Below are 244,359 nucleotides of genomic sequence, written 5' to 3'. Positions count from 1 at the left end.
AAATTTTTGTGGTAGCATATGGTTTCTATAATTTCATGTTAATTCTACCAGCTGTGAAATTATTCGTGACACGTCTTAAAAAAGCCAGAGATTATTTGTGTATGTTTCGAAAATTAAAGTTAATTGTTTTTCATTATGGAGTTATTTTCGATAATGACGCAAGGACATATTTTACGAGCAATAGCTTTCAATAATTTAATGTTATTTCTATTACATTTTGAAGTTCTTCATAGCATATCCCAAAATAACAGGATATTGTTTGTTTACGCTTTGAAATGTACGTTTCTTTTTCTTCATTTTCGAATTATTTTCAATGTTGACGCAATGACATATTTGAAGTCAATTTTATGTTTTGATCATATGTGATTTATTATGATTTATGTTTCGATCATACATTCATATATTGTGTTGTCATAGTTTAACCTGGTTCGTATATTTTCTTCATCATATTACTACATATTATTGTATTTTTATGAGAGGGAATTTTAAGTTACATTTGCTAAGGATATCATAAATCGCTGGCGCCTGGTTATTCCTTGTCACACAGCAGTCAATCTGTCTACACATTTGTTGTATTTGATTGATGCATTTAAAATAAAATGTAGAAATGATATTGAATTGCATCATTTGCTTCAAGGAATCGATCAGATGTGATCGTTATCAAAGTAAAGTCAAAACTTCTTTCTGTAAGGTATACAGTGGAAGTTGACACCTTAATTGTTATGGGTAGACCAAAGAAATCATTTATTTAGTTTCACCGCTCAAAATACAACAAAAAATTCAACGGGTGGCATCAACCTCAAAGAATGATAATAACAATGCTTATAACATACGAGGGCAAACATATCGGGGATAATTTGTTTTCATGCGATATGCACCGGGTAAAATATCACTTTGTCATGGTGACATGACATCATGAACAATGTTATGACGTCACGTTGCTTCTAAGAAGCCGCCTTCTAAATACAACGATGACGGGGAGCCTGCCTTTGTTGGAAAGTAGATTATCGCGTAATTTCCGCAATTAAAGACTTCGGTAATAAATAGAAAATTATATTCGTGACCATAATATGCTAGGTTAACGACCTAAATATCGGCATATCCTTTCTCTGGTTCCGAAACTACCAAGATTTAGGCAGTTGTGTTGTAAACTGATATTTATCTTCTATAAAGTCGGCTATATTCAAACCATGAGAAATGTCGTCAAATAATGTCTGATGACAGTTACCAACGTCCCAATAGTGTCCATATATTTTAGAAATCTATAACAATATTTAAAGCACAACCTCACTACTTTTTTTGATAAATGACAAAGGATTAATCAACCATATTAAAAGGTTTTCAGGATTGAAGGACGAAGCTCATTAAAATCTATTGCCAGCTCCCTTTTAGAGACTGATAAAAGGTTCGAAAATGTGGGTCATAAATGCATGAAAGTTTGTATTGTTGTTCATACCCGTTAGGCCTCCCGCCTCTACATGTATTTGAGATATAACCGTTAGAACCACCACCAGCCCCTCTATGTCTTAAAGTATGCTAGATATAACCGTTAGAACACACCACACCACTTTTCTGCCCATTTATTCAATTGGGCTAAATCATAGTTGAGAGTTGCTTCTATGGATTTTACATATTTTCCCGCAACACCGATTGATGTGTCATCGGCCAACATTATTGTGATATTTTGTAAATTTCCAGGTAAATCATTGATATATACAAGGAACACAAATTAACCAAGGGCAGATCCTTGAGGAACCCCTGCAGTAACATTTAGTTTTTCATAATGTTCCATTAACAGAGACACACTGTCGTCTATCAGGGCCCGGTTGTTCAAAACTCGGTTATCTTTTAACCAGCCGTTAAGTACATTTAACCGACTGTTACCTAATAACAGAGGGTTATCTTGTTGTTCAAAACTCTGTTAACTTTTAACAGGCTGTTAACGTGACGTTAAGTTAACACACCTAAGGACCGCCGCTAACTTTTTAACAGTGTGGTTAACTCGCAAATGGCGTTCATGGCTAACACTGCTTTCATGATGCCAGTTCAGCAAAGAAAGGATAGGGTGTATCGTGGACTGGACTTCGATATTGGAAATTATTCTGACGAAGAGTTACATACGAAACTGTATCTATGCACATCATAGGAACTAATATACATGTTGTACAAGTACATGATGCCTACGTTTCATCTTTTAACACTTGTGGAAAGGTTTATATATGCTTTACTACACTAAATGTGTGAATTTCTTCTGTAAATATTATTCAAACAAACACTTTCAAAGAATATAACACGTACACCCTATACCCACGTATGATATGATATTGAACAAGGCTACATGTAGATAATTAAATTAGTTTCATGAAAAAATATCCGAACGATTACATTATGATACTGAAAGTGTAATCGGCGGGATATGGTGATTGTGTATACTCTTATTCTACCGACCTTCACCTCAGAGAAATTGCCAAATACACTCCCATTTTAAGAAAGAGAAGAAGCCAGAAATGCCGATTATTACCGTTGTCGTTCTGCGTGATTTTGCGTCAGTCATGGCGTCAGGCAGGACAGAAACTTGACAGTTTCGTGTAAACACATCACATTCCTGTATTGTATCTATTTTTAATTTCCTATTTCTTGCTAATATGCTCTTTCCATGCAAATGGGTGTCTGAAAATTTGAGAAAATGCTACACAGTGTAAAGTCTGAAATTTTCTTTGTTTACATTTCAAACAGGTGTTGTCTTTCGAGCACAGCAGTTGTTTCCACCCCCAATATCTTTCGTTTCACTTTATCTAGACACTTGGTATTGGTGCCAAAAAGACCAGTTGCAATTAGATTCTAAAATGTATGAGGAATTCAGTAGGGCTGGGACGAGTAGGAAACAATGGAATCGAGTACCCGCATGTACGTACCCGAATCGGAATCGAGTACCCGGAAATGTAAGAAATACATTCGGGTCAACTTTCTGAATATTCACGATTTGACAGAGATTATTGTAGAAAACTTGAACAGTTGGCAATAAGACATTAAAACTGACCTCAAGCTATTTAATTTACTTCTGTTTAACCAATATAGAGAGTAACACCATTACTTACATTCCTCGTTATAACAACGAACGTTTTGTTCCTGCTGCTACTGTAACTTAACTACTCACTACTCATGCACAGATAAATTACAGTCATTAAAACTATGCTCCATTAATCGGACAATATCAAAGATGTAAAAACCCGTGAATTTCCGGGTTAGAATATGGATCTTCAGTAACCCATGCTTGTCGTAAGAGGCGACTAACGGGATCGGGTGGTCAGACTCGCTGACTTGGTTGACATATGTCATCGGTTCCCAATTGCGCACATCGATGCTCATATTGTTGATCACTGGATTGTCTGGTCCAGACTCGATTATTTACAGACCGCCGCCATATAGCTGGAATATTGCTGAGTGCGGCGTAAAACTAAACTCACTCACTCACTCACTCAATGATGTAAATGTGTGTTACGTCAAAAATGAAAAAGACAAGCTATTGTCTGCCCTTGTCATTACAGAGCTCTCTCCCTTTCCGGATACTCGATTCCTACAAATAGGACTCGATTCCAGCTGTACCCGACCCGGATTCGAGTACCCGAGTACCCGTCCCAGCCTTAGAATGCAGTGATTCATTTGTCGCCGCTGAATATGAAATACAAGTGATGTAATTGGCGTTTCAATACCGGCCTTCGCGAAACGTGATTTTGTAAACACTATCCAATAGGGCGCAAAGTGCACTAGGGCGTTCGTGTGAGTGTATTTATGAAAACATCTGAACACGATTCCAGGCTTATCGGCAACGTTTCAGAATTATTAGTGATTTTATTAAAAACTGATATCATTGTTAATTAATATGCTATTTTTGAAAATCTATACTCCAAGTAATTATCCGATTTTGTTTTGATATGTCCGTCTGGCATCCCTTCCCATAGATGGATTTTAATTATATTTTTACTAATCATTTCAGCAATAGGCCTAATTTCTTTTTCATTCTTCGAATGTTTTAATTGAAGCAAATCATCTTTTAAAAATGCTGTATTAATTGATGAAAGCTTAGTTAGCATAAACATTGCTCTCGCAACTGATGTGTAGGAAAATAAACATAACATTATTATGTATCTATTTCTGTTGTGAGTGATATGCAGGCCTACTTCGTAGTCACTTTGATTGAATATTATATTTGAATATCGAAACCTTTTCGTCACAGCGAACACAACACTATCTCTTGTCATATTACACGATAATATTTGGAATTTTTAACTTATTTTATAACAATATCTGAATGCTAATGTTATACACTGATAGGTTCATATAAGGAATACTATGGCACAATAGTATTTCTCTGCCGAATCGTTGCAGCGTTCTATAATACACTTATGAAATATAATACATGTTTTCCGTCCTTGAAGACATTGAAAAGAACTATCTATGCATTAAATGGAGGTTCACCTGATTAATGAGTATCGAGGAAATTATGTTTATCTACTACAGCGTTCTATAATACACTTATGAAATATAATATATGTTTTCCGACCGTGAAGTCATTAACAAGAATTATGCATTTTCTGTAGTCACTTGTGAATTGAACTAAATGAAGGTTCATCTGATTAATGAGTATCGAGGAAATTATGTTCATCTATAAATTAGACGCAGCTTCATGTTTTTCAAGACATCTTTCCTGAATATGCGTCTGTGAAGGCGTTCAGATAATGACGATATTGCACAGTATTATTCATGAGATTCTTGTCAAAAGTAAGGTCGGATAATAGATCGATTTTATTCAGCAGTGTTGGCCCTGGGGCCTATAGTACGATTAAAGTTTGATTACTTGCACGTGGTGCTAGTAACATATTAAGTTTCTATTGGTATTGAATGCATATTTCAGATAAAAGCTAAGGTATTAATTACACAACATCTATATTGTTTGATGTTAAAAGATTTGGCAATGTGTGTTCATACATTACAATTTTTGACAGACTTGGCAAATAATTAATAAATGATATTGATAGCATCTTCACGACTTGGCCATACAGTCAGGACAAATAAAGGAGTGAAAAGTGAGCGATAGGTCTTGTGGGAATTCAAAGATTCATTAAGACTGTAGCCGTCTAAGCGTAACTCTGTGTGTAATATTTATACATTTTCTTTCCACGGACAACATGCTTCTAATATTAATATTATTTTCATGGATTCATCATATTTTATCTATAGCTGTGCTATAGTTTTTCATTAAAATGTGGGGCGGAGGGGTAGCCTAATGGTTAAAGCGTTGGCTCGTCACGCCGAAGACCCGGGTTCGAATCCCCACATGGGCACAATGTGTGAAGCCCATTTCTGGTGTCCCCCGCCGTGATGTTGCTGGAATATTGCTAAAAGCGGCGTAAAACCAAACTCAGTCAGTCAGTCAGTCATTAAAATGTCTTTTCTGTTGCTGGAATTGAAGTAAGTCCCACACAGAGCTGGGATCATATGTCTTTGAAATATAAATTATGCAAACGGCTGGAACCTTCTGTTCCAATACAAAACGTTCGTAACGCTACGACATTCGCATGCCTATGATAAACTATAGAGTTGGCCTCAACCATTGACTGGATTACATTCTCTTCGTCAGCAGAGAAATTTCGACTTCTCTTTTTCCTTGGGGTGCAGGCGACATTTTGCGTTTCCATTTTTGGTAAACCGGAAGTAAACAGAAAACGGAACTATGGGATATATGGAAGCTAACCAGTGACGTTAACCACACTGTTAAACTTTGACGGCGATGTTAGCTAACGGCATGACTAACCATGTTTTGAACAACGCATATTTAACGTTCGGTTACCTAACGGCCGGTTAAGGATTTAACCGGCCGTTAGGAGTTAACCGGCGGTTAAGATAACCGAGTATTGAACAACCGGGCCCAGATAGATAGTTAGTTAACCAACTAAGTACGTTTCCACGAACACCATCATTTTCTAATTTGTGCAATAAACCTTTATGCCATGCCCTGTAAAAAGCTTTTGAAATATCACAAAACAGCATACAGTAAAGGTGGTGATTATCTAGGATTGAGCATATATTATGATAAATGTCTATGTTGAGATGTAGTAGAATGACTAGCAGTAAAACCTGACTGGAATTTACTTAAAATCTTATGTTCATGGAAATGGTCGTGCACATGCTTTACCATTATTCTTTCAAGGATTTTCCAAAGGATAGGTATTAAACTAATAGGTCTGTAATTAGTTGGGAGGGATGCATTTCCTTCTTTCAAAATAGGAGTAACATTACTCGTGTTCCACAATGTAGGAAATACAGTCACTCAGTGATATATTATACAGCAAACAAAGAGGTTCAGCTATAGATGTACAAATTCGTTTTAACACTCTCATGTTAATGCCATCAGGTCCACTAGATTTGTTTGCTGGTAAGGTCTTATCAGATACCTCCTTTTCGGTTACAATGACATTTGTTATACTGTTAACACAGCGATGGCTAACAGGTGGCAAAGTCTTGCCGCCGTCAGTAACATTTGAAACAGATACAAAATATTCATTTAATGTTTGAGCTTTATCCAAATCTGTAAAAACTGAAGGTATCCCAGAATCATCAGTGACAAGAAGGGGAATGGGTCCCGATGAAGTAGTAACCACCTGATTGAGTAGACTGAGGTGATAAATAGTTATCAAAAATAGATTAAAAGTTTCCCTTGGCTATTCTTTTCAGATTATTTACTTTATTCCTTTGCTTTTTGTATTTAAATAGCTCAGAAGTATTCAGAGATCGAAATGCATTTTGCCTTAGACGTTCTCATTTCTTTTAAGTATGTTACGAGGGGCGTTGAAAAAGTAGCCAAACTAACTACAGTAAGTAATTTACTTCCAGGGACCGTGAGAAGACGTTTAGTTAAGCGGTATTGTTTACTTATCCGAGTTTAGTTAACCAGACTCTAGTAGTGATAATTAATGAAGAAATTTGCCGGGACCAAAGAAAAGTGTTTACTTATCAGGTCTGTTTAGTTAAGCGGTCTTTACTTAGGCGGTTTCCACTGTATATTCTCGATGTCCAATGTTTGAAAAAAAGCTTCCATTTTATTATGAAGGAATCATTAGCAAAGTCATATCCAAAATTTCATGTGGGTAATGTCGTTAACGAGATATTAGTCATCACAACATTGGGGTATTATGTTTCTTGCAAATTTGCAGAAAATGGAAAACGAAAGGGGGTGGGTAGTGTCTCCAAAACAAGCCCTTTCAGTAAACATGAAGGGGGAGTCACTTGAACAAGCGATTATAGTTTAAAATTGCTTTTTTGTGCAGTTTAATATCTAAGTTTGACTTTTACCAACATACAACATGTTTTTTGCATATTTTGTTTCAATTGGTGTAGGGGGATACCTTATTATAAAATTGGATCAAAATCTATTAATACTTTCCTAATTTCGCGGCTACCAAGCTTGGCATGTGCAAAACATTTACACCTTCGCTGTGACCTTTAAATGACCTCAAGGTCACTAAATTCAAGTGGTGTCGGTAAATCTCGTCAATAAACCTTGGTACCAAATTTGAACAAAATCCATCATTTCTTACTCGAGTTCTTTCAGTAAACCGAAGGGGGAGTCATTTGAACAAGCGATTGTAGTTTCAAATTGCCTTTTGTGCAGTTTAATATCTAAGTTTGATTCTAGCCGACCTCTACCAATCTCAAACATACAAACATGTTTCTTGCTTTATTTTGTTTCCTGAAGTTTAATTTGTGATGCATTTCATTGCTAGTCAGCTAGGCTATTCCATTTGTCCGAACCACAACATACGGAGACAGATCATTTAGCAGACCGGGTGCTGTACTCTGGAATTGATTACCTGAAAATGTCAGAAAATCGGAAAATACCAACAGTTTCCGATCTTGTCGCAAAACCATCCTCTTCAAACGAGCATTCGACTAAGCGCACATGAGCAGGACTCTGGATATGTAGCGCTATACAAATGTCTAATTTGATTTGATTTGATTTGATATACCCGTTAGAAACCCACCCCCACCCCACCCCCACTTTATATTTATACATATCAAAACCTCAAAAGATATTTGCGAAAAGACATGATACAGAGGACAGTAAGAGATCTTATATCGATTATATATCAGGACGAATATCATTTTCGTCATTTAGCTAATATTTGTCAATTCTTTCTTGGGTTATCGCGCTAACAATCTTTATATTGGCAAAACCCTCAGATTTTTGCTGTGACCTTGAAAATTATCTCAAGGTCACTCCATTTCACTTGTGTCGGTGAATCTCGCCAATATACCTTGGTACCAAATTTGAACAAAATCCATCATTTCTTTCTTGAGTTATCGCCCTAACAAGCTTATTTGATGTATGAAATGCAACGAAAAACAAACACCCGTGTATTTACGAGTGATTAAAACTATTATTACAATTTACGTAAATATTTATTACATTTTACCGCAACGAAAATTATTACAATTTACGTCAATTTTTATTACAATTTGCGTATTACAATTTACGTCAATTTTTATTACAATTTACGTTTTTATTACAATTTACGTCAAGTTTATTACAATTTGCTGCAAGTATTACAATTTGCGTTTTTATTACAATTTACGTCGTAACAAGGGACTTTGAGACAGACTAACATTTAAGATACGAATGCTATCCAGATATTTATCAAACGTTCCCAAAGGAAGTTCTTTGTGTAATATTTTAAACAGTTTATCAACTGTTAAGGCGATATGCATCAGTTTGGGTTCGAATCCCAATTTCGCTCCTGTGTGTTCGTGGGTTTCACTGAGAAAGGGTAAAGGTATCAGACCTGCATCACCTCGGGTTTCTGGCGACATTAATTTTATACGTCCCGACATGAATAGCGTAGTGTTTATGACTGTGTGACAACAGACTCGCGCCTTCGGGCGTTTAGTAGTTTGTTTTGAATTGTTATTTTGAAGACAAACGCTAAAATCGATCTGCTTTATCTGTGGAAAAGCAAGGAGTATTTTAAACCTTCTCCTTTGTATGGTATTCTCCTCTAGTAACGGGATACATTACCTAACCCATTATTTGATGGCTTCATTTCAAAGTTTGTAGTACCGATATATAATTTATTGTCATTCCAAGAAAATATTGTCTCCGCACTTTCACGTGAACTGAGTGAGTGAGTGAGTAAGTATGATTTACGCCACCTTTAGCAATATTCCAGCAATATCACGGCGGGGGGACACCAGAAATGGGCTTCACACATTGTATCCATGTGGGGAATCGAAGCCTGGTCTTCGTCGTGACGAGCCAACGCTTTAACCGAACTGACTGAATAAGCCGATGTGTGAAGTATGTCCTGCGTGACACGAGCGTTACTCAGGTGTATGTTAACACGTTTAGGAACATATTGTAGCAAGCGACGTATCTCTATATGAGTGTCAGAGGTCATCGTTGATAAACAATGGTGTGTCTTGGCCTGAATGTCAAGATAATACACTGACTGATAATACTGTCTTCAAATTATGTTTAAACGCCGGTGAAGAACAGAAGAAATGATTCTTAGGTGTTGCGTGTGAAATTATTAAACATAACGGCACAAGCACACAAGCCAACAGGTCGGAGCACGTGAGAGAGTCCATCAAGTTCAGTGTGTTAGTCCACCACGGAGGTCAATGGAGCAAAGTGTATTACAGTTTTGTGGAGGATCTCAAATACTCGTGAGTTTGTCATTCCGTCATACGTTCAGGTATCCTTGTAACATGATTACATATAGTGACAAGTACTATGACCCCAGTACGCTTAGTGCTTCCTTTCACAAAGCACTAAGGTGATTGTAAGTCACTAAGGTAACCTTAGTGCAATGTTGAAGAATGGGAGTTAAGGTAAACCTCAGTAAAGGTTGCTTCGTGAAGGGAGCCCCAGGTATCCTTGTGACATGATTACAAACACAATGACAAGTACTATGACCCCAGTACGTTCAGGTATCCTTGTAACATGATCACACACAATGACATGTACTATGACCCCTTACGTTCAGGTATCCTTGTGACATGATTACATATAGTGACAAGTACTGTGACCCCAGTACGTTCAGGTATCCTTGTGACATGATTACAAACACAATGACAAGTACTATGACCCCTTACGTTCAGGTATCCTTGTAACATGATTACATATAGTGACAAGTACTATGACCCCTTACGTTCAGGTATCCTTGTAACATGATTACATATAGTGACAAGTACTGTGACCACTTACGTTCAGGTATCCTTGTAACATGATTACATATAGTGACAAGTACTATGACCCCAGTACGTTCAGGTATCCTTGTAACATGATAACATATAGTGACAAGTACTATGACCCCTTACGTTCAGGTATCCTTGTAACATGATTACATATAGTGACAAGTACTGTGACCCCAGTACGTTCAGGTATCCTTGTGACATGATTACAAACACAATGACAAGTACTATGACCCCTTACGTTCAGGTATCCTTGTAACATGATCACACACAATGACAAGTACTATGACCCCTTACGTTCAGGTATCCTTGTGACATGATTACATATAGTGACAAGTACTGTGACCCCAGTACGTTCAGGTATCCTTGTGACATGATTACACACACAATGACAAGTACTATGACCCCTTACGTTCAGGTATCCTTGTAACATGATTACATATAGTGACAAGTACTATGACCCCTTACGTTCAGGTATCCTTGTAACATGATTACATATAGTGACAAGTACTGTGACCACTTACGTTCAGGTATCCTTGTAACATGATTACATATAGTGACAAGTACTATGACCCCAGTACGTTCAGGTATCCTTGTAACATGATAACATATAGTGACAAGTACTATGACCCCTTACGTTCAGGTATCCTTGTGACATGATTACATATAGTGACAAGTACTGTGACCCCAGTACGTTCAGGTATCCTTGTGACATGATTACACACACAATGACAAGTACTATGACCCCTTACGTTCAGGTATCCTTGTAACATGATTACATATAGTGACTAGTACTAGGACCCCTTACGTTCAGGTATCCTTGTAACATGATTACATATAGTGACAAGTACTGTGAAACCCAGTACGTTCAGGTATCCTTGTGACGTGATTACAAACACAATGACAAGTACTATGACCCCTTACGTTCAGGTATCCTTGTAACATGATTACATATAGTGACAAGTACTATGACCCCTTACGTTCAGGTATCCTTGTAACATGATCACATATAGTGACAAGTACTATGACCCCTTACGTTCAGGTATCCTTGTGACATGATTACACACACAATGACAAGTACTATGACTCCAGTACGTTCAGGTATCCTTGTAACATGATCACACACAATGACAAGTACTATGACCCCAGAACGTTCAGTTATCCTTGTAACATGATTACAAACACAATGACAAGTACTGTGACCCCAGTACGTTCAGGTATCCTTGTAACATGATTACAAACACAATGACAAGTAATGTGACCCCAGTACGTTCAGGTAGCCTTGTAACATGATCACACACAATGACAAGTACTATGACCCCAGTACGTTCAGGTAGCCTTGTAACATGATTACACACAATGACAAGTACTATGACTCCAGTACGTTCAGGTATCCTTGTAACATGATCACATATAGTGACTAGTACTATGACCCCAGTACGTTCAGGTAGCCTTGTAACATGATTACACACACAATGACAAGTACTATGACTCCAGTACGTTCAGGTAGCCTTGTAACATGATTACACACAATGACAAGTACTATGACTCCAGTACGTTCAGGTATCCTTGTAACATGATCACATATAGTGACTAGTACTATGACCCCAGTACGTTCAGGTAGCCTTGTAACATGATCACACACAATGACAAGTGCTATGACTCCAGTACGTTCAGGTATCCTTGTAACATGATCACATATAGTGACTAGTACTATGACTCTAGTACGTTCAGGTATCCTTGTAACATGATTACAAACTCAATGACAAGTACTATGACTCCAGTACATTCAGGTATCCTTGTAACATGATTACAAACACAATGACAGGTACTATGAACCCAGTACGTTCAGGTAGCCTTGTAACATGATCACATATAGTGACTAGTACTATGACTCCAGTACGTTCAGGTATCCTTGTAACATGACTACAAACACAATGACAAGTACTATGACCCCAGTACGTTAAGGTATCCTTGTAACATGATCACATATAGTGACAAGTACTGTGACCCCAGTACGTTCAGGTATCCTTGTAACATGATTACATATAATGAGAAGTACTGTGACCCCTTACGTTCAGGTATCCTTGTAACATGATTACATATAGTGACAAGTACTATGACCCCAGTACGCTTAGTGCTTCCTTTCACAAAGCACTAAGGTGATTGTAAGTCACTAAGGTAACCTTAGTGTAATGTTGAAGAATGGGAGTTAAGGTTAACCTCAGTAAAGGTTGCTTCGTGAAGGGAGTCCCAGGTATCCTTGTGACATGATTACAAACACAATGACAAGTACTATGACACCTTACGTTCAGGTATCCTTGTAACATGATCACACACAATGACAAGTACTATGACCCCTTACGTTCAGGTATCCTTGTGACATGATTACATATAGTGACAAGTACTGTGACCCCAGTACGTTCAGGTATCCTTGTGACATGATTACACACACAATGACAAGTACTATGACTCCAGTACGTTCAGGTATTCTTGTAACATGATTACATATAGTGACAAGTACTATGACCCCTTACGTTCAGGTATCCTAGTAACATGATTACATATAGTGACAAGTACTGTGACCCCAGTACGTTCAGGTAGCCTTGTGACATGATTACACACACAATGACAAGTACTATGACCCCTTACGTTCAGGTATCCTTGTAACATGATTACATATAGTGACAAGTACTATGACCCCTTACGTTCAGGTATCCTTGTAACATGATTACATATAGTGACAAGTACTGTGACCCCAGTACGTTCAGGTATCCTTGTAACATGATTACATATAGTGACAAGTACTATGGCCCCAGTACGTTCAGGTATCCTTGTAACATGATTACATATAGTGACAAGTACTATGACCCCAGTACGTTCAGGTATCCTTGTAACATGATTACAAACACAATGACAAGTACTATGACCCCAGTACGTTCAGGTATCCTTGTAACATGATTACATATAGTGACTAGTATTACACAATAGGACCCCAGTACGTTCAGGTAGCCTTGTAACATGATTACATATACAATGATGACAAGTACTATGACCCCAGTACGTTCAGGTATCATTGTAACATGATTACACACACAATGACAAGTACTATGACCCCCTTGTTACGTTCAGGTATCCTTGTAACATGATCACATATAGTGACAAGTACTATGACCCCTTACGTTCAGGTATCCTTGTAACATGATTACACATATAATGACAAGTACTATGACCCCATACGTTCAGGTATCCTTGTAACATGATTACAAACACAATGACAAGCTATGACCCCAGTACGTTCAGGTAGCCTTGTAACATGATCACACACACAATGACAAGTACTATGACCCCAGTACGTTCAGGTATCCTTGTAACATGATTACAAACACAATGACAAGTACTATGACCCCAGTACGTTCAGGTATCCTTGTAACATGATCACATATAGTGACTAGTACTATGACTCCAGTACGTTCAGGTATCCTTGTAACATGATTACAAACACAATGACAAGTACTATGACCCCAGTACGTTCAGGTATCCTTGTAACATGATTACAAACACAATGACAAGTACTATGACCCCAGTACGTTCAGGTATTCTTGTAACATGATCACACACAATGACAAGTACTATGACCCCAGTACGTTCAGGTACTCTTGTAACATGATCACACACAATGACAAGTACTATGACCCCTAGTACGTTCAGGTTTCCTTGTAGCATGACCACACACACAATGACAAGTACTATGACCCCAGTACGTGAGACCTCTGTTTTCATGGTCCTACACTAATGTACAGCTATTGTTCCGAGAGGGTTACTGAAATGGTACCAAGAAAGCTATTACAATCGTATCACACTTGTAGCTAGAGCATGGATACAGATCTAACATCCGTGTACCAGAAGGGTTACAACAGTTAAGTATAATACTTGTACCGATAGGGTTGCTACAGCCTTATCAAACTTGTAGCTTGAAGTTTGATAAAAACTTCATGAACCAAGAGGGTTACTACAGTTCTGTATAATAAGTGTACCGACAGAGTTGAATCAGATTTGTCACACTTGTACCGAGTGGGGTAAGGGGGCCTCATCATATTCCTGTACCTAGAGATCTACTTAAGTTATACCACGCAAGTACCGAGAGGGTTCCTAACAGCTTTCTTGACGGTAACTATATTTCTATCGCTAAGGATTTCGTAAGCATCACAATACCCATCCATCAGCACGTCATTTTGCCTCTCTACGTCTTCCCTGTAGTAGTTTAGGCTACATAGTTTGGTTTGTTTAGAATCCAGGGATTATTTCTGATGGGTTAAGTGGAAGCAATGTGTACATTGTACTGTATAAATGCCTGGGCCAAGGTTCTATTTCAACCTATTCTTAGCAAAATGTCGCCAAGGCTACCACCTATACTACCCATAAAAAGTTTAAACTCACCTAAAGCACTCACTATATGTTATGTATATATATGTGGTTACATCAATGATTGATTAACTTGGGGGAACCAACTGCAAGGTTTATGCAGATGAATTGTACGAGGATCATGCATCAAATTGCTAAACAGCATGTGTAAATATCGTTCATGTGAACAGCTGCGTTTTGGCGTACAGTTTTGTTAAGAATTCGCCAATTTTTAATGAACTCTTGACAATAATGTTTTCAACGTTACGAATTTGTTTTACAATACTGTAGTTCATGTGTAAACAGTACTTTTAAACTGAATGGAATATTTTGCAAAATCAAGTTTAGAACAGTTGACTTAAGTAAGTTGCTACATTTACACTAGTGAGTCTAAACTTTTGATGGGGAGTATCCATACAGATTTTCCTTTTAGCTTAATGTGGATCAAGGGTTGTAGGTAGGGTAAGGTTTTGTATTCAAGGATGTGGATGTGTTTGACAGAGCTCCCCCCATGTTTCCACCACACGGTGCTGGTGTGGGTGCCGTGTTGCTCCACCTCATTTTATATAATAGCCCCCACTCCTTAACGCACCCCGACCTCCTTTCAAAAATATATTCTGTATTCCAGGACGTTGACCTGCTGTTGAACAACACGTGGCCAGAGTTCCCACCATGCTTCCATCACACAGTGCTGGTGTGGGTGCCGTGTGGCTGGCTGTGGCTGACTCTCCCTGTATTCCTGGTCCACCTCCACAGACGACAGCCCTGCCCCCAGAAGATGTCGACTCTCACCCTCACAAAAATAGTAGGCACGAACAGAAACAATCACAGATGTCTTATTATGTGTTATTATACTCAAACGCAAAGTTTATTGCGACGGAGTGGTTTGTTTTTTTGGTTGTTTTTTTAAGAAGAAGAAGAAATTTATTTCAGTATTTGAGGCCACATGGCCAAGAGTAAAAACAATATTTTGCGGATGGACAGATAAAACATTGTAATTAGGACATTTTGCAGGCAAGTTACGCTTTAGAAATATTGCAACAGACTTCAATAAATGTGCATTTGTTGTTGTTAAACTTGTTTTTGAGTACTTAACAAAGAGGTTATGTGAATATATTTTGAAAACGCCTTAAATGCTTTTAATCATGTAGCACATCACGGATTTCACCAAACAAACGAAATAAGATCGAAAACCGTAAATGTATGGAATTTCTCAGGAATTGAATCTTTCGCGGGAACACATATCATCGCAGAGCCATTTCTCCAGTAATCACCATGTTCTAAAGATCATATTGCAAGTAATCTATAAACAACTCAACTGACGGAGTGGTTGGTTGGTTGGTTTGTTGTTCCACTCAGCAATATTTCAGTTATATGACGGTGGTCCGTAAATAATCCTCCAAAATTGATTTCCTTTTTTCGAATGCAAAAACAAATACTTAGCAGTATTCAAGGCAATATCTACATATTTGGATGATAGCAACGAATTAGATTTTAGTGTATTGGGAAAACAGAGAATTGCAACAACAGATATTTACGTCTTAATTCAATGTAGGATGGAGAGATTAGTAAGAAATGATATTCATTTTCAAATACATTTAAATTACACATTTTGCATTTTCCTTGTTCCCGGGGAATGCATGAGCAACGACCTCTTTCAATTTCTAAACTATGGGAATTTAAGCTAAATCGTGATTAACAAGATCTATATTTTGATACAGTAATATGAGTTAAATATGTTTCACAAGAAATCGTTAATTTAAAATTACAATGCGGAAACATTTCAGGGCTCTCAGATACATCACTGTGCCAAACTGTGTTATTCTTTGTCAGTATTCCAACTACCATATGCCTCTCAAAGAGTTGGTGGCGGTCTGTAAAGAATCGAGTCTGGACCAGACAATCTAGGACTCAACATGAGCATCAATCAACGCAACTTGGATACGCTGACATGTGTCAACCAAATCAGCTAGCCTAACCACCCGATCCCTTTAGTCGCCTCTTACGACAAGCATGGGTTGCTGAAGTCCAATTGTAACCCTGATCTTCACGGGTATATTGTGACTGACAAAGAGCAAACAGAATCAAACTGTTTTAGAAGAAGAAAATGTAAAGACAATGTTTCTAGGTATGACTACAGTTTATAAGAACAGTGCAACTGTCATACGCAAATGAGCCACAACACACGTTCACACGGTCAGCAGCGAGTGTGTCCATCTTGTGGCTGACAGAAGCCTGGCACCACTGAGGCCACAAGGTCGAGGAAGGATTTGGACGACGTCGTAATCTTTGCTCCATTTCATCTCAGGCGCTTCCAAATCGTGGGATCATGAAGGGCAGGGTAAAACATAACACGCCCCCTTCCCCCCAAACGATACAAAACACATGTAATGTTCACGTGTGCAATTGTAGACGGTGAAGAGAACTCTTCTCCCACTCGCTCCCCATCGTCAGTGTTGGAGACGCCCACGTGAATGTTCTTGGCCCCGTTTCACAAAGCTCTCGTAGCGCTACGACTATCGGAAGTCAATGTTACAGTATAGGAGGTACGAATGCTACGAGAAAAGTTACGAGATCTTAGGCTTAAGAGAGCTTTGTGAAACGGGGCCATGGTTCTTGTGAATGCCGCCAGACAGCGTGTGGGACTTTTCCCCAGGACGCGCTGCCTAGTCAAACGCACCAACAACTTTGCGGACAGTGTGAAGACTCAATACAACGCATGGTCTTTATGAAAGCACCCTTGAAGACCTTCAGCAACCCATGTTTATCGAAAGAGGCGACTAACGGGATCGGGTGGTCAGACTCGCTGTCTTGGTAGACACATGTCATCGTATATCAGTTGTGCAGATCATGATGTTGATCACTGGATTGTCTGGTCCAGACTGGGTTATTTACAGACCGCCGCATAATAGCTTGATTATTTCTGAGTGTGGCGTTAAACAACAAACAAACAAACACTACCTTATACAGCATAGGCACATGTATGGTTGTTTGTTTCAGATTGTTAGCGCTCTTCTGGCGCTAATGGCATTTGTTGATTTCGCCATAGCGGCTTCGATCTTTAGGTCTACCTCATCCCCAGCTTCCTACCACGCCCACATCCTGAAGATGCTGTCTTTTGTAAGTACTTGTAGGTCAGGTAGTATGTATTGTTGTGATATCGATGTTACCCATTTCAATGTTGTTGAAATAGAAAGCTGTTGAATCGACAATCAATGTGGCCTCTCTGTGAGATAATGCATGGGCTCTGCGATGTTCTGGATATGTAATGCACACTATAAAGCAGGTGTAATATATACGTTGTATTGTAGGTTTATTGTGTGTTGTAATGCAAGAGCAAAGTTTTCTGTGTTGCAGGTGTGATATATATGTTGTTTTGTAGGTTTCGTGTGTGCTGTAATGCAATAGCAATGTGTTCTGAGTTGCAGATGCTGTGCATGTACCTTACTCTACAATCACGGAGGAAGGGACTGACCAGTTCCTGTATCTTGTTCATCTTCTGGTTTCTCATTGTTTTCTGCAACATCGTCCCCTTCTACACTTACATCATTCAGTGGGTGAGTTCAACTATACTACATAGTGTCCTCAATGTGACTTGGATGTTGACAGTGTGACCTTGGCGTTTCCGGTAAGATTTAGGTGCCCTCAGTATAACCCTTGTGTTGTCAATGTGATCTTGGCGTCTCCGGTAAGATTTAGGTGCCGGTAAGATTTAGGTGTGCCCCGGTAAGATTTCGGATCAGTATAACCCTTGTGTTGTCAATGTGATCTTAGGCGTTTCCGGTAAGATTTAGGTGCCCTCAGTATGTGATGTGGGTGTTTCCATTAATATTTAGGTGCCCTCAGTATAACCCTTGTGTTGTCAATGTGATCTTGGCGTTTTCGATAAGATTTAGGTGCCCTCAGTATAATCTATGACAAATACCTTCTCTGACATCTTTTTTCATATTACAAAGTCGACCATGATATTGTGTAAATTTGGTTGACAGGCAAAGCATCCCGTTGCCAAACTGATGCTGTTCTTCACCAGTTTTGCTATCCTCTTCTGCCAGTTTGTTCTTCACCTGTTCGCCGACAGGCTCCCTGTTCGCAAGAAGAAAGGAAAAAGGGTAAGGACTGTCACAAATGCCCAGAGTGGTTGATCTAGTTTCAATTGAGGATACAGTGAGTGAGTATGGTTTTACGCCGTTTTTAGCAATATTTCACCAATTTCACTGCGGGGGACACCAGAAATGGGCTTCACGTATTGTGCCCATGTGGGGAATCGAACCCGGGTCTTCGGCGTGACGAGCGGACGCTTTAACCACTAGGCTACCCCACCGCCCCTGAGGATTCAGGAAGAGGGTAGTAGGAGCATCATCTGTCGGAAATGCCCTTCGTGTCCGGATTCATCTAGAGGCTCCCCAACACTTGAATTTTGGCGGAAAGGTCAGATCTGTCCCAAGTGTCAACTATAAGTGATTTATACAAGAGACCATTAATCAAGCACCACTCACTTATGTGATAAGTACCCAAACTCTATGCGTTGTTGTGTACGCTTTGCAGGGCACGCCAAACCCGTTGACGTTGCTTGCTGCAAATATGTTCTCTGCTATTCGGAGTGCATTGGATCAGGCAGTATATAGCTGACAAAGACCACATGGCATCTATTGCAGTGGTACGATATTTGGACATGTCATGTATGTAATGTTGAGCAGTCACATTTCCGTAAATAATTGCCAATTAGGCCCTCTGCTGCCAACAACTTCCTCCCCACACCATACGATACGACTTCCTGATTGGGACATCCCCTTCGGCCTATATGCGCCATAAACACGACTAGGGCACGCTGCCATGTACTTAACTCCGAACAGGCGTCGTGAATACGACCTTCTGTCAGTCACGTCCTAGCCAGCGACTTACAATTCGGGCACATCTCAATATGTAACGACAATATGTGACGGTTGTAAGCCCTAATTTGGTGAGTGCAGAATTGTCTGGCCATTTTCCGTCAACTAATCACATGCCCTAAAGCATTCCTTAACGATGACGTCACTGTCAGGAATCAGCTCCAGAGATGCAGAGTACGGAACGGTTTTCATTGGACGTGGTTACTCTGGGGCTGCTTAGTTCTGGCCTGTATGGCGCCTTTCCGAACAGATGAGCTCTAGCAACACGGGAGAACCAAAGATTCTAGCAATGTGGGCATGGATGGCTCCCATCTTGGTGAACGGCTATCAGTCGTAGCATTTCAGTTGTGTGTTTTTGTCAGTTGGATTGTCTCACATGCTGTCCGTATCATTTACATACCCTATTTACACGTGTACTCTGGCCGTCCAATGGGGCACATGTTTCCCTTATTTTCTCGAAGTTTCTACTAACAACGTTTCTTGGTCCTGTAACCATACAGAACATTGTAGCTTTCGTACGACGTGTTTTGTATTTGGCCATTTCATGTGAGCGGCAAGGTTAACGTAGAACCAGTGTTGAACACTATTTGTTCTTTAAGGTTTTAAAGCTGGCCAGGCAGTGTGTTACTGGACGCTGCTTTTATGTTCCAGGAACCTTGTCCAGAGACAACAGCAGCCTTCCTCAGCAAGATCACCTTTCACTGGATAACAGGGTAGAGTATCACACAGTCTCACACTTTACACCAGATTACAGGTTAGAGTATCACACAGTCTCACACTTTGCACTTGATAAGTGGGTAGTGTGTCAGAAATTCTCACACTTTACACCGGATCACAGGTTAGAGTATCACACAGTCTCACACTTTACACTTGATAAGTGGGTAGAGTATCACACAGTCTCACACTCTTACACCGGATAACAGGGTAGAGTATCACACAGTCTCACACCTTACACAGGATAACTGGGTAGAGTATCACACAGTCTCACACTTTACACACTGGATAACAGGGTAGATATCACACCGTCTCACACCTACAGTATCACAGAGTCTCACACTTTACACCGGATAACACAGGGTAGAGTATCACACCGTCTCACACCTTACACCACCAGATAACTGAGGGTAGAGTATCACAGTATCACACTGTCTCACACCTTACACAGGATAACTGGGTAGAGTATCACACAGTCTCACACCTTACACACACTCACACCTCACAGGATAAGTGGGTAGAGTATCACACAGTCTCACACCAGGGTAGAGTATCACACAGTCTCACACTTTACACTCACACCTTACAGATAACTGGGTAGAGTATCACACAGTCTCACACTTTAGTATCACACACACGGATAACTGGGTAGAGTATCACACAGTCTCACACTTTACACAGGATAAATGGGTAGAGTATCACACTGTCTCACACCTTACACCAGATAACTGGGTAGAGTATCACACAGTCTCACACCTTACACAGGATAAATGGGTAGAGTATCACACAGTCTCACACCTCACACAGGATAAATGGGTAGAGTATCACACTGTCTCACACGTTACACCGGATAACTGGGTAAGGTATCACACAGTCTCACACCTTACACCAGATAACTGGGTAGAGTATCACACAGTCTCACACGTTACACCGAATAACTGGGTAGAGTATCACACAGTCTCAAGCCTTACACAGGATAAGTGGGTAGGGTATCACATAGTCTCACACCTTACACAAGATAACTGGGTAGAGTATCACACAGTCTTACACCTTACACAGGACAAATGGGTAGAGTATCACACAGTCTCACACCTTACACAGAATAACTGGGTAGAGTATCACACAGTCTCACACCTTACACAGGACAAATGGGTAGAGTATCACACAGTCTCACACCTTACACAGGATAACTGGGTAGAGTATCACACAGTCTCACACCTTACACAGGATAAGTGGGTAGAGTATCACACCGTCTCACACTTTACACCAGATAACTGAGTAGAGTATCCACCATGCTCACACTTTACACCGAATAAATGGGTACAGTATCACACTGTCTCACACCTTACACCAAATAACTGGGTAGGGTATCACACAGTCTCACACCTTACACCAGATAACTGGGTAGAGTATCACAAAGTCTCACACCTTACACCAGATAAATGGGTAGGGTATCACACAGTCTCACACCTTACACAGGACAAATGGGTAGAGTATCACACAGTCTCACACCTTACACAGGATAAGTGGGTAGAGTATCACACAGTCTCACACCATACACAGGATAAGTGGGTAGAGTATCACACAGTCTCACACCTTACACAGTAAAAATGGGTAGAGTATCACACTGTCTAACACGTTACACCGGATAACTTGGTAAGGTATCACACAGTCTCAAGCCTTACACCAGATAACTGGGTAGAGTATCACACAGTCTCACACCTTACACAGGATAAGTGGGTAGGGTATCACACAGTCTCACACCTTACACAGGACAAATGGGTAGAGTATCACACAGTCTCACACATTACACAGAATAACTGGGTAGAGTATCACACAGTCTCACACCTTACACAGGATAAGTGGGTAGAGTATCACACAGTCTCACACTTTACACCAGATAACTGCTTAGAGTATCACACTTTACACCAGATAACTGAGTAGAGTATCCACCATGCTCACACTTTACACCGAATAAATGGGTACAGTATCACACTGTCTCACACCTTCCACCAGATTACTGGGTAGAGTATCACACAGTCTCACACCTTACACAGGATAAATGGGTAGAGTATAACACAGTCTCACACGTTACACCAAATAACTGGGTAGGGTATCACACAGTCTCAGGCCTTACACCAGATAACTGGGTAGAGTATCACAAAGTCTCACACCTTACACAGGATAAGTGGGTAGAGTATCACACAGTCTCACACATTACACAGGATAACTGGGTAGAGTATCACACAGTCTCACACCTTACACGGGATAACTGGGTAGAGTATCACACAGCCATACACCTTACACCAGAAAACTGGGTAGAGTATCACACAGTCTCACACTTTACACCAGATAAACGGGTAGAGTATGACACAGTCTCACACTTTACACCAGAAAAATGGGTAGAGTATCACACAGTCTCACACTTTACAACAGATAACTGGGTAGAGTATCACACAGTCTGACACACCTTATACAGGATAACTGGGTAGAGTATCACACAGTCTCACACCTTACACCAGATAACTGGATAGAGTATCACACAGTGTCACACCTTACACCAGATAAGTAGGTAGAGTGTCACACAGTCTCACACGTTACACCGAATAACTGGGTAGAGTATCACACAGTCTCACACTTTACACCAGATAAATGGGTCGAGTATCACACAGCCTCGCACATTACACAGGATAAGTGGGTAGAGTATCACACAGTCTTACACCTTACACAGCATAACTGGGTAGAGTATCACACAGTCTCACACCTTACACAGGATAAGTAGGTAGAGTATTACACAGCCTCGCACCTTACACAGGATAACTGGGTAGAGTATCACACAGTCTCACACCTTACACAGGATAACTGGGTAGAGTATCACACCGTCTCACACTTTACACCAGATAACTGGTTAGAGTATCACACTTTACACCAGATAACTGAGTAGAGTATCCACCATGCTCACACTTTACACCGAATAAATGGGTACAGTATCACACAGTCTCACACCTTACACAGGATAAATGGGTAGAGTATAACAAAGTCTCACACGTTACACCAAATAACTGGGTAGGGTATCACACAGTCTCAAGCCTTACACCAGATAACTGGGTAGAGTATCACAAAGTCTCACACCTTACACAGGATAAGTGGGAAGAGTATCACAAAGCCTCACACCTTACACCAGATTACTGGGTAGAGTATCACACAGTCTCACACCTTACACAGGATAACTGTGTAGAGTATCACAAAGCCTCACACCTTACACCAGATAGCTGGGTAGAGTATCACACAGTCTCACACTTTACACCAGATAACTGGGTAGAGTATCACACAGCCTCACACCTTACACAGGATAAGTGGGTAGAGTATCACACAGTCTCACACCTTACACAGGATAAGTGGGTAGAATATCACACAGTCTCACACCTTACACGGGATAACTGGGTAGAGTATCACACAGCCAGACACCTTATACGGGATAACTGGGTAGAGTATCACACAGTCTCATACTTTACACCAGATAAATGGGTAGAGTATGACACAGTCTCACACTTTACACCAGAAAAATGGGTAGAGTATCACACAGTCTCACACTTTACAACAGATTACTGGGTAGAGTATCACACAGTCTGACACACCTTATACAGGATAACTGGGTAAGGTATCACACAGTCTCACACCTTACACCAGATAACTGGATAGAGTGTCACACAGTCTCACACCTTACACCAGATAAGTGGGTAGAGTGTCATACAGTCTCACACTTTACACTGCATAACTGGGTAGAGTATCACACAGCCTCACACCTTACACCAGGTAACTGGGTAGAGTATCACACAGCCTCATACATTAGACCAGACAACTGGGTAGAGTATCACACAGCCTCGCACCTTACACAGGATAAGTGGGTAGAGTATCACACAGTCTCACACATTACACAGCACAACTGGGTAGAGTATCACACAGTCTCACACCTTACACGGGATAACTGGGTAGAGTATCACACAGTCTCACACCTTACACCAGATAACTGGGTAGAGTATCACACAGTCTCACACTTTACAACAGATAAATGGGTAGAGTATCACACAACCTCACACCTTACACAGGATAAGTGGGTAGAGTATCATACAGTCTCACACCTTACACAGGATAACTGGGTAGAGTATCACACAGTCTCACACCTTACACGGGATAACTGGGTAGAGTATCACACAGTCTCACACTTTACACCAGATAAATGGGTCGCGTATCACACAGCCTCGCACCTTACACAGGATAAGTGGGTAGAGTATCACACAGTCTTACACCTTACACAGCATAACTGGGTAGAGTATCACACAGTCTCACACCTTACACAGGATAAGTAGGTAGAGTATTACACAGCCTCGCACCTTGCACAGGATAAGTGGGTAGAGTATCACACAGTCTCACACCTTACACAGGATAACTGGGTAGAGTATCCCACAGTCTCACACTTTACACCAGATAACTGGGTAGAGTATCACACAGCCTCACACCTTACACAGGTTAAGTGGGTAGAGTATCACACAGTCTCACACCTTACACCAGGTAACTGGGTAGAGTATCACACAGTCTCACACCTTACACGGGATAACTGGGTAGAGTATCACACAGCCTAACACCTTACACCAGATAACTGGGCAGTGTATGACACAGTCTCACACTTTACACAACACCAGAAAAATGGGTAGAGTATCACACAGTCTCACACTTTACAACAGATTACTGGGTAGAGTATCACACAGTCTGACACACCTTATACAGGATAAGTGGGTAAGGTATCACACAGTCTCACACTTTACACCAGATAACTGGATAGAGTATCACACAGTCTCACACCTTACATCAGGTAACTTTGTAGAGTGTCACACAGTCTCACACATTAGACCAGATAACTTGGTAGAGTATCACACAGTCTCACACTTTACACCAGATAAATGGGTCGAGTATCACACAGTCTCACACCTTACACAGGATAAGTGGGTAGAGTATCACACAGTCTCACACCTTACACAGCATAACTGGGTAGAGTATCACACAGTCTCACACCTTACACGGGATAATTGGGCAGAGTATTACACAGCCTCGCACCTTACACAGGATAAGTGGGTAGAGTATCACACAGTCTGACACACCTTACACTGCATAACTGGGTAGAGTATCACACACTCTCACACCTTACACCAGATAACTGGGTAGAGTATCACACAGTCTCACACTTTACAACAGACAAATGGGTAGAGTATCACACAACCTCACACTTACACAGGATAAGTGGGTAGAGTACCATACAATCTCACACCTTACACAGGATAACTGGGTAGAGTATCACACAGTCTCACACCTTACACGGGATAACTGGGTAGAGTATCACACAGCCTCACACCTTACACCAAATAACTGGGTAGATTATCACACAGTCTCACACCTTTCACCAGATAAATGGGTAGAGTATCACACAGTCTCACACTTTACACCAGAAAAATGGGTAGAGTATCACACAGTCTCACACTTTACAAGAGATAACTGAGTAGAGTATCACACAGTCTGACACGCCATATACATGATAACTGGGTAAGGTATCACACATTCTCACACCTTACACCAGATAACTGGATAGAGTATCATACAGTCTCACACCTTACACCAGATAAGTAGGTAGAGTATCACACAGTCTCACACCTTACACTGCATAACTGGGTAGAGTATCACACAGTCTCACACCGTACACCAGGTAACTGGGTAGAGTATCACACAGTCTCATACATTAGACCAGATAACTGGGTAGAGTATCACACAGTCTCACACTTTACACCAGATAAATGGGTCGAGTATCACACTGCCTCGCACCTTACACAGATTAAGTGGGTAGAGTATCACACAGTCTCACCTTACACGTCATAACTGGGTAGAGTATCACACAGCCTCACACCTTACACGGGATAACTGGGTAGAGTATCACACAGTCCGACACACCTTACACAGGATAAGTAGGTAGAGTATAACACAGTCTCACACTTTACACAAGATAACTGGGTAGAGTATCACAAAGTCTCACACTTTACACGAGATAACTGGATAGAGTATCGCACAGTCTTACACTTTACATCAAAAAGGGGTAGAGTATCACACAGTCTGACACACCTTACACAGGATAACTGGGTAGAGTATCACACAGTCTCACACTTTACACAGGATAACTGGGCAGAGTATCACACAGCCTCACACTTTACACCAGATAACTGGGTAGAGTATCACACAGTCTCACACTTTACACCAGATAAAAGGGTAGAGTATCACACAGTCTCACACTTTACACCTAGAAAGATGGGAAGAGTATCACACAGCCTCACACTTTACACCAAATAACTGGGTAGAGTATCACACAGTCTGACACACCTTACACAGGATAACTGGGCAGAGTATCACACAGCCTCACACCTTACACCAGATAACTGGGTAGAGTATCACACAGTCTCACACTTTACGCCAGATAACTGGGTAGAGTATCACAAAGTCTCACACTTTACGCCTGATAATCGGGTAGAGTATCACAGAGTCTCACACTTTACACCAGATAACTGGGTAGAGTATCACACAGTCTGACACACCTTATACAGGATAACTGGGTAAGGTATCACACAGTCTCACACCTTACACCAGATACCTGGGTAGAGTATCACACAGCCTCACACCTTACACCAGATAAGTAGGTAGAGTGTCACACAGTCTCACACCTTACACTGCATAACTGGGTAGAGTATCACACAGTCTCACACCTTACACCAGGTAACTGGGTAGAGTATCACACAGTCTCACACCTTACACCAGGTAACTGGGTAGAGTATCACACAGTCTGACACACCTTACACCAGATAACTGGGTAGAGTATAACACAGTCTCACACATTGGACCAGATAACTGGGTAGAGTATCACACAGTCTGACACACCTTACACAGGATAAGTAGGTAGAGTATCACACCGTCTCACACTTTACACCAGATAACTGGGTAGAGTATCACACAGCCTCGCACCTTACACAGGATAAGTGGGTAGAGTATCACACAGTCTCACACCTTACACAGCATAACTGGGTAGAGTATCACACAGTCTCACACCTTACACGGGATAACTGGGTAGAGTATTACACAGCCTCGCACCTTACACAGGATAAGTGGGTAGAGTATCACACAGTCTCACACCTTACACTGCATAACTGGGTAGAGTATCACACACTCTCACACTTTACACCAGATAACTGGGTAGAGTATCACACAGTCTCACACTTTACAACAAACAAATGGGTAGAGTATCACACAACCTCACACCTTACACAGGATAAGTGGGTAGAGTATCATACAGTCTCACATCTTACACAGGATAACTGGGTAGAGTATCACACACTCTCACACCTTACACGGGATAACTGGGTAGAGTATCACACAGCCTAACACCTTACACCAAATAACTGGGTAGAGTATCACACAGTCTCACACCTTACACCAGATAAATGGGTAGAGTATCACACAGTCTCACACTTTACACCAGAAAAATGGGTAGAGTATCACACAGTCTCACACTTTACAAGAGATAACTGAGTAGAGTATCACACAGTCTGACACGCCATATACATGATAACTGGGTAAGGTATCACACAGTCTCACACCTTACACCAGATAACTGGATAGAGTATCACACAGTCTCACACCTTACACCAGATATGTAGGTAGAGTATCACACAGTCTCACACTTTACACCAGAAAAATGGGTAGAGTATCACACAGTCTCACACTTTACAAGAGATAACTGAGTAGAGTATCACACAGTCTGACACGCCATATACATGATAACTGGGTAAGGTATCACACAGTCTCACACCTTACACCAGATAACTGGATAGAGTATCACACAGTCTCACACCTTACACCAGATAAGTAGGTAGAGTATCACACAGTCTCACACCTTACACTGCATAACTGGGTAGAGTATCACACAGTCTCACACCGTACACCAGGTAACTGGGTAGAGTATCACACAGTCTCATACATTAGACCAGATAACTGGGTAGAGTATCACACAGTCTCACACTTTACACCAGATAAATGGGTCGAGTATCACACAGCCTCGCACCTTACACAGATTAAGTGGGTAGAGTATCACACAGTCTCACCTTACACATCATAACTGGGTAGAGTATCACACAGCCTCACACCTTACACGGGATAACTGGGTAGAGTATCACACAGTCTCACAGCTAACACCAGGTAACTGCGTAGAGTATCACACAGTCTGACAAATCTTACACAGGATAACTGGGTAGAGTATCACACAGTCTGACACACCTTACACAGGATAAGTAGGTAGAGTATCACACAGTCTCACACTTTACACCAGATAACTGGGTAGAGTATCACAAAGTCTCACACTTTACACGAGATAACTGGATAGAGTATCGCACAGTCTTACACTTTACATCAAAAACGGGTAGAGTATCACACAGTCTGACACACCTTATACAGGATAACTGGGTAAGGTATCACACAGTCTCACACCTTACACGAGATACCTGGGTAGAGTATCACACAGCCTCACACCTTACACCAGATAAGTAGGTAGAGTGTCACACAGTCTCACACCTTACACTGCATAACTGGGTAGAGTATCACACAGTCTCACACCTTACACCAGGTAACTGGGTAGAGTATCACACAGTCTCACACCCCTTACACCAGGTAACTGGGTAGAGTATCACACAGTCTGACACACCTTACACCAGATAACTGGGTAGAGTATAACACAGTCTCACACATTGGACCAGATAACTGGGTAGAGTATCACACAGTCTGACACACCTTACACAGGATAAGTAGGTAGAGTATCACACCGTCTCACACTTTACACCAGATAACTGGGTAGAGTATCACACAGTCTCACACTTTACACCAGAAAACTGGGTAGAGTATCACACAGTCTCACAATTTACACCAGAAAAATGGGTAGAGTATCACACAGTCTGACACACCTTACACCAGATAACTGGGTAGAGTATCACACAGTCTCACACTTTACACCAGATGAATGGGTAGAGTATCACACAGTCTCACACTTTACACCAGATAACTGGGTAGAGTGTCACAAAGTCTCACACCTTACACCAGATAACTGGATAGAGTATCACACAGTCTCACACCTTACACCAGATAAGTAGGTTGAGTATCACACAGTCTCACACCTTACACTGCATAACTCGGTAGAGTATCACACAGTCTCACACCGTACACCAGGTAACTGGGTAGAGTATCACACAGTCTCATACATTAGACCAGATAACTGGGTAGAGTATTACACAGTCTCACACTTTACACCAGATAAATGGGTCGAGTATCACACAGCCTCGCACCTTACACAGATTAAGTGGGTAGAGTATCACACAGTCTCACCTTACACATCATAACTGGGTAGAGTATCACACAGCCTCACACCTTACACGGGATAACTGGGTATAGTATCACACAGTCTCACAGCTAACACCAGGTAACTGGGTAGAGTATCACACAGTCTGACAAATCTTACACAGGATAACTGGGTAGAGTACAACACAGTCTCACACATTAGACCAGATAACTGGGTAGAGTATCGCACAGTCTGACACACCTTACACAGGATAAGTAGGTAGAGTATCACACAGTCTCACACTTTACACCAGATAACTGGGTAGAGTATCACAAAGTCTCACACTTTACACGAGATAACTGGATAGAGTATCGCACAGTCTTACACTTTACATCAAAAAGGGGTAGAGTATCACACAGTCTGACACACCTTATACAGGATAACTGGGTAAGGTATCACACAGTCTCACACCTTACACAAGATACCTGGGTAGAGTATCACACAGCCTCACACCTTACACCAGATAAGTAGGTAGAGTGTCACACAGTCTCACACCTTACACTGCATAACTGGGTAGAGTATCACACAGTCTCACACCTTACACCAGGTAACTGGGTAGAGTATCACACAGTCTCACACCTTACACCAGGTAACTGGGTAGAGTATCACACAGTCTGACACACCTTACACCAGATAACTGGGTAGAGTATAACACAGTCTCACACATTGGACCAGATAACTGGGTAGAGTATCACACAGTCTGACACACCTTACACAGGATAAGTAGGTAGAGTATCACACCGTCTCACACTTTACACCAGATAACTGGGTAGAGTATCACACAGTCTCACACTTTACACCAGATAACTGGGTAGAGTATCACACAGTCTCACAATTTACACCAGAAAAATGGGTAGAGTATCACACAGTCTGACACACCTTACACCAGATAACTGGGTAGAGTATCACACAGTCTCACACTTTACACCAGATGAATGGGTAGAGTATCACACAGTCTCACACTTTACACCAGATAACTGGGTAGAGTGTCACAAAGTCTCACACCTTACACCAGATAACTGGATAGAGTATCACACAGTCTCACACCTTACACCAGATAAGAAGGTAGAGTATCACACAGTCTCACACCTTACACTGCATAACTGGGTAGAGTATCACACAGTCTCACACCTTACACCAGGTAACTGGGTAGAGTATCACACAGTCTCATACATTAGACCAGATAACTGGGTAGAGTATCACACAGTCTCACACTTTACACCAGATAAATGGGTCGAGTATCACACAGCCTCGCACCTTACACAGGGTAAGTGGGTAGAGTATCACACAGTCTCACCTTAAACAGCATAACTGGGTAGAGTATCACACAGCCTCACACCTTACACGGGATAACTGGGTAGAGTATCACACAGTCTCACAGCTAACACCAGGTAACTGGGTAGAGTATCACACAGTCTGACAAATCTTACACAGGATAACTGGGTAGAGTATAACACAGTCTCACACATTAGACCAGATAACTGGGTAGAGTATCACACAGTCTGACACACCTTACACAGGATAAGTAGGTAGAGTATCACACAGTCTCACACTTTACACCAGATAACTGGGTAGAGTATCACAAAGTCTCACACTTTACACGAGATAACTGGGTAGAGTATCGCACAGTCTTACACTTTACATCAAAAAGGGGTAGAGTATCACACAGTCTGACACACCTTACACAGGATAACTGGGTAGAGTATCACACAGTCTCACACTTTACACAGGATAACTGGGCAGAGTATCACACAGCCTCACACTTTACACCAAATAACTGGGTAGAGTATCACACAGTCTCACACTTTACACCACATAAAAGGGTAGAGTATCACACAGTCTCACACTTTACACCTAGAAAGATGGGAAGAGTATCACACACCCTCACACTTTACACCAAATAACTGGGTAGAGTATCACACAGTCTGACACACCTTACACAGGATAACTGGGTAGAGTATCACACAGTCTGACACACCTTACACCAGATAACTGGGTAGAGTATAGCACAGTCTCACACATTGGACCAGATAACTGGGTAGAGTATCACACAGTCTGACACACCTTACACAGGATAAGTAGGTAGAGTATCACACCGTCTCACACTTTACACCAGATAACTGGGTAGAGTATCACACAGTCTCACACTTTACACCAGATAACTGGGTAGAGTATCACACAGTCTCACAATTTACACCAGAAAAATGGGTAGAGTATCACACAGTCTGACACACCTTACACCAGATAACTGGGTAGAGTATCACACAGTCTCACACTTTACACCAGATGAATGGGTAGAGTATCACACAGTCTCACACTTTACACCAGATAACTGGGTAGAGTGTCACAAAGTCTCACACCTTACACCAGATAACTGGATAGAGTATCACACAGTCTCACACCTTACACCAGATAAGTAGGTAGAGTATCACACAGTCTCACACCTTACACTGCATAACTGGGTAGAGTATCACACAGTCTCACACCTTACACCAGGTAACTGGGTAGAGTATCACACAGTCTCATACATTAGTCCAGATAACTGGGTAGAGTATCACACAGTCTCACACTTTACACCAGATAAATGGGTCGAGTATCACACAGCCTCGCACCTTACACAGGGTAAGTGGGTAGAGTATCACACAGTCTCACACTTTAAACAGCATAACTGGGTAGAGTATCACACAGCCTCACACCTTACACGGGATAACTGGGTAGAGTATCACACAGTCTCACAGCTAACACCAGGTAACTGGGTAGAGTATCACACAGTCTGACAAATCTTACACAGGATAACTGGGTAGAGTATAACACAGTCTCACACATTAGACCAGATAACTGGGTAGAGTATCACACAGTCTGACACACCTTACACAGGATAAGTAGGTAGAGTATCACACAGTCTCACACTTTACACCAGATAACTGGGTAGAGTATCACAAAGTCTCACACTTTACACGAGATAACTGGGTAGAGTATCGCACAGTCTTACACTTTACATCAAAAAGGGGTAGAGTATCACACAGTCTGACACACCTTACACAGGATAACTGGGTAGAGTATCACACAGTCTCACACTTTACACAGGATAACTGGGCAGAGTATCACACAGCCTCACACTTTACACCAGATAACTGGGTAGAGTATCACACAGTCTCACACTTTACACCAGATAAAAGGGTAGAGTATCACACAGTCTCACACTTTACACCTAGAAAGATGGGAAGAGTATCACACACCCTCACACTTTACACCAAATAACTGGGTAGAGTATCACACAGTCTGACACACCTTACACAGGATAACTGGGCAGAGTATCACACAGCCTCACACCTTACACCAGATAACTGGGTAGAGTATCACACAGTCTCACACTTTACACCAGATAACTGGGTAGAGTATCACACAGTCTCACACTTTACGCCAGATAATCGGGTAGAGTATCACAGAGTCTCACACCTTACACCAGATAACTGGGTAGAGTATCACACAGTCTGACACACCTTATACAGGATAACTGGGTAAGGTATCACACAGTCTCACACCTTACACCAGATACCTGGGTAGAGTGTCACACAGTCTCAAACCTTACACTGCATAACTGGGTAGAGTATCACACAGTCTCACACCTTACACCAGGTAACTGGGTAGAGTATCACACAGTCTCACACCTTACACCAGGTAACTGGGTAGAGTATCACACAGTCTGACACACCTTACACCAGATAACTGGGTAGAGTATAACACAGTCTCACACATTGGACCAGATAACTGGGTAGAGTATCACACAGTCTGACACACCTTACACAGGATAAGTAGGTAGAGTATCACACCGTCTCACACTTTACACCAGATAACTGGGTAGAGTATCACACAGTCTCACACTTTACACCAGATAACTGGGTAGAGTATCACACAGTCTCACACTTTACACCAGAAAAATGGGTAGAGTATCACACAGTCTGACACACCTTACACCAGATAACTGGGTAGAGTATCACACAGTCTCACACTTTACACCAGATGAATGGGTAGAGTATCACACAGTCTCACACTTTACACCAGATAACTGGGTAGAGTGTCACAAAGTCTCACACTTTACTACAGATAACTGGGTAGAGTGTCACACAGTCTCACACCTTACACCAGATAACTGGGTAGAGTATCACACAGTCTGACACACCTTACACAGGATAAGTAGGTAGAGTATCAAACAGCCTCACACTTTACACCAGATAACTGGGTAGAGTATGACACAGTCTCACACTTTACACGAGATAACTTGGTAGAGTATCGCACAGTCTCACACCTTACACATGATAACTTGGTAGAGTATCACACAGTCTCACACACCTGACACTAGACAACGGGGTAGTGAAGATTACCCAAAGAACTGGTTAATACTGGAACATAGCTCACATTCAACACTTGATAACAATAGAAAGTTCTAAGCTGTTTAACAGGGCAGTATATATTTCTCTTGAGGTTCAGCTTTAGTCCCACAATGACTACTCGCTAGGTTCAACTTTAGCTCCATAGGCACCCGTGAAGAGCAACCTCCTCGTGGTGGGTGCTGGGTAACGCTAATAGCTCTTCACCCCCGTGTGGACCCGGGGTCGAATTGGTCTACAGCACCCCATTGCTGGTCGTAAAATGCGACCAAATTTGGAAACCTGTTTGCCGTGGGTTGGAGGAAGGGGGAAGGGATTCTGGTGGTTGAGGGCACTGGTTCCAGCAATAGCGTTCCTTTGCCCAATACACCACCTCGACCCTGACTTCACATAGAATGGACCCGGTTCTATCAATCGGCTGGTCACGCAAAGCGCTGTGCTACTACTGGATGAGGTTGCACAAAATTGATAAATATTATTACCTTTTCTCAGTTTTGGCCAAACGATTTGCTACTTGGAACTTCAAATGTATATTGATATTTTTGTTATTTGCCTAGAGTCGCATGCCGAGAAGGCTGTGGCTCATGGGCCAATCCCGTGGGAAAATTGATCATTTAATTTTTCTGCTGGAGTATATCTTCCGGGTATCCTTGGTGCTGCAAGTTGGAAATCCACTTATCAGTATTGTCCGTAGTATACTCCGTAGTGGGTATGGGGCTGATGACGAATTACCCACCTAATAGTGTTTGAGATCAAGGTGTCATATACGTTAAAAGATTCTCAACACGAAAATAATTACAAACTCAACCTGCTAACATGTACCTGTTTTACTTTTCAACGCCATCTGCCCATGGTGTTAATTGGTGTACAAGATATGTCACGTGCACTCACTGCAGTGTGCAAACTTATACAACGAAAGACAGTGACAGTAATGTTAAAAGGTGTACCAACTGTTCAGAGGGTCACCCATCCTACTCCAAAGACTTTCTTAACAGATGGAAATCAACAGAATTGAATTTTCCAGAAACAACAGTTTATCTGATGCAAAGAAACTTGTTCAGTCTCAAGAAAGCACAGGAACCTATTCGTCTATCGTTAGGATACCCCTTAAAATAACCCCCAATATGTCATCTTTTGACTGCAAGACAGAGTTGAATTAGGTGAAATTGAGTTATACCGAAGCACCTCAAATTTGTTCAAATGAACAGTGAACTCAGACAGCGGATTCACTTTCTGACATACTTAGTCTATCTCAAAATCAGTCATCAGACGACCCTCCTCCAACTGTACATAGCACTTATCCATTCAACACTCGGGTATGGTTCCATCATAAAAGAAGTTTAAGATCGCTTAAATGATCGAGCCTGCAAAAGCAATCTTAAAATTCTTGACCCCGAAGGCAAGAACCTTCTCTTAAACACCTCCGCAATAAGCTCTCTTTGCAGCATATTACGAAACTATAAATCCAATCCAGCATACAATTGTGTGTTTAATCCCCATTCTGCGGATCTTTATAATAAAACGTCTACTCTTACTCCACCTCTTGAAATACGAATTAAACCTTTCATTTCTGCAGTTAATATCGAACTTGAAAATATATCTCCTTTCCGACTGCTTTCTTCTCCTTAGCAATTACACCACAGATGGATCGCACATTAACTAAAGTTAAAATATCTGAAACTTACCACCTTTTTTTCAACAATAATATAATGAATTAAGAAACAATTATGAATCTATCTTCACAGATGGATCCAAGGATGGTGGCGCAGTTGTTAGTGCCACTGTCATTGGACCCAAAACAGTTTCTTCTAGATTGCAAAAGAACAGCTCCATTTTTACGACAGAAGCAAACGACATGTTATCTGCTCTTAAATTTATCAATAAATAGTCTAAATATAAACTGTACATCATATTTTCAGATTTCGTTTCTTGCCTTCGGACCATTAAAACATGTCAAATAAACATCCACTTTTAATTGAAATTCTTGAGTTACAAAAGGATCTTGCTACTGACCAATATGACATCGTCTTCTGTTGGTTACCCAGCCATGTTGGACTCACAGGTAACACAATGGCTCGCTCTGTTGCTTAGGCAGCACTCAACAAATCTGTGACACCACTTCTGATACCCTACAGTCAATATAAAGCTGTTATTAGCAGCTACATCCGGGATCTAAGACAAAAGAAGTGGAACACTCAAGTTGGTATCAATAAATTACATGCAATAAAAACTTATATTGGTTATACCTACTTGGGCTGTCAGTCCAGATTTAGAGAGGTCATTTAAAGACGATGCAGTATTGACTATTGCAGATATACGCATGAATATTTCTAAAGAGGTGAGGATCCTCCGTTGTGTATCCCTTGTATTGAAAGAATCACGGTCAAAAACAAATTGAATTGCTCCACAAATTTTGATAAATATGTCTTGTACATAATATATATATTTTTTTTTATGATTGGCCGAATACATTTGATAAGTGAGATTGTTTCTGTCAGTACTGTCAAAGAACTAAATATCATTGTCCACCTGAGAGGGTACGTCAGATAACATCATACAAACTACACTTATTTGTACCATGTTTTAAGCGTAAAATATGTTCCTTTAATTCATGACTAAATTGCCAAAATCAATTCAGCTTTTGTGAAATAATGACCTCTCCCTATGTTCATCTTAGAGTCCCACAGTGACTACTCCCCGGGTTCAGCTTATGATAAACAATGACTTCTCCCTAGGTTCAGCTTTAGTCCTACAATGACTTCTCCTTAGGTTCAGCTTCTGTCCCACAATGTCTTCTCCCGAGGTTAAGCTTTTGTCCGACAATGACGTCTCAATATGTCCAGTTTTCGTCCCACAATTACTTCTCCCTAGGTTCAGCTTCCGTCCCACGGTGAGCTCTCCCAAGGTTCAGCTTTAGTCCCTCGGTGAGCTCTCTTTAGGTTCAGCTTTAATCCCACATTGACTTCTCCCTAGGTTCAGCTTTAGAGTCTCACTGACCTCTCCCTAGATTCAGCCTTAGTGCCTCGGTGACCTCTCCCAAGGTTCAGCTTTAGTCCCTCGGTGACCTCTCCCTAGGTTCAGCTTTAATCCCACATTGACTTCTCCCTAGGTTCAGTTTTAGAGTCTCACTGACCTCTCCCTTGGTTCAGGTTTAGTCCCACAATGACTTCTCCCTTGGTTCAGCTTCAGCTCCACAGTGACCTTTCCTTAGGTTCAGCTTAAGAGTCATTCGTCACCACGCGCCCCTTTCCGTAACCTCCAAGAAGACTCGTCCCCGTCTCGATTGTTGTTATGTGCGAAAATACGACAAACCAATCAGAATGTGGGTAATGGTTGCGGTGCTTTGATAAAAATATTCCCGACTACTTAAATCATTTATGGCATTATGTTATTGTTTAACAAATCATGAAACATATATATCGTCATATTGAAAGTACAATGAACTTAGCTAACAGAATTGTGCTATCTATTTTGAAGTTTTTGATAAGTATCATGCGATTGATGGTGAGAGATTCAAATACACGAGCATGCGTTTGTTGACATAACGGCTCTCACTGCTCCAACTGAGTGTATTTCTGACAATATTGCGGGCTTGTTGTGGTGATTGTATGTGCGCTTCCAACAGTGTTAGGAGTGAGTGAGTGAGTGAGTGAGGTTAGTTTTACGCCGCACTCAGCAATATTCCAGCTACATGGCGGCGGTCTGTAAATAATCGAGTCTGGACCAGACAATCCAGTGATCAACAGTATGAGCATCGATCTGCGCAATTGGGAACCGATGACATGTGTCAACCAGGTCAGCAAGCCTGACCACCCGATCCCGTTAGTCGCCTCTTACGACAAGCATGGGTTACTGAAGATCAATTCTAACCCGGACCTTCACGGTCAACAGTGTTAGGAAATGTAATTATAAATCGCTACGAATTTCAACACAATAATAGTATATCTGTATGTAACTAATCAACTTAATCTTTAACATTGGGCATATATTTCACATTGCTGGAAATATTTAAGTCTGACTTGTTTTTGGTCATTCATATATTTTTTAGCGAATTCTTTTAAAATTCCACTTGGGGTATGACAGCAAGGTTACGAGTAAGTTCGGTTTGAGAAATGTTTTAAGGTCATTTTTGAGTATCTGCTTTGGGATTTAATGTAGCTGTTTTTTTATAAATTTTATTTGCATATTCAATAAAACAAATCCCATTTGTGATTATTAAATTCTGTTCAGTAATATACTTGAAAATATAAGGCGAACAGCTGGTTGTAATGATATGTCTTTTACAAATATTTGTTCTCCTTCTTTTAGTTGTATCAAAGAGGTTTCTTCATTAAAAGAAATGAATAAAAAACACAGCAATACGATATACAAGTGCTTCGGTGATATTTAAGTACCATTAGAATCAAACAGGTTTAAAGTAGTTCTGATGTTCATACGCCAATATGAAATCCTTTCAGAGGGGCACGAGTCGCTATTCGGCTTGACCCGGAATAACACGAGTAGGTCACGAATGCTTTAGCGTCTCACTGACCTCTCCCTCCCTTCAGTGACTTCTCCAAGGTTCAGCTTTAGCTTCACAATGACTTCTCCCTAGGTTCAGCTTCAGCTCCACAGTGACCTCTCCCTAAGTTCAACTTTAGTCCCTCAGAGAGTTCTCCTTAGGTTCAGCTTTAGTCCCCGAATGACTTCTCCCCAGGTTCAGCTTTAGTTCCCCAATGACTTCTCCCTTGGTTCAGCTTTCGTCCCCCCAATGACTTCTTCCTAAGTTCAGCTTTAGTCCCCGAATTACTTCTCCCTTGGTTCAGCTTTAGTCCCCCAATGACTTCTCCCTACGTTCAGCTTTCGTCCCCCAATGACTTCTCCCTACGTTCAGCTTTAGTCCCCCAATGACTTCTCCCGTGGTTCAGCTTTAGTCCCCCAGTGACTTCTCCCTAGGTTCAGCTTTAGTCCCCCCAATGACTTCTCCCTTGCTTCAGCTTTAGTCCCCCAATGACTTCTCCCTTGGTTCAGCTTTCGCCCCACATTGACTGTTCCATAGGTTCAGCTTTCGTCCTTCAGTGATCTCTCCCTAGGTTCAGCTTTAGTCCCACATGACTTCTCCCTAGGTTCAGCTTTAGCCCCACAATGACTTCTCCCTTGGTTCAGCCTCAGCTCCACAGTGACCTATCGTAGGATAGAGTATCACACAGTCTCACACTTTACATCGGATGACTGGGTAGAGTATCACACCGTCTCACACCGGATAACTGGGTAGAGTATCACACCTTACACCAGATAACTGGGTAGAGTATCACACAGTATCACACTTTACATCAGATAACTGGGTAGAGTATCACACCCTACACAGGATAAATGGGTAGAGTATCACACAGTCTCGCACCTTACACAGGATAAGTTGGTAGAGTATCACACAGTCTCACACCTTACACCGGATAAATGGGTAGAGTATCACACTGTATCACACTTTACACCGGATAACTACTAGAGTATCTGCCATGCTCACACCTTACACCAGATAACTGGGTAGAGTATCACACCGTCTCACACCTTACATCAGATAAATTGGTAGAGTATCACACAGTCTCACACTTTACACCGGATAAGTTGGTAGAGTATCACACAGTCTCTCACTTTACATCGGATAACTGGGTAGAGTATCACACCTTACACCTGATAAATGGGTAGAGTATCACACAGTCTCACACCTTACACCGGATAAGTTGGTAGAGTATCACACAGTCTCACACTTTACATCGGATAACTGGGTAGAGTATCACACCGTCTCACACCGGATGACTGGATAGAGTATCACACCTTACACCAGATAACTGGGTAGAGTATCACACAGTATCACACTTTACATCAGATAACTGGGTAGAGTATCACACTTTACACCGGATAACTGGGTACAGTATCACACCTTACACCAGGTTACTGGGTAGAGTATCACATCTTACACCGGATAACTGGGTAGAGTATCCCACTTTTCACCAGATAACTGGGTACAGTATCACACCTTACACCAGGTTACTGGGTAGAGTATCACATATTACACCGGATAACTGGGTAGAGTATCCCCCTTTTCACCAGATAACTGGGTAGAGTATCACACCGTACACCAGATTACTGGGTAGAGTATCACATCTTACACCAGATAACTGGGTAGAGTATCACACAGTCTAACACTTTACACAGGATAAATGGGTCGAGTATCACACAGTCTCACACCTTACACAGGGTGACTGGGTAGAGTATCACACAGTCTCACACCTTACACCGGATAAATGGGTAGAGTATCACACAGTCTCACACCTTACACGGGATAACTGGGTAGAGTATCACATAGTCTAACACTTTACACAGGATAAATGGGTAGAGTATCACACAGTCTCACACCTTACACAGGGTGACTGGGTAGAGTATAACACAGTCTCACACCTTACACCGGATAAATGGGTAGAGTATCACACAGTCTCACACCTTACACAGGATAACTGGGTAGAGTATCACACAGTATCACACCTTACACATGATAACTGGGTAGAGTATCACACAGCCTGACACACCTGACACTACACAACGGGGTAGTGAAGATTACCCAAAGAACTGGATAATACGGGAACATAGCTCACAGTCAACACTTGATAACAATAGAAAGTTCTAAGCTGTTTAACAGGGCAGTACATATTTCCCTTGAGGTTCAGCTTTAGTCCCACAATGACTACTCGCTAGGTTCAGCTTTAGTCCCACAATGACTACTCGCTAGGTTCAGCTTTAGTCCCACAATGACTACTCGCTAGGTTCAACTTTAGCTCCATAGGCACCCGTGAAGAGCAACCTCCTCGTGGTGGGTGCTGGGTAACGCTAATAGCTCTTCACCCCCGTGTGGACCCGGGGTCGAATTGGTCTACAGCACCCCATTGCTGGTCGTAAAATGCGACCAAATTGGGAAATATGTTTGCCGTGGGTTGGAGGAAGGAGGAAGGATGAAGGGATTCAGGTGGTTGAGGGCACTGGTTCCAGGAATAGCGTTCCTTTGCCCAATACACCACTTCGATCCTGACTTCACTTAGAATGGACCCGGTTCTATCAATCGGCTGGTCACGCCAAGCCATGTGCTACTACTGTATGAGGTTGCACAAAATTGATAAAATATGATTACCTTATTCTCAGTTTTGGCCAAATGATTTGCTACTTGGAATTTCAAATGTATATTGATATTTTTGTTATTTGCCAAGGGTCGCATGCCAAGAAGGCGGTGGCTCATGGGCCAATCCCGTGGGAAAATTGATCATTTAGTATTTCTGGTGGAGTATATCCTCCGGGTATCCTTGGTGCTGCAAGTTGGAAATCCACTTATCAGTATTGTCTTCCTGATAATCCGTAGTGGGTTGGGAGCTGATGACGAATTACCCACCCAATAGTGTTTGAGATCAAGGTGTCATATACGTTAAAAGATTCTCAACACCTGTTTTACTTTTCAACGCCATCTGCCCATGGTGTTAATTGGTGTACAAGATATGTCACATGCACTCACTGCAGAGTGCAAACTTATATAACGAAAGACAGTGACAGTAATGTTAAAAGGTGTACCAACTGTTCAGAGGGTCACCCATCCTACTCCAAAGACTTTCTTAACAGATGGAAATCAACAGAATTGAATTTTCCAGAAACAACAGTTTATCTGATGCAAAGAAACTTGTTCAGTCTCAAGAAAGCACAGGAACCTATTCGTCTATCGTTAGGATACCCCTTAAAATAACCCCCAATATGTCATCTATTGACTTCAAGACATAGTTGAATTAGGTGAAATTGAATTATACCGAAGCACCTCAAATTTGCTCAAATGAACAGTGAACTCAAACAGCGGATTCACTTTCTGACATACTTAGTCTATCTCAAAATCAGTCATCAGACGACCCTCCTCCAACTGTACATAGCACTTATCCATTCAACACTCGGGTATGGCTCCATCATAAAAGAAGTTTAAGATTGCTTAAATGATCGAGCCTGCAAAAGCAATCTTAAAATTCTTGACCCCGAAGGCAAGAACCTTCTCTTAAACACCTCCGCAATAAGCTCTCTTTGCAGCATATTACGAAACTATTTTACAATAAACCCAATACAGTATACAAATGTGTGTTTAATCCCCATTCTGCGGATCTATATAATAAAACGTCTACTCTTACTCCACCTCTTGAAATACGAATTAAACCTTTCATTTCTGCAGTTAATATCGAACTTGAAAATATATCTCCTTTCCGACTGCTTTCTTCTCCTTAGCAATTACACCACCGATGGATCGCACATTAACTAAAGTTAAAATATCTGAAACTTACCACCTTTTTTTCAACAACAATATAATGAATTAAGAAACAATTATGAATCTATCTTCACAGATGGATCCAAGGATGGTGGCGCAGTTGTCAGTGCCACTGTCATTGGACCCAAAACAGTTTCTTCTAGATTGCAAAAGAACAGCTCCATATTTACGACAGAAGCAAACGTCATGTTATCTGCTCTTAAATTTATCACTAAATAGTCTAAATATAAACTGTACATATTATTTTCAGATTTCCTTTCTTGCCTTCGGACCATTAAAACACGTCAAATAAACATCCACTTTTAATTGAAATTCTTTTTTTTACAAAATGATCTTGCTACTGACCAATATGACATCGTCTTCTGTTGGTTACCCAGCCATGTTGGACTCACAGGTAACACAATGGCTCGCTCTGTTGCTAAGGCAGCACTCAACAAATCTGTGACACCACTTCTGATACCCTACAGTCAATATAAAGCTGTTATTAGCTACATCCGGGATCTAAGACAAAAGAAGTGGAACACTCAAGTCGGTATCAATAAATTACATGCAATAAAAACTTATATTGGTTATACCTACTTGGGCTGTCAGTCCAGATTTAGAGAGGTCATTTAAAGACGATGCAGTATTGACTATTGCAGATATACGCATGAATATTTCTAAAGAGGTGAGGATCCTCCGTTGTGTATCCCTTGTATTGAAAGAATCACGGTCAAAAACAAATTGAATTGCTCCACAAATTTTGATAAATATGTCTTGTACATAATATATATATTTTTTTTTATGATTGGCCGAATACATTTGATAAGTGAGATTGTTTCTGTCAGTACTGTCAAAGAACTAAATATCATTGTCCACCTGAGAGGGTACGTCAGATAACATCATACAAACTATACTTATTTGTACCATGTTTTAAGCGTAAAATATGTTCCTTTAATTCATGACTAAATTGCGAAAATCAATTCAGCTTTTGTGAAATAATGACCTCTCCCTATGTTCATCTTAGAGTCCCACAGTGACTACTCCCCGGGTTCAGCTTATGATAAACAATGACTTCTCCCTAGGTTCAGCTTTAGTCCTACAATGACTTCTCCTTAGGTTCAGCTTCTGTCCCACAATGTCTTCTCCCGAGGTTAAGCTTTTGTCCGACAATGACGTCTCAATATGTCCAGTTTTCGTCCCACAATTACTTCTCCCTAGGTTCAGCTTCCGTCCCACGGTGAGCTCTCCCAAGGTTCAGCTTTAGTCCCTCGGTGAGCTCTCTTTAGGTTCAGCTTTAATCCCACCTTGACTTCTCCATAGGTTCAGCTTTAGAGTCTCACTGACCTCTCATTAGGTTCAGCTGTCGTCCTTCAGTGACCTCTCCCTAGGTTCAGCTTGAGTTCTACAATGACTTCTCCCTAGGTTCAGCTTCTGTCCCACAATGTCTTCTCCCGAGGTTAAGCTTTTGTCCGACAATGACGTCTCAATATAACCAGTTTTCGTCCCACAATTACTTCTCCCTAGGTTCAGCTTCCGTCCCACGGTGAGCTCTCCCAAGGTTCAGCTTTAGTCCCTCGGTGAGCTCTCTTTAGGTTCAGCTTTAATCCCACATTGACTTCTCCCTAGGTTCAGCTTTAGAGTCTCACTGACCTCTCCCTAGATTCAGCTTTCGTCCTTCAGTGACCTCTCCCTAGGTTCAGCTTTAATCCCACATTGACTTCTCCCTAGGTTCAGCTTTAGAGTCACACTGACCTCTCCCTTGGTTCAGGTTTAGTCCCACAATGACTTCTCCCTTGGTTCAGCTTCAGCTCCACAGTGACCTTTCCTTAGGTTCAGCTTTAGAGTCATTCGTCACCACGCGCCCGGTTCCGTTACCTCCAAGAAGACTCGTCCCCGTCTCGGTTGTTGTTATGTGCGAAAATACGACAAACCAATCAGAACGCGGGTAATGGTTGCGGTGCTTTGATAAAAATATTCCCGACTACTTAAATCATTTATGGCATTATGTAATTGTTTAAAAAATCATGAAAGATATATATCGTCATATTGAAAGTACAAAGAACTTAGCTAACAGAATTGTGCTATCTAATTTGAAGTTTTTGATAAGTATCATGCGATTGATGGTAAGAGTTCAAATACACGAACATGCGTTTGTTGACATAACGGCTCTCACTGCTCCAACTGAGTGTATTTCTGACAATATTGCGGGCTTGTTGTGGTGATTGATAACGGCTCTCACTGCTCCAACTGAGTGTATTTCTGACAATATTGCGGGCTTGTTGTGGTGATTGTATGTGCGCTTCCAACGGTGGTAGGAGTGAGTGAGTGAGGTTAGTTTTACGCTGCACTCAGCAATATTCCAGCTATATGGCGGCGGTCTGTAAATAATCGAGTCTGGACCAGACAATCCAGTGATCAACAGTATGAGCATCGATCTGCGCAATTGGGAACCGATGACATGTGTCAACCAAGTCAGCAAGCCTGACCACCCGATCCCGTTAGTCGCCTCTTACGACAAGCATTGGTTACTGAAGATGAATTCTAACTCGGACCTTCACGGTCAACAGTGTTAGGAAATGTAATTATAATTCGCTACGAATTTCAACACAATAATAGTATATCTGTATGTAACTAATCAACTTAATCTTTAACATTGGGCATATATTTCACATTGCTGGAAATATTTTAGTCTGACTTGTTTTGGGTCATTCATATATTTTCAGCGAATTCTTTTAAAATTCCACTTGGGGTATGACAGCAAGGTTACACGTATGTTTGGTTTGAGAAATGTTTTAAGGTCATTTTTGAGTATCTGCTTTGGGATTTAATGTAGCTGTTTTTTTGTAAACTTTATTTGCATATTCAATAAAACAAATCCCATTTGTGATTATTAAATTCTGTTCAGTAATATACTTGAAAATATAAGGCGGGCAGCTGGTTGTAATGATATGTCTTTTACAAATATTTGTTCTCCTTCTTTTAGTTCTATCAAAGAGGTTTCTTCATTAAAAGAAATGAATAAAAAACACAGCAATACGATATACAAGTGCTTCGGTGATATTTAAGTACCATTAGAATCAAACAGGTTTAAAGTAGTTCTGATGTTCATAAGCCAATATGAAATCCTTTCAGAGGGGCACGAGTCGCTATTCGGCTTGACCCGGAATAACACGAGTAGGTCACGAATGCTTTAGCGTCTCACTGACCTCTCCCTCCCTTCAGTGACTTCTCCAAAGTTCAGCTTTAGCTTTACAATGACTTCTCCCTAGGTTCAGCTTCAGCTCCACAGTGACCTCTCCCTAAGTTCAACTTTAGTCCCTCAGCGACTTCTCCTTAGGTTCAGCTTTAGTCCCCGAATGACTTCTCCCCAGGTTCAGCTTTAGTTCCCCAATGACTTCTCCCTTGGTTCAGCTTTCGTCCCCCAATGACTTCTCCCTAAGTTCAGCTTTAGTCCCCGAATTACTTCTCCCTTGGTTCAGCTTTAGTCCCACATTGACTTCTCCCTAGGTTCAGCTTTCGTCCCCCAATGACTTCTCCCTACGTTCAGCTTTAGTCCCCCAATGACTTCTCCCGTGGTTCAGCTTTAGTCCCCCAATGACTTCTCCCTACGTTCAGCTTTAGTCCCCCAGTGACTTCTCCCTACGTTCAGCTTTAGTCCCCCAATGACTTCTCCCTTGGTTCAGCTTTAGTCCCCAAATGACTTCGCCCTTGGTTCAGCTTTCGCCCCACATTGACTGTTCCATATGTTCAGCTTTCGTCCTTCAGTGATCTCTCCCTAGGTTCAGCTTTAGTCCCACATGGCTTCTCCCTAGGTTCAGATTAGCCCCACAATGACTTCTCCCTTGGTTCAGCCTCAGCTCCACAGTGACCTATCCTAGGATTCAGCTTTTGTCCCACAATCACTTCTCCCTTGGTTCAGCTTTAGTCCCACAGTAACTTCTCCCAAGGTCCAGTTTTAGCTCCACAGTGACCTCTCCCTAGGTTCAGCTTTAGTCCCCCAATGACTTCTCCCTTGGTTCAGCTTTCGTCCCACAATGACTTCTCCCTAGGTTCTGCTTTCGTCCCACAATGACTTCTCCCTAGGTTCAGCTTTCGTCCCCCATTGACTTCTCCCTAGGTTCAGCTTTAGTCCCCCAATGACTTCTCCCGTGACTCAGCTTTAGTCCCCCAATGACGTCTCCCTTGGTTCAGCTTTAGTCCCCCAATGACTTCTCCCTTGGTACAGCTTTAGCTCAACAGTGACTTCTCCCTTGGTACAGCTTTAGCTCAACAGTGACTTCTCCCAAGGTCCAGTTTTAGCTCCACAGTGACCTATCTCCCTAGGTTCAGCTTTAGCTCCACAGTGACTTATCCCTGGGTCCAGCTTTAGCTCCACATTGACCTGTCCCTTGGTACAGCTTTAGCTCCACAGTGACATCTCCCTAGGTACAGCTTTAGTCCCACAATGACTTCTCCCTAAGTCCAGCTTTAGCTCCACAGTGACCTGTCCCTTGGTACAGCTTTATCTCCACAGTGACCTATCTCCCTAGGTTCAGCTTTAGTCCCACAGTGACTTCTCCCTTGGTACAGCTTTAGCTCCATAGTGACTTCTCCCAAGGTCCAGTTTTAGCTCCACAGTGACCTATCTCCCTAGGTTCAGCTTTAGCTCCACAGTGACTTATCCCTGGGTCCAGCTTTAGCTCCACATTGACCTGTCCCTTGGTACAGCTTTAGCTCCACAGTGACATCTCCCTAGGTTCAGCTTTAGTCCCACTTTGACTTCTCCCTACGTCCAGTTTTAGCTCCACAGTGACCTCTCCCATGGTTCAACTTTAGCTCCACAGTGACCACTCCCTATTTTCAGCTTTAGTCCAGCAATGAACTCTCCCGACGTCCCTCTTTAGCGCCTCCGCTACTGCACCTTACGTTCCTCTATAATCCCACAGGACTGATTATTATATCTCAGTTGAAAGTCTTGACTATTTCCAGGATGATCTGGAGGGGCTGGAGACATCCAATCACAGACAGCGATCTGTGGGACCTACCTCCATATCTAAAGAGTCAGGTCACAGTCCCTCCATTTGACGTACTGTGGCAACGAGAAATCAACAAACTCATTTCGAAGACCGAACTTGCAGACCCAGAAGAACTGAAGAAACTTAGCTGGGCTGGCGCTGACACAGATCTGGACACACGCCCTGGTGTGAAGATCCGGAACAAGAAGACAGAACCTGCCGACACATCTGAGAAGGAGGTTCTCCTGGAACTCAAGAAACTTAGAGGGGCTGGCGCTACCACAGATCTTGACACACATCCTGGTGTGAAGTCTCGGAGTAAGGAGACAGAACCTGCTGATTCAACCGGGGAAGTTCTCCTGGAACTGGAGAAGCCGGCTGCCACTGACATTAGCCCGGACACTGGTGTGGAGATCCGTAGCAAGAAGACCTCCTCCTGGACAGGTCATGCAAACAAGTGGACGTTGATCAAAGTTTTATTCAGGACGTACGGAAGTGAACTACTGGTGTCTCATCTGCTGAGATTCTGTGCTGACCTGGTGCAGTTCCTCTTCCCGTTGTTGCTCAAGTAAGTTTGTCAGAGGTCTGATTTACCAGGCCTTTTCTCTTGAAGGAGTTTTCTCAGTACGGTAGTTGTCGAGTGTATGTTTGGAGAAAGACTCCCACGCCCAGGTGTTTGTTCAGAAAGTATGTCAGAAACATGATTCTCCGGCTCTGGGGTTGTTCAAGCATGTAAGTTAAACACATGACTCTTCCAGCCTATATTGTCCGACTTGCAGTATAAAATACATGACTCACATAGTCATTAATATTTTGAATGGTTCCTTCCTACCATTTTAGAATTTTACGAAAGAACTACATTGAGAAGAAGTCACAAGTACGTCATGTGTTGGTAAAATAGTTTTCAAAATGTCGGTTTTCAATAAAGGCGAGAACGTATGGATGTCATATTCCTACTCCTTCATCAGAAACTGAAAGACTGGGGAAACAGTTAGCTATATATGTACCTGTGAAGCAACAGTGATAAGATAACAAGGGAAGTTACTCAGTGCTGAATAGGTTAGGACGATGGACAAGTGGGATTATTATATGAATAATGAGATAATAATGGTGCATGTAACACGGGAATGACAATAAAGAAATGGAAGCCAAGGATTTTTCATATTTTGAATATAAATCCCCACTCTAGTTATAACAAGACGAGCTACACAGGCTCCAGTGAAACTATTGGTTCTCGCTGTCGTCAGGAGACTTATCTGGTACGTGGAGCACCGGAAGAGCGAGACAGACTGGAAGGGCTATGCAATCGTGGCATCTTTCTTCATCGTTTCCATGTTCCAATCCATTTTACTGTCTCAGTGCGTCTTTGTGGCATTCAACATCGGCCTCAAGATCAAGACTGCTCTAGTCACTGCCGTGTATAGGAAGGTAAAGTCTCACCAAACATCGAAAACTGTGTTAGTGAATTGTCTAGGAGAAAATTGTAGGACTATTTTTACAAGCTGTAAATGGGTACCTAGTAAGATGAAACACAGATTTGCCTTCCCTTTTATCGTCAAATATAAAATATGGCTCGTCCATCAATGTAAAGTGACGTTACATGACAAGCTCCGATGTATATCAATCAATCAATCTTTATTTCAGTACTTAAAAAGGCAACAGGCCTGTAGTACATTTAGTATTTACATGAGCTGATGCAAGTCATTTATAAATTCTTTTCTGTAACAATAATTTTTCTTAAACTCATTGAGAAATAGATGTACATTGCCAGATTCTGTAATAGTGATGTGGTAGTATCTGTTAATAGTTACACTTGGATGCTTATAATAGTATGGCCTTAGGTATATCGTTCGTAGAGTCGTATAAACAGGACAGATTAGAAGGAAATGTAGTTCATCCTCAACAGTATTCATATTACATAATTGACACATTCTGTTTTTTCTTTATATCCATGTATACCTGCCAGTTTGAATAATATTTCTTGGGAACAGCAACAAAAACGAGAGAGAACTATACGAAGCTTCTTTACGTCGATTTTTGCTAATAGTCTTCAAAACGTATGTCCGATTTCCATTGATTATGGTATAAACATTTTGTGGATAGAAGTAATGATTCCGACTAAGATTGGACATAGATATCTTTCATTCTTTCTGTACATGATATGATAAATGATATGATATAGAGTTTGTCCATCCCTGTATTAAGATTCAGTATCAAGCGAACTCGCAGTGAAGTTACTTGATAAATATGAAACGGTTTGGGTAGCCAAGTGGTTAAAGCGTTCGCTCGTTACTCAAATTACCCGGGTTTGATTCCCGACATGGGTACAAGGTGTGAAGCCCATGTCTGGTGTCCTCCGCCGCGATATTGCTGGAATATTGCTAAAGGCGGCGTAAAACTAAGCTCACTCACTCATAAATATAATTCCGGTTGAGTTTCTCTGTTCTTGCAGGCTCTGACTATGAACAATGAATGCAGGAGACAGTACACGACCGGAGCTATTGTCAACATGATGTCCGTAGACTGTGCGCGTGTTTGTGAGGTCACCGGCAATTTGTGGGTGCTGTGGTCAGCGCCGTTCATGCTCAGCCTTGGCCTCTACTTCCTGTACCAGACAATCGGGGTCGCCATCTTTGCCGGCATAGCCGTCATGCTAGTTCTGGCGCCAATTAACTTCAAGCTGTCTACACACCTGAGGAAGCTCCATAATAAACGCCTATCCATCAAGGACCAGCGGTTGAAATTCATGAATGAAGTTCTAACCGGGATAAAGGTAATATCCCGATGCTGGACTTTGGGAGTTATTATACCAATTCATAAAAAGGGGAAGTTTCAATGATCCTGCTAATAACAGACCTATAACCTTACCTGACGTGGCAGGCAAAATATTTGCCAAAGTCTTGAGTAATAGGCTAAGTTAAAGGGCAGATGAGGAAAACTTTACTACAAATGAGCAAGATGGGTCCCAGAAGGGTTTCCAAACATATGACAACATGTCTATTCTTGATACTATCAATAATAAGTACTTATCACTGTATAATGGAAGTTTATTCTGCGCTTTTATAGGCATTAAAATTGCCTTTGATTCTATTGTCCGAAAATCCCTTTTGTATAAACTTTGGACTGGAAATGTAAAGGGTAAAACATTTAGATTGAGTCGAAACATGTGTTTCTTCAGAGAATGTTGTACACAGTATTTATTGTATGTTTGGAGTCCGTCAAGGGTGCCAATTGTTAAATTGTCACCTCTCTTGTTCTCATTTTTTATGAATGATATTGTCCAATTTCTTAGTGCAGATAACCAAAGACGTATTAATATCGATCTCACGTTGTTGTTTATTAAAGCAAACAGCTACTCTGTCCATGAACATAGCCACCTTGCATCAATCGTAACCCTGGTGTATTGAAATAAGAAATGGACAAAAACCCTGAGACTGACTCACAGGTGTTAAGGCTGTATGCACGGGAGGGCTCGTTCGACCAAATCACCTATGTCCGTCTCCGTTAGAATAACATGACACATACTGACTTCAGGTTTTAAAGCTGTACGCCTGGGAGAGGTCGTTCCGGGACAAGATCACCGTCATCCGCAACATGGAGGTCCGCATTCTGCAGAAACTGGCCATTTTGAACTCATTCAACACCTTCTGCTTCCAGGGGGGCCCCGACTCTGGTCAGTCTTCTTCGTACATTGTTGGGGCCGGGGCGGTGGGGTAGCCCAGTGGTTAAGGCGTTCGCTCGTCACGTCGAAGACCTGGGTACGATTCCCCACATGGGTACAATGTGTGAAGCCTATTTCTGTTGTCCCCCCGCCGTGATATTGCTGGAATATTGCTAAAACGGTTTAAAACAAACTCACTCACTCACTCATACATTGTTCTCAGCGGGATGCTAATCACTTGACACTCTCAAGAGACTTGGGAAATTTTCAACAGAATAAGTGTTTTCAAAGATGCTGGGAAGATATCAAGTTTTACAACCAAATGTCGTTCATGGATGATCTAATGAATAATACTCTATTGGAAAAATGTGTGATTTGGAAGGATTTAGTGATTACTAGGGCTTCCACGGGTACTCGAGTACTCGAGGACGAGTCGGGTTTAGCTGGACTCGAGTCCATTTTCAAGGACTCGAGGACTCGAAAGGGGAGATAACTCGAATGATTGACGTTGACGGACAGTCTGCCATGTGCTAAGCATGAGCGGCCGTTAACGTCTAATATTAAGAAAAAGATATAACTTAATTATCCCAGAGGAAATTCTCATATATCCAAACTGTCTCAAAATGAATATACACACAGTTCACAAAAATATACACAATAATTACATGTTCAAAACGAATGCTATTTACAAGTAAAACTGACATGATATAATTCAATTAACCAGATAGGTAAAGAGGCTGAATAATTCTAGTTCTAACATGATGGTGATTCAAAATATTTGTTGCATTCACGAATTCATGATGGTATGAAAGACTGTCGAGCTCTGTTTTGAGGGAAGGTAATCAACAGCAGCGTCCAGAAGTTAGTAGTTCAAAATGATGAGATCAAATATGTCAACTATCAAATCAAATTTTAGGTGCCTTTTTGAATATACTCGAAATACACTCTAGAACTTTTGCAAGCAGTATTAACAATTTTGAAAAGTCTGTTTTTGTTGCGATGAGACAGATCCCCATACCAACATAGAAAATTGTAGGTCAACACACTTTGAAAAAAGGTTTGATAAAAAACTGTCATTACGGTTTTGTCAATGCCTTGACGATAATAATGTTCAGAATCAGAAATTAGGCCAGTAACAGTGGCGTCATCTGCACATTTCACAGTAAACAAGTCATATGTTGACAAGTAACAGTCATTGGTATACAAAACGAAGAGTACGGATGAAGTAACACAGCCATGTGGATCTCCAGTAGAGGTTGAGAGAAAAGAAGATTGATAGCCATTGACACTGACATACTGAGTTCTATGTACCCTGAATTCTTCAACCCATCTGATAATGTTTTTATTAACACCTAGATTAAATAGTTTATTCCTCACACGGTGTGGCTGTATGGTATTAGTTGTTACAAGTCTGCAGATGAGAGTAAATATTATACATCGATTGAGATTTCACTTCTTAAAATGATTAGGTAACTATCTTGACAATTGATCGTTTGCTTGAAAGGTATGAATCTCGAGTACTCGGGTCCGAGTCGAGTCTCACCCCTCGAGTACTCGAGTCCAAAAATATGGACTCGTTGAAGCCCTAGTGATTACACATCATGTTAGCGGTGGCAGGATGAAAGGATAACGGTATAAATATACCGATTGGTCATGTATCGATACGAAATGATAAATGAGTGAGTGAGTTTAGTTTTACGCCGCTTTTTGCAATATTTCAGCAATATCACGGGGCACCACTAATGGGCTTAACACATTGTACAGAGTTATATTCAAAATAGTCTGACCATATCATTTTAATATATTCAGTGATTTAGATACGCCCTGGTTGTGTATCTATTCATCTTTTTTAAGGGTGAATTGTTTGTGCTGTTGTTTCCGTGAGTGTAGTTTCAGTTGTAGCGGCGCTCAACAATAGTCTAGCTGTATTAATGCTGTCTGAGTATAATTGAATCTGGAAGTGACAAATAAGTATCATTATGAGCATCAGTCATGGAGGATATTAATTTGAAATTGTACTTCAACTGACAAAATGTTACCTGGATAAAATTGACAAAATTTCGCTGAATGTTAAATAATAACTAATTATATTATTTAACCAATAGTGCAGCCATAACATTTCCGGGTCCCACGTTGGGCACCAATAGTGCAGCCATAACATTTCCGGGTCCCACGTTGGGCACCAATAATGCAGCCATAACATTTCCGGGTCCCACGTTGGGCACCAATAATGCAGCCATAACATTTCCGGGTCCTACATTGGGCACCAATAGTGCAGCCATAACATTTCCGGGTCCCACGTTGGGCACCAATAGTGCAGCCATAACATTTCCGGGTCCCACATTGGGCACCAATAGTGCAGCCATAACATTTCCGGGTCCTACATTGGGCACCAATAGTGCAGCCATAACATTTCCGGGTCCCAAGTTGGGCACCAACAGTGCAGCCATAACATTTCCGGGTCCCACATTGGGCACCAATAGTGCAGCCATAACATTTCCGGGTCCCAAGTTGGGCACCAACAGTGCAGCCATAACATTTCCGGGTCCCACATTGGGCACCAATAGTGCAGCCATAACATTTCCGGGTCCCTCGTTGGGCACCAATAGTGCAGCCATAACATTTCCGGGTCCCTCGTTGGGCACCAATAGTGCAGCCATTACATTTCCGGGTCCCACGTTGGGCACAATTAGTGCAGCCATAACATTTTGGGGTCCCACGTTGGGCTCCAACAATGCAACCATAACATTTCCGGGTCCCACATTGGGCACCAATAGTGCAACCATAACATTTCCGGGTCCCACGTTGGGCACCAATAGTGCAGCCACAACATTTCCGGGTCCCACATTGGGCACCAATAGTGCAGCCATAACATTTCCGGGTCCCACGTTGGGCACCAATAGTGCAGCCATAACATTTCCGGGTCCCACGTTGGGCACCAATAGTGCAGCCACAACATTTCCGGGTCCCACGTTGGGCACCAATAATGCAGCCATAACATTTCCGGGTCCCACGTTGGGCACCAATAGTGCAGCCATAACATTTCCGGGTCCCACGTTGGGCACCAATAGTGCAGCCACAACATTTCCGGGTCCCACATTGGGCACCAATAGTGCAGCCATAACATTTCCGGGTCCCACGACGGGATTCAAACATGCCTCTTCTGATTAACGGACGCTTTGTCCACATGACCAACGAGACAAAGCGTTGATAGGACGTCTACATGTCCTTGGTGCATTTGTACCAAAACCTATTATTTTGGATAATTCTTCACTTCCACGTCTATGACATTATAGACCGTTTTACCCCTGTGACTACAATAATTCATTCCAACTTTGTACCTTTCGGCTCAATGCGGGTTCGATCCCCGACCGCGTCATACCAAAAGACGTTAAAATATGGTACTTGTTGGTCCCTGCCTGGCGCTCGGCATTAATGGGTACAACAAGGACTGGTCGGCTCGGAGTCAGTATAATGTGTCTGAGTGGGGTATTCATGCTTCACTGCGGCATGGTATCTCAGTGAGCTAGCACTATAAACCCAGCTTCAGTCTGGGCTAGTACAAGCAGCCGCACATACACATACACACGAATGCACGTCGTCATATGAGCGCAATATTCTCAAGCACGACGTTAAACTCAACTTCACCTCATCTCACCTCACCCCACCTCAATGTCCATACGTTGCTATGAATAAAACAGAAATCGTGAAACAAATACGCTTGGGACTTCCGTGTCTCTAATATTGACGTCACATTTGTCCTTTGACCCGCAGGTGACCTTGACCAGCTTTGTGACCTATGTAATGCTGTCTGACAACCACTACCTGGATTCTGAAACAGCCTTTGTGTCACTCAGTCTCTTCACCCTCATCAGACAACCCATGAACTCTCTGCCTAACTGTGTATCTATGGTAGTCCAGGTAACTCACCAGACAACCCATTAACACTCTGCACAGCAGTTACTGCAGCTGTTGAAGTCCAGGTAACTCACCAGACAACCCATTAACACTCTGCATAGCAGTTACTGCATCTGTTGAAGTCCAGGTAACTCACCAGACAATCCATTAACACTCTGCATAGCAGTTACTGCATGTGTTGAAGTGCAGGTAACTCACCAGACAACCCATTAACACTCTGCATAGCAGTTACTGCATCTGTTGAAGTGCAGGTAACTCACCAGACAACCCATTAACACTCTGCATAGCAGTTACTGCATCTGTTGAAGTCCAGGTAACGCACCAGATATCCCGTGAACTGTCTGCATAACTGTGTATGTATTGAAGTTCAGGTAACTCACCAGACAACCCATTAACACTCTGCATAGCAGTTACTGCATCTGTTGAACTCCAGGTAACTCACTAGATATCCCGTGAACTGTCTGTATAACTGTTCCTATTGAAGTCCAGGGGCGCTTTTCACAAAGCACTAAGGTGATCGTAAGTCACTAAGGTAACCTTAGTGCTATGTTAAAGAATGGGAGTTAAAGTTAAAGTTAGTAAAGGTTCTTTCGTAAAAGGAGCACCGGGTAACTCACCAGATATCGTGTGAATTCTCAGCATAACTGTATCTATTGAAGTCCAAGTAACTCATCATACAATCCACGTACGTTCAGCACGCATTGACAGCAGTGTATCTATGTCCAAAACAATTGACATTTGAAACTCTTCAACTGCTAACGACTTGGTGAATGTGACTGGTGAAAAGTGAACAAGGGTTTTATGTATTCTGATGCTTTTCAGGCCTTCGTGTCCATCAAGCGACTGTCTAACTACCTGACGGGAGAAGACCTTGACCCGAACAGCGTCACGCCTGATACAGAGGCAGGTAATGTCCTCAGCCTGTAGCACAGGACGGAAATCTCCATATGATTCAAAGATGGAATTATAGCTTTGATGGTCCTGTGGCATAGATATAAAAAGAGAGGTTTTAAATATGCTTTGCTTATCCACAGATAAGTCCAGTCACTCGCTCCTATTACCTCATCTTTAATTGCTTGACTATATCCTTACACAGGACTTCCGGCACAATATTCACGTATTTCTGACTTTCCAGGTGTGACTCTAAGTATCCGGAATGGGAGTTTCACCTGGAACAGATCCCTGCAAGTCCCGACTCTTAACAAGTGAGCATTGAACTATGCATAATAACGAAAAAAATAACTCCGATTGAATCCTGCACCGATGGGGTAGGATACCCTTGACTTTTTTCGAACACATGGTAGCATAGCTATTTTGAGCCTTGAACTCATGTGCACGGTGTAGTCGGAATCGTACAACCAACTCTGCTTTTAGCAGACATTTCCATTTTATTTGAATATGTGAAGTGTATGACTTCCATAGCCTATTTAGATGGCTTGTCTTTCTCAAGTAGATATTTTGTATTTCTGTTATCCATGGCTTGAATATTTTGTGCAGATAACTTGCATGTCGCATGTTGATATCTAGAGTGTAACCAGTGTATGAAATAAGCCAAAAACCCAGCCAGACACCAGGGCTGGTAACTTCAAAATGTTACCAGCCCAAAATGGATTTAACCAGACCAAATATGGTGAATTTACTCAGATATATGGAACATCTACATCGGGCTGGCTAGCTGTAAATTTAGACCGTCCGTCAGAAATCTAGACCGTCTCGGGCTGTCGGAAGGGCCAAATTTCATACACTGCAGTGTAACCACAAGGAATTTATGTTGAAGTACAACCTATAACGTGTAATCCCCCATGGGCGTGGTGGGCACGCTGTCTAGGGAGCCATCCCAGTGAGTTTAAGGTGCTGGGATCGAGCCCACCTGTGACCGGGTGTAAAAACCTTGGAATCAACTTTGAGTGCAGACTCTTTCAGTGTTGTCACAACCCCTAGTGCACACTACACATCCCAGTGCACTTAAAAGAACCCACGAATCCGTCGATATATGACCATATGGTGGCCACATGAATGCATGCAGACACCTAGTTGCCGGTACAGCAAGGTGCAGTTGACTTGGACAATGTACTGTGACTATGTGTCCCAGTCAACCCAACTTTGAACGGATACCTCGTAAGGATGGGAAAGCCACATTAACTCTGTGCGCCTGGGGTTGTATGATCCACGGGGAGTTGAGATTGATAATACGATGTGTCGATTGAGATTGATATCCATTGATCGAGGGAAACACAAAGCGGCTTGGAGCAGCTGAGCTGGATATTGGCGCTATACAAATCATTGAATAATGATAATAATAATAATAATAATAATAATAATAATATAAACTATTAAATTACTCATCAAACGAAAAAACACAATATGATAACTAGAAATGGATTGCTTACACTTATAACAGTAGCGACAAAACCCTTTCCTTGAAAAAATATATGTTAAAAGCAGATCCGATTGTACAGCTGTGACTATATCATGAACATGGGGCGGTGGGGTAGCCTAGTGGTTAAAGCGTTGGCTCGTCACGCCGAAGACCCGGGTTTGAATCCCAACATGGGCACAATGTGTGAAGCCCGTTTCTGGTGTCCCCCGCCGTGATGTTGCTGGAATATTGCTAAAAGCGGCGTATAACCAAACTCAGTCAGTCAGTCATGAATATGTGTTTCTGTACGACGCGGTCTGCTAACAGCCTTAATTGAAGAACTTTTGGTCAAGAGTCATACGACGCTCTCTGAAATCTTGGCTAAAAGAGCGTGCTTGATTGTACCTAAAAAGTTGCGAAATGTAAACACCAAATGTGCTCGACATGAAGGGAAAGTTAACTACTTGACTGTTGAAGTCATCCCTTTTGTTAAACAGCCTTCAAGTTCAGGTTTGTTAAGCAGTGGAAGTGTGAGGTGAGGTGAAATTGGGTTTAACGTCGTGTTTGAGAATATTGCGCTCATATGACGACGTGCATGCATGTGTATGTGTATGTGCGGCTTTTTGTACTAGCCCGGACTGAAGCTGGTTTTATAGTGCTAGCCCACTGAGATACCATGCCGCAGTGAAGCATGAATACCCCACTCAGACACATTATACTGACTCCGAGCCGACCAGTCCTTGTTGTACCCATTAATGCCGAGCGCCAGGCAGGGACCAACAAGTACCATATTTTAACGTCTTTTGGTATGACGCGGTCGGGGATCGAACCCGCGACCTTCCGCTCTCCGGGCGGACGCTCTAACCACTACACCACGGAGGCGGTTTGCAGTGGAAGGGAATTGGCTATCTGATGGTTATTGAACGATATTGGATCATCGAATTATCTGAAGCTTATTATAAGTTAAACTAATTGGTCAAACTTGAAATTGTTTTTGTTGTTTTGATTTTGCCAATCCGAGCAGAAATTCCGATTCATATGTATGAAGAAACACGTTTGCAAGGAGGGGTGCACAAATTAGTGGTGGTCCGATTAATTGAAATAATCGAAGAATGGTCGCAGTGGCCAAACGACCAAGCAATCGATCACATTTTCTCATAATCGAACACAAACGATTTTGTAACCGCTGTAATAGAGTTTGAAATACTTGATGATGGAACATATCTAAGACGTTGTCAGGGCCTGAAGACGTGTTTTTTTCTAAGAAAACTCACTTCACTTTCTGAAAAGTCATGACTGAATATTTCTTGAAGAGTCTGGGAAGTTAATGTTACACTGGAACTGAATCATTTTACACTGGATGTGAAACCTGCAAATATAATTTGTGCAGCTTCTAAAAAAGCCAACAGAGAACCAAATGTGGTTTTTTTTATACTTATCTGCAACTACAACCTGAATAGGAAAATCTAAAAAATGACGCCAACCAATTTTTTTTCGATGATTGGTCGTTGGTATTGAACAAATCATCAATTGTGAGATTTCAACCAATTCCCAACACTAGCACAAATGATACCTATGGAGATGCCTACTTCATGTCGAAATGTTTCTACCCAAAACATTTACAAATATGTTATCAATGAGAAAGTCCAGCATGTGACAGATTGTTTTATTGATAAAATTCAAATGACATTTGCTTGTCGTGAACCTCTGAAGATAGATATGTATCTACATCTGTGTTCTCCGCGTGTGTTTATAAATGCCCCATGGATCAAGGAATGACGCTTTCCTTTAAGTTTCTCATGTGGGATGTGAAACCCATTTCTGGTTCCCCCCGCCGTGATAGTGCTGGAATATGCTAAATATTGGGATAGTAATAATGTCAACTTATTTAAAAACCAAATGTTTTGATAGAAGTCTGAGATGGTAAAATTGTAAGCAATTCCTTTGAGTTTTTGAGAATCCACATGTGCTATCAATAAGGAAGTCCTGTATTTTCCTGTAGTTTCAAACGATACGTGATTTTTCCCAGGTCCTATGCTATTTTCCCTGTGTAATATATAGGTACAAGTGACATACACCAGCCGCTTTCACTTGTTGTAGTCAACTGATAAGTGCAGGTTACATATCCCACCCGATTTTACTTGTTCGCGTTCGCTGTGCAGATTACTTACACCACCCCGACTTCACTTGTTCCAGCCAACTGTTAAGGTACAGGTTACAACACTACCCCTAATTCATTTGTTCCAGTCAACTGTTAACGTGCAGGTTGCATACACCACCCCTAATTCACTTGTTCTAGTCAACTGTTAACGTGCAGGTTGCATACACCACCCCTAATTCACTTGTTCTAGTCAACTGTTAAAGTGCAGGTTACATACACCACCCGACTTCACTTGTTCCAGTCATACATATACATAACATATAGTGTGTGGTTTTAGTGAGTCTAAACTATTGATTGGAAAGTGCAGGTTACATTTACACATTCACCACTCGAATTCACTTGTTCTAGTCAACTGTTAACGTACAGGTTACAATTACACATACACCACTCGAATTCACTTGCTCTCGTCAACTGTTAACGTACAGGTTACAATTACACATTCACCACTCGAATTCACTTGCTCTCGTCAACTGTTAACGTACAGGTTACAATTACACATACACCACTCGAATTCACTTGTTCTCGTCAACTGTTAACGTACAGGTTACAATTACACATACACCACCCGAATTCACTTGTTCTCGTCAACTGTTAACGTACAGGTTACAATTACACATACACCACCCGAATTCACTTGTTCTCGTCAACTGTTAAAGTGCATTTACACCGCACCGATTTCACTTTTACAGATATGGTGTTAAAGAGGAAGTCCTGCTTTTTCTTCAGTTTCAAACGATGCATGGTTTTTCACAGGTTATAGTCAAGTTTAAAGTTAGCAAATTAAACACGACTGTTTCCGCTGGAACTGGCGTCATGGCTACCAACAGTGTGAAATACACAAACATATTTGCCCCTGACGAATGACAATGTTACACTGAAGGGGAACTACGTAGAGAGGAACAAGAAGACTATTTTCCTGTTGTAGTATATAAGTGCAGGTTACATACACCACCCAGAATTCACTCGTTCTAGTCAACTGTTAACGTACAGGTTACATTTACATATACACCACCGAATTCTCTTGTTCTCGTCAACTGTTAAAGTGCAGGTTACATTTACACATACACCACCGAATTCTCTTGTTCTCGTCAACTGTTAAAGTGCAGGTTACATTTACACATACACCACCGAATTCTCTTGTTCTCGTCAACTGTTAAAGTGCAGGTTACATTTACATATACACCACCGAATTCTCTTGTTCTCGTCAACTGTTAAAGTGCAGGTTACATTTACACATACACAACCGAATTCTCTTGTTCTCGTCAACTGTTCAAGTGCAGGTTGTTCTCGTCAACTGTTAACGTACAGGTTACATTTACACATGCACCACTCGAATTCACTTGTTCCAGTCAACTGTTAACGTGCAGGTTACATTTACATATACACCACCCGAATTCACTTTTTCTCGTCAACTGTTAAGTGCAGGTTCAATTTACACGTACACCACCGAATTCTCTTCTTCTCGTCAACTGTTAAAGTGCAGGTTACATTCACACGTACACCACACGAATTCACTTCTTTTCAACTGTTAACGTACAGGTTACATAGACAAGCCCGCATTCACCTGTTCCGGTCAAATGTTAAAGTACAGGTTACATAGACCAGCCCGCATTCACCTGTTCCGGTCAAATGTTAAAGTACAGGTTACATAGACCAGCCCGTATTCACCTGTTCCAGTCAACTGTTTAAGTACAGGTTACATAGACCAGCCCGCATTCACCTGTTCCAGTCAACTGTTTAAGTACAGGTTACATAGACCAGCCCCCATTCACCTGTTCCAGTCAACTGTTTAAGTACAGGTTACATAGACCAGCCCGCATTCACCTGTTCCAGTCAACTGTTTAAGTACAGGTTACATAGATCACCCAGACACTTATTCCAGTCAACTGTTAACGTACAGCTTACTTATACACCATTCCGACTTCACTTGGTATAGAGAAATGCTGAAATGCTGGAGAACATGACAGTATGAGATAATCATTGTTGAATTTCAGAGAAACTCTTGTTTGTTCCAGCATTAACGTGGATGTTCGGAGAGGGCAGCTGGTTGCAGTGGTGGGGTCGGTGGGCGCGGGGAAGTCACTGCTGACAGTTGTGCAGATGAAGTGGGTACAGTCAGACACCTGGCTGCAGTACAAGACTTCATGTAGTGTGGCTGACGGACTAGCGTCGTCCACAACTTACAACCCAATGTTTCGAACGTCGTCGCAGGATCAAGCATAATAATACTGGGAGACAGATGGAGAAGCATTGCTGCACAATTCTAACGCATTTTGTTGTGTAATGGGTGACATATATAAATTAGATGACTAGGTTAGCACCTGGGCCCACAGTCAGACACCTTAGGCTACGCAGTAATCCACTTGCAGACTTCAATTGTAGTGTGATCGCTCTTAGCTAAGATCGAACTCTTCAACGGTGGAGGTACAATTTCTAAACGACTCCTCGTTTTCGATGGGGAGGGTAAAATCCTAAAATATCCTTAAAATACAATACATTAATGGCTACAGAAGTGTTTCGAATGCGTTAATCGTCGTGATAAATTATTCACAGTATATTAATCAGGATCTGAAAGTGAAATTCTTTTGAAACATAATAATGCCTCAGCAATATCCTATTCTCTACTTGTACTATTTAAATTTGCATAATCAAATTTAGAGGATGAGCACAGTTTTATGCAATATAAATGCAATCTCCATACGTAAAGCTGATTATTTGCGTGAAACAGACACTAATTTGAATGCCATTTCTAAAATGACTAGGGGCGGTGGGGTAGCCTAATGGTTAAAGCGTTGGCTCGTCACGCCGAATCCCCACATGGGCACAATGTGTGAAGCCCATTTCTGGTGTCCCCCGCCGTGATGTTGCTGGAATATTGCTAAAAGTGGCGAAAAACCAAACTCAGTCGGTCAGTCTAAAATGACTAAAATCATCTTAGCTCCTTAAAATTGGTCCGAACCAATTGTAAGTTTCGATTGTAACTTACAATGATCGTAGCCTACAATTGCTTTGTGCAAGTAGATGGCGATTGTAACTGAAGCCTAAGATCGCGATCTTAAGGATTTACAATAATTTTAGCGCTAAGATCGTTCTGTGCAAGTGGGCCCTGGTCAAAACTGGATCCGGTTCGGGATAGGGGCGGGACTATCTTGTGTTTAGGTGGGGTAGTTATATTGGAGATGCTGATTTGTTTTGTGGACGCTGAGACAGAATGTTTATTGTTATTATATTTATTTGAACTTATTGGGATTGTAGTCATCCTCTTCTCAGTGTGTGCTATTTATGCATGTCGACTGACAACGTATTTATCTTACCGAACACCTCAATGGTAATTTTGAACTGGTTGAAGCACGGTTATCGAATCATAGTATGGGGACAAGACGACAAGAAAAACAAATTTAGAGTTATCTCCCTGCCATCGATTTGCATTCGCAAAACATGGGTAATTTCCGTACATCATTACATGATTCAATGTTATTCGAGATAAAGAATTACTACTACGAAGTACCAAATGAGTTCCGCATTCCCAGCGGGGTACATTGAAAATAATAGAAGAGCGCTCAGCCAATCGGAAAACGACATTTATGTGAGAGGCAAGATAATTATGCATGTCGTCTGCCTTATTATAAGGAATAAATCATCAATGTTTAAATGATCTGATGATCTTCTGACCTGCATGTCTGTGTGCAGGGCTCTGTTGCCTATGTTCCACAACAAGCCTGGATCCAGCACATGACACTCCGAGGGAACCTGCTGTTTGGTCGGCGATATAAGGAGAAACAGTATTGGAACGTTATCAGTGCATGTGCCCTTGAACCCGACCTTGACCTCCTTCCTGGTGGGGATGACACAGAGATCGGAGAAAAGGTGGGTCCACTTTACAAAGGAAAGTGTTTAGATGGACGAGTCAGTGAATTTCATAAAAAGCGTTATTTTGAATATTCAGTCACTATAACATTGGGTCAGATGTTTCTGATGTCTCTGTCATGAGCATGCTATGACACCAGGTGTTTGAGGCAAGGCGAACGCACCCTGCTCCGCAATGGCACCTGTTGTAAGCACATGTCACTAGTCAATTGTTGACCTTGAATTGCTATCCCAAATTGCCCAAGGCCACACTTTGGTGACGTCATCAAGAAGGAGTGTGGTGATGACATGTGACGCCTGGCTCAGCTAAAGGTCAGCTCCTGCATATATTTGGCAATGCATGTCACCTCAGAGAAGGGCCTTTTGTTTCAGAAAGGAAAGATATCTGTTTAATGAATGAGTGAGTTTTTCTTTTGAAAAGAAGTATTGACTGTCTTTAGCAGTGATTTCACGTGAATATGGAAAGGGTCTTGTCACTTTGTAATGACCTTTTGAGCCATATTGTATTTATACACTTAAAGTGGGACATGTCTTAAACGTTGGATGAACAGACTGACTGACTGAGTTTGGTTTTACGCCGCTTTTAGCAATATTCCAGCAACATCACGGCAGGGGACACCAGAAATGGGCTTCACACATTGTGCCCATGTGGGGATTCGAAACCGGGTCTTCGGCTTTAACCATTAGGCTACCCCACTGCCCCTAAACGTTTGATGAAACACACAAGTAGGGGTAAAGCATTTACCAAACATTAAAATATAAACTGGGCAGTTTTAGGATTCGAACCCACAATTATGGATTTAGATATGTCACAAAGGATTCAACTGTGCAAGGAGAACTGTGTTACCATTCTGCATTTGTCAAATCACAGTGGCAGTGATCGCCAACAATCTGAAAGATGGACACAAACGTAGGAGAACAATGCATCTGATGACTACGATACATGAACAGTTTTTGTATTAGGCTGCCTCAACATTATGGTACCGACTACTGGAAATGGTAGTGCTGTTATTGATATCGTTTCCAGGGCATCAACCTGAGTGGAGGACAGAAGCAGAGAGTGTCTCTTGCCCGAGCTGTATACAGTAACAAGGACATATATCTGTTGGATGATCCCCTCAGCGCTGTGGACTCCCATGTTGGCAAACACATCTTCAGTCAAGTTATAGGACACCAGGGGATACTGAAGAACAAGGTGACGAGACGCAGTTAACATTATTAAAGCTTGGTCACACTCATACAAGTTGTTAACAGCTAGTGAAACATATAGTGAAACCGCTAAAGCCATTTAATTGCTTAAACGCCTAGAAACAACTCGAACAACTTTTGCTGATGATGCAATCTACGGATAGTGAGACCTACAGTATCAACTAGAGAGTCGAGTTCTTGATGTTTCTTTGAGACGTTTTGCCAAACCAGACTCGACTACATTAGATATAGACTCAAGTTCTTGAATTCGAAACTTGCAAACGAGGGAATCAATGCCAAAAATTGATAAAAATACATTTAAAAAATCAGTTTTCCAAAACGTCCCAATATGGATTTTACACAATCACCATCGTTTCCATTTTCCTCTTTTTCTTTGTATAAACGTTCGAATGGGGCTGAACTTAAAAAAGTACTAGAATTTGTCCTTTACTAAGAAAGTGTAATCCCTAATATAAACATATGTTATATTTGACCACTTTCTAAATGGCATTGTGTAATCAGAACAATGAGTGGCTCCCGTGTTTGAGCACCAATTGTTGTGCTCCCCTTCTTTTTGACCTGTTTCTTGTACAAGAATCGGAATTCTACTGTGTCCTGTAAAGTTCAACATGGTTATTTGGTAAAGGCGTTGTGCTTCATGTCCAAGTATGTTGATGATCGAATATCGTTCGAAAATGGCCATCTTGGAAATTCACTTCCACTGATGTACCAACCTTAAATAGAATAATGAACAACTCAAACCTCTTGGTCGTTTCACATTCAGAGCTTTGTGTAACGATTAAGGTGACAAAATACGTTCTAAAGTCTGACATGGGGGATGTTTCAATGGTAAACATTTCCTTTCGATCAATATTCTAGCAGCTGCATCCATGTCACAAATTATGAGGTACAATCAAGCATACTTTTTCTTCGACGACTTGACAGAACCTCATTTACGTGTTTGTTCAAGGTTCAAGCATTCACGTCTTAAGCAAAACTTCCACAAAGGTTTACAGTAGACATTTGAAAGACATTGCCAAACTTGATACATCTATTACTTCTTTGAGTGGCAATTTAGAAATTGGAAGTCAGATAGAACAAGTATATATGGATAAGTTGTCATCCATATATACTTGTTCCATCTGACTTCCAACTTCTAAAATGCCGCTAAAAGAAGTCATTCGTCGTGTTTATGGAGACGTGGCAATACACAGTGCTCTAGAATAAAAGAAGTTGTCATCCATATATACTTGTTCTATTTGATACATTTATGACACATATTATGTCAGATACATTTACTATCCATCATATCTTTTCTTTTTTTGTCTGCCAATGAACTTGATTTTGAAATGATTGTAGCTGGTGCCAATGATGGGACAGGGTGCACGTTTTGATATACGTTCGGATGAGCTACAGAGCCTGGCTAACGCTCGAAATCGATCACCATTGAACAAATACAATCAACACACTATGCAAGCCAACGTTCGTTCATGTTTATGCTACAGACTCGAATACTTGTGACTCATGGCGTGCACTGGCTGCCTATGGTGGATGTTATAGTAGTCATGGATAAAGGGGAGATTACCGAAGTGGGATCGTATGAAGAGCTTCTTGGTCACGATGGACCCTTTGCACAATTCCTGAAAACCTACTTGTTACAGGAGACAGATGCGCAAGATGATGAAAAATGTAAGTACTGGATGTATCTCAGATCATGGATAAGGGAACCATGATGATGAATGTAAGGACTGGATGTGTCTCAGACGCTAAATACAGGGAACATGGTGATGAATGTAAGTACTGGGTGTGTCTCAGATCCTGGACAAGGGGAACATGATGGTGAATGTAAGTACTGGATGTGTCTCAGATCCTGGACAAGGGGAACATGATGATGAATGTAAGTACTGGATGTGTCTCAGACGCTGAACCCGGGGAGCATGATGATGACTGTAAGTACTGGATGTGTCTCAGATCCTGTACACGGGGAGCATGATGATGAATGTAAGTACTGGATGTGTCTCAGATCCTGGACAAGAGGAACATAATGCTGAATGTAAGCACTGGATGTGTCTCTGACGCTGAACCCGGGGAGCATGATGATGAATGTAAGTACTGGATGTGTCTCAGACGCTGAATCCGGGGAGCATGATGATGAATGTAAGTACTGGATGTGTCTCAGATCCTGTACACGGGGAGCATGATGATGAATGTAAGTACTGGATGTGTCTCAGATCCTGGACAAGGGGAACATGATGCTGAATGTAAGCACTGGATGTGTCTCTGACACTGAACCCGGGGAGCATGATGATGAATGTAAGTACTAGATGTGTCTCTGATCATGGACAAGGGGAACATGATGCTGAATGTAAGTACTGGATGCGTCTCTGATCATGGACAACTGGAACATGATAATGAATGTAAGTACTGGATGTGTCTCAGATCCTGGACAAGGGGAACATGATGATGAATGTAAGTACTGGATGCGTCTCTGATCATGGACAACTGGAACATGATAATGAATGTAAGTACTCGGTGTGTCTCAGATCCTGTACACGGGGAACATGCGATGAAGGTATGTACTGGATGTGTCTCAGATCCTGGACACGGGGAACATGATGCTGAATGTAAGTACTGGATGCGTCTCTGATCCTGGACAACTGGAACATGATAATGAATGTAAGTACTGGATGTGTCTCAGATCCTGGACAAGGGGAACGTGATGATGAATGTAAGTACTGGATGCGTCTCTGATCATGGACAACTGGAACATAATAATGAATGTAAGTACTGGATACGTCTCTGATCATGGACAACTGAAACATGATAATGAATGTAAGTACTGGATGCGTCTCTGATCCTGGACAACTGGAACATGATAATGAATGTAAGTACTGGATGTGTCTCAGATCCTGTACACGGGGAACATGCGATGAAGGTATGTACTGGATGTGTCTCAGATCCTGGACACGGGGAACATGATGCTGAATGTAAGTACTGGATGCGTCTCTGATCATGGACAACTGGAACATGATAATGAATGTAAGTACTGGATGTGTCTCAGATCCTGGACAAGGGGAACATGATGATGAATGTAAGTACTGGATGCGTCTCTGATCATGGACAACTGGAACATGATAATGAATGTAAGTACTCGGTGTGTCTCAGATCCTGTACACGGGGAACATGCGATGAAGGTATGTACTGGATGTGTCTCAGATCCTGGACACGGGGAACATGATGCTGAATGTAAGTACTGGATGCGTCTCTGATCATGGACAACTGGAACATGATAATGAATGTAAGTACTGGATGTGTCTCAGATCCTGGACAAGGGGAACGTGATGATGAATGTAAGTACTGGATGCGTCTCTGATCATGGACAACTGGAACATAATGATGAATGTAAGTACTGGATACGTCTCTGATCATGGACAACTGGAACATGATAATGAATGTAAGTACTGGATGTGTCTCAGATCCTGGACAAGGGGAACATGATGATGAATGTAAGTACTGGATGCGTCTCTGATCATGGACAACTGGAACATGATAATGAATGTAAGTACTCGGTGTGTCTCAGATCCTGTACATGGGGAACATGCGATGAAGGTATGTACTGGATGTGTCTCAGATCCTGGACACGGGGAACATGATGCTGAATGTAAGTACTGGATGCGTCTCTGATCCTGGACAACTGGAACATGATAATGAATGTAAGTACTGGATGTGTCTCAGATCCTGTACACGGGGAACATGCGATGAAGGTATGTACTGGATGTGTCTCAGATCCTGGACACGGGGAACATGATGCTGAATGTAAGTACTGGATGCGTCTCTGATCCTGGACAACTGGAACATGATAATGAATGTAAGTACTGGATGTGTCTCAGATCCTGTACACGGTGAACATGATGATGAATGTAAGTACTGGATGTGTCTCAGGTCCTGTACACGGAGAACATGATAATGAATGTAAGTACTGGATGCGTCTCTGATCCTGGACAACTGGAACATGATAATGAATGTAAGTACTGGATGTGTCTCAGATCCTGTACACGGGGAACATGCGATGAAGGTATGTACTGGATGTGTCTCAGATCCTGGACACGGGGAACATGATGCTGAATGTAAGTACTGGATGCGTCTCTGATCCTGGACAACTGGAACATGATAATGAATGTAAGTACTGGATGTGTCTCAGATCCTGTACACGGTGAACATGATGATGAATGTAAGTACTGGATGTGTCTCAGGTCCTGTACACGGAGAACATGATAATGAATGTAATTACTGGATGTGTCATGAAGATGAGACAGGATGTGAAGTGTGATTCCTTATTGTGTCATATTTCCACAAGAAACAGGTTGGGTAATGTAAATACCTGCTGTGTTACAGTTCCTGAATGCGAGGAACAGGATGAGGAATGTAAGAATTTGTCTACCTTGCTTTCGCATACAAGCCTTTCAGAAACAGAGGGCAATACCTTTAGTGTTGACTCGTCCACCATTTGTTTTACGTAAATGAGCATACTAGCCTTGTGTACATTGAATGAGGCCTATTTGTCTGGTGGATCATTACACTTGCCATGTGTTTAATATAGGTATGTTCGGTGATGGGTTGGTACATTTGTGCTTCCAGAAAGCCAGGGGCGTCGCTACCATTATAAAATAACCCGGCTTACACATGATTTTTCTTATAAATGTTGGGCAAGCCGTCAGTACTATCTAAATGAAAAGCGCTGCAACATATCGAACATACACGAAAAATGGCTTGCTACGCCCCGGATAGCAGTGTTACTGTTCATACTGTTAACAGGTTCACTGCATTCAATTCAGTGGACCAAATAAAGACTGGCATGTTGGAGAGAGTTGAATCACTAGCTTCCATACCACAGTTGTCTCCCCTGAGTAAATCTCCTGTCCACCTCACGTCTGAGCTGTCACAGTCCACTAGATCAATCAGCACAGATATCAACAGACTCTCTGGATCATCGAGGTAGGGGACATGTTTCACAATATCCTACTTGTTGTTGATGCCATTGATGCAAAAGAGCATTAAACCTCACTCACTCCAAGAATGGTTGCCATGTACGCTATCATAAAACATTCATCATCATCATCATCAGCAGCAGCAGCAGCAGCAATAATAATAACGGTCACTTTCTGTTTTCATTTAAATTCGTTCATATGATCATCTTACAAATATGTTCATCCTCCACAGTTTATCATAACAAAATTTGTAATCAATGTTGTTTCTAAGTATTTCTTGATAATAATTTGATAAGCTAACCATCATCTAGTCATCCTTCACAACTTCCCCGTGTGTCCTCTTCCTCGTTATCAAGGTGGATAACGGAAATATTTCTCCAAGCTTATAACATTTCTGGTCAAAGCTGAATTTGAAAATAACACGTTAGTTTCATTTCTGAAAGCCTTGAAGGGGAGTAAAACAAAAATCGTCTTTAAACATTCTCCATTGACACTTTTACTTCTCAGCTTCAAACTCTTTGACTAGGGCGGTGAGGTAGCCCGGTGGGTAACGAGTTCGCTTGTCGAAGACCCGGGTTTGTTTCCCCATATGGGTACAATGAGTGAGGCCCTTTTGTGATATTGCTCGAATATTTGTAAACTCACTCACCCATACTCACTCACTCACTCACTTTAATGTTTTGTTAGCCATCTGAATAAGGCTGTCATCGATGCCACACTGGACACGTTCGAACACAAGCAGATCGACGGACAGGCCCCTGTTACAAACCTGAAGTGTTCCCAGCACTCCACGGTCATGGCGGTGAGAGATTGTCTTGTGGACAAAGAAGACAACGAGGACGATGATAGCGAGGACAGAGGCACCGAGGACGAGGACGAAGATTCCGAGGACATGGATGAAGACCCTCGGTCAGCAGAGGAACATCGTCTGGTTCAGGATGAGAAGTCCGAGCAGGGCAGGGTCAGTTTATATCTGTTATATTTCCATGGAAACCTGAGACTTGAACACAAGTACCGGCCCACGAAGATCCGGGCTAGAATTGATCTTCAGCAACCCATGCTTGTCGTAAGAGACGGCTAACGGGATCGGGAGGTCAGTCTCGCTGATTTGGTTGATTCATGTCATCGTATCCCAGTTGTGTAGATCGATGCACATGTTTTGATCACCGGATTTACAGACCTCCGCCATATAGGTGGAATATTGCTGAGGGTGGCGTGCAACAACCAACCAACTAACACAAGAACCGATTCATGTCAAGGCCAGCTGAAACTCAGTATACTACACTAAACGCCAAGAGAAACGTTACCCTACTACCTTTATGAATTGCTTGAAAACTATCAAAGACATGATAGAAGGTATTAGTTTACAAGAAAGCTTAACAACACAGCTTTATGCAAATCACGAAAAAAAAAAGTTCTCAAATGCATTCATATTTAGGTGAAATGCATCTTTTTCAGAAGAGTTAAATTATCCTTTTTTTTCGTCCATGCCGAAATAAACCAATAACAGTGATTTAGAAAGGAAAGGTTGAAATAAAATTTTACTTGGGACAAATATTAACCATTTAAAGTCACCATGTTTCAACTATGAAAACAAGAAACAACTGTTGTAGAGTGTGTAAAATTGTAAAATAATCATTCCTATGATTTCAGTCTTTTAAAACATTTTCTGCTGATTTGCATTAGTTAAAACAAGTAAAACGTGTCTTTAATAATGTGGAAAAATGTTGAGGAACACGTAAAATGATCTTTGTTAACATTTTTGCTTGCAAAGTAACATTTTTTCCTTTTTCTGTTTACACATAGCAATATCAATCGCCAAAACGCAGCAATATTCAAGCAGTATTTGCATCCATTTTACATGTAGAATGATTCTATAGGTTATGAAGAGAGCCTAGAATACATGCTATGATACACAAGTACGAGAAATATGCCGCGATTAACAGCTGAAGAGAGAGAAAAAGCCATTGGGATGGTGCAGATGGGGTCGACATACAATGCTGTTGCCAACGCCGTCGGATGCCACCGTATCGAGGTTATCAGATTTATTCAGACAGGATGGGGTCACCGTAGACAGACCAAGAAGTGGACGTCCACGCATCACAACGCCAGCTGAAGATAGGTACCGCCATCATTAAGGAAGGAGGGAAACGTTTCTTTTGGCGTTTAGTGTATTCAGCTAAATCTCTCACCACACCACCACGTCCATCCATCTACCCATCATCTCACATACACACGAACACCTACCCATGCCTTTACACCACCCAGCCACAAGCCATCAATTCGGGGCAAGAGTGTTTAGGTCGACAAAGACATCAGACCTACCAAAGAAAACGTTCCCACTGTGCAGAAAAACGCAGAAAAGCCCACATTAATCGTTGAAATAGCAACATAAGCATAATACCTCGCTACCGAAACAATAAAAACGGCAACTTTAAATCGCTAACACTGCATCATAAAACGAGGATCCCGCAATTTCGATTTTGCGCATGCGCACATGGAAGATGAAGTCTCGACCGCATGTTGATATTTTCCAGCTTGGACAAAAGTTACATTCCTTTTTAAGTATTTCTGTTGTGTTATTTGGCATTTATCATCATGGTACTTGCAGTCTTCACCGAGCGGTGGGGTAGTGTGGTGGTTAAAGTGTGCGCTCGTGTCGCCGAAGATTCGACGCCACTGGGTACAATGTGTGAAGCCCATTTCTTATTGCTGGAACATTGCTTAAAGTGGCGTAACAATGAACTCACTCACTCACTTAACCGAGCCAGAAACGTCTATCGTTTGTTAGAATTCTCTTTTCTCTAGGTTTCTCATGCCATACATGTCCTCGTGCAATTCGATAAATTGGTGAATGCACAAATGTCTTCACAAGACCAACTTGTCTACAACCATAGAAACGGGATCTAAAGGATTAGTTTCGGATTGGTCCAGACTCGATTCTTTACAGACCGACGCCATATAGCCTGAATATTATTGAGTGCGGCGTCAAACCAAAAATCTTTATAAAATTGCATTCACTTTCCTGTTTCACTGGCATGCCTGTTCACAAAATCTATCATATGAAACAATAAAAGACATGTTACCACTCTGCGTCTCATCCCAATAAATCCCAATCAAACAAATGATAACCTACCATGTATTACTGAATTCCCCACAGGGGTACAATGTGTGAAGCCCATTTCTGGAGTCCCCCGCCGTGATATTGCTGGAATATTGCTAAAAGCGGCGTAAGACCATACTCACTCACTCACTGTTCCAGGTGCAGTGTTCCGTGATCAGGACGTATTTCCGGGCGCTAGGAGTGACGGGTGGGCTGATCATCATTGTGTGCTTCTTGCTGTTTCGGGCGACCGGGGTTTTCAGCAACGTCTGGCTGAGCATCTGGACAGACGAACCCAGACTGAAGAACCTGACCCTCTGGGCCAACACGAGCGATGTGACATCATTGTCCTATTATTACTTGTCAGTGTACAGCGCAGCAACCTTCTCCCAGGGTAAGGTTTACTATTACGACATAGTCAACTGCTCAGCAACCTTCTCCCAGGGTAAGGTTTACTGTTACGATATAGTCAACTGCTCAGCAACCTTCTCCCAGGGTAAGGCTTACTGTTACGATATAGTCAACTGCCCAGCAACCTTCTCCCAGGGTAAGGCTTACTGTTACGATATAGTCAACTGCCCAGCAACCTTCTCCCAGGGTAAGGCTTACTGTTACGATATAGTCAACTGCTCAGCAACCTTCTCCCAGGGTAAGGTTTACTGTTTCGATATAGTCAACTGCTCAGCAACCTTCTCCCAGGGTAAGGTTTACTGTTACGATATAGTCAACTGCCCAGCAACCTTCTCCCAGGGTAAGGTTTACTGTTTGGAAATAGTCAACTGCCCAGCAACCTTCTCCCAGGGTAAGGTTTACTGTTTGGAAATAGTCAACTGCTCAGCAACCTTCTCCCAGGGTAAGGTTTACTGTTACGATATAGTCAACTGCCCAGCAACCTTCTCCCAGGGTAAGGTTTACTGTTACGATATAGTCAACTGCTCAGCATCCTTCTCCCAGGGTAAGGTTTACTGTTACAAAATAGTCAACTGCTCAGCAACCTTCTCCCAACGTACGGCATACTGTTACGTAACTGTGTTCGGCTCAGGACTTTAATTTCTTCCAGGTGAGACATATTGCTACGTAATATTGTACAGCTCAGGATTTCTTCCAGGTGAGACATATTGTTACGTAATATTGTACAGCTCAGGATTTCTTCCAAGTGAGACATATTGTTACGTAATATTGTACAGCTCAGGATTTCTTCCAGGTGAGACATATTGTTACGTAATATTGTACAGCTCAGGATTTCTTCCAGGTGAGACATATTGTTACGTAATATTGTACAGCTCAGGATTTCCCCCATATGAGACATATTGTTACGTAATATTGTTCAGCTAAGGACTTTCTCCCATGTGAGACATATTGTTACGTTATATTGTACAACTCGGGACTTTCTCCCATGTGAGACATATTGTTACGTAATATTGTACAGCTCAGGAATTTCTCCCATGTGAGACATATTGTTACGTAATTGTGTGTACAGCTCAGCAACCTTCTGTCACAGAGATACAACGCTGCACTATTGTCTGTTGCCAAAATGAATGCAGTCATAAATGTACTGTTAGATCATACCGCATACAGTAAAAATTCGATTGCATTTGTCCATCCAGGCTAATATTTCACCCACCGAGTCCTCATTGCGCAGCGGCCTTGTAAGAGAAACTGCCAGTCACAGGGTGATGGTTAATTTCGGAATACAGTAATTCATGCTCATCCGCTTCGGGGAAGAAGTCCTGGGTGCCGATCCACAAAGCGTTCGTAAAGTTACGACCAGTCGTAACTCTATATCTTGTCATAGGCGTACGAATGGCATAGGGCTACGAACGTTTCGTGGATCGGGCCCCAGTGGTAGCAATTCTAATTCACTTGTATATATAAGTCATATAATGTTCATGCTGCAATTTAATACAAGGTTAAAGGTTAAAGGCTGTATAACGGCAAACGTAACTTGACCTCATTTCCACGAGCCATGCTACATGGGTATTTACTTTGTCGCTCCATCCAGCGCATCCTTATTTACTCGTGAAGATCAAGGTTATATTGCTTGTCGTAACGGGTGCTTGTCGTAACGGGTGGTCAGGCTCGCTGACTTGTTTGGCACATGTAATCGTACCCCAATTGTGTAGATCGATGTTCATAATGTTGATGACCGGATTGTCTGGTCCAGACTCGATTATTTACAGACCGCCGCCATATAGCCAGGATGTTGCTGAGTGCGACGTTAAAAATCAAACAAACAAAACGAGCTTCTTATGAACGACAAGAGTGACATATGCGGTATCAGTAAAGCATCCCTATTTTGGTTCCAGCCGTCCTAATATTCTTCTTTGTGGCTGCGACCTTCACGCAGATGGTCCGCGCTGCTGCCACTCTCCATGAGAACCTGCTGGACAACGTTCTCAGGCAACCAATGGCATTCTTCGAAACAACACCTACGGGGCGAATCATGAACCGGTTTACACGTGATGTTGGAACTATTGACAGCCAGATGGCGCGGATCTTGAGGCAATGGCTGAACAATGTGTCCAGGCTCATCACCATCATAGCGATCATCTCCTACAGCACGCCGTTGTTTCTCACCGTGGTGGTCCCAATACTGGTCCTGTACGTTGTAATACAGGTGAGAACAATGTGTCTCATAGTCCAAATACTGGTCCTGTACATTGTAATACAGGTGAGAACAATGTGTCTCATGGTCCCAATACTGGTCATGTACGTTGTAACACAGGTGAGAACAATGTGTCTCATTGTACCAATACTAGTCCTATGCGTTGTAATACAGGTGAGAACAATGTGTCTCACTGTACCAATACTGGTCCTGTACGTTTTAAATACAGGTGAGAAGAATGTGTCTCATTGTACCAATACTGGTCATGTACGTTGTAACACAGGTGAGAACAATGTGTCTCATCGTACCAAACTAGTCCTATGCGTTGTAATACAGGTCAGAACAATGTGTCTTGTCACGAAAATCCCAATACTGGTCTATACATTGTAATACAGGTGAGATCAATGTGTCTCATCGTCCCCATACTAGTTTGTCCTGTACGCTGTAATGCATGAGAGAACAATGTCTCTTATCGCGAAAATCCCAATACTGTTCCTATACGTTGTAATACAGGTGAGATCAATGTGTCTCATCGTCCCCATACTAGTTTGTCCTGTACGCTGTAATGCATGAGAGAACAATGTCTCTTATCGCGAAAGTCCCAATACTGGTCCTGTAAGTTGTAACACAGCTGAGAATAATGTGTCTCATCGCGACCGTCCAAATAGCTTTTCAACATGTTTCTGAACTTTTCGCATTAATATTAGGCCAAGAAAGCGTCGTAGCGTTTGGAGGACTGTTTTCAGATTGTTTTTGCGCATCATTATACCATAAGACTTTGTCTACACCTTGAGCCACAGCTCTCGTTGTGCACAGCTCTCGTTTTCAATAAACTTATTGAAATTAAAGTGACTGATGTTAGTTTTACGCCGCGTTTTGCAATATTCCGGCAATATCACGGCGGGTGACACCAGAAATGGGCATAACACATTATGCCAGGTGGGGAATCGAACCCGGGATTTCGGCGTGACGAGCTAACGATTAAACCACTAGGCTACATCACCACCCCTATTGAAATGAAAGAATTGACACGTTGATCTTCTGCTTCTGCAGAGAATGTACATCCCTACATCCCGCCAGCTCCGACGGAATGACTCCACGTCAAGATCCCCGATCTTCCAACACTTTTCCGAGACAATTAGTGGTGCCACCTCGATACGAGCATATGGTATGGGCAAACGGTTCATAGGACAATTCCTAAGGCGCGTTAACAAGAACAATGTCTTCCACTACGCTGCGGTGTCTGCCAACAGGTGAGTCGTTATTCATAATCTACAGGTGAGAAACGTGGTATAACAATTAAAACCTAAAGCATGCGATGTGTGAGTCATACCGGGGTGCAATGTGCTGTGTTAATCCACTCGTCAGTCGTGTGCTGTGTTAATCAAGAGATGAGACAAGTGCTGTGTTAAACCTCTCGTAAGTTGTGTGCTGTGTTAATCAAGAGGTGAGACATGTGCTGTGTTAATCCACTAGTCAGTCGTGTGTTGTGTTAATCAAGAGGAGAGACATAAGCTGTGCTAATCCACTCGTCAGTCGTATACTGTGTTAATCAAGAGATGAGACATAAGCTGTGCTAATCAACTCGTGAGTCGTGTGTTGTGTTAATCAACTGGTGAAACATGTGCTGCGTTAACCCACTCGTCAGTCGTGAAAATCCCTGAATGTCTTCTTTCATTACTGTAAGAAATGGAAACTTAAAGTAAACTTATCTAAAACGAAAGTTGTTATCTTTGGAAGCGGCCCCCGCGAAATCTTCGAAACTCCATTTTACCTACGGAACTGAAACTATAAATATTGTAGATACATACGATTACCTTGGAATTAAATTCCATAGGAATGGGCGATTTGTCCAAGCAATTAAATCACTTACGGAAAGCGCCACCAAAGCAATGTATTGTCTTTTAAAGAAATCCAGGAATGTTAATTTACCTTTAGATTGCCTTTTCGATGCATTTGATGTTATGGTCGTTCCAATTCTGTTGTATGGCTCAGAAATATGGGGACACGAGAACTTAGAAATAATAGAAAGAATTCACTTAAAATTTCTGAAATTAGCTTCCGGTTTGAGAAATAGCACCCCAAGTTATATGCTTTACGGTGAATTTGGAAGAGAGCCTTTGAGTATTAAAATCTATAAGCGATTTATTTCACATTGGCATAAATTAGCCTCTGAGAACACATATTGGAAGCCATCCCAGATTATATATAACTGTGTTAACCACATCTGTGACAATACAAATAAAGTTCCATGGCTACGTTTTGTGAAATATATCCTTGATAACTGCGGTCTATCCTACGTGTTTCTAAATCCGTCTGTATGTTCTACGCCCTGGCTTGTCTCAATGGTCGAAAACACCTATAGAGCCCAGTTTTTTCCAAAATTGGAAGTCAAATGTTGATTCGAGTTCCAAGGGGATTATTATAAATATTTCAAAACTCAACCAATCTTAGAAAATATCTTCTTCTTCCCAAAAATATATACTACCCAATTTTGAAGTTTAGAACATCTAACCATAAATTACCAATTGAGACAGGCCGATGGTTGGGCATTCCACGTGAAGACAGACAATGTCCACTTTGTGAATCAAACGCTGTTGGAGACGAGTTTCACTACTTGTTTAGATGTAAAGCTTTTCTCCAATTCCGACGTCAGTCTCTGAACACTAAATACCTAGAATTTCCAAATTTGTCCATCTTTAAGAAACTCTTGTCTACTACCAGCATAAGCGACCTTAAAGGCCTTTCTAAATTACTGAACCATGTATTTAATGCATTTAAAAAATGAAATATTGTAATTATCTTATATCTTTCTATCGTGTAAGCTGGTGTCTTGTATATTATGTAAATGTATATACGTTTATCTCATGTACCGCCGTTGGCGGCTTGTAGAGAATAAAGAGTTTGAGTTTGAGTTAACCCACTCGTCAGTCGTGGGCTGTGTTAATCAAGAGGTCAGACATGTGCTGTGTTAATCCACTCGTTAGTCTTATGTTGTGTTTATCAACAGGTGAGACATGTCCTGTGTTAATGGACTCGTCAATCGTGTGTTGTGTTAATCATGAAGTGAGACATTTGCTGTGTTAATCCACTCGTCAGTCTTATGTCAGACAGACAGACATATTTATTTGTATATGTGGCCCTGAGGCCAATAGTACATGTGTACAATAATAACAGTGCATTTATGCACAACCTGTAAATACGCGAGTTATAGGAACATCAATAAATCCATAAACACCCATTTACAATTTACATTTTTTCTCTCAACATAAGTATGTGTTACAACACAAGGGCTACCTTAAACAACAAGTAAATATTTTCTGTGCGAAGTAGCATACATATTTTTTGTCTCGACGGTAGGTTATAGAAAAAATAAGGCACATATGTTTCTCTTATTTCTAAATATTTCGGGCATACAAGTAATACATGGTACTCATCTTCTTGCGATAAATTGCAGAATGGACATTGGATATCTGTTGCAGTTGAAGTTATGGCAAATCGCGCCGCTTGGACTTTGAAGTTGTAAGCGTTACATCTAAATTTAGTAAGCGTACGCTTAAGTTGTGGTGATTTAATCTTTGAAAGGTAAATTTCTGTATTAATACAATATTTATAATCCTAATAAAAGATGACACCGGTTGATGACGTTATTTCATTATACCAGTCCTGTTGATAAATGTCTTTGTATCTCTGCTTGAATACTTCGATGAAATATTGTGTATTACTTACATTTTGAGCGAGCCATACATTTCCAAAGCCATGACTAAAAAGAATAGTTCTAACGAAGGAAACCAATTAATATCTCCTGTATCATCTAGTGTTTTAAGCATTTCATAACTACATCTTTAATATCGTGAAATTGGTTGTCTCATCAATCTTAGCCAATATGAAATAACCCGACATCGGGCGTTAATAAACAGTGGATTTATAATAATATTATCTTACATGGCAGTGCATGTGTCTCAATTACTGAAAATCAGAAAATCATATTTTCAAACATACTTCCCATCAAATGTTAAGACTCACTAGTGTAAAAGGAGCCACCTACTTCTGGCAACGGTTCTAAACAAAAGTTTGCAAAATATTCCAAACTGTTTAAAGGTACTGTTTATACATGAACTGATGTATTGTAAAATAACTTCGTAACGTTGAAAAGATTATTGTCATAAGTTCAATAAATGCTAAAAATCAGTGAACATTGGCGAAATCTTAACAAAACACATCTATATCTCTCAAACAAGCATTGTCACCTGTATTTGTCGTGATCCCTACACTGAGAGATGTCCACCGTCACACTGAATTATGATGTTCCCATCAGTTATATTTGCTTTCGAATATTTCCAGGTGGTTGAAACTGCGACTAGAATTCCTAGGCAATGTGGTCATTCTGAGCGCCGTCTTTTTTGCTGTGGTGACCCCGGGGATGTCAGGTGGGATGGTGGGGCTGTCTGTGATGTACGCTGTACAGGTAGGACAATGGTGGGACTGTCTGTGATGTACGCTGTAGAGGTAGGACAATGGTGGGACTGTCTGTGATGTACGCTGTACAGGTAGGACATTGATGGAACTGTCTGTGATGTACGCTGTACAGGTAGGACAATGATGGAACTGTCTGTGATGTACGCTGTACATGTACGCTGTACAGGCTGTACAGGTAGGACAATGATGGAACTGGGACTGTCTGTGATGTACGCTGTACGCCAGTTTAGGTAGGACAATGGTAGGGACTGTCTGTGATGTACGCTGTAGAGGTAGGACAATGGTGGGACTGTCTGTGATGTACGCTGTACAGGTAGGACAATGATGGAACTGTCTGTGATGTACGCTGTACAGGTAGGACAATGATGGAACTGTCTGTGATGTACGCTGTACAGGTAGGACAATGGTGGGACTGTCTGTGATGTACGCTGTACAGGTAGGACAATGATGGAACTGTCTGTAGTGTACACTGTGCGGGTGAGACAATGGTGGGACTGTCTGTGATGTACGCTGTACAGGTAGGACAATGTTGGGACTGTCTGTAGTCTACGCTAGACAGGTAGGACAATGATGGAACTGTCTGTGATGTACGCTGTAGAGGTAGGACAATGATGGAACTGCCTGTGATGTACGCTGTACAGGTAGGACAATGATGGAACTGTCTGTGATGTACGCTGTAGAGGTAGGACAATGATGGAACTGTCTGTGATGTACGCTGTACAGGTAGGACAATGGTGGGACTGTCTGTGGTGTACGCTGTACAGGTAGGACAATGTTGGGACTGTCTGTAGTCTACGCTAGACAGGTAGGACAATGGTGGGACTGTCTGTGAAGCGCGCTGTGTCGGCCACACACACATGATAATGGGACTGTCTGCCACTCAGACATGACAATGGTGGGACTGTCTGCCATGCACAGACATGACAATGATGGAACACTCTCCAACGCACAGTCAGACATGACAATGATGGGAGCGTCTCCCATGAACAGACATGACAATGATGAGCTGTCGGTCATGCACAGGCATTATAATGATTGGTCTGTCTGCCATGCACACGCATTACAATGATGGGTCTGTCTCCCATGAACAGACATGACAATGATGTGCTGTCGGTCATGCACAGGCATTATAATGATTGGAGGTCTGCCATGCACTGACTTGACTTGACTGATGGAACTGTCTGCCATACACGCAGACATGACAATAATGGAACTGTCTGCCACACATACATGACAATGATGGAACAGTCTCCCATGGACAGACATGACAATGATGGGATTGTCTGCCATGCACAGTCAGACATGAAAATGATGCGCACGCATTATGATGATTGGACTGACTGCCATGCATAGACATGACAATAATGGAACTGTCTGCCATGCGCACTCATTATAATGATGGGGCTGTCTGCCATGGACAGACATGACAATGATGGGATTGTCTGCCATGCACAGTCAGACATGACAATGATGCGCACGCATTATGATGATTGGACTGACTGCCATGCATAGACATGACAATAATGGAACTGTCTGCCATGCGCACTCATTATAATGACGGGATTGTCTGCCATGCACAGACATGACAATGATGGATCAGTCTGCCATGCACAGTCAGACATGACAATGATGCGCACGCATTATGATGATTGGACTGACTGCCATGCACAGACATGACAATAATGGAACTGTCTGCCATGCGCACTTATTATAATGATGGGGCTGTCTGCCATGCACAGACATAACAATGATGGAACAGTCTCCCATGGATAGACATGACAATGATGGAACAGTCTCCCATGGATAGACATGACAATGATGGAACAGTCTCCCATGGACAGACATGACAATGAGGGATCAGTCTGCCATGCACAGACATGACAATGATGGAACAGTCTCCCATGGACAGACATGACAATGATGGAACAGTCTCCAATGGACAGACATGACAATGATGGAACAGTCTCCCATGGATAGACATGACAATGATGGAACAGTCTTCCATGGATAGACATGACAATGATGTAACAGTCTCCATGGACAGACATGACAATGATGGAACAGTCTCCCATGGACAGACATGACAATGATGGAACAGCCCCCATGGATAGACATGACAATGATGGATCAGTCTGCCATGCATAGACATGACAATGATGGAACAGTCTCCCATGGACAGACATGACAATGATGGAACAGTCTCCCATGGATAGACATGACAATGAGGGATCAGTCTGCCATGCACAGTCAGACATGACAATGATGGGATTGTCTGCCATGCACAGACATGACAATGATGGATCAGTCTGCCATGGACAGACATGACAATGACGGGATTGTCTGCAATGCACAGACATGACAATAATGGAACAGTCTCTCATGGACAGACATGACAATGACGGGATTGTCTGCCATGCACAGACATGACAATAATGGAACAGTCTCCCATGGACAGACATGAAAATGAGGGATGAGTCTGCCATGGACAGACATGAAAATGAATGAACAGTCTCCCATGGACAGACATGACAATGAGGGATCAGTCTGCCATGGACAGACATGACAATGACGGGATTGTCTGCCATGCACAGACATGACAATAATGGAACAGTCTCCCATGGACAGACATGAAAATGAGGGATGAGTCTGCCATGGACAGACATGACAATGAATGAACAGTCTCCCATGGACAGACATGACAATGATGGAACAGTCTCCCATGGACAGACATGACAATGATGGATCAGTCTCCCATGGACAGACATGACAATGATGGAACAGTCTCCATGGACAGACATGACAATGACGGGATTGTCTGCCATGCACAGACATGACAATAATGGAACAGTCTCCCATGGACAGACATGACAATGATGGAACAGTCTCCCATGGACAGACATGACAATAATGGAACAGTCTCCCACGGACAGACATGACAATGATGGAACAGTCTCCCATGGACAGACATGACAATGATGGAACAGTCTCTCATAGATAGACATGACAATGACGGGATTGTCTGCCATGCACAGACATGACAATAATGGAACAGTCTCCCATGCACAGACATGACAATGATGGAACAGTCTCCCATGGACAGACATGACAATGACGGGATTGTCTGCCATGCACAGACATGACAATAATGAAACTGTCTGCCATGCGCACTTATTATAATGATGGAACAGTCTCCCATGGACAGACATGACAATGATGCGCACGCATTATGATGATTGGACTGACTACCATGCACAGACATGACAATGATGGAACAGTCTCCCATGGACAGACATGAAAATGATGGAACAGTCTCCCATGGACAGACATGACAATGATGCGCACGCATTATGATGATTGGACTGACTACCATGCACAGACATGACAATGATGGAACAGTCTCCCATGGACAGACATGACAATGATGGAACAGTCTCCCATGGACAGACATGACAATGATGCGCACGCATTATGATGATTGGACTGACTACCATGCACAGACATGACAATAATGGAACTGTCAGCCATGCGCACTCATTATAATGATGGGGCTGTCTGCCATGCACATTCAGACATGACAATAATGGAACTGTCTGCCATGCGCACTCATTATAATGATGGGGCTGTCTGCCATGCACATTCAGACATGACAATGATGAGCTGTCGGTCATGCACAGGCACGGGGTCGCAACCATGGACTGTATAACATATTATATTTTTATGCTCCAAGGTGACGGCAGCGCTCAACATGCTGGTTCAAGTGACGACACAGCTGGAGACAAACATCGTGTCCGTGGAGAGAATCGTGGAGTACACAAACCTCCCGACAGAGGTCAGTTTAGGAAACTCCTTTGATGGAGTAGTAGCTGAGTGGTAGGGGTCAAGTGTCAGGAGATGGAGTGATTAACGTCACGTGGTAGTGGTTTGAGAGTATGGGTATTGTGTCAACTTATGGAGTGACGGATATTTGAATTTCCCATAAAAACACTGTTTAAGACATCACTGTCATGATGAGCACTGTTGTATTAAGTGACTAGCCATTTCTGGTAAATCTGATTCATGCCATTCAAACCTACAAATAGAGTTTTGTGTTTCTCACAAAACAACTGTAATCAATGTAATCAAGTTGACGATAGCTTAAGAACACAAGTCTCAGTTGAAAACTACTCAGAAATATCACTTTGACCTTGAACACAAATGAACATCAAATCGCTTAGACCCGCCCCTTTTATCTTAGGGGGTGTCATTTCTGGTGTCCCTCGTCGTGATATTGCATGAATATTGCTAAAATACGACGTAAAACTAAACTCTATCACTCTGATTGATTAAATTTCTTTGTCTATCTCACATGGGCACAATGTGTGAAGCCCATTTCTGGTGTCCCCCACCGTGATATTGCTTCAATATTGCTAAAAGCGGCGTAAAACTTCACTCACTCAATCACTCAATTACTCTGTTCGTTTATTCTGCCAATGCATTGGGTAATAATGAAGCTGGAATCTGTCATCTCTGCCTAACGCATACTTGATTTTTTTTCACACACTTAGGGAGCTTGGATAGTTACTGATCATCGTCCACCCCCGGAGTGGCCGGAGGAGGGGCAGGTAGAACTGGACAAACTGCAAGTGAGGTACCGCCCAGAACTAGACGTGGTCCTGAAAGGAATATCGGCTCGTATCACATCAGGACAGAAGGTTGGTTGGTTAGTGGAGGAACACAAAACTTTCCATATGTGAATTTCAACCTTACACAGAATCGGTCAATGGGCGATTTTTTTGTTGTGAGGGGCGATAACCCTCCTTTTGAAATATGTAAGCGACGGTCCAACTTCTCGCTTCCGGTCTGGTTCCCGACTCAGTGTGCGCTGCGACAACGTTCGACATGTAAAGACAGAGCCAAGTTCTTTAGCGCAATCATAATATAATAACATGATTTCAAATTACATTTTACCCACATAGTTATTTATGTGAAGTTAGGGGGTGACATGGTCAGTCAGTGTAACGGGTTCATGGACAGGACGGGACGGACGGTCACTCAACGTTCCTTGTTTCGTTTCCTCCTGTGACGTCTTTAACATCAACCGGTTCCTATTCGACAACATCAACCGGCCACTATTCGACAACGACAACAAGCATGGCTTCAGCTGACGTTTGAACGGTCACCACAAACTTTTGACTTCCGCCCACCACCCTGAACAACCACCAAGGGCGCGAAACGTACGCACTTAAGCATTATATGTATATAGGAAGATATTGTTTTGCACGTATGTAGTTAATCCTGTCTAAAACAATGGGGGTAAGCCCTGTCTATGCTCAACCGGATGTTGGTCGTCATCAACTACCATTTCCTCGATAGACAGTCGATCCCTGTAGAGATCGATGTCCCAAACTTCAAGATTTTGATATTTCCAAGTAGTACATGTTTATGAAATCGACTTATCTTATAAGCTGAATAGTCATGGATTATAAACCCTATATCATTTGGTCATGACACATTATATTTGGTTTACATTTGAACTATTTCTTGACACGTCTTTCGGCGCGAATCAGAAAAGCCGAGAAATCGACCAATTTCGACGTCTTTACAACATACCTCGTTAGGATGAGGAAGCCACAATAACTCGGTGCGCCTAGTGGCTGCAAGAGTTGTATACTCCCCAGGGGGTTGAGATTGATAATGCGATGTGCCGTTGAGACTGACATCCAAAGATCGAGGGAAAAATACCAGCGCCTTGAGCATGCACTAGTGTGTGGATATGTGCGCTATATGAATATCCAATAATAATAAATAATATTAAATAATAATAATCAATTGAATTCATTTCACGTATTGTGCATTTTTAGGCTAAATGACGTTATGTAGAAGCTGTGTCACGCTTTTAGCTCCTGTCCAAACATACAAACTAAGATATTAGCAAAAACAATAGCTATAGCTAATCACTCACACACTGATCCTGTCTAAAACATGTGCCTGTTGGAACTCGGTACCGTGATAACATGATACCGTGAACATGGAACTACATGCTGATACAGGACTGGTTTGTGTTTTGTTTTTTCGTCCAGGTTGGTGTCGTTGGCAGGACAGGGGCAGGTAAGTCGTCCTTGACCTTAGCCCTGTTCCGCATCTTGGGAAGCTGAAGAAGGGAGTATCTCCATCGACGGACAGGACATCGCCGACGTTGGTCTGCATGACCTCCGTTCTAGACTCACCATCTTACCACAAGTGAGTTGTATGATCCAAGGGGCGCCGAGAATGAAAATCGACTGCATACTAGGGCTGGCTAAAATTATCGGTAATCTGAATTATCGTCGATAGGAACATTACTAAATATCTATTAGAAAATTGTGTCATCAATAATATCGTCTATTAATCGTATTTGATTAATTTACAGTCAATACACAAAATTGGATCTTATTCATTGGCTGCTTCCAAATGATGTTCAGGGCAATGTTTGTTCGGTAATGTAACCCTACCTATGTCACTAGCGTTGTGAAATATGTTGATTTCGTTCAGACTGTTTTAGCATGTTTGCTGAAACTTCTCCGATATTTATCGATAATCGATCAATAATCAGTTAAGGATTATCGACCTATGTGATCTATATCGATAGCCAGCACTACTGCATTCTAACGTATTGACAGGGGTTATGATGTACTTATTATAATAAAGTGTGATTTGGAGCGATATAAATGGGCACATTGTTGTTAGGTGAGGACTGAGGGTCTTCCACGAAGCAATTTCCGGGTACATCGCCTTATTGCATCCGGTGGTCAGACTCGCTGACTTGGTTAACACATGTCATCGTATCCCAAATGGGTAGATCGATGCTCATGCTGTTAATCACTGCATTGTCTGGTTCAGACTCGATTATTTACAGACCGCCGCCATATAGCTGGAATATTGCTGAGTGCGGCGGAAAACTAAACTCACTCACTCACTCATCCTTCAGATGAGATCACTTTCTGGAATGATGGACTGTGCACTCTAGCTAATCTTTACTATATCTTGGATATACACATCGTCTTATTGTCAGGAACCTGTGCTGTTTTCTGGATCCCTGCGGATGAACCTGGACCCATCTGATGCCCACTCTGATGATGAAGTATGGCAAGCCCTGGAGCAGGCCCATCTCAAGGCATACGTAACCTCCCTCTCTGCCGGCCTACAGCATGAGTGTGAAGAAGGGGGGCAGAATCTAAGGTAGGAACACCTTCCCATCTTTAAGCGGAACTATAACATGGGTGTGAGTTGGGACAGAATCTGGGGAAGGGACACCTTCCCATCTTTAAGCGGAACTATAACATGGGTGTGAGTTGGGACAGAATCTGGGGAAGGGACACCTTCCCTTCCTCTAGTGGAACTATAACATGGGTGTGAGTTGGGACAGAATCTGGGGAAGGGACACCTTCCCATCTTTAAGCGGAACTATAACATGGGTGTGAGTTGGGACAGAATCTGGGGAAGGGACACCTTCCCTTCCTCTAGTGGAACTATAACATGGGTGTGAGTTGGGACAGAATCTGGGGAAGGGACACCTTCCCTTCCTCTAGTGGAACTATAACATGGGTGTGAGTTGGGACAGAATCTGGGGAAGGACACCTTCCTTCCTCTAGTGGAACTATAACATTGGTGTGAGTTGGGACAGAATCTGGGGAAGGGACACCTTCCCTTCCTCTAGCGGAACTATAACATTGGTGTGAGTTGGGACAGAATCTGGGGAAGGGACACCTTCCCTTCCTCTAGTGGAACTATAACATTGGTGTGAGTTGGGACAGAATCTGGGGAAGGGACACCTTCCCTTCCTCTAGTGGAACTATAACATTGGTGTGAGTTGGGACAGAATCTGTGGTAGGGACACCTTCCCTCACGCTAGCGGGAATATAATATGGGTGTGGGGAGGAGGGGCAGAATTTAGGGTAAAACAACTCCGCCTCACGCAGCTTAACTTTAACATCGGATGTGAAGGGGGGCAGAATCTGAGGTAGTGAAGTTGATTGGTCGGTCTATCCGGGGAAACTGCCAAGCACATAATCTCGTGTGTTCTGTTGCAAAGGAGAAAAACACAATTGGCGTGTCTAGTCTGGAGTGACTGTCAAGTATGTGTGTTCTATTGTACAGTACACGGCAGTTGGTCTGTCTGGCCTGGAGCGTCTGACAACAGAGTCACTGTAGTGTGTTGTATTCCAGTGTAGGACAGCGTCAGTTGGTCTGTGTAGCCTGGAGCGTCTAACAACAGAGTCATTGCAGTGTGTTGTATTCCGGTATAGGACAGCGTCAGTTGGTCTGTGTAGTCTGGAGCGTCTAACAACAGAGTCACTGCATTGTGTTGTATTCCGGTATAGGACAGCGTCAGTTGGTCTGTGTAGTCTGGAGCGTCTAACAACAGAGTCACTGCAGTGTGTTGTATTCCAGTGTAGGACAGCGTCAGTTGGTCTGTCTAGTCTGGAGCGTCTAACAACAGAGTCATTGCAGTGTGTTGTATTCCAGTGTAGGACAGCGTCAGTTGGTCTGTGTAGTCTGAAGCGTCTAACAACAGAGTCATTGCAGTGTGTTGTATTCCAGTGTAGGACAGCGTCAGTTGGTCTGTGTAGCCTGGAGCGTCTAACAACAGAGTCATTGCAGTGTGTTGTATTCCGGTATAGGACAGCGTCAGTTGGTCTGTGTAGCCTGGAGCGTCTAACAACAGAGTCATTGCAGTGTGTTGTATTCCGGTATAGGACAGCGTCAGTTGGTCTGTCTAGCCTGGAGCGTCTAACAACAGAGTCATTGCAGTGTGTTGTATTCCGGTATAGGACAGCGTCAGTTGGTCTGTGTAGTCTGGAGCGTCTAACAACAGAGTTACTGTCGTGTGTTGTATTTCAGTATAGGACAGCGTCAGTTGGTCTGTGTAGTCTGGAGCGTCTAACAACAGAGTCATTGCATTGTGTTGTATTCCAGTATAGGACAGCGTCAGTTGGTCTGTGTAGTCTGGAGCGTCTAACAACAGAGTCATTGCATTGTGTTGTATTCCGATATAGGACAGCGTCAGTTGGTCTGTGTAGTCTGGAGCGTCTAACAACAGAGTCATTGCAGTGTGTTGTATTCCGATATAGGACAGCGTCAGTTGGTCTGTGTAGTCTGGAGCGTCTAACAACAGAGTCACTGCAGTGTGTTGTATTCCAGTGTAGGACAGCGTCAGTTGGTCTGTCTAGTCTGGAGCGTCTAACAACAGAGTCACTGCAGTGTGTTGTATTCCAGGGTAGGACAGCGTCAGTTGGTCTGTCTAGTCTGGAGCGTCTAACAACAGAGTCATGGCAGTGTGTTGTATTCCGATATAGGACAGCGTCAGTTGGTCTGTGTAGTCTGGAGCGTCTAACAACAGAGTCACTGCAGTGTGTTGTATTCCAGTGTAGGACAGCGTCAGTTGGTCTGTCTAGTCTGGAGCGTCTAACAACAGAGTCACTGCAGTGTGTTGTATTTCAGTATAGGACAGCGTCAGTTGGTCTGTGTAGTCTGGAGCGTCTAACAACAGAGTCACTGCATTGTGTTGTATTCCAGTGTAGGACAGCGTCAGTTGGTCTGTGTAGTCTGGAGCGTCTAACAACAGAGTCACTGTCGTGTGTTGTATTCCAGTGTAGGACAGCGTCAGTTGGTCTGTGTAGTCTGGAGCGTCTAACAACAGAGACATTGCAGTGTGTTGTATTCCAGTGTAGGACAGCGTCAGTTGGTCTGTCTAGTCTGGAGCGTCTGACAACAGAGTTACTGTCGTGTGTTGTATTCCAGTGTAGGACAGCGTCAGTTGGTCTGTCTAGTCTGGAGCGTCTAACAACAGAGTCACTGTAGTATGCTGTATTCCAGTGTAGGACAGCGTCAGTTGGTCTGTCTAGTCTTGAGCGTCTTACAACAGAGTCACTGTAGTATGTTGTATTCCAGGGTAGGACAGCGTCAGTTGGTCTGTGTAGTCTGGAGCGTCTGACAACAGAGTCACTGTCGTGTGTTGTATTCCAGTGTAGGACAGCGTCAGTTGGTCTGTCTTGCTCGGAGTCTGCTGAGGAGGACGAAGGTGCTGATCCTGGATGAAGCCACGGCAGCTGTTGACATGGAGACGGATGACCTCATCCAGAGCACCATCAGAACCGCCTTCAGTGACTGTACAGTCATCACAATAGCTCACAGGCTGAACACTATCCTGGACTATGACAGGTGAGTCATCGATATAGCTCACAGGCTGAACACTATCCTGCACTAAGACAGGTGAGTGGGTCACTGTTACAGCTCACAGGCTGAACACTATCCTGGACTATGACAGGTGAGTAGGTCATCGTTATAGCTCACAGACTGAACATTATCCTGGACTGTGGCAAGTGAGTGGGTCATCACTATAGCTCACAGGCTGAACACTATCCTGGATTATGACATGGGGTGGATCATCACTATAATTCACTGGATGAACACTATTCTGGACTATGTCAGGGATGGGTGATCATTACAGCTCACAGGCTGAACACTATTCTGGACTATGATAGGTGTGTGGGTCATCATTACAGCTCACAGGCTGAGCACTATCCTGGAATGACAGGGGTGGGTCATCACTGTAGCTCACAGGCTGAACACTATTCTGGACTATGACAAGGGGTGGGTCATCACTATAGCTCTCAGGCTGAACACTATCCTGGACTATTATGGGTGAGTGTGTCATCGTTATAGTTCACAGAAAAAGACTTCATCCTGGACTTTCACAGGTCTGGATATTTTTTAATATAATACAGTTTCAGTTATGATCTGATAGATTTAGTATGTACTTTTAATCAAATTACTGTACATAGATCCACAATTCATTGACTGATCCAAGCATTATTGGTTTCACTTTGCATGTCACATTCTTATATTCTCTAATACAGGCAGTTTCTGTTTCAGGATCCTGGTTTTGTCTGCAGGGCAGATCCTGGAGTTTGAGTCTCCTGACAAGCTCCTTGAGGACAAGGGTAGTGTCTTTTACAACCTGGCAAGGGACGCTGGCATTGTCAGTTGATGACACCACCAGAGAATAAAGACATTATCAAATATATGACCCCACTAGGGAATATAGATATTACCATGTATGATGACCTCAACTAGGGAATATAGATATTACCATGTATGATGACCTCAACTAGGGAATATAGATATTACCATGTATGATGACTCCAACTAGGGAATATAGATATTACCATATGTGACCCCACTAGGGAATATAGATATCACAATATATGTGACCACACTAGGGAACATAGATATTACCTTATATGATGAACCTATTAAGGAATATACATATTATCACATATGGTAACACCACTAGGGAATACAGATATTATCACATATGATAACCCCACTAGGGACTAGATATTACCATATATGATGACCCTTCTAAGGAATATAGAAAATACCATATATATATGATGACAAGATAAGACTTGTGTTCAATAGATGGCCACGGTCCAGTAGTGGAATGTGGGCATTATCGCATATGAAGATACTACAAGGGAATATAGACATTATTATATGTGGAGACACCGCAAGTGAATGTGGACAATATCGCATATGGAGACACCACAAGAGAATATGGACATTGTCGAATATGTACACCCCTGGGGAAGACACCGCAAGGGAATTTTGGACATTATCATATATATATAGACACAACAATTGGATGTAGACAGTATCTTATATGGACACACCACAAGGGAATACTGACATTATTCTATATGGAGACGCCAAAAGGCAAAATGGTCATTATCGAATATGGACACTTCACAAGGGCATAGATATTATCGTATATGGAGAAACCACCAGGGAATATAGATGTTATCTTAGATGGTGACAACACTTGGAAATATAGATATATATACAGGACTCTTCATGTGTTTAGTAACATATCAAATATTTCAAGTCACAATATCACTAGACAAATGATATATAACATTTATTATGTACTTCCTGTTTTCGTTTAATTACATTCAAACAATATTAATCTGAGAAAATTCAAAATCTTTTGGAAAATAAAATAATGATCGAGAACAACAAAAGTGTAACAAGAAATAAATTAAATAAATGTAAACGATGACATTCTAACCTTGTTTGACGTCAGAGATACAAATAAACAATGTTGATCGCACTACTTTCCTTGGCAGAATGTTGTTAATATCTATAGAGTAGGTATATAGTGTAAGTACCCATGGCAACACCTTCACACTCCACACCCAATTTGACACTGGAAAGTATGAAATAGATTTGTTGAGGAGTATCGTTCATTGTTTAATTATTTTCCCCATTTAGGTGTTGCTTCATAACTCGGCAGTTCACCGGTCATCAGTCCATAAAAGAATCAGGCGTGAAATAAACATCAATCCAGAGGTATCACTATGTCAGTACAAATTATGTGACAATGCAAACTAAAAAAGGATATGATTTAGCAGTAGTGATGATAGCAATGACGACAATGATAGTTATATTCACTTCTCAGCAACAGGGGCCGTGGGTGGCCTAGTGGTTAAAGTTTTCACATCGAAGACCCGGGTTCGAAACCCCACATGGTCACAATGTGTGATGATCATTTCTTGTGTCCTCCGTCGTGATATTGCTGGAATAATGCTAAAAGCAGCGTAAAACCACACTCATTCACTCAGCAACAGCAATCCAACGTGGGATAAAGGGCTATACAGTGAGAATCCAGGGTTTAATGTGGTCATACAAAACGCTTGTCTTCTTTGGGTTAGGGGTGTAATGTGAGATGAGAGGCTATAGTCAGGGCCCCTTACACAAGAATTAGATGCTAGAAAATTCCTTCGACATTTATCGGTTTAACGTGGATCTATCGAATTTGAAATTATGATATACTCTTAAAAAAAAGAAACTATGCGTGCTGTTTTGGAGTTTACTTACTGAGTGCATATAACTGACTCAAACATGACATCATTGCTCAATTACAGTAAAATCATCACTTTACAAATTTCGAAACATGATTATCCAGAAAGTGTTGGTAAAACCAAAGAGGGCTATTAAAGCCACTTGCTCAAGTCAAAACATTGATTACAGAACAGTCTCGTTCCTGCTGACTGGGTTTAGGCTCACTGCGCAACTTAGTACAATAACCAGTCCAGAATTGTGAGACCAACTCATTCAGCTGCATGTATAGATATTAATCAGTATTATTTGATACATCTAATCACTTGTATATTGCAACTCTACGCTCCTTCTAATCCTTGCAAACGCGTGCTCTGACAAACGGTAATCTGGAAATCGTGGAAATTTCAAAACAGGGATCGGCCGCTTAAAAAGTTTTGCAATCTGGAACGGACTTGATATTATATCAATCACATTACAAAATACACTGAATAAGCGCAAAGAACACATAACAGGTGTAACCAGTGAGCCAGATAAATTGTGAATCATTGTACGACCTCAATGTTGTGACGTCTTAGTTAAGGTAATGCTCTCTAAACCTCGCCACAAAATATAGAAATACGATTGTTTTAAAGTTTAAAATTAAACTTCATTTGTAAATACCATTTTCATGTGAAACAAGCAATTGGATTTTCGTGTAACTATAGTTGTGTGTAGTGTCTCTTTTCACTTTCACACGAGAAAATTTCTGATCGGCTGAAAAGTAGGTCATTGTCTGAATTGCTTAATGAGACTCATGTTTCGGTTTGAGAGTAAAATGTCAGTATCTGGTGTGACCACCATGAGCATCAATAACAGCTTGCCAGCGGTGACCCATAGAAGAAAGGAGATGCCGAATGCTTTCTTGAGGAATGTTTTGATACTCTCGCTGAAGTGCTGTTAGTCTGTCTCACAGTCCCTGAACCACATTAATTTCCCTACTGCCAAGCCCTCTCTGCTGTGCTAAAGCCCCAAATAAAGCAAGTCTAGATTTCCTCAGGTTCTCTGGTCTCCCTAGGGCTCCTTTTCAATATAAATGGGCTTGTTTGTTACTATCAAATTATATATATTCAGAGACTAAGCCTTAGTCTAAAGTGCTGTGTGCAGTTCTTGTAGTGTCTGAGGTGGCGGATTACGCTGGCGCAAGCGTCGATAAAGAGTATCCAATAGATGTTCAGTGGGGAACAAATCGGGTGATCGAGAAGGCCAAGGTAACAACTGAACAATTGTTTTGCTGGTGGAAGTCCTGGCAGACACGTGCAATGTGAGGTCGAGCATTGTCATGCTCCAAAGATCACACGCTGAAGTGCTTTGCCACATCATGCTGCGATGCCTGTTGTATGGTGTTGTGTCGTTGAGCTTCTGTCAGTGTTTTCATTCTCTTGTCGTCTATAGTGGATTAAAACAATGCATGTAGAGTACCATTGATGTGGCTGTTTAAAGCCTACAGTCAAAGGCTTCAGCTCAAGGTGATACACAATTTCATAATGTACGTGCATTTTTTGTTGTGTGCGTTTTAGCGATTCATTACAGACGTGAGTGTAACGTTACGTTTTTGTTCAACTTTTCTTTTTTCAAACGTTGTGTCGTCGGCAACCATTCCCCTACATGTTGGGATTCAGCATGGATTGGTTTGTGTCAAATATTTTCCTAAAATTCAAATTTTTCCTATGTGTAGTTTCTTTTTGTGAAGAGTATATTTGATTAGATTTGTATGACCTATGCTCAGAACATTCTGTGAATGCTGACCTATTTACCTGTGTGTAATTACACGATCACAAGTTCTCGACTTTCATACTAAGACAGTTTTATACCCGTCAATTCAGACAGCTGAAACTCATATCTGGGTCTAAACCCCAAAAGGCACATCTATGGATCATACTTGACATATGTTCCAAGTTTGATGAAGCTTGCATGTATAGTTTGGAAGATCTGCTCAAGATCACATCCTCATAGTCACAGCCTAAGTCATGTTTCCATGGAAACAGCAAAAATATAAAATTCATATCTGGGTCTAACCATTAAATGGCACATTTATGGATCATGCTTGATATGTGTACCAAGTTTACCATGTGTACCAAGTCACGTGGAAACCGCAAAAAATAACATTCATATCTGGGTCTAACCATCACATGGCACATTTATGGATCATGCTTGAAATGTGTACCAGGTTTATATGCTTCGGACAAAGCGTGACGGACGCATGGACGGACGGAACTCGTTTCTATATTCCCCGCATCTTTGTTGTTGCGGGGGATAACAATATGCCATCAGATCCCCATGACAATGTCTTTTCAAAATTTATGGATAAAGTCACAAATGCCTACGTCGTTGAGGTACACTGCTTTGAGCCTAATGATTTATATTTCTCTGTTTGTCTCTTCAACATGCTAATCAAGGATGACACAACAATAACAGTAGCATGGCTTGTATTTTCTAGACTTTCGTGGGCTTTCTTGGATATATTTGCTTCAGGGTCTGTACGACAGACTACCGTGTCAATTAAGACAGCTTTAGCTCTGTCAGTTAAGACAGCTTTAGCTCCGTCAATTAAGACAGCTTTAGCTCCGTCAATTAAGACAGCTGTAGGTCCGCCAATTAAGACAGCTTAAGCTCCGTCAATTAGCACAGCTTGAGCTCCGTAAATTTACGCAGCTTTAGCTCTGTCAATTAAGACAGCTTTAGCTTTGTCAACTAAGACAGCTTTAGCTCTGTCAATTAAGACAGCTTTAGCTCCGTCAATTAAGCAGCTATAGCAATTAAGACATCTTCAGCTGCGTCAATTAAGACAGCTTCAACTGCGTCAATTAAGACAGCTTCAACTGCGTCAATTAAGACAGCTTTAGGTCCGTCAATTAAGACAGCTTTAGGTCCGTCAATTAAGACAGCTTTAGGTCCGCTAGGATATCCTAACTTAGAACAAATACTAGGATAGGTTCTGACTTGTCCTAGGTCTATCTTAGTGAAAATCAGCATGGTGTGGTGCTTGTTAGTTCACTAATTTTGACGTTGTCAAACAAAATAACTCGCCTAAATTACATTTGAATTTACAACAGCACTCAGTTTTGATGAGTTAAGAAGAGTTTTGAGTTGATATTATCAATTTATCGGTAATCAATAGACACACTTGTTGCAATACACATATTTGTGGATCTACAAAAGAGATTTGTTCATTTCTTACCTATTCTAGCCCTTGTTTATTACAACATTGCCTTTGTCTGACCAGTTGCTGTGAAACGTCAACGTCAAGGGTAAATTGATGAGTAACTCAACTTGTGAGATGACGCATAATGAGTGTTCAAGTTATAATTTTCATAAAGACAAATAAAATGAAAATATTCTTTGCATATATCTTATTGCTTTTTTGGCAGACTTTCCAACTCCGAGGTAAAAATGTTATCTTCTTGTTGAATAAATGTCATTAACTGTTATATAGTGATGAAAATATCGAATGTATTAACATATAACAATAGTTTGTTTCTGGGAGTATGGTAATTCGAACAAATCGATATAAAAAATCTCATTAAAATATTTTAAATCTATCTATTTCCTGGATACAAGATACGAATTTTAATTATAACTATAATTAATGGGATACTCTTATGGCGCTGTCTGTACAAAATGGTTTTCAGGGAAGCAAAGGAAGGTATCTCCATCAGAAGCTGGTCTGAACTACGTTGTGGTGACGTCGCACTCGGGGAACTTCATCTCCATATTAGATGGCTGGAACTGGTGCTGTCTCGGTCTTTGCTCGGTAAATCAGTTTGGACTTGAACACTTCACTCTCCATCTCGAAGGGTACAGAAGGGTTGGTGTGGTTCACCCGTAGGACAGCATGCAACACCCGGTTCCGTGTTGCCACAGATGCTGTGCAACCAGCAACTATACACAGTTCCAGTACTTCTTTCTTCCACGACTCTTCTTACATCTGAACTTCTACTGGTCAAAAGACAAGTGTTTACCGCCTCTGACCGTCTCCGCGATTGTAACTCAAACCTGTGCATTAGCCAGTTTAGTAACGATCATTCCTCCACTTCATATTTATAAGGGATGAACCTATAAGGATGAAGTCCGTGTCAATTTATAGTTTACACCGCTAAGTAACACAACTGTTTGATCTATTGTTCTATCAAACTATCTGATCTATTGTTTCATCAAACTATTTGTTTTGAAAATCTGGCTTCTCACATTCTAATAGGATTAATTTGGATCGAACAGAACTTCTAGCTTGTTTGTTTAACATACAAAACACATGTTTGTTTGACATGCTCAAACATGAGTAACGAAGACATTTTTTTAATCAAGGACGCTTAACTCATTTACGGTTATCTAATGTTTTCTTTGCAACTTTCATGTTGACGCTTTCCCGCCAATGCCCGACAGAACCTGGTTTGACGCTTACTGGGTATACTAAACACTGAAATGGTGCTTTCCCGAGCCGATACCGTACAGAGTAGGAGAGGTAGCACATGTTTACACAAGCAGTGAATGTTGACTGATGAGTTCATCACCGTATGGTGAGGGGATGGAATAACCTTGATCTCTATTGATCAGGGGTCGGTGTCGTTTGATGTGGATGGCTTCGGTTAATTTTCGTTTGGTAAAGTCAGGCTGGATGGCTGCCAGTATTGTGAACTCCAGTTGATTTGATGATTGGGGTACTTCAGAATATGTTCTGAGATAGCTGATTTGTTGTCGGATTTGTTTGTTGAAGCCTAATGTTCTTTAGCTCTGGTGTTAATTGTTCTATATGTTTCGCCAATACATGATTGTGCACAATTGCAGTTATTTTTGTAAATCACACCCTTAGGGTTTAATTTCTCATTGTTGGAGTTGTTTCGCCCGTTGGGCTGAAGAAAATTCTTGAGAGTTATGGAACTCGAGAACGTGGTGTTGAAGGTAATCCTCCCAAGCTCAGTCCTGTGTTTTTTACAATTCTACATCATGGGAACTAACCCTATATGAGCTTGTTGCTTGAGTGGTCTGCTAATCTGGTGTGAAGTCTTGCCAATGTAGGGAATGGAGATTTTGATAGCTGCTGCCTTTGGCCTCCTTGGTAGAAGGCATCAACGAGTGAGTGAGTGAGAAAAAAGTGAGTGAGTGAGTAAAGTGCGTGACTGAGTGAGTGAGTGAGTCGTTGTTTATATACTGCAGAGCGCAAGGCAGGGTGACAACAAGTACCTCCGAATCCCCGCGATTTATCTATCCATCGCACCACCGAGGCGGTCCTTAGCTGCCAGAATAGAATGCCATCATGCTACAATGGGTTATATTTCCCCGACCACTGAAAAAACCTGAAGCAACGCCAACTGGATCGTATCAAGTTTAATTTTCCATCAACACATTTTCAATGACACATTTCTTTTCACATCTTTGTCTGACTATATGACCTTATCATGAGCAGTGTCAATATTTATAGTTATAATTGTCTGATTGAACAACGTTCAGTGACCATTCCGTACGCCGCCGAGGCACATCCCTTTTCCAGTTCAAAGTGTAAAATCACCAGGGCCTAGATTTTCGAAGCTCTCTTAGCGCTAAGATAGTCGTAAGTTAATGTTAATGTATGGCACTTACGACTGTCTTAGCGTTAAGAGAGCTTCGAAAATCTAGGCCCAGTGTTCTAGATCGATGTCACTATTATCTGTATATATATATGTATATGTGTACACTTTCCGTTCGTGTCACACAAGCAGCTCGTCGTGATGTAGTCGTACCAGAATCAGGGAGCACACGACGATGAAGACATTGAAAAGCTTTGCTGAACACCCACATGTGGTCGCATCTGAAACAGTTGCAAACCTTGTTGAGCCATCTTGGTGAAATCACCTGTGTCAAAAAGGTTTAATGCCATTCCAAATCATCCAATTTACATCCACTAATTAACCACGATCGGATTCCGCGAATTCCAAGGTTTTAGAACCTACCCTACCATTCCTATTCAAGGGTGGAATCCGAACTTTTGCTGTCTTAGGAAAATAAAATGGCTGCCTCCATGCAGCACATACGCTTGTACCTTCATTTCCAAAGGCCCACTGACCCATAGATCCTCCAATAACAACCAAAACAGACCCAAACTCTATTTCACAACCTGGGTTATACAAAATATCAAGATTACTTAAAGGTCACATGCAACGCAAAACACAACTTTGCAGATTCTGATACCTTTCGGTATGGATTTACAGAAACAAATCATCAAAAATGCAAATTCAACTTATAAAGATGAAAAATAACGCGATGAATAAAACACCGCGAAATCGGAGTTCAAACGATTCACAAAATTCACCCCAGCGGGGATGAAAAGTGGTTTCAACAGCTGCGCTCATAGCGCATGCGCAGTGAATAGGTTCGCACAACTTGAAGCGGGATGCCCGAATTATAAGGTCGTGAGCAGTAGTCTAATCTTGACTGTGTATACAAACAACAAATAGTAAATAATCTACTCGTTAGATAAAAGAACCTTGTTAAGGATCTAGATCTACTCAGCAATGTGTCAACCAGTGAGGCGTTAGACATTTCAAGACGGAAAACCTTCGCTGTGAGTACTCGGAGTAGGCTTTGATGTGAGCTATTTTTCAATTTTTTTTGATATTCCACAACCCCGAGCTTTTCATATGTTATGACAGTAGATTACAGATTTAACTGTTATATAATTTCATTTGACTATTTCACCATACGTTCTTCTTACCGAATCACTTTCTCAGTTCGATACTTTAAAGCAACGTCATTATTTAGCATTGTCAGAATTTCTGACTGTGATATAGATCTGCCTCTGTCACAGACAAAACTCAGTGTCTGTTTTATTGACACCTCTGTGTCTGTCTGCCTGTCTGCTAATGACGATATGCAATACAAAACTTCGATCACTGACCACATGCAATTTGAACTATCAGGCTATACACCATAAACAAAACGCATTGATTTATAGCTCGTGCACCCGAGTTATGTCTCTGTCACATTATGTAATTACACAGACAGACAGGTGTGATACTTGTACACATGACATGTTATGATGTCTGTTGATTGCGAAATATTATACACAAAAAAATGAGCATGTATTTACGAACCCCAAGACCTCTGAGCACACACAAAGAGCTGGGTTCGGTATCCCAGGTGCTTCGTTTCGAGGGAAGTAAATCCAAGTACAAAATATTGCACTTTTGATTTGCGATTGTACGCTTATAATTTTGTTCATTTGTTTTCATAATCAGTAATGTACGGAAGCGTAGTAGGGCCACGGTGAAAACATTTTTTGGGTGTCACTATCTCCTACGTAGGAGTTATTAAGTCCTACGTAGGACATACTATCTCATACGTAGGACTTAATATCTCCTACATAGGACTTACTATCTCCTACGTAGGACTTAATATATCCTTTTTTAAGGTTCGGATTATGAAGTATGGTTATTAAGTTGAGAAATGTTTGGCTATGCATGACGTTAGATAGTAGAAATGTGAGTCAGTGAATATTCATGACACTAACGCAGTGTTACTGTACAGTGTTATTGTGTGTGTATTACGTTAGGGTGACGTGGACCCTGTTCTAATTGCAGTTATGGAGGTTTGGGGCAGGTATTGTTTAATCTGTCATACATACATCTATTCACACACGCACACACACACACACACACACACACAAAGAGGTGGGTGGGATGGTTGGGGTGAGGTTCTGATATGAAACTAGGGTTATAACACGACCTCCGCAAGTTGTTGCTTGTCTTCAAATGGGGCTAGGTTGGATCGGATTCAACGCTCGTTTGCGGCTCTGTTTTACTTGTAATCGTTTACAGGTTGACTTGACTGGGGTGTTGAGTGCGGCGTAAAACAATACGAAATTCAAAAAGGCAAAGAATTGTCATTATAGTTATTTCTACAATTATAAGGGGATACGTACACATAGATTGCCACCGATAGTCTAAGACACGCATATTATGATTCATGTGCAACGACCTCTGACATATCCAACGCATACAAAGTGCAACATATAACAGTGAACTAACTGCAACGCGTAATAGTAGAGCAAACTGAACGAAAGGCAGTAAAGTAACAGTCGGTCCAAAACAGTAACGTGCAACACTTAGTTGAACACATGACTCTAATAGTGAAGGAAACAGTAGACTCAAATAGTAAATGAAACACATGATAGTAGACTCTAACAGTAAATGAAACACATAACTGTAGACTCTAATAGTGAATGAAACAAATGGCTGTAGACTCTAACAGTGACTGAAACAGTGAAACAGGAGATTGTGTGCGTGTCTGGGGATTTAAGTCGACCGTTTCAGATTAATGTATATAAACGTATATCGATTATCTCCTACAGGATATATTAAGTACTACGTAGGAGATACTATGTCCTACGTAGGAGATACTAAGTCCTACGTAAGAGATACTAGGTCCTACGTAGGAGATACTAAGTCCTACGTAGGAGATAGTAAGTCTTTCGTAGGATATATTAAGTACTACGTGGGAGATAGTAAGACCCAAATAATTTCACCGCGGTCCTACTACGCTTCCGTAGTAATGTATATTATATGTCATGAATAAATGAAAATTGCGTTTTAATTAAGTTTATCATCTAATGGAGGGTGTTATCGGTGCACTGAAGGAATCAGATAAACATGGTATCCAAATCTGATAACTATGCAAATTATATCAATGTACGAACTACTTTCACAAATTTCAACTCCATACACGCCATGTGAATCCTAAAACATTTAACATTACATTGATGACGTCGTCGCGAGTTTACATTGTTTGTAAACAAACATGGCTGATTGGTGATTCTGTAAGAATTGATGACAGAGGTTCTGGAGTTCTGCAGTAATTGACTTTGGAAAACATGAAACGGAGTACTTCGTTCAAATTGAAGGTACGGATTATGAGGCACGAGTGAAAGGCGATCGTCTAAGAAAGGTACCAACCAAGGATTTCGATCTGTCGATCACAATACAGATGACGAATCGATTCCGTCAGGTATCAGAAACTGATATTGAAGAGGTGATTACCCGCAATGAAAATAGAAACACTGCCAGGAAATAATCCTGCCCGATTTTGTTGTTCGTTTTAGACAGAAAGATCTTATTTTAAGCATGAGTTTGCACTGTATTAGCGACTAGTCACAACCATATGCCACCGTCAAGAACGACCTTCACCTTGGTGTACCGCTAAGTATTCTTACGCGAATGATGGATTCTCTTCATATAAATTCAAGTACGATTTGCTCCTAAGCAAGGCTTTACTGTGCTTGACAAACCCTATCCGTTCTTGTACCTACCAGCAAGGCTTTACTGTGCTTGACAAACCCCATCCGTTCTTGTACCTACCAGCAAGGCTTTACTGTGCTTGACAAACCCTATCCGTTCTTGTTCCTACCAACAAGGCTTTACTGTGCTTGACAAACCCTATCCGTTCTTGTACCTACCAGCAAGACTTTACTGTGCTTGACAAACCCTGTCCGTTCTTGTACCTACCAGCAAGACTTTACTGTGCTTGACAAACCCTGTCCGGTCTTTTACCTACCAGCAAGGCTTTACTGTGCTTGACAAACCCTATCCGTTCTTGTACCTACCAGCAAGGCTTTACTGTGCTTGACAAACCCTATCCGTTCTTGTACATACCAGCAAGACTTTACTGTGCTTGACAAACCCTATCCGTTCTTGTTCCTACCAGCAAGGCTTTACTGTGCTTGACAAACCCTATCCGTTCTTGTACCTACCAGCAAGGCTTTACTGTGCTTGACAAACCCTGTCCGTTCTTGTACCTACCAGCAAGGCTTTACTGTGCTTGACAAACCCTATCCGTTCTTGTACCTACCAGCAAGGCTTTACTGTGCTTGACAAACCCTATCCGTTCTTGTACATACCAGCAAGACTTTACTGTGCTTGACAAACCCTATCCGTTCTTGTACCTACCAGCAAGGCTTTACTGTGCTTGACAAACCCTATCCGTTCTTGTACCTACCAGCAAGGCTTTACTGTGCTTGACAAACCCTATCCGTTCTTGTACCTACCAGCAAGGCTTTACTGTGCTTGACAAACCCTATCCGGTCTTGTACCTACCAGCAAGGCTTTACTGTGCTTGACAAACCCTATCCGTTCTTGTACCTACCAGCAAGGCTTTACTGTGCTTGACAAACCCTATCCGTTCTTGTACCTACCAGCAAGACTTTACTGTGCTTGACAAACCCTATCCGTTCTTGTACCTACCAGCAAGACTTTACTGTGCTTGACAAACCCTGTGTGATCCGTTCTTGTACCTACCAGCAAGGCTTTACTGTGCTTGACAAACCCTATCCGTTCTTGTACCTACCAGCAAGGCGTTACTGTGCTTGACAAACCCTGTCCGTTCTTGTACATACCAGCAAGACTTTACTTTGCTTGACAAACCCTATCCGGTCTTGTACCTACCAGCAAGGCTTTACTGTGCTTGACAAACCCTATCCGTTCTTGTACCTACCAGCAAGGCTTTACTGTGCTTGACAAACCCTATCCGTTCTTGTACCTACCAGCAAGGCTTTACTGTGCTTGACAAACCCTATCCGTTCTTGTACCTACCAGCAAGGCTTTACTGTGCTTGACAAACCGCATCCGTTCTTGTACCTACCAGCAAGACTTTACTGTGCTTGACAAACCCTATCCGTTCTTGTACCTACCAGCAAGACTTTACTGTGCTTGACAAACCCTGTCCGTTCTTGTACCTACCAGCAAGACTTTACTGTGCTTGACAAACCCTATCCGGTCTTGTACCTACCAGCAAGGCTTTACTGTGCTTGACAAACCCTATCCGTTCTTGTACCTACCAGCAAGGCTTTACTGTGCTTGACAAACCCTGTCCGTTCTTGTACATACCAGCAAGGCTTTACTGTGCTTGACAAACCCTATCCGTTCTTGTACTTACCAGCAAGGCTTTACTGTGCTTGACAAACCCTATCCGTTCTTGAACCTACCAGCAAGGCTTTACTGTGCTTGACAAACCCTATCCGTTCTTGTACCTACCAGCAAGGCTTTACTGTGCTTGACAAACCCTGTCCGTTCTTGTTCCTACCAGCAAGGCTTTACTGTGCTTGACAAACCCTATCCGTTCTTGTACCTACGAGCAAGACTTTACTGTGCTTGACAAACCCTATCTATTCTTGTACCTACCAGCAAGACTAATCCTTTCTGATTCCGAACAATACAATCCGCAGCTGTCTCCCTCTGAGATGTGGAGTGACCGATGAGAAACCTCACACCTGACGGACATTTCCTGGTCAGCCTGCACTAGCGTCAGGGTGAGGTGACTGTGCCTCTCATAGGTACAAGATCCCAGACGTCGGTAGGGGTAGCCAGGGTCCGACAGGGACGTCAGGTCCACGGGCACCTGCCTCGGTCGGCGTGCGGTCCACGTGAAGGACCTAGATGGATCTCCGACAGGTCCAGAACAGTGGAAGGTCACAGAATCGCCAACACAACCTGCTGTCTTGCTTACAGTCAGTGTGGGTTTGGAGAGTGGCGCTGGAATATCAACATAAGTCCAAAGGAGAGTGGATTATATGCAGTCGTGAAGATACGAACATGCAAAGGTTAAGGGGACAGGCTAACATTAATATGAATGTGTTGTCTAAACGTCTTTTGAGCTGACAAGTTTGATACACTTTTTACAAGATGGGCTTCACACATTTTACCCATGTGGGGAATCGAACCCGGGTCTTCAGCATGACGAGCGGACGCTTTCACCACTAGGCTACCCCACCGTTCCCAGAATAATGTCAGGATTCTATGCTAAGGTTTCACATGTTGTTATAACCATCTAAATATGTAGCATTTGGTAAAATACATATATATCCACCTAATGGTGTAGTGTACGATATAACATGTTTATAGCTTAGTGTATCTAATGATGTGGTGTGCGATACAACCTGCGTGTAACCTTCCAGTGGTGTTGGTGTAAGATATAACCCGTTAACATCCTTCTATTGATGTGAGTTAGGACATAACAAAACCATCATCTAATGTGATGTATGATATTACATATGATATAGTGTATGAGATAACTCGTTTATGACTGCCTAGTCATGTGCAATATGATATAGCACATTTGTAACACATAATGATGTGATGAGATAAATCGTTACAAGCCATCTAATGTGGACTATAATGTAACACGCTAATACGATTCTAAAGATGTGAAGTATAATATAATACTTTATTAACCATCTAATGATGTGGTATACGTTATAACACGTTTTGCCACTTATTATGATATAACATATCTATATCAAATGATGTATGATAAAGATGTGAAGTATAATATAATACTTTTTTAACCATCTAATGATGTGGTATACGTTATAACACGTTTTGCCACTTATGTATGATATAACATATCTATATCAAATGATGTATGATAAAGATGTGAAGTATAATATAATACTTTTAACCATCTAATGATGTGGTATACGTTATAACACGTTTTGCCACTTATGTATGATATAACATATCTTTATCAAATGTTATAACACGTGTATGATAAAGATATCTTTATCAAATGATGTATGATAAAGATGTGAAGTATAATATAATACCTTTTTAACCATATAATGATGTGGTATACGTTATAACACGTTTTGCCACTTATGTATGATATAACATATCTATATCAAATGATGTATGATAAAGATGTGAAGTATAACATACTTTTTAACCATCTAATGATGTGGGATACGTTATAACACGTATTTGTCACTTATGTATGATATAACATATCTATATCAAATGATGTATGATAAAGATGTGAAGTATAATATACTTTTTAACCATCTAATGATGTGGTATACGTTATAACACGTTTTGCCACTTATGTATGATATAACATATCTATATCAAATTATGTATGATATAACATATGATGTGGTATACGTTATATCAAATGATGTATGATAAAGATGTGAAGTATAATATAATACTTTTTCAACCATCTAATGATGTGGTATACGTTATAACACGTTTTGCCACTTATGTATGATATAACATATCTATATCAAATGATGTATGATAAAGATGTGAAGTATAATATAATACTTTTTCAACCATCTAATGATGTGGTATACGTTATAACACGTTTTGCCACTTATGTATGATATAACATATCTATATCAAATGATGTATGATAAAGATGTGAATTATAATATAATACCTTTTTAACCATATAATGATGTGGTATACGTTTTTTTGCCAATGTATGATATAACCATCAAATATGTATGATGATGTATACTTTTTATCTAATGATGAGGGATACGTTATAACACGTTTTTGCCACTTATGTATGATATAACATATCTATATCAAATGATGTATGATAAAGATGTGAAGTATAAAATAATGCTTTTTTAACCATCTAATGATGTGGTATAGGTTATAACACGTTTTTGCCACTTATGTATGAAATAACATATCTATATCAAATGATGTATGATAAGGAATAATGGGTTGTAATCTAATCTGAAACATACATTATCAGTTTGAATAAAGAACCCCCCATGCGCCCTACCTGACATTGTAAGATTGTCCGTGTCAGTGCAGTATTCACCGCAGAGGTCCCTTGGGGATGGAGACAAGCCTTCTGTCTGGTCACTCAAGACACAGCGCAGGACCATGCCATCGTCCTCGCTCGTCAGGTTAACCTTCAAATGAGTGACCAGTTTGTATCCACATTTTCCATCCGGTTGGTAGGGGGCGCCTCGGTCAGCATAGGGCGTCAGGTCAACGGGGTCACGACCTTCACGGTACCCATACCACTTGAACTCAGCATCAGACCCTCTTACTGCTCCCAGACAGGCCACATCCAGGTCCTGGCCGTCGTCATAGCAACCGGTGGGTATTATAATTTTTGGTTTGGATATTGGTCCTAAAGACGAAATCGAGACGTTAGAGTGCTAGTTATTTTCTTAGACGGTTTAGGTAACGTCAATAAAAAGGTACTTTGAATGGATCGTATTAGTTATCTGGGGCGTATAATCTTCTTTGATCACTGTAGACTGAGAGTTGGATGCCCAGGATGCCCAAGTGAAACCATTGCATACTCAACAGCACTGTTTTAGAAAAGGTTTTGTAACCCTTAACCCATGCCTCGTGGACAGACATCACATTGACCCTGTATAAGACGTTCTTACCAAAGTTTTCAACTTGCATGCCTACACATCGTCTAATCACATTCATCCTAGTATACATGGCACCTGCTCCCTCTGCTGTCTGGTTGCCATATCTGTTGTCAACCTCCAAAACAGCTTGAATTCCTTAATGCAGTGTTTAACACTCCCAAAATTCCAAGCCGGACTGGTAACTTTAAAAAATTACCAGTCCGGATACAAACTACCTGTCCGGGTTTCAACAATAAAAAACTGTGACTGCCATTTCCAGCTCGCGCAAGCTCCATTCACTGTTCGTAGGCATCGCAATGAACTACATAGCACTAACAGGCAATGCATCGAGTTTAGGTAAACTGAAAGTACATGTGTTATGACTGGTTATCGTAACATGAACTGTACAATCGTATGTAGTTTAACATAATTTTCATGATACCTCAAACACCTCAAACTGACAACACGAGAACCTGTCTGATATTATGAAATATTTACTCTTAGGGGTAAAAATATCTACCAGACCACCGGACAGGCTACTTTTGAAATTTGACCGTCCGAGATGAAAATAAACCGTTCCGGACGGTCGGGCAGGCGGGGATTTTAAACGCTGCTTAATGTCTACTTTGATATACCCGATATATGGTATCTCCACACCACAGGCTAGCTTAAGTGTGAACCGTCCCTGATTTTGGAGAAGCTCAGTGCCAAGTGGTTTGAACTAGTTGAAGAAATGTTCTGTAATGGTGGCTATCATAATGATTGACCCCGTATGTAACAGGCATCCGTTGGTATATGACCAGATGGTGGCCACATGAATACGTGCAAACACCTAGCTGCGGGTACAGCAACGTGCAGTGAACTTGGACAAAGTACTGTGACTATGTGTCCCAGTCCACCCAGCTGTGAATTGGTACTTCGTTAGGATGAGAAAGCCACAATAACTCGGTGCGCCTAGTGGCTGCAAGAGTTGTATACTCCATAGGGAGTTGAGATTGATAATAGGATGTGCCGTTGAGATTGACATCCAATGATCGAGGGAAAAAATACCAGCGCCTTGAGCATGGACTAGTTGCCTGGAACTGTGCTCTCTATAAATATCCTGTAATAATAACAGGCAACTGGTTTCCACTCCTCCAAAGGACACTTTAAACTGGACAATCAGCCACATTGTGGGAAACGTTTGGAGTTGCAAACTGTAAGGCACGGATGACCCAGTATCACATGTTTTACTACTCGACTCATTGTAGTGGAGGGTTTCTTTTTCTGCCAACTGAATGGAAGCCAGGTCTTGTTTACCGTGATACTGTCTGTTTACTTTACTAGTAATCACGGCCTCTGGCACAGCCATCGCCTCTAGTTCTCTGATGCTGCCTCGCACTTAAAAGAGTCAGCGATTTGAAGGGACATAATTTATTTTTATCCAATGAGCTCCCTTGCCCTTTTAAGTGCGGGACAGGTTAAGGCCAAGGTCGTCAATGGCGAACGGGCACCTTACAATTCTGTTTGCGATGAATAAATGTACGTAAACTCATTATGACAGTGAGATGTAAGTGTCTCCGAAAGAATTGCGACTAGCGCGCTGACAGGCGCCATCAGTTCAACATGTTTTGGTGCATGTCGTTTGTGTATAGTGTGAAATAAACAAGAAAATGGTTGAGTAACTTCATACAGAATAGCCCTGACTAAATTTAGGTCACAGATCACAGATTGGTGATAGAGGAAAGTAGAAAACTTCATATTGCTAAAGATAAACGATTTTGTCCTATATGCATTGTTCCCTGTATTGAAGCAGAGTACCGTTTCTACTTAATATGTCATTTTTGTAAGATTAGAGGAAAATTGTTACCTGAATATTATATTGCAAATCCCACATAGCCTATGAAAATAAAATAAATAATCAGTTGCAATTGTAAAGAATAATGTGCATGGCACTCTCTATATGTGTTACATACATGTTATACTACGTGTATCTTCAAGACTAAATTAAGCTTCCTAGGTATGTGAGCCTTGGCTGTCTAATTGGTGTCTATCTGTCAAACTCTCACTTTATGCAGGATAATTGAAAGAAATTGAAAACAATGTATCTTGAATTTAATTGCAAAACTCTCTTTTGATATCGATTGATCTACAAAGATTTCATTATTTAATATTTTATTAATAGGTGTTATCTAAGATATTTAGGGTGAGTTTATCATTAAAAACAATTGTTTACCTTATTCTCAGTCGCTGACACAAATCTAGAGAAAGCGAGAAATTGTAATAAGAATTACAATAAATGAGAATCAAGAACAGTATTCAGATAATTTTATCTTTATTATGTTTCTTTTTTCCCCCGACCGACCCATGTTCAGAATTTGGTGGCTTCGTGAAACACAAAAAAAAGAAAAAAAAATGCTCTCAGTGTATGACGTTCTAAAACCGACAAACGTGAACTTCACACTTCACAACTACATTGAATAACACTCAAGACTGCCTCAGGAATCGTCAGATGAGGAAGTCGTCGCCATTGGTGAACGAGGTGTTAACAAGCTGCGGGTCTGATTCATCTGCTGTCGCAGTCGTCTTACCAACTCATCCTAACTTTACAAACAATGTACAAACAATATATCTTACCTATTTTCGACAATTGTTGTCACATCTGGGACAATTGTACCAAACAGTAAGCACTAACACTGGAAAAACTTAATCTTGATGCACTTAGAACTATTTGCGGTGCTGTTCGCGACACGAGTCACGACAAAATTTATGATGAGACAAACTTCCAACCACTATGTACTCGAAGATACATCCAAAAACTAACGTTTTTCTATCAGATGGTTAATAATTTTACTCCAAAATATCTGAGCGATCTCGTCCCTCCTAAGGTATCTGACACAACAAGCTACATTTTCCAAGACCGTTTGAAGCTCCAAACTATCGATAGTAAAAGTGCAAGTTATGCTAAGTCATTTCTCCCAGATACAGTAAGATTGTGGAATTGTTTGTCTACCGATTATAGAGAAACGGCTACTTTGGGTAGTTTTAAGAAACAGATTAATGGGTCAAATAATAATAATAGTCAAAATTACTTCAATTTAAGCTTTGGAACAAGATTCTGTCAGATTATCCATTCACGCCTCAGGCTCGGTTGCAGCGATTTAAACACACATACATATCAACGATTTATATCTTTAAATCCCTCTTGTTCTTGTGGCTACTGTTACGAAGATCCAATTCACTATTTCTTTTCGTGCGTTAATTACACTGACATAAGACATAAAATGCACTTCTATACTGAAAGATATGACATCAAATCAATACTATACGGCCACTCTCATGGATCTACTAAAGGTAATCTTGAATTATTAGAATCTATCCATTCTTTCATTGTACTGTCAGGCAGATTTGAGTTGTAATATATAAACGAAATTGCACTTACTATTAAGTATTTTCCGACACTAATGGTTCTAACGTTAAAAGCGACCATGTTACAGTTTATGATTGTTACATTTCCAGAAAGCTATTGTTTATCGTTTGTTAATATCATGTTTTTCTCCGTACGATTATTATATCTATAACATATCTGTATTCCGGAGCGGTATTCATATAAGCACCATACTGCTTGTTTACCAATCCGGTTCCTCTTTTGGAAATAAATATGTTTAAACCAACTCATCCTAAATGTGTTCGATCCGGTTCAAGTCCATGACGTCAACATCGGCGTTACGTACGATGTCAGAACCGAAGTATGGGACGTAGCGCTGTCATGTCGGTCCAGTAACATGTAGCTGCATGGTTGATAGATGGACTGGGGTCAAAACGTGGTCCCGATACTGTATGGCAACAAGATTTCTCAAGGGCTACAATCAATTGAGATCGATGGTTGCTCCCCAAACCATTAGACCCGTGAAGATCCAGATTAGAATTGATCTTCAGCAGGCCATGCTCATCGTAAGAGGAAACTAAGGGGATCGTATAGTCAGGCTGCTGACTTGGTTGACACATATCATCGTATCCCAATTGCGTAAATCGATGCTCATGCTGTTGATCACTGGATTGTCTGGTCCAGGCTCGATTATTTACAGACCACAGGCCATATAGCTGGAATATTGCTGAGTGCGGTGTTAACAACCAACCAACCAAACCAAACCATTACTGTTTCGCATGTCAAAACTGGTTTTGTTCCAAAAACATGAACTCAGCTTGCTTCTCATAGCATATACCCCACCGAAATCTTAACAAGTTTAGAGATTAAACATGTTTCCGACGTTGTGTACGTTACCATAGGAATGTAAACATGTTTAGAATTTAAACAAGTAAATATATAACGCATATATGTTTCTATAACGCAAAATGTGGATACGATATATTGAACTTCAGTGTACAACAAACTTCGGTTATAACGAAGTCAAAGGGGCCATTCATATTAGTTATAACCATTGTTCGTTGTACGAATTGGACTAAAATAAAAGCAAGTGGGCGGGTATAAATATGGTATTTCGTTATATCCGTCAGTTCGATAAAGGCGTGTTCGTTTTCAACCTAGTTTCTAGAAAGGCAGATTTACAGGCACTTGCACAGCACATACCGCCAAGACTTGGTACTGTCTTTGCATAAAAATTTATAAATAAAGCATAAATTAAAAAAGCGACCAGCCTCCATAGCACAGGCGATAGCATGTAGCATCTAGAGGTTGGCGGTTCGTATCTCGCAAGACCCGTGAAGATCCGGGTTAGAATTGATCTTCAGTAACCCATGCTTGTCGTGAGAGGCGACAAACGGGATCGGATGGTCAGGCTCGCTGACTTGGTTAACACATGTCATCGTATCCTAATTGCATAGATCGATGCACATGCTGTTGATCACCGGATTGTATGGTCCAGACTCGATTATTTACCTACTGCAGCCAGACTGCTTGAATATTGCTGAGTGCCTCGTTAAAAAACAACCCAACAAATACAAGGGGAACAGTCACCTTTGTCTGCAATGCAATAAGTGATTAAAGCGTGGCGTCGATAGTTTTCATTGCTTCTGCTTGTTTTATAGCTTATATTTGTCCAACTGAACACACACACACACACACACACACACACACACACACACACACACACACACTCCGTGTTTTTACTTCTTTATTGTGAATAACACGACGGGAGTGTATGCTTGCTCCTTCATCAGGTGAATGGTAGGCTGTATCAGGGGATATATATACGGGGTGTTCTCAGCTAGCTCAAAATTGAAATTCAAGGGGCTTAAGGGTATTAGGGCTGGGCGATTATAGTCTGTATCTGAAGTGTGTTCACTTAGTGAAAGCTTGCTTAAATAACTGAAGTGTGTTCACTTAGTGAAAGCTTGCTCAAATAACTGAATTGTGCTCACTTGGTGAAAGCTTGCTCAAATAACTGAACTATTTTCACTTAGTGAAAGCTTGCTCAAATAACTGAACTGTGTTCACTTAGTGAAAGCTTGCTCAAATAACTGAACTATGTTCACTTAGTGAAAGCTTGCTCAAATAACTGAATTGTGTTCACTTAGTGAAAGCTTGCTCAAATAACTGAACTGAGTTCACCAGGTAAATATGAATTTTGTTCACTTTGTGTTTTTAAGTTTTGAATTTTTTTTTTAAGTCTTTGTTTTTTTAACTGTGTGATTTGATGAATTTGAGGGTTTTGGATGTTTTGGATGTGGATTTAAAGGTCAGTATGAAGTGTTTTGGGACATCATTCACCATGGTTAATGCTAACGTTCAGGTCAAGTTTTACCTCATCCTAAATGTTGACGTATATTACTCCATGTTGGTTATGTGTACACAAAGACGAACAGTTACAAGGAGAAGATATACTGGAGATGTCAGGAACATGCAAGTGGCTGAATGTAAATGGTGTGTACAGGCATCTTGATGAAAGACTTAAGATGTTCAAGACAGAATTTGTAATTGGCACAAGATGTTTAAAGTCGTATGTTGATGCAGCGTCTCTTATGATAGATTTTTCATTTTGATGTATTATGCTACCTAGAATGTATTTGTACATATGTATTGTGCTGACGCTAAAAAGAGTGCTAACTGACAAAAATATATAGATATGTGACAGAGTTTTCATATATGAATGTATTGTTTTGTTTGTTTTGATTTTGAACTAAAATGTTCTGCATATATCTCACTTTTAGTCTTTATTAACTTAATATTCTTATGCGAGGGTTCAATTCTGCCTTAACGGCGACCCGAAGTCTGATACGAAGTGTAGCGTAATTGGCTATAGAAATGCCAATTTACCGCATCGTTACACACTGATTTTGAGGTCCACTGAACCATTTTTGAGCTGGCTGAGAGTAAACCATATATACATATATTAGACACAACAAAGAAAACATGTTTAACAATGTTGAGGAAATGAATATGTAATACAAACATGAAGAGGCCAATGATACACTAAAAGAGACTAGCAGGAACTTGGGCTCGAGACGGTGTGATCTACCTTAAGAAACTAGATGCTTCTGTGGCCCTGATCACCAAGAGATCCCAATTCACTAGGCTCACCGAGTCATTGAGGCTTAAGATTCGTATCAAACTCACCCAGGGTCCAAGGGATACTTTGGAGTATACGGACGCAGATGACAGTGATAATGACTAGATATCTATCTAAACTTTCAACAATCGTTTTCTCGTAAACACAGTGAGAGATAAATTCTTGAGTGTTGTATTATTTTTATTTTGCTTACTTTAAACTTAAACATAAAATGTGAGCCGGACTGCAAATATATATCACCGATAAATGACAAGTGCTCCATCAAAGAATTCACACAAACATTATGAGCATTGGCAAGACATTCCATCTTGTAATCGAACTTTCGGATTCCGTTTGTGATATTTATACATCTGTATTCTTGACTGGACAGATCAATATTGTTTCATGGAGCTGTTGTGTTTTACGTTCATGTTTCATTGATGGACACACAAACATGGTAAGTCAACCATCAGCATACGTGTTATAACTGTTACAAAAGAAAACGGTTTTGCAAATAATTGAAATTACTTATCTTTGATGTAACATATAATCCCTGCTCAAGACATATCCAGTGGGAATTCTGACGACGCTTGCCGATACATGTGTATAAAACTATGATCCGTCAAGGTATCTTTTCGTTCAGGCATCACGCGCTTCATGTAAATGGAGCAAGATATCATCATGCATCACCAACGTAGTAATGCTTTAAAACATGTAACGTAGCGCCGGACTGACAATATATCGTCAATGAAGATACATGTACGTGTTCATAAGTGGATCGCATGTCCTTTAGATGGAGGAATTACTGCTTATAACATCGTTATTTCTATAACGGAGGAAAGTTTTCAATAGTGCCCTTCAGAGAACTTACACAGACACTTTGAGCATTAGAAAGGCATTCCATCTTGTTATCGAACCTGTCAGATTCCGATTGTGATAGTTGTGTATTCTTGACTGGATTGGCCTGTATTATCTCATGGAGCAGTTATGCTAACATTCATGTTTTCATTGTTATCCGTAAACGCCTGCTCTAGACAATTACAGTGGGAATTCTTACGACTCTTACCGCTACATGTTTATAACACTATGGTCAGTCAAGGTTACTGTTAGCACGGAAAGCCCGTGCATCTCGTGCTTCATGTAAAGCGAGCATGATATCTCTGTGTATCAGCAACGTTACGATGCTTTAAAACATGTAGCGTTGAGCCAGTTTGACAATATATTTTTAATGAACATACATGTACGTGTTCACATGTGGATATATGTGGGTCGCATGTCTTTCAGATGGAGACATTTCTGAGTATAATAATGTTATTTCTATAACAGAGGTCAGCTTTCAATAGTGCCCCATCAGAGAATATATACAGACACTTTGAGCATTGGAAAAGCATTCCATCCTGTTATCGGTTTCCGTTTGTGATATCTGTACATTTCGCATTCTTGCCTGGATTGCTCGGTTTTGTTTTCATGCAGGAGCTGTGTTTGCGGTCCTGTTTTCACTGATAGTTTTGTTAGCACGGAAAGTCCGTGCATCTCGTGCTTCATGTAAAGCGAGCATGATATCCCTGTGTATTAGCAACGTTACGATGCTTTAAAACATTTAGCGTTGAGCCAGATTGACAATATATTTTCAGTGAACATACATTTATGTGTTTTATGTGGATCGCATGTCCTTTAAATGTAGAAATTACTGTGTATACTAATGTTATTTCTATAACGGAGGACAGTTTGTTTGTTTTGTTTTTTTATAACGTTTTTTTTCAATAGTGCTCCATCAGAGGACTTACACAGACACTCTGTGCATTGGGGATTGGGGATTCCGTTTGTGATATTTGTATATTCTGTACTCTTGATTGGACTGACCAGTATTGTTTCATGGAGCAGCTGTGTTTACGGTCAGTGTTCCACCGATAGACACATATAAAAATAGTAAGGCAACTACCAGCATATCCTATTATAAAATGATTTTGTAAATAGTGAATTAACTCACCTTTGATGAAATATATTATCCGAAAAATCCCTGCTCCTGTCGTTACATGTTCACTAAACTGACCCGCCTGGGATTTTATTAGCACAAAAAGTCCGCTTATCTCGTGCTTTCTGTTATACGAGCCAGGCATCATTACGTAATGGCAACAGTTATGATGCTTTTCTATTTTGCTCGTACAAGCCTTGATAACTTAAGTTTGCAATCTTGACTTAAAAGCTAAACCAGCTCAGTCTGGTTTTACTATGACAGTTTACTGCATCGTCAGCCTTACTAGTATACATTTCCCTATTTACTGCATATTACTTCTCTTCCCTCCTTTCTTTTCTTATCCACTGTATGACAATTCTCTATTTCAACCCCCAGTATTTCAAGCCCCTAAACAGTATTTTAATATTTCCATTATGACTTATGGAAAATTATTTTATGTTGAATTTGCGTTGTATATTTGTTTCTTGTGTTTTGAATACACACACATTGAGCTTGTAAAGGTGAAACTTGTTATCTTGATGAAATGGAAGCAGCAACCTGAGCGTATTTCACATCCTTTGACAAATAATCCCGTCTGTCCTCAAACTCATCTCTTTATATTCATATTTGACGATGCCGGTTGATATCTCGACATACCGACAGACAATAGGGTTTTTTTTGAAATGATTTCACAGTTAAATTCCTATGCAAAATTTAAAAAAACTTCATATGCCATAATGACGTTATGTTTATACAATCCGCAAGTGCAGCTGATTATGTTACTTATTCTTCTATGCTGTGGTGATGTGCACCCAAATCCAGGCCCACTTGCTTATCCTGACTTAAAAATAGTTCATCTGAATGTGCGTAGCTTAAGAGAAAAAGTTGATTTAATCCAGGCAGAATTGAGTGACTATGATGTTATATGTTTAACAGAAACATGGTTGAATGTCACAATTGATAACAATAATATTCTTATCCCCGGTTACCACGCCCCTTTTAGGAAAGATAGACCATCAAAAGGTGGAGGTGTTGCTATCAATGTGAGAGAGAGAACCTGCATGTTACACATGCTGATAAGTTGTCTCCCTTAGGTTTAGAAGCGATCTGGGTTAAAGGTATGTGTAAAAAATAGGGGTATTTGATTGGAAACTTTTACAGAGCAGATAAAAGTGATCTTTATTGGGAACTAGTCCTCCAATCAATTGGTAATGGCATTGACATGGGCATAGATACTATTACTGCTGGTGACTTTAACATCAATATACATAACCAGACTAATAACATGATTGACAATCTTCTTGATACATATGATTTACAGCAACTTATCACAGAACCAACAAGGATCACCCAAACGACTAGTACTTTAATTGATTTAATCTTTGTTTCAAACCCTAATTGTATTCGCACTTCGGGTGTGCTTGTTCCTTTTTGTAGTGATCATTGTCCAGTTTATGTCTCTGTTGGGGGCTCTGATTCAACGCCTTTAAAATTTAAAAGGAAAGTATTTTATTATGATTTAGCTAATACTGAGGGAATGAATCGCGGCCTTAACAACGTTGACTGGGATTCCATCTTTAGATGTAATGATATTGATTTACTAACACATGAATTTGTTGATGTTTTGAGAAATATATGTGATATTTATGTCCCAAACAATGTGGTAACAATAAGACCTCAGGACAATCCATGGATGAATAGTGCTATAAGAATACTTATCAGGAAAAGAAATAGACAGCATAAGAAAGCAAAGACTCGAAATTATGATAAAGACTGGCAAAATTTAGGCTTTTACGGAACAAAGTAACGGCAGCCGTGAGAGCAGCCAAATTGAACTATATTTCTGATTTAGATGATAAGATCAATCAGGGGTAATTCTAAATTTTGGTGGGCTTTAGTGAATAAGTATATAAAATCCAAAATGGAGATTATAAGAAATTTCCTTCGATTATTCATAACGATAATATGTTTAATGATAGTAAAGATAAAGCAAATATATTTAATGAATATTTTGCTGACCACGCACAAGTTGACTATCCTGATAAGGAGACTCCTACACTTGAATGTAAAGTAAAGACTCAACTTGCGTCTATTGTATTGACTACACAAGAAGTAAGAGACATCCTATTATCAGTTGATATTTCCAAAGCGAGTGGACCAGACAAAATAGGTAACAGATTTATCAAAATGATCGTGCCATCCCTTTGTACTCCTCTTACAAATCTATTCAATTTATCCCTAGAATATTGTAAATTCCCAACAATATGGAAGGAAGCTATTGGCATTCCTATTCAACCTAAAGGTAGTTTTAATGAATGTAAAAACTATAGACCAGTTGCTCTTACCAGCTGTTTATCAAAGGTCTTTGAGAAATGTATTTTTAAACATGTGTTTAACTTTTTTGTAGATAATAACGAATTTGCAGTCGGGATTCATGCCTGGGGATGGAACTGTATACCAACTGACATACTTGTATGATTTTATACTACATGCATTAGACAATGGCAAAGAAGTCAGGGCAGTTTTCTGTGACATAAGCAAGGCTTTTGACAAGGTTTGGCATAAGGGAATCATAGCGAAATAAGAAGCTTATGGTATTAAGGGTAAGTTACTTGATTGGTTTTCCAGTTATCTTGACAATAGATTACAGAGAGTAGCTATAGACAATTACAATTCAGATCTAAGGAAAGTCACTGCTGGGGTGCCACAAGGATCTGTCCTTGGGCCATTACTGTTTTTAGTCTACATAAATGATATCATTGAGGGTATCAGTAGTAACATTCGTCTTTTTGCCGATGATACTTCGGTATATGTTATTGTTGATAATCATGTTGTTACTGCCGCTTCCTTAAATAATGACCTAAACAGGATCTCTCACTGGGCTGAACTATGGTAGGTTAGCTTTAATCCTGGTAAAACTGAAGCTGTTTTATTCACTCGCAGAAATACCGGTAACCAACTTCCAATTCCTAAGCTTAAAATGCATGGAGTAGACATTACTGAAGCCGGCTACCATAAACACCTAGGAGTAACCTTGCAATCAGACTGTAAATGGAATTCCCACATTGGTGAATTAGTTAAAAAGGTTCGTCCATTGGTAAGTTGTCTTCGTAGTTTTAAATATAGATTATCTAGAAAATCATTAGAGCAAATGTACAAGTCATATATATTACCAACGTTCGATTACTGTTCGCACCTTTGGGATAACTCTACTAAAGAACAAGAAAAACTTGTCGAAAATCTACATTTAGACGCACTGCGGACGATTTGCGGGGCAGTTAGAGGAACAAATCATGACTTAATATATAAGGAAACTAACTCTATGCCCCTAGGTGACCGTAGACAAATTAGCAAGTTATCATTATTTTACAAAATGGTTCATCATATGACACCAGTTTATTTAACTGATCTACTGCCCGAAAAGGTATCACAGTTAAGTGACCACAGATTAAGAAACAGAAATAACATTCAAACTATAAGGTGTCGTAGTGACTTGTATAGCAACTCGTTTTTACCTGATACAATACGACAATGGAATGATTTGCCTGAGAATATGTACGATATTGAAACCATAGGCCAATTTAAAAATGCATTCCAATCATCTAAACTACCCAATTTAAATATATTCGATAAAAACTTTGGTACACGTTTCTGCCAAATTATCCACTCACGCCTCAGACTTGGGTGCAGTAATTTGAAAGCGCACATGTTTGAACGGCACATTTCAGTTGATCCATTCTGTTCCTGTGGTCACCCCTATGAGGATACTTTACATTACTTCTTTACTTGTCCTAATTATTCTTACATCAGACATCGCATGTATTTTTACGAACATGGATATAATTTAAATTCTGTCCTAAATGGTAATCCAAACAAAAATGTACTTGTAAATTCTTTCATACTACAATCTGTCCATTCTTTTATAATAAAATCGCATAGGTTTGATAAATGATTAATAATGTTTAATACGCAGGTTGCTTGCTTTCCTATCATGCTGCATATTATTTAATATTTGTTTTATTCATGTATCAATGAAATGGAGAGGTATTCAAATAAGCCATTACGGCTTGTTTACCAATCCTTGTTCAATATATTTTGAATAAAATATGTTTACACTATACACTAAAACCAACCTTGTAATAGATGTGATAGGATATAGTACAATGAATGGTTTATTCTTATGAAGATCACAATAGTGACATAGTGAAAAAAATACAAATGTACAGATTTGTTTATGGGAGCATACGTAGACCGGTTTTCACATAGTTGCTTACCTTTAATAATAGTGCATTGTGCGGACATTACATTAGGGATATAAATTTATCTAATGATGGATAATTGCAATAATAGTTTGGTAGAAATGAATTTCTTACATTACTTAAACATGGACAGTATAACATGAAGTGAAATTCATATCCTATATTTACATAATGTACATAATCTCTTTTCTTTACTAATATTATACCATCTACCTGTTTCTAATGGGAGTTTATGGTTACAAGTTCTAATATAGGTAAGCCAATATGTACGTTTAATGGAAAGTGTAATAGAGAACTGTCAAGGTATGGAGATAACTTAAACATAGTGGCCTTTATGTAGAATTTGATTTACATTCGTCCAAGTGTTGATAAAACTGGTTACATAATATAGCCTTAAGGTTATTTTTAAGCCAAATCTTACTTGTACAAGTTTGAGATATCCATACAAAGTTTAAGCCAGAACATTCCAAAATTGTTTTAACTACATTGATAAGAGGTAAATATATGTTTGGGTCATTCGTTTTCATTGTAAACATGAGTGTACAAACACGAGGAGGCCAGTGATACACTAAAACAACTTGGTAATGGATGTGATAGGATATAATACAAACACACCTGATGAAGGAGCAAGCATACACTCCGAAACATCGTGTTATTCACAATAAAGAAGTTGACATCCATAAATCTTGCTTTTCTTATGCACTCTACTTCAAAAAGCCCTTCAAATATTTGGAGAAAATAACTATATGTAATATCATATGTAAATCAGTTATGGCACCCGTGTTCGCCACAAGGTAAAATAAAACGTTCAAAACGGCGTTCATCAAACTCCCCCCAGATTCACCCCAGACTCACCTACAACTTGTAAGTCCATGCCTTCATATGCGTATGTAACATTGGTCTGAACGTTGCAGTAGTAGCTGGTGGCGTCTCCACACTCCACCACATTAAACCGGAGAGCCACTTGACCGTCCTCCACCACCAGGGTCGTCCTGTTCCTCAGCCTGGCCCCACCCGGCAGGTACTCGGTCGTGGTGTTGAGGGGCCAGAAGTTAACCAGATCAACGAAACCGATACTGTCCACGTAAGTGTCAATATACACATAGTCTACCTCCTCCCCTTCAGACAAGCTGAATGAGCAGGTAATGTCAACTGGGTTCCAACCTTCAACTGCTGTCCTGTCAGTAGTGTTTACAATCACGCCGCATGCCAAGCGCAGACCTAGACACGATATATTGTTAGCGATCATTCAAATTCAAATTTGACAAAGGACTCCTCCATGTACAATCATGAAATTTCATGCAGATTGATATGATTGATATTTTGTGGAAATTACAAAAATAAATGTCTACGAATTGTTATGGATGTGACAGAACATATTTCTGAATGACAGCACATTGTCTTGAAAATTACACTATTTACATTTTGTAGAAAAGTCTTACCAGATTTATGTTTTGTCTGTGTTGAAAATCATCGTGAATTTTTTTCTATTGAAGTCACTGAACATATGTCGAAAACCTATAAACGTTGACATGAGCAAAGTTTGATCCTTTTTAATACGGAATCTAACGGCGTGAAGACAAAGGCTAAAGTCAACTTACATACTCTTACATACTATGATGAGTGAGTGAGTTAAGTTTTACGCTGCAGACAGCAATATTCCAGCTATATGGCGGTAGTCGAGTAATGAGTCTGAACCAGACAATCCAGTGATCAACACCATGAGCATCGATCTGCGCAATTGGGATACGATGACATGTGTCCACCAAGTCAGCGAGCCTGCCACCCGATCCCGTTAGTCGCCTCTTACGACAAGCATAGGTTGCTGAAGATCAATTCTAACCCAGATCTTCATGGTACACATAGTATTAACAAGAAGTCATCTTCAAAAACGTACACAAAAAGAAAATGTTATCTCCAAAAGGTTTAATCTCTTCATGGTCTTGTAAAAAGTTAAAACCAATCAAAGATATTTTATAATGTTTATAAGGCCGTTACGCTTTTATAGTTTTCCAAATTCTACACTCGAAAATGGAGATAGACCAAACAATCTTATAGACATATTTTCACGTAACTTCTTTGAGTGGAATTTTAGAAGCTGGGAAGTACATTATTGACAAATGTTTAATTTTTCATGACAACGGTACTAGAATTTGTGTCGAAACGTCTCAATGACGACGTAGAAGTTGTCATCCATACATATGTGTATATCCGTACATAACTGCAGAGTTATAAACGCGTAAAGAAAGTTATTCGGAGGTAGGACACAATCTCCCTTTAACCTACTATGTGTTATGACAATTATGAATTTTTTACGAATAGGTGGATTAAATATGAATAAGTAAAAACTGAAAAAATAGTTTGACATTACCGATGACGATGGCGTATTGGAGCATCCATCGTGACCCCATGATGTTCACTGGGGAGGGCAGGTGAATGATCAGCCAGGAGACGATGAGGGGTTGACATGTGGGAGATGCCACAGCGCCAATCGCAGGGTGGTCAGGTAGAGTGGCCAGTCCTAAAAACAAAGGTACACTTAGTTTGTCGTTTCGGTTAACCCCAATTTCGAGTCACTACAAAGAGAAGGATCACGAGAAGATCCTACATACATGCGTACACATTAAGTGTAAAGGTTACTATTCTTAAACTTTGCACTCGTCGCCGTATGGCGGAACACACTCACTCACTCACTCGCTCACTCACACGCTCACCCGCTCGCACTCACTCACTCTTGACGACTAAAACTATTTTCCCTTGCCAACCATTCAGACACATATTCGGAGCAAGACAAGACAGTACAAAGCTTACAGGCATACGCTCTACTGAAGCTTGTTTGTTTTTATACTTTGTCTGTCTTCTTATTTTTTTAACCAAATCTCTTTCATTAAACATGTCTGCAGTTTATATTTCTTTGCTTATATTAAAAGTTGCACATACTTTGAGGCATTAACTTTTAATGTGATGATCTTTAGCTGAGTGGTGTAGTGTTTTGCCTGTATCGGATGTCGGTGGTTCGATCCTGCGTTATACTCAGAAATTTAAAATATAGTACTTGTTTTTATCCATTAGGGTATGAACTGTCCACCTCGTAGTTAATACTCTGTCAATGTTGTGTGAGTGAGTGAGTTTTGTTTTACGCCGCCTTTAGCAATATTCCAGCAATATCATGGCGGGGGACACCAGAAATAGGCTTCACACATTGTACCCATGTGGGGAATCGAACCCTAGCCTTCGGGGTGACGAACGGACGCTTTAACCACTAGGCTACCCCACCGCCATGTGTCAATGCTTAAGTAGTGCATAGAATCACAGGCAAGAACGGGGACGGTGTAGAAGCCGAGTGGTTAAAGCGCCCGCTCGTCACGCCGAAAGACAGGGTTCGATTCCCCACATGGGTACAATGTGTGAAGCCCATTTCTGGTGTCCCCCCGCCGTGATGTTGCTGGAATATTGCTTAAAATCTAAGCTCACTCACTCACTATAAAACGAGGAGACCGCCTCCGTGTCCGCCCGGAGAGCGGAAGGTCGCGGGTTCGATCCCCGGTCGCGTCATACCAAAAGACGTTAAAATATGGTACTTGTTGGTCTCTGTCTGGCGCTCGGCATTAATGGGTACAACAAGGACTGGTCGGCTCGGAGTCAGTATAATGTGTCTGAGTGGGGTATTCATGCTTCACTACGGCATGGTATCTCAGTGGGCTAGCACTATAAAACCAGCTTAAGTCTGGGCTAGTACAAGCAGCCGCACATACACATACACACGCATGCACGTCGTCATATGAGCGAAATATTCTCAAGTACGACGTTAAACCCAATTTCACCTCACCTCACTATAAAACGACATTAGCCTGAACCTTATACCAGAAGAATGAGCACTGTGGAACTTATGTCGCTGCCCTTGAGCTTGAAACCATTTATACAAAACGAAGTGCAGACTCAAATTGCTGCTCATTCATTACATGTAAAAACATGCACACACTTTAAAGTCGAGATTAACATAGAGACAAATGTGTATGAGTATGCATTCTAACAAGCGAAGACATCGTCACACTCGTTTGATGTGTCGGTGGGTAAATAGTATTCTTATCTATCACGGACGAATACTATTAAATAACTAGATAACGAGGGAAGGTTTAGACAGAATACAGACACGCAATTGGACACGGTCTAGACAGTGTATTTCAGGTTAATGGTTCTGTGTACCGGCGTGTATTTCAGGTTAATGGTTCTGTGTACTGGCGTGTATTTCGCATTCCAGAGACCCGTGAAGGTCCGGGTTAGAATAGATCTTCAGTAACCCATGCTTGTCGTAAGAGGCGACTAACGGGATCGGGTGGTCAGGCTCGCTGACTTGGTTGACACATGTCATCGGTTCCCAATTGCGTAGATTGATGTTCATACTGTTGATCACTGGATTGTCTGGTCCAGACTCGATTATTTACAGACCGCCGCCATATAGCTGGAATATTGCTGTGTGAAAAAAGCATTTCCTACCTGGAAGCGACAGATCATTACTTAAATCAATCTTCAAATCTGTCAAATATCACGTATTCCGCTGCAGTCACCCGCTCTGTAGCAATGTCCTCAGCTGCATGTCAGAAAAACCTGCCTTTTCATCAAGAAAACCTACTTCTCCATCCCAAAAACCTACTCCCCTGGTCACTCTGGCGGAAATTCAGCCCGAAACTTCACAAACGACTGCTTTGCAGCCAGCCAGCGAGCCATCAAAGGGGGAGAAAGGAAAATGATTAAACAGAAATCTAAACCCTGCTGACTTTTCAACTTCAGGGGTTCCTATACAAAATTCTTTTGGACCCCTAGATATGGAGGTCACTTTGTTCCCGCAGGACATGCGGAGAAAATATAATTCCTCCTCACATTCACGTGAACGATCGCCAATTGAGTCGCCAATTGAATTCGCCAATATAATTCAGTAGAATTGCAGAGGACTGAAGAGTAACTTCAGTGAAATCCAGTTATTCATACAAGATCTTCAACCGTCAGCATTATGTCTTCAGGAGACTTATCTTAAAAATAATGATACCTTTTACTAAAACAGTAAAGTCATTATCATCCCTTTTCCCTTCTAGGGGAAAACTGGAGGCGCATCTATTTTAGTGTGGCAGGGTATTGCACATAGCCCTGTCTCACTTAACACAAATCTTTAGACTATAGCTGTTTGTCTGACTCTACACATCACCTTGCCTCTGGGCAGCGTATATATCCCTCTTTCTTCTGACATTCGACGATCGGATCTTCAAATCTATATAATCAGCTTCCAAAGCCATTTATCATCATGGGTGACCTCAACGGACACAACCCGCTTTGGGGAAGTGCCAACACAAATAACAAAGGTAAACTCATCGAGGAATTCATTTCCGATAAAAATTTATGCATTTCCAGTGGTGATTCAGCCACTTATCTACACCCAACTACGGGAACATATTCTTCCCTGTATCTGTCACTTGCTGACTCCATCTTAAATAATGAATTTGAATGGATGGTCCATGAGGACCTATGTGGGAGTGATCACTTCCCACCATTCTCAAAACAATCAACCCTGGTGATGATCCACCTTTATCAACAAGGAACTTCGCCAGGGCTGATTGGTCATTATATAGAAGACTATGTACTGATCAATTAAATCATGATTACAGAGCTCCAGATAAGATTTAGCCCATGTGGGTACTGTTCCCAGTGTATTTGTTTGGTGTGGGTATTATGAATGTTGAGTGGGTATTTCATTTTCCGTTACCCACTGCTTTCAAATATGTGCGTATTTCACATATTTCACGTATTTCAGTCATTTTACTCACCTAAGTATTATGTCATTGAGTAAGTTTACTGAGCAGGAATGTTCTGCCTTATGTCATACCTAATCAAAACCAACTTAAATATAATGGAAATGATTTCATACAAAATCACACATCCTGTACTGACAGTACAGCACTTGTCCTATACTAACAGTACAACTTGATAGCAATCAATGTCTTTTTCATTACGCAAGCGGTTTTTATAAATATATTTCGTACACATTTGTTTTAAACTTTTTGCGTATCTAACATTTTAAATGCGAAATCGGTACGCAACAATTATTGTTCAATGCGTAATTGGAAATATTCTATGCGTATTTTACCCGGATACGCAGCTTATCTGGGCCTCTGTAATGATGTTTTTATCAACAGCGGAGATCCTATACAGTCGTTTTCAGATATACTCAATGACATTGCTGACCAAACTATACCCAAGATACTCATTATCAACTCCAGAAACATTTGCCCGAATCATGTCTGGAAGCGCTGCTCAATATATGTGATATGATATGGAGTACAGGATATTCCCAACTTCGTGGCGTAATGCCAATGAGGTCCCTATACCAAAGCCTGGCCGGGGATCATACTGATCCGTCTAACTACAGACCAATCTCTTTAACGAGTTGTGTCTGTAAAACCGTGGAACGAATGGTAAACAATAGATTAACTTGGTATCTTGAAACCAATACCCTTATAACAAGTATTCAATGTGGTTTCAGGAAAACCGTAGTACCATTGATCATTTGGTACGTTTAGAATCCTTTGTTAAAAATGCCATAGTAAATAAACAACATGCAGTATCGATATTCGTTGATCTCGAGAAAGCGTACAAAACCACCCGGAAGCATGGCATTTTAAAGGATTTACATGACTTTTGTTTGAGGGGCCGTTTACCTCTTTTTATATCAGTTTTTCACGGATAGGCAATTTCAAGTCCGAGTGGGCTCAACCTTGTCTGATCATTACAATAAGGATCAGCATGTCCCAGCAGGCAGTATTTTGTCAGTCACATTGTTTAGTATTACGATCAACAGTTTATCCAATGTTTTAAGTGATTCAATTGATGGATCACTTTTTGTGGATGATTTTAATATTTCTTTTCCAGGTAAAAATATGCATACTATTGAACGGCAAGTCAAAAATAGCGCATACACTTCTGTAGAAAATACAAGCTGCATAAGAACCCAAAACTATCTTTAAATAGAACTCCCATAAAAGTTGATAAGGAGGCCAAGTTTTTGGATCTTATTTTCGACTACCATTTAACTTTTCTTCCGCATATCAAATCCCGAAAAACTAAATGCATGAAGGCACTTGACTTATTGAAAGTCGTTTCTAATTCAAAGTAGGGAGGGGATCAAGCTACCCTCCTACACCTATATAGATCACTGGTCCTCTCGAAGCTTGATTATGGCTCTATCGTGTATGGTGGAGCCTGCAACAATAACCTAAAACTATTAGATTCTGTCAACCACCAAGGTCTAAGACTTTGTCATGGGTCCTTTAGAACTTCACCTGTTGACAGTCTCTACGTCGAGGCAGATGAGTCATCTCTTTCACAACGCCGTATAAACGTATATTTACAGTATATTACAAAACCACATTCTAACGAATCTAACCCTGCATGTATCTGTGTCTTCAAGAATTAAACCATTCACTTCTGCTGCCGGTATTGAGCTGGGAAATACATCTCCTTCCCGACTCCTTTCTTCTCCTCCATGGTTAGGCCACAAGTCGACTTTTCATTAACTACATTTAAAAAAAACTAAAATTTATACAAACATTTAATCAGTTAAAAAGTAAATATTATACATACAAATCTTTATTTACAGATGGTTCCAAGGATGGTGGCGCAGTTGCTTGTGCCACTGTCACTGGATCCAGAACAATATCATCTCAATTACAAGATCACAGCTCAATTGTCACAGCCGAAGCAAACGTCATAATAAAATATACTTAAAAACATCTTAAATACAAACAAAATATCATCTTTTCAGACTGTCTTTCGTGCCGTCAGGCTATTAAAATCTCTCTTGCAAACATTCACTTTTAATTTAAATTGCTTAATTAAATAGTGATCTTGCTACTGACCAATACGACATCGTCCTTTGTTGGTTACCCAGCCACGCTGGTATTTCTGGTAACACAATGGCCGATCTTGCTGCTAAGGCAGCACTCAACAAATCTGTGACACTACTTCTGATCCCATACTCTGATTACAAAGCTATCATTAGATCTTATATCCGTGATCTGATGCAGGAGAAGTGGGACACCCAAGTAGGTATAAATAAATTACACGAAATGAAACCCTATATTGGTTACACCTACTTGGGTTGTCAGTCCAGATTTCAGGAGATCATTATACGACGATGTCGTATTGGCCATTCAAGATATACACACGAATACTTATTAAAGGTGAGGATCCTCCGTTTTGCATCCCTTGTGATGAAAAAATCACGGTCAAGCATGTCCTGCTTGACTATTGATTTTTCCATCACATGGGATAGATATTTCAGTGTCAAAACAGTTAAGGGTCTTTTTTAATGTAAATTATCATTTAATACTAATCTTGATTGATACTAAGTCTTGATTTTTAAAAGAAATAGAATTATTAGATAAATTTAGAACAATATATTTTGTAAATGGATAAATGTCATCTTAATAACTAGAAACTGATTGTTAGTGGTTGTATCCTCAAAGGGCCTTAAAGTATCGTTAAACAAATTGTCCCCTGAAAGGGTACGTAAGTCCCAAAACCTTCAAAGTAAAATTTTAAATTAAAGATTTTTTAAACGTAGTATTTTTGTTATTTTATATTTCGGCTACAATTTCCTACAATCGCCAGCGGCTGAAGGGATGGTGTAAATCCAGCTGGGGTCCATGCAGGTAGCAAAGGCACTGTAAGTCCCTGGTATGGTGATATACCTTCAGTTGTTGGAGGCCTATAGCCTGTTTCTGTTATGTATTGTCTTCGTAAATAAAATAGCTTTCGATTTACATGCCATCACCATCAGTGATACTCTAGTTATATTACAGTCCTTCGATGACTGGTTATTTACAACTATTGCCGAGGTGACGTTAAATTTTAACTCACTCACCCACTATTGGTTTCCAGATACCATAGTAATTTAATGTTTACCATTCTTTCCATGGTTTTACAGACGCAGCTGTTTAGAGATGTGGTCTGTAATTAGATGCATCTGTATGGCTTTGGTATTGGAAGGGTGTACAAACTGCACAGAGTCAATGCCTCCATTCCGATATTAAAATAGCCAGCCTTGATGGAAGATAACGCCATCTTTCTTGATGGTAAAACGTTTAACTGCGGTTACCGCCTGTTCTTTTAGCTCCATAGCGATTTCTTCTTCAGACATGTCGGACCGGCAAGGAGCCCTGTCACAAACAATGCCTCGACAAGAGTTTAGTGTCCTGTGCACAGCCACAACAACCTCAATCAGTGTCAAAAAGCACCGGATTTCCTAGATGCTAACACCACAGATACAGGGGTGTTATACTCTCAAGTGAATATGACGTAAATGGGTGTATTTGTCTACGAGTTTAATGCCAGACTTGTTCGGCCTTTGACAAGAAATTGGAGACATGCATTACTCAGTGGCCAACATCACCAATTGGCCCTTGAACTACTCCTCTACCGCCTGTCCTATGGAGACAGAGTGACCTCCATATCTAGAGGTCCAAATGAATTTTGGAGAGGAACCTCTGAAGATGACGTGTCAGTAGATGGCAAGTTTCTATCTATTGTTTTCCTTTCTTCTTTTTGAATGGCTCAGTGGCTGGCTGTGAGTTTGCTCGTTGCAAATCAGTCGTCTGTGAAGTCTCAGGCTGAATGTCCGTCTGAGACCCAGACGTCGACGGAATTACTAGGGCAGTAGGTTGTTCGGATGAAAAGACGGGTTTTTCTGACTTAACCCATGTCGAGTCAGTCCGACACGATACAGACGATTGAGTAGTCAATGGAGGTGTTGTCTGAGCATTACTCAGAGATCAACATTACTAGATTGACGCGTGAGTCACCGCCTTTTGGCATAGGACTCTAGGCAAATTTAATGTATCAATGGTTTGTACATTAGAATCAGTAATGGCCAAAACCCAATTATTGGCTAAATGTGCAAAAAATAGTCACCATGCACATGGCTTGGCGTGACCAGTGGATTGCTAGAACCGGGCCCATTCTACCAGTCGTATTGAGCTAGTAAGGGTCGAAGTGGTGTGTTAGTTAAGAGAAAAACACTGTTCCTGGCTCCTATTGCTCTCAACCACCAGAATCCCGTCCTACACCGACACAGGGGTACAACCCACGGCAAACAGGTTGCCTAATATTTGGTCGCCTCTCATGAACAACAATGGGGTGCTGTGGACACATTCTACCCCGGGTCCACAGGGAGGAAGAACTATTAGCATTACACAGCAGACCCACGAGGACGTTGCTCTTCACGAGTGCCGTTTCTGGGATTAATGAAAAATGTGTTGATATTTGCTCTTTGCAGGTCATAAAACGAGTGTATCGATGTAAGTGAACAAGGCACACAGCTTTGCTTCTATATAACACTATGGCCGTATGTCCTTCAACACATTTATATATACTACTCAAAACAAGTTAAGGGTCATGCGATGTCATCATGTAATGTTATTGATGAGGCTGGTTGCATTATGTAAAAATACAATTTTACATTCCGTGTATGGCAGTTTATTCAAAACCATTACAGAACCTGGATAAAGGCTGCAGATAACCGTGGTGCTAATAGTCATCACTGTGCTTGTGGATGTTTCATTATAAACAACATGTGAACGTGTTCTTCGTGGGATTAGTGCTGTGCATGCTTATTTTCCCTATAAAACTTGTAATTGTCGCATTGTTATTGTCACTTGAAATTCAACAATAGCAAGACGTCAACTGAGCATGACAGACAGAGGAAGAGCTCTTGCTTGGCTTCAAGATGGCGAACCTCATCGCAGTGTGGCTCAGAGACTAAGTGTGAGTCAGAGTGTCATTGGAAGGTTATGGCACCGGTTTCGTGTCACTGGAACGCTGACTAATCGACCACGTTCTGGCAGGCCTCCATAAACAACTCCTAGAGAAGACCGATACCTGACAAATATGGCTCTCCCACAACGCAGAGTTGCTGCCAGACAATCCCGTGACTTACTGAGAACTGCCACAAGTACCCTGGTATCTGATCAGACTGACAGGAACGGACAGACGAGGAACAATCTTCGGGCACGGCGACCAGCAGTACGACCACCGCTCCTTCAGCGACACACGACGGCAAGACATGACTGGTGTAGACGCCATGTTCGTTGGCAACGTGCTCAGTGGGCATCAGTTCTTTTCTCCGACGAGTCTAGGTTTACTGTACAGTTCAATGATGGTAGAACTCGTGTGGATTGGCGTCCAGGAGGGAGGTTTGCTGACGTTAACGTCAACCAACGTTTGCCATTTCGAGGCCGGGTGTGTGTGTGTGTGTGTGTGTGTGTGTGTGTGTGTGTGTGTGTGTGTGTGTGTGTGTGTGTGTGTGTGTGTGTGTGTGTGTGTGTGTGTGTGTGTGTGTGTGTGTGTGTGTGTGTGTGTGTGTGTGTGTGTGTGTGTCATGGTTTGGGGTGCGTTTCCCTTTCATCAAAGGACACCTCTCTATGTCATTAATGGTACCCTGACCGGAAATCGCTATCTACGGGAGATTATCAGACCCCTTGTTTTGCAATGTTTACAACGTATCGGCATTGGATCCATATTCGAAGGTGGCAAGGCCCGACCACACCGTGCCCGTGTTGTGACGGACTTCCGTAGACAGAACAATGTTCAGCACATGGAATGCCTGGCATATTCAGCAGATTTAGCCCCTCTGGCACATGCTTGGGACGAGTGAACAGTATGAGACAGAGGTGTACTGCTTGTCTTACTGCTCGAGGTGGTTACATCCGTTATTAGTCCAATGTTGGCGTTTGAATTTTGACTTCTGACAGTAGGTCACTTTGACCTTATTGATCAGCAATCATTGACATTCCTGCTGTTTCTGTCACCCGTTATGGTTGTCATAAAATGTTGGCTCGAGTTGTTATATGATCGCTACATTTCACTGTTATTTATATTTGTAGTTATGGCCATTAAAAGTTTTGACCCTTAACTTGTTTTGAGTAGTATGTGTATGTGTGTGTGTGTGTGTGTGTGTTTTTTGTTGTTGTTGTGTGTGCGTGCGTGTGTGTGTGTGTGTGTGCGTGCGTGCGTGTGCGTGCGTGCGTGCAGATATACTGCTGTATAGGAATAGGGTGTTTGCTTGGCATATGTCATTATATCACAATTGTGTAGATCGATGATAATGCTGTTGATCACTGGATTGTCTGGTCCAGACTCGATGAGTTACAGATCGCCTTCATATTGCCAACAACATACATGTCAGCTGGGGAGATGCTGAGTGGCTGAATGTGTCGTTTTGTAATCTTGTAATTCCTTATCTCCAGTAAATGGGTGGTTTTGATATTGCTAACATGACGTCGAGTACACGATATACTTACTACCAGTACTGGAGCTACGTCGTGAGTCGTCACCATCAGTTGATACAGCGCAGTTGTAGTCCACCATAGTCATCACACACAGGTTGTGTATACACTGCACGTGTGTGAGCTTTATCACGCTGAAACTGACATTCATAAACCATACATGCTGTCTACGTACATGGAGTTTACTGTACCAAGTGTACTTGGGGACCGTTCAAAATTTATGGTTAGTGGGGTTGATGATGATTTCTATGGAGAAGCATGTACAATGTGAATGCCCCCACCCACCCCTAAAATGCATGTACAAAGTAAGTTGTAAGTGACCCGCCCTGCATGTCATGTACAAAATTGCTGAGTTAGATTGCAATTCATCTGTCCGCTTTTGAGCCAAACGGACTATAGTGCCGAAGCCACTGCTTAATAAACAGGTGTTCATGTTAGAAATCGGGTTTAGTTGCAACAGTGCATCATGCAATAGCCACAAATCCTGCGTAAACTGTGACGGAACTGAGTGAGTGAGTTAAAATTTAACGTCACCTCGGCAATATTTCAGCCATATAGTGACGAGAAAGGTTTTACATACATAATACTATAAGTTATAATATATAATACAGTGTATTATAGCACTTATAGTATTATTAAAAGATTATAGCGTTCTGCAAATGTATGTTTTACATCTCAAACTGCACTCTAGGCCTCCTGGCCCCGAAATACAATAAACTTCTGTTATTCTGTTATAATAGAAGTTGTTAAATAATCTGTCATAGAAGGACTGTAAAATAACTAGAGTATCACAGATGTTGTCTAAATGTGATTGTAAAACTATTTTATTTACGAGTGAGTGAGTTATTTTTTACGCCCCACTCAGCAATATTCCAGCTATATGGCGGCGGACCAGACAATCCAGTGATCAACAGTATGAGCATCGATCTACACAATTGGGATACAACATGCGTCAACCAAGTCAGTGATCCCGTTAGTCGCCTTAGGACAAACATGAGACGAGATACTGAAGACCATTGCAACCTGGATCTTCACGATATACGTATTCCAATTTTAGACTCTGCTATATATAAATATAAAAAGTAATGGGAAGATGAACTTGAACAGATATAAGTGAAAAAGAATGGAATTCCTATCAAAAGATTATATTTCGAGCTCACATAAATTCGGACTTTAGATGGCTCCAATATTCTTTAGTGCATAGAATCTTACCAACAAACCTACTTTTGTTTAAGATGGTATATTTAGAAAGTAAGTTATGCTCATATTGTAAAAATGCACCAAAAAGCGGAATTCATCTCTTTTACGACTGTCCAAAATCTAGAAACATATGGAACTAATTTTCCAATTTGATAAAACCAAAAACAGATATCTCATTGAATATCTATAAGATGAAAATCATATTTGGATTCTCTGAAAAAAGGAACGATGTCCTTAATCTCCTGATAATAGTTTTCACATTTACCCTTTTAAAAATACGAACATATTCTTGTACACCAAGTTTCGATATGATCAGAAAGGAAATAAGTAAAATCTACAATATTGAGAGAACACATGCCATCTCTTCTTGTAACTTTACCAAATTTGTTGGATTCTGGTCTGATTGCCATCAACTGTTTGATTGATACTAATGTACAACTGATCCTTTTTTCTACAATGTCATTTGTTATGATATGCTCGTCAGTGTGAGATACCGCCAAACGCTGTATACAAACGCACGATTTATATTTGGTTGTGATTTGATGTCATGTTTTTGTACCTAAAAAAGATGAACCAGACAATCCAGTGATCAACAGTATGAGCATCGATCTACGCAATTGGGATACGACATGCGTCAACCAAGTCAGCGATCCCGTTAGTCGCCTTAGGACAAACATGAGATACTGAAGACCATTGCAACCTGGATCTTCACGGGTCAGAAATTGGTCTTCACACTTTGTACTCATGTGGGGAATTGCGTGACGGGCGAACGCATAATCCACTAGGATACCCCCACTAGGATAAAACTGTGAACTCAGTCTCTTACAAGTATCTGCTGACGTGAGTAAGTTATAGGTGAGTGAGTGAGTGAGTTAAGATTTAAAGTCACATCGGCAATATTTCAGCCATATCGTGACTAAAACTAGTTCTAAATTTATAATACATACATATAATATATACAACCCTGTCAACGAAGGGCAGTAAAACCACTAGATTATCACAGATTGAGTTAAAACTAGCTAGCATATATCTTTAAAAGTAGAAAATTATTTCCGGACAATACAATGTAAAATTGGGCTATAGATCGCCAACAACTGAAGGTAGATCACCATACTAGAGACTTCGGGACTTCATGTGCCTTTGCTACCTGCATGGACCCTAGTTGGATTTACACGATCCCTTCTGCCGCTGGCGATTGTAGGACAAGTTTAGCTGAAAGTTAAGGGAACAAATATACTACGTTTAAAAATCAGGTAAGCAAACATTTAACTTTGAAAGTTTTGGGACTTACGTACCCTCTCAGGAGGACAAGAATTTTACGCTACTTCAACCCCCTTTGAGGGTACAGCCACTAACAATCTCAGTTACTAATCTAAACTACCAATAATAAAATATGTATCTATTTACAAATCAGTTAACAAGTCTAATTTTTTTTAAATGCAATAATTAAATGAGAACTTATATTACTAAAAAGATCCTTCATAGTTTGTGATTTGAAATAGATATCCCTTGTGATGGAATATTCAACACAGTCAAGCAGGACATGCTGGACATATCTTGTATGGCCAATGCGACATCGTCGCATGATGACCTCTTCAAATCTGGATTGACAAACCCAAGTAGGTGTAACTAATATTGGGTTTTATTTCATGTAATTTATTAATACCCACCTGGGTGTCCCACTTCTTCTGTATCAGATCCCAGATGTAAGTTCTAATGCTTTTAGCAATATTCCAGCAACATCACGGCGGGCCATCTGTAAAAAGGATTTATATGTATTATATTTATTTCTCATTTGACTAAATTCTTGTTTATACTGTAAATCATTAGTTTCGGATTTTTTAAATGTGGTTAATGTTAAGTCAACGTCTGGCCTCACCAATTGCCAAGGAAGAGAAGAAAGAAGACGAGAAGGAGATATATGCTCCCGCTCAATTCCGGCAGCAGCAATGAGTGGTTTAATTCTGTGTCGAAGAGGCTGAACAAGAGAAGACTTTCTGTTATACAAATCCTCATAAAGAGGATTGAAGACACAGTTAAATGCAGGGTTAGATTCGTTAGAATATAGTTTGGTAATATATTGTAAAGATAATTTTACACGGCGTTGGGAACGAGAAGGCTCATCTGCCTCGACATAGAGACTATCAACTGAAGAAGTTCTAAATGATCCAAGACAAAGTCTTAGACCTTGGTGGTGAACAGAATCAAGTAGTTTAAGGTTGCTTTTGCAGGCTCCGCCATATACGATCGAGCCATAATCAAGTTTAGATCGCACCAATGATCTGTATAAGTGAAGGAGGGTAGTTTGATCCCCTCCCCACTTTGAACCTTTAACAAATCGAGTGCCTTCAGGCATTTAGCTTTAAGGGATTTAATATGTGGCAGGAATGTTAAATGGGAATCGAAAATTAGGCCCAAGAATATCGGTCTGTAATTAGACGGATCTGTATGATCCCTGCCAGGTTTTGGTATTGGGACTACAATGGCATTACGCTACGAAGGAGGAAATTCTCCAGACGCCCAAATGTGGTCAAATATATCTGAAAATGTCATCAGACATGGTTCAGGCAAGTGTTTCAGTAGCTGGTAATGTATATTATCATCACCCGCTGCAGTGTCATAAGCTTGCTCAATAGCAGTATGTAGCTCATGTAATGAAAACACTTCGTTATAATCTTCACCGTTATTTGATTCGAAATTAGGTTTTGTCTTTTCCTGTTGTTTCTGATATCTCTGAAAGTCAGGGACATAATTTGCCGATGATGAATTTTTGGCAAGAGTTTCGCCAATTTTATTTGCAATTTTAGACTTGCCAGTAATTAAAAGATGGTGAACAGCAGATTTTGAACCTTTGCCTTTAATTCTTTGAACCATGTTCCATACCTTAGACATTGGCGCGCGTGAATTAAGTTTTGAGACATAATTTCTCCAAGATTGTCGTTTATTTTGTTTAAAGGTACGACGCGCCTTTGCATTGAGTATTTTAAATTTATTTAAGTTATGGACAGTTGGATGATGGCGGAAATAACGCTCTGCCTTTTTCCTCGCTTTTCTGGCTTGTCTACAATCTGTATTAAACCATGGCTTTCGTACACGTGGAGTCGTAGAGGACTTTGGTATACACTCATCAGCTATTTGCTTTAAAACGTCAGCAAAAGTTTGAATGGGATCAGTTATATCACTGAAACATTCAGGTCGCAGTTTCAATTTACAAATAGTTTGATATGAAGTCCAGTTAGCCTTCGAAAAGTTCCATCTTGTATACGAAGGAGAATCAGATGGAGTTATTTCTGAAAACATAGTTGGGAAGTGGTCACTTCCACAAAGGTCATTAACAGACCAATCAAATTCATTCAGGAGGTTAGAATCTGCAAGAGACAAATCCAGAGAAGAATAAGTGCCAGTTGTAGGATGCAGATACGTGCTTGAATCATCATTAAATATGCACAGGTCATTATTAGAAATGAAATATTCCAGTATTTTGCCTTTAGTATTAGTGTTAGTACTGCCCCAGAGTCGGTTGTGACCGTTTAGGTCACCCATAATAACACATGGCTTTGGGAGTTGATCATAGAGTGATTGAAGATCAGTCTACTGAAGGTTCGATGAAGGTGGAATATACAGAGAGCATAACGTAAATGCTACACCCAGAGTAAGTCGCACTGCAACAGCTTGGATATTAGTGTTCAGTGTAACAGGGCTGTCAATAACATCCTGTCGTATAAGGATAGTAGAACCTCCAGTAGCTCTATCACCTGGAAGGGACAACTAATGATACGTTTCAAACTGACGTAAGTTAAAATTATTTCTGTTTCAGATACGTCTCTTGCAGACAGAACGCTGAAGGGGTTAAATCCTGGATTAATAGTTGTATTTCATTAAACTTTGTCCGGAGTCCTCTACAGTTGCACTGCACGATATTGTTAGATAGACCTATCTTTTAGGCGGATTAATTGGGGATCTACCCCGCACCGTTTTCAAGGGGGACAAGCTATGTGCCCTAGAATGGACGTTTTCGGACACGTCCATGTCCTCAAGTGATCCGTATTTGTTAAATAATTTGATTTTATCATCTGACCCTTTTGGGGCCCTGTCACGTTGTTTCTTCAAAGAATCTGGCTTCGGTTTCCCTTTGATTTTAACGATTTGTTGAACGTTTGACGTTGAGTGAGACTTTTGAGTTGACTGAGAAGATGTGTCACGGTCATAAGATGGTTCAGATTGGAGTTGGGGCGTACCAGGAAGTGGTTCTGCAGTTTGTGTAAAAATTCAGGTGACAAAATCTTAGGAGTAGACATAGTAGGTGACAAAATGTGATTGAACTGAGCGGTGACGTCATTCAGATACTACATACATGGAGACAACACTGCTTAATATGTGTTAAAACACCAAATTCTTTCTTAAAACACTTGTGGTAAATTAATACCGAGCGATTAAAAGTTGCCAAAAAGTCGTCTGCTTCACTCTCGCCCGCCAACGAAGAGGTTACGTAACTCTGTCGCCAGAGCACTGCAGCAAACCGGAAGTGACGTTATGTGAGGAAGGATTTTCGGTTAGTTGTATATAAAGTGTATGACAAGCTCGTCATTTTGCTGCTTTCCCGACGTCAACGAAGACAGGCCGAATCGTTGCGTTGCCATCAGTTGCTCCCAGGGGTCGGGTGATGGTGTCACCATGCACAGATTTCCACCGGACCCCGCAGTTCGTGCTGAATGGGTTATATTTGTGAGTGCGAAGCGAGCGTTGTGGAAGCCTGGAACGATATCTTACTTGTGTTCAGATCACTTCACGGATGTTACAAAAATCAAAGTTAAACTAGTCAAACTAGTTGTAGTAAAATATGTATATGATTAATGACCAAAAGGATTTTGCATGACACAACTTGTAACACAACGATTTCTTCCACGGAAGCGAGGTTGTGGTCGAAGTCACAATAATATTGTAAGTAGTATTATATTGACACCCACCTCGTTTCCAAGAGAGAAATTGTTATGTTATAAGCTATGTCATGCAAAATCCTATTGGTCATCAATCAGATACATATTTTACTACCAGTAGAAAGTAGTTCTGATTTTGTAACTCGGTAAAAACAAACCTAAATAGCATTTATTCTCAGACTGGCTGATGTTCGCGACACGGCGCTGCCATTTTTGAAAATCGTGACGTCACGGGCTAAAGTCTGTTTGAGAATCAATGATATAATGGTTTGTTTTCATCAAGTTAAAAAATCAAATCTACTCTCTATTCGTAGTTAAATACATATTTGAATCATGACCAAAACGGATTGTGCATGACACAACTTGTAACATAATGATTTCTTTCACGGAAGTGAGGTGGGGGGTGGAAGTGACAATATCCATCAATATCCACATAAAGGAACGATATGCCATTCATCGGCAGCTGACACAGAATCCTGTTTCATGTCATGTATCTTTTAACAGTCTAATATACGAAAGTGATCTATCGTTTCAGTATTTTCACATTGGTGTATAGTCCATTGGTCACCCATTGGTCACCCAAGATAGCACACCTGGCAACTAATTGCATGATGTCCGCCATTCTTTAAAAAGTTAATTTAGTTAGCCAATAATGAGCAATCAATCAATGTATTGGCGGTTAATCCTTTGAAAGTAGGACGTTGTTTTTTACACAGACACTTTACGACAGGGTGTATTCAGTATAGATTAGTAAATCCACATACATAAACACTACAAATCCGCTTTGCAAGATAAAAGCAATTAATCAATCAGCATGTTATCGGTTAATCCTTTGATCGATGTTTGTTTTTTGTAACTCAGCTGATAAATCGTCTTGCTGCACTTCAATGCACATATTACATAAGATGTAATCCACTTGCCACATCAGACCTTATGTCATCATTTACTCCAGACAAAATGGGAATCTTTGTCGGGTAATCTGAGTGGTGTTGCCACTAAGTCTATCTGTTATAAATTCATTAACTGACCATTAAGTGAATGATGACAAATATCATGTGTAGGTTTACCACCAAACAAGGGTTAGCAAGAGAGTAGTAATCGCTGTATCGCATGCAAGTTTGATTACCTGAAAACAAATATGGGCCGACACTGTTTTGAGAATACGAACTGAACTGTATTAATGCATATAAGCATTTGTTGTGTACTTAGTTAAAAATTGTTATTACCTATTTACCCAAGTAAGATTATTCTAACAATGGCAAAGTTGGGTGTTTAGTTTACGGATTCAAATACATCAAATGTGTGTTTTTAATATCAAAGCAGGAAATAGACATCATATCTTTACATTACATGATTAAATATCGAGGTGAAAACATAGAAATAGGATCAAATTGGATCAATCATTATACCATCCAAGCATCAGAAAATCTGAAAAATCATACACTGTTGGGATACTTTATTACAATCAGACAACAAGTACGGCGGATATTTTCAAATAATGGCATCTGATGGGCATCCACCCTTCCTAATGTCCCACTGCGATTTTGACAGAATCGTCAATGAAAATAAGTAACTCGGAAGCTAGGCAAAGCAGGTGACAAGATAAAAAGATAGTAAATTGTGAAAACATAAAGCTTTTATTTTTCACAACAATTGTCACGATTTAGACAAACCTGTAAACCAAATAATCTACCCTCGGAAATGTACATGAATTCTACATCGCCCCTCATATGCATACCTCACATTACGTCACGGAAGGTTCTCAAAAAGGTCGATTTAAGTTAATTAAAGTTCGAAATGAGTAGTTTTAATGACGGGGTTTCATTTATAATGATGTCAATAAATGATTTATGTATTTGTACTCCCTAGTGTATATGTGATAATGTGGAAGCTACATAACTACTTTGTCGACGTCACCTCCAGATTCAAGGTGGTAGTTTTGGTGAGTAAGCGTGCTATACAAACCCGAAGTGTGCTTCTCACTATATATTAACTTTCCCGGAATAACCGCATTTGAGGTTTTTCTTTGCTCTCAGGTTTTATTTTCTGTAAGTAAGACCTCTTCCCAGGTTTTACGCTTTATAAGTAAGACCTCTTCCCAGGTTTTACTTTTTCCTAACTCTATATGAACATCAACATTCAAATGATATATGAATTAGTGGTGTTCCGATTAATTGAAATAATCGAAGATTGGTCGCAGTCACCAAACGACCAAGCAATCGATCACATTTTCTCATAATCGAATATAAACGATTTTGGAACTACTGTTTAAGTCTTTGAAATACTTGACAATGGAACATATCTTAGAAGTTGTCAGGGCCTGAAAACATGTTTATTTCTCAGAAAACTGACTTCACTAACTGAAAAGTCCTGACTGAATATTTCTCTAAGACTCCAGGAAGTTTTTGTTCATGATACATTAGTCATCACTTTAATGTAGCACGTTGCAACATGTTATACTTTTCTGCAGTAACAAGCTGGATAGGAAAATCTGAAAAATGACGCTAACCAATTTGTTTTTCGATGATTGTTCGTTGGTAATGAAGCAATCATCAATTGTGAGATTTCAACCAATTCCAAACACTAATATGAATGTTTGAAATCAATTCAATCAATGTTCAAGATCAATTTCAAAGTGCAAATGTTTTCCTAAGCAGGTACTATCAGATCAATAAGCGGACACTCTGCCTCACGGCCACCGAGCCGACGAAGACGTCGGGCATGAATTATCTAGTTATAGTTACTGTCATTAAATTGATTTTACTTGCGCTTCAGTTATTGTTATGTAGCTTCATTAAATGATCATCTACATTATAATTATCCATCTTTCACGGTTTATATGTTAGGGAAAACACTTCCCCTCGGTTTTGGTAGAGAATGTAAAACCTCGGGATTTCCCTCCTCCCTCGCTTTTACATTCTCTACCAAAACCGAGGGGAAGTGTTTTCTCCTATGCATAACAGTGATTCTCATCTGAACACATCGACGACCAAACTTCTCAAATTAATACAGAAAGGTCTCTGTCATCTCCATATGGTGTTTGATTTTGACAGTGTCTATAGAAACAGCATGTTTTTTAAAGCATATGAAAATGGAGTTTGTTTGAAAATGCACCGTATTATTCAATCAACGTTCGTTAACCCTAAATGTGTCATAAAACCCACAAGGCTGTGATGTTTGTATCGCATGCATTCGGCTTTCGACAAACAAGAAGCAAACTGCTGTGGTAGCGTTATCATGAGCTGCTAAATCACGTTCTCCAAAAAGGAATTCGATGAAATTTGAACCAATGTGGGACATTTTGGAACAATTTATTTTTGTCTCAGAAATGCTCAAATTTAAGGCACCAAAAAGGATACCGTGGATACTCTTACTTTCTGTAGACCACCCTTCAGACGTTGAAGTCGTTTAACTGCCACTTAGGTCGAGATATCACACGTGCAGTTCCAATTTCTATATAAACGGACATTCCCTTTTTTTACAGTTTTGGCAACAATGATGTCAGCGTAGGTGGACAAATACATGATTTACAAACGGACATTTCACAACCAATGCGATATTTGTATCAAAATAGCATGTCAATAAGTGTGTGTGTGTGTGTGTGAAGTAGAACCGTTTAGAATTGACCTTTGTTGGTTTGTCAAAAACATTTGACCGTGTCTATAGAAACAGCATGTTATTTAAAGCATATGAAAATGAAGTTTGTTTGAAAATACATCATATTATTCAATCAACGTTCGTTAACCCTAAATGTGTCCTAAAACCCACATAATCATTGTCAAGTTATGTAGGTATGGTATATGGTATACACCAAGGTGAAGTACTGTGAACTTAAGGTACAGGCAGCGCCTCCAAAAACTTCTTTTACCAAATAAATGTTAAAATAGAAATGGTTGTGTGAGTGTAAAGAATAGATGACATCACAAGCACAGACTGCGTGTCTTGGAGGTGTGTCAATGGGAGGGAGTATGAAAATGATGTTCACACATTATTATGGCCAATGACAGCTGTGCAATAAACAGTATAATACACACACATAGTAAGGGCTGGGGGTGTCATGGTAAATCAGGGAACATGTCTACAAACACATCATACATACATCTCCATGACAAAAACGTAATATAGTTTCATCACGTGACTATTTGGCAGCTATAAATTTGGAAGAATACATTCTAACGAATATTGCAAGCGATACCACTGCAACGTATCAACAACATTTGCCTTACAAATGGCTCGCCAATTCACTCTCAGTTTGACAGAAAACTCGGAAAAAGAAGAGGACACATTCAAACTGACTGTTTTGGGGCATAAAGGTGTAGGAAAATCAACCTTCAATTGCCGTCTCATGAAGCACTGGATAGAATTAAGCAGGCAAGAAAAGAAAAAATGGAAAAGAAGTAAAGGTTGTGGTGATTTGGGAATCAAAGGACGAAGCCTGACGGTGGATACTGTGGACATCACAGTCAAGGCGAGGTTCCCCTTCATGCAGAAGCTCCCTTCCTGTGACGTCTATGTGTTGGTCTATTCGTTGGTGTGTGATGGATCCTTCGAAGCTGTGGTAGCAGCCAGAGACCAGATCATCCAGCAAGAGGGGCCATTAGTCCCAATTGTGTTTGTGGCCAACAAGACAGACATTGCTGACTCTGTAGACAAGACAGAAAGAGTGTACCGAGATCTGAACATCAGCTGCGAGTGGGAAAATGGACATGTGGAGATCTCAGCGGAGAGAGATACCAGTGTCCTGCCAGTGCTTGAACAGATCATGAAGAGACATCAGAAATATGTTTCTCCTGGTGAAAAAAAGAGACGCTCAAAGTTTTCAAAAGCCTTGCGATCAATCAGAAACCGCTTCTCAACTCACTGAAAACGGCGTTTAAATTTGTTCTGTTGATGAAGGTTTAATTACAAAGCAAGGAATTGGCGTAATGATCCACTTGAGACATAGCCTTGTTTTTCAACAATACGTGTAACTGATTACATTATGTTTTAACACAAATAAATTATATTAAGATGTTATTTAGTTATTTTGATTTGGTTAATAAGGGTACCTTGTACCATGAGTCTGGCCACACTTGGGATGCTTTGTTTATTACTGAATCACGGTTGAGAGAAAAGGGAGATGACTCGCTAATTGCTGAAATGACTCCTAGCGGATACAAGTTGCTACATGTTCCTCAGAGGCATACTACTGGAGGTGGAGTGGCAGTTATTCACAGGACATCACTGAAGATAAGAATTATTGATACTTCAATCTCTGTGTATGATTCCTTTGAACTAATGGAAGTGTTTGATATCATATTGCAGAGTCACTCTTAGGGCAGCTTGTCTCTACATACCACGTGGGTTTATTATCGGTTCAATATCTGGGGTTATTCATTTTTGAGAACGACCTCTCAAGGGGTTGGTTATCGGATAACCAACCTTCTCCAGAGGTTGGTTATCATATAACCCCCTAGGGCGGTTATCTGACCAAATCTCGGGGCGATACCGGGAACAAGCACAGGACCAAAAACCGGATAGTAAACCATTGAAATAAACGTAAATAGAGTAGGAAATACATGCCATGACCGGATTTACGTATGTTTTCAGATATTTCCTAACTTCGGGCATATATTTCATATGAATCTATACCTTTGAAACATATGCTCATCCTTCATTTTCGTATGCACAAGTACCTCGTTCATGTATGCCATGACCGGATTGTCAGGTATTTCCAAACATGAATTGCAAAACAGATACCCCAGTAAATACATGATCATACAGTATTTCCGATGCATTCCTTTGAATGTAACGGGGTGCTGGTGGGGAAACACATGTGTAATTTTTACACACATTAGATATTTATGTATGAACGGTTCATACACCTTCATGTTACCTGTGCTCAAGCAAGATGATCATTTGTTTCCATCATGTGAATTACTTGGTTCATGTAATTTCATTTTCACACATTTTAGTACGTTTGAAATCAACCTTCACGTGACCTCATTATTCTTATCATCAAAAGAGCCTGACTAAGAAAGCAGTATTACGCAAGCTAACATGGCTTATTACGCTGTACTCGCTCTTGCTACCAGAATCAGTTACGCTTTGTCTGCGGTGTTGGAAAAATCTTGTGAGTGGTGAACAAAAGGGCGATGAGCTGCCCCTTTGTCCTTGCAAGTGTCCCTAGCTGTCCCAACAGAATAACACTTTATACCTCTTGTAGTCTGTCTCACAGTCCCTGAACCACATTATTTTCACCGCTGCCAAGCTCTCTCTGTAGTGCTAAAGCTCTAAATAAAGCAAGTCTAGATTTCCTCAGGTTCTGAATCTCTGGTCTCCCTAGGGCTCCTTTTCAATTTAAATGGGCTTATTTGTTACTATCAAAATTATATATATTCAGAGACTAAGCATTAGTCTATGTCTCTTGGAGCACGGCCAAATACGCTACACGAACCAACTCGTAATTTCTTAAGTCTCTTCAACTCGCGCATCAGTACTGTAATATAGTTTTTGGCAGTACATAATTGGAATATTATTGCACTGCATGTGACCTTTCTTAATAGTCTCACAGTGCCTGAACCATGGTATTTCTCCTTCCGCTTAGCCTTTGCTGTAATAACGCCACACAAGAACTTAAAGTTGTCCACATTTCTTTCATTAACACAAACGTATACGATAACAAACAATGCCATATCAAATTATATATTATGTGAGACATGAAATGAAAAATAGTTGTTATCCTGAAGCGATTATGACCGGATAGCACAGGCGGGTGCGTTCTCTGGGTATACCATTGGCATGTTGGACCTCTGTGCCTTCTGTAAAATTCGTCTTGATTGTCCTGTGTAAATTTACGATCCATAAACCCAGATTCCGAAAGCAAATGTCACACAAGTAAATGTGATGTTGCATTGCTGTAATTTTCCCTGTCGGAGAAGTCCTCACAAGATATATATTCCGTTGTTTGGAGCAGGCCTATGACTATTACGCCCCAGTGTTGCTAAACATCTTGCAGACCTTTAACCTGACATAGACGCAGACCTCGCATGTTCAAGTTCAGCTCTGACAGGTGCCGAAAATATTGATTCCAACAAGAATGCAATATCTCGGTGGGTAATTGTTTTCCTAAGGTGAAGTGCTTTCTACAACATTGGAGACATTGGTATCGTTGTCCTCCTGATATACCCCCGAACGGAAGCTCTACCCATTTATGGTACAATGTGTATGTTACAGATTTGTAGGGAATAGTCTTAAGACTTTTCTACTTTGACCAGGATTCTTCGAACTTACAACAGTCCTTTGAGAAGATCAAGAGAGAAAGGAGTAGTGTGCGATGTATCTGGCGGACGTATATGGAGAAAGTTCGAAGAATGTTGCTGTATAAATACAATAATATTTATGTTTGAAAAGTACCCTCAATCTGATAGCCAGTGAGATTATTGTGAAAGATCGCAATATGTATCATCATAAACGGGCTCAGATAAAAGTACATGTCATTCATTCCCACATTATATCCCTTTATAGACTCGGGACATGGTTGTTACAGGTAGGGCAAACACTTTCTTCTACAGGTATCTGCCGGTTTCACGCTACATACATGTATTCAGATTATTGAGAAAAGTAGCTACGCATGTTCTCCTCCATCACACATATATTTGTATGGATATCCAGTGATTAGGGATATGGCTGCAGCAACTTATTGAAATTTGCGACATACACTATCATCTGCATAAGTACTGCCATACCCAGCATCGTATTTATTTTTCTCTTACATAAGGTGAAATATCACAGGGTTGTCATGGTAACGATAATTTGGCATACTATTTATTGTCATATTCTTTTATCTGCGATTAGAATTTAAATCAGTTTTGGCGTGAGCATGTTTAGAGAAAAGAAGCTGTAAAACGAACATTAATGTGATAGAACCTATAGACTTTTGTCAAAGCGCGTTTCAAGCCACCTACATAAAAAAACCTTCATTATAAATATTTGCTAATCCAGGGCACGATTCCAACCATATCATGAGCATGTGTTTGTGAATCATAATCAAATAGTGATGTTACAAGGCGACCATGCTGCGAATTGCAATACGGGCCCTTAAACCACTGATGCTCCGTGAGCTGGAGACACATGTCATGTGATTGAGCGGGACGGGTTGAAGACAAAAGACAAAATGGATACTCGTGCTGTTATGCTTTTGAATTATTAAGTATTCGTTCTTGTCACGGGATACAAGTATACTTTCCAATTTCAACCAAATGTACATTCGAAAGATATCAAAATCTAGGATAAGCTATTTGAATCATATTTCCAATTAAAAGACCCAAACAATGGTCTGTTGTCCAAATAGTTTGTTTTCCATATCTAGTCCCAATCTGTATCCAGAGACCATACATTAGTCTGTTATATGGTCTCTGTTTAATCATAATCAAAGAACGATATTATTTCCCCTTCCGCCCAGCCCTTACTGTAATGCTTACGCCCTAAATGAAGCATATCTACATATTCCCAGGTTCAGCGTCTGTTAAAACTCACTGCAGGGTTCGGGTTAGTCTGCCATACAGACCCTGAAGCAAATATATCCAAGAAAGCCCACGCAAGTCTAGAAAATGTGGCAAGTCTAGATTTCCTCAGCTTCAGGGTCTGTACCAATCTGCTGAATTCACAAGCCAGAATATGGCTTGTAATTATCTGTTGATCTCTAGCTGTCACTAGTGTTTAATATTAACTCATGGGGAGCCTCCCCCACCACTCCCCAAGACCCCACACTGAGCCAAGACCTCCTGCTTCTGCCTGTCCTCTCACTCCAGACAAACAACATGTGTGATTACGCTGGCAGTAGGACCAGAAGGCGGTGGGGGCAGTAAATATTCCTGTCACACACAATTAAAGCAGTAATGGGTGATAAGAACCTTTGTACATGTTGTGAAATTCCAAGAAATTATCCTCTGCAGATTTGTTTAGTCTCTGAAAATGAAGAAGTCTCAGGGCTCCTTTCCATTAATTTTTTTTTTTTTACTATGAATTTTTTTCCAGTAAAATATGTTCATTTCAGAGACTAGTTGTTTGTCTAGGTTCGGGTTACAGCCAAAGGTGATGTTATGCTGTTTGAAAATATGGCGTTTTTGTAGTGCTTTGGTTGCACTTAATGATAAGTGATTGTTAAATGTACATATGATGTTTTTGAAGGATAATCTCAGTTGACTCAGTGACTTTGCACATGTTTTCCCCCACTCTTTCCACACCCATCCTTCAGTTTTTATGTTTGTGAAATGATCTCCACACTGATAATTTAAAACAGGTACATAAAATAATAACGGCTTGCAGTCTTTACCCAATATAGTTTTCCATTTATTTAGCAATTTTCAGTTTCTATTATTTTCTGGAAATTTTGTACGCAGGTACATTCATGGTAACTATGGTTACACTGAATTCCAATTTCTTGTTTCATCAGAAATTGGTATTTACAAGTTAATATTAATTTTATACTTGAACAACATCGTATTTCTATATTTTATGGCGAGGTGTAGGCAGCATGACCTTAACTAAGACGTCACAGACTGCCCCTGTTTCATGAGGTCGTAAAATGATTTACAATTCATCTGGCTCACTGGTTACACCTGTTATGTGTTTTTCGTGCTTATTCGGTGTAGTTTTGTAATGCACAATGTAATTGATATAATATCAAGGGCGTACCAGACCGCCAAACTTTTCTAGCGGCAGGGCCTCGTTTTGAGATTTTCACGATTTCCAGATTTCCGTTTGTCAGAGCACGCTGTACGACAGAGCACGCTGCACGACGTGTTTTCAAGGATTAGAAGGAGCGTAGTGTAGCAATATACAAGTGCTTAGATGTATCAAATAATACTGATTATTATTTATGTATCCAGTTGAGTTAATTGGTCTCAAAATAACCCAGTCAGCAGGAAACGAGACTGTTGTGTAGTCAATGTTTTGACTTGCAGGACATGTGGAGATCCGAGTTAGAATTGGTCTTCAGTAACCCATGCTTGTAAAAGGCGACTAACGGGATCTGGTGGTTTAGCTCGCAGACTTGATTGACACATGTCATCGTATCCCAATTGTGAAGGTTGATGCTCGTGATGTTGATCACTGGATTATCTGGTCCACACTCGATTATTTACAAACCGCCGCCATATAGCTGGATATTGTTGAGTGCGGCGTTAAACAACAACCAACAAACAAATCTCTTGCGGCACCACAGGGCATGAGTGATCTGCAACGGAGCCCGTCTGTTGCACATGGGTCCTCAGACTGAGTATAGTCTGACAGCCCAGGCTCGTGCAATTTCTGCAACAGATTTTCCAGTAATACCCATGGCACGGTCATGTTTCTGATTTGTCGGTCGTATTTCGATTATTCTTCCAGGTTTGATTTGTTTTCCTATTGAGGTGAATCCCTGCTTGTTGTGTTTCACGCTTTAACAGGTTTCCGTGTCAGCCCTCGCAGAAGCATTTTAAAGCAGTTTTAAGCTTGTCAGATTATGTTTCACTGATTTTAAAAATTCAGTCGAGAGGCAGACGCCATGTTTACATGTCGTATAGTCGGTAGCGAGCTGATCGATCTTCAAAATAAAAAGATTTTTTGTACATTTAAGATGGCGGTAAGATAAATACGTTGTATGCAGACCGTACGTATTACGCTCGAAAGAAGCATACAACTTATATTATGCCCACGTTTTTCATGTCGGTCTCCAAAACCATGTTCAAAATGCAAACATGTCATTGTGTATGGCACAAGAAACATATTCTCAAGCATATTCACTACTAATGTTCTCCATGGCGGTGGGTAGGCTAGTGGGTTAATGCGTTCACTCGCGATAAAGACCCAGGTTCGATTCCATACAATTGGATTACTGATAGACGTGGTATAAAACTCAGCCACTCTCATGTTCCCTATGGCATTGGAGAGTGAAAACTCTCTTTTTCCTTTTTTTCCATCTTTATTTCCACAAAATACTGCATACATAATATGTTTCAAAACAATACACATTCACAAATATTCATTCATAGGATAGATACATATATTTGACTATATTTTGTATACCTTATACCCCTATTTCACTGGGCTTTGGCACGGAAGGACCTTCGCGGATGTGTGCAGAATGGAGTCTGCAGACGAGTTTAGGTATTGTTCCGCAGGAAAATTGGACAAAATGCATACATAATATATTTCAAAACAATACACATTTACAAATATCCTTTCATAGGATAGATACATATATTTGACTATATTTTGTATACGTTATACCCCTATTTCACTGGGCTTCGGTGCGGAAGGACCTTCACGGATGTGCGCAAAATGGAGTCTGCAGACGAGTTTTGGTATTTTCCCGCAGGATAATTGGACAAAATGCCACGGATAAATGGAAATTGATACTCCTTTCGAAATCCTTTCGGAACATTTACGGATTCTTTGGAACACATACAGCAAAACGACAGCAAAACCTAGGCGAAGCAGCAGAAAATACCACAGAGTAACTATGGGACACCTAGGAACGAGTACAGATTACAACGGAAAACATTCGGCACGGTCATGTTTCTGATTTGTAGGTCGCTTTTCGAGTAATCTTCCAGGTTTGATGTGTTTTCCTATTGAGGTGACTCCCTGCTTGTGTTTCACGCTTTAACATGTTTTCGTGTCAGCCCTCACAGGAGCGTGACAACTTGAAAAAATATTACCCACTGCCACAGTAACCGCCAAACTCTCTGTGGGGACTGACTGACTGACTGAGTTTGGTTTTACGCCACTTTTAGCAATATTCCAGCAATATCACGGCGGGGGACACCAGAAATGGGCTTCACACATAGTACCCATGTCGGGATTCGAACCCGGGTGCTCGGCGTGACGAGCCAACGCTTTAACCACTAGGCTACCCCACCGCCCTCTCTGTGGGGAAGGTGTATCACTAACAATCGTATGACGAAAGCAGTTTGATTAGCTGTTTTTGAGTTCACTATGTTCGCATTTATTTTACCGACTTTCACTGCTATATTTAAGGTATTTTATACATTGCATCGTTTGCACACTCACCTTAAACATAATTAAAGGTCACATGCAACCAAAAATCCAAACATAATTAAAACACAATTATCACTTATTCATGATATATAATATACATTGCTGGTTATGAAAAACATATAAACAAAATTATAAGCGTCCAATCGCAAATCAAAAGTGCAATATTGTGTACTTCGGTTTACTTCCCAAGAAACGAAGCAGCCGGGATACCGAACCCAGTCAGAGCGGGTGGGTGTGCACTCAAGTGTAACGACTGGTTCATTTGCAGATGCCCTCACGGGTCATTGTGTGTGTATATATAGAGATGTTGGGTTTTGTAAATACATGCTCATTTTTTGTGTATAACATTTTGCAATCAACAGACATCATAACATGTCATGTGTTCAAGTATCACAACTGCCTGTCTGTGTAATTACATAATGTGACAGAGACCGAACTCGGGCCATAAATCAATGCATTTTGTTTCTGGTGTATAGCCTGATTGGTGTTAAGTTCAAATTGCATGTGGTCAGTGATAGCAGCTGTGTATTGAATATTGTCATTAGCAGACAGGCAGGCAGACACACAGGTGTCAATGAAACAAGACATTGAGTTTAGTCTGTGACAACGACATATCTATATCACAGTGGGAAATTCTGTCAACGCTAAATAATGACATTGCTTTTAAGTATAGAACTGAGAAAGTGACTCGGTAAGAAGAACGTGTGGTGAAATAGACAAATGAAATTATATAAACTGTTAATTTACTGTCATAACATATAAAAAGCTTGCGCCTGTGAGATATCAACAAAACATTAGAAAAATAGCTCACACCAAAGCCTTCACCGAGTATTCACCGGACAACCCGCTTCCAAGCTGCGCGAACCTACTTCACTGCGCACGTGCTATAAGCGCAGCCCAGCTGTTGAAACCCGTTTTCCCCAGAAAAGTCTGGGGAAAATTAGTGAAACGTTTGAACTCCGATTTCGCGCGGGTTTTTTCATCGCGTTATTTTTCAACTTTATAAGTTGAATTTGCATTTTTGATGATTTGTTTCGGTAAGTCCATACCGAAAGGTATCAGAATCTGCAAAGTTGTGTTTTACGTTGCATGTGACCTTTAACCATTTTATAGCAGTTTTAAGCTTGTCAGATTATGTTTCACTGATTTTAAAAATCCAGTCGAGAGGCAGACACCATGTTTACATGTCATATAGTCGGTAGCAAGCTTATCGATCTTCAAAATCAAATGATTTTTTGTACATTTAAGATGGCGGTAAGATTAATACGTTGTATGCAGACCGTACGTATTACGCTCGAAAGAAGCATACAACTTATATTATGCCCACGTTTTTCATGTCGGTCTCCAAAACCATGTTCAAAATGCAAACATGTCATTGTGTATGGCACAAGAAACATATTCTCAAGCATATTCACTACTAATGTTCTCCATGGCGGTGGGTAGGCTAGTGGGTTAATGCGTTCACTCGCGTTGAAGACCCAGGTTCGATTCCATACAATTGGATTACTGATAGACGTGGTATAAAACTCAGCCACTCTCATGTTCCCTATGGCATTGGAGAGTGAAAACTCTCTTTTTCCTTTTTTTCCATCTTTATTTCCACAGAATACTGCATACATAATATGTTTCAAAACAATACACATTCACAAATATCCATTCATAGGATAGATACATATATTTGACTATATTTTGTATACCTTATACCCCTATTTCACTGGGCTTTGGCACGGAAGGACCTTCGCGGATGTGTGCAGAATGGAGTCTGCAGACGAGTTTAGGTATTGTTCCGCAGGAAAATTGGACAAAATGCATACATAATATATTTCAAAACAATACACATTTACAAATATCCTTTCATAGGATAGATACATATATTTGACTATATTTTGTATACGTTATACCCCTATTTCACTGGGCTTCGGTGCGGAAGGACCTTCACGGATGTGCGCAAAATGGAGTCTGCAGACGAGTTTTGGTATTTTCCCGCAGGATAATTGGACAAAATGCCACGGAAAAATGGAAATTGATACTCCTTTCGAAATACTTTCGGAACATTTACGGATTCTTTGGAACACATACAGCAAAACGACAGCAAAACCTAGGCGAAGCAGCAGAAAATACCACAGAGTAACTATGGGACACCTAGGAACGAGTACAGATTACAACGGAAAACATTCGGCACGGTCATGTTTCTGATTTGTAGGTCGCTTTTCGAGTAATCTTCCAGGTTTGATGTGTTTTCCTATTGAGGTGACTCCCTGCTTGTGTTTCACGCTTTAACATGTTTTCGTGTCAGCCCTCACAGGAGCGTGACAACTTGAAAAAATATTACCCACTGCCACAGTAACCGCCAAACTCTCTGTGGGGACTGACTGACTGACTGAGTTTGGTTTTACGCCACTTTTAGCAATATTCCAGCAATATCACGGCGGGGGACACCAGAAATGGGCTTCACACATAGTACCAATGTGGGGATTCGAACCCGGGTGCTCGGCGTGACGAGCCAACGCTTTAACCACTAGGCTACCCCACCGCCCTCTCTGTGGGGAAGGTGTATCACTAACAATCGTATGACGAAAGCAGTTTGATTAGCTGTTTTTGAGTTCACTATGTTCGCATTTATTTTACCGACTTTCACTGCTATATTTAAGGTATTTTATACATTGCATCGTTTGCACACTCACCTTAAACATAATTAAAGGTCACATGCAACCAAAAATCCAAACATAATTAAAACACAATTATCACTTATTCATGATATATAATATACATTGCTGGTTATGAAAAAACATATAAACAAAATTATAAGCGTCCAATCGCAAATCAAAAGTGCAATATTGTGTACTTCGGTTTACTTCCCAAGAAACGAAGCAGCCGGGATACCGAACCCAGTCAGAGCGGGTGGGTGTGCACTCAAGTGTAACGACTGGTTCATTTGCAGATGCCCTCACGGGTCAATGTGTGTGTATATATAGAGATGTTGGGTTTTGTAAATACATGCTCATTTTTTGTGTATAACATTTTGCAATCAACAGACATCATAACATGTCATGTGTTCAAGTATCACAACTGCCTGTCTGTGTAATTACATAATGTGACAGAGACCGAACTCGGGCCATAAATCAATGCATTTTGTTTCTGGTGTATAGCCTGATTGGTGTTAAGTTCAAATTGCATGTGGTCAGTGATAGCAGCTGTGTATTGAATATTGTCATTAGCAGACAGGCAGGCAGACACACAGGTGTCAATGAAACAAGACATTGAGTTTAGTCTGTGACAACGACATATCTATATCACAGTGGGAAATTCTGTCAACGCTAAATAATGACATTGCTTTTAAGTATAGAACTGAGAAAGTGACTCGGTAAGAAGAACGTGTGGTGAAATAGACAAATGAAATTATATAAACTGTTAATTTACTGTCATAACATATAAAAAGCTTGCGCCTGTGAGATATCAACAAAACATTAGAAAAATAGCTCACACCAAAGCCTTCACCGGTATTCACCGGACAACCCGCTTCCAAGCTGCGCAAACCTACTTCACTGCGCACGTGCTATAAAGCGCAGCCCAGCTGTTGAAACCCGTTTTCCCAGAAAGTCTGGGGAAAATTAGTGAAACGTTTGAACTCCGATTTCGCGCGGTTTTTCATCGCGTTATTTTTCAACTTTATAAGTTGAATTTGCATTTTTGATGATTTGTTTCGGTAAGTCCATACCGAAAGGTATCAGAATCTGCAAAGTTGTGTTTTACGTTGCATGTGACCTTTAACCATTTTATAGCAGTTTTAAGCTTGTCAGATTATGTTTCACTGATTTTAAAAATCCAGTCGAGAGGCAGACACCATGTTTACATGTCATATAGTCGGTAGCAAGCTTATCGATCTTCAAAATCAAATGATTTTTTGTACATTTAAGATGGCGGTAAGATAAATACGTTGTATGCAGACCGTACGTATTACGCTCGAAAGAAGCATACAACTTATATTATGCCCACGTTTTTCATGTCGGTCTCCAAAACCATGTTCAAAATGCAAACATGTCATTGTGTATGGCACAAGAAACATATTCTCAAGCATATTCACTACTAATGTTCTCCATGGCGGTGGGTAGGCTAGTGGGTTAATGCGTTCACTCGCGATAAAGACCCAGGTTCGATTCCATACAATTGGATTACTGATAGACGTGGTATAAAACTCAGCCACTCTCATGTTCCCTATGGCATTGGAGAGTGAAAACTCTCTTTTTTCTTTTTTTCCATCTTTATTTCCACAGAATACTGCATACATAATATGTTTCAAAACAATACACATTCACAAATATCCATTCATAGGATAGATACATATATTTGACTATATTTTGTATACCTTATACCCCTATTTCACTGGGCTTTGGCACGGAAGGACCTTCGCGGATGTGTGCAGAATGGAGTCTGCAGACGAGTTTAGGTATTGTTCCGCAGGAAAATTGGACAAAATGCATACATAATATATTTCAAAACAATACACATTTACAAATATCCTTTCATAGGATAGATACATATATTTGACTATATTTTGTATACGTTATACCCCTATTTCACTGGGCTTCGGTGCGGAAGGACCTTCACGGATGTGCGCAAAATGGAGTCTGCAGACGAGTTTTGGTATTTTCCCGCAGGATAATTGGACAAAATGCCACGGAAAAATGGAAATTGATACTCCTTTCGAAATACTTTCGGAACATTTACGGATTCTTTGGAACACATACAGCAAAACGACAGCAAAACCTAGGCGGCAGAAAATACCACAGAGTAACTATGGGACACCTAGGAACGAGTACAGATTACAACGGAAAACATTCGTCACGGTCATGTTTCTGATTTGTAGGTCGCTTTTCGAGTAATCTTCCAGGTTTGATGTGTTTTCCTATTGAGGTGACTCCCTGCTTGTGTTTCACGCTTTAACATGTTTTCGTGTCAGCCCTCACAGGAGCGTGACAACTTGAAAAAATATTACCCACTGCCACAGTAACCGCCAAACTCTCTGTGGGGACTGACTGACTGACTGAGTTTGGTTTTACGCCACTTTTAGCAATATTCCAGCAATATCACGGCGGGGGACACCAGAAATGGGCTTCACACATAGTACCAATGTGGGGATTCGAACCCGGGTGCTCGGCGTGACGAGCCAACGCTTTAACCACTAGGCTACCCCACCGCCCTCTCTGTGGGGAAGGTGTATCACTAACAATCGTATGACGAAAGCAGTTTGATTAGCTGTTTTTGAGTTCACTATGTTCGCATTTATTTTACCGACTTTCACTGCTATATTTAAGGTATTTTATACATTGCATTGTTTGCACACTCACCTTAAACATAATTAAAGGTCACATGCAACCAAAACATTATATATTTCAAAACAATACACATTCACAAATATCCTTTCATAGGATAGATACATATATTTGACTATATTTTGTATACGTTATACCCCTATTTCACTGGGCTTTGGCGCGGAAGGACCTTCGCGGATGTGCGCAGAATGGAGTCTGCAGGCGTGTTTAGGTATTGTTCCGCAGGAAAATTGGACAAAATGCCTCTGAAAAATCCAAATTGATACTCCTTCGTAATACCTTCGGGTTACGGATTCTTTGGAACACATCCGACAAAACGACGGCAAAACCTAGGCGAAGCAGCAGACAATACCACAGAGAAACTATGGGACACCTAGGAACAAGTACAGATTACAACAGAAAACATTCGGATAATTTGCAGAACACACTCGGAAAACGCGGAACATGCGAGCAATACTACGTTATGTTATGTTACTAATCCAGATGCTGGGGAAGAACTTCGGAAACACTGCGGAATAAGTGCGGAATAAGCGCGGAATATTTTTTTCAGGTCGGAATAATCGTATACACCGCCGATGACCCTTGTAAATAACGTTTGTAAATCACGATCAAATGCGTCATTTCTGCGGAAATTTTGGTGAAGATCAAAGGATTTTCGCCTGAGCCACCTATAAAAACGCTGTTTTGACAACATAAGCTCATTCCTCCATTGAAAGGTTTACTTGAAACATGGAAAACATGGAACGCCTCCACATGGAAGAGCCTACTGAGAAGTTGGGTAACTTGGAGCTGCTTCACCTGCTGCTGATGCTACATGAGTACAACAAATTGCAACGAGATATTGCCATCCACAACAGAAGACGAGCAAGACGAAGGGCATACACTCCCAAACGGTTCTAGATGCGTCCATGGCTGAGAGTGGAGCGAAGAATTGGTCTTGGTAGCTATGACAATCTGATGGAGGAGCTCCGTTTCGAAGACAAACAGTCCTTCTTCAACTATCTCCGGGTGCCACCTAACCTCTTTGACCAGTTGCTGATGGTCTTGGCTCCTCGACTAACAAAGGACACCAATTTCAGGGCTGCACTCAGTCCTGGCCTCACACTTGCTGTCACCTTGCGTCACCTGGCTTCTGGTGACAAATATCCGACTCTGGCATATAACTTCAGGGTATCTCGTCACCCCACTGAAAGCTTCCTACCCGGGATATGTCAGGCTATCTCGTCACACCATTGCAAGTTTCCTACCCGAGGTCTGTCAGAGTATCTCGTCACACCATTGCAAGCTTCCTACCCGAGGTCTGTCAGAGTATCTCGTCACACAATTGCAAGCTTCCTACCCGGGGTATGTCAGAGTATCTCGTTACACCATTGCAAGCTTCCTACCCGAGGTATGTCAGGCTATCTTGTCACACCATTGAAAGCTTCCTACCCGAAGTATGTCAGGCTATCTCGTCACGCCATTGCAAGCTTCCTACCCGAGGTATGTCAGGCTATCTCGTCACCCCATTGCAAGCTTCTCACCCGAGGTATGTCAGGCTATCTCGTCACCCCATTGCAAGCTTCCTACCCGAGGTATGTCAGGCTATCATCGATCATTACAAAGACGAAGTAATAATGTCTCCACATACTGAGCAGGAATGGAAATCACTCAGCTGGGATATCCAAAGATAGATGAAACCTCCCCAATGCTCTTGGGGCCTTAGATAGGAAGCACGTTGCCATTCGAAAACCACCATCCCCTGGATGTCTATACCATAACATAAGGTATTCGTCTCCATCATACTGTTCACACTGGTAGACGCCAAATACAGCTTTCTGTGGATATACGTTGGTGGAATGGGGCACATGTCCGATGCCCAGATCTTCAATGCCTCAGAGCTTAAAGAATGCATCGAAGATGGTAGCATTAACTTCCCAAGACTGGAGTCGCTCCAATATGACGACGTCGACACGCCATACTTCCTTCTGGGGGACGACGTTTTTGCCCTCAGAAAGTATCTCATGAGTCCATACTCCAGACCGGGGCTCACAGACGATGAATTTTTTACAATTATAGGATATCCAGAGCACGCATAGTTGTTGAGAATGCCTTTGGCATCTTGGCCAATCGCTGGCAATTCCTTCTAACTACACTGCAACAGGGACCAGATGTCATCAGACATATTGTTGAAGCTGCTGTCTGTCTTCGCAACATACTGAGGACGAGGTACACTGGCATTCAGATGCACTTTTCGACAGAGAAGACGACGACCACAACATCATCCCCGGGCGGTGGCGTGAGACGGCCAACATGCATGATTTGGCAAATGTGATGGGTCGCAACAGAGACACTATAGAGGCCAAGAAACAGCGGCAGTACCTCAAGCTCTACTTCAACAGTGAAGTTGGAAAAGTGGCTTGGCAAGCCTACATCATCAGACGCACCCAAGTGTGAAGTTGCCCTTACATCTTCAGCTGAAGTCACATTGGACTAACTGTGTGTTGTGTAATGTGAACGTGAACAGTGACAGGTGGCTGGACACTACTTCGATTGTGCTCACAAGTGACGTGTACTGTACTCCGGGAGTAACATGAAAAGGGAGATGCAGCTGGACTGTAGACGTATTTTACAAAGCAGTGACAAGACTAAAAGTATTATCTCTGTATTGCTCTCATTCCGACTTCATTCCATGGCTTCTTCTTTATTTTCTATTCTTGTTTTAAATATTTTAACAGCTGACCGCTTTTTAGTTATTAATGTGTTGACTCTTTCTGTTATTAAATTATGTTGAATGTTTACTGAGTCGTGTTTTCATTCCAAGTTTCAAGCGTGACATACATTTTCAAAGAGGTTGCTATATGTAACCCCTTTGGAGATGCATTCATGCCTGTTAAAAGTTGTCAGAAGTTACAGCCACACCAGTGTATACTACCGGGCAAAAGAAAGTGAATACTATAAAACTTAGTGTCATAATAGCCAAACACAGTGCTTGCACCCTGCAGAATGCAATAATTTGCACTAAGTTTTGTGGTGTTTATATTCTTTTGCCCGGCAGTATAGAAAGTTTAGAAACCACTATATAATGAGAAGTATCCACATTGTCTATAACATGGAAACTGTCTTGAGATGGCAATCGAAATATTCACAGTACATGTAATCTTAATTTGCACGTTTCAAGGATGACATGCATTTTCAAAAGTGTTGTAAGCTGTAACCCCTGAGGAGATGCATACACTTATTACCAATGTGGTGGCCGGGGAGGGTGCAACTCTAGCACTCTGGGAAGAATAGCGCTACTCTGGGAAGAGTACCTCATGCTTGGGGTAAAAGTCACCTAAGTATCGAGGGGCGTCGACGTCCATGTAGAATCAACAAATAAATTTTAATTCCTGAAAGTAACAGCGAACAATGAACAAAATAGTAACACTATTTACACTACTTACAATTCACAGTCTGTACAGGTGTACCACAGTTATATTCACGGTCACATGACCTCAGAGATTTTAAAGGTCTATGACATGGTGCTGGAGCTCAACAGAACTTGGCCCAGCTGAATCTTCGCCTGCGTATTCCTCGAACCGCCGTAGCACACTAGAAATGTTCGACAGATTGGGCTCACTCCAACTTGCGCTGTCTCTCCGGCAGGGGTCGATGCTGGCGTTGAGGTACAGGTCACCGGGGCACAACTCACAGGTATGTGCTGCTGTTTGGGTTCACTCTGCTGCTGTTCCTGCTGCTCTGGGGCTGACGACGTCGAGGGTTGAGGGTATTGTTGGGTAACCCAACGCGGGGACCCACACACAGACATTGGTGAACCGGAAACCTGTGTGGGCCACTGCGACGGTGGCGACTGCCAGTACTGTTGTTATTGCTGCTGCCAGTGGTGTAAGTGGTGAAAGTAAAATTTTCACGTACCAAGTTTTAAAACGTAGTATTTTTGTTCTTTTAACTTGTGTTAAATTATCCTTCAATCACCAGCGGCTGAAGGGATGGTGTAAATCCAGCTAGGCTCCATGCAGGTAGCAAAAGTAATGTAAGTGCCCATGGTTCCTAGTAGTGTTTGGAATTGGTTGAAATCTCACAATTGATGATTGCTTCATTACCAACGAACAATCATCGAATAACAATTGGTTAGCGTCATTTTTCAGATTTTCCTATCCAGCTTGTTACTGCAGAAAAGTATAACATGTTGCAACGTGCTACATTAAAGTGATGACTAATATATCATGAACATAAACTTCCTGGAGTCTTAGAGAAATAATCAGTCATGACTTTTCAGTTAGTGAAGTGAGTTTTCTAAGAAATAAACATGTTGTGAGGCCCTGACAACTTCTAAGATATGTTCCATTGTCAAGTATTTCAAAGACTAAACAGTAGTTCCAAAATCGTTTATATTCGATTATGATCGATTGCTTGGTCGTTTGGTCACTGCGACCAATCTTCGATTATTTCAATTAATCGGAACACCACTAGTTCCTAGTATGGTGATCTACCTTCAGTTGTTGGCGACCTATAGCCTGTTTTTATATTGCATTGTCCAACTAGTGCTATTAGTTTTAACTTTCCACGCTAGTTTTAATTCTCATTGTGATATTCTAGTTGTTTTACTGTCCTTCGGCGACATGTTTTTATCATATATATATTCCATTTCAATGTCAAATATGTTCTCGTCACGATATGGCTGCAATATTGCCAATGTGACGTTAAATAATAACTCACTCACTCACTTACTCCTTCCCGTTTGCTTTCTTCACCTCCTTGGCAGTTGGTTAGGCCACACGTTGACCTAACATTAACTACATTAAAAAAATCAGAAACAAATGAATTACAGTATATACAAGAATTTAGTCAACTAAGAAATAAATATAATACATACAAATCCTTATTTACAGATGGGTCCAAGCATGGTGGCGCGATTGCTTGTGCCACTGTCATTGGATCCAGAACAATATCTTCTCGATTACCAAATAACAGCTCTATTTTCACAGCAGAAGCTAACACCCAATTAACAGCTCTTATATATATTAATAAACACCGTAAATATAAACACTACATAATATTTTCCGATTCTCTTTCTTGTCTTCAGGCTCTTAAAAATCTTTCTTGTAAACATCCACTTTCATTAGAAATTATTGAATAGTATAATGAGCTTGCTACTGGCCAATGCGAAATCGTCTTTTGTTGGTTACCCAGGCACGTTGGCATTTCTGGGATTAATGGCTGATCTTGCTGCCAAGGCAGCACTCAACAAATCTGTGACACCACTTCTTATTCAATACTCTGATTACACAGCTAGCATTAGAACTTACATCCGTGATCTGATGCAGAAGAAGTGGGACCCCAAAGTAGGTATTACCAAATTACATCAAATAAAACCCTATAACGGTTACACTTACTTGGGTTGTCAGTCCAGAATTGAAGAGGTCATCATACGACGATGTCGAATTGGCCACACAAGATATACTCATGAGTACCTATTAAAAGGTGAGGATCCTCCGTTTTGTATCCCTTGTGATGAAAGAATCACGGTCAAGCATGTCCTGCTTGACTGTGTTGAATATTCCGTCACTAGGGATATCTATTTCAAATCACAAACTATGAAGGATCTTTTTAGTAATATAAGTTCTCATTATATTATTGCATTTTTAAAAGAATTAGACTTGTTAACTGATTTGTAAATAGATACATATTTTATTATTGGTAGTTTAGATTAGTAACTGAGATTGTTAGTGGCTGTACCCTCAAAGGGGGTTGAAGTAGCGTAAAATTATTGTCCTCCTGCGAGGGTACGTAAGTCCCATAAACTTTCAAAGTAAAATTTTCACGTACCAAGTTTTTAAACGTAGTATTTTTGATCTTTTAAATTTCGGCTTAATTATCCTTCAATCGCCAGCGGCAGAAGGGATGGTGTAAATCCACCTAGGGTCCATGCAGGTAGCAAAAGTAATGTAAGTCCCCATGGTTCCTAGTATGGTGATCTACCTTCAGTTGTTGGCGATCTATAGCCCGTGTTTTATATTGTATTGTCTTCTTTAATTGGAATGTTTTAGCTCTGCTCGCTAGTTTTATATTATACCTTTGATTATCTAGTATTTTTACTGTCCATCGTCGACAGGCTTTAATCTTCAAAATGTTTTCACCTTTTATTGTGTGGATTGTTCTCGTCACGATATGGCAGAGATATTGCCGATGTGACGTTAAATATTAACTCACTCACTCATTAACACCAGTTGTCGACGTAAAAGGGAAGCCGGACTCCACCGTAGGCGAACCGGCAGTTCGTCCACCACTAACACCACGTCACAGGCAGGAGCATTTGAGATGGAGTAGACATCATGACCGTTCGAATCAACGTCAGTGGTCTCGTGAGCTCTTAGCAGATGAAAGAAGATCCAATTTGTTCTTCCATGATGGTCCGCAGAGGATTTATCATCGCAATTGAGAGCAAATAACAGATGCAACTGTGACCACGCATAACCGATTTATCAGGGGCTCGGTCACGGTTTGAGCAGGGATAACCCCTACTAGACATACTTCACTGCACGTGGTCGACTGTAATCTTACCGTACAGCGTTATCGGAACGAGGTTCTGGCTCCTATAGGAGTACCATTTCTGCAAGCTATGCATGGCTTTTATCGTAGATCCTCTTTACTGCAAGACAACAACGCTAGGCCTCATAGGGCCAGGATGGTCACGGAATTCCTTAGGCAGCAGGGTGTAGAGCGGATTGAGTGGCCAGCATGCCCACCAGACCTCAAACCAATTGAGCATGCCTGGGATGAACTCGATCGACTTGTGTACGCACGTCACAAAGCACAAGCGGATCTCCCAGGACTCCGCAGATTTCTAGTAGAGGAATGGAATGCGATTCCACCAGCTCTCTTAATGAATTTGATAAGGAGCATGAGAACAAGGTGCACCTATGTCTTGGACGCGCGAGGAGGGTACACAAGGTTTTGGTTTTCTTTTAGTAGGCATGTAAAAAAGAATTCTACGTAAAAACCGAAACAACCTATTTCTTTTAAAACCATTATTCAAACCCCTACAATTTAGAGACACAGCCTTAATCCTTTCCCCTTTCAACCATTTTCAAAGATGCGGATTGATGTTATATACTCATAACAATAGTATAAAATAGGGCTTGTGAATACGTATATATCGGTAGCATGTTTTGTGGATTTTGCACTATGCTGTATATGAAACATACCTTTAAGCATTTCAAAAGAATGGATACAAAAAGACCTGCCAGCATCTAAAAACCAAGATGAATTTATGGTTTCTTTAATAGACACTTCTGGTCATTTAGAAAGTTAGACATGTGATCGATATTTAATCATAATGCAACTAAACAGGTATGTTTACTGTAGCTGTAATATCCTACATATTGTTATATCAATGTCATTATGCTACTAAAAAGCAATGTATACCAAAGATGATATCCTAAATATTGTATTTTCAATATCGTTATGCAACTACAAAGGTACTTTAGATGTAATACCCTAAATAGTGCATTGTCAGTAAAGTTATGGAATCAAAATACTATAGGGGAGAAAAAGTAATATGTAGTACATAAATAAATCAAGAGGTTTCTGACCTTGCTGCATGCATGCGTCACGCTAGATAAGGAACCGATAGTCATCGTTTCGTCCCTGTGACTGTGTTGGTTTAGAGTTACGTGTATCAAAATGGCAGACGACACGACACCACGATATGTCACAGAAGAACAGGTATTCAGCACTTTTGTCATATAATAAAACAATTATTGACTTCAGTGCGGTTAATCCAATGATTTATGGACCCTGGACATGTGATATTCACTGAGGTCTATCGATGATAAATCATTGGATCAACCTCACTAGAAGTCAATAATTGTATAATACTGTTTACTCAAGGTCTGAAATTCGCTATTAGATATATTACTGTCCTGTTAGCGTAAAAGTAACTTTTGGATAATTCATACTTTCTTAGATATCTACAGTAAACATTTAGATGCCATGCCTGATAATTACGTTTACTGTCTGCATGTGAACATCCACAGGGGCTTGTAACGCTAAAAACTGCCATCAAGGTATGTATTATGCAAACAGAATTGCGTCGTGCCCGTTCGCCATTGACGACCTTGGCCTTAACCTGCCCCGAACTTAAAAGAGTCAGTGATCTGCTGGGACATATTTTATTTATAGCCAATGAGCTCCCTTGCTTTTTTAAGTGCGGGGCAGGTTAAAGCCAAAGTCGTCAATGGCGAACGGGCACGACACAATTCTGTTTGCGATGAATAAATGTACGTAAACTCATTATGGCAGTGTGGTGTAAGTGTCTCCGAAAGAATGGCAACTAGTGCGCTGACAGGTGCCATCAGTTCAACATGTTTTGGTGAATGTCGTATGTGTATACTGTGAAATAAACAAGAAAATGGATGAGTTACAGCTACAAATTCTGATCAGGGATTTGGGCTCGGAATCGATAAATCACGATTTATAGAGCTTCCGAAAGCCCTAGCTCTCAAAGTACTGCTTCGATTTTTTTGTGCTCTATGTCTTATTTTGTAGGTAAATCTATTAGCTTGAAATGTGTGAATACTTTAAATGGGATAGATACAGTGAGCATTGTTGAATTCGCTCTGAAACGAACTTGGTGTGTTGACCTCGTTGCATCCCTTTCCTTCTATATAGTGCTAAGACCCCGTTAGTGACAGTACATACCTTGATGGCAGTTTTTAGCGTTACAAGCCCCTGTGACAGTATCTATAAATCTGCTATAGTATTTGTAAGATATGATATCATGAATTTCGGATATTTTATCAATTTGTGTACCTGAAGATTTATGAATAATCCACATTCCAATCCAAGAAACGAAAATCCAATCCATGAATAATCAAGTCGATCAAACAAATACACTTTTAAAAAACACTGGCGGTTTTGATCCCGTACAAATAATCCTTGTTGGACATATTTGAGAACTGTTCACAGCCACTGTTCACAGCCACTGCTCACAGCCACAGTTCACAGTTTGGGTGTGTCCTCCAGTGATATGTTTTTCCAAGTAACTCTTTTTTCTTGTTTGCAATGAATCCCACATTTCCCTCAATGAGGAGTTGTGGAGAGTATTTTGAATGTACAAATTTCATGATGCAAAAAAATTATGTAAAAGCTTGATCATCAGTCTTCTTTTATTGACGAAGTCAGTTGCATATGGATTATATTATTTATACATCATCAGAGCAAAAACTGCTCATATGAATATTACGGTACGTTTATATGAACATGTACAAGCAAAGAACACAAAGCCACAGTTCGTAGCACAAGACACCAACATTTCTTGAAAATACGTAAAACCCAATACTGAACAAGATATGGCAGTGAGTCCCTGACGTCCTGAGCAAGCAACAGTAGGACTGGCTATCGATATAGATCATAGATAATCATTTACTAAATATCGATCGATTATCGATACATATCGGAAACGTAAAATACCAAAAATATCTTAAATTAATTAATATATATTTACATCACTTGTGTGTGGTGGCATGTTTTGCAATGGATTATTTACAAAACAGTGTCCTGAACATAATTTAGAAGCAGACCATACATAAAGTTCTAAAGTTGCATATGTGTGAGAAAATTAAAACCTTTTTTCTATTACAAATGTTAATGTACGATATTATCGATAATACAAATTTCACATCGAATCAATGATTAATCATATTTTTCCTATCGACGATATTTCCGATTATCGATCATGTAAGCCAATCCTAACCAACAGTGTTCATGACACTGTCAAGGGGACATTTCTGTGTTATTAGTAAACCACTAAAAACATATATACTGAGGGAAACAAATAACGGAACATCGCTTCATGTCAGTGTTTATGTATTCTCAGAATTCCTCCCACAGCGCTAATCAAAGCTGGTGATGAACTGGAAAATTCCCTGTGTTCCTTTTTTTATTTCTCTCAGTATACGATAGAGCCAGCATCGCGGCAGTGGATTAGAAGGGACGACCTATGATACAGTTTATGATATGATTTTGGTCCACTAAAACTGAATATTATCTGATCACTAATGAACACATTTAGACATTCTCCTGAGGGTCATCAGAAGGGTTCATTTGGGCAATACTTCTGTGTTTGACATCAAGTCAAAACCTGGCAAGTGATGGAATTGGCAGTTATTATACAATGTTGTATTACATTTTTAACATTTCCGTGAACCATAGTGCCTTATTATACCTCGTAGCTCACTGTCACGTGTAATGTGTCTCGGTCACGTGATCAAAAGTAAAACGTGAGTCAGCGAGTCAGATTCCTCGACGCCTTGGTCAATATTTCAGCACAATCACGGCCGTGAAACACAGTTTCAAATATTGTGTTCATGCCCGTCGTATACCACAAGGCTACCATCCTCTGTATATTCACTAGCTGACATGTCTAACAATCATCTATTTGACATGTTCCGCTATTAACTGACATGTCCAACTATTCACAGGTTGATATATGCCACTATTCACTTACTGACATGTCTCACTATCAACAGGTTGATATATGCCACTATTCACTGAATGACATGTCTCACGATCCACAGGTTGTTATATCCCACTATTCACTTACTGACATGTCACACTATCCACAGGTTGTTATATCCCACTATTCACTTACTGACATGTCACACTATCCACAGGTTGTTATATCCCACTATTCACTGACTGACATGTCACACTTTCCACAAGCGGACATGCCTTACTTTCCACAAGTTCATGTGTTTTTAACTATCCACTAGCTGATATATTTACTACTGCATTAGACTGAAATAATCTAAAACATTAATTATCTAATGAAAAGTTCTTTCATTCAATAACTGAACGCTTTCTGTTTTATGTGCATTTAAATTTGTATTCCATACTTGAGAAATAAATCATCGATACAATTAAATCCACAAAACGGAGAGTAATTATTTCCAGCCTACTTTGCTATCAACAGCTGAACTTCCAACTCTAAGACAATACTTTACCTTGCTGCAACGATGAGCAATACATTGCCAATAATGTGATGAAATCAAACTCAATGTTTGTGGATGCTGAGATGACGCTGTTAACACACATACATCTACACACGTATCTGACCTGAGACAACATGGTGCTTTGATTATAGTGAACTTCCAACTCTAAGACAATACTTTACCTTGCTGCAACGATGAGCAATACATTGCCAATAAGGTGATGAAATCAAACTCAATGTTTGTGGATGCTGAGATGACGCTGTTAACACACATACATCTACACACGTATCTGACCTGAGACAACATGGTGCTTTGATTGTAAAGGGGGGCACGACTTGGGAATCTGGCAGTCGTAGCCAGTTACTAAAGTCTTGTGTCCCTGTTCATATGATGTACACTAGCTGTGCTTTCCCCACAAAACTACACAGACAGTGTCATACTGCTATTTGAGCATTAAATACGAGTTGACTTCAATTTAACATGGGACGAGTTGACTTCAATTTAACATGCGACGAGTTGACTTCAGTTTAACATGGGACGAGTTGACTTCAATTTAACATGGGACGAGTTGACTTCAATTTAACATGGGACGAGTTGACTTCAGTTTAACATGGGACGAGTTGACTTCAATTTAACATGGGACGAGTTGACTTCAGTTTAACATGGAACGAGTTGACTTCAATTTAACATGGGACGTGTTAACTTCAATTTAACATGGGACGTGTTAACTTCATCTTAACATGGGACGTGTTAACTTCAATTTAACATGGGACGTGTTAACTTCAATTTAACATCGGTACCACATGAAGGAGTGTAGTCCCCCGTTGTGGCATCCGGGACTACCGGATTACATTCAATATCTATGATTAACTCTGTGATTAACGAAGCGAACTGTTTCTCCTGGTCTTGATGGATAAACTCCCTGACATTATTGTGTAAGGAAACTACTTCATGTGTTCATATTAAACCAATGTATAGTCAGCACCAGTAATACGGCATGGAGTATGACGTCACATTCTTCATGGCCTTCACCTTGATATCAGCAAAACATCGTGTACATGAGAAACTGAAACACGGACGTATACATGCAGTAGTTGGTTGGGGTGTTACTAATAACAGTTTAATACATAGTGGCACGATCGGCCAGGTGGTTCGCTGATTTAAATTCATTTAAAAGGAACCGAATGTAAATATCTGTCAGAACTCAGTTCATATTTATCAAGAATATCGACATATTATATCATTTCAGCAATATTCCAGCGATATGGCGGCTGCCTGTAAACAATAGAGACAATAATAACAGACAATCCAGTGATCAACATCATGAGCATCGATCTGCGATATGGGGATACGATGACTTGTGTCAACCAAGTCAGCAAGCCTGACCACCCTATCCCCTTAATCGCCTCTTACGACCAGCATAGGTTGTTGTAACGGGAGGTACATAGCAGAACATTTTGTTTTTTTATGAAACAATTCAAGAATATACTTTTCAAGATCCAAAATAGATTGAAAACCACTTTATTTTTTTAGAAATGCTGACCCTGAGATCCCACCATGCCAGTTTTTAAATTGTCCCTACATCGTTGTGAAAACAAATTCATGAAAATGTTGATACTACCACAATCTTGAGCGAACCATCCATACATTTGGTTTTTTTAATAGACCAGGTGCATCATAAAAAAACAAAATGACTGTCTTTTTTCTGCTATTTACTTCCCTGTACAACAATGGGTTGCCGAAGACTAATTCTAACCCAGATGTTCACGGGTTGGTGTCATCATGTATGAATCATGTCATGTTTTAAAGAGTATGGTCTATCTCGTCATATTTTGGCGTATAGGTTATTACCAATTAGTTCGGATATAGCTGGAATATTACTGAGTGCGGCACAAAACAGCATTCATTATTATTCAGGATTACGAGTAGGACGAATGTCACGCATGGTCTACCGTCAACGTTCTGTTTACCTCATTCCTGGTGAACTCTGCCACACCGTCCCTGCTGCCCTGCCCCTTCTGGTGCTTCACGAAAATACCTACACAGAAATGATTAGACATTCAGTGCGTGTGCGTGCGTCTGCGCGTCTGCGTCTGCTTGTATCTTTGTGTGTTTGTGTCTGTGTCTGGGGTGTTCGTGAATACCTGTGTTCGATTCCCCGCATTTTACTCGTCCCTCGCCATTATATTACTAGAATATTGCTTGAAGTGATGAAAACTTCACTCACTAACTCACTCTGATGGCGACCAGCTTCAATTCTTTTTAACGTGACACATAATGGAGCTCTTCAGCTACCTCAAAGGGTCACACTACTTGTTACATTCAGAACTGAATGTATTAATATAAGATGCCTTCTTTACACCATATCGATTCCCACTGTGGTTCACGTTGTTGAACAAAAGCTACTTTCATTGAACATATATAAAACAAAAAGAAAAAAAAAGAGTCCGAGTTTGCTAATAGTTTCATAATGTAAAGTCAAAGATACTTTTCTTACTCCTATTCAGGCTGAAGAGAACTAGACACTCACCGCGGTAGGTGTTTTAATGTCGTTAAACGATTGATGTGAGTTCCAGTGCACGGCCAATGGAAACAGTCCGTGTGTTGTGCTAGGGCCTGTGTGTTGTGCTTGAACCCGTGTGTTGTGCTTGAACCCGCGTGTTGTGCTAGAGCCTATCTGATGCTCTTGAGCCCGTGTGTTGCGTTAGAGCGCGTGTGTTGTGCTTGAGCCTGTATGTTGTGCTAGAGCGCGTGTGTTGTGCTTGAGCCTGTGTGTTGCGTTAGAGTCCGTCTGTTGTGCTAGAGCCCGTTTGTTGTGCCAGAGCGTATGTGTTGTGCAAGAGCCCGTCTGTTGTGCCAGAGCGTATGTGTTGTGCAAGAGCCCGTCTGTTGTGCCAGAGCGTGTGTGTTGCGTTAGAGCCAGTGTGCTGTGTTAGAGTGTGTGTATTGTGCCAGAGCGTGTGTGTTGTGCATGAGCCAGTGTGCTGTGTTAGAGTGTGTGTATTGTGCCAGAGCGTGTGTGTTGTGCTAGAGCCAGTGTGCTGTGTTAGAGTGTGTGTATTGTGCCAGAGCGTGTGTGTTGTGCTAGAGCCAGTGTGCTGTTAGAGTGTGTGTATTGTGCTAGAGTGTGTGTGTTGTGCTAGAGCCAGTGTGCTGTGTTAGAGTGTGTGTATTGTGCCAGAGCGTGTGTGTTGTGCATGAGCCAGTGTGCTGTGTTAGAGTGTGTGTATTGTGCCAGAGCGTGTGTGTTGCGTTAGAGCCAGTGTGCTGTGTTAGAGTGTGTGTATTGTGCCAGAGCGTGTGTGTTGCGTTAGAGCCAGTGTGCTGTGTTAGAGTGTGTGTATTGTGCCAGAGCGTGTGTGTTGTGCTAGAACCAGTTTGTTGTGTTAGAGTGTGTGTACTGTGCTAGAGTGTGTGTGTTGTGCTAGAGTGTGTGTCGTGAAGACTGCATTACTTACTGTACATAAGAAGAAGCTTGGACATGACGATGACGAAGTCTTCGAAGGTGATGCGGTTGTCACGGCCGCCGTAGCGCCTCACTATGGCAGTCAGAACTCCGCGACTTAAAGGAAAGCCTGAATGATGAAGAGAACATAACAATATGTATCATCTTTGGGATTACACTACAGTATAGATGCTAGTACACTTGGCGAGGGGTGGGTGGCGGTTAAGTCCGGGATTCGAAACCACACTTTCAAGCAAACAAAGTCAGCCACCTGACCCACTTAACCTCCGCGGCTTCCATAACAATGGAAGTCGGTCAACTGGTAGTCAAGATCACGTAGTTTGTGTACCCCTCTGACAAGTGTAAATTCTTGGGATGCCACTTTCTGCATAGAGTAAAGATTCCAATCAACCTTCTTAAATCGAAGGCGAGAACTCTGTATTTATCATTAAGGACAATGGAAAAGAATTTTAAAAATATCTTAAAAATATATCTAAAAAAATTTAAAAATTAAAGACAATGGAATCGAACCCACCTCCTGACCACAGAAGTTGTTGAAGATAGTGTTTTTTTAAGAATATTTCAAGGTAGATATATTTTACGACCATTTCTGGGATACACCCGAACCGGCCCCAAGCCGAACCGGCCCCTGGATATTTAACCCAAACCGGCCCCGCACCCGAACCGGCCCCTGGGTTAATTAACGGTAATCAGACAATTAATCAGACAGACATGAAGATTTCAATGAATTTATTATATATATTTATTATATTAAACCAACACATTCACTTTAATCGCTCAGTGAGACGTGCGTAAAATAACAGTTTAATTTTGGAGCTGAAGAATGTTTGAGTTTTCATAATGTTAGCAGAATTCACTCTGTGAAAGGTGGTTCATGTGTGTTGAAAATCTTGACAAATGTTCCACACATGGGGCCGGTTCGGGTTAAATATCAGGGGCCGGTCCGGTCCATTTCTTAAGCCTATAATGCAGCTTCACCCAATACTCTATATACTATAAGTTGTATGCTTCTCTCGAGTTGCCTACCAGCTGGGGTGACACTGCTACAAAGAGGCGTACCTCAGACCGTATTACCCAAGGGAGAAGCAACAACGTATTTATCTTACCATGTTAAATGTACAAAATATCATTTTATTTTATTTTGAAGATCGCTGCCGACTATATGACATGTAAACAAAATGGTGGCTGCCTCTCGACTGGGTTATTAAAATCAGTGAAACATATTTTGACAAGCTTATAGCTGCTATAGAAATGGTTAATTGTGTTGAGTGTGCAAACAATTCAATGTATAAAAAAGTTTAAATAAAGCAGTGAAAGTCGGAAAAATAAATCTGTACAGAGTGAACTCAAAAACAGCTAATCGAACGGGCACTGCATGTGTCATATTATGACGTCATATGACTGTAAGCGATATCGATTCTGGGCGGAGAGTTTTGCGGTTACCGTGGCAGCGAGTAATATTGTTAAAGCGGAAACTTGTTAAAAGCGTCATTGACCCATATAATTAAAGTATTTTACATGAAGGTAAGATAAACAGAAGTAACACTTACCTAGCGCGCTGAAGAGGGATCCCAACTCAAAGGTGTCAATACTCCCCGTTTTGTCAGCGTCAAACTTCTTGAATACGCCCTGTCAATGTAAAAGACGATAAGAATCAAATGTTGTGTGTTCTTATTTCATCATACCCGTGAAGATGCGGGCTAGAATTAATCTTCAGTAACCCATGCTGGTCGTTAGAGGCGACTAACGGATCGGGTGGTCAGGCTCGCTGACTAGTTGACACATATCATCGGTTCCCAATTGCGTAGATCAATGCTCATGCTGTTAATCACTGGATTGTCTGGTCCAGACTCGATTATTTACAGAACGCCGCCATACAGCTGGAATATTGCCGAGTGCGGCGTAAAACTAACCTCGCTCACTCACTTATTTCATCAGGCCCCACTTTCTTGAAACAAGTTTTTGCTCAAAATTCAAACTGAGTTTGACCATTTGAAACAGCTGTATTTTTAACTCGGTAGCATTTTTGAAATAAAAACACCCCAAAACTTTAGTATTCTATTCACCAAACTCAAATTGTCAACTATGTTTGAGTTTAATATCGATTTCAGTTCATTCTGGGAAATGCGTTTTCTCAATTTTGGGTAAAAACTCTAACTTAAGTCAAAACTCAGACTTAAGTTTGTCTCGAGAAATCGGGGCAAAGCTGCCATGGCAGCTATGCCCTGGGTATGTCTGGCGAGCCACAACAGTTTATAGTCAGTGGGTCAGTGGGGAGGCACATCCATGTCAGGTTAAGACACGAACCCATGAATCAGTATACACAATTATACACTTGCATAGGCACAGACGCCAACGGGGACTCGTTTTACATTATCACATTATTGCAGAGTAGGAAATAAGCCAAAATCCCAGCCAGACAACCAAACAAAATAACTCAATGTTTAGTTATTGTTTTGTGCTGTTTTAGTGACAATATACGTCAACGCAATGCTTTGAGCGATAGTTCAATGTTTAAACAGCAATTGTCAAGTCTACACGTAACGCTCAATTTGAAAAATAGATGTTAAGATATGGTGAATTACTCAGATACATGGAACATGTATCTTATATTTTTATCACACCATCGGGCTGCCTAGCTGTATGTTTTGACCGTCCGTCAGAAATCTAGGCAGTCTCGGAGGATTGGACGAGCCTTATTTCATACACTGATTATTGTACGCACGTTTATTTATATTCGGGATAACGTTTTTGCACATTACTGGATTTTTTATGATATCAGCAATAAATGTTCATTTGTGATAATGTTTTTAATGTGAGCAAATAATGGCTTTTGAAATGTTATTAAAAAATAGTAACGCTTTCTCTGTTAAGTACAACTTCTAAAGTTGAGTCAAATCGGTGATTCCAACTCCTCGCACTCTCAACGCTAGGTACTTACTGTTTTCCATTGACCAAACAAGTCTTTAGAACTGGCTAAACTTACGGAGAACGTCTTCACTTCCTTCCATATTTTCTTCACATCATCAATGTTCACGAACCCAGTCTGGTTTTGCTGACAGCGTCAAGGATGTATGTGACAACATGTGTTGTGTGGTAAGATCAACATACCTCAAAGTAAGACTTAAACAAGTGTGTTTGATGTTAGCTAAAAAAAGACCATTATACTGTGGTAAAAGAACAAACGGTGATATGAGCTCAGTGAGTGAGAGAGTGAGTGTGAGTTTACGCTGCATTATCAATATCACGGCGGGGGACACCGGAAATGGGTTTCACACATTGTACCTACGTGGGACAACGAACCCGGGTATTCGGCGTGGCCAGTGAATGCTTTAACCACTAGGCTACCCCAGCACCCGAGATGGGTTCTAACCCGGATTAAGTTTGGTTACTTCGAAGCGTGTAACAGATAGCTCACAGTCAGAACTTAAGTTCAGGGGGTTTCATTCACATTCTATCTCTTTCACCCAAACACTCTCTCTCTCTCACAGATGCATACATAAATATCAAGATCCCATAACCTAAACACGATGTTGATGGTAAAGGCACAATGTCACGATATTTTGGCCAATCATTTATATATTGGGGGCATATGCACTCACCTTAGCGTCCTATTGATGCAGTAAAATACTTATCCCTTACGACCTGTCTGAAATCGTTAATTGAAACTTCGACGCGAACAGCATCCAAACAGGAACATTTGCCACATATGGAATGTAAACGATTGCTCCGTACATCGAAAACTGTCGCACGCGGTGTTGTCGGTGTTTGTCGAACTGGTTTCAATTACAAGTTGTGCGTAGGATATTCCTAAAGAGCGCTCCAAGGGACGTAACCCTATGGCGTTTGCTTGAAAATATGTTCAGCCGGTAGAGGGCGCGAGAGTCGATTTAATGCAACGTTGCATTAATTCATTCCAACTGAGGCTGATAGTTAGTATTATTGAGAGATATGCATTATGTATTTCTAGAGAAATGTAGTGTGACATTGTGCCTTTAAACCTTATGCCAGCTAACTTTTCCCGGGATCAGAGGACCAGGGGACATAACTCTGCAGTAATGTTGACAGGTTTCAAGGATACATCCATCATACTGACGAGACTCCGACACGCCTCGTTACTGAAGTTCAGTGGGTCCGTGAATTCTGGAAGAGTGTAAACAATCTACTGAAAGAAAAACACTTCCACAACGGCAAGCTAACGCTTGGCACTCCCAAAGTATCATTCCATGAAAAATTTAACAATCTTATTTTGATACGTATATGTTTTTTTAACAAGGAGATGCTTAAGGTATATAGCGGATGAAAGTGAGTGAGTTGGGTTTTACGCCGCTTTTAGCAATATTCCAGCAATATCAAGGCGGAGGACACCAGAAATGGGCATCACACATTGTGCCCATGTGGGGAATCGAAGCCAGGTCTTCGGCGTGACGAGCGAACGCCTTAACCACTTGGCTACCCCACCGTCCCCGGATGAAAGTAGAGATACGGTCAGTGGTCATCAGGTGTATGTTCGAGTAGTCAGGTGAGACTAACTGGTGTTTAACTTCCTACTTAAGAATATTTCGCTCATATGACGACATGCATGCGTGTGTATGTGCGGCTGCTTGTACTAGCCCAGACTGAAGCTGGTTTTATAGTGCTAGCCCACTGAGATACCATGCCGCGGTTACACATGAATAACCCACTCAGACACATTATACTGACTCCGAGCCGACCAGTCCTTGTTGTACCCATTAAAGCGACCAACATGTACCATATTTTAACGTCTTTTGGTATGACGCGGCTGGGATCGAACCTGTGACCTTCCGCTATCCGGGCGAACGCTCTAACCACTTCACCACGTGAAACTGGTCAGGATTAAAATGTTTTCCGATGACCTCCTATTGCTGCTATTAACACATTTCTAACGTAATTGTCAATATAACATTCAACGTGTGCATGGACATCTAATGTGAATGAGTGAGTGGGATCGGTTTTACGCCGCTTATAGCAATATTCCAGCAATAGCGCGGCGGTCGACACCAGAAAAGGACTTCACACATTGTGCCCATGTTGGGAATCGAACCCGGGCCTTCGGCGTAACGAGCGGACGCTTTAACCACTAGGCTACCCCACCACCCGATGTCTAGAGTGCGGCATCTCAGACTGACAGAGAAATGTACCTGTTTTAGATATGGCCGACAGGAACCTGGCTAGTTCTGAGGAGTCCATTCGTCCATCTTCCCCTGAGTATTTGGTAAACAAATCGGCTGTTGTGTCTTCAACTGGCTGGATTGGCTAGGTAAATATAAACAGCAATATTAGTAATGTAATTATCTCATCATAATTTAACATATGCTCAGATACAGTGTGATAACACTCCTTTACTTGCACACATGCATTGAAGTTGAATGACGTCATGCTAATGCATCATTGGGCCTCTGCGGTAGGACGTCATTCATTGTAATTTCCTAGTGCATATAAATTTCTGACCGATTTGTACGCAATCGAATCTTCGTAGGCAAACAAATGACTGTCATTATGAGCTTCAGTCTACGCAGTTGGGATGCCATGACATGCATCAACAAAGTTGGCATGTTGGAAGTTGGATTTTGGTTTGGTTTGGTTTAACGCCGCACTCAGCAATATTCCAGCTATATGGCGGCGGTCTGTAAATAATCGAGTCTGGACCAGACAATCCAGTGATCAACAGCATGAACATCGATCTACGAAATTGGTATTCGATGACATGTGTCAACCCAGTCAGCGAGCCTGACCACCCGATCCCGTTAGACACCTCTGACGACAAGCATGGCTTGCCGAAGGCCAATTCTAACCCGGATCTTCACAGGGGACAAGGCCACGGAATAACTTGTCAAAGATACATCACTTGTATATGTTTGGCTTATTCTTTCAAGGCTAGTGAAATGAAAGAGTGGGGTCAATATGTCTTACAGTTGCCGGCCCGGGATCCTCGTCCATAACTCTGAAAGAAAATGGAATATTTATTATGAATAGGTTCACCCTACATCGTATTAACAGGAAGGTAACGGCCAATATTCTCGCTGAGATATCTGTGAAAGGCTCGAAACCTGACCATAGTACATTGTGATAAACTATCTACAGTTCCTGCTTTTCAGTTTGATAACACCAATTCGTAGGTGGTAAATATCTTGGCCACTTTGATCAGAAGCATATCATTGTGATTTACAACCTTTGATTTACAACAATCATGTCCAGAGTTGTTTTAGTAAAACACACTCCTCGATTACTACTTCGGGCTGAAAAATGTTAAGAAAAATTTCGAAACTATATTTCTGTACGAAGGTTGAGAATGTAGTCAATGGATGTCAGGTAATTGCACCATACCCGCTTTCTGCCTTTTTTTCCGTAAACAGCCGAAGCAGGAAGTCTCTTTCCTCGTGGGGCTCGAACGTGCTCGGGATTACGACATAATTCCCTGGAGGCAACTCAAATCGACGACAGACTTCTCGGTAATACTGGTAGGACCCTGAGCGTTTCGTCAACAGTAGAGCATTGCGGGGCGCCCTCTGTCCGTCCAGCGGACGGAAGTCCGGGATATTTAACTGAAAAAAAATTTAATGAAAAAATTACGTGCATTGAAATAAACCAAAGGAGGACAACCTGTGTTGCAAGACCTTGTAATCCACAGAGTAGCGCCCCTTGGCCGTGTGAGTATACACGAGTAAATATCAGATTTGCGATCCAAAACATATTAGGTGTCATAGCATTAAGTCAGCGCTAGTACCTTTTGCGGAAATGTTAAAAGTCAAAACCAGCGTCTCTTTTTAACCTAGTATTCTACATTCACGCTGTAAATTCGGGTTCGAATCCTGCAGTTGAGCTATGCCCTGGTAGCGCATATAGCAATGGAGACTGTTCAGCACAGTTCCCGTGTTGTCATAGATCGGAAGTGTTTGGTGCGGGAGAGATCTGCATCCCTTGGGCAGACCACAAACCCATGACTATCGATTTGAATCCCGTTTCGGCCCTATTTATACCATACCGAGATCAAGGGTTTCACTCACGCGGTAAACATCTGAGATCTGCATCATTTCGGTCTTCATCCTACACCAAGCTGGCACTCCGTACAACCGGAATATATTTCAAAGCATCCTAAAACCCAGATCACTCACTGGAAGTGTGAATAATTTCCATCAAGCCGTTATAGGGCGGTGGGGTAGCCTAGTGGTTAAAGCGTTCGCTCGACACGTCGAAGATCCCGGTTCGATTCCCCACATGGGTACAATGTGTGAAGCCCATTTCTGGTGTCCTCCGCCGTAATATTGCTGGGATGTTGCTAAAAGCGGCGTAAAACCCAACTCTGCTCACAGAAGCCGTTATAAACTGAAACAGTGCTCAGAACAGACACACTCACTCACTCACTCACTTACCCAAAACCAACCCACTCATTCGCTCATCGTGACATGCCATACCTACCTTGTAGACATCAAATCCTATTGCTGTTTTTGAGACATCCCCTCCCTTCTCCTTCTCCATGAGAGACACGATGAGTGTGCAGTCGTTGTCCGTAAGACGGTCGTCAAACTCACGGAGAGTCACGAAAAACTGCGGATTCTTCCAGTACAGATCTGTACACAATACATGATAGCGCATGTGTTTACAATGTAGCTTATACAGCCATATTTAATTCATTGTTCATTGATATGACTGTTTGCACAAGGTTTCAACACATATTGGTGTTTACAAAACCGTTTATGTTCATCAATTATGTTTTGTTGTTTTTTCGGTATTGATCTTCAAATCGGCAGCCAAGTTTCTTTTGGACTTAAGTTTATATTGACCATGACAGTGAATGTACGGACACAGACATCAGGCTTGCGTGAGGGGGAATAAATAGCCATTATATCCACACACTGACCGACAAACAAGTTTACTTACTCTGATTGGGAGGGTTGCCACACCCTCCAGCCGTCACGCCCCTGATCCATGAATCATGGTACAGCGTCACGTTCCAGTGATTCTTGTTCTGGAACATAGGTGGTAAGGTAATGGCGGCACAGAAGTCAAACAGGTGAAGGTGACAGAGGTCAGACGGTAATGGCGGCGCAGAGGTCAGACGGTAATGGCGGCGCAGAGGTCAGACAGACAATGGTGACACAGAGGTTAGACAGGCAATGGTGACACAGAGGTTAGACAGACAATGATGACACAGAGGTCAGACAGGCAATGGTGACACAGAGGTCAGACAGGCAATGGTGACACAGAGGTTAGACAGACAATGGTGACACAGAGGTCAGACAGACAATGGTGACACAGAGGTTAGACAGGCAATGGTGACACAGAGGTTAGACAGACAATGGTGACACAGAGGTCAGACAGACAATGGTGACACAGAGGTCAGACAGGGAATGGTGATAAAAGGTCACACTCGGACATCCAAAACACACAGACATCCCTGAGTCTATATTGCTTTGAAGATCTCATCCTACAGATGATGGTCACAATAAATGACGGTATAGAGGCCAGACAGGCAATCATGATGCAGAGAGGAAAAGTACCAGTCTTCCTATATGCGAGCGAACGTGCAAAGGTTGGCAACGCACTTCCCACGCTTCAGTTCGAAAAATAAAACATCGCCACCATTAAATGTAAACATCCATTTCCTCACAGTGTTGTGCTCTCAGATATCTAATCTCATATTTAATAATTACTTACGTAAAATATATGTCATTCAACATTTTAAGCGCCACTCGTGGCATATCAAATCGTTCTTCGCCTCCATTACCCCTGCCAGCTTCCGGTTCAACGGAGGGAAGGAACAAGAATAAGCAGAAATTGAATAGATATACCATATTGCCTTATTTTACCATTAAACTGTTGAAGATTATTTATCATATCTGCCGTCGTTATTGCTAGAAATTTCGTAACATGTATTCTAAATAAAACACTGCTGACGTAGCGGGTGAATAAAAGCAAGGGAGGTAACTCCGCAAGTGGTTTTTTTTTGGGGGGGGTCATCTGCGAACTTTCCATATGACCGCCATGTGATTCAACAAGTATATTTAGAGTTACCTCCGCTGCCCCTTCACGCCTTGAACCGGAAGCTGGCAGGGGTAATGGAGGCGAACAACGATATGCCACGAGGGGCACTTAAAACGTTGAATGAAATATATTTACGTGAGTAATTAATTAATATGAGATTGGAAATCTGAGAGCATAACCCTGAGAAGAAATTGGTGTTTACCTTTGATAATGGCAATATTTTATTATGACATTACCAATATTTTTCGAACCGAAGCGAGGGAAGTAGGTTGCCAATCTTTGCTCATTTCACTCGCATATGGGAAGATTGGTCATTTTTCTCTGTTACACTATATTGCGCTACAGTTTGCCTGTGGTCAGACATCCAAAAAGTAATAATTCATTAGTCTCCTTGACTCTACATTGCACTGGAGAACTCACCCGTCAAATGATGGTCACAGTAAATGGCGGTACAAAGGTCAGCCAGGCAATATTGAAACACAGGTCAGCATTGTAATGGAGATGCAGAAGTCAGACAGGCAATGGCGGTATCAGGATGAGACATCCAAACAGTATTAATTCATGAGTCTCTTTAAGCCTACAAATGCCAGTCACAATAAATGGCTACAACCAGGTCTAACTCACTTCGTCAATGGCGACCTCGTCAGTGAGAGCATCAGGCTGCAGGTGACAGAGCTGGATTTCGTCAAAGTTGGCCAGGAAATCCTCTATTGAAATCCTAGAACACGTGGAAAATGACCATTATCAACTTGCATGGCTGGGGACAGAGTTAGAAAATGGTACCAAATTCAGCAATATTCTCTCGGCGGATCAGTGAGTTGGTTGTTGGTGAATGAGGAAGGTCTGAAGATGTTTCATCCAGCAAGATTCCTATCAATACTAGCCAGGTGCCTCTACCACACTAGCTTATCACAAAGCTCCCGAGTACATCAGCATGATTAGAACAATGTATACATTTAAATTTAAACCCAAAAATACATTATGTGTATATTTGAGTACATTGAGTAGGTGCGGAGGCCAATATGTTAAAGGGAGGTAACTCGTACGTACCAGAATTCGCCATCCTCCCTTGCCCGAAAACGAAGATCATTCTTGATTTCTTCGGATACAGACGCCATTTCTCGAGACCTTGAACAATGAACGAATTAGTGTAATAATCACTTTAGTGTTTAGTAATATCATAGTGGTTGACATCATGATAGTCCGGAATCATTTGAAGCAATATTTGTGACATCATGATAGTCCGGAATCATTTGAAGCAATATTTGTGACATCATGATAGTCCGGAATCATTTGAAGCAATATTTGTGACATCATGATAGTCCGGAATCATTTGAAGCAATCTTTTCAATATATAAACTCATCCTTACATCTTACCGGGGTAAGAGCCGCCTTAGAATTGATTATCAGTAACCCATGTCTGACCTGTCGTCCTACCTGTCTGACCACATGGACGACCTGAATGTCCACCTACCTGTCTGACCAAGAGCCATTCCACTCTTTCCTTCCCCAGGGATTCCGGAGCCGGAGCAAGCGACAAACACGACCTTGAAAGGATATCTGGAAGGTCAGGTTGAAGCGAGGGCTGTTAAAATGGGTTGGTTGGGTTCTTGTGCTACGTTTTAAAATATGGTGTAAAATTCAATAACACGATTCAATCGTTTTAGCGAGCACTGGAGATGTCAAACAAAGGTTCAGAATGAGTGAGTGAGTATGGTTTTACGCCGCCTTTAACAATATTCCAGCAATATTCCAGCAATACTCGTCTTATATATTTACCAACGAAAATATTGCTGTACTGAATGCACGTGTTATGTTGTACGCAAACCTGCTGGAAGCTTGTAATACTGTACTCACCTGAGTGAATCCTGTTATGCTGTACGCATGTCCCATGTACAGACCGTTGTACAGGCGCACTTCTGGTGTTGTTGCATTGGGTGGACGCTGGAAGAAACAGGAAACCAACTGATCCAAGGCATCTCAGCTCCGACGATAAATTAGCTATTTACCGTTACTTGTACCGTATAGCTACTTGTGCCGTTATTCAATGACAGCTGATATTAACATGCACAACAATGTAACTTTACACGAGAGTAGACAGTTAGAAGAGAATATCTGTGGAAGAGTTTCAGCTCCAACTGTCTTGTAGAGTACATTTAGGATTATTACTCCTGAACCGATATATTCCACTGTCCAGAGCGAAAGATAAGTGTTGTACATAACATCGGGAAAAAACATCCCTTCGACAGAAATTAACACGACCATATATTCACATATGAATGAAATTATTGCGAACTGAATTGGCGAATTTTTTTGAAGGTAAAACAGTGAGTGAGTGAGTTTAGTTTTACGCCGCACTCAGCAATATTCCAGCTATATAGTGGCGGTATGTAAATAATCGAGTCTAGACCAGACAATCCAGTGATCAACAGCATGAGCATCGATCTACGCAATTGGGAATTGATGACATGTGTCAACCAAGTCAGCGAGCCTGACCACCCGATCCCGTTAGTCGCCTCTTACGACAAGCATGGGTTGCTGAAGATCAATATTCTAACCCGGATCATCACGGGTCTCTAAGGTAAAACAAATCAGAATGCTATACATTTATTTGCGTTGAAGAGTTAGTGTCAAGAATGCAGTATACACAAAGCAAGAAGCAGCACACACTTATTGGACCCAATAGATAATATCAAAAGAGTAAACAAAAACAAACAGAAATGCGTCACACCTCTTGCTACAACTGACACGAACAGAAAAATACATTACACGATATCTTAGAAAATATTTCATCAGGAAAAATACATTACACTTTATCTTAGAAACTATTTCATCAGGAAAAATACAGTACACTATATCTTAGAAATTATTTCATCAGGAAAAATACATTCCACTATATCTTAGAAACTATTTCATCAGGAAAAATACATTCCACTATATCTTAGAAACTATTTCATCAGGAAAAATACATTACACTATATCTTAGAAAATATTCGACTGGACAGAGAAATTTATAAAGTGAAAATGAAACATAATCTGTAAATCAGTTGTTGTTTAGACTGATACAAGCAACACACGATATTATGTTTGAAAGAAATAGAAGACGAGAGTAAACACCTGGCAGGGCATTTGTTCTGGTACCAACTGAGGATGTCGAGTTCGTGAGTGGATGCTTTACGTTACTTTAAAGTGACAATTTACATTCTGTAAGTTCAGTGATTGAGAATATGCCGTCAGTTCAACGTTACAGATGTTGCGTCCCAATCCACAAAACGTTCGTAGCGCAACGACATTCATAAGTCTATGACAAACTATAAAGTTACGATAGGTCGTAACGTTACGAACGCTTTCTGGATCGAACCCTGGGCCCTTATTCTCGAAACGTTCGTAGCCCTAAAAATTCTAAACTTTGATCGTAGCCAATGTGTTAAGAATGAGCTTAAGAAATTCGTAGGACTACGAACGTTTCGAGAATAGCTAGCCTGGTATGTTTAACCAAAGAGTGTCTAATCAAGGAAGCAAGTAGTATCTGTGCTGAAATGTCGCATCCAAAGAATATAGACCACAGCACATAGTTAAGTCATAAAGTGAATGTTGTTTAATGAGCGAGACTCCAACATCCCAAGTATATCGTGTCACGAAGTTCCTCTTGGATTCAGCGACGAATTTTTAAGAATTCCACGGCAAATTTGAGTAAATTCTGCATCCCATTTTTCAAAATTCGGCAAAAAAACTTATGCAGATAAAAACTTGAAAAAAACAACTAATTAATGCAATTTCAACCTTCGGAAAGATCGATTTTGCGAACATAAGTGCAGTGACAAATTCAAATAATATTATTGTAAGGTGCTGAAGAAAATATCACCTTATGAATAAATCATCTTTATTCGTGAATATTTTGAAATTATCGTTATAACAAATGTCTCCGTTCGTTTTTGTGTAACCAATCATACTTTTGACATTTACCCCTACTTTTCGTTTCGGTTGATAGTCAATTTTGATTCAGCTTTCAAAATAATTAATTCCGCGGCAGAAAAATGGTAAATTCTGCAGGTATTCTGCATGAAAATGCGTTTTCCGCGGACCATACGTTTTTCTACATCAAAAGGTAATTTCCGCGATTTATTCTGCAACCGCGGAATCGCGGAATCCAGGAAGGACTGGTCGGGGATGATTAACCACTGAATGACGTCACAGAGTGTGACGTTCGGATGCTGTTTTCACAGTGGATACTGGGAAACCGCTGTCCTCCAGATTCCCGCTCGGTAACTGAGCACTGTAGGTATTGCATTTCATGTCTTATGTTTGACAACATCCTCTGTATCTTACAAGCACAAACGAGAAAAAAGATAAAAGACAAATGTTACAATATATCACCTGGCCCACATAGACTGTGTTTTTGTTTGTTTTCTTTCCAAAAATTATATCAGTACAAACATTAGATCGGTAAAATAATCAGCTGGGGAAGTCATCAAGAAACTGTTCCACTCTCGTATATACCAATACTGATTTCTGATTAAAAACATAATCGAATCGTTCTTACATATTTAAATATGATCCGTCTGTATAACTGGTTTATGATATCACTTTAACAATTCCTAAACGACACAGTTCAACATAATAGAGATGTGTATTGAGTTGCGTTATATCAAGCAGAGATAATAACAAGCATGAATAAAGTTTATATGAAGAAGTAACATTGTACCTGAAAATGGTAAACATTTGGATTTGGATTGCCTCCTTAACTGACTTTTTTTTCATGTTTCCACGAGTGTGTATGAAATATTTCATACTCACTGTGAACGTACAATTAATCTTCAATGTTGGATCGCATAAAATATAACTTAAAATATAACAATTTTTAAATCGGGAATTTTAACAACAAACATATAAAAAGAATCACCCCTATTGGCAGAGTATGAGTCTGAAATTAAAACAAGCATTCGGTCATTTATTAAACACCATTGATTGTGCCATTGAGATAATTATCATTTTTTTACTTCTGTTATCGGGGTCTTCCCATCCACCCAGCCCTATTGTATGGGTGAATGAGTGAGTTTAGTTTTACGCCACTTTTAGCAATATTCCAGCAATATCACGGCGGGGGGACACCAGAAATGGGCTTCACACATTGTACCCATGTGAGGAATCGAACCCGGGTCTTCGGCGTGACGAGCCAACGCTTTAACCACTAGGCTACCCCACTGCCCCCTGTTTAACAGTGAGGAGTATTGAGTGTGTGTGTACGATGTAGGAACACCCCGGTGAATTATGGCGCAGTACATTAGAATGTGATATATACCGATGTTTTTAATTGATTATGTGCAACTCGGCACAGCCAACCGGAGCAACTGGGCCCATGCTCTGAACAATTAAACAACACGAGACATGTAGGAAGTCTCATTTATATACAAAACATGTCATCGTATCCCAGTTGCATAGATCGATGCTCATGCTGTTGATCACTGGATTGTGTGGTCCAGACTCGATTATTTAGACCGCCGCCATATAGCCGGAATATTGCTGAGTGCGGCGTAAAACAACACACCAACAATCCAGTCTTTACAGACACGAGCTGTATATAAATAAAGCAAATATATAGTTAGATTACAAGCTACTGTATATATACCTTGCTCCACGCAATGACCGGTACTATAAAAGCATACAGTGTGTAAGAACGGTTTATGTTACTGTTGCAGTGTCTCTGTGCTACCGTTACATGCAGCATAAGCTGTCATCCTCATCGATCCAAGTCAATACTACGGTGTCCTCACAGTGTGCCTACATGCCCTTCTGCCTACTGTCTTAAAACAACATATTACAGTCTGTAGGTTCTGCATGTGTAGGCACTTTGACAAATAATAACACCCTTCATCACCCAATAACGACAAATAGACCAGTCCAGAAACCAGGCCAAAACATATACAGTAGACTCTGTCTAATCCAACACTGATTAAGAATAGACTAAATACACAGTCGTTTTAAGAATGTTGTTTTACTTAGTTGATTAGGAATAGACTAAATAAACACATTTTACCAAGCTACAACTGGCCTCTGGGCTTATGGAGCTGTACTGTCAAAACGAAAGGAATAAAGTCCTTTATATAGAATTTGATAGAGAGTTAGATACTGTTTCTCACTTAAACTGTACAATGGTAGAGCTTCAGAGAGTAGAGTATATTTCTTCTCAGACCGGAGGTCAGCACGCTCTCTGCCACACACTGGAAATGCTTCCTATCTAACTGTAAAGGTCGCCTTGCCATCATGACTATGTGAGAAATGCATCCCCGTACAGTCACCCCAAGATTGAAGATGCTGAGAGTCTTCGCTTCACGAGCAAGTTAAGAAACCGTCTCAATTAAACAAATCACTGAGAAAAGCACATCACGATGTCTTTGAATTCATCTGTCATCTACAAGGCATTGAGGATGCTAACAGAAAGAAAAGAGCCCAACTAGATCTTGGTGCAGCTCCAGTGCACAGAAAACGGATATATAGAGAAATTGACTGTCGGCTGCAGAGACTTATGAACCACTTGTTAGAAGTTGTTTGAGTGGCATTTTTAGAACAACTTCTTTATTTTGTGAGTGCGACGTAATATTCACTCTTGCTTGACAACGGTACAGGAATCTGTATCGGAACGTCACACTCACGAAATAAAGAAGTTGTTATCCATAAAAACTTGTTCCATATTGCACTTGTTAGAAGGTCGCGAACCCAAGCTACAGGTCCTCGATGCTGCAAGCCATCTCCTCAAGCGCGATCTTTAATGAACTATATTTTGTGTAGAGATGATGGATATGAAAAGTGTCTTTAAATAATGCTACGTTTGATGCTATTATTATCATCTTAATAAATGATGAACTCTGAATGTTGTTCTTTTTATCTGTTACTTAATTGGATCAGACCATGTAGACATGGGGATGATGACTGTTTTCACTTGCCATTGCCAATGTGCAACTCCCTATATATGTTTCAGGACTGTAGGCAGAATGTCATGTAGACACAATGTGAGTGAACCCAGCTGCACATGCTTCAGGCATCAGAATGCATCTCTCTGACATGGACCTAAGGACAACTCATCCACCATCACCCACTTGATGTCATCAAATTGATGATACAGGCTCAACAGTGTTGTAAAGTCAAGTTAAAGGCACAATGTCACATATTTTCGACAATTTTTTGGCCTATATTTTATATATTGGGGGCATATGCCCTCACTTTCCTATTGATGCAATAAAAGACGTATTGTCAATTACGACTTGTCTGAAGTCGTAATTGAAACTTCGAGGCGAACTGCTTCCAAACAGATAACGCTTGCCATATATGGAATGTAAAGAATTGTTCCGTACATCTGAAAATGTCGCACGTGGTGTTGTCAGTGTTTGCCGAACTGGTTTCAATCACAAGTTGTGCGTAGGATATTCGTAAAGAGCGCTCCAAGGGACATAACTCTATGGGGTTCGTTTGAAATAATGTCCGGCCTGTAGAGGGCGAGAGTCGATTTAATGCAACTTTTCAAATTTAATATTGTAACCTAAATAGGTAAAGAAAAAATGAATAAATTATATAGTAGCTTCCCTGAGGGCTGATAGTATTATTCAGAGAATAGCATTATGTATTTTTAGAGAAATGTGGTGTGACATTGTGCCTTTAACATTCTCCACTGTTGATCCCCACCACGCCCGAGCCAACTAAACTGACTTACAAAAGAAAGTACACATGGCGCTTTGTCAACACGTACACAATGTGTATAATCTTATGTCACAATTAATACATATTTTAAAGCATTTACGGTATATTTTAGGAAAATAATCCCAAACCCTTGGCGTGTACCTTTTTCTAAGTCCCTATATGTTAGTAAATGATACATATACTGACGTTAATAAGAAAGTACACACCTGGTGTTTTGGGACTGTTCCCATTAAAACCATACATATTTTGCTAGCAATGTTGTAAATGGGTACAATACCTGTGGTGTTTTGGAAACACTTGCACAATGTTTGTGACAGAATCAAAACACTTTTTAAATATTAATGCTGTTTTAAAGGAAATATTTTACAAAAGAATCAGGTGTGTACTTTCTTTTTGACCGTCAGTTGAATATCTGCATCACACAATTTAATGCTAGTAATAACATAATATCCGATGCCCATCTTCCCCACGAATAACAATAATCATGATGGTAATGATGGATGAGAAAAGAGGTGAGGCGGTTACATAGAGTTTAACTTCACGTTACAAAGATCGCAGATGTATAGTACCGTGAAAGCACATCGTGTTCATGTAGGTGGTCGGTTCAATCATTATTACCGACATGGTGCCAGTCAAATGAGATACCGTGCCGCAGTTCAACAAGGACACGTGGCTCAGAAACAGTATACTGACTCTGAGACTAAAGGTCCTTTTAATATCCCTTTTATGTCAAAGCCAAGTTGTACCATCTTTTCACGTCATTTCATTTCACGACGATGATGATAATGATGATGATGATGATGATGGCGGTGGTGATGATGATGATGATGATAACGATGAAGGTGATGGTGATGATGATGATGAAAACTGAAAGAGGAGCACCAGTGTTGAGTGTAAAAATACAAATTAATACTTACGAATATGCTTCCTCCAATCATCGAGTTCATCTTGAAGGAGTTGAAGAGCATCTCAAATATATTCTTCGCTATTTTCCCCTTGTCCCGGATGTCGACGGCCTCAGATATTCCTCCAGTAAAATCCACCAGTGCGTCTTGCAGCTTCCCCCCGTCCAGAGCCTCATAGCTGCCCCTGAGTCTGACAATCCAGACAGACATTGAGTCCCAGAAATAACATTTTGTAAGTTAAAAATAAATCTACTCCTAAAGATACTCCAAAAACTAATCAGGAACTCAATTCTAGGTCCCTTTCACCCGTGAAGATCCGGGTTAGAATTGGTCTTCGGAAACTATGCTCCTCGTAAAAGGCGACTAACGGGATCGGGTCGCCAGGCTCGCTGACTTGGTTGACACATGTCATCGTACACCAGTTGCGTACATGCTGATGATGTTCTTCACTGGATTGTCTGGTCCAGACTCGATTATTCACAGACTGCGGCCATAGCTGGAATATTGCTGAGTGTGGCGTTAGATAACAAACATTAATCTAAATTCCTGGCTCTGCGGCAGTCTGGACTTATTTTATCATTCTAGGCTTGAGTTCCACTCATCTTTTAATATATTTCTGTATGGCCTGGGAAACGGACTACAGATACAATGTATAGTACTGTCATGGATATCGTGAGAGGTGAGGTGAGGTGAAATTGGGTTTTACGTCGTGCTTGAGAATATTTCGCTCATATGACGACGTGCATGCGTGTGTATGTGTATGTGCGGCTGCTTGTACTAGCCCAGACTGAAGCTGGTTTTATAGTGCTAGCCCACTGAGATACCATGCCGCAGTGAAGCATGAATACCCCACTCAGACACATTATACTGACTCCGAGCCGACCAGTCCTTGTTGTACCCATTAACGCCGAACGCCAGGCAGGGACCAACAAGTACCATATTTTAACGTCTTTTTGGTATGACGCGGTCGGGGATCGAACCCGCGACCTTCCGCTCTCCGGGCGGACGGACGCTCCAACCACTACACCACGGAGGCGGTCGGATATCGTGAGAGAGTGAGTTGAATTGGATTTAACGACGCTTCTATCCGTGTTTTAGATATTACACGGCTTACCATCTTATATAACTTATATAGCGTACATAAAAATGATATAACTTTTTGAATCCCACGGGTTTAGTGCTGACAGTGAAGTCGACATGGGATTCAAACACAGAATTCTGAAAAGCATACGAAACGCAAATCGCGACTTGTCAACCATTTTGGGGGAATATGAATAGTACTCGGAAACTGCTCATTTACCCAAGGGGACGGTGGGGTAGCCTTGTGGTTAGAGCGTTGGCTCGTCACGCCGAAGACCCGGGTTGGATTCCCCATATGGGTATAATGTGTGAAGCTCATTTCTGGTGTTCCCCGCCGTGACATTGCTGGAATATTGCTAAGAGCGGCGTAAAACCATACTCACTCACACACTCGTTTACCCAAGTACAAGACAAATTAGCCTTGCTCCAAGGCTGTGCAGAATGCTAAGCCCATGGATGTATAGTAATTCTATCCTTTTGATAGGCAAGTCTAGATACGTGGACAGTACAGGACGCTAGTCTGTTATTTATATGTTTTCAGAAATTTCCATTTAAACTATAAACTATTACATTAGAGACTTGTGCAAGTCTAAAGACAAACGTAAAAGACAGTTTGAATGAAGGTGAGTAATGACACCCGGTGTCACGTGTGTTGATGCCGGGGGAAGGGGTCTGTGTGTGTTACAGCTACTGGTTTGCTCGATCCAGACTCGACTATTTACTTGCAACGACGATATATACACAAAGAACTTAACTTAGCACCCCCTGTATTTTTGGAATGAAAATAACATGAGTTTTTCTGATCCATATGATCCTTTGACAAAACGACAAAATGATTGGAATCCATGTTGATTTTATGATGATAGTTCCCCATTTAAAAAAAACACACTGACTTTCATACAAAACCATATCTGTACAAGTATGGTCGTGGAATGTTTAATGTTGAATTTATTAGTGAATGTGAACATTTAAAATGTCATTTTGCGTGTCTTACACGATTCAAGGTCAATACCGAGTGTAGCCTCCATGTGACTGTATGGCCGCCAGCACCCTCCCATACCACCTGTCAGCCTCCTGATCTTCTGAAGGAGTAGTCTACAATATTTTTCGTGTGAAAAATTGGGCCAGGTTCTGTACAGGAGGATCCCTTTGCTGCACACGACGACCAATCATGTTCCAGATATGCTCCAAAGGGTTAAGGCCGGGGCTCATTCAATCGTGAGATATGTCAGGGGGTGCTTAACTAAGTTCTTTGTGTATATTTGATATATACTGACTGCGGGGTAAAGCAACATGTATTAACTTATCCAATGTGTCCTATCTGATATTAGGAGAGTGAGGGTTGACACAACTTCTAGCATTATGCCAGTAATGAATACCAGGGGACACGAGAAATCGGTTTGACAGATTGACGAGCGAATCCTTCAACCAGACTACCACACCCCCACCGTCCCACCCCATCGGGTATGAAGACCGGAATGATGGCAGAACCTGCAGATGACTTACTTGGCGTAGGCCTTCTCCATGAGGGCGGACCAGAACTCGTTGGTGCGTTCCCTGTTGTGGCAGAAGATGAGGCCGTGGCCGTTGGTTGGGAGGTAGTCGTCGATGATGATTTCCTTATACTCCCCGTACCACCAGAAGTAGAAGTGGAAGATCCCTGTAATGTCAAAGACTATGTTATGTACCACCAGAAGTAGAAGTGGAAGATCCCTATAATGTCAAAGACTATGTTATGTACCACCAGAAGTAGAAGTGGAAGATCCCTGTAATGTCAAAGACTATGTTATGTACCACCAACAGTTGAAGTGGAAGATCAGTGTAATGTCAAAGACTATGTTATGTACCACCAGACGTAGAAGTGGAAGATCCCTGTAATGTCAAAGACTATGTTATGTACCACCAGAAGTAGAAGTGGAAGATCCCTGTAATGTCAAAGACTATGTTATGTACCACCAGAAGTAGAAGTGGAAGATCCCTGTAATGTCAAAGACTATGTTATGTACCACCAGAAGTAGAAGTGGAAGATCCCTGTAATGTCAAAGACTATGTTATGTACCACCAGAAGTAGAAGTGGAAGATCCCTGTAATGTCAAAGACTATGTTATGTACCACCAGAAGTAGAAGTGGAAGATCCCTGTAATGTCAAAGACTATGTTATGTACCACCAGAAGTAGAAGTGGAAGATCCCTGTAATGTCAAAGACTATGTTATGTACCACCAGAAGTAGAAGTGGAAGATCCCTGTAATGTCAAAGACTATGTTATGTACCACCAAAAGTAGAAGAGGAAAATGCCTGTAATGTCAAAGATTATGTTATGTACCACCAAAAGTAGAAATGGAAAATCCCTGTAATGTCAAAGACTAGGGTTATGTACCACCAAAAGAAGAAGTGGAAAATCTCTGACATGTCAAAGACTAGTTTTATGTACCACCAAAAGTAGAAGTGGAAGATCTCTGTAATGTCAAAGACTATGTTATGTACCACCAAAAGTAGAAGAGGAAGATCCCTGTAATGTCAAAGACTATGTTATGTACCACCAAAAGTAGAAGAGGAAGATCTCTGTAATGTCAAAGACTATGTAATGTACCATCAAAAGTAGAAGTGGAAAATCCCTGTAATGTCAAAGACTATGTTATGTACCACCAAAAGTAGAAGTGGAAGATCCCTGTAATGTCAAAGACTATGTTATGTACCACCAAAAGTAGAAGTGGAAAATCCCTGCAATGTCAAAGACTATGTTATGTACCACCAAAAATAGAAGTGGAAGATCACTGTAATGTCAAAGACTATGTTATGTACCACCAAAGGTTAAAGTGGAAGATCAGTGTAATGTCCAAGACTATGATATGTACCACCAGGAGTATAGTGGAGCGGCTAAGCAGATAAAATGTGCATTTAATGATAAAAGCATGACACTTTGCACATTTATAGATTGATACATAGTGAACATTTTAGGATATGGAGGCACTCAAAATATTTCAATTTGCGCATGCGCAGTAGACAAATAATATTTTGCCTTTTCTGGATCCCGTAATAGCTTTGGGCCTGCCACAGTACAATAATGGGACGATTTTTTCTAAATATACTGACCCAAAATACTCTTTAAACATCTTGAAAACATAGCTGAATCAATGTTATGAACACTGGCTCTCGCACCAGTGCATGTAAGTGAGGACTGTTTGCACTTGCTTCGGTTGTTACATCCCTTTGTACTGACACGATACCAACTCCTGACAAGATTCTGGTGTAGTGTCGTCCAGTAGGGAACATACTGTCCACTTTCCTTCTGTATCACTCACTTGGAGATGGGAGTTCAGGCTGTGGAAGAATGACTGACCACACACATGACCTGCCTGGTAAGCTGCCCTTTTGACATGCTGTACATGTGTTGATGGGATGGCATGAATTGAATTTTTCTTCGCAAATAATCTCAAAAAAAGTAATTGAACATAAAAAGAAAAATATTCCCAAAGCATCCTTCCATGATGGCAGGGAAGGAGCAGTTGCCATATAGTGCTCTTACTTCGTGTGGGTTTGAAGCTGAGGGAGGTTCTAAGCCTACATCTCTGTGCTGGAAGTATTACCGATCTCATCCAGAAGGATATGTAGTTGTTTTGGATACTTCTGCTGTGACATCTCTCATGAGCGGGATGAAGAGTCATCTTAACTTCTGACGTCTGATGCTCGTTCTATTGAAGATAATAGTGGGATATGAAACTGTCCGTCTGGCTGATTTTGGCAATAAAATCCAAACGGAGGCCAAGATGCACGGAAGTATTGGGACCTTTATCAAATCTGGTGAGGCTGAGGTCTATAGAATGGAATTCTGAGTGACTTTAGAGCCTTCACCATGTTGATGACAGAACTGATGGGTGCTAAGAGCCCAGTCTTGAGATTCTTTGAGGTTCTGAGGTTGTATATCTGCTGAAATCCCCTTACTGCTGGCAAATTAGTCAAGACTCTTCCACTTATCATCATACAGGCTTCAGGTAGATCTGCATAAAGACCGAAAGAATTCTGCTCTGCTGGAATAGCCGCCACCTGATAAAGTTCTTCTTGATATGCTCCATGCGTGCAGATCAAAGGCACTCGGATTTTGATGCTGCTGCTTCATGTGAGGATTAGTGAGAAGGTTTGACCAATCTGGAAGTTTTAGAACTGGATTGCCTGCTAGCTGGATGAGTTGGCTGTCCTGGTCTTCAATGAATGATTGGACAGTCGAGGGGCCCAGTGGTTAATGGCTCGAATAACTGCCTAACCTCGGTGATTGATATGAAGTAGCTTTTCTTCTGGAGACCACAGCCCTGAGGTTACCTCTGTGTCGAGGTGTGCTCCCCAATCCTGTAGAGACGCGTCTACTCACAGATGCAGGTTGAAGCTTAGCTCGCCCAGAAGGTCCTTGCGCAAACCTTTGATTTCATCGTCCACCATTGGAAATACTCTGGTAGGTGATGTGGTAGGTTTGGTCTGAAGTCCTGCTGGACCAGCAGTCAGGCTAGTTACCTCTGGATGGGTCGTAGTTGCAGTCTGCCCCTCTTCGTGAGTGATTGGGATGACGTTGGGCAGCAATCGTAGTGTGTAATTCAAAAGACGTTTGAGTTTAACGGCTTGTTGAAGTGATTTAATGCCATTGTCTAGGTAGAAGGTGCATCAAATTACCCTGAAGGAAGGTTGAAGCAAGCTCACGATAGGCTTGGTTACCCATGTATATAAGCACGGGCCATGAAATTGCCCTCCACTGTTTTTTTTATGGTTGAACAGGAATCGTAGATACTTCCTGGACCCTGGGTGGATTGGTATATGCAGATATGCATCCCTTAAATCCATGCTTGCCAGAAAGTTGTTTGTCTTATCATCTGCTTCAGCTGTAGAAGGTAGAGAATTCCGAACTTCTCTGTCTTCAATAAGTAATCATTGTTGAACGTCTTCATATTAGTCTGGACTAAGAAAATTGGGGAGCAGAACCCTGGGTCGAGTGCCTCTTGAGGTTTATTGCTTCTTTGGATAGAAGTGACTCTATCGCATCTGTGATCCTTGGTTGTAGGGTTTCTGCGTAATGTATCTGCGGAAGATAGAGTGGAGCGGTGGCGTCGTGTTCACTGGATGGTATATCTATTCCTTAAGATTTGTGTGATGAATGGGTCTTCCAGAAGGTCCCACTTTGGCCAATACTTCCTTGTCTATGTAGCAAGGTGAGTCCCGCCGATGCTGAGCAGATCTGGTCGGAGATAGACTTCTGGTACTTCTCCTGGATGACCATGGACAAAAGCATACGTTCTTTGTCGGACTGTGGATCTTTGAAGTGTGATGTCATCGCCTTGTTGATGGATCTGGACATGGTGAGGCCGGGAAGACCCTGCTTTCTGGTAGCTTTGGTTCTTGATGACTTGCAAAAAGTTGCTCCAGTTGGTGGTAAGGTGAAGGAGGACGATCCTTCGATGGGGAAGCTATGGGTAACCCGTCTGCAATCCAAGTTAGCTGGTATTTATCATCGTAGATTGATGTTGGGCCTCCATGATACGATTCTAACCCTGTTGGCACTATTATGTGAGTATGAAGAGTGACAGGCTTGGTCAAGTGCGTCCACTGCACATATGCAGCTTGGAATGTGTTGGGGTGAGATGTGTTTTTTTCTATTGAAGGGGAACACAAGCACTTGATTTTCCACTACTATTCGCAAATGAGATCAGATAAGCAATCAGTATGAGTCAGGATAAATGTTTGCACTTAGTCAATTGATATTTACCATTAAACAATAAAACCAATTAAGTATGATTTGTACCGGAAAATATGACTGCTCCCTTGTGAAAGACAATCTAAAGTATCTCCCTTGTTTGCCCTTGAGCCATGAAGTTGGGGAATAATCACATAGATTTTGATTGTTAAACATATCCAAGACTTTTTTTATTGTGCTGCATATCTTTTGTCACGTATTATGCTTATTTTCAGTCATTTGTAATCAGATAAATCCCAAGCATGCACACATTTTCTCAAAGAGTTCAATAGTCCAAAAAGTTGTCTGCAAGCCGCCATTTTGGGAAGAGGGAGTGTTAATTTTTTCAAAATGTTTTGTATTATTCTAAAATTATGTATTTTTTGTCTTTTCATGAACCTGTAAATCACTTTTTATGAAAATTATAGGTGTGTAATGAATGGCAATAATAAAGATCGAAGGGGAAACGCTGAAAATAGTATGTCGGAGTTTATGTACTGCGCATGCGCACAAAATACAAAATTTGAGGTGCCTCCATATCTGAAAGTATTTCGGATATGTTCTTTTATATGATGACCGATTTTGGTGCTTTTATCATCAAATGCACAATTCTTATGAAAAATTGATCTTAGCCGCTCCACTAGTAGAAGAGGAAGATCACTGTAATGTCAAAGACTAGTGTTATGTACCACCAAATGTAGAGGTGGAAGATCCCTGTAATGTCAAAGACTATGTTATGTACCACCAAAAGTAGAAGTGGAAAAGCACTGTAATGTCAAAGACTATGATATGTACCACCAAAAGTAGAAGAGGAAGATCAATGTAATGTCAAAGACTATGTTATGTACCACCAAAAGTAGAAGTGGAAGATCCCTGGAATGTCAAAGACTAGTGTTATGTACCACCAAAAGTAGAAGTGGAAGGTCTCTGTAATGTCAAAGACTATGTTATGTACCACCAAAAGTAGAAGTGGAAGATCCCTGTAATGTCAAAGACTATGTTATGTACCACCAAAAGTAGAAGTGGAAGATCCCTGTGATGTCAAAGACTATGTTATGTACCACCAAAAGTAGAAGTGGAGATCCCTGTAATGTCAAAGACTATGTTATGTACAACCAAAAGTAGAAGAGGAAGATCCCTGTAATGTAAAAGACTATGTTATGTACCATCAAAAGGTGAAGTGGAAAATCACTGTAATGTCAAAGACTATGTTATGTACCACCAGAAGTAGAAGTGGAAGATCCCTGTAATGTCAAAGACTATGTTATGTACCACCAGAAGTAGAAGTGGAAGATCCCTGTAATGTCAAAGACTATGTTATGTACCACCAAAAGTTAAAGTGGAAAATCCCTGTAATGTCAAAGACTATGTTGTGTACCACCAAAAGTAGAAGAGGAAAATCCCTGTATTGTCAAAGACTATGTTATGTACCACCAAAAGTTGAAGTGGAAGATCCCTGTAATGTCAAAGACTATGTTATGTACCACCAAAAGTAGAAGTGGAAGATCAGTGTAATGTCAAAGACTATGTTATGTACAAGCAAAAGTAGAAGTGGAAGATCTCTGTAATGTCAAAGACTATGTTATGTACCACCAAAAGTTGAAGTGGAAGATCCCTGTAATGTCAACGACTATGTTATGTACCACCAAAAGTAGAAGTGGAAGATCAGTGTAATGTCCAAGACTATGTTATGTACCACCAAAAGTTGAAGTGGAAGATCCCTGTAATGTCAAAGACTATGTTATGTACCACCAAAAGTAGTAGAGGAAGATCCCTGTAATGTCAAAGACTATGTTATGTACCACCAAAAATTAAACTGGAAAATCCCTGTAATGTCAAAAACTAGTGTTACGTACTATCAGCCGCTAAAGTGGAAGATCCCTGTTATGTGACACACAATACGCGTTTGATAACTGATTATATTTTGCTCACCTGCATATTCATTTCCGAAGCCCTGGTCACGTGGTACAACCCGATCCAGCTGCTTCCGGTGCGAGGTCGCTAAGATGGCAGCTCCGGCCACGAACCAACAGTCACCTTGATGAGATGGAAAAAAAGCATGCAACTGACGGAAATCAGAAAAGTCTTAAACCCTGGCAAGCTGCTAAATCAGAGTAAAATATGGGCGAAAATATAAGTACATTATGTCAAGAAAATCAATATAGACAAAAGCGAATTTTAGTAACAAAGTTCCATAGAGGGGAACCTACTAATAGTAATGAGGTTTAGGAACAGGTTGGTCGCTGCCCCCGGGGTATGGTTTGACACCAGCACAGCCAGGACTATTCCAGTTGTAGAGTATTTCTACCCCATCAGGTTTGTTTAGTACATTCAGTAATGTTCTAGGCACACCACAGCCACATACGGGTTAGAACTGGTCTTCAGCAACCAAATTCTCCTCCCACAGAGGTTACTTGTCATATCTTCATACGAACCTCTGTTCTAATACGGTCATATTTCCCGGTACTCGTAAAATCCCCTAGCGGCAAAAAATCGCAACACGAATTATCTCCCTTCTTTCTATCCAATCAGAACACGTGTTGCATCGACTTAGATCCAACTTGACTAATACAAGCAAATGTGGGGTCACAAATATCCCTCATCTACCGGGGACTTGTGTTGATGTGACACACAAGACATACAATGGCTAGCTGTCCGTTGTCAACGAGGGCGATGGAGACGCCATTGATCCGCCATTACATGACTGAGTTCTGTCTAGAAGAAACGTTTGCGCATAGCGCAAGGGAAGAGATTCTAGTTTTCCCAAAGCATACGGAAATTACCGAGGCCTTGCGAATGATCACTTTTGAAACAACGTCGCTGACTGCACAACTAAATCTGATTGCAACCAATCACGAATCCTGAACACTCGCACCATGAAAGGGCCGTATTAGAACAGAGGTTCGTAGGAAGATATGACAAGTAAACTCTGTGGGAAGAGAATGCATCAACCCATGCTTGTCGTAAGAGGCGACTAACGGGATCGGGTAGTCAGGCTCGCTGTCTTGGTTGACACATGTCATCGCATCCGAATTGCGTAGATCGATGCTCATGCCCAGTCTCTGGATTATTTAATGTCTATCATCAACAGACTACCGACATTTATAGCTAAAATACATGGAATTATCATGAAACGGCCCTCCCATTATCAGAAATTTGCGGGCCGCTGCAAATGATATTGGACCGCTCAACCTTAACGACGGGCCACTATCAGTTCTGTTGTCAAGTGACGTCATAGTGGGTGCATGGGCTTACGGTTCATTCGACATTAATTGGCTTTCGACTGGCAGATATAGTGGGTCAAACAAGTCATAAAAGCTTTAAATAGCGGTAATATTGGCTTTCTTGTTGGTGCTAACCTTAACAATTGCACTATTAAGACTGTTGATGGACCAAAACAGAACACTGACATAGTTTGACATGTTGCAGGCTATGGTCTTGTCAAAGGCCAAGGTCGAATATCGTCACTTTCTGTTGTGACGTCACTTGAATTGTTCAATTCCTTCATTGTTTCCTTTTTCTTTTAAACACAAATTCACAAATGTATTTTAGCAATAATAACGGTAATGCTATTTTTGAGGGCATTATCATATGCAGAAGCCCTCGTCGGGCAGTTAATGGAAGACCTCGGGCTTCTGCAAATGATAATGCCCTCAAAAATAGCATTACGCTTATAATAACGTAATATATAGCTGCGTTAAACAATAAACTACATTACCAGTCACTGATATAGGTACAAATAATGTCTCCCGCCGTCTGGGTACAAGTACAAACAAACAGCCACAAAAGCTTGACCTCCCGATGCAATTTAGTCGAGTGGTAGACGGGTGATAAATTTCTGGGGATCTATTCTGACACTCTACATTGGGGTCATGGTCAGGTCACGTTCCCAGCAGGGGGTTGGGGTGGAGACATACCCAAGTAACCTTGGTCAAGGTCATGACGGCGCGCCTCGTTCAGGATAAACACAGGGTTGTTGGCGATGTCCTGGAAATAAGAGACGTGGGTGTTAGTTTCAGCATCAATTCAGTATCAATTGTTCATTGACGTCGTAGACAGTTTTAAACTAAATATAGAAAACGGTTTACTGGTCGTTCATAGGGTACGATCAGCGAGATTACATAAATACAACATAGAGTTTCACCACGATTTATGACAAAGTGTTTTGGGATCACAACGAACAAGATGGTAACCTTGCCATCGGTTGAAACCCATCGGTTGGCACACAGGTGTAGTATTCGCTAATTCACATAACATCAGGGTTCGAATCCATATGTGGAGACGGGTGCTGCAGTGTCTACCATTAGAGAGAGATTCATAGTAAATTCATATCATAAATGACCCGTGAAGGTCCGGGTTAGAATTGATCTTTAGTAACCCATGCTTGTCGTAAGAGGCGACTAACGGGATCGGGTGGTCAGGCTCGCTGACTTGGTTGACACATGTCATCGGTTCCCAATAGCGCAGATCGATGCTGATGCTGTTGATCACTGGATTGTTTGGTCCAGACTCGATTATTTACAGACCGCCGCCATATAGCTGGAATATTGCTGAGTGCGGCGTATAACTAAACCCACTCACTCACTCATATCATAAATTGTGTCAAAAAACATTTTGTTGTGCTGACTAAACGAGATTACACCGCCGCCATAAAGGGTATACTGGATATAAAAATAACTCAATGTGAGTATTGATTCAAGCGACCCTGAGTCATCCACTAATCTGATAGCCCAATATGGCGACGAAACTTATGCTATGTGACACGGTGTGACATGGAGGTAACATATTATAAGTTGTATGCTTCTCTCGAGGGTAATACATCAGACCGTATTACCAGAGGGAGAAGCATACAACGTATTTATCTTATCGCCATGTTTAATGTACAAAGTATCATATTATTTTATTTTGAAGATCGCTACCGACTATATATGACATGTAAATAAAATGGCGTCTGCCTCTCGACCGGATTTTTAAAATCAGTGAAACATATTCTGACAAGCTTAAAACTGCTATAAAAATGGTTAATTATGTTGAGTGCAAACGACTCAATGAATGAAATAGTTTAAATAAAGCAATGTCGCTACAATACTCTGTGCATAGTGAACTCATTAAAACAGCTAATCGAACGGTTTTTGAACTCCGGGCACTGCATGCTTCATATTTTGACGTCATACGATTGTTAGCGATACACCTACTCGGCGGAGAGTTTGGCGGTTACCGTGGCAGCGGGTAATATTTTTTCCAGTTGTCACCCTCCTGGGAAGGGTGACACGGAAACTTGTTAAAGCGCCATTGACCAATGAAATTCACATGAAGGTAGCCGCCATATAGCTGGAATATTGCTGAGTGCGGCGTAAAACTAAACTCACTCACTCACATGAAGGTAAGATAAGGAGGGTTTCACGATTCTGTCGCGGAGGGAAACGTATGTTGGATAATAAACCCCCGACTGGCGTCATTCCGCTCGGCCAGCTCGTTTCATGTGACAGCAAGATGCAATTATAGAAGATAGATGAAATAATAAGATACATTTGATGTATTGTGATGGGAGGTGGACGCTCTAACCACTACACCACGGAGGCGGTTATTGTGATGGGAACCATGCAGATGTTGTTTCTACCAGAGGATGTTGCACAGACCTCGTGCTAATACAGGTAGGGTTAACGCTGTAGTGAACCGCCTCCGTGGTGTAGTGGTTAGAGCGTCCGCCCGGAGAGCGGAAGGTCGTGGGCTCGATCCCCGGCCTCGTCATACCAAAATACATCAATATGGTACTTGTTGGTCCCTGCCTGGCGCTCGACATTAATGGGTAAAACAGGACTGGTCGGCTCGGAGTCAGTATACTGTGTCTGAGTGGGGTATTCATGCTTCACTGCGGCATGGTATCTCAGTGGGCTAGCACTATAGCTAGTACAATCAGCCACACATACACACGTCGTCATATGAGCAAAATAATCTTAAGTGCGACGTTTAACCCCATTATAGCTAAAATACATGGAGTTATCATGAAACGGCCCTCCCATTATCAGAAATTTGCGGGCCGCTGCAAATGATATTGACCGCTCAACCTTAACGACGGGCCACTATCAGTTCTGTTGTCATGTGACGTCATAGTGGGTGCGTGGACTTACGGTTAATTCGACATTAATTGGCTTTCGACTGGCAGATATTCTGGGTCAAACAAGTCAAAGCAACCCGAATTCCCGCTTTAAATAGCGGTAATATTGGTGTTCTTGATGGTGCTAACAATTGCACTATTAATGCTGTTGATGGACCAAAACCGGACACTGACATAGTTTAACATGTTGCAGGCTATGGTCTTGTCAAAGGCCAAGGTCGAATATCGTCACTTTCTGTTGTGACATCACTTGAATTGTTCGATGACGTAATTGCAATCAGGCAGTCAACCCCGTCAGAAGTTAATTTTGGTAAACTTACAGTCAAATTCCTTCATTGTTTCCTTTTTCTTTTCAACACAAATTCCATGTATTTTAGCAATAATAACGGTATTGCTTTTTTTGAGGGCATTTGCAGAAGCCCTCGGTCTTTTTCAAGACCTCAGGCTTCTGCAAATGATAATGCCCTCAAAAATAGCATTACCCTTATATTTCAGCTCACCTCACCTCACTTTTATCAACGAGTGTTGATATGTTTGATATCAGAAGACACAAGGACGAGATTCTATTTATCATCAAAAATCACTTGTCATTAGTTTTCAATGAAAAATGTACATCTCTGAACACGATACTGCCATTTGCAGTGCAGCGATGTTAGGGCATTGTACAAAATCTACTGTCAAAACGATATCTCCTAGGAGATATTGTATGATCTCACACAAGCTCTACAGTTGGCCATAGATGATAAATTCTAATCCTTTGTTAGCAATGAATCATACGACTTTATGGATAACAGTGAGTGAGTGAGCGAGTGAGTATGGTTTTACGCCGCTTTTAGCAATATTCCAGCAATATCACGGCGGGGGATATCAGAAATTGGCTTCACACATTGTACCCATGTGGGGAATCGAACCCGAGTCTTCAGCGTAACGATTTAACCATTAGGCTGCCCACCGCCCCTTTTGGATGACAACATCATGCACAGTGTGAAACCAAAACTTGCATCTGTCAAATTAAATCAATACTGGAGTGATGGGCTCAGCTCATGCAGCAGCATTCGCAGACAAAACATGTCTGTTTGAGTGACCTGAATCCCATTTGCTAGGACACGAATGACGTGAGTTCGTTCCAAGTGGGTTGTTTCTAACATTAAAGTAAACGCAAAGCACAAACAAGCCTTGACCTGTCACTCCCTGTATATATATAGGTATAATTTATGGACGGTAGATCGTAAGTGTTCCCTTTATCTGTGGGGATCTTTAAAACTATGTTGGTCACAAATAGAACTGTTCTTTAAAGCTGCACCCTCTCCCTCTTAGATCTGGTTTCAAACAAAATATTAATGGCCGTTAACAAAATCAACAGAGCATCACGCAATGGTCGGATCTGATAAAACCGAAATATTACTTTTTGTAATAATGTACTTCATGTTCACAAAAGCTTGTCGCTTGTTGTATGCGAGTTACACTACACTCTATAAACAGATCTCTACAATGACAAGACGGTGGAAGATTGTAACCTTCACTACAACGCCGGAGACATACTGGGGTGCTGTTCTTCTCCCACCTGTCTGTTCCTGAACAGATGATCAGGACGCCGTTGGTCACAAACGCATGGTGAAGCTGTATGGACGCTGTACATACCATCCGTACTGAGCTACGAACAACCCGCTATGTGGGCATGGCAGTACGGGCACCTTAGCATAGCATGTCAAATGAGAATGACTGAGGAAAGGATCAGGATAGAGAGATGCCAAGTGAAAAAGAGTGAGTGAGTGAGTATGGTTTTACGCCGCTTTTAGCAATATTCCAGCAATATCACGGCGGGGACACCAGAAATAGGCTACACATTGTACCCAAGTGGGGAATCGAACCCAGGTCTTCGGCGTGACGCGCGAAGGCTTTAACCACTAGGCTACCCCGCCGCCCCATGGCCAGAGATAGAGAGAATGAGGGGAGACGAAACTGAGCAGGGGAGAGATAAAGAGAGAAATGGGGAGGCAGAGGGGGGTCAGAGAGAAATAGACAGTCATAGAGTGTGTGTGTGTCAGAGAGAAAGACAGTGTTGAGGAGAAAGTGTATAATCACACAGAAGGAGAAGGACAATGACAGAGAGTGTGTGTGTAAGAGAGAAAGACAGAGTCACAGAGAGTTAGACAATCACAGAGAAAGTCAGACAGGAAGAAAGAGAGAGACACTAAGAGAGTGTGTTAGAGAGAGAGAAAGAGAGAGAGAGAGAGCGTCAGAGAGATATCGACAGTCACAGAGAGAAGTGTGGAGTGATAGACACAAAGAGACAGAGAAAGAGAGACAGTCACATAGAGAGTAACATCGAGTGAGAGCCACAGATAGTCAGAGAAAGAGAGCCACAGAGAGATAGTCACATAAAGAGTAACATCGAGTGAGAGACACAGAGAAGGAGAGACAGTCACACAGAGAAACATCGAGTGAGAGACACAGAGAGTCAGAATAAACGTGTCAGTATCGAATAAACGGTTATGGTATACACGTCTGTCTAGAGTAAACAGTTATGGGATACACGTCTGTCTCGAATAAACGGTTACATGGAATAAACACACGTCTCGAATATGTGTTAAACTAACTTTGTGGTGACCTACAGGTAAGCTATTGATATATTCCGTTGCCCATGCAACTATCCAAGGTGAGGCCACTATCCATGCAGGTATTACAAGCATGTCGAGCATGTGATGTTAATGTCCCAACAGAAGGGCAGTCTGTGTTTCACAGGTGGAGTGGAACGCTCGGCTCAAGTCCCCGTTGAACAAGGAGGCTGTAAGATGTATAGCTCTCCGCATTGGAAAAACTGTGTTGTTTCACCCCGCCAGTCAGCAGTTACTGTCGCGAGTAAATCATACCAACGTTATGCTCAGTGGCATGTTAAAGGGGTGTGGGTTATAGACACACGACTATACTGTAGCCATTACCTTCCCTTTGAAACAGGACGATGGATTAAAACACTCCCAAATAAAAGATTATGTACTCTCTGTAATTCAAACGATATTGGACACGAATTTCACTGTTTGTTTATTTGCCTATCTTGGTTCTAGAAAGGCAAAATAAACAAACAAACATTACTTTGGAAACCCGAATATGCACAAAATGAACCAGCTTTTTCACTCTAATAAACTCTGAACAATTAGTAAATTAGCAATATTTTGAAAAGTAATAATGTCGCATTTTAAGCAACGCCCCAAAAAGTTACACAATTACATTGTTTATTAAACTGATTAAATGCATGTACAGACAGTTTATTCCTGCAACCAAGCGATATGTATATATAACAATGTTGTGTACCATACATGTATGTAACATATATGTATGAGAGTGAGTGAGTTTAGTTTAACGCCGCATTTAGCAATATTCAAGCTATATAGCTACGGGCTGTAAATAATCAAGTCTGAACCAGACAATCCAGTGATCAACAGCATGAACATCGAACTACGCAACTGACTGACTGACTGACTGAGTATAGTTTTACGCCGCTTTTAGCAATATTACAGCAATATCACGGCGGGGGACACCAGAAATGGGCTTCACACATTGTGCCCAAATGGGGAATCGAACCCGGGTCTTCGGCGTGACGAGCCAACGCTTTAACCACTAGGCTACCCCACCGCCTTTACGCAACTGACACACGATGACACGTGTCAACAAAGGCAACGAGCCTCACCACCCGATCCCGTCATTCGCCTCTTACGGCAAGTATGGTTGCTGAAGATCAGTTCTAACCTGGATCTTCACGGGTGTAACATACATAAGTTGTACATAATAAATGATGTAAACATGTACCTCTAATGCAGCAGAACGCGGCCGGAGTGTAAAAAAAGTTCAGTTCAGGCATTCGTGTAAACCTGAGTTGTACTGCTAGCCTGGTGTTGAGTGATTGTGCATGTATGTATATCCAGGCATTACAAGCATGCAGACACATATCTATGCCCTCTGTAACGGTAAAAACAGGTGATAAAGTAGGGCTGGTCATCACAAGGTGTTGAATGGACGGGTTCTACTGTCATGTCAGCTGTCAATGCTGTCATCAGGGTACGAGCAGTTGCAAAACCAGTTTGAAGGATAAAATATTTAGAATAGAAGAATACTGAAGTGGTATAATTGATAACGGTATTCATATAAAAAAAGCTGGGGCGGTTGGATAGCCCAGTGATTAAAGCGATCGCTCGCTTCGCCTAAGACACGGGTTCGATTCCCACTTGGGTACAATGTGTGAAGCCCATTTCTGATGTCCCCGCCGTGATATTTCTGGAATGTTGCTAAAGGCAGCGTTAAACCATACTCACTCACTCGCTCCAGAATAACAATTCTCTGAGGGAGGGAGTTGGGTTTTGACAGTATTTCAGTTATATCAAGGCATGTCTGCTTGCTGGGGGAGGAAGGCCCGAAGTAATGCAGGTTTCAAAGGTTTACAGCTTTGGTGAAACCATGCATGAATTACTGATGATTTTTGATCAAACCTTTCAAAATAATATCGGGACTAACAATGCTCACAGAAACAATATTCAGAAGAAACAGTTTTCACACAAACAGTATTCAGGATGACAGTATAAATGGAAAAATTCAACTTGGATACTGGTATTCTGGATAAATTCAACTTGGATACTGGTATTCTGGATAAATTCAACTTGGATACTGGTATTCTGGATAAATTCAACTTGGATACTGGTATTCTGGATAAATTCAACTTGGATAATGGTATTCTGGACAAATTCAACTTGGATACTGGTATTCTGGATTACTTCAACTGGTATTCTGGATAAATTCAGTTGGCTTACAGGTATTCTGGATAAATTCAACTAGTATTCTGGATAAATTCAATTGGGATACTGGTATTATTATTATTATGTTTTACAGATTAAGATGAAAATGCAGCAGAGAGGGTTCGGGTGATCCCGGCACAGTCAGGCTGGTAAGGCTCATCATCAGCTCAGGGCCCTTGCCCCCTCTACACGCAACCCAGACAGCGAATCGGGCTTCTCCCAGGAAACGCTGCCTAGTCGAACCCACCAAGAACTTTCCGGAGAATATGTAGACTCCCCAACACTGCAGCCTTCTGCATTACCCAGAGTGTCAGAAGGGCTGTGCTCCCGGTGAAGAACCCGGGCACGCGCCTGATCTGCGCAAAGAGATCAGGAGGTACGAAACCAAGGGCACCGAGAACAATGGGGAGCCTGACGACAGTGTACTTGGGATGCAAGCGAGACATTTCAAAGGCGAGGTCCGCATATTTAGCATGCTTTTCTTGAATCTTGCCGATCACGTTGCTGTCAAAAGGGACAGAAAATTCAATGATATAAATAAATTCATTGGCTTTATCAAAATGGACAAGATCAGGTTTGTTGGCTTGAATTCTTCTGAGGTTGTATATCCAGAATACCATCATGTCGTTAAGATATGCTGTTTGTGCCAAGGAAGGACATCCACTGACAAGGTGTTGGACAATCTCTGTAAATTCATTGCACAATCGACGTTTCATGCAAATATTTTCTTTTAGAATCACATTTAGGCGATTGCGAGTGGGAAGTGACTGGTCCTGAGCAGCAGCAGGAAACCCTCAGTTTCACATTTAAGACCAGCCGACTTCATCCAGGCGAAGGAGTCGGTGGGATTGCTATTCTGTTCCACGCACTGCATGTACACACGATGCAATGGTTTCTCAGAAAGCTTCTCCACAAATGACCGACTCTGGGCAGACTTGGTGAATAGCTTCACCTGGTTTACTCCGATCGCTGTACCGTCCAGCAGTACATTGCCATTAACAAAACCAACCTCTAATTTCAGATTCTGTCCAACAAACATGGCAAGCTTAAATAGCTGTGGAATTCCTTGCTTTCATCATGAGTCTTGACATGCATCACTAAAGATTCATCCGATAAATAAATATGTGCAAAAAGTACAAAATAAAATTCTATCATGAAGAGCCTCCACATAAATCAAACCCCGACCTCCAGAATTGATTGGCATATATAAGCGATTAAGAGAGGAACGATGGTGGTGAGCTCTGTTATCAGACATGATCCTTCTGGTCAGGCGGTCAAGACTCTGGATGTCTTGTTTAGTCCAATCAACTAATCCAAAGGAATAGGAAAAGACTGGCACAGCGGAAGTATTGGTGGGCTTTGACCTTGTTTCGAACATTTTCTTTAAGAGAGCTTTATACTCGGCCCGAAGTTTGTCTTGTATCTGGGCATTCTGGAGCTTGTCTCGAACTTGCATTCTAAGATAGGTGTAGGCCTGATCTTCCAGAAGATAATCAATAACTCCTCCCCCTTGTAACCTGACCGATCCATCATCATCATTAATAACCTTGCCACGTTTCATATGAAGAATATTACATTTGTCGAGTATAAAAGCCATGCCAATATCATTAGAAGAAGACTCGACAGGAGAACCTGCTCTTTCAAATTGGTATCTCCTTTGGCAAGGAGCTCAATATCATCCATATAAAGGAGATGAGTAAGCGGTGTTGGGGATCTGTGTTGAGGAGGTCCGAGATGGTACCCCTCCTCTCTATTGAGCAGAAGGCTCAAAGGATTTAGAGACAAACAAAAATGCAAAGGACTGAAGGAGTCCCCCTGAAATATTCCCCTTCTGATTGAAATAGATTCCGAAGTCTGCACCTGCCTTTGCGAGTACTTCTCAAGTTAAGTCGACCAGCAACTCATTAAAGACTTGAGTAAATCAAGTAGTCGCTCAGGGATGTCAATACAATGAAGAGACTTTAGAATCCATTCGTGAGGTAGAGTCGTATGCTTTTTTGTAGTCAATCCAGCACATGGAGAGGTTGCGGTGATATGTTTTAGCCTCTACCAAAATCATTTTTTGTACAAGAAGTTGATCCTTGCACCCCCAACATCCTTTTCTTGCCCCCTTCTGCTCTCTATAAATTATATCATTGCAAGAGCAGTTAGATGACACGAGGTTTGTCAAACACCATAGCGCCGATATCCAGCTCAGCTGCTCAAAGGCGCTTTGTTTTTCCCTCGTTCACTGGATGTCAACATCAAGGGCACGTCGTAGTATCAATCTCATCTCCCTCTGGATCATACAACTATTCTGGATAAATTCAACTGGGATACTGGTATTACAGATAGCAGTTGCCAGGACTTAGCTCTGCCTAAGCTTCATTGTCAAGCAGACACAACAATATATTCGTGAAAACGCCTCCTCGTCAATAAACCATACATCACTCAGCCGCCGTGAATGTTACACCGCAATAAATGCCAATGAAGTTACACTAGATAAACGTTTTAACCTGCTGAGCAAACCCGCCAACGCAAATTTTTAAAATTTATTTAACAGAGTGTTTTTCATTTCATATTCAATTACAAGTTGCACTAGATAAACGTTTTAACCTGCTGAGCAAACCCGCCAACGCAAATTTCTAAAATTTATTTAACAGAGTTTTTTATTTCATTTTCAATTACAAGTTCATTGCGTCTGCTTTCATCGAGTTCTGTCTTGAATCAGCTGTGTTAACATCAACCTAAACACCCTGTAAGGATTCGGGTTAAAAAAGGTTATTACATGAATGTTTGTCAGACAGTATATAGGTCACAAAGAGGTCTTTCAAGGCGTACATGTATTTACAACAGCACAATGGTAAAGATAAACGGTATGTGATAAGCACAAGTGCAGTAATAAGTTTCATCAACACCGAACTTGAACCATTTTGTCGATTTTCATACTCATATATAGTGGCGCATTAATACATAGCACATCGGATGATCAGGTTTACTGCTTACTACCCAGTGTGGCCATCCACAAAAGGAGTTCCGCCAATCCTGTAGATTATTATGGCGATGATGATGATCCAAACTTGATAAGATGAGAGACAAATTCTTAAACTTTCAAAGACTATAAAGTTTCGACAGATAAATAGATAAATTCGGCTAAAGTATGAGAGAAAAGTTAATGAATTACAATTAGAAAAGTAGTTCATCTGCATCGCTATGGAGTAGCCAATGAGAGACCTGGAATTCAGTCTCATATATGTGGTATGTAGGAGTTATCTAAGACCCATTCTTGTTGTAAGAGGCGACTGGCTGAATCCGGTAGTGGGGTTCGCTGACTATATGAGACATGTTTTAACCCAAATGTGTAGATCGTTGCTCATGATGTCAATCACAAGATTGTCTGGTTTAGACTGGACTATTTACAAACAGTCGTCTTACAGCTATAATAATAAGAGGGCAGCTTTAAAAAAAAACACAATACGCTATAAAACCCATGCAAGTCTATGACATTTGAGACCCGGGTTAGAATTGGTCTTCAGTAACCCATGCTTATAAGAGGCGACTAACGGGATCGGGTGGTCAGGCTCGCTGACTTGGTTGACACATGTCATTGTTTCCCAATTGCGCAGATCGATACTTATGCTGTAGATCACTGGATTGTTTGGTTCAGACTCGATTATGTATGGACCGCCGTCATATAGCTGGAATATTGCTGAGTGCGGCGTAAAACTTAACTCACTCACTCACTATAATATGTGACAAGTCTATTAGTACAGAAACTCACTTTGTTCCTTTTCATTATGTTTTAAGACCTTGGGTATTTTATTTTAAGATTGTTTCTTCAGGAGCTACGGTTGGACTACACGTTGGCCGTCTGACCTACCAGCACACGCTATAACATAATCAATTAAACATCGGTATATATCAAATTCTAATGTACAGCGCCATAATTAACCGGGACTGTTCCTACACCGTACACACACTCAATACCCCTTACTGGCGGTGAGGTAGCCTAGTGGTTAAAGCGTTCGCTCGTCACGCCGAAGGCCCGGGTTCGATTCCTCACAGTACGATGTGTGAAGCCCATTTCTGGTGTTCCCCCCGCCGTGATATTACTGGAATATTGCTAAAAGCGGCATAAAACTAAACTCAATCACTCACTGTTGAACATAAGGGTTAGCGTCTATAATATGTGGTAAGTCTAGTATTGAAGAAACTATATTTGTTCCTTTTCATAATATCTTAACAGCCTGTGTTTCTTATTGTGAGAGATATTTACTATTTCAGGAGCTATGGTTGGTCTACGACTGTCCCGCACTCGTAGACTTCTGAACTACCAGCACACGCTATAACATAATCAAATGAAAACATGGGTATACATTAAACTCTAATGTACAGCGCCATAATTCACCGGGGCTGTTCCTACACCGTACACACACTCAATACTCCTCACTGTTGAACATAATATTCAACGCTTTAACTCTTGGCCTTAACGCCAAACCGATCTTTCAGTGGTAACTTGACTGTGTTAAAATCCCACTTTGAAGACTGCCCTTGTATGTTAAGAATACACGGCTCTGACAATATGATGTACTGTGACGGGGCGGTCTGGGTGTATTCAGTATTGTTGGGGAGGTTTTGTCAGGTTCGATTTGAATAGCGGAGTAACCGAACAAAAAGGGTACAAGTCCACACCAGCTTATGTAGCTTTTCGGCTTCTTAACACTGGAATAGCCTACTGTGTGGTGTGTCACATGAATCTGTTTCAAAGTTTCAAAAACAACAAAATACTGCAGCTCGAATTGTGTGTCTTGCTCCAAAGTTTGCACATATACAGCCACTTCTACGATCCCTACACTGGCTGCCCATCTCAGCTAGAATTGAGTTTAAAGTTCTTGAACTCGCATACCAGTGCCTTAACGGTATCGCGCCATCCTATTTGTGTGAACTTGTAAGCCAGTATAATCCAACCAGAACTCTCAGATCCTAGTCCCAAATTCTGTTCACAGTGCCCAGATACAGACTAAAACGATTTGGTTTCAGATCATTTGCCTACCAATCAGCTGTTCTATGGAATTCTCTGCCTGAAGATCTCAAAACAGCCCCAAGCCTGCACTCCTTCAAAACTCTCCTCGAAACGTTTTTATTTAAGAAGTACTTTGTCTAGACTCTCGCCCAAATAACTTTACTTGTAGCGCCTAGAGCATACCAGCTGGCGTGGAGATTGGCGCGTTACAAATTCACTCATTATTATTATTATTATTAATACAAGGGACGGCAGTGGCGCGATATGGTGAGAGCGGCTCTCTTAACCAGTGAGTGAGTGAGGTTTTACGCTGCTTGTAGCAATATTCCCGTAATATCGCGACGGGGATACCAGAAATGGGCTTTACACATTGTACCCATGTGGGGAACTGAACCCGGGTCTTCGGCGTGACGAACCACTAAGTTACCCCACCGCCCCAATCTTAAACGGGTTCGTATGTTACCTACAAGATGACGTCAAATGACGTATATGCTCATTGTTGGCAGATTAATTAACAGGCAGCTCGTATATTGATGAAGGAGTGAGATGTTGTGCAGCGGACATGGCGAAGGTAAACTGCAGTAGCCCATGGTGTATGATCGTCACAGGCATCATCGCGAGTTGCCACATAAACTAGCAATAACTTTTATCATCCCAAACTGTGTTCCGCTGGGTGTCGTTGTACAAAGCAATCTTAGCGCTAAGGTGACCGTAACACCCATACCTTAACATGGACTTAAGGTAACCTTAGCGCTAAGGTGACCATAACTCCCATACCTTAACATGGACTTAAGGTAACCTTAGCGCTAAGGTGACCATAACTCCCATACCTTAACATAGACTTAAGGTAACCTTAGCGCTAAGGTGACCATAACTCCCATACCTTAACATAGACTTAAGGTAACCTTAGCGCTAAGGTGACCATAACTCCCATACCTTAACATAGACTTAAGGTAACCTTAGCGCTAAGGTGACCATAACTCCCATACCTTAACATAGACTTAGGGTAGTCTTAGCGCTAAGGTGACCGTAACTCCCATACCTTAACATAGACTTAAGGTAGTCTTAGCGCTAAGGTTGTTTTGTACTACAGCACCCTGGCCCCGATTTCTCAAAACAAACTTAAGTCTGAGTTTTGACTTAAGTTCAAGTTTTTACTCAAATTTGAGAAAATGCAGGAAAATGCATTCCACAGAATGAACTGAAATCGGTATTAAACTCAAACTATAGAAGATAATTTGAGTTTGGTGGGTAGATTACTTAAGTTGTTTGGGCTTTTATATTTAAAAAATGCAGTTGAGTTAAAAATTCAGCTGTTCCAAATTGTGAACTCAGTTTGAGATTTGAGTAAAAACTTAAGTTTGTTTCGAGAAATGGGGGCCTGGAGATATTGCTTGTGTAAGATCAAACGATACCTCCTAGATTGTGTACAATGTCCTGACGTCATCAATTACATGACTCACACTGCTATGACGTCAAAAACGTGATGACGTCACAATGATATGACACCGAAGCACTGCATGTCTAACGGCAGTATCGTATTCACATATGTAGATTTTTTATTAAAAATTCTAAGATGCCTAGCTGTTAGAACAATCGAAAAAAAAATACATTATGAGACAATAAAGGTATAGTTTTTTGATGACGTAACAATTGAATGACGTTAACCCGTCACTGCGCCATTCTAGTGTGCCCCCTCGTAATCGAATTATTTTACATTACGTCACAACGTAAGCGACGTCACGATGCATGTCAGTTGTCATCGCCTCGTACGGCCTCCTACAGTAAACTACTCCGTTGCATCCCGTTTCTTGGTTTGCAGTTGCTTCACGCAGCTAACACCACTGGTGGAAACATTACGTTTATGTTTTACGACGGTTAAAATGTGTCAATTCGACTCACAAGTTTTCAGCGACACGGTAACGTTCGCAATGTTTGCGTTTCCACAATGCAATTGTGGAATGTCGCTTGACTACTCCGCTTCATCTGGATGTACTGATCTAAACTTACGTTGGTAGAAGAAATGCGACGTTGATATTGCCCCATATGGTTTACGTTAATGACAGATGTAATTAAAATAATTCAGAGAAGATATTTAATCCGAACGTAAACCGTCATCAAACTGTTATCATTTGTTTTTTCTGGTAACGTTCGCCTTAACGTAGGGGGGCAGACACATCAATAGAACAGCGCACCAGTTAGCCCTGTGCGAGGATTCTTAATTTAGGTCACCGACACCGTCATTTGTTTTCTGCCTTAAATTAATCGTAATTATCCTTAGAAAGTATTAAATTTAGCATCTTAGAAAAGATGTAAAGTTCGCTTCTACCCCAATGTGTTTTGTAATAAAGTATAGTTTTGCCCTGAACTATTATAACATCAAAGCACTCGGACTACCGTCCTCGTGCTTTAATTATAATAGTTCAGGGCAAAACTATACTTTATTACAAAACACATTGGGGTAGAGCGAACTTTATTTCTTAACTATTCTAAGATGCCTAGCGGTTAGAACAATCGAAAAAAAAATACATTATCAGACAATAAAGGTATAGTTTTTTGATGACGTAACAATTGAATGACGTTAACCCGTCACTGCGCCATTCTAGTGTGCCCCCTCGTAATCGAACCATTTTACATTACGTCACAATGTAAGCGACGTCACGATGCATATCAGTTGTGATCGCCTCGTACGGCCTCCTACAGTAAACTACACCGTTGGATCCAGTTTCTTGGTTTGCTGTTGTTTCTCGCAGCTAACATCACTGGTGCAAACATTACGTTTATGTTTTACGACGGTTAAAATGTGTCATTTCGACTCACAAGTTTTCAGCGACACGGTAACGTTCGTAATGTTTACATTCCCACAATGCAATTGTGGAATGTCACTTGACTACTCAACTTCCTCTGGATGTACTGATCTAAACTTACGTTGGTAGTAGAAATGCAACGTTCATATTGCCCCATATGGTTTACGTTAATGACAGATGCAATTAAAATAATTCAGAGAAGATATTTAATCCGAACGTAAACCGTCATCAAACTGTTATCATTTGTTTTTTTCTGGTAACGTTCGTCTTAACGTAGGGGGCAGACACATCAATAGAACAGCGCGCCAGTTAGCCTGAACTATTATAACGTTAAAGCACTCGGACGCAAGCGTCCTCGTACTTTAACTATAATAGTTCAGGGCAAAAGTGTGTTTTATTACATTATACATGGTGGTAGAGCGAAGTGTATTTCTTAAATAAAGGGTGATTTTTGGTGATGTATAGAATATCACCCTCGGCAAGCCTCTGCTATTTGTAACTTTATCAACTCGTGTTAATATAATTGATATCAGAAGACACTCGGATGCGATTCTATATACCCCTCATCTGAGTGACCGGTGGTCAATCTCCCGCACCCTTAAGAATTAATACACCGGAACCTAGGCCAGATCTAATATAACTGTGCAAGTGGGGCGGTGGGGTAGCCTCGTGGTTAAAGCGTTCGTTCGTCACGCCGAAGACCCGGGTACGATTCCCCACATGGGTACAATGTTCGAAACCCATTCCCGGTGTCCCCGGCTGTGATATTGCTGTAATATTGCTTAAAAACGGCGTAAAACTAACGTTTTTTAAAAGCAATTGGGTGGAGGGCTTATTTTCTGGTTCCGAAAACATCAACCACGCTTTAACCTCTAGGCTACTCCACCGTCCCTTCTCAAAATAGATCCAAGGGACTACATCAGCAATTACTTGAGAATTACTGTTATAATTAGGTGAAGATGTATGTTATGTATGTTATCGTGGGGAGACTGTACGCGTTGCCCGACGCTTCGCGGTTAGCTGGAGAGGTGGTACATTCATTAAGTGTGTACGTGTGTAGCACTGATAGCACTGAGGGTAAAAGCTAACGGTGTCAGTGAACGTTTAGAGACTATGGAGAGTATGTTTTGGGGTTTTTTAACCTAGCAAGACACTTTTAACGTTAGTAATTCACTGGAGGCATTTTTGGGGTGTTTTGTAGTTTTGTGTATGTTTTGTTGTTTTTTTGTATTTTCGGGGTCGTGCTATTTTGTTTATTTTTAGTAATGCTTTTGTTTTTATGGGGTTTCGTTTTATGAGGAATTGTTGTTTCCTGATCTCAAGAGGAAGCATCACTTGTTGGCTTGTCAAAAACAGTGGGTGACGTTCCATGACATTGTATGACGTCACGTCGCAGTAGTACATTTTTAAAAGAACAAAAATATCGAAAGAAATGAAACTAAAGGGGCCAATCAACATGACGTAGCGGAACAAATAGAGCCATCACGCGCTCACACGCACACACACACACACGCGCGCATTTTTTATATAATCTGGGGATCTGTAAAAGAGACTTAGTGCTGTACTGTGGCACCTACCATCGGCCTCTTCCAGACAACTCTGCCAAACCTCCGGGATATCCTGCCACTCTTGTACAGAGACTTCTCGTTGGGAGGGAACTCCGGGTCGACGAAGTAGGACCGAGCCCGCAGTAGGTCGTCCCGGATCTGGGCGTAGGTCTTCTTCTGGGACATCCTGCTCCCCTTCACTCACACCTGGCACAGAAATAAAAAACTCAGTCGGGTAGGTTAAAGAAGGGTAAATAATAAACTCAAGATTATGTATGATTTAAGAACGGTAACTTTGATAAAAATGAAAATCGCCACCATCATTACAATTAGTCTGTCATACAGACCCTGAAGCAAATATATCCAAGAAAGCCCAAGCAAGTCTAGAAAATGTGGCAAGTCTACATTTCCACAGCTTCAGGAAATGTTCTGAAAACGAAGAAGGTCTCCGGGCTCCTTTTCATTATATTTTATTTTTTTACTATGAGCTTCTTTCTGTAAAATATGTTCATTTCAGAGACTAGTGGTTAGTCTACTTATACTCATGCCAATAATGGTTGTCACCCCCTTCAATTTTTTTTATTGGAGGTGGGGTGTGGGTGTGGGGTGTGTGGGGGGTTGCGGTGGGGAGGGGTGTGACAACCATTATTGGCATGAGTATAGATCACATTTTATAATTATTAATTGTATTTATTCATATATTTGTATCTTTGTTCTTTTGTTTCCACTTGGGGAGTATCCGATCCTCTAACAACTGTATTTTAGCTACAGAGAGTGCACAACAAACACACAGCACACACAAACCAGTGGTCAATAGAATGAGCGTCGATCGATATCCGGGTACGGTGTCAAACTGTGGAAAACAGGTCACGGATTCAGTTGCATATATTTAGACTGCCACCCCCTCCTCATTCCCACCCCGATCCCAGTGAACGCACCATGGTGGTAAGCATAAAACTCATCGTGCTATCGCCGCTGATAGCTGCATAATTGCTGATGAGGCGGCACGCTATATTCACTCACTCACTCAAACATGTCCATCGTGTTCTTCGAGACAATTCCCACACAATATAGCTCCGGGCACCAGCTGACAGAAACGCCTCTGTCCATGCTCATATAAAGATCCTTGTTTCAAAATGCGACTCCCTGCGATTCCCAGGCATCGTAACTGAGAATAACTCTTATCGCAGGAATGCAGAAGGATAAAGCAGATTAAAGTTATGTATTATCGTGACAGAAACAGTAAAGTCTTTGTGCTCATTATCTTCATTTGGCACAGCGAGAAAACACAATTCCAGCAAGACATTCACACTGAGACGGTATGTGCCAAGAGACTAAAGTGTGAAGGAACAGTTGACATACACTACTGTATTGGGTTGGTTGTTGTTTTACGCCGCACTCAGCAATATTCCAGCTATACGGCCGCGGTCTGTAAATAATCGAGTCTGGAACAGGCAATCCAGTGATCAATAGCATGAGCACTGAGCTACATCATTGGGATACGATGACATGTGTCAACTAAGTCGGTGAGCCTGGCCACCCGATCCCGTTAGTCGCCTCTTACTACCCGTGAAGATCCGGGGTAGAACAGGTCTTCAGCAACCCACGCTTGCCACAAAAGGCGACTATGCTTGTCGTGCTCCACTTGTCTGTGTGTATTTTCATTTTAAAAACATCGATTACATGTGATGAGCATGCATACGTCCCGCCGACATATTTACGCTGGCGCTGTGTATACCTAGCCAGGTCGTGTTCATTTATATCTGAGTGTTTGATCTGTCTGCCACCTCCACTGCGAGGGTGTATCTGTATGGAGGCGTGTATTATCACTGCTATTCACGGCGTATGTAAATATTACGTTTACTCCACAGGAAATTAAAACATAGAAGGTTAAGTCATGATGTCTTGAGACAGACTTTAGTATATTTCAGAAAAATCTCTGCTCTCGCGTGTTTTACATTCGTTTTATATATACGTACTGTGAAACCTCTTCGGGTGTGACTCAGTGACACTCGTTAATCTGGAAACCCTGCATTACGGACGACGACTGATACGAACAAAGATACATGTACAAGGCGTTGCTGAAAAACACTCGTTAATCTGGAACCCCTGCATTACGGACGATAGCTGATACGAACATAGGTATATGTACAAGGCGTTGTTCAAAAACACTCGTTAATCTGGAAACCCTGCTTTACGGACGATGGCTGGTACGAACATAGAGACATGCACAAGGCGTTTCTCAATAACACCCGTTTATCAGGAAACCGTGCATTACGGACGATAGCTGATACGAACATACAGACATTTGCAAAGCATTGCTCAATAACACTCGTTAGTCTGGAAACCCTGCATTACGGACGGTGACTAATACTAACCTGTAGATAATACCAGGTGTCTTCTATTGAACAAAGCCATGATATTGCTATAGCACGAGTGCCCGATATCTACTATTGAACAATGGTATGCACTACTGAACAAGGCCATAATTTGAACGCGCCATGTTATGTGATAACTGTTACAATTGGATTACACTCTCTTAGTAAAGTAGGGGAGACCGAGGTCAATTGTAAGACGGGGCAATTGTAACAAGGGCGATTACTCTAAAAGTTCTCGCTCAAGCATAATGTAGGTGAGTAGAGTTATTTCCCTTTGCTTTCCTGCGGTACACATCCGGGCGTTTTTCAACTGCTTGCTCATGACGAGATACAGTAGACGAAAAATCCTTTTTTACATAAGAAAGTAATTTTTTCACAAAACGTAATAAAACGTTCTTAATACAGTAAATGTTGCTTGGTATGGAATTAACTTTTCAAGTGTAAAATTGAGGTATAACGACTTATTTTGAAGTAGAAATATTTGAGAAGCCCAACGTTGTTAACATGTGACGTGGCATGAAACATGGCTACTACTATCGGGGGCAATTGTAACACTGGGTTACAACTGCCGACATGAAAATTTCCCTTATGTTATGATAATGAAGCAAATTATGATGTCGGTTTTATGTTAGTTCTTTACTAGTTTCATCATAGTAGAACATTTTCAGTCTTATGTTGATAGTATCAGCCCTCGGGTGAAAGTTTTTGGTGTTAGTCTTTGTATTATATTTTGTGCATACGAAAACAAGAACAAAGAACCTTCTTTGTTACAATTGCCCCATCCACCTGTTACAATTTCCCCGTGCTCGGGGTCAATTGTAACACTTGCAGTCATTGCATTTGATACGTAATAACTTTGTAACGACATGATCGTGAACTTTAAATGACACTGAGGTTTAAAGCCAAGATGTCAATGTATTAGTTAGTACCGATAAACTTTGTGAGCGGTCGACTAATGTCGAATTACAAGAACTTAAGCAAAAAGTGTTACAATTGACCCCGGTCTCCCCTACACTTTCAAGTACTTTTTTGGGTTGAGTCCCATTCTGATTTCGAGCCCACACACTGAATGAGGCACCTCATCGCCAGTGCACAAAGTCAGCGATCAAACCCACTGAACCAACAAGGCTGTCACAAAAAAGTCCGGCTACTTGTAGTCGATATATACTTTGTGTATCCCTCTGACATGCCCATATACATCGTCCATGTTCAGTATTATCGGAATAATGATAGTGGTATAAATAGATTGACAGCTGTCACTCACAGACTGATATTTACATTGCGCATGTTCATGCATGAACTCTTGAGGGCAGTCGGGGTCTTAACGAGATCTCGCCACACGACGCGAGATTACAATTTCACACTGTCGGACCACTCTCTCTCCTTGGGATGCTCTGAACAGAAGCATAAATAAGTTTGTCTGTTAAACATTTTATTTTTAATTTAAAACTTCGCGAATCAGAGTTAGATAGGTTTAACGTAATGTTAATGCATCTGTGTATACACACAGTTATCTTCGGCCTCCGCCGAAAGCTTCATAAAAGGGTTATTACTTGTCTACAAATACAGATGTCGAGTTTCAGTATCGGTAGGTTATCAGCAAAACGATGACATTAGATACGTTCACATAAGTATTCCGCTATATTAAAACAGACACCGCGGGTTCAAATGTAACTAGCGTCGGTATGCATTACTGTCCCAGCTGACTCTCAGACAGACGGGGCGGTGGGGTAGCCTAGTGGTAAAGGGTTCATTCGTCACGCCGAAGACCCGGGTTCGATTCCCCACATGGGTACAATGTGTGAAGCCCATTTCTGGTGACCCTGCCGTGATGTTGCTGGAATATTGCGGCGTAAAACTAAACTCACTCAGACAGACGGAACATCGGGCAGAGATTTAAAGCAACGAATCCTTTACTAAAGCTAATTTAGTTTTGCATGTTCCCTCGGGAGTTGAGAATGGCATTTTTCAGAGCACATTGGTCCGATGACATGGGTATAAATAATATAAATATTATTGTTGTTGTTTTGTTTTCACCGCCGTTGTTGATATAAATATTACTATTTCATGGAATGTTCCTGTTCAACGTGATTATATGTGAGTTTAGTGTTTGAGTGAGTTTGAGTGAGTGAGTGAGTTAGTGTTACGCCGCCTTTAGCAATATTCCAGCAATATCACGGCGGGGGGACACCAGAAATGGGCTTAACACGTTGTACCCATGTGGGAATCGAACCCGGATCTTCAGCGTGACGACTGACTGACTGAGTTTGGTTTTACGCCGCTTTTAGCAATATTCCAGTAGCATCACGGCGGGGGGACACCAGAAATGGGCTTCACACATTGTGCCCATGTGGGGATTCGAACCCGGTCTTCGGCGTGACGAGCGAACGCTTTAACCACTAGGCTACCCCACCGCCCCTTCAGCGTGACGAGCCAACGCTTTAACCTCCCGGCTACCCAACCGTCCCCATATAAATGTAGACAGGTAGCTATCGATATCCTTAACAAAACACGGGTAGTATATATTTATCCAGGTGTTATTGTCAGTAGTAGAGAGTAAAGTTCCGACGCATTACGCCGACTTTATAAAGTCAGTCACTTTTCATAACATCGGATCTCTCTTGAAATGAGATACACTTCAGTTGAGAAGGAATCAAAACAAACCGTGTTATAACGGGGAGAGGGGTGCACGCTCCAGTACAAATGAACCTCGTCTCAGGCATTATGTCAACGCACAACCATCTGGTGCAACTCACGTGGAGTGTTCATTTCACATGGACATGTCACCGCCTTCTTTTAGCAATCTACAACAGCACATTTATAATCAACAAAACCGTGGTCTTGTTTGAATAATTTATCTGTCAGTACCGGTACAATATACAGCTTATACCGGTTATATTTTCTTGTTTGATCAGCCTACAGATTGTATATTTACCTGGGTAAAGTTGACTTGAAGATCACAGGTGAACACACGTTATATCCGAATGACTGTAATGTACATGAATCAGATGCTTGTCAATATCCCACTGACTCAGCACGTGCTTATTGTGCTGTAATTACCATCCCCGGAATAAAGCCTATATCAACACCACGGGTATAACAGTTGTCGATTTCAATGTCAATTGCACATCAAGCACGAGGCGAGCGAGGATTCCCGATCGCTGGACAGTTCCGTGTGCGAGTTGGCCTTGTTTATTCCAGCTTGCGGGCGTGTGTAATAATACCATGTCATGAAACACGAATGGTATGCCACCTCGGTGTATAAATCGATACTCGACAGTCACTGACAACGTAAACCGGCCCTCACCGACTGAGGTGGATTATAACTATGATATCACTCGTCTTGTGTCTCCTGCCTTCCACGATGTACAGCCCAGCCGCTACGCGTGGATTAATCCCCAAGTCCGCCTTTATTCTTACAAGACATTGCAACGTTCCGCAAGGGCAGCCTCACAACAAGGAAATCAAATCAAACGTTTGTTTACCTGACCTCAATCAAATGTCAAGTGGAATGTGTTACTAACATCCGATTAACACGCTAAGTGCAATGTGTTGCACCTGAAGAAAAGAACAGGTTTTTCCACAGATTAAATTATCGTTTCGTCCGTAACCCAGGAATTATTTTTGTAAGCAACCTTCGCCCAAGGCCACGAAATGCCGCGGTATATGTGGGTACATTGTATGTTGAATACCTGCGTTTCCCGGTAAAGCTGTCACAGGATTGTCGGTGTGTGCAGATCGAGCTTGACCTGACCCAGATAGCGGCTTTCACCTGCTTCCTTTGGATGTCACACCTGAATGCTCGGCTTATTCCCAGGGATCTAATCGAACACACCCATGCGTACACACAACCATTCCGCTGAAACCAGTGCGTCAAATCGAACACGCCACGTCGAGGGTAATTGGCTCAGCCGTTGTTGCCGGTATGAATGAATCTCGTGCCTTTGAAAGCTGTTGTTTGTTGATACGCGAAATGTTCATCGTGATGTAAAGGAGTTCTTCAAAAAGTGGGAATGAGCATGTATTGAGCAAAATATCGTCATAAAGAGTAACACTGTGCAGGTGCAAAACAGTGTGTATGGTATCGACCCCTTTCGGCTGACATATTGATTTTGAAATTATCAGGTTAAATGGATAAATATAAATTATTGAGTTCAGTTAGTATAATATAAGTCTTTCGGCCTGCTGTTTAAAGTAATATCCACGAAAAAGCCACAAAAAATAAATTCCCGATGTGACAGATTGAGAGTAAACATTCCTGTGGTCATCCTGGCGTAAGACCTATACCTGTCTACCAACGCCAGGGTGTGTGGTCAAAAGGTCACGTGGTACAAATAATCGGTTGGACTTTTATGAGTGAGTGAGTATGGTTTACGCCTCATTTATCAATATTCCAGCAATATCACGGCGGGGACACCAGATATATGCTTCACGCATTGTATCCTATAGGAAATCGAACCGGGTTGTTGGCCAGACGAGCAAACGCTTCAACCACATGGCTACCCCTACATGCAGAATACTCTTATATACTCATAACCAAACGAGGAATAAAAATGAAAAACCCCATTTCCTCCCTTACATGAAAACCCTGAACACCATTCAGTAAAATGTACAATCAGTAGCAACTGTTTACTCTGTCTGAAAATCATTACCGTGTGTTTTTCAGACAGGCATGTGTGTTTTTAAACAATAATTTCTTATTTCCACTTTGTTAAAGTTTCCTTCACATTTACGGTTTTATATGACGTTTGACAAGACGCTTATCAAATTCAGGTGTGTATGTAGTAGTTACGGTGCGTGGGTTGTCTGGGTATTTATTAGGGCTGTGCAATATAACCGGTTTACCGGTATTTACCGGTTCAGACATGAAAACGATACGTATTGCGATACGCTGATCGAAAACCGGTATTTTGACTTGCATTCGGGAAACGTCGTAACACTCGGAAATCTTCGGATATTTCCTTGTTTCATTTGTGCCAAATATTATTCACATTTTTATTTTATCATGATTAAAATTTGTTATTAAAGCTTAATCAAGCATAGTGATTTTGTTGTGTTTTTGCTCTATAAATCAAGCAGTAACTCGATTATAAGTATTTTTTTGTTTAAAAATACTTCATGCAATATATTGCAATGCATATTGCAATACATGCTTTCGCATCGCAATATATCGCAATATGAATATTCTCTGCAATACCCACCCCTAGTATTTATGGAAGGATTTACATATTTATCTTATGTGTACTAAGTAACCTTCTTTTTCCCGGCTATACTTAAACAGTTAAGATATTAACTATATATTAACCACTCATATACCCCTTCTGTAATCCGTAACCGTCTGAGTGTAATGCCTGATTACATACCTAACTATCACCATCACCTGCACCAATAGCCCCGTGACGACTATCGTGTATGAGTGAGTGTTTCTCGCTCCTTTGGGGTAGGTTTGGTAGGTTATAGCGGTTAAAGCGTCCGCTAGTCACACCGAAGACCCGGGTTAGATTCCCCACTTGGGTACAATATATGAAGCCAGTTTCTGGTGTTCCCGTTGTGATATTGCTGGAATATTGTAAAAAAGTGGTGTAAAACCATACTCACTCACTCACTCAATTATCGCCCTTTTAATCACATGATCAGTCACATGACATTGTGTAAGTTACATCAAGGTGTGCCAGCTTACACTGGAATAATGGATGTACTGAAGCGTTCGAAATAATCAGGGACAATCAGGGATTCGAACACACGTTCAGGGGGATACTGCCCCGACTGAAGAAAGCCAGTCACCACATCGAGTTCAGATCACGTTACACATGTCAAAACGTGAAGTCTTTTTTTTTTAATGCTAACATTTATTTTTCACATATTTTATCAACATGCAAGACCCCTCTCACAAAACCGGTTTTTACATGGGTTTTAATTCCAAACGTATTTCAAAAAACAAAAAAACATCTTTGGAGATGTAACTGATGCGAATCCTTGCCCCGGAACAAACTGAAAGCAGACTCTCGATGTGTGGTATATCGATACACTTAAGTCTACACCAGTACGGTGGGGATTCTATCCTCGAAATAATCCGTTTCTTTATATCAAATCGAGTACATGGAAATCCCTAAAGTGTGTTTACTATCGGCGAAAGCAGCGTGTAAATTAATTATCAAGTCGGAAGTATTTCGGAATAGACAGCACAACAGTCGAGACAGTCAGCACTTTTGTAGGATATCCAACACCAGTGTGTGTGTGAGAGAGAGAGAGGAAGAGAGAGAGAAAGGGAGAGAGAGAGAGAACGCGGGAGAGAGAGAGAAAGGAAGAGGGACTAAGAGGGAGGGAGAGAGGGAGAGAGAGAGGGACTAAGAGAGGGATAGATAGAGAGGGGAAGGGAGAGAGATATAAATGGACAGAGAGAGAGAGGGAGGAATAGTGAGAGAGAGGGACTAAGAGAGAGAGGGCGAGAGGGGAGGGAGAGAGAGGGAGGGACTGAGAGCGAGTGAGAGCGGGACTGAAAGAGAGGGGGGATAGAGAGAGGGACAGAGAGAGAGGGAGGGAGAGAGATATATATGGACTGAGAGAGAGAGAGGGAGATAGGGGGACTAAGAGAGAGGGAGGAATAGTGACAGGGACTAAAAGAGAGGGCGAGAGGGGAGGGAGAGAGAGTGGGAGGGAGAGAGAGGGACTGAAAGAGAGGGAGGGAGAGAGAGGGACTGAGAGAGAGAGAGGGAGGGAGAGAGTGGGAGGGAGACAGGGACTGAGAGAGAGGGAGGGAGGGAGAGAGAGGGACTGAAAGAGAGGGAGAGAGGGGGTGACACAGAGAGAGAGAAAGAGGGGGCGGGGAAGAAACCATTTTGGGTGTTCCCCGCCATGGTGTTAATTCCCCGCCGAATATTCATAATCATCAACCTGTCACTTTGATGTCAGTACCAACTCTGCAAACGGCGTTATAAAGCATTCATACATTATTTACAGAATTTTAGCTCGGATTAGTTTTAGGAGGATCCTGGGTTACCTCGTCAAGAAACGCTGCACTCCACATGCGCCCTCATGAAACAAGACAGTTTAACCAGAAAAAATCACAACCTCTAAACCTGATGTAAATTTAACCAGTGAACAAGTGAGTGGGTATAGTGAATGGGTATAATGAATGAGCGTGTGGGTGGGTGAATAGGTAGAGTGAATGGGTGTGTGGGTGGGTGAATGGCCAGGGTGAGGGCGGGATATGTTGGTGGGAGACTCGGTTGTTGGTTGAGGGAATGAATATTTCTTGACACCACAGCATACATTCCAACAATAACTGTTTGACAACCAGATAAACACGTGACAGTTTAACAATCAACAACCAGCCACTGTTTATGCGGGCAGTGTCTACTCAGTGCACCTGTACGCTTCACGAGGTCACGTGGTCTCCCCAGACAATCAGTTCCTTAACGATGACAAGTAATCGATACAACGAAACAAATTCCGGATGTCTACTGTTCAACCAGCACCACCGGCATTCATTAATATCGGCAGTATCAGTCTACACAAGACATTTCTTCTGGGGCTAAGATATATTGCAAGTGGTCGGTGCCATACGAAGGCAGACGGACTGTAGTGCACAAATACACCTATTTCTGCTGTAGTGACTAGCGATGGCGATATGCAGTTATAACATAAATGGGATATGAAAATGTTAGTCTCAATTTTGTGTTATGTTCTTTTCAGGATGACAAATATTTTTCACATATTTCACCTCACGCATATGACCATGCACGTGTGTTTTCAGTGGGGTTGAAAAAGAAGTTCAGTTTTTCCGCTTAATACCCGTGGAGATCCGGATTTGAATTGGTCTTCAGCAACCCATGCTTGTCGTAAGAGGCGACTAACGGGATCGGGTGGTCAGGCTCGCTGACTTGGTTGACACATGTCATCGTACCCAAACTGCGTAGATCGGTGCTCATGCTGTTGACCTCCGGATTGTCTTGTCTAGACCTGATTGTTTTGTTGTTTTCAATCATAATGATATAGCTTGTTTATGTGTTTGTTGTTTAACGCCGCACTCAGCAATATTCCAGGTATGGCGCCGGTCTGTAAATAATAGAGTTTGGACCAGACAACCCAGTGATCAATACCCATGAGCGTTTCGCGGCAAACAAGTGATTGATAACACAACCACAAGAACGTCTCTCTGTTAAAATGCGATATTAACCACTACAACTATACTATTCCAAAAAGAAACGCATAACCCAGAAATCTGTTGCGAAAATGTTTTATTTTCAAACATGTATAACTCGTCCACAAACAGACTTTAGTACATGAATTTTTACATCAGTTTAGAAGAAGGTACTGTCTATACAACCCAGTGGATACTTTTAGATAACGGAGACGTTGAGCGCGATGGTGACCACGTAGCATTGTCCCGACGTCGGGTCTCCTGGCCCTGTCCAATCTCTCTCAACCTGTTCCGTACAGTTTGACCGGAAATCCTCCGAAGTCCAGGCACCCTGGCTGCTGTGCTCTCACCCGTGGCAGTACGATCATGCAAATGGAGTACCCGGATGTACTCGAGGTGTGCCTGTACGGGGAGAGTCATTTGTTATCCCTGTTTGGTTGTAAATAGCTGCAAGCAGTGATATCGTGCTCAGACTAACATTCAGACGCCTGGGAGCAGAAAATTGGTAATCCCCAGCGTGCATTCTTTCAATGGCGATATTCCGTGTCGCAGCGTCAAGACGTGGCGTAGTGATTTGACCTTGAAACTCCTTCAAAACGAATGGCGATTTCCGAAAGTAATCTGGATTGTTTTAGCCAGACAGTGCATGCTCTTTGCTGCACAATGTCAACTGGAAGGTGATTTCTGTTGCGTTGTGGCGATGCCTTTTTAATTCTTGTAAGAAATCTCATCCAAATCAACATTTACAGGTAAAGTCGATTTTCACTTGTGCAATAGTGTAAAATCATGTTATCAACACTTTTGTTACATATTTGGACGATTGTTTGTACACAATTGGTAATTAATAGATTTTTAAAAATGCAGACGCCTATGCGTTTCTTTTTGGGGGATAGTATATGTTCAAGAGAATGTTGTAAATACGGCTAAATGTAAGGTGCAGCATGTTTGTCACCTATAACACCTTACTCTGCGTCTAACAGGGCGTTGGGGTAGCCTTGGTTAAACCGTTTGTTTGTTCGACATGATGAAGACCCGGGTTCGAATCCCTCCATGGGTACCATATGTGAAGCCCATTTCTGGTGTCCCCTGCCGTGATATTGCTGGAATACTGCTAAATGCGGTGTAAAACTAAACTCCCTCACTCACTGCGTCTAACATGACTATATCTCCGCTGGAAAACCTGTAACCAAAGAAAACAGTCAGTTCACGACACGGGTATATTTGACTTTGCTTAAATAATTCCAAATCAATAAGTGCTACCAGGGATAATCTACAACATTAGTCGTCCTGGTGCTACGCAAGTCAGAAATGCACAACCCTATAATTCTTTACACATGATCTAATGTATGAAGTGCATTTATGACATTCGTAATGTTAATTGATCTAAATATATTTTAGAAACGAAAAAAGTACCTATACCTCTTTCCACTGACTGGAAAACCCGATGTTTCGGTCGGCTAATGTGACGTCACGGTAGTTCCAGGAACCATGGTGTGTTTGGGCTATGTGCTCTTGAAAAAGAAACACGTCATATCAGTACAGCGTACACATAATTACCAATTCACCTATTCACAAACAAAACTTGTTATGTATAAGTATGAATTCAATTAAGCGTTTTGTCTCATTCACACGCTTAAGAGTAATAGTGTTCCCGACTGCTTGAAGTGTTTCGCCCAAACGCACGCTGGGTTTTCCCCATTAACAGTCACGCGACAGTTCGATATGTGGAGCCCTCCAATGAACGACAGTTCCTGTATAACATCAGTAAACAAGGACCACATCAGGTAGGTGTCGTGTTGTAGTATTGTTTTAGTGACTTATATATATCCTATCTCACCTGTTAGAACCTGCATTGTGCTCGTCACGTAGTTCTAGCATAGTGCCCGTGATTCCACCGTGTCTGCCCAGCTATCTGTCAGTGAGCACCGCACTGCAGTCGAACCGGGTTTCACGTAACCGAGGCACGCTTGCCATTCGACGGGTAGGCTGTCTCTCGGACCCTGGAGAATGAATTAAATTGGAGTGCTACTCAAGCACAGAAGGATTTGGCAAGTTCACATCACCAGCCCTGCATCATTCTGTGGACATGACTGGTTGTTCACTATCAACTGAGGAATTGCAGTTACTGTCTGCTTGATCGAGTTCGCAGGCCATATTTGCGTACAGAAATTAGTAGCTGAAAGCACAGGCCCCACTGCGGGTCAGAAAATCGATAAACTGGTTTACTATCCAGCGCCCCTACTATATAACATGTAAAGGTTCATCACAGAAATATGGTGACATGATCGAAAATGGGACAATTACGCACACATCAACCGATATATCTTATTTTCAAGGTCTCACAAATATCAAAAGCTTTTGTCCATATCTCTGATGTGTGTAGGAGGCATATACACATGCTTCACCTATTTTTGTATACTTCCGGCACAGCAACTCGGTCTTTGGCGATTTAATAAAAACTATCAAATGCATCCCCACGGAAAGCGCATGTATATGCCCCCTACACACACTGGAGATATGGACAAGAGCTTTTGATACTTGTGAGACCTTTAAAATACGATATATTCATTGACGTGTGCGTAATTGTCCGCTTTTCGATCATGTCACCGTATTTCTGTGATGAACCTTTATTACATGTTATATAGTAGGGGGGCTGGATAGTTTATAGTTTACCAGGGCTTAGTTTATCGATTTTCTGACCCGCAGTGGGGGCCTGTGGCTGAAAGCGTCACTTACCTTTGTGTCAAATCACAATGCAGTATTTCATGGCTACAGACTAAACTGGGCACTGAGACTCATAAATCTGTTAAACTATAAATCTATAATTTACTGACGTGTTTATCCGAGATCTATCGCGTATACATTTTCTGTAAGTTTGTAATTCTAAGGTTTGGACAAGAGTTTTGAAATCCACAAAAATCAGGATACTGTACACCAGCCTGGTTCCCGTGGCCTGTTGCGCTACGCTTGTGCAGGAAGGTTAGTGGCCTTGCAACCCCTGGAACCACGCTATTCACGGTAATTCTACTTTCACTTTCGGGAGAGTAGAAAATCAGGTAATTCAGAATGTTTACATGGTAAAGGTTCATCTCTTCCCGTTTTTTGTTTGTTTGCTTTTTATCAAAAGTGTGTGTCACACACCGGGTTGTTTCAACGTTGAGTCCCCAACGTTAAAATTAGATTGAAAATAGGTTGTTTCAGACGTTGAGAATATCCGACGTGGTCCGTCAACGTTAAAATTAGATTTGAAAATAGGTTGTATATGAAAGTTGTTTAGACGTAGATATCCAACGTGGAATCAACGTTGAACATTGGTTGTTTGTTCCGTGGTTGTGTATGGGAGGTATTATGCTTCCCTGTAAATAGACTCGCACTTCAACTTTAAACTACACTAAAGTAGCACCAAACTCGTGCATCCAGTTAAAATACCCAAAAAGCTACCTGCAATAAACAGTGTTCAAACAGAAAATTGCAGTAAAAATATTTACCTGATAAAATACTTTGTTAAAATTCCACATTCAATATAATGTTCATTTAAGTTTTATGTCAGTTGGACGTATAATTCCAGTAAGAAGAAAAGAGTATTCCAAATTAAGAAAAACTATTTACTGTTGTATTGTTATCTTGAAAATGTGGAAATTGTCCCGAGAAGACATTTTGTCTGAATTTCAGCTATTAGACCCCTGAATTCACACAATGCAATTACTTTCACCATGAAAGGGATCCAAGATGACCAGGAACTATACCTGAAGACAGCACGTAAAACAAGTCACTTTTCATGAAATCTTTATTAACACACACACACCCAGAGAAACGTGGTTTAAAGCATAATGTAAAACATCACACATGACATTGTCTGTAGGTGATCTCTGTTGTGCTAATAACACAATATGTATCATCTGCATATAGCATTAAACTGACATTTACGCCACCAATTTCAATACCACAGTTCAGATTTTTCAACACAATTACAACTCCAAAAACACAATTATCAGCTCCTCTTCTTTCTGCCACTCCCAGCCTGGCGGTCAGGTGGATACTTCAGAAACGTTCCTAACTATTTCTTGAAATTTCCTTCGGATGCATTCCCATCTCATTCCCATGAGATAGGACACATTCTGAAATTTTATATTTAAATACATGAATAATTTATATGGAAGATATATTGTCTTAAATGATTCAAGTATTTGTTTAATCAATCACTTGAAAGGTTCATTTCACTGCTGTAACTTGGCATGTGAACATATGTAGCATGTATATGAACAGCATCAATACAAAATATGAGGAAAAGTGTAAACAATTTATATTTTCAACTAAAGGAATGGAAGTTTTCGTAAACATTTTCAAAGAAAATCCTCAATTGCAAGTTGATTATTCAATTAGACTATGAATTAGGATGAATTAGACGATGCTTTACTGTCATATATTATTTGCTACGGTCATGATGAAAATGCTGCATTTGGTAATTAACTTACCAGAGATGATTGAATACAACCTTGTATTCTTAAAAGAAAACTTGCCGTTTTGCCCATCAACATTCATTCTTGACATCAAATTGTTTGACATTGTCCTGCAAAACAATGGAAGATTGTTGTTATTCTGTCAGATTTCGTTTTCTTTAGAGATTCTCGGAAACGATTATTTCAAATTAAATAGGAGTTGTACTGATGTAGCAATTTTGCTAACAGGAGTCATAAATTGTAACAAAAGCCATTTTACATTAAATGATAAGAAAACAAAATGGGTGGTGGTTCACAGGTCAAAGAACAAGTCTATTGCGGGAGGTCTTCCAACACCATTTATTCCCAAACATAAATGAAAACAATAATGAGCTCTCATAAGTATACAATATATTCTCTATTATCTACTCTCTCTCTTTGTCATTTGTACACTCATAAAACTCAGATAAAAACTTCTTCATAATTCAGAAATGTTTACACTTAATCTCTTATAGGAACGCTTAGAAAATCTCTCATATAATGAATTAAGTGTTCGTATAATATCTGCGACGTCATAACTATGCTTCTCTGAATCATGAACAATAAAATAATGAGATTAAACTCTACACTGCCAGAAATAATCTATCATACCCTGAATAATAAGACATTGAATAACATCTCTTACAACTCCAATCTACACTCAAAAAGACTTAAATGTACTCGTAAACAAACATCGCTGGCACACGCAAATTCTTGGAAACAGTGTATCGCCGACTCTCAATTCCAAGAAATGGAAGTCCTACTCCATTTGACCAAAGGGGTGACAGGTGGCCAAAACATATTGAAATGTAGGTCATACACCGAAAATAACTCTGATTTAAAACACTACAAATATACACCTTCTCTCTAATATACTCGATAGATGATCTTGACAAGGGAACATGTACATAAAATGCTGATATCTAACAATACCTGTACTCTAAATAATGGACTCTTCCAAATCTCAGCATGTTTTACTGCACACACATTTAAATGCAAAATAATGAAAAACCTACACGTTGACAATAATAAAAAAAACATCATATTCAAATTCTACAGCTGACCAAATACCTGAAGAGAGTGTCTCCCAGCAATAAACATCTATATATCTCTATAAATTTATGACTTCTGTCCTCTCGCGTGCTATCTCGCATCCAGCTCTTTACGGCGAAAAACAATATGGCGCCAAGCAAGGGAGTGCTAATTAAACTAAACATCTCCGGGAGAAATCATTGTCAAATTATTCTCTTACATGATCAACCTTAATATATAAATGAAGATAAAGACCAACTATTATCACCAAAAAAGACCAAACATTATCACAAATATTCAAAACAGGTGGTAATGAAAGAGCATTATCGTCTTTCTCTTAAACTTTGTGGTGGATATACTGGAAACAATTGAAATGTTGAAAACTTGTTACCTTAGCATTGCTCCTTTTATGTGATCCACAAAATTGCTGCCACCCAATCTTTGAAGATGAGATTTCTGCAAATTCCATTAAAATTATATCTTATTTCATAATTAAATGTTCCTTACTAAATTACTTCTTTTGTATGTAACATTTTAACCATTAAGAGACATGAATCATCACACCCTTCCAAACAAGTGTAAGAATGAAAGTCTGTGGGTGCAGTTTTGTTAATTGTCCCATCAAAGAATCATTAGTGAAGTTACACATTTTGTAAATAAAAAAAAGTTCAAATAACTTAAATACAATTTCATCCTTAACAAAGACTTGCACAAGACATTTTGATGTGAATTTTCGTTGCATGATCTGAGAAAGTATTCCTTTCGCCATTCAACAAAAAGAACAACATATTAAACATAGTGCGTGTGTACAAAAATGCTGACCCCCTTAGCTCCCCTGAACAAAATGGGTGGAACACACACACACACACACACACACACACACACATACACACACACACACACACACACACTTAAAATCATCATCACCACCACCACCCCCAGCCATATAATTATGAACGGTCCCTTATATTGATATACTTCATTGATTATTTGAAAATGCATATTTGCAAAATTCAAATCAGGTGGTGGGTACGAAAGGAAATCTTATTCGATTATATAAAAAAATGCCAAATATATGCATGCAAATATATTGAAAAATAACAAAACAAGTTCATGGAAAACACGGGCTTCCACGAAATTTTGAGAAACATGTACGTGACATATAATATACCGGTAACCTTGTGAGATAAACATGAGCCCTAATTCGGAGTTTCTTGCTACATTGACCTGCTAGATCTAAACAACATTGCTACGTTTTCCTTATACATGAAGGACATACTTAACAAATAAACAGATGTTGAAAATAGAACGATATTGTGTTGAACTTCGCCAAAGTGAACTGACAACGATCATCTGCCTTTGCGCGCGCGATAATTGTGCGCATGTCCGGATATGGCCAAACGAGGCGATCGAAAGGTCAACATCTGGCATGTGTTTGAAAGCAAATTGTCGGGAATTATACAATTTTGACAGTTTTGTGGGAAAATATCAAATGTAATGCAATTCGGATAACTGATGACTTTATACCTAAAATCATTGATGTTTTCAATTGCGATTTACGTAATATTTCCGTCCGTTGATCGATGCACAATCAAACAATATATAAGATTATATCTGTCACTAGCTCGAGCTTGATCTTTTATGAAATTAATGTTCCGAAATGATAGTTGCTAACTTGGATACCTATTACCAATATGAATTATGTATCAAATTTGCCAAGGAAACAATTAGTTGACATTTTGATGGTTCCTTACGTTGAAACAACGTTGACAACCAAACAAATCTCGACTAACTTTCTTTGGTCGCATGATAAACGTTGAATCAACGTTGATGAAAGGTTGATCAACCAAACAACCAAAATCCCAACGTTGATTAAACGTTGACTCAACGTTGTGTGCCCGCTGGGTCTCGTACAACAAACCAACAGTGACGTGTAACTCGCATTTCACACATGAAGAACTCATGGTGATAGTGGTTAGAAGAATGCTACATGTGAATTCCATATTATCACCAGGTGTAACCTGTTTGCTTTTAAGTCCATCAGACTTCATCAATTGAGCGAATAGCAGTGTGGTGATCCCACTGTTCTTTTGTATTTCAGTTAAGGTAACAAAGATCTAAATGTCATCTCCTTGCACTACATAGCTTAAGAGAACGCCCGCCATTACCGTCAGCCAACCTTAGGACAAGGACCTCTGTGTACCCAGTCAATGGCGTCGGAGGGACAACATGACAAAGGAATCATTTACTCTCCTTCAAACTTCCCTGTACGTCAGATCCAGTCAACGGCTTCAGAGGAGACACGGCCGAAAAACATGCCTTACTTTTCAAAACTATTCCCACAAAACATCCCATCATTGCGTTCTGGGGAATCGCGAGGCCTTACAGCTACTGATGACTTTCAACAAAACCGACAAGGCAGGCGATCAACTTCTTCAGTGTCAGCACAACCAGCAACCATGGTTGTGGGACCCTCAAGGAATCACCTCCCGTGTCACACCAGAACTTCTTTAGAGGAGACTCGACCCAAAGCCACTGCCAAGTTTCCAGTAAATTCCAATCCTCGTAACTCCCAGTCAACGGCGTTGGAGGAGACCTTACGAAAAGGCATCTCTGCGTTGCCTGCAAACACCAACTTTTCAGACATACGCCCACACCACACTACACCCGCGAGTGCTCAATACCACACTTCAGCCGCTGGTCCTCCCCAGCACTACACTTCAGCCGCTGGTCCTCCCCAGCACCACACTACAGCTGTGAGTTCTCCCCAGCCCTACACTACAGCTGTGAGTCCTCCCCTTCTTCCACACCAAGCTGCATCTGTACCTCCAGAAGAATCCACAACTGCCTCCAACATCCCAGCCTCGCGACGGGGTCGCCTCTCTCGCAGTGAGTTCATACAAGTAGGTGATCACAACGACATCTACAAGATAGCTCAGATGACTGACTTCAAGGATGCCAAAATCAACCAAGTCGAGATAAACAATCATTATTACCACTGTAATAACAGCAGACGCAATGGCCTCCATAAAGATGTGAAAACAGAATCAGACTGCAGGATTGAAGTGACCAACAGACAATGTTCTCCAAATGACTGGGATGGTTCTGCTGCCACAGATGGTTCACGTTGTGGGAGGAGGCATGCCGATGACCTGGATCAAGACAGTTGCGGACCGGTGAAGAGGCACAAGGCAGATCTGACGGAAACTACCTTCACGAAATCAGATTGTTGGCAGGAGATGCCCCAAAGAAACCACACTAGGACTGGAGTGTCAGCGTCCTCGGCTGAAGGTTGGGATCAAAATTCTGTCAACCATGACTCTGTATATTCCCAGATTCTATCACGTGATAGCTTCGTGCGACACAGCAGCTATGAGAAACACGAGATGACGTCAGAAGGTGGTAGTATCACTCTGCAGAAATGTACGTAATATGTTTAATACGTAATATATGCCAGTCCAACAATGTTAGAACTGATCTCAACCCGTGAAGATCCGGGATAAACTGATCTTCAGCAACCCATGCTTGTTCGAAGAGGCGACTAACAGGATCGGATGGTCAGGCTCGCTGACCTTGTTGACATGTGTCAACGGCTCCGATCGATGCTCATTATGTCAATCACAAGATTTTGTTGTCCTGACTCTTTTATCTACAGATCGCCGTCACATAGCTGAAATATTGCTGAGTGCGGCGGTAAACAAAAGTCCAAACTCAGCAGCCAATACTGATATGGTAAGTGAGGGAGTGAGTTTAGTTTTACACCGCCTTTAGCAATATTCCAGCAATATCACGGTGGGGGACACCAGAAATTGTCTTCATACATTGCTCCCATGTGGGGAATCGAACCCGGGTCTTTGGCGTGACAAGCGAACGCTTTAACCACTAGGCTACCCCACCGCCCCTTTGGTGGTCAGGCCGGAGTTTATCGTTGTCCATAATATCAAGGTTTATCTAGTCAGCGATTGATTATCCAGAGGTTGGTGTCGGTTGTCTAGGGACGGTAAAGAGCCTGCGATAAAAATAAAATCACCACTCTCGCACTTTTTTTTGTTTAACAACTAAATATTCCAGGTGATTCACGATTACTCATTCTTCCTTCCAGGTTCTCAGTCGATCATCTGTATAACAGACAGCGTGAAGATATTCGACAGTGACGGCGAGATGGTCCGGGAAGGTGATGTGCTCTTCATAAACAGCGAGGGAGGGTATTACGGCGTGTACATAGGTATGTGGACCTACAGGGAGGTATTACGGTGTGTATGTGGACCTACAGAGAGGGTATTACAGCGTGTATGCGGACCTACAAGAAGGTATTACGGCGTGTATGTGGACCTACAGTGAGGGTATTACGGCGTGTATGTGCACCTACAGGGAGGGTATCACGGCATGAATGTGGACCTACAGGGAGGGTGTTATGGCGTGAATGTAGGTATGTGGACCTACAGGGAGGGTAATATGGCATGTATGTTGACCTAGAGGGAGGGTATTACGACATGTATGTTGACGTTCAGGGATGGTGTTACTACATGTATGTGGACCTACATGGAGGGTATTACGTCATGTATGTGGACCTACAGAGAGGGTATTACTACGTGTATGTGGACCTACAGAGAGGGTATTACTACGTGTATGTGGACCTACAGGGAGGGTATTACGGCATTTATGTGGACCTACAGGGAGGGTATAACGACATGTTTGTGGACCTACAGGGAGGGTATTGCTACGTGTATGTGGACCTACAGTGTATGTGTACCTACAGGGAGGGTATTACGGCATGTATGTGTACCTACAGGGAGGGTATTACGGCATGTATGTGGACCTACAGGGACGGTATTACGGTGTATGTGGACCTACAGGGAGGGTATTACGGCATGTATGTGGACCTACAGGGAGGGTATTACGGCATGTATGTGGACCTACAGGGAGGGTATTACGGCATGTATGTGGACCTACAGGGAGGGTATTACGGCATGTATGTGGACCTTCAGGGAGGCTATTACGGCATGTATGTGGACCTACAGGGAGGGTATTACGGCATGTATGTGGACCTACAGGGAGGGTATTACGGCATGTATGTGGACCTACAGGGAGGGTATTACGGCGTCTATGTGGACCTACAGGGAGGGTATTGCTACGTGTATGTGGACCTACAGTGTATGTGTACCTACAGGGAGGGTATTACGGCGTGTATGTGGACCTACAGGGAGGGTATTACGGAATGTATGTGGACCTACAGGGAGGGTATTGCTACGTGTATGTGGACCTACAGTGTATGTGTACCTACAGGGAGGGTATTACGGCATGTATGTGTACCTACAGGGAGGGTATTACGGCGTGTATGTGGACCTACAGGGAGAGTATTATGGCATGTATGTGGACCTACAGGGAGGGTATTAAGACATGTATGTGGACCTACAGGAAGGGTATTACGGCATGCATGTGGACCTACAGGGAAGGTATTACAGCGTGTATGTGGACCTACAGGGAGGGCATTACGATGCGTATGTAGGTATGTGGACCTACAGGGAGGGTATTACGGCATTTATGTGGACATACAGGGAGGGTATTAAGACATGTATGTGGACCTACACGGAGGGTATTATGGCGTGTATGTAGGTATGTGGACCTACAGGGAGGGTAATAAGGCATGTATGTGGACGTACAGGGAGGGTATTGAGGCATGTATGTGGACCTACAGGGAGGGTAATATGGAGTGTATGTGGGTATGTGGACCTACAGGGAAGGTATTACGGCGTGTATTTGGACCTACAGTGAGGGTATTACGGCAAGTATGTGGACCTACGGGGAGGGTTTTACAGCGTGTATGTGGACCTACAGGGAGGGTATTACGGCATGTATGTCGACGTGCAGGGAGGGTATTACGGCATGTATGTGGACCTACAGGAAGGGTATTACGGCATGTATGTGGACCTACAGGAGGGTATTACACATGTATGTGGACCTACAGGAGGAGTATTGCTACCTGTATGTGGACCTACAGTGTGTATGTGTACGTGCAGGAGGGTATTACGGCATGTATGTGGACCTACAGTGTATGTGTACGTGCAGGACCTAGTGGTATTACGGCATGTATGTTGACGTGTAGGGAGGGTATTACGGCATCTATGTGGACCTACAGAGAGGGTATTATTGCATGTATGTTGATGTGCAGGGATGGTATTAAGGCATGTATGTGGACCTACAGGGAGGGTTTTACGGCATGTATGTGGACCTACAGGGAGGGTTTCACAGCGTGTATGTGGACCTACAGGGAGGGTATTGAGGCATGTATGTGGACCCACAGGGAGGGTATTATAGCGTGTATGTAGGTATGTGGACCTACAGGGAGGAGTATTACCATGCGTATTGTGGACCTACAGGAAGGAGTACCACATGTGTATGGTCGTGCAGGGGAGGGTATTATGCACATGTATGTGGACCTACAGGAGGGTATTACGGCATGTATGTTGACCTACAGGGAGGGCATTACGGCATGTATGTTGACCTACAGAATGGAAGGTACTAGCTATGTATGTGGACCTACAGGGAGGGTATTACTACGTGTATGTGGACCTACAGTGAGGGTATTACGGCATGTATGTGGACCTGAAGGGAAGGTATTACGGCGTGTATGTGGACCTACAGGAAGGTTATTATGGCATGTATGTTGACCTGCAGGGAGGGTGTTATGGCATGTATGTGGACCTGCAGGGAGGGTATTATGGCGTGTATGTGGACCTACAGGGAGGGTATTATGGCGTGTATGTGGACCTACAGGGAGGATATTATGGCGTATATGTGGACCTGCAGGGAGGGTATTATGGCGTGTATGTCAACATACAGGTAGTGTATTACAGCATGTATGTGGACCTACAGGAGAGGGTATTACAGGCATGTATGTGGACCTACAGGGGAGGGTATTACAGCATGTATGTGTAGACCTACAGGTAGTGTGATTACGTGTATGTGGACGTCCAGGGAGGGCATTACGGCATGTATGTGGACCTACAGGGAGGGTATTACGGCATGTATGTGGACCTACAGGGAGGGTATTACGGCATGTATGTGGACCTACAGGTAGGCTATTACGGCATGTATGTGGACCTACAGGGAGTGTATTTACACAAGCATATATGTGGACCTACAGGAAGTGTATTACAGCGTGTATGTGGGCGTGCAGGGAGGAGGTATTACGGCAGCATGTGGACCTACAGGAAGGTATTACACAGCGTGAATGTGGACCTACAGGGAGGAGTATTACGGCATGTATGTGGACCTACAGGGAGGTAATACGGCATGTATGTGGAACTACAGGGAGGGTATTACGGCATGTATGTGGACCTACAGGGAGGGTATTACGGCATGTATGTGGACCTACAGGGATGGTTTTACGGCCTGTAAGTGGACCTACAGGAAGGGTATTACGGCATGTATGTGGACCTTCAGGGAGGGTATTTCGGCATATATGTGGACCTACAGGGAAGGTATTACGGCATGTATGTGGACCTACAGGGAGGTATTACAGCGTGTGTGGACCTGCAGGGAGGCTATTATGGTGTATGTCGTGGACCAGGGAGGAGTATTACAGTATATGTGGACCTACAGGGAGGGTAAGTTACAGGCATGTATGTGGACCTACAGGGAGGAGTATTACGGCATGTATGTGGACCTACAGGGAATGCATTATTACATGTATGTGGACCTACAGGAGTGTATTATATAGCGTGTATGTGGGCATTGCAGGGATGGTATTACGTCAAATGTATATGGACCTACAGGGAGGGTATTACAGTGTATGTGGACCTACAGGAGGAAGTGCATTACGGCATGTAAGTGGACCTACAGGGGAGGTGCATACAGCGTGTAAGTGGACCCATAGGGAGGGTATTACTACGTGTATGTGGACCTGCAGGGAGGTTTTTAAGGCATGTATGTGTACCTGCAGGGAGTGTATTACGGCGTGTAAGTGATCCTACAGGGAGGGTATTACGGCATGTATGTGGACCTTCAGGGAGGGTATTTCGGCATATATGTGGACCTACAGGGAAGGTATTACAGCGTGTATGTGGACCTACAGGGAGGGCATTACGATGTGTATGTAGGTATGTGGACCTAAAGGGAGGGTATTACGGCATGTATGTGGACATACAGGGAGAGAGTATTAAAAGCATGTATGTGGACCTACAGGGAGGGTATTATAGCATGTATGTGGACCTATGTGGACTACAGGTATGTAATAAGGCATGTATGTGGACGTACAGGGAGGAGTATTAGAGAGCATGTATGTGGACCTACAGGGAGGAGTAATATGGAGTGTATGTATGTGGACCTACAGGGAGGGTTATTACAGCGTGTATGTGGACCTACAGTAGGAGGTATTACAGCAAGTATGTGGACCTACAGGGAGGGTTTTACAGCGTGTATGTGGACCTACAGGAGGAGTATTACAGCGTGTATGTCGGCCTATGCAGGAGGAATATTACGGCATGTATGTGGACCTACAGGAAGGTATTACAGCATGTATGTTGACCTACAGGGAGGAGTATTACACAGCATGTATGTTGACCTGCAGGGAGGGTATTATACTACGTGTATGTGGACCTACAGGGAGGGTATGCAGCATGTATGTTGACCTACAGGTAGGAGTATCACATGAGGTGTATGTGGACTTACAGGGATGGTATTACTATGTGTATGTGGACCTACAGTAAGGGTATTACTCGATATGGACCTACAGTTAAGGGTATTAAGGCATGTATCTAGACCTGCAGGAGGGTATTATAGTGTATGTGGACCTACAGGAGGGCAGTGATACAGACATGTATGGACCTGCAGGGAGGATATTACACTGCGTCTATGTGGACCTACAGGGAGGGTATTGACAAGCGTGTATGTGGTCCTACAGGGAGGGTATTACTAAGTGTATGTGAGACCTACAGGGAGGAGTATTACGGCATGTATGTGGACCTACAGGGGAGGAGTATTACCTAAGTGTAAAAGGTGGACCTACAGGAGGTATTACCTACGTGTATGTGGACCTACAGGGAGGGTATTATTGCAGTATATGTGGACCTACTGGGAGGGTATTATAGCGTGTATGTAGGTATGTGGACCTACAGAGAGGGTATTACTACTTGTATGTGGACCTACAGGGAGGGTATTACGGCGTGTATGTGGACCTACAGGGAGGGTATTACGGCGTCTATGTGGACCTACAGGGAGGGTATTACTACGTGTATGTGGACGTACAGGGAGGGTATTACTACGTGTATGGGGACCTACAGGGAGGGTATTACGGCATGTATGTGGACCTACAGTTCTGGAGGTATTACGGCATGTATGTGGACCTACAAGGGATGAGTATTACTACAGTCTATGTGGACCTACAGGGATGGTATTACTACGTGTATGTGGACCTACAGGGAGGGCGCATATGTGGACCCAGTATGGCATGTATGTGGACCTACAGGGAGGAGTATTATAGCGTGTATGTGGTCCTACAGGGGAGGTATTACGGCATGTATGTGGACCTGTAGGAGGTATTACAGCGTGTATGTGGACCTACAGGAGAGGTATTATAAGCGTGTATGTCGACGTGCAGGGAGGTATTACAGTGGCGTATATGTGGACCTACAGGGGAGGAATGTTACAGCATGTATGTGGACCTACAGGGAGGTATTACGGCATGTATGTGGACCTACAGGGAGGAGTATTACGGCATGTATGTGGACCTGCAGGGGAGTGTATTATAAGCGTGTATGTGGGCGTGCAGGGATGGTATTACATTAGTGTATATGGACCTACAGGGAGGGTATTACAAGCAGTGTATGTGGACCTACAGGGAGAATTACTGACATGTAAAGTGGACCTACAGGGAGGAGGTATTCACAGGCGTGTAAAAGTGGACCCACAGGGAGGAGGTATTACTACGTGTATGTGGACCTGCAGGGAGAGTTTTAAAAGAGCATGTATGTGGACCTACAGGAAGTGTATAACAGCGTGTAAAAGTGATCCCTACAGGGAGGGTATTCACGGCATGTATGTGGACCTACAGGCAGAGGTATTACAGCATGTATGAGGACCTTCAGGAAGGGTGATTAAAGAGCATGTATGTGGACCTACAGGAAGGATATTACAGCATATATGGACCTACAGGAGGTATTAAGAGCATGTATGTGGACCTTCAGGAAAGAGCATTACAGGCATGTATCTGGACCTACAGGGAGGGTATTACGGCATGCATGTGGACCTACAGGGAGGGTTTCACAGCGTGTATGTGGACCTACAGGGAGGGTATTGAGGCATGTATGTGGACCCACAGGGAGGGTATTATGGCGTGTATGTCGACGTGCAGGGAGGTCATTACGGCATGTATGTGGACCTACAGGGAGGGTATTACGGCATGTGTGTTGACCTACAGGGAGGGCATTACGGCGTGTATGTGGACCTACAGGGAGGAAATGCAGCGTGTGTATGACGTGCAGGGAGAGTATTATGGCATGTATGTTGACCTACAGGGAGGGCATTACGGCATGTATGTTGACCTACAGGGAGGGCATTACGGCATGTATGTTGACGTGAATGGAAGGTATTACTAAATGTATGTGGACCTACAGGAGGGTGATTACCTACGTGTATGTGGACCTACAGTGAGGGTATTACGGCATGTATGTGGACCTGAAGGGAAGGTATTACTACGTGTATGTGGACCTACAGGAAGGGTATTATGGCATGTATGTTGACCTGTAAGGAGGGTATTATGGCATCTATGTGGACCTGCAGGGAGGGTATTATGGCATGTATGTGGACCTACAGGGAGGGTATTATGGCGTGTATGTGGACCTACAGGGAGGATATTGTGTCGACTATGTGGACCTGCAGGGAGGGTATTATGGCGTGTATGTCAACGTGCAGGGAGCGTATGACGGCATGTATGTGGACCTACAGGGAGGAGTATTACAGCATGTATGTGGACCTACAGGTAGGGTGTGCATACATGTATGTGGACCTACAGGTAGGCTATTACGGCATGTATGTGGACCTACAGAGAGTATATTACGGCATATATGTGGACCTACAGGGAGTGTATTACGACGTGTATGTGGGCGTGCAGGGAGGGTGTATTACATGTATGTGGACCTACAGGGAGGGTATTACGGCATGTATGTGGAACTACAGGGAGGGTATTACAGGCATGTATGTGGACCTACAGGGAGGGTATTACGGCATGTATGTAGACCTACAGGGAGGGTATTACGGCATGTATGTGGACCTACAGGGAGGGTATTACAGCATGTATGTGGACCTACAGGGAGGGTATTACGGCATGCATGTGGACCTACAGGGAAGGTATTACAGCGTGTATGTGGACCTACAGGGAGGGCATTACGATGTGTATGTAGGTATGTGGACCTACAGGGAGGGTATTACGGCATTTATGTGGACATACAGGGAGGAGTATTAAGACATGTATGTGGACCTACACGGAGGGTATTATGGCGTGTATGTAGGTATGTGGACCTACAGGGAGGGTAATAAGGCATGTATGTGGACGTACAGGGAGGGTATTGAGGCATGTATGTGGACCTACAGGGAGGGTAATATGGAGTGTATGTGGGTATGTGGACCTACAGGGAAGGTATTACGGCGTGTATTTGGACCTACAGTGAGGGTATTACGGCAAGTATGTGGACCTACAGGGAGGGTTTTACAGCGTGTATGTGGACCTACAGGGAGGGTATTACGGCATGTATGTCGACATGCAGGGGGGGGTATTACGGCATGTATGTGGACCTACAGGAAGGGTATTACGGCATGTATGTGGACCTACAGGGAGGGTATTACAGCATGTATGTGGACCTACAGGGAGGGTATTGCTACCTGTATGTGGACCTACAGTGTATGTGTACATGCAGGGAGGGTATTACGGCATGTATGTGGACCTACAGTGTATGTGTATGTGCAGGGAGGGTATTACAGCATGTATCTTTGACCTACGTGTAGGGAGGTATTACAGCATCTATGTGGACCTACAGAGAGGGGTATTGGCATGTATGTTGATGTGCAGGGATGAGTATTAAAGGCATGTATGTGGACCTACAGGGAGGGTTTACAGCATGTATGTGGACCTACAGGAGGGTTTCACAGCGTGTATGTGGACCTACAGGGAGGAGTATTACAGGCATGTATGTGGACCCACAGGAGAGGTATTATTAGCGTGTGTATGTAGTATGTGGACCTACAGGGGAGGTATTACTGCAGTGTATTTGTGGACCTACAGGGAGGATATTACTGGCATGTATGTCGGCGTGCAGGAGGAGTATTACACATGTATGTGTGAGCCTACAGGGAGGTATTACACGACATATATGTTTGACCTACAGGGAGGGTATTACAGCATGTATGTTGTGACGTGAATGGAAAGGTATTACTACGTGTATGTGGACCTACAGGGAGGAGTATTACAGCGTGTATGTGGACCTACAGTGATGAGTATTACAGCATGTATGTGGACCTGAAGGGGAAGGTATTACAGCATGTATGTGGACCTACAGGGAAGGTTATTATAGCATGTATGTTGACCTGTAAGGAAGGGTGTTATGGCATGTATGTGGACCTACAGGGAGGGTATTATGGCGTGTATGTGGACCTACAGGAGGAATTATTATGGCGTGTATGTGGACCTACATGGAGGATATTATGGCGTGTATGTGGACCTGCAGGGAGGGTATTATGGCATGTATGTCAACGTGCAGGGATTGTATTACGGCATGTATGTGGACCTACAGGGAGGGTATTGCTACCTGTATGTGGACCTACAGTGTATGTGTACGATGCAAGGAGGAAGTATAACAGCATGTATGTGGACCTACAGTGTATGTGGGTGCAGGGGTGGGGTGATGCAGCATTTATGTTGGCGGTGTGTAGGGAGGGTATTACGGCATCTATGTGGACCTACAGAGAGGGTATTATTGCATGTATGTTGATGTGCAGGGATGGTTTTAAGGCATGTATGTGGACCTACAGGGAGGGTTTTACGGCATGTATGTGGACCTACAGGGAGGGTTTCACAGCGTGTATGTGGACCTACAGGGAGGTATTGAGAAGCATGTATGTGGACCCACAGGGGAGGTGTATGGCGTGTATGTAGGTATGTGGACCTACAGGAGGAATTATTACTGCGTATTTGTGGACCTACAGGGAGGGTGATTACAGTGTGTATGTCGGCGATGCAGGAGGAGTGATACGGCATGTATGTGGACCTACAGGGAGGTATTACGGCATGTATGTTGACCTACAGGAGGGCATTACGGCATGTATGTTGTTGTGAATGGGAAAGGTATTACTACGTGTATGTGGACCTACAGGGAGGTATTACTACGTGTATGTGGACCTACAGTGAGGAGTGTTGCTGCATGTATGTGGACCTGAAGGAAGGTATTACAGCGTGTATGTGGACCTACAGGAAGGTTATTATAGCATGTATGTTGACCTGTAAGGAGGGTGTTATGGCATGTATGTGGACCTACAGGAGGAGGTATTATGGCGTGTATGTGGACCTACAGGAGGAGTATTATAGCGTGTATGTGGACCTACAGGGAGGATATTATGGCGAGTATGTGGACCTGCAGGGGAGGGTATTATAGGCATGTATGTCAACATGCAGGTAGTGTATTGTCTGGCATGTATGTGGAACTACAGGGGGAGAATTACAACATGTATGTGGACCTACATGGAGGAGTATACTGACATGTATGTGGACCTACAGGTGAGGCTATTATGTATGTGGACCTACAGGGAGGTGTGATGCAGCATATATGTGGACCTACAGAGTAGTGTATTCAGCGTGTATGTGGACATCCAGGGAGGGCATTACAGCATGTATGTGGAAACTACAGGGAGTATTACGGCATGTATGTGG

General features: G+C 41.4%; 4 protein-coding genes and 2 long non-coding RNA genes across 6 annotated transcripts; 3 read left to right on the top strand and 3 right to left on the bottom strand.

Moving 5' to 3' along the window:
* The first annotated feature begins 9,540 nt into the window (after positions 1-9,540).
* LOC124280110 (multidrug resistance-associated protein 1-like) lies at positions 9,541-91,890 on the top strand. The gene is given in 30 exon segments (XM_046716002.1): positions 9,541-9,720; positions 15,281-15,457; positions 17,653-17,772; positions 18,081-18,209; positions 18,642-18,761; positions 20,193-20,254; positions 47,398-47,991; positions 48,671-48,851; positions 49,876-50,196; positions 50,958-51,131; positions 54,859-55,005; positions 55,825-55,909; positions 56,138-56,207; positions 61,538-61,631; positions 63,213-63,389; positions 64,417-64,584; positions 66,083-66,266; positions 69,413-69,572; positions 70,253-70,526; positions 72,828-73,062; positions 74,975-75,285; positions 76,327-76,526; positions 79,618-79,741; positions 83,480-83,581; positions 84,297-84,443; positions 85,812-85,877; positions 85,879-85,971; positions 86,783-86,949; positions 89,737-89,931; positions 90,646-91,890. Coding segments are annotated over 30 exon segments (5,037 nt in total). The 5' UTR covers positions 9,541-9,675; the 3' UTR covers positions 90,761-91,890.
* Positions 91,891-97,959: 6,069 nt separating this feature from the next.
* On the bottom strand, positions 97,960-121,901 carry LOC124280089. Its single transcript, XM_046715973.1, has 5 exons — positions 121,847-121,901; positions 120,331-120,696; positions 106,183-106,539; positions 103,794-104,144; positions 97,960-98,434 (listed from the first exon to the last, which is right to left on the bottom strand). The coding sequence occupies exons 1-5, from the start codon at positions 121,884-121,886 to the stop codon at positions 98,334-98,336; spliced, it is 1,215 nt and encodes a 404-aa protein (XP_046571929.1). The 5' UTR covers positions 121,887-121,901; the 3' UTR covers positions 97,960-98,333.
* Positions 121,902-142,172: 20,271 nt separating this feature from the next.
* Positions 142,173-142,808, top strand: LOC124280100 (GTP-binding protein rhb1-like). Its single transcript, XM_046715997.1, has one exon. It carries the CDS (start codon positions 142,173-142,175, stop codon positions 142,806-142,808), a length of 636 nt encoding a protein of 211 aa, XP_046571953.1.
* Positions 142,809-150,343: 7,535 nt separating this feature from the next.
* LOC124280083 lies at positions 150,344-167,352 on the top strand. Its single transcript, XR_006899573.1, has 3 exons — positions 150,344-150,355; positions 151,042-151,043; positions 167,266-167,352. It is a non-coding gene; the product is annotated as an uncharacterized LOC124280083 (long non-coding RNA).
* LOC124280076 lies at positions 164,440-166,967 on the bottom strand. Its single transcript, XR_006899572.1, has 2 exons — positions 166,460-166,967; positions 164,440-166,289 (listed from the first exon to the last, which is right to left on the bottom strand). It is a non-coding gene; the product is annotated as an uncharacterized LOC124280076 (long non-coding RNA).
* Positions 166,985-220,678, bottom strand: LOC124280067 (calpain-9-like). Its single transcript, XM_046715947.1, has 21 exons — positions 219,721-220,678; positions 214,438-214,614; positions 198,064-198,133; positions 196,079-196,183; positions 189,936-190,089; positions 187,362-187,539; positions 180,607-180,693; positions 180,224-180,309; positions 179,800-179,877; positions 179,374-179,467; positions 177,646-177,733; positions 177,184-177,335; positions 176,092-176,309; positions 175,678-175,708; positions 174,906-175,020; positions 173,825-173,886; positions 172,730-172,798; positions 171,294-171,372; positions 169,736-169,852; positions 168,248-168,315; positions 166,985-167,343 (listed from the first exon to the last, which is right to left on the bottom strand). Exons 2-21 carry the CDS (start codon positions 214,591-214,593, stop codon positions 167,317-167,319), a joined length of 2,034 nt encoding a protein of 677 aa, XP_046571903.1. The 5' UTR covers positions 214,594-214,614; positions 219,721-220,678; the 3' UTR covers positions 166,985-167,316.
* Between the last annotated feature and the right edge of the window lie 23,681 nt (positions 220,679-244,359).

Source organism: Haliotis rubra, unplaced genomic scaffold, assembly GCF_003918875.1.
Source record: "Haliotis rubra isolate DU_JTF1 unplaced genomic scaffold, ASM391887v1 Scf1072, whole genome shotgun sequence".
Lineage (NCBI taxonomy): Eukaryota > Metazoa > Mollusca > Gastropoda > Lepetellida > Haliotidae > Haliotis > Haliotis rubra.
Note: the sequence above shows the minus strand (reverse complement) of the source record. Positions and strands in the feature narration are given on the sequence as shown.

Excerpts from the sequence above, each read along its gene's own strand:
- LOC124280089 (XM_046715973.1), bottom strand. The coding sequence starts at position 121,886 with ATGGGGTCACGATGGATGCTCCAATACGCCATCGTCATCG. Across the intron at positions 120,697-121,846 it reads CCAATACGCCATCGTCATCG|GTCTGCGCTTGGCATGCGGC; the intron begins GTAATGTCAAAC and ends TATCGTGTCTAG. Across the intron at positions 98,435-103,793 it reads AGAAAGGATTAGTCTTGCTG|ATGCGACCACATGTGGGTGT; the intron begins GTAGGTACAAGA and ends CAACTGTTTCAG.
- LOC124280100 (XM_046715997.1), top strand. The coding sequence starts at position 142,173 with ATGGCTCGCCAATTCACTCTCAGTTTGACAGAAAACTCGGAAAAAGAA.
- LOC124280067 (XM_046715947.1), bottom strand. The coding sequence starts at position 214,593 with ATGTCCCAGAAGAAGACCTACGCCCAGATCCGGGACGACCTACTGCGG. Across the intron at positions 175,021-175,677 it reads AGGATCCCGGGCCGGCAACT|CCAATCCAGCCAGTTGAAGA; the intron begins GTAAGACATATT and ends ATATTTACCTAG. Across the intron at positions 169,853-171,293 it reads ATCCCTCTTCAGCGCGCTAG|GCTTTCCTTTAAGTCGCGGA; the intron begins GTAAGTGTTACT and ends TTCATCATTCAG.